Source organism: Lepisosteus platostomus, chromosome 1 (genome assembly GCF_059453375.1).
Source record: "Lepisosteus platostomus isolate fLepPlt1 chromosome 1, fLepPlt1.hap1, whole genome shotgun sequence".
Taxonomy (NCBI): domain Eukaryota; kingdom Metazoa; phylum Chordata; class Actinopteri; order Semionotiformes; family Lepisosteidae; genus Lepisosteus; species Lepisosteus platostomus.
In genome coordinates, this window is record NC_142611.1 from 24,805,964 (window position 1) to 25,094,321 (window position 288,358).

The 288,358-nt window shown below is 38.8% G+C and overlaps 1 protein-coding gene and 1 pseudogene across 1 annotated transcript; both read left to right on the forward strand.

Moving 5' to 3' along the window:
• The first annotated feature begins 4,227 nt into the window (after window positions 1–4,227).
• On the forward strand, window positions 4,228–198,431 carry LOC148677872 (BTB/POZ domain-containing protein KCTD8-like). The gene is made up of 2 exons (XM_088627566.1): window positions 4,228–5,206; window positions 197,077–198,431. Exons 1-2 carry the CDS (start codon window positions 4,423–4,425, stop codon window positions 197,538–197,540), a joined length of 1,248 nt encoding a protein of 415 aa, XP_088483692.1. The 5' UTR covers window positions 4,228–4,422; the 3' UTR covers window positions 197,541–198,431.
• Window positions 99,597–175,055, forward strand: LOC148677873 (uncharacterized; annotated as a pseudogene).
• Window positions 198,432–288,358: the final 89,927 nt, after the last annotated feature.

A 288,358-nucleotide genomic window follows, 5' to 3' on the forward strand; every position in this document is an offset into this window, starting at 1 on the left:
CACCTTGATCAACCAATCAGGGACTGGTAGGGCCGAGTAACCCACGTGGGACTCTGATGCCCATAAAACTTTCAGCCAATGAACAAGCAGAAGTTTCTCTAGGTAAAAACAGGCAACACAGAGAGCCTGGAGAAAGGAGAAATTCCAGTAGGAGAATTCCAGGGGTGCGAGACAATTCCAAGGCAGGACGGCCCAGGAGCAGAAAGGCTCCCAAGGGCAGGACGTTCTCACAGCGCGCCTCCTGAACACCCTGAGACTCAGCCCGGACAACCACGGAACGGCCAGTGTGTCCGAGTGCCAGAACTTTCCTCTGTTCTAAGAGTCTAGAGCGGAGGTTGCCAGAGAGTAACCAGAGGATCCACCCGAGGTTAGCATCAGCAGCAAGCCTCGTGAACAGGTCGGAACTGTGGACAGCTGAATCACTATTCAGAACTAGCGCTTCATCAGGAATGAACCGGTCCTCTTCCTGACCTGCTGGGACCCACAGTCATCTTTTCTCCTGTGCACAAACTTCGGTAGTTAAAGCTAAAACTAACTAGCCGGTCTTCAGAGAGCATCAGCAGTGCACCGTCGCAAGCCGCACAGCACAGCCTGGCACCTAGCCAGAGAGCGCGGATTGGACAGCAACAAGCCTGTAGTTGCTTCTTTGTGCCTTCAGGAGATCTGAATCCCCAGAGATTGGATGAGTATTCAACTTCACTGCATTACAGCTCGAGAATTCAATTGTTATCCCAACCAGATGATATCAATTTAATTCCTAAGAGTTATGTACTTGTTTTGAGTATCTAATGTAGAAGTTATAACCAAGTTCATTTACGAAACGGTCTAAATGAATGATATACTGAACGTATGTCCTCTTGATATATGTAACTCTTCTTGACTGATTGAATATATACCTTTTGTATTCTGATAACCCTCTCGATAAGATCTGTTAGGTTTATATGCATATTCTATGTATTAATAAATGTATCCTCGTGTATTAGTACCTGTGTGTGTGCGTTGTTTGAGTTATAACGCAAGGTTGGATTCTAAAGCCATTAAAAGAATCATTTTGTGATTTACGGCTACAATTAATAATTGTCCCCGTAAATGCCCAAACCCTACAGAACTGGTGCCTCGTGAGAGCACACTACAATAATAATAATAATAATTGCTTACACTTATAAATATACCATTAATCTTATAATTAAATCTTTGTCCACATTATGTAATTATGACCTTTAAGACAAGGTTTCAATAAACAAGCCACTGTCATTTAGAAATAATAGGAAATTCAAAACTAGACATTTTCACTTAACCTTCTTATTAGTCCAAGATTTCAATATAATTTGGTTTCAATCGATAGGACAAAATCCGTTAACCTTTGAAAAAAAATGATCTGCTGTACAGACATCTACAAAGCATATCTAAATGTTGATATGTAAACCGAAAAGATATCAGAGTACTTTGTGAGAAGGAATATGTAACATCACTAGGAACAAGTAATAGGTTTATTCCATGCTGAAAAAAGAAGAAAGAAAACACAACGTTTTAGCCGTGGAACCTTCTTCAGGTGTCAATTCAGGTGTCAGATGTCAATTCAATTGAATTTAATTTAATTGAAGACTCCACGGCTGAAACTGTTTTCTTTCTTCTTTTTTTTCAGCATGGAATAAACCTAATACTTGTTCCTTTGCAGCCTACGCATGCTGACACAGCTACCCACCTGTAACATCACTAGACTCTTTCTATAACATACTACAGCCTATATAATTATATCTATGGTGTTCTTAACAATTCTTTCCCCAATATATTAGCCATTAAAATAGCTGGATTGTATATTGTAAAGTGGCAATTTATGTATATCAACAAAGGGTGAGTTTCCAGAAAGCATCATACCCTTAAGATCATCTTAACTGTTGGAAAGAGCATTCAAAGTAATACCCTCTCTACCATCTTACGATGACCTTAGCACTACAATGCTTTCAGAAAACCAGGCCAAGAATTAATTTAATTATAGTTACTGCTGCCTGAGGTTTACTTACCCAATGACAACTTTTGAAGTAATTCAGCCCTTTCTCTAGTTATCTCTGGAATTTCCTAAATCTGCTTTTTTCCTCTCTCTCTATCTATAACTTACTGAATTTATCTTGATGATAGTGTGGCTGTATGTGATGCATTTGAGAAGCCTGTAAACATGCAATTGAAGACATTTTAGCTAATTAAGTTATATTAGGGCTGCGAACTAATTTTAATGCCTATATATAAGACAAAACTATGGCAAATACACAGATAAGTATAGCTGTATTGGTAAAACGTACTGTATGCTAAGCAACTCGATTCATATTTATGTTACTTACATGTGCTTGAGCTAGCCTCCTGCTTGTCCTGCTTTGGCTCATGATTGTTCCATCTTGCTCATCCAGAACAAGTGAAATGCTGGACTTCATCCATGGTGATGCAATGTTCAGTTGGTTCTTAATGTCTAGAGACTAGTTTGTTAATTCTTAAACACACACACAGACATTTACTTGCACTAAACACATTTTGTCTAGTTTCACCAAAATAATATAGTTGCATACACTAGAAAAGTTTGATTAGGTTCACTACATCTAACATCAGCTGATAATGACTGTTCATTATTAAATCATTATAATTATTTTGTGTTTTGTATATGTGTGTGTCAGCATCTATTTTGTTATATATTTTTAGAAAAAAAGTAATTTGAAAAATATTTATTTTGGTGTTCCTTGCAGTAGTGTTATGTTGATTAAATAATTTAAGGTTGAGGAAAATATGTAAAATATTTTTGCTTAAACTATTCTTTGTTGATAACAGACAGTAGGGTCATGTTTTATCATAAATGTGTTATTGAGGCAATAAACCTGATGTTTTGGTTTAAATTGGGTTGTTGTCATTAATGTCTGTTGCAAACATGTAACTAATCTTTTAAACCAACCACTCCCTAGGACACACTGCTCTCTTCACCAGGGCACAAACGCATGAAAAAATTATATGTAAAGTATGAAAGCCTGCATACATCCTGTCAATGTTACAAAGCAGGCAGAAACATGAAATAGACAGTTTTACTGACTGTACAAATCATGAACAAGGAACTTGTATATGATAAATAAAACAAGTGTAATTGGTCTTTAAAGACATTTGTTACTAATCAGCTAGACATTAATGAATGACTTGTCAACATGAATAATGGTACTGAATGGTAAAAAATACTTTTTATTATCCATTTGTTAAACCATGATTTGATTTAATGATCTGTTAAGCATTATATGATGTTTGTTAATGACTTTTTAATGAAAGTTAATATAAAGTGTTACCTAGAGTTTTTTTTTATCCATTAGATGGTGCTGTGTAATACATAATGCTGAACTGACACTTGGGGGAAAAAAAAAATGGTTCACTTTAAAGCATTAGTTTTCCTTTTTTTCTGTTTTTTTTTCTCCATGTCACTGAAGTCAGAATACTAATGTAGTTGTTACATGGATAAAATTAGCCAGAAAACCTTAGAAAAGGTTTTTCTACAATGAAAAATATTTCTGCTAAAAAAACTGTGGTAAAAACAAATCACAATTTCTTGTTGATATGTTAAATGCATGTCAGATCTTTAACTTTTTACCCAGACCTTTTAATAGTATGTGTACAGGACTAAGATGAATTTGAGTTATATTTTAGTTGTTACATTTATCTGGCCAGAGTGAAGTGCTTTTGTCTTAAAGTGCTGTAAATATATGACAACTCATACTATGAAATAATAAGATACCTTCCTCAATGTAAATGACTATTTATAGGTTACACAAAACGGGATCAACCAATCAATTAATATAAATATTCTTAGTCTAATTAAAATGGATGTCATAAAAGTAGAAAAAGGGATAATAGAAGAAATTGCTGAAGGTAAATGTATCTTTAAGTTAAAAACTGTAAGTTTGCTCACCATTCACACATTAATTTTATTTTTCACTTGAGCATAAACACTTGCATATGATTTTTATAGTCTTCATAACAGTAATTTAATATCCTTTTTACACTAACTGCAACCAGACTGTTAATGCTAAAATAAGCAAATGCTTAGTACTATCCCTAAAGAAAGATTATACTATCCCTTTAAAAACCTTACATGAAATATTTCAAAACAGCATCCCCAGCAGTCACTTCATGACGTCACCATGGCTTCCCCAGACCCTAATCTAATAATGCTGGGAGTTGCTCAGCAGTGTTTGTATATAACTCTCTGCACCTGCTCTCACTGGTAGTCTGTGCACAGTCTTGGGAACCTAATACTCCTTTTTTCCCCCTGAAACAGAGATGTAGACTAACAGAACAGAAACTTCATATCTTCAGAACAGACACTCTTGTCCTTACAGCACTCTCAAAAGATTTTCTATTTTTTCCTCTTCGTTTTATCCAGTGCTTCCTTGTGAAATGGCACTAAAGGAAAACATCCTACCGATTAGTGAGATGTCGAGTCCTTTCCCAGCAGTGGTGGAGCTCAACGTGGGAGGACAGGTGTATGTAACGAAACATTCGACTCTTGTCAGCATTCCTGATACAATTCTGCACAGCATGTTCACCAAAAAACAAGTAAAAGACTTACCCCGGGACAACAGGGGCCGTTTCTTCATAGACCGTGATGGTTTCCTCTTCAGATATGTTTTGGATTTTCTCAGGGACAAACAGCTTGTTTTGCCTGACCACTTCCCTGAAAAGGAAAGGTTGCTACGAGAGGCAGAGCATTTCCAGCTAAATGATCTGTTGAAGCTGCTGACACCCAAGGTTACCAAACAGAGTTCGATGAATGATGAGGGATGCCAGAGTGACATTGAAGAAAACTCCCAAAGCAGTGACCTGGCCAGGACTATGGCATTAGATAAGAAGTCAGGATTTATTACTATAGGTTACAGGGGCTCTTATACCATGGTTAGAGACAACCAGGTAGATGCCAAATTCCGCAGGGTGGCCAGAATCATGGTGTGTGGCCGAATAGCCCTGGCTAAAGAAGTCTTTGGAGAAACTTTGAATGAAAGCAGAGACCCTGAGAAGTATACATCCTGGTTTTATTTGAAATTTACCTACCTTGTGCAGGCTTTTGACAGGCTGTCTGAAGCTGGATTTCACATGGTTGCTTGTAATTCCACAGGAACCGCTGCCTTCATCAACCAGTATAGGGATGATAAAATCAGCAGTTATATGGAATACATCTTTTTCAGTAAGTTAAAAAAAGTCTTTTTCATTGCATTGTAATTTAAAGTAAATATGCTCTATTGTCCTATCCAAATGAGAATGATAATATTGAAGGTATTATATTGAATAAATAGCAATAAATATAGAAATATTCTATAGATGCTATAATACTTTTGCTATATAGAGTAGTTATACAGTACATGAGTTCTGTAGTAAGGAAAAATGTTGCACAAGTAATCTGTTAGGGGCATTCAAGTACTTTGGGTTAATCATGTTTGTTATTTTGATATGTTTGATATGTTTGTTCCTTCATGTGTAATTTAATTGTAGTCTTGCATAGACCTAAAGTTTACAAAATCAGTTTACAACTTTGTATAAAAATGCTGAAGTACTAAACATGAAAAATCTTGGAAAAAATATATAAATATATACAAAATAAAAAATACATAAAAAGTTATAAGATTTCACTGTACTGTATCAGTCAAGGACGACAAAATATTTTTCAGGCTTGGAAACGTTGTTCTCCTTTCCAAGTCTTTTCCAAGTCTTTATTATTGTTTTTGAAGAAGCATTTAGTAAAATATTATCATTCAAAGATATTCAAGTCAAAATCCTCAATTGATTTAAAATGAAAAGTAACCCAATGTGTTCAAAAATACCATTCAATAAATTCATCTCATATTATCATTCATTACCATCAATTTATTTACAATTGCAGTAAACCTGCCAGCAAAAAATTAAATGAATCACACATTTCGCTTTAATAATGCCTTAATGCAAATATTCTCAGTATAACCTGTTCAACACAAGCACACAAAAGCACACTTTCAAAATTAATTTGCTACACAGCTCACAACAATTCCCATGAATGTTAAAATTGCTAACTGTTTATGAAAACACAATTTATTAATGTATAAAATTACACGTGTGTTTTCATGGGTTAATGGATGTCTGCAAGTGTGCTGCGTCAAAGATGATGTTATGTTCATCAGATTCCTTTAAACTTTATGTCGTAAATTTTTGAATTACTTAACGAGTGAATGGGAAACCTGCAAGGCCCCTCACTTCAAATAAATATTTCAATGCATTTTGAACTTGCAGGCTCTCTCTTGGAACTACTGTTGTATCCATTAATTTCTAGTGAATTAATACTGTAGCTGAGCTGCTGAATTATTGAATTATTGCCTATTGCCCACATACATCAGGCAGTATTGCTTCAACAAGTATGATATTGCACTACTGTGGTTTAATTAATGAAAGTCAATCTTACCTTTGCCTATAGTGTTTTTTTAATTATCAACAACTGCAGACTCAGTGAAAAGTGTAATCGAAGTCAGTATACTAAACCCATTGTTATATTAAAATCCTTTCATCTGAAATTGGTGCTTTAAGCAACTTAAGTAAAAAGTTGTAAAATTTGTATATTTTTTTAATTGTACAAAGCGATAAGAAATGAACAATAATAAAAACATAAAATCACTTTATACTGTATGTTGCTATATATTTCCTGAATGGTAACTGAATACACTGCATCATACAGATCCAGCCATTCAAAATGTGCGGAGTATGCTGCGTTAAAACGAGGTAGGCGTGGCGCATCACAACGCGTCATAACGCATCATAACGCATGTTATGATAATAGTATCCAGGATCACCTTGTAAAACCGCCAGATGGAGCTAATAAAGCTTAACATCTCATGTACAGCATTTGAGCTGTTGCCAGAAAACGCCTGCTGAGGGACAATCTTTTTCCAATTAAAATTTAAGTTGTATAGTTTTATCTTTAGACTTTTAATCATTTTAAACTGTGTATTACAACATGTTAATTATTAAACATAAAAAATTGGTATATATTAAATAGAAGCAAGATTGCTCAGTTGGACAAAAGTACACAACCTACCACCTTTATCATAAATATTTTAATTATGCATAAATATGTTATGCATCAAAGTCTTTACGGAAGATATTACTAATAGTATTAATAATGAATGACCTTGGACAGGCTGTAAGCTTAAAGTATTACCACAGTCAATTTTCTTTGTAACTGTCTGCATCAGTTTATCTGTTGTGACACGAAAATAATTTATTTTTTCATTGACAAAAAGTAACACCACACTCTCTTGTTTAAACTGATTATTTTGTTGCTGCACAGACTGTTAAACCAGAGGGAAAGAGCGCTTCTTTCTTCAAAGCATTCCAAAATAACCACAGTATGTAACCGAATGACAGACTTTGATGCTTAAAATGTTTAGGAAGAGAGTGGAATGCTAGTGTGTATTATTTGTAAACTACTAAGATTAATGTTCCTAAATTAATATTGTTTATGACCTTCAGACGCGTTATGCTCCTCTTCTTTTTATGCTCAGCTACTAAAATTTCCCTTTTAGTTGCAAAATTCCATATGAATTTTCAATACTAAGCAGTTTAAAACATTCACAGTAAAGAGATTAAATAATTAAACCATTTCACTAACAACAAATGCACCACGAGTGCCCCTGTCTGTCATTTTGGCCAGCCAAATCATGTACTGTGGTACAACGCGGTGAACTGTGGGTAATTTTGCACGATACGGGGTTGTACCGTGCATTTTGAATGGCTACATCTGTATATCAGATACAGAACATACTTTGGAGTAAGTCAAATAAATTCTAACAGGAACAAGTAATAGGTTTATTCCATGTTGAAAAAAAATAAGAAAGAAAACACAACGTTTCTGCCGTGGAGCCTTCTTCAGGTGTGAGCATGCTGACGCAGCTACCCACCTAAATTAACAATACAATGCATTGTACAGCACTTTTCAATGACAAAGATCCCAAACTACTGTACATATGGAAGGAGACAGAATTAATAATTTACTGTATAGCAGCACCCACCTGTTTAGAAGTGTTACATTTTAGTTCCAAGAACTAGCTGTGTTTAGTTTCTAACAATTGACAGGATGCAAAATGACTTTATCAACAAAACATTTCATATCGACTTTATAGACTGCTTGGTTTGTTGTGATAATTACCACTTTGTTGTGATAATATGAATTTATAAAACAATCTCTTCCATTACACGTTTTGCAGCTCCACTTACTTTTGTATCATTTGAGAATTTGACAATTTTATTTAGTATACAATAATAAATTAATATTAATTACTCTGTGCCATTTCACAAAGTTGGGAGCCAAAACTGTATAGAAGTAATTCCAATTCAATTTGTCATTGATTAATCTTTGAATTCTTGCCGATGTGCCCTAATAAATGTAATAAAGGATGAATATGTCCATAGCTGCTAAGCTGCTAATTGTGATAAAAAAGAGAAATTAAAATTAGAAATCTGTTCAAATTGTTCTGAATTCTAGGATTTATAAAGTTAGGAGTCCAATTATATTTCAGTACGAGCATTTTATACTGTACAATCATATATACAATATACATACTCTAGTATATTAGCACATTCTATCAATACATTTGATATCCTTGATTTTTAATTAAAATTTTGCAAAGACGTATTGTATTGATACAATTACCCTTTATTTTTTTCTGATATATCAAGATGTGTTCTTGCAACGTCTTGTGGTGATATATGCAAAGTGATTAGTGATGTAAATAAATGTCCACTACTAAATGGTACAATGGAAATTTTTCATCAAATAATTATGCATATTATTATATACATATGCATTTTACAGTGCAATTTTGAGGTGGTTCATATTTTAGGACCATAACATAAGAAACAAACAGCAGAAGTTGCTTGCAGTGAATTCATCTGAGGATTATCTGACAATATATTAAAAAAGTGATGGGATAAGCTTGTTCCAGATGTCCACACACATCTGTAATAGTGCCTCCTGTTCTCACTTTTAAATGCACTTCCTTGTTATGTTCCCTGTTATCTTTTTGTTCATGTTTTGTTGTTTGGTCTAAAAAGTCCATTGGATCATTGGATTGACATTGTGAATAGCTATGAGATTTATGAATGTTTAATTCAGGTTCGGTTGTAGTCTTCTCATGTTCAAGACTAAAAAGTTTTACTTTTGTTGTTCCCTGTCAGTGCAGGACATTCCTTTGAGCCTGGCATATTACAGATGCAGCCATTCAAAGTGCGCAGCACAGACACGTACGGGAGGTAATTGGCTATGGCCTCGCGCATCGTGACGTGGGTTGACGCAAAATACTGCGGTATGTGATTGGATGACCGACAGGGGCACTCGTGCGTTGGTCGGTTGTAGAAAGATTTAAATGTCTTTACTGTGCCCGTTTTAGTATTGAATATTCATATGGAATTTTACCACTGAAGGGAAATCTTAAAAAAAGTAGCTGAGCATAAAAAGAATAGGAGCATACTGTAACGCGTGTGAAGGCCATAAACAATATTAATTTTGGAACATAAACATACAGTATATGGCTGGTCTCAGTACTTTAAAGAAAACATAAACACCAGTATTCTATTTCTCCCTAAACATTTTAAGCATCGAAGTCCTTAACTAAAGAGATACCGGAGTCAACAAGCATACTTTTAGAATTTGATTAAAAGGGAATATAATATGGAATCGCGTATCTAAAGAAATTAATAACGATATAATTATATTCATGTACCGCAACACAAGAATAGTACACGCTGTACATTGTCTTTTGATAATGTTTCTGTAGTGCTTTTTCAGCACTCTGCATGTGACCTTGCCGGTGGCGCTGTGGGTTAGGTTCCTGAGTCCCATGTCACACGGTCAGTGATCAAATCCCACTGGAGCCACGACTTCTTTCTTTAACAAACATTTCTTTGAAAAAATGAAACGTTTACCTTGGTCAGAGATTAAATAAAACCTCCCTCGCACCAAACAAATTTATATTTCTAAATATCACAACATGATTGAATTTAAGTCATTTTAATAACAATAAATAGTCACCTATGCGTTACAAAATAAACATTTATATTGATTTAAATCGCGTTTTGATTTAAATCGTAAATGCGTGTTTAAATATATGTGTTTTTTGATTCACAATCAGACAAATGCAACATAAATTGATATCTTTGTCTTCTAAGTATCTTAATAAACTTTCAGCATAGCTTTCTCCCCGTTTAGATTTATTTTTCTTGGGATCTTGGGATCAAACATAGAAAGATTAGATTGTAATCGTTTTTATTTTTTAAATACATTTTAGAAAAGTGTAATCTATACTAAAAAGCTGTACACCACCTACTATAAAGATACATATTGTAATACTTTCGGGATCGGATAGGACGGACACAAGAACTCAGACTTGCGGAGTTAAAGAAAGTTAAAGCCTTGATTTTATTTATCACCTTTAAAAGTGGCATCTCAAAGCAATACAGTAGATGTAAAAACAGTTAAAAGGACCACAGATTACAAAGTAAATACCCAGCACTGATTGTACCCATCTGTCATGCTAATAAAGCACCCTGAATTGAATTGAATTGAGAGAGGGGGGGGGGGGCGAGAGAGCACAGCCAGGACAGGCAAATAAGATACACTCCACAGACATTCACAACAGCGACATATCATAAAACGTTTGCACATATTGTTAAATTATTACTTGTTTTTCAGGAAGTTAAAAAAACACTTGAATTACTTATCCAGTCTCTCGAAATAAAATTATTTTTCAAGCAATGCAACTTATGTCGGGCAACGTGTTTTTTTTAATCCAACATTGACAGCCACATCTTAAATCTTGTCAGTCAGCTCTTTTTTCTCTATTTGAATTGTGGCTATTCAAACAACTTGGGATAACAAGTGGTCTCAAAGTCACCGAGCTCACAGAGATTCAACAACAGATGACAATTTCCTTAGTCCTTCCTAAGTCTTCCTGAAATTGTCAGATTATGAGTGAATAAAAGCATTTTATTAAAAACACGTTTGCGTTTGTTTGGGAGCTATATTATGTATTTTTCATATGTAAGATATAATGATGTGTTCCTGCTTACACATCGCACAACTTTAAAAGCTAGAAAAACAGGTTTTGATTCACATTATCTGGCGAGCCTTGTTTTGTCAAAGGACAGCACACTCTCTTGCTTGCCCTAAACAGACAATACACAGGGTGGAGGGCAAGCGAGAGAGGGGGGGGGGGTGATATGTGAATATGATAATGTGAATTCCATCAAGTCAGGCACCTGTGAATTTGCAGTATTCCCAGAAAGAGCCACATCCCATCCACTGTTCCTCCAGAAAGCTTATGCATAAGTGAAGGAATTAAATATGGAATTAATATGGAATTTAATATGGAATTAAACTGGTTTCACAGGTATTTTCAAAGTAGAAGGGGGCGAGATTTCCAGGGAAAGACACCTCTCCCCCCCTCCAAAACCCATTAAGTACAGTACTTACTAGTTAAGAAAGCTAGGTGTTAGCATAAATTATTAGTAATCAATAATATTAAATTTAGCACTGTAATAAATTGTGCTAATTATAAATTCCATTCTACTCTGAGAATGTAGGGGGAGGAAGAATGCCCATGGTCTTTTCACTTACTGCAATATTATGGACACTCAATTGACTTAAAAAAAAACCAACGGGTTCCTTTCACCGTAGTCGGGAGACATTAGAAGCTTGCCACGCCCGGACTGCTACACCAACGCATTAGCATGTTAAAGTGATTTCATTGAGGAGCATAGCTTTCTTAACTAGTAAGTACTGTACTTACTGGGTTTTGGAGGGGGGGAGGTGTCTTTCGCTGGAAATCTCGCCCCCTTCTACTTTGAAAATACCTGTGAAACCGGTTTAATTCATCACAGCCAGCACTCCTGCAGAGAGGGGGGTTGTACTTGCAGTGCATCGGTATAGATGGGAAAGCCAGAGCCGACCGCTACGCCGATCCCGTGTTATGCTCTTCATTAATGTCTAAGCCGGAACACATCATTATATCTCATTTTGTATTTCTTTATAAAAAAAATTGTTTGCCCAGCCTTACAGTATTGTTGTTATTGTTTTTATCCTGTAAAGCGCATTAAGGAGCCACCTTTAAAGGCGCCATATACAATAAAGTTCATTATTATTACTATTGTTAATTTGCTGGACAGGGAGGTGAACATTATTACGCAGAAGACAAAGATAGCGATTTACATTGCATTGTGCATTGTGCTGCTGTAATACAGTTTTAAATAATTAAAAGTCTAAACAGTATCAGCTTTATTTATGGGTTTTAAATAAAGGCGATTTAAACGCGATTTAAATCAATATAAATGTTTATATTGTAACGCATAGGTGACTATTCATTGGTATTAAAATGACTTAAATTCGATGTTGTGATATTTATAAATATAAATTTGTTTGGTGCGAGTGAAGTTTTATTTAATCTCTGACCCAGGAAAGTTTTATTTTTTCAAAGAAATGTTTGTTAAAAAAAAAGTCATGGCTCCAGCTGGATTCAAACACCCATCGTGTGATGTGGGAGTTAGGAACCTAACCCACAGCGCCGCCATCAAGGTCACATGAGGCATGTTGAAAAAGCCCTACAAAACATTATCAACAGACATCGTACAGCGTGTACAATTCTTGTGTTGCGGTACATGAATATAATTATATCATTATTAATTTCTTTAGATACGCGATTCCATATTATATTCCCTTTTAATCAAATTCTAAAAGTATGCTTGTTGACTCCGTTATAACGTTAGTTAAGGACTTCGATGCTTAAAATGTTTAGGGAGAAATAGAATACTGGTGTGTATGTTTTCTTTAAAGTACCGAGACGAGCCATATACTGTATGTTTATGTTCCAAAATTAATATTGTTTATGGCCTTCACACGCATTACAGTATGCTCCTATTCTTTTTATGCTCAGCTACTAAGATTTCCCTTCAGTGGCAGAATTCCATATAAATATTTAATACTTAAACGGGCACAGTAAAGACATTAAAAATATATATATATACATACTATATACAGTACAGTTTGCATACAGTAATTTGTTTATGTTCCTAAATCAATCTCTTTTATGAGCATGTGGAAGACATGGTGAATCAAAGATTCTCAAAAATAACTGTACTTTGCATGATTGGAAACAAATGCGTGATTGCGAAATGCTGTGGTGTTACTTTTACAAAGACGGTCAATGAAAAAAAGAATGTGGACCAGGGTAATACTTTGAGTTTACAGCTTGTCCAAGGTCATTCATTATTAATACTATTAGTAATATCTTCGTTAAAGACTTTGATAGAGACAGCTCAAACATGAGAGGTTGAGCTTTATTAGCTCCACCTTGCGGAAATTCCGGATACTATTATTTTACTTGCGGTACTATATGAGAATTGACAGTAACTTTGCGGTAGACTGCGTAAAGCGCACCGCAAAATAATGCGGTATCGGCTGCTTGTTTTGAATGGCTGCATCTGTAGCCAGTGTCTCTTCTCTTGACTAATGACAGAGTAGCAATAGATTTTTATGTGGCGGACAGAATTGTACATAATATTCTAAATGAGGTCTTAGTTTTGCATTGTACAATTTAATTATAGCATCCCTTTAATTAAATTCTAAATTTTTAACTATACAGTATGTCCTTACATTTTGTTTGATGTAAATGATATCAATATAAACACATACAGTAAGTCTTTTTTGTAAGAAGGTTTTTCAAGCTTAATGTTTCTTATCTTGATACTTTTTTTACTGCCTACATATTGTGATATGACGTCCGCTAATTACTTCCTGAAGAGGGAACAATCTTCTTCTCATAAAAAGATTGACACATAATGCAGGAAAGATCACAGTTGCACTTTTTAATAATTAAATCTCATGCAGATGCGATCTTTCCTACATAACATTAATCCTTCTGAAACAATGGTGATGAAAAGCACTCAGTAGACACTCTTGCAAATCTCAGACAAAGTCATGAACGTTTTTGAGTTTGTTTTCTCCATGGTTATGCAATTTGTGAAAAACGAACAAGTAAAAGTTTATTCTATGCTGAAAAAAGAAGAAAAGAAACACACTTCAGCTGTGGAGCCTTCACACCCGAAGAAGGCTCCACAGCCAAAACCTTGTGTTTCTGAAAATAATCTTTATTTATTCCTGTGCAGCCTACGCATGCTGACGCAGCTTCCTACTTGAACCATTTTTGAAGAATTTGTTCACTCTATTTAAATTAATGTGCTAAAACACCTGTGGGCAAACTACGGCCTGCAGGGCTGATCCGGCCTGCCAGCCAGTTTTAACCAGTCCTTGAGGTAAAAAATAAATTAGTCAATATTCACCATATTCCACATTGGTTGATTCCATTTTTTCTTACATTTAATTATTTAGGCCGTTAGATATCGCACGTACATTTTACCACAGTGATTACAAACTGTGCAATGCACCATCTAGGGGAGGCGCCATTGTCGGTCAGGGGTGTCTCAGATATCGCCAGTGAAAAATTATTATTATTATGAGTAAAACCCGCTGATCGTGCATACAGAATGTATGAGTTGCGCGCTACCTAGCTAGATTGTGTCACATGACACTAGGCAAAAGAGTCGGCAGTCTGTAAAGCAGCATATCAGTTGACCACGGCTTCGTGTTTCATGTTCCTGTGAGAGATTATTTTGTGAGTTTTTTGTTACACGATCGCAATTGAGAGGTTTTTAAATATGAGTAAAATCTGTGAAGGTCATGGAGCCTAGTTCTAAAGAGAAATGGAAACGCAAACACAGAAAGTATGACGACAGATAAGCAAACCTCGTGAGTATTTTTCACACATGTTTAATGAATGAACAGAAAGCTGTTTTCTAACCAAACTACAGTCCCCAGCAAAGTTTTTTCATCATTCAAAGTAGCATAAAGTGCAGCACAATGTAAAAAACCTCATACTATTGGAGTACCAAGGAATAAGCAACAGAGCTCTGTGAATTCTGCTTCCCTTTGCAATATCCTGCTGCAACCAGTCCAACCCCAGGATACAGTCCTCAAGGACTGGGGCAAGGTAGAAGGGGTGTTTCACCTTTGCAACCCCAAAGTGCATGGTGAGCGCCCTGGGGGTCCGGCTGACTCAGTGCCCGACAGGACACCAGGCCGCAGCAGGGTGATGGTTAAACCGGTGTCGACGAGGGCCTGGCAGGGTCTGCCCTAGATGAGGCAAGGAATAAATTAGCCCCGGCTGTGGCCAACCCTTCCCACGGCAGCAGGTGGGGTGAAGCGCTCCTTCTGGCTTTCCGGAGCGGGGGTAGCTTTGCTCAAGGGCGGCCTTCCCCCCTTAAGGCCGCCCCGCTCCCGTTTCCTGATGGCCTCCGGAGTCCCCGCGGCTCCAGCGCCCGGCACTCCCGGGCAATGTGCCCCCTCTCCCCACAGCGGTGGCAGATGACCAGCCGTCGTCGCTCCCCCAGCATCGCCGCACTGTCCGTCTCCTCCTCACCATCTGATTCCCCGTGCGCCCCTCCGTTTGTGCCCACCGGTCTCCTCGAATACGGCATCAGCCTGCTCAGCCAGAGCCAGGGCCTGCTCCAAGGGGACCGGCGCGGCCAGCATCACGTGGCGCTGCACCTCAGTCGGCGCCAGGGCCCAGAGGAACGCCTGGAGCGCTATCTCCCGGTGGGCCTCCTCCGGGAGAGTAGGGTAACCCTGGCGGGCTAAGTAGGCCACGTCTGCAGCGACTAGACCCAGTGGCTCTCCCACTAGGCAGCAACATTGGGCCAACCTTGCCGCAGCAGTCCCGGCAACAACAATTTTAGAAGTCCTGGGAGGAAGAATATCATCAATATTAATAATAATAATAAACTTTATTTTATAAAGCACCTTTAAAGGTGGCTTTAAAAAAAAAAACTTTTTTTAAATGCATTTGCATTTGCACACAGAGCAGTGTTTACTTGAACATGGAGATGCCATACTGAATAATTCCTGTACACAACCATTGCAGAGGAATTTGCATCGTTTGGCAGGGCTATGATTCATACAAGTGGTGGTGGATTTGGAGGCAAAATGTATTTACATTGGGTTGCTGTAAGTGGAGCACTAATTACCCCAAAACTCTACTTATTATTTTACAAGAGAATGCACCTGACAAGCTGGACAGTATGCTTCTCAAAGCGCTTAACAGGATAACAACAATAACAACAACAATTTTCAAGTTCTGGGAGGAAAAATATGATCAATATTAATAATAATAATAATAAACTTATATATAGCGCCTTTAAAGGTGGCTCCTCAAAGCTCTTTACAGGATAACAACCGATTAAACAATAATGACTGGAGGTTGAAAATACCTGTGAAACTGGTTTGTTCACAATGTACTGTAGACACAGAGACTCAGTAGCAATAGCAAAATAGCAATATTATGGCCACTTAATAAATGTTTTTTTGACAGCTGGTACAACACCCCACCGCGCCCACGTGCCAGCATTATATTCTCATGTACGGTTAGAATGTGTTCATTGTCTTCCAATGAAAGACAGGTTCCTTTCTCCGAAGTTGGGAGACATTAGAAGCTTGCCACGCCGGGACTGTTACACCAACGCATTAGCATGTTAAAGCAATTCCATTGAGGAGTATTTTAATCAAGATGGGGGGTAAAGGAGTCGTCTCTATGACACTCGCCCTTATAAAATTAACATGAAACAAAACAATAAAAAAAATAAAAATTAAAATTAAAAATAAGATACAATCTACAGACATTCACAACATAAACATATCTTTAAAAATTTACATTTATTGTTAAATTACTTTAAATGTATACTTTAAGTTACTGAAACAGCCAGTTAATAAAATCATTGCAATTTTGTTCTTGTTTGGAGGTGGGGATATTCTGACAACAATTGATTTAAAGACAATCTGTCAAAGTGCAATGAAATATAGTATTACGCTGGGTAAACGTTACAAGGTCAAATTCTTCCACGATGGGGGTACCTTTAAAGAGGAGACGACGAAAATAAAGTTTATTAATTTGCTGGACAGAGAGGTGAACATTATTATGCAGAAGACAAAGATAATGATTTACGTTGCATTGCCAGATTGTGAATCAATAAAAATATTTAAACACGGGTTTGCAATTTAAATGGAAATGGGGGTGATGGGAACTCTTAATCTAAATAAAAATAAAATAAATAAAACCGGTTTCGATAGTTAATAACCACTTTTTCTTCCTCCTGATCAGTTTAGAAATCTGTGTACGCTGTAAGGTTTTTACTTCCTAATTAAACTTTTAAAATACGCGTTTCGAATAGAAGCAGCATATGCTTTTGTCTTCCTGCTATGTAGAACAGATCAGCAAGTTTTTTTTTCTCCAATCAGAGTGGTGTCAAATGGTGTCAGCCAATCACCATTCTGAAGCCTACCATAATCTCTGGTATAGGGAGACCCCAGAATTCTGTCGCATTTTAATTTTAGGAAATTATGAAACACTCGGTTAAAAGCAAGGGAGATTGTCCGTTATAGTGGACATAAAAACAAGATTTTGCTGCGGCGTTATTGGAAACCCAATTTTAACACAAATCGCTGGCATTATATACTAGAAGACACAGACCGGCGCCAGACCGGGAGAATGCCTGGAGCATAAAAGAAAATGCAGAGGAACTAGGGATTGGACAGTTTCCAAGTGCTGGTACAATTGATGGAAATGTTCAAATAAATGTGCTAAAGAAATAAAAAAATCATTTATTCCTTTATCATATTGGCTAGCTAATATCCTCTCTTTGCTAGTTACCTGTGGCTGTGTTTCTGCATTGCGTAGCAACGAGTGACTATATTCTCAGGCGGAGAAACGTAAACAGCTTAATTTTCGTGTTAAATAATTTTTTTATATAAAAATTCATTCTATACAGCAATCGCATATTTGTGGACCGTTTCATAAAACTTTGATGCTTAAAATGTTTAGGGAGAAATGGAATACTGGTGTGTATTTTTTCTTTAAACTACCAAGACCAGCCATATACAGTACAGTTTACATACAGTAATATGTTTATGTTCCTAAATTAATATCGTTTATGACCTTCAGATGCATTATGCTCCTCTTCTTTTTATGCTCAGCTACTAAAATTTCCCTTTAATGGTAAAATTCAATATAAATATTCAATACTAAGCGGATTAAAATGTGCACAGTAAAGAGATTAAATGATTAAATCTTTTCACTACCGACCAATGCACCACGAGTGCCCCTGTCGGTCATTTTGTCCAGCCAATCACTTACCGCGGTAGACTGCGGTGGCTTGTGGGTAGTTGCGTGCGGTACGGGTTTGTACCGTGCATTTTGAATGGCTGCATCTGTAACTTGGAATTTAACAGGGAACCAGCTGGCTGGGCTGATGGAGACCTCAGTCCGGGCACCTGATTTACTCTGGGAGCTTGTGTCTGGCAAAATTTGTTCTGGATAATTGTGTATCTGAATAAATTATTATACATGATGGTTTTGTTTAAGCATTCCTTAATGGAAATCTTTAAGTTAAACAAGGGAGGGGGGAATGGTTATTTTTTTTACAATTGGTGAGAATGGCACCAATCGCATCTGCATTTATCACTTAGTTTTTAAAATTAAACAACGTAAATCATTATCTTTGTCTTCTAAGTCCCTTAATTAACTTTAAGCATAGCTTTCTCACCATTTAGATTTATGTTTCATACCATTGTTAAACAAAGCAGGAGCTTATTGTACTTCCTAGTAGCATCACAGGTGGAAAAATTAGATTTTAATAGTTTTTTTAAATAAAATTTAGCAAAGTGTCATGTATACAAAAAAGTTGTACCACTTGATAGTTATATTAAAAGAGATAAGAATTTGAGTTGTATACTGTTTAGACTTTTAATATTTTTAAACTGTATTACAGCATGTTAAACATTAAACATTACAAAGTCAGAATAATTTATAAAAGCAAGATTACTCAGTTGGACAAAAGTACACAACCTTCCACCTTCATAAATTATGCATAATTCACGAGGAATGACAGCAGCCAAAAGCTTGGGAGAAATTAGAATCGTTTATTGGGATGTGGAGATTTGGCGTATCCCGCTTGGCTGAGGGCCAACCTCCCGGCCGTTGGACGGGGAGGATAGGACCCCCATGCGACCAATTGGGTAGCTGCAAAGGTGGAGAGGGGGTGGAGGAGGGATGCAGAAAACGAACGAGGAAGAGGAGAGGGTGACGTTTGATATATATATATGGAGACTGGTTGCTTACGTCTGGATTAGTGAGAATTGCAGCAGCTGTGTCGAATGAGAACTTTCATTAAAAACTCCATTTCACGAGGAATGACAGCAGCCAAAAGCTTGGGAGAAATTAGAATCGTTTATTGGGATGTGGAGATTTGGCGTAACCCGCTTGGCTGAGGGCCAACCTCCCGGCCGTTGGACGGGGAGGATAGGACCCCCAAAAGAACCAAGCGGGACCTCCAGTCACCAGTGCAGAAAAACAAAAACAAAAGTTTGGACCAATTCAGCCGAGGAGAGAAAGTGCCTGCTTGAGGATACCGGGGTTAGTTTTATTGTATGCATGGTAAGCCTCGGAGGATCAACGGCCGAGTTGCTTGATGAGATACTCGGGTATGCCTTGGCGAGCGGCGGAGGATGCGGCCCCTGATCTAAAAGGAGTGCCCGGAGAATTGTTCAGGAGGGTATTACGATGCGGCCCTTCTCGTTTACGAGCAGAGGGGCAGTAGGCAAAGCTCCTGCAGAGGTGCGAAGATGTGCGTAATGAGATAGAGGCTCGTAAGGGCTTATGTAGGAACAGAGTTTGAAATAATAGATGAGAGTGGCGGATCTGAGTTGGTCGGTTTTGCTTTTCTTGAGATAGAAGGTCAGTGTCTCGGAAGATAAGATTGGGATGTCAGATAACCAGGGTAGAGAAGAAGGATCAAAGGATGTGGAAGCAGCGGTAATTTCGGAGCACCTAAGATGAAGAAGGCTAACAAGAATAAAGATTCAAGAGTGCGGTCGACCCAGGGTGAGTGGTAACCCGACCTGAGAACGTAGATGCAGGATTCAAGGATGTCTGAGGTAAGTGGTGCGCGTAGGTTCGGAAGTGGTTTTTCAAGCCGCTGAAGGCCTTTAAGAAGGAGAGTAATTTGAGGGTGGATAAGGGATGGACAGATTGTGCCGAAAAGGAGTTTATGGAAGAAGTGGATGTCGCACAGGTATACTTTGGTGGTGGATGCTCGTACCTTGAGTGAGTTTCTACAATAGCAAATGAAGGATGATACGGTGAAAATGTTGAAAGAAGGGAATTTTATGTTCGCGGAGAGGTGGAAGGATTGGAAGCCCTTCCAGGCAGTGCAATAAGAATTGAGAGTTCGAGGGGCAATCCCTAAGAGGATAGTTTGGTGGGCAGCTGGAGATAGTGATTGAAAGGATGATTCGGAGGAACGTGAGTTCCGAATAGGGAGGTACTGTGCATGGGTTCGGTCTTGCATCTGGTGCCAAGTTCCTGAATTTCTGACATTGAAAGCGAAAGAGAGAGTCAGCTATCTCATTAAGGTGGCCTGGAATGTAAGCAGCTACGAGGATGAATAATGTGTGAGAGAAATCCATTTAAGGCGGCAGAGGAAATTCATGATAGATTGGGGTGAAGACCTTCCTTTGTTGATTATATGAACTACTGCATAGATGGCCGAATGGACGAGGACGGATTTTTGTTTCCAATTGTGGCCCCAAAGAGAAGCAGCAACGACAATTGGAAATATTTCTAACAAGGCGGATGACTGGTTGGCAAGAGGGATTGGAGAGAATTCCAGAGGCCAAGGGGCCGCAAACCATTGACCTTTGTAATAGCCTCCGAAACCGACTGAGGGGGCTGCGTCTGTGAAAAGCTGGATATCCTCGGTGTCAGAAAGGAGGTCATTGTAGAAGAGAGATATGCCATTCCAGTTGGCCAGATATACATCTGGATCCTGTCGATTTTGTCACGAGGCAGGGAGGCGGAGAAATTGATGGAATTGAGGGTGATCCCGAGGAATTGGATTATATGAGAGGGGCCAGTTGTTTTGTCCGTGGCAAGGGGTACCCCTAGTTTCCTAAAATATGGAAATAAGTGTGGAGGAGGCTCTTGCAGGTGGGATGTGGGGAAAGTCTATGGTAAGGAAATCGTCGAGAAGGTGGACGAGAAAAGGAAGCTTATAGTTATTCAAGGGGATCCAGCAGAGAGCTTCGGCTAAGGTACCGAAAATTTTTGGGCTACCCCTACGTCCGAAAGTAAGGCGGACTGCGAAGAACTTGTTCCGCCAATGAACTCCGAAGAGGTGCAAGAGGTCTGGATCAGGAGGCATAACTTTAACGGCACTGGAGATGTCGGCCTTAGCGAGCCAGGCACCCGGACGGAACGCTATACCAATGGGATTGATGTGGTATGCAGGGAATGGGGGAGAGTCAAGTGGGCCGATCATGAAACCATTCTCGACTTCGGATGCTAGCAAGGAATCAATGGACTGGGGATTGGCGGTGGCAGATTGCAAATTTTTGTAAAAGACGGAGGAAGAACGAAGTATGCATGGGCCTGGTGAGAATCCGAAGGAAAGGCTGTCGAGTAAGATGTGGGTGGAAGAGGTGTCGGGGTGACGGAGCAAGTGGGAAGCAAGAGTGGGGATGTCGATTGGAGTAGACAGAAAAGCCAGTAGTCTTTTGGGAACGCTGAAGGTGGAGCGAGCATGGAAGGGCCAGCGGGGGCAGGCAGAGCGAGCATGAGCTTCGCAGCAGAACCTGCAAATATGAAGGAAGCGACGAAGGGGAGAGGTACGTGTCGAGGAATTGAAGATGTTGGAATTTGTTGGCCTCTGATCAACACGATGGGGTGACCGCAAACGTCTTTGGACCGGGAAGGTTTGAAGAAGACCTGGCGGGAGAATAGATGCTGTGGGGGAGAAGGGGCGGAGTCAGGTTTGAGCTTGCGGACAGTATCTGGGCAAATATTTGCTGAATGTGTCCAAGAGGAACAGAAGTCGCAGGAAAGAGCTTGGACGCCGGTGAAAGTGCGGCAGTAAAGCTCAATGTTGGGGGCTCCCCAGTAGGTGCGCTGGTTCCGTTGGAGTAGGCGGGCAGCGGCCTCGGCCGAGAACTGCTTATGGTAATCATAGAACAGGGAGCCCTCGAAAAGGACAGATAGATCGGGGATGCTGTGCATGTAATTGTTGAGATCCTGGTGACGTTCGGGAAAGGCGGAGCACGTGATGTCGTGGAAAATGCTGAAATCCAAGTGGAAGTCGGAAATTCAAAGGACTGAAGCCGAGTGAGGGTCAGAAGATTTGAGAGTAACGGAAATCGAGCCGCAGTCGACTGTTCTAGAATCGGAGTCGTATGTGAAGGAAGAGAGAAGGTGAGCTAGATTGACGTCCACACCTCATAGAATTTGCTGCCGGAGTGAAAAGGGAATGGGAGGAGGACTAGACTTTAGTGTGTTAGGAGGAGCTGGGAGAGGAACAGCTGTTTGGAAAGGAAAATCCTTAGTAAAGGGGAGATTGGAATCCAGGGCCGAAGGCATGGGATGACGGATGCCGTGTTGGACACCGGGGAAGGGAGAAGATGAGGAGGGAAGAAGAGCAGAAAGCAGATTGTGGTAAGAGGGGTTAGACGGATCTGGGGCCTGAAGATCGGTGGCTTGGGATATGGAAGCCGAAGACTGTTGAGGGGGAATTGAAGCAGGGGCGAAGGCTGTGTGAAGGACTGAAGAGGCTGCCGAGTCATCTTGGAAGCCAGGGGGTGGGGGAGTGAAGGGCCGCCTGCTGGCTGAGCTGGGGGTCGTTTACTAGCTGGCCTTTGGGCCGTGGAGACAGTAGCAGGGGCCGAAAGAAAAGAAACCTGGGCCGAAGGCACCAAGCTGGCGGAGCTTGAGCCATGTTGGACGTGTTGGAAGAGAGTGCAGAAATTAGATGAAGCAGAGAAGGGGGTGGGAGAGGGGCGTGAGCCTGGGGCCTTAGACTCGGCAGCAAGGAGTTTAGGGAAGGCGGCCGGGTGGAAGAGGCTAGGTGCAGTTGTTCAGCAGAGGTATGGATTGCTTGGGGAAGAGACACAGACATGGCTACATCAGGACAAGACAAGACAAGACAGAAGACGAGACAGGCAGAGGCGCAGGCGGCCTCAGGGTCCTTTTCAAAGTATCCTCTGAAGGCTTGCTACGGTCCGGTTGGAAATCACGAGAGATGATCCAGGAGAAGGGGGTGTCGATGTGCGTGAAACAAGGCGGCAGGGACATCCTCGAGAGAAGCGGGGGTTATTCGGAGACTTTGCCGTGGATGGACGGGAAGGCTGGGTTTGTAATGAGAGAGGGACTACGACGGCGGAATGCAGTCTTCGGCGAGGATCTTGGATCTTGTGAGGACTGGCTGGGAGATGAGCGGCGCTGATGTAGCACGGCGACTGAAGGAGGCGATGAGACGGAGGTGAGGGGAGCAGTGGGGGGAGGACTGGACGAGAGGGGAAGGATTGTCTCCTGCGCTGCAGAAAAGGTCTTCATCGGAGCGATGGATTTGTAGATCCATGAGAAGGGAGCACGGATTCGAGCTAGGCGAAAACCAACCATGCAGAAAACGAATGAGGAAGAGGAGAGGGTGATTTTTGATATATATATGGAGAACGGTTGCTTACGTCAGGATTAGTGAGAATTGCAGCAGCTGTGTCGAATGAGCAGGGCTGCCTTCATTCCTCCCGAACTTTCATTAAAAACTCCATTTATGCGTAAATATTTTATGCATCAAAGTCTTTAACTTGGTTACTTACATGGGTTCTGGTTGTAATGTGCTTGTTCTACAATTATTGAGCTTATCTTCTGTAGTTCATAAAAAGTTATAATGTTTTATCCTTTTCTAAGAATACGTAGTAAGAACACCACTTGCTGTTATTGTAAAAAGATAAATGTTGTAGTGATTTAACATCACTTGATAGTTATATTAATGTGGAACTGTGTAACTAAGCTACTTAAGTATCACCAGTGGACATTCTGGAAACATTTTGATATTTGTTTCTTTTCTTAAAAAAACCTTCTATTGTCTTTGTAGTGGTAATGAGCACTGTAATGTAGTGAGCTTCACCCAGGCGGTTCAAAGAGCGATCAGAGCATTATTTTGGGTCTGTTTCTCATAGAGCCGAATGCATAAAATAGTCCACTATTATAGCTTATTGTGAACATGATGTGTCTCTTTCAGGTGTAGAAACCAAGAAATTTTAGCCTGAAGTGTTCGTTTGTCCAGCCAAGCTTTATTGTATGCATACAAGGAACCACAATAAGGACCATAATAGTTATAGTACCTATCGTAGCTCAAAGTGGATATGGTCCTACAGCTCTTGTATCTAGCTTATACGTCCCCCCCCGTCTTTGATGTAACTCAAGGGAAATAGAAACCTTCCTTTGTCATCAGTAGTTTAGTATAAATATTCACCATTTGGGTAAACATATACCATTTGGGGGTAAGTACGGGGGGGAGCTTCTGTTTAGCATGTAAAAGCTGTTAGCAGGCTCCATCACAGGCTTACACCCAAATTGAGAAAATCTATATTTTGTCTTAATCCAAATGTCAGCAGCCAGTAATCAGCCAACAATTTAACTTGGAATTTTAAAAAGTTTAAAATGTACTATATAGTACACCACCTGGAATTGAACCTGGTCCTTCAGCGTCATTCAACAGGGAACCAGCTCGATGAATTATTGTTATGGATACTGCTGACATTGCAGGTTGTGTGAGCCGGTTGCCAGTGCAGTGACGTCACCTCCCTTCATTGTGAACAGCAGGGACCTTAGCGCCTGGGCTGAGGAGAGATGTCCCTTTAGCTCAGCTGGCTGGTTCCCTGTTCAATGATGCCGAAGACCAGGGTTTGAGCTCCACAAGAACCTTAAAATGTCACATTATTATACGTGATGGTTTTGTTTTATGTTTAAGGATTTCTTCATGAAAATCATTAAATTAAATGAGGGAGGGGAAGAAGGATTATTTTTTTACAATTGCCAGGAATCAGGGAATAGCTTATCAACACGATGGGCAAACGATTAAAAAAAAATTAAAAAGTAAGATACAATGACTTGTTCCTGCCTAACTCAAACATTGTGTGACTTTAAAAGCTGTAAAAAATGGTTTAGATAGTTAAAAACACTTTTTAATTAAAAGTTTAAAGTACTTTGAATTTCATAAATGTTGTACTGATTTAATACCTCTTGATAGTAATATTAATATGGAGTCGTGTGACTAGGCAGCTAAAATATCACAAGGGGACATTTTGAAAACATTTGACATTCGTTTTTTAAAAATATATATATATTATTGTCCTTATAGTGGAAATAGGCAACAGACTGTCACATAGTGTGGTGCACCCAGGCGGTTCAAAGCCCGATCAGAGAATTACTTTGTTTCTTTCATAGCCGAATATGTAAAAATAGTCCACTATTATAGCTTGTTGTTGGCTACGGTGTGAGTGTATCTGGATGAATTATTATAAGTGATGGTTTCGTGATTTGATTTCACACAATTCTTTAAGTAAAAGGATGGAAAAAAAGAGGGCTGTACTGTCACCGCGCTGCAATCAGCTTGTACCATCTGTATGCCTGCCGTTCGTTACAATATTAATAATGAATGACCATGGACGAGCTATAAACTGAAGAGTTAGAGAAGACAGATTGAGTCTTTTTGGCTTGGAATTTAACTTTTACAGTGATCCTTTTGGCTATATTTACTACATATCCGGATGAGTAAAAATAGATTGGATTAATAACTGGAGTAAGAAAAGATATTTCACACATACTTTGAAACCGTATGGCTTTGGAAAAGTAGGCAACGAGACCCAGCTGGAAGGGGGGGCCGTATTTTGATTTTGTGTGAACCATATTCGCTACAATACTATGAGTCCCTGAGGGATACCGTTAAAATTTTGGAATTATAAAAAATAAACTTTTGTTGAGTTTGCATGAGAGACAAAAAGTACCTTTTGAGAAGACAAACAGCTAATTTTGCTTGAAGAATTTAAAATCTGTCTGTCCTGTAGCTTTATTTATTGAGCAGAAAGTCACCTTGCTCTTTCAAGTGGCTCTGTTAAGCAGAGTTTGTGTTCACACATTACACTCTTTGAATGAGTTTTAATCAACTTTGTCAGTGAAAATAATGACAGCAGGCACTTTTCCTTCAATGCGGGACAATGCGGGAAACAAGTTTTTTATTTTACTTGGGAGTGTGAACATTGAGTGAGCACTGGGACATACAATGAGACTAACACAGCAAGATTACCGAAATGGATAGTTTTAGTAGATATGTTGACAAATATCTGAATTTTTGCAGGAGAAAATTGTATCTAGCTGTGAATCAGCTATGTGACCTTGACCCTGTGAAATTGTGGGAAAGAGGTTAAGTGGGCAGTTTAGTAACCATAGAGTGTTTTAATACATGGTACAGTATAACAGTATAAAGCAAGTATGTTTTTTGTAATGTTATGTTTATATATAATGAATGTGATGTTTTGTAATCGCTATTCTTTCAAGTACATTTTGTATTCAGTTTGCTTCTGTGTGTTAGCTTGTATTTCATCTGGTGGGCAAACGTTTGAGGTGAAAATTCTTCCACAAGGACTGTACCTTTTAAAGCAGAGAAGACCACACAAAACTTTTTCGGCTCTGTATGTCGCTCAAGCCATTTCTCTTTGGCAGATTCTTTAGTCATAGAGGTGGAAAGTCACCTTCCCCCTCCCCCTTACATCTGCCTTCCTCACCTGTTCCCATTTTTAACCATTCTGTGTCCGAATCACAGTGGGTGAGAGAGAGTAGGGAGAGACAGAAAAAAGGTAAACCCTGATTTAACATATGTATGAACACAGTCTTGCAAATCAATGTTTTTACAAGATGTGTAAAACAAGTGCAACAATTTATCACAGAGCGAATTTTAATACTAATTATTGATTACTAATAGTTTACGCACCTGACGACTGACTTTATTTAGATGTATATAAAATATTGAACTGTGGCATAACAGTCAGAAATACAATCGGCGCCGCCTCTTCTCTGACTGAGCTCAGTGGGAGGTGCGCTTTTTTTCTAAGCTACCTGCTAATTTGCTTCACACCACAGGAAGACAGGAGAGTGTGATTGTACTGTATCTGTATGAAATGTGTGTTGTGTTTACAAAATTAAAGTGTTTAAGATGTTTAATTAAAAAGTTATTAAAACGTACAGCTTACACAAAGATTCTAAGCTGAGCCTAGGAAGGAAGAAACTCCCCCCCCCCCTTTTTTCTTGGATTTCATGTTTTTAACTAAACCCATTTTTATGGGTTTTAAAACCAGGCAATGTCTATTTGAGGCACACACGTTATTGTTTCCTATTTTAGATTTTCTTAAAATTAAAAGAATCGGTTGCCCATCATGCCATACAATATTATATTACATTTATGTTTTTGAGAGACTTCAGAAGGCGTCAACCTACAGATTTAAATTTGTTAAACATTTTACAGCTTTTATTTAAACAATAGCTATAATCTGGTTGCATTTCTAGATACCTTAGTTTGAATAAAGCAGATCCCAGGTGCAACTGACTTCAATAATGCGAGAAGGCATTATGCTATATTTTTTATGCATCAGTTGAAGCCTTCAGAGTACAAATAAAACAGGGTTCACTTTTTTCTCTCCTTACTCTCGCTCACCTACTGCGATTCGGGCACAGAATAGTTAAAAATGGGAACAAGTCAGACAGGCAGGGGGAAGGGGTGAAACTGTTACCTGTCCTGGATAATGCGGTTAGAAAATAGGTGGATTTGTACTTGTGAAAAGCGTTCCAATTTTAATGTGATATGGAAGATATTATTCATAATAAATTACTTTGGACAGTTTGTAAACTGAAAATTTAAAGAGGAGATACGTTGTGTATTTTCTTTCCAGTTTGGAATTAACTTTTACCTACTAGTATATTCCATTGCATCTACAGTACGGAGCTGCTTTACATAAGGTACTTCTCACAATGGCTAGGACTGTCAACATCTCACTGTGTAATGTTTGGTATGAGAGAGTTTTCTTGATGTTGGCTATAGTCTGTCTCCTTACCAAAGCTATAGTGCAGTAAGGTATCTGTCCCAACAAATGGTACAGATAAACGTGTACTATACTGATGAGCTAATATCTGGGAAATGTTTCTTTCCTTGAATCGAACACAGTATAAAATACTGAAAATTAACACAATACGCCAGGAAATGTGATAGATGAATTAGCAAGTTAATGCAAATCTATTGAAAAGCCAAGTGTGATTGTTTTCTCCCAGCCTCAGCAGCAGACAGTGAGCACAAAGCAACCCGTGAATCCAAATCAACAGGTTCTGTTTTATTGTGGGGTCTTGTGTCAATTTTCAGTATTTGAGTCACAATATCCATTCCCTGAAAGACTATATGCGAAAAAACTGCAAAACCTAGCACAAAGCAAGAACTCATCAAAGCAATTTATAAGTTCTGGTAGGAAGAGCTGAAAGAACCGTTTTAATTACAGGCTGTTTCGTGTTCTTCCTAAGATTGTTGAGCATAAAACTTACTTTGTATAATTGGAAATGACTACGTGATCGGATCAACAAAATGCTTCAAAGAAAGAGGTGCTCTTTTCCTCTGGTATAACAGTCTGTGCAGCAACAAAACAATCCGCTTAAACAAGAGAGTGTGGTGTTACTTTTTGTCAATGAAAAAATAGTCTTTTCGTGTCGAATTAGATGTCCTTCCTTAGGTTGGGTAAGCATGATTAGCATGAAACAACATGGGGTCATTGTTATGATTTCTCTATTATTATTAAAACCCTCAACTCATTCACTTGTGGTTATTTTGGAAACATTTTGACATGTTTCTTTTATCTACATTGCTGTCGATATTGTAGCAACAGACAAAATGAAACACTTGGGGTTTGTAATGTAGGGCGCTCTGAACGAGTGAATGCAGGACAAATACATGTATTTCCCACAAGCTATACTGTAGTGGCAGTACAGCAGCAGTTTGAAATTATCCGTTGTTATCAATAAATCACTTAGCTTTGAACATGTTGTGATATTTACAAATATAAAAAATGTCAATATAGTGTCCATAATATTTGCTATTTTTGTTTTTCAAAGAAATGTTTATTTATTAAAAGAAAACTCATGACAATAGCTGGGTTCGAACCCCCGCCTTCCAGCATGCAAGGCACACACCTAAGCTATTACACCACACACATAACCAGGGGTGAATAAGTTAAACTGATGCAGACATTTACAAAGAAAGTTTACTACTGTGATAATTTGAGCTATATAATTATATTGTTATTAATTTCTTTAGATCCTTTAGATTTCTTTAGGTCATATTATATTCCCTATTAATCAAATTATAAAAAGTATGTGTTTTTTTACTGCGATAACGAGCATAACTATTCATAGAAAAGGTTAAAACATTATAACTTTTTATGAAGTATATAAACTTAATATAGTCAGCACATAACATTTTTTTCCAAAATAACCACAGTATGCAACCGCATTAAAGACTTTGATGATTAAAATGTTTATTAAGAAAGTAGAATACTGGGGTGTATTTTTTATTTAAACCATTTAAGTTTTTCAAAGAAATGTTCATTTGTTAAAAGAAAACTCATGGCGACAGCTGGGTCCGAACCCCCGACCTCCAGCACACACCTATGCCATGTCACCACCAGTGGAATATTGGTGTGTATTTTTTAACTACCAATACCAGCAATATACAGTTTTCATAATATGTTTATATTCCTAAATTAATATTGTTTATGATCTTAAGACACGTTATACTCCTCTTCTTTTTATGCTCAGCTACTAAAATTTCCCTTTAGTTGTAAAATTCCATATTAATATTCAATATTAAGTGGATTTAAACATGCACAGTAAAAAGATTAAATGAAGGCATCGTTTCACTAACAACCAATGCACCACAAGTGCCACCTGTCGATCATTTTGGTCAGCCAATCAAGTACTGCGATATAACGCGGTTATTTAAACTACATTTTCTGTCGTGATTGTTCCAATGGAATGTTCAGTAGTAGCATTGTTGCCTGAGATGTAGAAGATCCTGGGATAAATCCTGGCCAATCTGTAATCTGTACTTTTAAGAATTAAAGTCTTTCTATAATATGTAAATCAAATAAATATTATGTATATAGTATTTTACAGATTTAAGAATTATATATCACACCATGTATATGTAAATACTAAAAAAATATTAATAATACACGCATTAACATTAATGAGCGAACGTGTAAATACTGACAATGCCTGGAGTAAAACGCTGTTCGTCTGTTTTTCCTTCATCCTCTCCCCCTCTGAGAAGTGAAATAAAGGGTAGCTTTTGTTTGAACAGTAAAACTAAATTGGTTTCTAAAATAATACCAATATCATATGTAGAATTCTTGCCTTTTAAATGAAAGGGTCAGTGTTTGACCCCAGCCAAAATGAGAGTTGTACTTTTAACAAATTATCCTTCAGACATAATAAAGACTTTCTATAATAATAAAAAAATATGTGAATTATGTTCACATTTCAGTTAATTTTATATACAGATGCACCCATTCAAAATGAGCGGTAAAAACCCGCGGTGCAGTAACCAACCTGCAGGGCTCCGCAGGGCAAGTGATTGGCTGGCCAAAATGACCGACAGGGGCACTCGTGGTGCATTGGTTGGTAGTGAAAAGATTTAATCAATTAATGTCTTTACTGTGCACATTTCAATCCGCTTAGTTTTGAATATTTATATGGAATTTTACCACTAAAGGGAAATTTTAGTAGCTGAGCATAAAAAGAATAGGAGCATACTGTAACGCGTGTGAAGGCCATAAACGATATTAATTTTGGAACATAAACATACAGTATATAGCTGGTCTTGGTACTTTAAAGAAAAAAATACACACCAGTATTCCATTTCTCCCTAAACATTGTAAGCTTCGAAGTCTTTAACTAACGTGATACTGGAGTCAACAAGCATACTTTTAGAATTTGATTAAAAGGGAATATAATATGGAATCGCGTATCTCAAGAATTTAATAACGGTATGATTATATCCGTGTGCTGCGACAGGGCTGTGTAGGGCTGTTTCGCCTGCCTGTTCATGCGAGCTGTCTTGTAGCCTACTGGTCTAGGTGCGTGACTACCAACTGGCAGGTTGTGTGTTCGAATCCAGCTGGTGCTGGACTTTTCTTTTAACAAACATTTCTTCGAAAAAATAGGTAAGCGATATTATGGACAATCAATTGACTTTTATATTTCAAAATATCATTCATCTCTAAATAAACTTTATTTTATATAGCGTTTTAAGCGAATAGGTAATTAGATTGCTCATAAACCTAATCGCTTTTTCTACATAAACAGCGTGATTGCTCTCTGAAAATGCTTTTCCTTTATTTTTAAAGTAGGCTCAGATTTCAACTATAGATCGTATTATTATAAACTTTCTTGGAAAAATGTATTTTATGTAAACCATGTTTGCTATTAATTCATTTAGGGCTAAAATACGTTCATTGTCTTCCAATCGAGTCGAGTTGACATTGGAAGCCTGCCACACCCGGACTGTTAAACCAACGCATTAGCACATCAAAGCCCATTGAGCCAGTATTGGCTTTAGTATTCCCCCCTTCTCCCCTCAATTCAATTCAATTCAAGGTGTTTTATTTGCATGACAGATGGATACAAGCAGTGTTGGGTATGTATATTGTAACGCTTACGGCAGACAGGCACTGTGTAAGAGCCGACGCACCAGAACAGCGCACAGAGGGAGCGTCTGCATTTATAACTTAGTTTTTAAAATTAGTCAAGCAATATGAAGCATCTCCTTTTACTTAGTGCCTGAGCATAAAAAGAATAGGAGCATACTGCAACGCGTGTGAAGTCCATAAACGATATTAATTTTGGAACTTAAACATACAGTATATGGCTGGTCTCGGTCCTTTAAAGAAAACATACTGTACACACCAGTATTCCATTTCTCCCTAAACATTTTAAGCATCGAAGTCTTTAACTAACGCGATACCGGAGTCAACAAGCATACTTTTAGAATTTGATTAAAAGGGAATATAATATGGAATCGCGTATCTCAAGAAATTAATAACGATATAATTATATTCATGTTGCAAAAGAACTGCAACGGACATAAAAACTCCCTTGCTTTTAACAGAGCGTTCCATAATTTATAACTACGAAAATGCCAGGTGAAAGGATTTGTAAACATATTTTGTTAAAGCAAGTCAGTTTTTTCCGCAACACATAAAATACATTTTTCCAAGAAAGTTTAGCCTTTGTCACTAATTAAACCACTAAATAAAGACATAAATATAGAAATATTAAGATTTGTTTTATTTAATGTTGGTAGCAGGATGAACTGTCAGAGTGTATATTTTGTTGCAGAGTTGCTGCAAGATGTTAACAGTGAAAAAGGTATTTAGAAATGAGTTATTTCAAGATGAAAATTTTCAGAATAATTGCAAATCTAGCAGGATAGAGAAAGCACAGAAAACTGGCAGTTAGATTGATCAGATTAGTATGAAAAGTCATTTAGCATAGGGAATGAGAAGAGTGACAAACTAGTATACTTTAGATCTTTTTTTCTGAACCAGGGAAAATCTGATCATGTTTCCCTATAACAATAATAAAAAACTTTATTTGATATATCACCATTAAAGGTGGCATCTCAAAGCAATACAGTAGATGTAAAAACAGATAAAAGGACCACAGATTACAAAGTAAATGCATATAAGAAAGACAAGCAGTTAGAGGTGCTACCAAAATTAGAAAATGAAGCAGATACAGACACTAAGTCTTCTGAAAAGAAAGGTTCTGAGGTTAGATTTAAACTGGCCCTGGTGTGTGTGTGTTTGTGTCTGTCTGTCCTGTGATGGACTGGCGCTATGTCCAGGGTGTATTCTGCCTTGTGTCCGTCGCTTACTGGGATAGGCTCCAAATCCTCTGTACTGGATAAAGAGATTAGAAATGGATGGAAGTAAAGGCACTGAAGAAACCCAGAAACCCACTATGAAATGGCAGCATCTCACTGAGAATAAAACATTTTATAGTGCTGGCTTAAGGAAACAGCCTTTCCACCTCTCTTGCACATCAGTATCCATACCTAGTTATTTAAACAAATTGCCTCTAATTATAAACATCTTAATATGCTGGCTCTGTGGATCCGCATCAGCTATGTTTGCCCATTACTTCAATTCATGTGCATCCAACACACAGTTCAACGCTAGCAACTACACAAAATCTAAAAAATGAGCTCTACTTGCCACTTACAATACCAACAGTACCAGCTAACTTTAGTAGTGACATTTTCATGGATCTTTTTAACAATAAAATTTACAACATCAGACTTCAGACACAATTAAACAGGCCTCAAAAAAGTCTGGTACAAACATTTTCAGCATGGAATAAACCGTTACTTTAATGGTATAAACCTTAAATGGATTCATATTCTCAATAAGATTTGGTGCTCAGTAACATGACTTAGAAAATGACAGAAGACATACGTATCATGCTTATACTTCTATTTTTCATAATCGTAAACTCCTTAAGGCAGTTACATTTTCTCTGTTCTGACCTGGAGTTACAGAGAAATTTAAATTCTAATAAGAGATTTGTAATGAGGAAAGTCATACCAATCACTCATACAGTACCAGGATTTGCAATTACAGTACAAATACTTTCTTTCTGTATGTGTTTATTTTGCAGTTTGAGTCTATGGCATTCCTTTGGGGGTCTATACTCCAAGGCATGACTTTTTTATGTATAAACATCAGTATTTACTGCTATTAATTACTGTACGATTTATAGTTGAAATCTGCGCCTAGATATAAAGTTAGATATAAAGTTAAAATCTCGACAAAGCAATGTAGGAAATATAGAGAAAATAAATCCTTTCTGACATCTAAAATCAGTTTCGATCAAGGTCTCTAAAACGAACAAGAAAAAGAGGATTTTCGGAGGGCAATTACGCTGTGTTTATAGAGAATAAGTGATTTATGAGCAATCTAATTTCTTGTTCGTTTAAAACAGTGAAATGTCAGCTGCAAAAGATCGCACCAGAAACAGCACTCTCTCTGCCTGTCATAGACGTTCAGGAAAGGCTGAATGAAGTCATGTCAAGTACAATAATTCGGAGATCAATAATAACAGTTGTAGGACAGTATATAAGGAGGATAAGGATTTTGAAGTTGACTCGAAATCTGATAGGTAACCAGTGCAAGGACTTGAAAACAGGTGTAATGCATCCCTGATAGGATTCTTGCTGTCATATTCTGAACATATTGAAGATTGCTCAGTGTGGATTTAATTTCCCCAGTGAACAGGATGTGCATTTATTAATTCTAGAAAAAAAGCCTTTCTTGATTTCTCTAGTTCTTAGTTTCTCTAGTTCCCTTTAAAATAAACTATTATTCCACAATGCAGAGTATTACATGGCCAGTATTTACACATGATATTTGTGATTTAAAGAAATTAACACAAGCAGCTTTTGGAGATTTAAGTGTTGGCTGAGTTATTGCAGGATAAAAGACTAGAGATGTTGGCAAGAAGAAGATAATTTGCGGAAAGCTGAGGAATACACTTATAACAAGAACACTTCCTAATGGGGTTAGGCATACTTTTGATGAAGATGATGAAGTTAGCAGACTATATGTTTACATAGATACTGAAATAAGGATTGTATTTTAGATTATGTGTAGTTGTTGGCATTGAACTGTGTGTTGGATGCACATGAATTGAAGGAATGGGCAAACATAGCTGATGCGGATCCACAGAGCCAGCATATTAAGATGTTTATAATTAGAGGCAATTTGTTTAAATAACTAGGTATGGATACTGATGTGCAAGAGAGGTGAAAAGGCTGTTTCCTTAAGCCAGCACTATAAAATGTTTTATTCTCAGTGAGATGCTGCCATTTCATAGTGGGTTTCTAACACTGTGTATGGTTCCATCCACACAGTGCCTTTACTTCCATTTCTAATCTCTTTATCCAGTACAGAGGATTTGGAGCCTATCCCAGTAAGCAATGGACACAAGGCAGAATACACCCTGGACATAGCGCCAGTCCATCACAGGACAGACAGACACAAACACACACACACCAGGGCCAGTTTTCCCATAAACCAATTAACTTACCAGTATGTTTTGGAGTGCGAGAGGGAGTCATATCACACATATGGAGAAAAACCATGTAACCCAGAGAGAACATGTAAACCCCACACACACAGGATGGCAGGAATTGAACCTAGGACCCCACTGCTGCAAGATAGCAATGCTAACCACTTTGCCACCATTATAAATGGATGGATATCTTAGTTATCTTTCTAGTTCACGGGTTTGCATGCACAATTTAATTTTGAAAGCCACTGAGACATCAGGTACTACTGTTGTATTTATGAAAAAGAAACAAAACAAAAAACATACTAACAACTGTGCCATCCTACTCCTTAGTTAATACATTTTATTATTCATAAACAGTTAACATTGTTAGCAAAATATTTTGAATTATATTTAACCCTATTTTTTCTTTAGTTTTGTATTTAACTCATTATATGATAGTCAGACTTAATGTATATTTGAACAATGAAAATATATTTTTACAAGATTTTACATTAAGCACTTAAAATTAATATGGTTAATAATAGTAAACTGTAACATGCTGTAACAAGATCGGTTAAACTGCGAAGAAAATGCTTTCAGAGAAAATGTTTCAGGTGTGAAGAACATAGATCTCCAATGCAGTTTCAACCAAACCTGTTCCCACACACCCTGCCCCCACTACCATTAGAATATACACAAAACACTGAAATCTTTCGAGCTAATGATCAGGTGACCCGAGAGAGAGCGAGAGAAACACCAAGGGGTGCGGAACCAGGGAACAATTTACATGGAAAACGGGCGATCTCCCCAGACTGTCCGCCCGTTTCACTGTTACCTGGATACCTCTTTATTTAGAACTCACTAACACTGATTTTTAGTTTAGAAGGATTCAAGTAGGGTTTTAGATGAAAGGCAGCGACCTTAATCAAGCCCAAATCATAATTGAACCCATTCAGAGCCTACATTACATTTTAGCGTTTCAGTCTGAGCAGAAGACCCTCACACCTGAAGAAGGGGGAGGTGTCTTTCGCTGGAAATCTCGCCTGCTTCTACTTTACAACCGGAGTGCTGGCTGTGACGAATTAAACCGGTTTCACAGGTTTCAATCACAGACCATGTGACATGGGAGTCAGGAAACTAACACACAGCGCCACCGGATTTGATAACGCTATAAAAACGGTATAAAATAATGTGACTTGGCACAGAACAAGTTTACAGCACAGTACAATAATAGATGCTGACCATGACTTTAGAAGCATAAATTGCCTTACACTCAGCTTAAACACAAGCTGTCTTTAGCCCTCTAAGCTGGTTCATACAGAAATGTAGAGATCCAGGCTCAGAACACACAGCTTCATTAGCGAATACATATGCAGGACAACTAGAGAAGACGTTTTACAGAGGATGGATTTTTAGAAACATCCCATCAGTGACATCACTGAAGTCAACTCCTAGGTACTGTAACTGTCGTGTGGATAGTTTCACAAGAATCAGACAAAGGTTTAAGCATCGCTTGTTCTAGATAAAACTGCAAAAAAAAAAACAACAACCCATAATGTACTTCTTTGCAACTCTGTTTGCCCAAATCATATATTCACAACGTGAAATCTAGAAAATAATATTACGTAACCAAAATCCGCAATATGGAAACAGAACCTGTGTAATTGTTGATAGATGATGTACTCATAACATTTTTTCAAGATGAACTACATTTAAAAAATGACTTGTATGTACTTGATATCTCTAATCAATCCACGGGTCCCAGCACAAAATGAAACTAAAACGCATACCGTTTCGTGCTTCTTATTAGTTGCTCAAAAGTAATTTGACCGTATGAAATGCATAATATAAACCTAGAAACATATACGTGAGCAGTACTTAAGCACTGTAGTATCGGTGTTAAGACATACCTCTCAAATACTGTAAATCAAGTTAAAAATATCTCAAGACCGATTCTGGTCATAATGAAACCATGTTTCGTGTATGTTTTCTTTAAAGTACCGAGACCAGCCATATACTGTATGTTTATGTTCCAAAATTAATATCGTTTATGGCCTTCACACGGGTTGCAGTATGCTCCTATTCTTTTTATGCTCAGCTACTAAGATTTCCCTTCAGTGGTAAAATTAGATATGAATATTCAATACTTAAACGGGCACAGTTAAGACATTAAATATACATATACATACTGTATACAGTACAGTTTTCATACGGTAATATGTTTATGTTCCTAAATCAATCTCTTTTATGAGCATGTGAAAGGCATGGTGAATCACTGTACTTTGCATGATTGGAAACAAATGCGTGATTGCGAAATGCTGTGGTGTTACTTTTACAAAGACGGTCAATGAAAAAAAGAATGTTGACCAGGGCAATACTTTGAGTTTACACTTACAGCTTGTCCAAGGTCATTCATTATTAATACTATTAGTAATATCTTCGTTAAAGACTCTGATGGCGACAGCTCAAAATATGAGAGGTTGAGCTTTATTAGCTCCACCTTGCGGAAATTCTGGATACTATTATTTTGCTTGCTGTATTATAGGAGAATTTACGGTAACTCGCGGTATTTACCGGTAACTCGCGGTAGACTGCGTACAGCGTACCGCAAAATAATGCGGTATCGCCCGCACATTTTGAATGGCTGCATCTGTATATATCACAATGTTAAATATTTAAATAATGTTAATAATAAAGTAATAATGTGAATGAGCCTCCAGACCAACAATTTCCAGGATGCCTGGAAAGAGCAGGGAATGATACCCTTAAAAAGAAACTGTAATTGAGCTTTTTATGTGTATACAATCTTTAGTTTTAAATATTAATTCTACACATTTTAATATACCAATTATACAGATTGATATAAATCTGTGTATATTTTTAAATTGTAAAATAAAACATCTACATTTTAATATTTATGCATATGTTGTTGCTGTCCTTTTTTATTCTTAGAAGTTGATATAATTATGTTTTTTATAATTAGTTGGCTTCATTGAAGTTGTTAAAGCTCTTTCTCATGTTGTTCCTATTTCTGCTTTCAACAAAGTTTCATGCTTTGTTGGTGCATTGTCTCTTCACAGTGGGGGGCTGGGTATGGAATGCACTTTTATTTACTCTGGTGTCTGAAAAAACACAAGCTCATTTGGCTATGAAGCAGTTTGCAAACATCTTTATTTTCTTTGTGATGCCACTTTGAAGTGTAATAGACAATTAATGACCGCTATGTCAGCTATATAGATGAAATTTTATAAACAACATTTCTTTACAGTTTGAAATGTCTAATATATATTTTTTATATGAAAAAAATATTTAAAAAAAACTCCTCTAGTTATAAAATATGATTCATATGTATATAATCCTGATTTTTAAATAAATGTTATATATAGCAGTTTAATAAATTTTCACTTTGCATTAACTATGTCTTAAACTCATAAGGAATACTAGGTACTGGGGACATATCAGATATTAAACTGAAGAAGAGGGCAGGAGATAATAACTTCAGCCCCTACACTGCCGGACAGGCATTAACTATCCAGTCAATACCAAGAGTGCAGTGTCACAGAGAAGTTGAAACTTAAAATGTTGATTGAATTGCCTTTTATTTAAAATGGATTCAATGAGAAATTGATTAGAATATGTCCTTGGATTAAAAAAAATATTGACACATCTACATAGTATTATGAAATGCTACATTATCTGGGTGAGTAATCACACATTTATTAAACAGTGCCGTGGTCTCATTGAATCTTTATAACCCCAGTAATCAAAACACAACACCCACTATGCACACAGTGATCTCACATGCAGGTGTGGAATATAACAGGGTTAATAACTTTGAAGAGATTTCAGATTTGTTTTAAAAAATTGCATCTGTTGTAATTGTTAATACAGTGGCAAATATAATTGTGATTCTACTGTTTATCACATAATTTTGCAAGCCATACACGTGTTGCACCAGTGATGTGGTTGTTGGGGGTGTACATTGTTAGTCACAGGATCAGTCTTAGTATTTTCACATTGAATCATGCATGCATGACCTGTGTTGTTGTTAGTGGTTTTTAATATAAACAGAATACACATTCTTTATTTATTCTTGGTATAATATGTCTTTTGTATTGTTAAGTCACATTGTTAAAGTACATACTAATAAGAAAAAAATCATACGCAGGACTTTTTTCTCCCCAAAGATTTTTTATCTCCTAATTTGAAATTCATAACATTAAACTTCTTACAGTATATAAAACTTTTGATACCACTTTTGTATAGTGCAGGCATCACATGTTTGTAATTAGCATAAACCTTTGTTGTTGTGGCAAGAGGTTCTTTCCAAACGTACTTTGCATACAAACATGTGTAGTGTGCTCTCTGAAGGCACCAGTTCTGTAGGGTTTGGGCATTTACTGGGACAATTATTAATTGTAGCAGTAAATCACAAAATTGATTCTTTTGATGGCTTTAGAATCCAACCATGCGACATAACTCAAACAACGCGCACACACAGGTTCTAATACACGAGGATACATTTATTAATACATAGAATATGCATATAAACCTAACAGATCTTATCGAGAGGGTTATCAGAATACAAAAGGTATATATTCAATCAGTCAAGAAGAGTTACATATATCAAGAGGACATACGTTCAGTATATCATTCATTTAGACCGTTTCGTAAATGAACTTGGTTATAACTTCTACATTAGATACTCAAAACAAGTACTCTTAGGAATTAAATTGATATCAACTGGTTGGGATAACAATTGAATTCTCGAGCTGTAATGCATTGAAGTTGAATACTAATCCAATCTTTGGGGATTCAGATCTCCTGCGGGCACAAAGAAACAATTGCAGGCTGTTGCTGTCCAATCCGCGCTCTCTGGCTCGGTGCCAGGCTGTGCACCAGGCAGCTTGCGACGGTGCGCTGCTGATGCTCACTGGCGGGCTAGTTAGTGTTGGCTTTAACTAGCAAAGTTTGCGCACAGGAGAAAAGATGACTGTGGGTCCCAGCAAGTCAGGAAGAGGACCAGTTCGTTCCTGATGAAGAGCTAGTTCTGAAAAGTGATTCAGCTGTCCACAGCTGCTGGTGCTAACCTCGGGTGGATCCTCTGGTTACTCTCTGGCAACCCCCGCTCTAGACTCTTAGAACAAAGGAAAGTTCTGGCACTCGGACACACTGGCCGTTCCGTGGTTGTCCAGGCTGAGTCTCAGGATGGTCAGGAGGCGCGCTGCGAGAATGTCCTGCCCTTGGGAGCCTTCTGCTCCTGGGCCGTCCTGCCCTGGAATTCTCCTTTGAATTCCCTTTAGAAAAGTCCACAGAATTCCACTCTGAATCCCCCAGGCTCTCTGTGTTGCCTGTTTTTACCTGGAGGAACTTCAGCTCATTCATTGGCTAAAAGTTCCATGGGCATCAGAGTCCCACGTGGGTTACTCAGCCCTACCAGTCCCTGATTGGTTGATCAAGGTGAGATATGAGTCACTTACTCCTGACACTTAGGAATGCAGTCCAGATTTCCATCTGGCACTCCCTAGACAGATAGGCGGCAATGGATAACCATTGATCATGATAGCCAGGCTTAGCTAAGTGCATCCCCCTTTGGGAGCTGTCCTAGGAAACCTTATCAAAGAAAACCTTAAATCAGCCTGCATGAATAGTTTCTCTGTGGCTGCACCACAGAGATGAACAGAGAGATGAGGCTTAATTTGGGAAAGCTCAGAAACACTTAATTCTTTCTTATTAATAAGCCTCGCCGCTACACATGATTGCTTCTATTTTTAACAACTAGGGCTGCTGGTATCAAGCAAGATGTGGAGAAGGGGTACTCTGTCTCCTCCGAGTGCCAAAAGTTGAACAGGGAGGCCATATTCCCTTTTGTATCTCTATTTTCTGGAGAGATATTTATCGAGCGTACTGGCATAGACCTGACTGGACCATTGGAATATGGCTCCATTGGGTAGTGATTTGTGTGGTTAACTATGGAACCTGATATACATATGCAATTTCAGACTTCCTTATATCTTCCTTAAATTTATCCTCCAAACAAATACCTCAGGTATTTTGGCTTGAAACAGTACAGTCTCGGGATGTTGAGGGGCTGAAACAACCAGTGATATGCCTTAGCAGGAAACAGCTGCCCAGGAATTAGTGATATAGTAACATTGAGAAGGAGTGCCTCAATAATAATGGGACATAAGTCAGTCTAAGACTATATGGTAGGCTGACTGTTTACTATGGTAACGAATCATACTACTCTGACATAAGCACATCAAGTTAAGAATTGAAATCAAATTTTTCTGTGGTATACAGTTGTAGGGAAAACCGGTTCAGGGACGCCAAATATGTAATCATAGTGGCTCTCTGAAGGCACCAGTTCTGTAGGGTTTGGGCATTTACTGAGACAATTATTAATTGTAGCAGTAAATCACAAAGTTGATTCTTTTGATGGCTTTAGAATCCAACCATGCGACATAACTCAAACAACGCGCACACACAGGTTCTAATACACGAGGATACATTTATTAATACATAGAATATGCATATAAAACTAACAGATCTTATCGAGAGGGTTATCAGAATACAAAAGATATATATTCCGTCAGTTACAAAGTGTTACACATATCAAGAGGACATACGTTCAGTATATCATTCATTAAGACCGTTTCGTAAAGTGAACTTGGTTACAACTTCTACATTAGATACTCAAACAAGTACATAACTCTTAGGAATTAAATTGATATCAACTGGTTGGGATAACAATTGAATTCTCGAGCTGTAATGCATTGAAGTTGAATACTCATCCAATCTTTGAGGATTCAGATCTCCTGCGGGCACAAAGAAACAGTTGCAGGCTGTTGCTGTCCAATCCGCGCTCTCTGGCTCCGTGCCAGGCTGTGCTGTGCGGCTTGCGACGTTGCGCTGCTGATGCTCACTGTTGGCTTTAACTAGCAAAGTTTGTGCACAGGAGAAAAGATGACTGTGGGTCCCAGCAAGTCAGGAAGAGGACCGGTTCGTTCCTGATGAAGAGCTAGTTCTGAATAGTGATTCAGCTGTCCACAGTTCCGACCTGTTCACGAGGCCTGCTGCTGGTGCTAACCTCGGGTGGATCCTCTGGTTACTCTCTGGCAACCCCCGCTCTCGACTCTTAGAACAAAGGAAAGTTCTGGCACTCGGACACACTGGCCGTTCCGTGGTTGTCCGGGCTGAGTCTCAGGATGGTCAGGAGGCGCGCTGCGAGAATGTCCTGCCCTTGGGAGCCTTCTGCTCCTGGGCCGTCCTGCCCTGGAATTCTCCTTTGAATTCCCTTTAGAACAGTCCACAGAATCCTCTCCAGAATCTTACTGAATCTTCCCGAATCTCCCTTTCTGAATCTGAATCTCTCAGGCTCTCTGTGTTGCCTGTTTTTACCTGGAGGAACTTCAGCTCGTTGATTGGCTGAAAGTTCCATGGGCATCAGAGTCCCACGTGGGTTACTCGGCCCTACCAGTCCCTGATTGGTTGATCAAGGTGAGATATGAGTCACTTACTCCTGACACTTAGTAATGCAGTCCAGATGTCCAACTGGCACTCCCTAGACAGATAGGCGCCAATGGATGACCATTGATCATGATAGCCAGGCTTAGCTAAGTGCATCCCCCTTTGGGAGCTGTCCTAGGACCTTAAATCACCCTGGGAATAGTCTCTCTGTGGCTGCACCACAGAGATGAACAGAGAAATGGGGCCTCATTTGGGAAGCTCAGAAACACTTAATTCTGCCTTATTAATAAGCCTCGCCGCTACACAGTCACCTACAAAATTATGGGTACACTTAATAAAGATGAGCAAAAAAGGCTGTATAAGATAAGCATGCTAATTAGGTACGGTTTCCATCAGGTGCTCTGGTTTTCCCCCACAGCCCATAGACACACTGTACTGGTCTGTGGAACAGTATTCTTGTATTCTAATGGGTTCTAAAGGTTTTTGTTAACAAGTAATACTTTTTATAATAATGTTTCTACAACAAATGTCAAAATTATTGGCAATTCTAAAAATGATATTATAAATAGATTAAACAAAATTAAATCTGCATTAACATTGTATTTTTATATTAATCTCAGTCTTACAAAAAACTGTATTGTGGCCTCCCATGGCTTCCTGTTACACTGGGGTAAAAATTAGGTAATAAATGTGGGACAAGGCCTATTATTTCACTTAGAAATTAGTGTTATTAAAGATTTCTAATAATCTTTGGCTTGACCAAGACAGCTTCGGTTTCTCTTTAAATGCAGAGGAATGTGACTAAGAGGTCCCTCCGATAAGAGAATTCATAAAGCTGCATCAAAGCTGAACAGTGTAATAATATATAGTGCAGATGTAATTATATGAGACTGATAGAACCTATGAGGCAGACCATAACATGTTATAGGCGATGTATGTTAACTCTGAAGTTATTAACTCTGACCTTTTTAATCTGCCTTCGTATCACAGTAGATCCTTTCACAAACATTCTGTTTGTTGTTTGTTATGCATATTTTTATGTAAATATTGTTTATAAATATTGTATATTTAGAATCCATGAGTGACACTATAAATAATGTTTGATAGGTTCCTAAGTCATAAAATACTTATGTAATTTAGTGTTACAATTTGTGATTGTTACAGTAAATTAAAAGAGCATTTCACATACACATATATGTAAAATATCTTTGCCATCTATCACCGTACCAGATCTAGGACCAATTATGAATTCCCAGCATGGCTTCAATGCAGCGGTAGAAGCTCAAGAGGCGGTAGAAAGGATTAGAAGTCTTAATGATGAAGAACAGCACATAGTGGATTCAAATTAGCAGTTCCAATCATCAAAACGTCTCTTTCCAGCATAAAGATGAACTCCTTGGAAGCTCAACAATTAAGGAATGCTTGCTTGCTTATCATTGATGAAGGATCCATGTTCTCATCAAATGCTCTATGATGCTGGGAGGAGCATTCCGACAGACAACAAATGTAGTGCCGAGAGGATCGAGTACTGATATAATCGAAGCGTGAATTAAGAGCTCACCATTATGGAGGTACATAGAAGTAACACGGCTCACATCAAACATTCGATCTATAGGACAAGAAGTTTTCAATAATTGGATTCTTTTGATTGGATATGGCCAAATAAGCAACAGTGCTGGCATTGATGTACCTTTGATTGAAATCCCTGAGATGTTTTTGGAGGAATGCAACATTATTGATGCAATCTGTGGCAGCAAAGTTAGTGTCAACAGCTTAAAATCAACTTCAGAGCTCTCCAGCAAAACTATTTTAACTTCAAAGAACAAAGATGCTTTATTGCTAAATCATAAAGTCTTACAACTTATTCCTGGAGAATCTGAGCAATATCTAAGTGTGGATACCATTGTAACAGATGATGAGGAAACACTATTAAACTTCCCAACTGAGTTTTTGAATGAGCAAACACCTGCAGGTATGCCTCCTCAAGTTAAAGATCTCTTCAAACTGATAGTTCCCCATTTTTCCTCTAACTGTCAAGTGCCCTGTCTCACTTACTCTGTCCTTTTTTTAAATGCCTTATTTCTTTGCAGATTTCCCACTTTTCCTCACATCAGAAGAATGCTCCACATCCAAAACTGTCATGGATGTCAGAAAGGCATGCCGTGGAATGGCAGGAGAATGTAAAAATACCCTATGCGTAGCAGCGAAAAGGGGGTTAGCCCATCTCAGCTGTTCAGGAAATGCCGTATAGAAACCTATGCCCTCAGGCCATGGACATGAGGTGACCTGGTGCTAGGCGGGTCTCAGGACATCCGAACCTCAATGCTGAGCGAGAAGGAAAAAGTGACCCGGAAATATATAGCCCCAGACAGACACACCGGAAGGACAAGCAAAGCACAGGAAACTACGGACAGGACAGAGTAGGAGTGCCCTCTGGCTATAGAGGGCATGACACAAAACATTGTGTTTCTTTTCTTTACCTTTCAGCATGGAATTAACTTTTACCTGTTACTTTACCTATACAAGCTGACACATCTACCAATTCAAATCTATGGTTAAATTACTCCACTTTTCTTTCTTAGCATTGTCTCCCTGTTCACTCCTGATCATAACTTTAAAGTTCTAACACTGGTCCATAAATGTGTTAGAAGCTAAAAACTACTTAATTTGTAAGTTATGATGTGCTGGAGCTCAATAGGAATGGGAGAGAGTGAGTGTATAAAGACAACAGAACTAGTGAAGTGCTTAACTTTGACATGTACCCAATGCTTAACATCAATGTAGCTCACTTTGAATGCATTTTAAAGCCACCACAGTAGATAACATGTTATCAAGGTAACTTAAAAAAGCATTTTTAATTACCAAATACTAATGGTGTCACAGTTCTGCAGCATTTCTTCCTTTCAGTACTGTGGCCTTGGGTTCAATTCCTTGGAAGCTGTCTGCTTAGAATTTGTAGATTCTCCCTGTGTTTTTGTGTGGGTTTCCACTGGAAACTCCTGTGTCCTCCTATAGTCCAAAAACATACTGGTAGGTTAATGGGCTTCAAGGAAAACTGCCTTTTATGGGGTTGTGTTTGTCTCTGTGTGGGCTGAAATCTACTGGTGTCCTGCCTTGCACCTATTACTTGCTGAATAGGGTCTAGAGTCCCCCGTGACCCTATATTGGATAATGACCTGTCATTAGGTATGAATGGATTTCTGACTGGATTATCTCCAACTAGCATACACTATATGTGATACAGTTCTCAATGCAGTGAACATATAAACAGAACTGACTTCACCTCCTTTCAAGGTTTTAAGGATGTTATAGAATTTTACCAGAGAAGACCAGGTCTTTTGGTAATGTGGATTTCACTGCTGCACTGAGTGGTGCTGTGTGGCTCTGTACCGCCAAGCAAATTGTAATTGGATCCTATCAAGGGCAGAGCAATGCTACATGTTTTACATATATAAACATATTGACGAAAATATAAAGATGTAGCCATTTAGAATGCACGCCGGATACTGCAACACATTGCACGACACACATAACAAAACGGTCTGTTGTTGAACTGCAATACTTTGTAAAACCGCCAGGTGGAGCAGTAAAAGCTTAAGGTGGCAAGTATTTGGGCTGTCACCAAAAAATGTCTGGTTTCAAATCCCGGTCAATGCTGAGGGACAATCCTTCATTGATTTGAACTTCATATGTTTAGAACAAGCACATCAAATATTTTCTAAAATAACTACCGTAAATTACTGAGTTAAAGACTTGGATGCATAAAATGTTTATGAGACGGTGGAATACTGTTGTGTACTTTCTTTCACTACCATCTACTGTATGTACAGATGCAGCCATTCAAAATGCACGGGCGATACCGCATTATTTTGCGGTGCGCTTTACGCAGTCTACCGCGAGTTACCGTAAATTCTCCTATAATACCGCAAGTAAAATAATAGTATCCGGAATTTCCGCAAGGTGGAGCTAATAAAGCTCAACCTCTCATGTTTGAGCTGTCGCCATCAAAGTCTTTAACGAAGATATTACTAATAGTATCAATAATGAATGACCTTGGACAAGCTGTAAACTCAAAGTATTGCCCTGGTCCTTGCATTTCGCAATCACGCATTTGTTTCCAATCATGCAAAGTACAGTAATTTTTGTGAGCCTTTCACATGCTCATAAAAGAGATTGATTAAGGACCATAAACATATTACCGTATGCAAACTGTACTGTATACAGTATGTATATGTATATTTAATGTCTTAACTGTGCCCATTTAAGTATTGAATATTTAGATGGAATTTTACCACTGAAGGGAAATCTTAGTAGCTGAGCATAAAAAGAATAGGAGCATACTGAGCATACGCGTGTGAAGGCCATAAACGATATTAATTTTGGAACTTAAACATACAGTATATGGCTCGTCTCGGTACTGTAGCGGCAATGCTTGTTAATAAGACAGAATTAAGCGTTGGTATGCTCCTAAAAGAGGCCCCATCTCACCCTCCATCTCTGTGGTGCAGCCACAGAGAAAGAATTCATGCAAGCTGATTTAAGAGTGTTTTCTTGTGATAAGAAACAAGCTCCCAGACGGGGATGCAATTAGCTGAGCCTGGCTATCATGATCAATGGTCATCTATTGGCGCCTATCAGTCTAGGGAGTGCCGAATGGAGTTCTGGACTGCATTCCTAAGTGTCAAGAGTAAGTGACTTATATCTCACCTTGACCAACCAATCAGGGCCTGGCAGGGCGTGGTAATACCACGTGGGTCTCCAATGCCCGCCAAACTCTCAACCAATCAGCACACATCTGGGTCTTGATCAAAAAGGGAGCGCAAGCTCAGTTCTGGGCTCTCCTTGGCCATTTTCGCGCATCCTCAGAGACAATCACGTGACAACTGCTGTTGTCTGCAAAAGGACTTGGACTTTGTTCAAAGCGCGAGGCCGAGGATCCCGTACGTACTCAGAATTCTACCAACGTGAATGCTCCGCTTGATCAACGGCAGCCTACAGTTGGACCCTCGTCGACAACCTGACTAGCTTATTCAGAAGCAGCGCTGGACCGGGAACGAACCAGTTTCTTCCCAGGCAAAAGAGTGACTTGTGAGGACTCGCGGTCACACTCTGTGCATAGAGACTTTCTACTAGCCAGCCGGACTGCTGGTAGATCCCCTCGGAGCAACGACTGCCCTGCGCGCCGCAGTTAGATTCCTCCGCCCGTCCTACTCTGAGCTGCACCTCGACTGGTTGGCCGGTAGCCAGAGGACGCCGTCACAACGCCCATTGGACAACCGCTGCAACAGAGGCTGCAACAGAGCCTGTCAGCTGGTTTGGTGTTCGTGCCGGGAAACTCCAAATCCAAACACAGTGGATAAGTAAACCCCATGTTCTACATTGCGTCTCGAGAATTCAATTGTACCTCAACACAAGTTGTTATCAATTTAATTCATGAGTAATGTATTTACTTCCGAGTTTAGAGTAACAGTGGGTAATAACACTGATTAGCGATTTGGTAACCGAACGATATATTGACATATATTCTCTGTTGTGTATCTCTTTGTGTTTGCATCTCTTCGAGATTATATACCTTGTATATTGATAACCCTCACCGTAAGGTCTGCCGCTCGTATCCAGGCAGACTAGTATATGTTTGGTGCACAGTTATATTAATAAATGTATCCCGTGTTATTGAACCCGTGTGTGTGCGTTGTTAGTTGTTCTGACGATTGATTTTCTAAAAGCCCCAACGAACAACCTCGTGATTACTGCTACAATTAATAATGGTATTAGTAAACCCATCAAAACCTCTACAGTACTTTAAAGAAAACATACACACCAGTATTCCATTTCTCCCTAAACATTTTAAGCATCGAAGTCTTTAACTAACGTGATACCGGAGTCAACAAGCATACTTTTAGAATTTGATTAAAAGGGAATTTAATATGGAATCGTGTATCTAAAGAAATTAATAATGATATAATTATATTCATGTACCGCAAAACAAGAATAGTACACACTGTACATTGTCTGTTGATAATGTTTCTGTAGTGCTTTTTCAGCACTCTGCATGTGACCTTGCTGGTGGCGTTGTGGGTTAGGTTCCTGACTCTCATGTCACACAGTCTGTGATCGAATCCCGCTGGAGCCATGAACTTTTTTTTAACAAACATTTCTTTGAAAAAATGAAACGTTTCCCTGAGTCGGAGATTAAATAAAACTTCACTCGCTCCAAACAAATTTATATTTCTAAATATCACAACATGATCGAATTTAAGTCATTTTAATAACAATAAATAGTCACCTAGGCATTACAATATAAACATTTATATTGATTGAAATCGCGTTTTGATTTAAATCACAAATGCGGGTTTAAATATATGTGTTTTTTGATTCACAATCAGACAAATGCAACATAAATTGATATCTTTGTCTTCTAAGTATCTTAATAAACTTTCAGCATACCTTTCTCCCCGTTTAGATTTATTTTTCTTGGGATCTTGGGATCAAACATGGAAAGATTAGATTGTAATCGTTTTTATTTTTTAAATACATTTTAGAAAAGTGTAATCTATACTAAAAAGCTGTACACCACCTGCTATAAAGATACATATTGTAATACTTTCGGGTTGGGATAGGACAGACACAAGAACTCAGACTTGTGCTGTTAAAGCAAGTTAAAGCCTTGATTTTATATATCGCCTTTAAAAGTGGCATCTCAAAGCAAAGTAAATACCCAACACTGATTGTACCCATCTGTCATGCTAATAAAGCACCTTGAATTGAATTGAATTGAGAGAGAGAGGGGGGAGGGCGAGCGAGCGAGCGAGAGAGCACAGCCAGGACAGACAGGCAAATAAGATACACTCCACAGACATTCACAACAGCGACATATCATAAAACGTTTGCACATCTAGTTAAGTTATTACTTGGTTTTCAAAGTGCAATGAAATACAATATTGTTGTTGTTGCTGTTATTGTTGTTTTTATCCTGTAAAGCATTTTGAGAAGCCACCTTTAAAGGCAATATATAAAAGCGCTGATTCTTATGGAATGTGTTACGCCGGGGATTCAAAAAATTGTTTTTTTTAATCGCATATCTAAGGAAAATAGCAGTATAACTTTGTTAATGCACAGACAGTGGCATGTTACATTATTAATTTGGGTGTCTCCTCTTGCCAGAAAGCTCTAAATTGCAATTTGAGTGTGGTTTTTGACTTTTTTTAAATTGCAACCCATAAATAAAGCTGATACTGTTTAGACTTTGAATTATTTTAAACTGTATTACAGCAGCACAATGGACAATGCAACGTAAATTGAAAAAATGCACTTGGAATCTGTCCAAGCCCTGCTTTGTCAGGCATTTTCTTTTACTGCAACGGACATAAAAACTCCCTTGCTTTTAACAGAGCGATTCGTAATTTCTAACTACGAAAATTATTTAAACTGCGACACTTATCATTCAACCAGAGCTCGAAATATCACAAGGATCCCGAAGAGCACAGCAAAGACAGGTACAGGGAAACAGGTACAAATTCACACTTAACAACAACACATTAACACCTAACAACGGGAGCAGGGCCGAATTAGGCCAGTACCCACTATTGTTAAACATACAGAAAAGAATATTAAAGTATTGGCTTTAGTGTTAGCATTAAAGACTGGATAAGTAATTCAAGTGTTTTTTAACTTCCTGAAAAACAACTAATAATTTAACTATATGTGCAAATGTTTTATGATATGTCGCTGTTGTGAATGTCTGTGGACATGTGCTGGCTGGACAGGAAGCTCCACTGTACACAGAGAGGGGCGGGAGGGGGGGGCAAGCCGATACATACTCTTATAGTTTGATTAATAGGGAATATAATATAAAAATATAGTACTAAAAATAAGATACACTCTACAGACATTCACAATAGCGACTGTCAGAAGATAGGACACAGCGGCTCAGACACCCGCTGAATGGAAAGGGGCACTTTAATGTTCTGTATGGCTAATACTAAAGCCAATACTTTAATATTCTTTTCTGTATGTTTAACAATACTGGGTACTGGCCTAATTCGGCCCTGCTCCCGTTGTTAGATGTTAATGTGTTGTTGTTAAGTGTGAATTTGTACCTGTTTCCCTGAGGTCTGGCTTTTTTCTGGAAAACCATAACTCTGGTCTTGTCCAGATTGACTGTCAGCGCCTAGGTCTGACAGTGCTGCTCCAGCAGTGCCAGGTTCTGCCGCAGCCTCTGTTCTGTGGGCGACAGCAGGACCAGGTCGTCTGCAAAGAGCAGAAACTCGATTTCTGTAATTAATGCAGATCAGTAAATCAAGGGACAAAACAATTATTGCGCCCGGCTCCTCAATGGGCTTTGACATAACAATGCGTTGGTTTAACCGTCCGGGTGTGGCAATGTTTTTTATTATTGTTATAGAAAAACATGATCAGATTTTCCCCGGTTCAGAAAAAAAGATCGAAAGTATACTAGTTTGTCACTCTTCTCATCCCCTCTTTGCTAAATGGCTTTTGAATAGAGTCACATGAAGAGAGAGGTGAAACAGCCCTACACAGCCCTGTCGCAGTACACAAATATAATTATATCTTATTTATTTCTTTAGATGCGCGATTCTTTTAATACAGTCTTTGCTGTGCTCTTGGGGAACCTTGTGATATTTCGAGCTCTGGTTGAATGATAAGTGTCGCAGTTTAAATAATTTTCGTAGTTAGAAATTATGAAATGCTCTGTTAAAAGCAAGGAAGTTTTTATGTCCGTTGCAGTAAAAGAAAATGCCTGACAAAGCAGGGCTTGGACAGATTCCAAGTGCATTTTTTCAATTTACGTTGCATTGTCCATTGTGCTGCTGTAATACAGTTTAAAATAATTCAAAGTCACTCTTTATTTATGGGTTGCAATTTAAAAAAAGTCAAAAACCGCACTCAAATTGCAATTTAGAGCTTTCTGGCAAGAGGAGACACCCAAATTAATAATGTAACATGCCACTGTTTGTGCATGAACAAGGTTATACTGCTATTTCCTTAGATATGCGATTAAAAAAAATAAAAAAAATTTGAATCCCCAGTGGAACACATTCCATAAGAATCAGCGCTTTTATATATCGCCTTTAAAGGTGGCTTCTCAAAACGCTTTACAGGATAAAAACAACAATAACAGCAACAACAACAATATTGTATTTCATTGCACTTTGAAAACCAAGTAATAACTTAACTAGATGTGCAAACGTTTTATGATATGTCGCTGTTGTGAATGTCTGTGGAGTGTATCTTATTTGCCTGTCTGTCCTGGGTCTCTCGCTCGCCCTCCCCCCCTCTCTCCCTCAATTCAATTAAATTCAAGGTGCTTTATTAGCATGACAGATGGGTACAATCAGTGTTGGGTATTTACTTTGCTTTGAGATGCCACTTTTAAAAGTGATATATAAAATCAAGGCTTTAACTTGCTTTAACAGCACAAGTCTGAGTTCTTGTGTCTGTCCTATCCGAACCCGAAAGTATTACAATATGTATCTTTATAGCAGGCGGTCTACAGCTTTTTAGTATAGATTACACTTTTCTAAAATGTATTTAAAAAATAAAAACGATTACAATCTAATATTTCCATGTTTGATCCCAAGATCCCAAGAAAAATAATTCTAAACGGGGAGAAAGCTTGCTGAAAGTTTATTAAGATACTTAGAAGACAAAGATATCAATTTCTGTTGCATTTGTCTGATTGTGAATCAAAAAACACATATATTTAAACCCGCGTTTGCGATTTAAATCAAAACGCGATTTCAATCAATATAAATGTTTATATTGTAACGCCTAGGTGACTATTCATTGTTATTAAAATGACTTAAATTCGATCATGTTGTGATATTTAGAAATATAAATTAGTTTGGTGCGAGTGAGGTTTTATTTAATCTCTGACTCAGGGAAACGTTTCATTTTTTTTCAAGTTTCAAGTTTAAAGTTTACAGCTTGTCCAAGGTCATTCATTATTAATACTATTAGTAATATCTTCGTTAAAGACTTTGATGGCGACAGCTCAAACATGAGAGGTTGAGCTTTATTAGCTCCACCTTGCGGAAATTCCGGATATTATTATTTTGCTTGCGGCATTATAGGAGAATTTACGGTAACTCGCGGTAGACTGCGTAAAGCGCACCACAAAATAATGCGGTATAGCATTTTGAATGGCTGCATCTGTATATAAGTGTAAGCAATTATTATTATAACCCTTCTTCCTTCCTTCGTTTAACTTAAAAAATTCTGTGAAGAAATCCTTCATCATGAAACCATCACTTGTAATAATACAGCCAGATGCACAGTCTGTTTTCATTTTCTCCTACCAAAATTTACATTAAGATTTTCTCAATGCAAATGTAAACAGGAAGCTACAGTATAATAATAAAGTCTTTTATATATCCAACTGAGTAATTTTGCTTTTCTAAAAAATATTTATAAGTAATTTAATATTTAATATATTTATACAAAGTTTATTTTTTTAATGTATATAATTGAAAAAAGATTGTTTCAGGGGCTCAACACTGACCAGATTCGAAACCAGGTGTTTTCTGGCCATAGCCCTAATGCTTCCATACGCCACGTGGCGGTTGTAAAAAATAGTGAAGTGTAAAAGCAGATTGTTTTACAAAATGGTCGCGTTACAGCATGCTGAAGCATTCACACCACAAAGTGATGTAGTATCTGGCACACATTCTGAATGGCAGGATCTGTATGTTACATTTTAGGTAGAAAGGGAATTAGTAGTGAATGATTTTTGCACAGTTGGATGTTTTCTAAGGGACGGATTAACTTTTTTAAATACTGAAAAGTCAGTCAATCCAGAAAAAATATATAAAAGTGTTAAAATGTATTTAGAAAACACACAGTCTCCTAATGTGTTATATGTTCGGGTGGGTAGCTGCGTCAGGATGCGTAGGGTGCAAAGGAACAAGTAATAGGTTTATTCCATGCTGAAAAAAAGAAGAAAGAGAACACAACGTTTCGGCCATGGAGCCTTCTTCAGGTGTGCATATAATGTGTTATATGTTTTCTTAAAACATTGGCAATTAATGTCAAAGCATTAAACCTGCTCATTGATTAATATTTATAGTACAATACACTTCTGAAGGGTAGACAGTTCCAGTTCTTATTATTAGTCCTTCTGTGCATAATTTGTCATTTATAAATTACTGTCAAGTTCTTAAAACCATTAAAAGTATATTATTAGTATAAATGAATTTTGGTACAATGGGTTTCTGAAACTACATATATTTTAAACAAAAATACAGTTGAGAAACAATTATTACTGCAATAATTGATTTTTTTCAGTAACCAGGCTGAGTATTTCATGCTGAATATGAGAAATCCAAATCCTCTGGGACAAGATGCTGTGTTAAAAAAGAAATTGAAGACAGATGTAATAGCTACGTAATGCTGTTACAAGTTCTGAAGTTCCTGAGATGAGAAATAAGCAAAAATTCTGCTGAGATGTTTCTTTCAGAATGAGTTGAAGTGTTGTATTAGAATATAATTAGAAATACAACTTTAGGACTGTAATCTTTTCTAAATAATGGACATGCGTACAAGCAAAGCATTACTTACAGCACAACCTTTGTTTTTCGTTTATGATTGTTATGATATTGTTACAGCTGAACACCTGAATACAGAGAAACACAAGATAAAAAAACAGATATGGAGAGAAGTATAGAAGGAAAAGAGTGAGATCAGGAACAACACCACCTTTCTTGTCCTCTAAGCTTGTGTAAGATGAGAAGACATTGTTATGATCAGTCTTGGAAACCAAATTCTGGCTATGTAATCTGAACCTTGTTTGAGAGAAGTTGTTTAAAAACAAAAATACAGGTAAGAAATAATTGTTACTGCAATAATGGATTTCTGTATTATATAAAATTATATTATATATGTAATTATATAATTATATAAAAACCTTGTTTAGAAAACCATTATATAAAAACCTTGTTTCTCCCATAGCAGAAAAACAACAGAAAAGAAACTCATCCTGAAATTAAGTTCACACCATCCCCTTTCTCTCAATGACTGACTTATTTTCATGTTATCTTCTCTGTTCTTATGCAGGTTTTGACACCTTTCTTCACCCTTCTGCACTTTGCACTTCCTGAGTGGCCTCTCTGCCCCTCTTGCCTCCTCCCCTCTCCCAGCTTTTGTTCTTCTGTGCTGTTTAATCTTTGCTGTCTGTCCTGTCTTTCTCACACCTGAAGAAGGCTATCACAGCCAAAACGTTGTGTTTTCTCTCTTCTCTTTTCAGCATGGAATAAACCTATTACTTTTTCCTTTGCAGACTAGGCATGCTGACGCAGCTACTCACCTGATCTACTTGTTTGAGAGAACTTGCTGTCTTATCCATCAATGTTCCATCCATCTACTTTCTAACTCTTTCTTCCAATTCAGGGTCGTGGAGGAGCCTGAGCATTTCTGGCCAGCATCAGGCGCAAGGCAGGGTTCACGCTGGACAGGACACACACATGCACACACTCATACCAGAGCCAAGTTTCCCGGCAGTGTTTTAACTTACCAGAATGTGTTTGAACTGTGGGAGGAGTGCCGCCTGCTGCTCTATTTATCTTCTTGTGGAATCCTCTTTAGAATAAGAAGATTCCCACCCACATTTGGGTACCCATGTTTGTGAGAAGGGACGTTCAGTCTTGGGTTCTATTTTATTTAGGAAGTAGGGTTTATTTGTCTTCTTGGCCACTCAAGGTTTTACTGAGGATTTCAGTTTGCATGACCAGATGTCTCTGTTTCTGGTTTTGTAGAACATAGGCCTCTGAGAGAATTTTGTATGTGGTGTAAATAATACATGTATTTTTGGTTATTATTGTGTACATGTGCTGTTGATCGTTGTTAATAAATATGTCTGTTCATGTTTGTCTCTGATTTATTATTCTTTAGCCAGAGATGTGCCAGAGAATAAAGAACCTCTGTGCTTCAAATTATACCTACTTCTTGGGTTTATTTAAGTATATCTTTTAGTTATTTTCTCTGTCTTTTCCTGACCCCCTGTTTTGTAATACTTTGTTACTAAACAGTTTTCTTCTATACTGCATTATAACTATAACAGTGAGGGAAAGAAAATTGTATGAAGTATCTTATGTCCATATGTTCTTATTTCCTCTGCTAGTGAACCAATTCAATTTTCTAGAAAGCTAGAATTATAGCTAGAAATCAATATTATAGAAAAATGTCTAAAGAAAAAAATCCCAACAAATACAACAATATTATAATGTAAAACTGCTAACAAGTAGGAGATATTTACTGCATGTGTCTGTGCGTCTGCCCTGTGATGAACAGGAGTCCTGTCCAGGGTTTATTCTGCCTTTCACCCACTGCATGCCAGGCTTCAGTTCCCCCTGAATTGGATGAATAGGTTAGAACAGAGGTTCCCAACCTATTACAGCTTGCGGCCCACATGACCGACAATAAAAACTTCTGCAGCGCAAACAAGGACCAGGCCGACCTCACTGTTTGAAACGGGCTAGCACTATACCTCAACAGACTACAACATGACTTTACAAAGACCTTTTATTGATTACAGAAGGTGTCCGGTGAGCACCTCATAAAACATAAAATAAAAATAAGAAAAATATTGTATAAATATTTAAATATTGTAAAAACTGAGGCACCAGTACAGCTTTCTTAATTATGATATCTCTCATACTTTAACCTTGTCAAAAACAGAATTGAACGAGCAGAATCAAAAGGAACTGAATACAAGTGCAGGGTAGCCTTCTGTGCCAATGAACTTATGAAGATGTTGAGAAACAAAAATATGCACAATAACTATCAGCACAATTATAAAACAGAAGTATATGTTAATTCCCCATCCTTTACATTATATTCAACACATAGATTTTCCAATGGACGCAGTTATGCACAGTCACCTAATAGCCTGCAACTAGCCCAGCGGTAAACACGCGCACCTTCTTTCTGGCTCACTTAGTGAGAGGGCTGGTGCTCTTTGACACATACCAAATGCTGAATGTCAGGCTGCAGAGATGTATTTTGTTTGGCTTTAAAGCCTCGTTTGATAACACTTCGGAACACACAGCAAACAATGGCAGTGGCACGTTCTCAGTTCCCATTTTCTTTTTTTTAGGTTGGGTTTGGATTTTGGGTTATCGGTATACACTGCTTGTAGATGGGCCTTTCTCTGTGTCCTCATAAGAGAACCAAACGCAAACCACTTATCCATGACATGGTAATTAGGCAGTTATACTACATTCTGCATTAGCTTTCTTGTCATGTCACATATAATAGCGCTAAATGGCGGTCACGTCATGCCAGCATGCAAAGCCATAATATATACAAATGTTTATATTATGTTATTAATATTATATATAAAGTTATATATTTACTACTGTTTTACAATTACAGCTCAGCCCGGGTGCAACTAAATACAAAAGCCACCCAGCTTCTTCTCCCTCCGCCAGTGCACACAGGGCAAGAGAGCAGAATGCAAATGGGCTAACATATTGAACTTGATACTTAGTAACTAGCTATTTAAAAGTTTACAACTTGACTCGTTGTGCTTTTGTCGCAGCAAACTTAGCGATGATATCACTGAAATCCACCCGCTTCACGTTCTGTTCTCTATAGTCAGCAGAGCCAGAGCTGACAGTCTTTCCTGTGACACAGTGGACCTTAGATATGTTTCGATCAATTTCTATTTGCTAAACGAGCGTTCAGCACTGGCTTCAGGAACTGGAACTGTTAAAAACACTTGACATGCTATCACTGTGTCTGGAAACGCGGATTTCACATCTTTATTGACCAAATACAGCAGTACTTCGAAAGGAGTGTTGACTTCATTAGGGCGCAGATGAGACAGAAATTTTTATTCAGTTGCCAAATCTCTGCCATGTCTCCTAAAAACAAGGCAAGTTTGTTGCAGCTTCAGTTGAATTATCTCCGGTATTTTTAATGTCAAACAAAATGCCAAAAAGACGGCTGAATTTGCTCAAAAAAGAAAAATGTTGTCTCTTAAAAATTAGAATCTAGTGTCTGAATGCACTGCCACCATGCCTGTGCCAGAGGGTTGGTTCCCATTATTTGAATTACCTCCTTTTCCTTCCCCAAAGCTTCAGTGGCTTGTGAAAAGGTTTCAGGATTCCCAAATCAGATTTCTATAGTGCCAATATAAGGCCATCCTGCAAATTAAAAAAATGAGAAAACGCTAGAAAAAAGAGCAACTTAAACAACTCTGAATTTTTCAACACCAGTAGATTTCAACATGTTACAGACCCCACAATTTAACAGAGTCACCCCAAGGGTTCATGTGCCCAAAATCTCATAATATCCAAGAGAAGTAAAGTCTTGGATACTTTGCAGTGCTTTACAGGATAACAACCAAAAGGCAACCCCCCCTCCAACTACAACTACCAACTTGCATTCATTTACATACCAAACACAATCTTATTTACACCCATGTGAATGTGTACAGGAACAACCTTCACCACTAATGTAAAGAATTCTATAATCAGCACCCACTGTGTCACCACATTACTGATCTAATCCATTAGATGATTAGCACACACTATATAGCTGTTTATCAGAGACCATTGAGCTGCATCTAGTGGCAAATTGCCTGTGACTGCAGGCTCTTCTTAATATGGCCTGTCAAAAAAAGTATTTCACAGAGTTGTTAGTTTCCAGAATAGGGTCTGGCTCCCCCGTGACCCTGTATTGGATAACATGGTTTCGAAAATGGATGGATGGTTAATTATCCTTATGGTCATGATGGGACTCTAGAGCAAGATTTCAAATACATGAAGTCTGTTGTTTATAACATTAGTTGATTATTCTTATTTTGAACAAAAACATGATTTTGTTGAAAAATATTGAATGTTTATGTGTAACAAAACATTCAAAGTTAAAAGCCAGTAAACTTTTTGGACTGTAAAATATATCATGGGGTTTTTGTGTTTAGGTGTGCAGGTCCCTTGAGCTGTGCTATCAAATATGCTATCAAATTTTTATGTTTTCTCTCTGGTTACTTTATAATAATTTTTAAAGTTTCAAACAATGTCACTCACTTTCCTACTTTATCCAGTCATTTTTATTTTAATTGTCTTTGTAAATCCAGTTTTCAGAAACATTGGTTATCAGTCAATTCACATCGCTACAAAAATCTTTATAATTTTGCCATTTTTCATTACATATTTGAGGTTTATCATTCTGATGTTTTGAATAGATAATCCTCTTCTCTTGCTTCAAACTAAAACTGGACTAAAACAGTAGCCTCTGACAACATAAGGGTATATTTAATCAACTCTGACCTTCTGAATAACACATTGATTAGAGAACAGTGCAAACTGTGGATATAAGTGCAATGTACACTTCTGCAGTCAGACCATTCTGCACAGACGTTCAAAATGTCTCTCATTGATTCTACAGGATGAAATTACATTCAGGTGTCCTTTGTTTAGTGAACAATACATTTATAGTTCTCTCATTTAGAACCAACTTAGTGAATAGCCTGACATACTGAGATACTGTTAAAAAAATAGAAATGCATACATTGTATCTTGATATGTTTCCTTTTCAGAAAATTATCCTGTGTTTCACAGCACCTTAGATTTGCCAGAAATACCATCATAAGTCATCCCAGGAGACTATATTGTAACACCCAAAGCTATTTCTTTGTACAAAACAGCATATGTTTGTGTTTCATGTGCAGGGATTTGTCAAGTTGGTGTTGATTTTGATACAACACTAAAATTTTAAAGAGTTTTTTTCTGTGTGAAAAGCACATAATTTGATAGTGAGTCTATAAAGTAAAAATAACAATCGTTTGTGTTTTATAATGTTTACTTCTGCAGTTCTTGGTTTTAAATACTTGATTGTTTTTGAAACTATACAGTATAGCATACCATACTCTATTCAAACTTGAAACAGATTAATTACTTGTAAATGCTAATTAGGATTTTAAAAAAAGTTCAAATATGTTCCTAGTTTGACATTTAGAACTTCAGAAAGTGAATGTTTCTTGATGAAAGCCATTCATTACAGACTTAAAGAATTGAAAAACATTTTCAAGTCTCTTATCTCTACTAAATATTTTAGGTATAGAATTTTGTTGACAATTCATGAATATTGTTTGTAAGTAATCAAACTATTACTTAACTTAGGCTATTCACTACATTAAACATTTAATTTCAAGATATATTCTTCATGTAAGGTCTTATGGAGAGCTTTCCTCTGCAGAACGCTGGAAGGCATGGACTGAGGTACAATACATGTTGCTTTCCTTGATGAGATGATTCCAGCAAAGATTTTGAACAATTTTAAACAATTCAAATTGCTTCCTTGCTATGCTTATTTTTTTGAGACACCTGGTCTGATTGAATAATTAGCATGCAGACAGAGTGAAATTCCACATGAGGGAAAAGAGGTAAGGTATGGTGGCACAGTGGTTAGCACTGGGGCCCTCGCTTCAATTCCTGCAGTTCTATCCGTGTGTTTTTATGTTCTGCCCATAGGTGACTGGGTTTTCTGCTGGTGCTCCAGTTTCTTCCCATAGTCCAAAGACATACTGCTAGGATAATTGGCTTCTGGGACAACTAGTCATGGTGTGAATGTTTGTGTTTTTGTGACTGTGTGTGGACGAAGACAAAACTTTAAACTTATTGTCAGCAGAATATGGTGAAGTTTTAAATGACTTATTAAAGTTTTAGAGTCACAATTCTTTGCATACTGATCATTTTGGATTTGCTATTTGTAAATTATCTTTAACTACCTGAATCAAAACATAAACTTTTACGTTCACAGTCATATGTTTTATAACACTGCAATAACTTAAGTGTCCATAGAAGAGTTTAGAGTGATTGGAATGATTTGATACTTAAAAATAATATTAAAAGCTCACAGGCACCTTGTAAGCTACAGAGGTTATTATTACACAAGGCATGAATATACCATACCTAATATATTTTAAGAGCTTTGTTCCCATTTTAATTAAAAATTTGAGTCTTAATACATTTAAAATGTTAAAAAGGAAAGATCGGGAATTTGCTTAAAATGATTACCACACTCTGTTACAGCCTGCAACTGGGAAGTTACTTGATTATTGAATATTGTCTTAGTTTTGTGAAAGAAAATATGGTATGAAAGTATGTAATTTTAGAGAAATCTGTTTAATTTTGTGACATTGTTCAAACATTTTACCTGCTTAATCAGTCCACAAAAACATTTGTCTCCAGATAAAAGAGACAATTTAATTATTTTTTTTGCATATTAGTGGAAGAACATTCAGTAGATGTACTATGATTTTAGAAACCTGGACATAATGTATTATTTCTTTTAGAAAAAATCACATCCCAGAATGAAACCAGATAATATCTCTCTTTTTTATTCTCAGCCTATATTAGTCTTAATTTGGCTTGTTTCACACTGTTTCACACTTAATTTCTTGGACTTTTCTATACTAGAAATCAACATGACTGTTTCATGATAATCCATCACAATACATAAAATTATAAAATTTTATATCTATAAAATCTATGAAAGCTTTCTATGTGTTCTCTGATTTATGTCTTGTTCTTTATGCTGAAGAATGCCATTGAGTTGGCTTTGTCAATACTCTGAATGTTTTGAATACTTGGATTTTAGTTTTCATCTAAATGACAATATATAGAATCGTCAATAAGTGTAGGATAGAAATATTTACAGTATTTGGAAGCTAGTAAAAGTGCCTTAGAAAGCATTTCACAACATTCCAAATAAAGTGCTAATGTAATAAAATCAAAAGAAAGATAAAAATGCCATTCTATAACAAGGTGTACTGGTTGAATTACAATGCCGATAAATCAATTCGCCTTTAGATTGTATTTGCTGGTAAAGAATTAAAATACATTTTAATGAGGTTTAATTAAAGTTTTCTTGTCTTTACATTCTTAAAAACAGAAATCTTGCATTTCTGCCATAACAAAAACATTTTTCTTCATTAACTTAGAAAGCAAAAGAACAGCTTAGCACACATCAGCATTTTCTGTTTCATGTTTTTATATTTTTCAAATTCTCTTCAGTGTTTTCTACATTCTGTTCATTTTAGGTTATTGTGTTCCACATCTTAATAAAATGAAAGGAGCTATTACTCAAGATGCAACATTAGTGCAGATATAAGGTAGATCTCAGCAATTTCCCAATGATATTTTGCATACTTATTATCCATGTGGCAGAGACATTATTTGGTAAATGCTCTATGCATATCATTTTTGCTAACCTTTGATGCAGGACTACACAGTTTAGACAACTGGCCTTAACTGTTAGATTGATGTCTTTTATTTCATAAGTGGAGAACACAGTCACTCACGCGTCCTTGCAGTTAGTAAATACCATTTGATATAAACCAAACTAACTTATTTGAACTGTTTTTTATTGTTCAATTTTATAAATAAATAAGTTAATTTAAAAAACAATACAGTGTTTCTGACTGCAATGTTTGTTAGAATGCCTGTGCTGTTTGCATAGCATAAATATGGGCTCATAGAAATATTCAGGTACATAACTCATCACTATGCATGTACAGCATTCAAAGACAGATATTAAAGTTCTTATGCACATCACAGATATTAAGACAAATATACCTCATCTCACTTATGATGACTACCAAAGAGCGTTTTAGAACAATAGCAGAAATTAACTTATTTCCTTATAGGTATTTCCTTATAAGTTTTGGAGTTCATATTTTCATTAAACTGACCCACCAATGAGACCAAACAACAGTGTTGCTAAAAAATCCACAGGCATCCAATCTCTACCATGTTGTGATAGACCATTGCAACAGATGACTAGTGTCTGTTTATACTGTTAGCCACTGAGTTCATCCAGGCCATTTGTGAAGCTTCCTAAGTTCGTAAATATCTTTGCTGTGTTTAACATTGACAGACTTGACCCTAAAAAGCAACACTTAACCATAAGTGCCTTAACAAAGACAAGAGAGAATGTTGTTTTCTCTAGTAAAAAGGAATCAACTGAAACTGGATTCTCTAATAATCTTATTAACATTATTTATGTTTATCTTGTTTTTTATGAGTGTCTCTTTGCCACCCTTTAGCAGCTAAACAGCTGGCAAAATGTTCTGGTGAATTACTTATTTTAGGCTATAGGTCCCAATGCTGTGAATATAGTGCCAAATTGTTATGCTGCAGCTGCTGGTAAGCTACAGTAAGTAAGGTGTCTAATTAACGTAAAATCAACTAGATCAGGATCTTGATTGAAAAGCCTGATTGGCAGGCTGAAAGCAAGTTGGTCCCAGCCCAGGCATAATAGGGCTTCCCTCTTAATGAGCAGTCTCAGGACACCTAGATTAGCCCCTATGACTCTTCCACCCTCCAGATCTCTAGCTGCTTGATTTGCAGCAGGCATATTTATGGATTGGGCTGATAGTCTGAGGAGAGACTAATATCGGAACCCTTACTGATATTCAAATGGAGATATCCTTGTGGAAGTATTCCCCAAAATATTCTAAGAGAACTCAACCCAAGGGAGAAGGGGAGGCCAATCATCCTGAAATGTGGACACGAGGCAGCGCAGATATGTTTCAAGGTCCTTATTGACCCGTTCGTTTTGGCTGTTGGTCTCTGGGTGGTACCCTGAATAAAGGTCCACTCGTACTCACAATTTTTGACAGAAGGCCTTTCAATTGGTACACGAATTGGTACCTTCTGACGGACAGGATCAAACATGGGTATCCATGGAGCCAGAATACTTTTTTTGTGAATATTTCAGCCATTTGGGCAGCAGCTGATAGTCTGGGCAGAGGTATGAAGTGGGTGGCTTTGGTCAACCACAGTGAGCGTTACAGAATTCCCCTGGGAATGGGGAAGACCCATAATGAAGTCTGTAGATATGTGCTGTCATGATAGGTCAGGTATGGGCAGGGTGGTTGTCTGGAGTCCTTTGCCTGATTACATACTGGGCAGGCATAAGTGGTCATGTCGGTTCTCATACATGCCCACCATAAATACTTGCAGAGAAGTTCCAGTGTCAGATACATTCAGCATGTCCTGCTAGTCTAGAAGAATGGCCTCATTTAAGGACATTATCTCTCTCATTTGTAGTCTCATATTGTGCAGCATGGTACTTGTGACAGAGTAGGATGAATCTCTGGAGCTGAATGGAGCTCCTTCTTGTGGCTCTGTCATTCTGTTATGCTATAGATGCTGGAAAGCTGTGCTGCAGCATGATGATTGGTCAAAGCCCAAGCACAGATCTCAGTGTGCTGCTAAAGCTATTGTAAGAAAACCGGTGAATGGTAGGATCAAAAAATAGGAAGAGAGTTGATGCAGGCAGGAAAAAACATAGTCCATAAATAGCTGTCTGAGAAAAATAAGAGAAGCTCCCAGCCTAAAAATAAAAGGTAAGAGTCTGGCAAGCTGACATTGTAAAAATAACTAAAAGTAAAAAACACAGCACCACCAACATAAAGGAAATATTTCACACAGGATCAGGGAAAGGATAGTGTTAAAAAAGTGGTTGTGTGTTCAAGTTCTTTAATCACGAAACCATCACTTATAATAATTGATCTTACTGCGGATCATTTAAATCAAAGTAAAAATATCACCAAACCTTTCAGTGCAACTTCAGAAACAGAAGTAATCCTGCAACTTCCCATTCTCGAACAACATAAAAAAGTTCATATTCTCAAATTTTAAATTCCATGTGACTTTAGAGACTGAGATTTCATTTTTTACCAAAACAAATTAACACGACTTACTGTAAATAACTGATTTTCTAGAGATACAGTTTTATAACACTTAACACCCAAAGTTGGAACAACGAGTTTCAAATCTCAGTACAGCATCCTATTTTAGATTAGTGAAGTGATTTCTCTTTGATGTGCGTTGCTGTGTGCATTTCTCCAAATCTATTACTTAAACAATTTAAAGTTTCTAGTTCAGTTTGGCTTTTTCTACAAAATAAATTTCACGCAGGTGAATACCCTTGAATGCTTTGATCAATTTTGGCGAATGTGGGAACGGCATGTCAACTCCTTTACTGTTGGCTCCTGTACAGAATGAGCATTTGGGTGTGTGGATCACATTGCCAATGTGATTCTGTATTAGATAAACAATCAGAAAATCGATGGATGACACATGTTCTCTGAGTTCTGTCCTGCAGTGCAAGATTTAGTGTGACAGTGATCCCCCATCCAGATAGTCGACTGACTCACTCTTTCTTAGCTTCAGTTGTGAGTCAAAGGGTTAATACAGCTGGTGATCAAATTAATGGTTTAATTAGTTTTCTTTAATTTCCCTATGGCAGTTTTAGGATGTTTGCTACACTTGAGAAGAAATAGAACTTAAATATTTCACGCTCTCTGTTTTGAGTGCAATGTACTGTAAACCACAAAAATAAAAAAAATAAAAATGTTATTGACCTAATAGGGCCCTGCCCCTTAGTTGTCATTGCTAAGGTACTTGAGCTTTGACCTAGCTAATATAGAAAGCAATGGAAAAACTGAATGATGCATTGATCACAACCTTTTTCCAGTAATCTTTCATAAATCCATGTGTGGACTAGGTTAGTTGTTACTAGACTGAAGATGATTGCACAAATTTATCAACAGGTTTTTCTAATTTAATTTATATGTTTAGCATTCCTTCTTAGAGACCCTTACTAAAATGTGCTAATTTATCAGAGGTGAGGTCAAAAGCATGGGAACATTCTTGCACAGGACCCCAATTTACTGTCCTTAAATGTCACCAAGTTAAAGCAGTTTTGTAAAGAGGAATAGGCTAAAATTAGTCTAAACTGATGCAGGAAATGATGAAAAGCTGTAGAAAATGTTTGGTTTAAGTACTTAATTATACCTAGTATTATGTGCTCCATTTGTGCTGTATAAAGTAGTGTTTGGGTTGCTTTGGTTCCTGAGATAAAACACATTTTTTCGGCTCCACTACAGCAGTGCAGTTGAACCAAACTCTTGTTTTTTACTGTACTGTCTGTGTTTATTTGTCTTTAAATACAGTATGATACTGTATGGTTTTAAGGCCATTATATTATATGTATAATATAATTTCTTATAATTACTTAAATAAAATTGTTTCCTAATTTACTTTTTACTGAAATTAGCATTAAGGCAAATATAGATTCATATGTTAACCTGAAAAAAAATGACGTTCACAACTATAACAATGGATTATTTATATACAGTATATATCCTGCTGAGTAATTCTGCTTTTGAAACAGCGCTACATTTATTTTTTATATAACTGTAATATTTAACATACTGTAATGCAGTTGCAGCCATTCAAAACAAGCGGGGTACACTGCGGTACAACGCGGTGGGCGTGTCACATCTTAACGAGTCATGTTAATAGTATCCGGAATCACCTGTAAAACCGCCAGGTGGAGCTAATAAAGCTTAACCTCTCATGTACAGCATGTGAGCTGTCACCAGAAAACACCTGTTTTCAAATCCAAATCACTGCTGAGGGACAATCGTTATCCAATTAAGAATTTAAGTTGTATACTCTTTAGACTTTTAGTTTTAAACCGTGTATTACAGCATGTTAATCATTAAACATTAAAAAGTTGGTATATTTAATCAAAGCAAGATTGCTCAGTTGGACAAAAGTACACACCTACCACCTTTATCATAAATATTTTAATTATGCAGAAATATTTTATGCATCAATGTATTTACCGAAAATATTACTAATAGTATTAATAATGAATGACCTTGGACAAGTTGTAAGCTCAAAGTATTACCCTGGTCCACATTCTTTGTAACCGTCTTTGTAAACAAAAATACTATTTTTTCATTGACAGAAAGTAACACCACAGCATTTTGTTGATCCGATCGTGTATTCGATTCCAATCATACAAAGTAAGTTTTGAGAATCTCCGATTCACCATGCCTTTTACATGCTCATAAACAATATTAATTTTGGAACGTAAACATATTGTAAACTGTATATGGCTGGTACTGGTATTTTAAAGAAAAAATACACACCAGTATTCCCTAAAAATTTTAAACATCAAAGTCTTACATGTGGTTATTTTGGAAACGTTTTTACTTGCTCCTTCTGACCATTTTAAGATGATATACTTTGCGAAAAGTGATAGTCTTTTAACCTTTTCTGTGAATTTGCTCATTATCGGCGTAAACAAAAGCATACTTTTAGCATTTGATTAACAGGAAATATAATATGGAATCGCTTATCTAAACAAATTAGAAATAATATAATTATATTCATGTACTGTCTGGCGGAATAAACTGAAGAGTTAGTTAATTTGTCACGGAATTATTAAGAATTATCACCTCTTTTTACACTTGAGAACAAATGACAACATTCCACTCAGTGGGCGATGCATTGTTATCTCAATCACCTGCTAATTCGTTTTATACCACGGGAAGACAGGAGAATGTGTGTACTGTATCTGTATGGAATGTGTTGCATTTATAAAATTAAAGTGTTTAAAGTGTATAATTAAAAAGTAAAAAAAAACTTAAAGCTTACACAAAGATTCTAAGATGATCACGAGGAAGTGTATTGCATGTCTAATGGTCTAACCTCATTTTGATTAAAATTGCAACACGTGTTTAATTAAATGCCTTTTTTGATTCACAATCTGATAATGCAAACCGGGGTAAAGTTAGCTTGAAGTTCAAAAATGAGTTTGGCACACCTGTAGGATTTTCACGGAACCTCCTAGAGTTATGAGTACACTTGCTTTGTGTATAAAGTACATTGTAAATGTTTTCACAGCCTTCACTTTGTAATTTTTATACCATTTTTTTGACCACGCACAAATATTCTTATGTCCATATCTTTGCAAGGGAATCAGTGCGAATTTTAATACTAATTAAATGACCGCGGGCACTTTCCCTCCCCTTCTTCATTCTTAGAGTAGAATAGGCTAACCTTCTAATGAAAGACAGTCCCCCTTCCCCCCACGGACAGGAAAAGTGCCCGCAGGCACTTAAACTTAATATAAACTTAATATGGTCAGAAGGAGCACGTAAAAACATTTCCGAAATAAACACATGTAAGACTTTGATGCTTAAAATGTTTAGGGAGAAAGTCGAATACTGGTGTGTATTTTTCTTTAAAATACCAATACCAGCCATATATAGTTTGTACCATAGGGATTTCTATATTTATGTCTTTATTTAGTGGTTACATTAGTGACAAAGGCTAAACTTTTAGCTTCAGTAACGCGTACGCCGTATGGCATACATGTTTCTAATGACAATATAGTGTCAGTAATATTTATTGTCAGTAATAATATCAGCGAACATTGTTTCATGGAGGGCCTCTCAGAAAGTTGAGCATTCAGGTTGATTGACAGGCGAAAGGATTTGTAAATATATTTTGTTAAAGCAAGTTAGTTTTTTGCAACACATAAAATACATTTTTCCAAGAAAGATCTGATGACAAGGAAGAAAAATCACCTGTTTTTAGTGCATAAAAAGTGGTTATTAACTATCAAAAACTGCTTTTATAGCTTTTAAAATCATATAATGTATAAGTTAAGCTGATTGTACCCATCAGTTACGCTAATAAAGCACGTTGAATTGAATTGAATTGAATTGAATTGAATTGAGAGACAGAGTGAGCGTGAGAGCGAGAGAGAGAGGAACACACAGGAGTCTATTCGGGTAGCTACACACAGAAAGGGTGGCAATTGGGTACAAGTATAACAGGGGTACAAGTATAATCCGGGCGATCTCACCAAACTGTACAACCCTTTTGCAATGGGTCAGCGGCTCTCCTAGTCCCTGCCCTGGCCACTACTACTCCCGTCCTGCCCCTCAGTGCATTCCCTAGCTGGGTGCTCTTCAGCCGCAGCGCAAGTTGAATGTGCTACAATATAATAAAGAGTCCCATTTAACCCCATCTAAACTAACATGTTTTTAATAAAATGCTTTTATTTATTCACAATCTGACTCACAGAACTCACATTCCCGAATGCCTCCCACCCCCCACCCCCCCTTCTGATCAACAATCTTGGGAAGAACACAAAACAGCCTGTAAATAAAATTGTTGCAATTTTGTTCTGTCAGTTCTTCCTCCCAGAACTTGTAAATCGCATTGATCAGTTCTTACTTTGTGCTGGGTTTAGCTGTTTTCTGAATATAGTCTTTCAGGGAATGCCATACCATCTCTATTGGATTTAAATCTGGGGATTCAGCAGTTCACTCCCTCTGCTTTAAGCCTCGCCTTTGCTGCTGTGTGTTTTGGATCGTTGTCCTGAAAGAAACGGTGCCTTGATCCAAAGTACTACCTGATGTATGGGGCGGCATGCTGTTTGACCACAACTTCCTTGAAGAATTCACAATCCATTATTCCTTCGAAAATAAGAAGTGGTCCCGAACCTCTTCTAGATATATGCCCCAGACGTGAACCTTCAGTGGATGTTTTGGCTTTTGCTTGTTCACATATCTCCTCTTTATAAAACGACATGGTTGAAAACTGTTCCAGAGCCACTGTTGTTTCATCAGTAAAAAGTACATACTGTATGTGTGGCAGATCTGTGATGTGGTTGAGTGTGAATTGTGGTGAGCCTCTGATTGGGGAAAAAAAGACCTGCTGATCTGTTCTACATATTTGGGAAGCACTTTGTATGCTCCTTTTATTGTTGTGTAGCAGTGGTCCAAAATATTGCCTCCTCTTGTCGGTACAGTGACATGCTGAATGTATTTTTGCAGTACTTTCCTCAGATTGCAGTGGTTGAAGTCCCCAACTACAATTGAGACGGCTTCTGGGTGGGAGTTTTCGTACTTGTTGATAATGTCGTGGAGTTCGCTGTGTGCTGTTTCCACGCAGGCTTGAGGTTGAATGTAAATGGTTGTGATAATAGTGGCTGAAAACTCCCTCGGCAAATAAAAGGGTCGACATTTTATTGTCAGGTGTTCTAGATTCGGCGAGCAGGATTTAGAGATTACCTTCACGTCGGTGCACCACTTGCTGTTGACCAGGAAGTAAACGCCTCCTCCTTTGTGTTTGCCGGTTGCTTGGTGGTTTCTGTCCATGCAGTAAATAGTGAATCCCTTTGGCTGGATGGCGGTGTCGGGGACGCATGCATTCAGCCAGGTTTCAGTGAAGGCATAAACACAGCATTCCCTCAGGTCCCTTTCCGCGTTGATCCGACAATGTAGCTCATCTATCTTATTGTCCAGTGACTGAACATTAGCTAACAAAATAGATGGCAGCGGTGGTCTGTGCGGATGCCTTCGTAGTCGCGCTAGTACGCCGCCTCGTCTCCCCCTGCGTCTGCCCACCTGTTGTTGTTGTTCGCCTCATCTTTGTCCGATCCAGCAGGTGGGGTCCGGTACATGAAAAAAGTTGTTTGATGATACTAAGGAGTCTGTCCTCAGGTTTAAAAGCGTTTGTCATAAGTAATGACAGACATTGAGCGTCCAACACAAAACAAGAGTATTAACATATAAATAAACATTAAAACAGTCACACAACGAGAGAGCTTTCTGTAAACCGTCTCCATCTTTCCGGCACGGGAAGTAATCACAAAGCAAGTATGATGAGTTTGTAATCGCTATTCTTGCAAGTACAAGCATAAACTGGAATGCTACAGAAGCCTAAACAGACAACACACACTTTTAGTTTAGCAGGATTTGCGCGATAAGCACATTGTTTAATGGGGATGACATTACCCACGTCTATTATCATTGTACAAGACTACTTCAGCCTGCGTAGTGTGAAAGGAACAAGTAATAGGTTTATTCCATGCTGAAAAGAGAAGAGAGAAAATGCAATGTTTCGGCTGTGAAGCCTTCTTCAGGTGTGAGGGTCTTCAGATCAAAATGAAACGTTAAAATGTAATGTAGGCTCTGAACGGGTTAATCTATGATTTGGGCTTGCTTGACGTCACTGCCTTTCATCTGAAATCCTTCTTGAATCCTGCTAAACTAAAAATTTAAATTTAAAACACAAGAAGAGAAGAAGCTCTGGTGAAATTTCTCTGTGAACTGAAGATTTAAAGTGTAAAGTGTCTCCTCTTTTTAATGGGAAGAGACGTGGTGCTTCAGCTGCCTGTGTGCGTTAAACGAGAGTGTGGCATTACTTTTTGTCAATGAAAAAGTGTGTGTGTGTCTCTCTGTACTCAGCTGTACTGAAAAATAAAGCACCGTTTTTTATTCAACAAGTGCCTGAGTCACCGTGTCCATCTTATATAATAATGCCACAATATTATAAACGCCCCTTAGGCTGGGCAATCAAATTTTTTAATTAAAAAAAAAGAGATGTAATGATGTGTTCCTGCTTAACTTCGAAATTCTAAAAGTATGCTTTGTTAATGTGATAATGAGCGTATTTGTAGAAAAGGTTAAAACAATCACTTTTCACAAAGTATATAAATATACAGTAATATTGTCAGAAGGAGCACGTAAAAAACGTTTCCAAAATAACGACACGTAAGACTTTGATGCTTAAAATGTTTAGGGAGAAATGGAATACTGGTGTGTATTTTTTCTTCAGATGCGTTATGCTCCTCTTCTTTTTATGCTCAGCTACTAAAAATTCCCTTTAGTGGTAAAATTCCATATAAATATTCAATACTAAGCAGATTAAAATGTGCACAGTAAAGAAATAAAATTATTAAATCTTTTCACTACCGACCAATGCACCACGAGCGCCCCTGTTGGTCATTTTGGCCAGCCAATCACATATCGCAGTATGGCGCGGTGGCTCACGTGTAGTTGTGTGCGGTATGGGTTTGTACTGCGAACTTTGAATGCCTGCATTTGTACATTCTGAATGTCTGGGTGTGTGTATAGACTGCAATAACTTAAATAGGGTGCACCATCTAAATACTGATGTTTCAGTATTTGTTTTAACAAGTTTTTTTTTAATTAATGGCATAGTGTAAACATATAAATGTCAGCTTTTAACTCAATAGAATTACACTTATATGATGAAATGCTCTTATATGATTTATTAATATTACTTCTTTAAAGAGAATCACAGCATGGTAATTTATACTATCAGCAGACATGAAACTCTAATGTTGTGTGTAATCACAGCAACTGAAAAACAAATATTGTATAGCATAGAAATACATTTTACATTTGTGTCTCAAGACAATAGTGTTGTATTAGCTCTGTGTATCATCTTAGGTAAAGACTAATCATGAATAGTTTTATATGTTAGATGTATATATAGGTCTTTACCGAAGATATTACTTATAGTAATTATTAATTATTAATATACTAATAGTATTTATAATGAATGACCTTGGACAAGCTGTAAACTCAAAGTATTGCCCTGGTCCACAATCTTTTTTTCATTGACCGTCTTTGTAAAAGTAGCAACACAACATTTCGTTGATCCAATCACGCATTTGTTTTCAATCATGCAAAGTACAGTAATTTTTGAGAATCTCCGATTCACCATGCCTTTCACATGCTCATAAGAGATATTGATTTAGGAACATAAACATATTGCTGTATGCAAAACTGTACTGTATACAGTATGTATATGTATAAAAATCAAATCAAATCAAATCAAAGTTTGTTTATCAAATGCACAACAATACGGCATGCAGCAGTAGTTGCTGGCAATGAAATGTCTTTTTCTGCGAGCTCACAAAAATTACAAGAATCACTAAAATCACAAAATTGAGGTTACATTTTTGAAATTGAATAAAACTCAATGTAAGTAGAGCTGTTATGTGTCCATGGTTTATGCAATATATACATGTAGTGCAGTTATGCTGAATATAGTGAGAATTGTGTGTCCATGTAGCCATTACAGGTGATTTGCTAAGGAGCTACAGGTTGGCTATTTGGCAGTCTTATTGCCTGGAGGTAGAAGCTGTTCTGTAGTCTGTTGGACCTGGACCGAATGCTTTGGTACAGTTTACCAGACGGTAGGAGGGAAAACAGTTTGTGACTGGGATGACTGGGGTCCTTGAGAATGGACCTGGCCTTCTTCAGACATCTAGCTGAGTAGATCTCCTGGATGCTTGGTAGCTCACAGCTGGTGATAAGCTGCGCTGACTTCACCACCCTCTGCAATACTTTGCGATCCCGTGCGGAGCAGCTCCCATACCAGGCAGTGATGCAACCAGTCAGGATGCTCTCAAAAGTGCACCTGTAGAAGTTGGCCTGGATATGTGATGGCATGCCGAACTTCTTTAGCCTGGGGAGAAAGAACAGGCGCTGCCGTGCTGTCTTGACCACGGTGTTTGTGTGGTGTGTCCAGGTTAAATCCTCTGAGATGTTAACTCCCAGGAACTTAAAGCTGCTGACCCTCTCCACTGCAGTCCCATTGATGTGAATAGGTGTGTGGTCTCCACCCTGATGTTTCCTATAGTCAACAATCATCTCCTTAGTCTTACTGATGTTCAGAGAGAGGTTGTTCTCCTGGCACCATACTGCCAGGGTTTCAACCTCCTCCCTGTATGCAGACTCCTCACCATCTGTGATCAGGCCAATGACTGTTGTATCATCCGCAAACTTGATGATGGAGTTTGAGTTATGCCTGGTGACACAGTCATGGGTAAATAAGGAGTAGAGGACAGGACTAAGCACGCAGCCTTGGGGGGCTCCAGTGTTTAGAGTCAGGGTAGAAGATAATAATAATAATAATAGCTTACACTTATATAGCACTTTTCTGGACACTCCACTCAAAGCGCTTTTCAGGTAATGGGGTCTCCACTCCACCACCACCAATGTGCAGCATCCATCTGGATGATGTGACAGCAGCCATAGTGCGCCAGAACACTCACCACACATCAGTTATCAGTGGGGAGGAGAGCAGAGTAATGAAGCCAATTCATATAGGGGGATTATTAGGAGGCCATGATTGGTAAGGGCCAATGGGAAATTTGGCCAGGACGCTGGGGTTACACCCCTACTCTTTTCGAGAAACGCCCTGGGATTTTTAATGACCACAGAGAGTCAGGACCTTGGCTTTACATCTCATTTGAAGTCCCCATCACTATACTGGGGCATCAGGACCCACACAGACCACAGGGTGAGCGCCCCCTGCTGGCCCCACTAACACCTCTTCCAGCAGCAACCTTAGTTTGTCTACCTACCAACCTAGAGGTCTCCCATCCAGGTACTGACCAGGCTCACACCTGCTTAGCTTCAGTGGGTTGCCAGTTGTGAGTTGCAGGGTGATATGGCTGCAGTGTTTAGAGTCAGGGTAGAAGATATGTTGGTGCCCACCTTCACCACCTGCGGACGTTCCGTCAAGAAGTCCAGGATCGAATTACAGAGGGAGGTGTTCAGTCCCAGATCCTGGAGCTTGATGATGAGCTGTGAGGGCACTATGGTATTGAATGCTGAGCTGTAATCAACAAACAGCATTCTCACATACAGTATGTTCCTTTCTTATCCAGGTGTGAGAGGGCAGTATGGAGGGCAGTGGCAATAGCATCTTCTGTTGACCTGTTCTGGCGGTATGCAAATTGCAGTGGGTCTAGGGTGTTAGGCAGTGAGGAGGTGATGTATGCTTTGACCAACCGCTCGAAGCACTTCATGATAACTGATGTGAGTGCAACAGGGCGGTAGTCATTTAGGCAGCTGACTCTGGATTTTTTAGGAGCAGGGACAATGGTGGTTTTCTTAAAGCATGAAGGAACTATAGACTGAGCTAGGGAGAGATTGAATATGTCTGAGAAGACATCTGCCAGCTGGTCTGCACATGCCTTCAGAACGCGGCCAGGGATGGCATCAGGGCCAGGAGCCTTGCGTGGATTGTTCTTTTTAAAAACTTTACACACATCCGCTCTGGATATGATCAGTGGGTTTCCATCTTGGATTTCTGGAATCTTCCTGACTGGATCTGCTTTGCTGACCTCAAACCGAGCATAGAATGAATTTAGCTCATCAGGAAGAGAGGCAGACTGTTATAGCTGATATAGACTAATATAGCTGGGTTGCGTTTTGTAGTCTGTAATGGTGCGTATACCGCTCCACATGGTCCGTGTGTTGCAGCCGTGATAATATGATTCTAGTTTTACTCTGTAGTTGTATTTAGCTGTTTTGATGACTTTCCTGAGGTTGTATCTGGATTTTTGGTATTTACCCATATCGCCAGAATTGAAAGCAGCTGTCCTAGCTTTCAATTTGGCATGTATCTCACCATTTACCCACGGTTTCTGATTTGGATATGTGCGAGCAGTAATCCTGGGAACCACGTCTTAAATACATTTACTGATGTAGCCAGTAACATAATACGTATACAGATTGATATTATTTTTAGCAGCTTCACAGAAGATCTGCCAGTCAGTGGTAGCAAAACAGTGATTTAGTATAAAATCTGATTCATCCGACCAACGTTGAATGGTTCTTAACGCTGGCCTCTCCTGTTTAAGCTTCTGCTTGTAAATGGGAAGTAGCAGAACGGAGGCATGATCAGATTTGCCGAAAGGAGGTCGGGGGAGGGCTTTGTAACCATCCTGGAAGGGAGTTTAAACATTGTCCAATGTGTTTGTTCCGCGCGTCGGGCAGTCGATGTGTTGATGTAGATGAGGCATTGTTTTTTTCAAGTTCGCACCGTTGAAATCACCCGCTATGATGAATACCCCTCAGGATGTCTATTGTCTGTTAAGGTGAGAGTGTAGTTCATCCAGTGCCTTTGTGTAATTTGCCTGCAGCGGAATATACAGATGCAGCCATTCAAAGTGCGCGGTACAGACACGTACCGGAGGTAATTGGCTATGGCGTCGCACATTTTGACGCAAGATGACGCCCGGTACCGCGGTACGTGATTGGTTGACCAACAGGGGCACTCGTGGTCCGTTGGTCTGTCGTAGAAAGATTTACAGTAAACGTCTTTACTGTGCCCGTTGTAGTATTGAATATTCATATGGAATTTTACCACTGAAGGGAAATCTTAGTAGCTGAGCATAAAAAGAATAGGAGCATACTGTAACGCGTGTGAAGGCCATAAACGATATTAATTTTGGAACATAAACATACAGTACAGATGCAGCCATTAAAAATGGGTGAGGTATTTCACGGCATACCCCGGTGGGTGTGTCGCGGTATCACGCGGTATCACGTGGTTAATCGTGCGTCATTTAACGCTCTGCCGGAAACTATCCGGCGTCACCTTGTAAAACCGCCAGGGGGAGCTTAACCTCTCATGTACAGCATTTGAGCCTTTAATTTTGAACTGTGTATTACAGCATGTTAATCATCAGTCATTAAAATGTTGGTATATTTTATGAAAGCAAGATTGCTCAGTTGGACAAAAGTACACAACCTACATTTATCAGAAATATTTATGCATCAAAGCCTTTACTGAAGATATTACTAATAGTATTAATAATGGATGGCTTTGGACAAGCTGTATACTCAAAGTATAATTTCTTTAGCACATTTGTACAAGCACTTGGAATCTGTCCAAGCCATACTTTGTCAGGCATTTTGTTTTACTTCAACGGGCATAAAAACTTCCTTGCTTTTAACAGGGCGTTTCATAATTTCTAACTATGAAAATGATTTAAAATGCGACACTTATCATTCAACTAGAGCTCAAAATATCACAAGGATCCTCAAGAGCACAGCAAAGAGTGTTTTAAAAGACACTTGTATTTATCAACGCTTTCTTTTCCGTATACCAGAATTTATGGAACCACTTCAGAAGGGTGTCAGCTAGTCAGATTCCAGGAATCGGTACTTTAAAGGAAAAATACACACCGGTATTCCATTTCTCCCTAACGATTTTAAGCATCGAAGTATTTAACTAATATGTGAAATAGCGTGTGAAAAAGTTGTAGTTTTAAGCTTTTCTGCCAATATAATATGGAATCGCGTATCTCAAGAATTTAATAACGGTATGATTATATTCATGTACTGCGACAGGGCTGTGTAGGGCTGTTTCGCCTCCCTGTTCATGCGAGTTGTCTTGTAGCCTACTGGTCTACATGCCTGACTAATAACTGGCAGGTTGTGTGTTCGAATCCAGCTGGTGCTGGACTTTTCTTTTAATAAACATTTCTTCGAAAAAATAGAATAGCGATATTATGGACAATCAATTGACTTTTATATTTCAAAATATCACAACATGATCGATTTTAAGTCATTTTTGATAACAATGAATAGTCACCTTCTTCCCTTCTGACAGCGGTTCCTGCTTCTATTGTGTGTGTGTGTGCAATAGAGTAAATTTTTATAGAGAAATGGAGGCTGAACAGTATGCGTTACAATATAAACATTTATATTGATTTAAATCGTGTTCTGATTTAAATCGCAAACGCGTGTTTAATTATGTGTTTTTTAATCATAATCAGGCTAATGCATTTCTACATTTCTGTATGAACCAGCTTAGAGGTTCATACAGAAAGACAGCTTGTGTTTAAATTGAGTGTAAGGTAATTTATGCTTCTAAAGTCATGGTCAGCATTTATTATTGTACTGTGCTGTAAACTTTTTCTGTGCCTAGTCACATTATTTTATAGCGTTTTTATTGCATTATTAAATCCGGTGGCGCTGTGTGTTAGTTTCCTGACTCCCATGTCACATGGTCTGTGATCGAATCCTACTGGAACTATGACTTTTTTTTAACAAACATTTCTTTGAAAAAATGAAACGTTTCCCTTGGTCAGAGATTAAATAAAACCTCACTCGCACCAAACAAATTTATATTTCTAAATATCACAACATGATCAATTTTAAGTCATTTTAATAACAATGAATAGTCACCTATGCGTTACAAAATATACATTTATATTGATTTGAATTGCGTTTTGATTTAAATCGTAAATGCGTGTTTAAATATATGTGTTTAAAGGCGATATACTGTATAAAAGCGCTGATTCCTATGGAGTGTGTTCCGCCGGGGATTCAAAAAATTTATTTTAAATAAGCTGATAAAGCTTAGACTAACTGTGTTCTAGCCTGTATTACAACAGAACATTTGACAATGCAACGTAAATTGCAAAAATGCACTTGGAATCTCTCCAAGCCCTCCTACAAAAATTATTTAAACTGCGACACTGACCATTTATCTCTAAATAAACTTTATTTTATATAGCGTTTTAAGCGAATAGGTAATTAGATTGCTCATAAACCTAATAACTTTTTCTACATAAACACAGCATGATTGCTCTCTGAAAATGCTTTTTCTTTATATTTAGGCTCAGATTTCAACTGTAGATCGTATTATTATAAATGTTTGCTATTAATTCATTTAGGGCTAGAATACGTTCATTGTCTTCCAATCGAGTCGAGTTGACATTGGAAGCTTGCCACGCCCGGACTGTTACACCAACGCATTAGCATGTTAAAGCGATTTCATTGAGGAGCCTAGCTTTCTTAACTAGTAAGTACTGTACTTCCTACTTTGAAAATACCTGTGAAACCGGTTTAATTCGTCACAGCCAGCACTCCCGCAGAGAGGGGGGTTGTACTCGTTAATGTCTTAGCACAAAGCAGAAACTTGTATTTTCCGATGACATATAAGTGGAAAGATTACAGATTTTAAACGTCTTTTTTCTGAACCAGGGAAAATCTGATCATGTTTCTCTATAACAATAATAAAAAACTTTAATACTAAAAAATATTACTTAGTAATATTAATCATCATATTACTACCAAAAAAGTCGCCCCAACAACAAAGTCATGATTTCATCATAACACCCTGCCAAGTGGCGAGATATGATTCCTTTGTTGTTTTTGCATAAAGGTTTAAACGGTGTTGGTGTCGAGATTTTATTTTATGGTTTGGTTAATAATGCAGTTTGTAAATCCATATTTACCAAACAAACGATAGCTGGAAAGCCTGCTGTTAGCGAGGGCAAACCTGATGTTGAAAGAAGTTGTTACTCTACAAAACCTTTTTCGTTTAAAGCAACAGGTGGGGTCATCTGCCTTTGGGAAATATCATCCCGCAAAGGATATTTTATTCTTGAATTCAGGTTTGGGACCTTGTTAGGACAAATAGGGACTTTGTTAATTTGTTTGTCACACAAATCATTATCTTCAAGTATTAAGTGCACAGTACAGGGTTCATGTTCTGCTGTCATGGTGGTCTGAAAATGATTTCTTTTTGTATATTAGCTCTCTTCTCAGTACACCGTATAGTTCTGGCTGTATGGAAGGTTTTGTGTTATCCGGAGGTATGCCAGACAATAAACATCTCTGAAGACAATTCCTTGGTTTCATGTTTCAGAAGGTTGTTTTGAGTGTCTGAACATTGTCTCTTTGCACCTGTAGTTATTTGCAGCTGGGAAAGCTAATGATTATGATCTGGGAATGTAACCGAGATTTTTTTCTCCATAATAAGCAGATTACTTGCAATATCTACATTAACATTTGCATTGCACTTTGGAGTGTTTGGATTAAATTTGAGGTAATATGTGCAGTTTAATTCACTATTTGGTTATTATGCTTTCATTATGTTGTCTGGGTTTGGCTGAAATTAAATAGAATAGGTGGTTTGTATCTTTTAAAATATTTGCTCACTTTTGGCAGAAGAACAGAGACCTCTTTCCACATTTAGAATGAGCTCAGTATTGTGTAAGCAAAGCTGTTCTAAATTTGTAATATGAACTGTTACAATGTGGGTAGCCTGCTAGTATAGCAGTTGGTGGGTGCTGCTGCCTCACAGTTCTATGGAGCAAAGTTAAATCTTAGCTAATCAGATCATATTTCCATGTTCACTTTCCAATTTTTGGAATTGGAAATGGGGATTGGTTTGTAGAGGGAACTGGAACTAAAGGAAATGTTTAGGATTTAATAACAGCTGCTTTACCATTTCAATATATCATTTTGAAAATTTGTTTTAGGAAATATTTTTAAGAAACATGTAAGCTTGGGCAAAATTCGGATTCTTAGGCAAAGTAATTAGAATTTTAATTTACTATACTGCAGGACATTAAAAACATAATGTCCTCTAAAACATATAGACCTACTGTAAAGGATGTTCATATTTTGTCACTTTTCCCCCTCACTTTTCAGTAAAATGTTACACTCCCAGTTAGCTGAATTTAGGCTACACACTTCTATTACAACATCTTCATCGCCAGTCTTTACATAGGCTTACAATGAACATTTATTTCAAAGTAGGGACTACTGAAAACCGTATAGCGTGTTAAATGATACTAGGATATCTGGACATTGTCCAGTATCTTGAACAAGCTATGAGATGATGAAGTGCATCTTTAAGCTTATCTGGAAATTAAATAAATAGAAGACTAAGATCAGAAATTGAATTCTAGATCATTGAGTCCTGGGCACTGCAGTGTATCCAGATATGCTATTGTCCAATGGGAACTTTGATTTGTGTGTTGATATAAAGAAGAAATTTCCATATGCATGACAACTGATTAATGTATACCGACAACTCTGTTCAGATCTGTAAAGCTGTCATATACTGTATGGCATGATAGCTCACAGTTTACAGACAAGTCAGTTACAGGATGATTTACAAAATTATAACCAGAAGTTGACAGTCTCATTATGTTATCAAAGCCAAGTAATAGCATTATATCTGCATTGAAAATTTGGGCCCATCAATCACTTTCTCTGTCCCCCATCCTGCTTCACTTCCTTCCATATGGCTTTGTTAAAGCAATTTATTTCATCTGTATTTTGATGAGACATTTTTTTACTGCATTGTTTATGTATGATCTGTGCTTTTCAGCTGAGATAAAATAAGATGTATGCATCTAAATAACTGGACCTCAAATAGCAGACCTTATGAGCAATACTGTGTGTATTTATTTAAAATATTTATAGCTCCTCTGGAAAGTTGGTGGGGGAAAAAAAAACTGATGTGCTGAAACAGTACAATTAAACACGCTCTGCAGAAAAGGGGATGGTTGTTAGGTCAGCTTCAGTTTTACACGTACAGTACACATTTGATTTCATTAAAATTATGAGGTATCCTGTATCTGCAGGACTCAAGAGGCTCTCAGTCATGTCACTTTGCAGTTGATGTCTCCTAGAGGTTCCTAGATTCTTATTGTAAATAAAAGGAACAGCATACAGCTTTTAAAAAAAAACAGACTTTGCATTTCCTGTTATAAGCTATTCTTTTAGCATATGACAAGCATGCCCTTATTATGGCAATATCCTCCTAAACATTGGAGAAATAACTCTAGAAGTTCAATTAAAACAGAAATGCTTCAAATCACTTGGGATACAACAAAAAAGTGGTGTATTATAAAGTGTGGTAAAAATGTAGCTAGTTTGTTTTCATACCTTAGATTATAATAAAACCTCACCATTTAACACCAACAGGTGTTTTCTTGAAGTCTGCTAGCTTCAAAGTTTATGGTTTGGCTTTTGTGTATAATGATAGTGAACTGCATTGGAAATGTAGGAAAGTAAGCATTAATAAGCAGGAAAATTAAATCAAGAAACACCTAAAGTACTGGACTATATTGCAGATAAACTACCGATCTACCTTTTAAGCCTGTACAACCTGCAGAACTCCAGCTTTAATTGATTGGACTCAACAGCCTAAGTTTTAAGGTTATCCTTACAAGTGTGGAAAAGCATGGGCGTAATGTTGCAGCCTTCACTGTTGTTTTAGAAGTTTTTTTTCCAGCTGTACATGAACATTTCTGTCTTGAGTCTTTCTTAACAATATGGTGTAAACAGTGTCTGGTTTCTACTGTGATTATTATTTCATTACTGAAGTAGCCTTTTGATATTTGCACAGTAATTTTTGTTGTTATGGCTGTTTTCATATTCGTAGTTTTCTTCTTTTAAAACTTAAAATCTCTCGCATTAAATTGGCTACAAATGCAAGAATTCAACCAGATATTCTTACTTGTAAAATGTATACTGTTGCATTGCAGTTAGTTAATGTAGTTAGTCCATAGTCAGCAATCTAAACTTTATTGTTTAGCTTTAATGATTGATGTTGTACCAGTAACCCTTAGAAATACTATAGTACTTCACAAATGCTTTGTGTGTTTGGAAATCTTTTGAGTAAAAGCCTTATAAAAATAGGTTTAGTTTTTACAGGACATCACAAAGAAATAGGATGGTATAATTCTTATAATTGCTTAGTGATTGTATTTGGAAGATTATGGACTAAACAGACTTCAGGGATGCCAGTGGATCATTGTGCTTGTAGCGGCAATGCTTGTTAATAAGACAGAATTAAGCGTTGGTATGCTCCTAAAAGAGGCCCCATCTCACCCTCCATCTCTGTGGTGTAGCCACAGAGAAAGAATTCATGCAAGCTGATTTAAGATGTTTTCTTTTGATAAGAAACAAACTCCCAGACGGGGATGCAATTAGCTAAGCCTGGCTATCATGATCAATGGTCATCCATTGGCGCCTATCAGTCTAGGGATTGCCGAATGGACATCTGGACTGCATTTCTAAGTGTCAAGAGTAAGTGACTTATATCTCACCTTGACCAACCAATCAGGGACTGGCAGGGCGTGGTAATACCATGTGGGTCTCCAATGCCCGCCAAACTCTCAACCAATCAGCACACATGTGGGTCTTGATCAAAAAGGGAGCGCAAGCTCAGTTCTGAGCTCTCCTTGGCCATTTTCGCGCATCCTCAGAGACAATCACGTGACAACTGCTGTTGTCTGCAAAAGGACTTGGACTTTGTTCTAAGCGCGAGGCCGAGGATCCCGTACGTACTCAGAATTCTACCAACGTGAATGCTCCGCTTGATCAACGGCAGCCTACAGTTGGACCCTCGTCGACAACTTATTCAGAAGCAGCGCTGGACCGGGAATGAACCAGTTTCTTCCCAGGCAAAAGAGTGACTTGTGAGGACTCGCGGTCACACTCTGTGCATAGAGACTTTCTACTAGCCAGCCGGACTGCTGGTAGATCCCCTCGGAGCAACGACTGCCCTGCGCGCCGCAGTTAGATTCCTCCGCCTGTCCTACTCCGAGCTGCACCTCGACTGGTTGGCCGGTAGCCAGAGGACGCTGACACAACGCCCATTGGACAACCGCTGGAACAGAGGCTGCAACAGAGCCTGTCAGCTGGTTTGGTGTTCGTGCCGGAAAATTCCAAATCCAAACACAGTGGATAAGTAAACCCCATGTTCTACATTGCGTCTCGAGAATTCAATTGTACCTCAACACAAGTTGTTATCAATTTAATTCATGAGTAATGTATTTACTTCCGAGTTTAGAGTAACAGTGGGTAATAACACTGATTAGCGATTTGGTAACCGAACGATATATATTGACATATATTCTCTGTTGTGTATCTCTTTGTGTTTGCATCTCTTCGAGATTATATACCTTGTATATTGATAACCCTCACAGTAAGGTCTGCTGCTCGTATCCAGGCAGACTAGTATATGTTTGGTGCACAGTTTATATTAATAAATGTATCCCGTGTATTGAACCCGTGTGTGTGCGTTGTTAGTTGTTCTGACGATTGATTTTCTAAAAGCCCCAACGAACAACCTCTTGATTACTGCTACAATTAATAATTGTCTCAGTAAACCCATCAAACCACTACATTTAATGGCGTCCTTGGGTGGGCGAGTTTAGAATGAAATGAGAATCAATCGCACAGAATAACTGATATTGCTGTGAGTTCAAGTTCAGCACAGCACCGCGGCTTCTATACGCGAATACCGGGTGTGCTGATAACTGCGCAAAGAAATCCCCCTGTTTTCTAGCGATTAGTGTAACGCGTGCTGATTGGAAATCCATCTGCTCGGGTGTTTAAATTCCATACTGCATTTTGGTAAAAGAAAAAAAGTAATACTCTTAAAGTTTCTCTGACGTAATGACAATGGCTGCTAAAATGTCTGAAGTGGAGTCGCTTATAAGTACTATTTCTAGCGACGACAATCCTGGTTACTGGAGCGGTATCGAAAAGTTGAACTTTGATGATATTGAGAAGCTTCAAGTAGATTTAGTAGCTAAGGTAGCGAACCAGCTTAACACAGGAGGGTCCGTGAACGCAGTTCAGGTCCTATCGAGTTTCGCTTTAAATCTAGCTAAACAGCTGGAACTGTCTTTGTCCGAGCTGACAAAGTTTCAAAAGCTTCAGGGAAAGCTAGAAAGATGTAAGGCGGAGCGAGTTGAGTTGTTGGATATAATCAGAGAAAAGAGAGTGAAAAATGAGGAAAGTGAAGACAGACTCAGGGAAGTTTTAGGTAAATTAGATGACCTGTCTGCTAGATAAACTGCGGCTGAGGTAGCTAGGAGAGACCTGGAAGCGAGCTTGAAAGACAAAGAAAAAGAAATCCAGAGTTTAAATCAGCCAGGAAAGGCAAAAGGAGTTAGATGCTTTCGTACTGGAAGCAAAACAGGCTAGATCCCACTTGCATGCCAGCCCACCTAGCAGCCCGGAGCGCTCACCCAGCGCGCCGGGAGGAGGTTTTTCCTGGCCAGGGTCTGTGGTCGGATCGGCATGGGGGAGATCGCCGAGTCCTGCGCGAGACGCAAGGGCGATGCAATTCAGGCATAGACCCCCTGCTCCTGATCACGGCTGTCTCCCTGCCCGCGGAGAAACCGTAAAAATTAACCTCCACTCCCTGAGGCAGTTAGCCAAAGATGTAGAAAGGTTTGACCCGTCAGTGTCAGGGAATAATGTGGAAACCTACATCGATGAGCTGAGATATACTTTGCAGTTTATGCCCGGAGCGTCCGAACAGGAAAAGGCTATGTTAGTAAGGAAAACTACCAGCCGAGCGGTCCACGAGTGGATGTCTAGACAAGGACCGGAGGTCTGTAATAGCTTTGAGGAGCTGTGTCAGGCAATGATCGGAGAATTTTCGGCTTTTATCGATCCCATAGCTGCCGTGGCCGCTGCGCACCATATTAGGCACGAAAAAGCTGAAGCCCCTCGCGACTATTATGAGAGGCTTAGGCGCACTTATTTTGCAGGGCGGAATGAAGAGGGTTGCGAAGAGAACGTGAATTTCAAAGGTTTATTCATTGCTAATCTGCATCCCTCAGTCAGGAAAATGATTGTGATGCACACTGATGCAAAAGCAATGAAAATGGCTGACATTAGAAGGTTGGCTCAAAAAGCCTGGGGAGCTGAAGTCTCTGCTTCCTCAGAGCGAAAACCTGCTAAAACGGCCGTGTTCGCCACTAAAGCCAGCAGGGTTGACGACTCGCCTCAGCTCGAGGGAGCTGAGGTTCCTGAGCCCTATAAGCCCCGGCGCAAAATAGGCAGGCAGGACAGCACTAAGCGTCAGAGCCGCCGTGAGCGCTACGGGGAAGGCAAGGGCTCAGGCAGAGCCTATCATAAGGCTGGACGAAGGGAGTCGACTGCAGCCCGCCTGGCCCGGCTTGAACAAGCCCTGCTTGAGAGATCAGGACAGGGTAAACCTTCCGCACCGAATGCCGGAAGCGTGAATGAGCTTAGGGGGACCACGCCCCTTCTCACTGGAGGAGGCGGGGATCCATCCCAAACCCCTCCCTCAGTCTATCTGATGACTCTGAGTTGGGCGCTGACCCCGCCCCTGAAGTCAAAGAAAAGGCAGGCTTCCAACAATTCTTAGGGAATCTCAGCCAGAAAGGCAAAGCAAGGCGTATTTATATCAAGGTTTCTCTTGAAAGCGTCTTAAATAGAGAAGCACTGATTGACACTGGGGCTGAAATTAGTTTGATGTCAGCCGATCTACTCAGCGAGCTCAAACGAGTAGCGAAAGGAAAAGGCATCAGACTTAAGGTAGAACCGTGTAAGATAGATATTTCCAGCTATACCCAGGATCATGCCAGGATCACACACCAAGTGTGGGTGGCACTTAGGTTCGGGCCAATGAACGTGGTGCATCCTGTTTACATCTCTAGGTTTAAAACAGAGCCACTACTCATTGGCCAAGACCTGCTTGACAGGCTGGAGCCTCTGGTGGACTGCCAGCGTGATGAATTGTGGGCTCAGGTCAAAAACCCTAAGCCTGTCGTACAGCAAAAATGGGGGTTCAGTGGTTATGCTGTGATCACACAGTGCCCACTGAACACTATAGCTGAGTTGGAGGTTCCACCTGGTTCCTCTGGACGAGAAATAAATGTCTCTTCTTGCTTTCCAAAACTACAGGGAAGTCCTGCCCAGGCCAGCACTCCCACGGTCTCCCAACTACAGGAGCAGTGCTCCGAGCAGCTGCTTGACCCGCCAGGTAAAGCACACCCCTTTTTCATCCCTGAAGAAGAGTGGATCTCCCTGTCTGGTAATGAATGGGAGTCCTTTCTGTGCACCCTGGTACCTCAGGGGGACCAGGACTACCACCCCATGGTGGTGGGAGGGGTCCAGGTGGCAGAAGTGCAGGTTGATGATGTAATTCTCAGCCTCAGCTCTGAGAAGTCCATAATCAGTGAAGGTCTGTTCGAGGACCTGTCGCGAAGCCGTCAGGTGACCCTGGTGACGCAGTCACAGGTTCTGTGGTGGGCACCCCCACCTCATAGGTCCATTTGGAGCAAAGGAAGTTGTGTAGCTTCCATCTCCATCGGAAAAAGGAAGTTTGCTCACTACTTCCAGGTAGCACCTCAGCTGACCCATTCGGTCTGTATTTGTGCAGACCTCTTGGTTCGACTGGGCGCCCAGCTGGACACAGTAAACAGTGTGCTGTGGACACGGGTGAACCCAGATGCCCACTCTCTAAGCGGCGACCCCGAGAACATTCGGTCAGGTCAGACGATTCCTCAGGCCTGCCAGGTAGTAAATGAATCGGACCTGATCGTTCCTGCATCAACAGCAGGGTTTCCGGTACGCCTTGTCCTGAAGAAGGGACAGAGAATGGATGCTGAGATGGTTTTCTTCCAACCATCAGCTCAGTTTATCAGACTGAACCTAGCAGTCTGTGGTACCCCCAGACTGGAACGGAATGGCCGAGCCACCTGCCTGTTGGTGCAGAACATAGCAAAACAAGATGTCAAAATCCCTGCTCGCACTGACATGGGACTGGTAATTGACAATGGTTTCTATGATTTCAAACTGGCCATCCCAGTACTGGGGCAGCTCCCTGGTCCCTTGGCCAGGGAGGGGGGAAACGAGCAGGTGTACTACACCTACCCCCGGCGGATGATCGCAATTATGCCAATAGAGGGATTCTGCAACCAGGAGGTGTGCAGAGTGGATCTTAGCGATAAGGATGAGATGGTTGTGTACACAGTACACGCAGGTGTTCCGACGGACCACTCAGCCAAGAGTGCGACCCGGGATACCGCCATGCCGTCAAAAGCGGGGTTCCTAGAGCAGGTACAGGAACAGGTTGGTAAGGCAGATGCCCTGGAAACGGAAAGCCAGCGTCAGCAGCTGCGTCAGATCTTCCAGGATTTCCAGGAAGTGTTTGCACGGGACGCCTATGACTGCGGGGTGACGGATTTGCACACAGTGCGCATTCCCACAGCCCCTGGCGCCCGCCCAACCTATGTCAGGCAGTATCGCATTCCCCTCACGGCATACGAGTCCATAAAGCAGACGTTGGATGCTCTACTAGAGCGTCAGATCATAAGGGAGTGTAACTCCACTTATAACTCCCCACTGTGGCCGGTGCTGAAACCCAATGGTAAGTGGCGTCTGACCATTGACTACCGGCAGCTGAATAAACAGGTTCCTTTGTCACGATGGCCAATGATCTACCTAGATCAGGAGTTAGCCAAGGTGACAACAGCGAAATATTTCACCACACTGGATGTGGCCAATGGGTTCTGGAGCCTTAAGGTAAAACCGACAGACCAGTACAAACTGGCCTTTTCCTTTGGAAACAGGCAGTTCACCTGAAATCGATGCCCCTTTGGGTATTCCAACTCCCCAGCGGAGTTCAACATATTTCTGCACAAAGCCATGAGTGATGCAGCCGCCAGGGGCAACCTGGTCTATGTGGACGATATTCTGATGCGGAGTCAGACCTGGGAAGAACACATGGCCGAGATCAGGCATGTGTTGACCCAGCTCTCCCGTGCAGGGGCCAAACTGTCCCTGGCTAAGGGACAGTGGTGTAGGACCCAAGTGGAGTACGTGGGACTGTTGGTTGGAGCCCAAGGATAACAGCCACAGTCCAGCAGAGTCCAAGCTATCCAGAATATGAAGTCGCCCACTAACCTGTCTGAACTGCGCAGCTTTCTGGGAGTATGTAATTATTCCCGGCAGTTCATTGAGGATTACGCTGAAATAGCAAGGCCCCTCCACAAGCTGTTGCAGAAAGACGTGCCCTTTGAGTGGGGGCCTTCCCCAGAACAGGCTGTGATGGAGCTGAAGCGCAGACTGGTAGTGCGCCGTGCTTGGCCTACCCTGACAAAAATAAGGTCTTCTACCTTGAAGCAGGGTTCTCAGAGCACTGCCTTGGGGCTGCTCTGAGTCAGGAATATGACCAAGAGCGAAGGGTGGTGGCGTATGCCAGTCGAGCCCTGAGCCCAGTGGAGCAAAAGTTCTTGGACTGCGAGAAGGCCCTGTTGTCTACGGTCTGGTCGGTAGAACACTTCCGTAGTTATGTTGGGGGACAAAAGATCATCATCGAAACATGCCACCAACCTGTGACATTCCTGCATAGCCAGAGACTGAAAGCGGGCAGGGTGTCAAATAGCAGGATTGTGGCATGGATGATGGCCCTACAAGGCTATGAGATAGAGGTACGTTATGCACAGAGCAAGAAAATGTACCTGGGACAGGGCCTGGCTTTGGGCCAAGTGTGTCACGGCTGTGACACTGACATGGAAGCTCCAGAAATGATTCCCGCTGCTGAGCTACCGAACAATCATCGGTACTACGATGAGAACGTGGGCCAGGGCTTACCCATGGCCTATGTTGATGGTTGCTCTTTTCGCCACGAACAGCAGGTGCTAGCAGGGGTAGGAGTAGTCTGGCAAGACAATACTCCCTGTGGGCCGACCCGCTATAAGCTAGGACCAAAGACTAGTCAGTATGCGGAAGTAGCTGGGGTGCTGATCACCCTCCAGCAGGCCCTGACAAATGGCCTTAAACAATTTGTCATCTGTAGTGACTCAAACTACGCCCGACGTAGCTTCGTGTCCCATCTTCCGTATTGGAAGGGTAACGGCATGAAAAATGCCCGGGGCAAGGAAGTAAAGAACAAGGAGTTGTTCCTGGCCAGTGACAAGGTCACGACCGAGGCTGGAATGATGGTTTACTGGAGGAAGGTGAAGGGACACTCCCAGGTGAAGGGACCCGACAAAGACGGGAATGATGAGGCCGACCGGCTGGCCAAATCTGGCGCCTTAGAGGGTGAACCCTGGCAGTTCCAGCAGGAATGGCTACCCCCAGAAACCGTGGCTGAGGTCAAGGCGGTCACCCGAAGCAGGGCTAGACAGGATGTCGGACCTGACCCTCAATCTGTACTGCTTGGGTCACAGGGTTTTAACACCGATCTTGCGGAAATGCAGAAACAGGACCCAGCAATTGGGCAAATGTATCAGCATATCGCTGACCCAGTGCGTCAACCTCTTTCGGAGCAGGTGCTGAGCCAGTCTCCGGAGCTGAAGGAGCTGGCAGAGGTGAAAGACAACCTAAAGATTATAAAGGGGTTGTTGGTTTGTGTACCAGTTGCACAAGGTGTCCCAAAGTGGGTAGTTCCCCGCTGTCATCGGGGGGTCATGATCCAACACGCTCATGACGAACCCTGTGGGGGTCACCGGGGAATCAAGGCCACGTACGACACTATCCAGCAGGTGGCATTCTGGCCTCACATGGGCCAAGACATCGCCGCGTATGTAAAGGGGTGTCTGACGTGTAGCCAGTTCCAACCATCACGGCCCTTGCACCGAGCACCACTCCAGAAAAAGGGCATGACATTCCCCGGGTCCAATCTACAAATGGATTGGGTGGGGCCGCTGGTGAGGTCATCCAGAGGGAACAAATATTTTCTCACGGTTACGTGTGCATTCACAAAATGGGGACTCCCCCTGACCGTGGACTCGGATCCGGGAACCCAGTTCACAGCTACAGTAATGGCAACCCTGTGGAATATGCTTGGGGTCAAGGCCCAGTTGCATATCTCCTACCACCCTCAATCCTCGGGCCAGGCAGAAAGGGCAAACCGAACGGTGGTTAGTATGCTCAAAAAGTTTGTCTACACCAGCAGTAGGGACTGGGACATTAAGCTGCCCCTGGTTCTGATGGCCATCCGAGCCACGCCCCATTGCTCTACGGGGGTCCCACCTTTTGAGATGATGACAGGTCGGAAGATTCTCTTCCCCTACACTGTCTTTATGGGGTGGAGGACCTGAGCACGACGGGGGCTGCTACGGCCCATCAGTATGTGTCAGACCTGCGAGCACATCTGCAGGCAACCTTTGCTTTTGCCCAGAACAATCTGGGAAGGAGTGCAGAGGGTAGGAAGGCATACTATGACCGAAAGGCAGTTAACCAGGAACTCCAAGTAGGAGACAAGGTCCTGTACTTCCAATTTGCCAAACCCACAGGGGTGGCCCGGAAGTTCTTACCCAGTTGGACAGGACCCAATGAGATTGTCGATAAGGTATCACCGGTAGCTTATCGAATTCGGATTGAGAAAGGAAGGCAATCTCTGGTCTACAAGTGGGTGCATCGCAACTACCTCCGGTTGTATCGCCCACCTCAAATGGCGCCGGAGGACACAGAATAGGGTTAAAGTCCAAACCCGATCAAGAGGGGGGTGCCCCTTTATAGCTGCAGGTAGTTAGGTACTGTAGTGTAGGTCCTGCTAGAAAAATATATTCAAAATTATAGTGGAACTGTACCATGTGCCTCATCTGTGTTCCAGAATGGGAATCCTAAAACTGCCACGGCTGGTCCTGACAGTACTGTGGATCGCCTCGACACAGCCCCTTGAAGTTGTGGAACCCGGTCCTCCTACCGGCATAGTCCTGCAGGACACTCCAGGATTGTTACTAACAAATTGCAGAACATATACTCAGCGAGTGTATGTACGGCTGGACCCACATGATTTGTTTCGGAAGCACATCAACATGAACAGTAGGGTGTCCTATCATGGTAGGCAGTGGGCTGGGGATACTGTATGGCATGCCCAGCTAGACACTATACACATGCTCCGCCAGCTGAGGAAGGCAACAGTCACCCAGGAGGAGATGACAGGCCTCAGCCGCCCCAAAAGGTTCTTGGGGGGTCTGATTGCTGCGGCCTCCGCTGTGGGTTCGCTATTTTCAGCAGGTCTGTTTGCTGCTAACACTGTCACCCTGACCACCCTGAGAAGGCAGGTGTCTGGGTTACGTAAGGAAATGCCAGAAATTTATGACAAGCTGTATCAACAGCAGCAGTGGCTGGAAAGCCTAGGGAAAACCTTACAGGACACAATTTTAGCAGTAAACCTTCATGCAGCAGTGTTAAATAACACCCTCCACACCGTGGGCAGGATTGTCGACGTGTTACAATGGGACTATGCTTATGTGCAACAGGTCAGAATGCTGATGCAGGATCTGCTTAGGGATCTTAGTGCCACAGTAACTAGCCTAGCCATGGGACAGATTCCAACCTACTTGGTTCCACTGTCCTTAGTAGAAGAAGTACTGAAGACAACCACTTCCGAGATGGTGCAGCCATTGCAAGTACATCTTGCATACAGTCTAGGCAGTGCCATTCCCATACATGTCAACCCCGAAGCCAAGGAAATAGGTTTCCTGTTGAACCTTCCCATCGTGAGTAGCAAGGATATCTATAGACTCAAGTCTATATTGAACGTTGGCTTCTGGAGGGGGGACATGCATGTGAAGTTGACCACCCCACCGCTCGTAGCTTACCAGGAGGATGATCCAAATTTGTACCTTGTTCCAAACCTGGAACTGTGTATATCAACCAAGGATATCCACTGGGTATGCCCAAGTAAGCCATTCCTTAGGGACACAACTCAGAGGTTGTGTGGTATCAGAAAGGGGGCTGCCACTGAAAAGTGTAAAGCCACAGTGACGAGCAAAAGTGAGGTTAACGAACCCCAGGTTGAGCAGGTGGGAAAGAAATGGCTGGTCAGCACACCACAGTTAATGGTTACAATAACCTATGACAGACATGATACAGCTACCGAAGTGCAGCTACCCAACCAAACAGTTTTTCTACAAGTTCCTGAAGGAGCTATAGTGCATCTCAACGATTTAGCACTATATCACCTGGAGTCAGAACTGTATGAAACGGAACTCGAGATTGTGGACGCTTTCAGAGGACACAGCGTTGACTTGGATGAGAGAATCCAAGAGACAGTAAGTCTTGAGGGTGTACAGGTACATATGCAGCCATTCAAAATGCGCGGTAAAAACCCGCGGTACGGTAACCTACCCACAAGCCACCGCGGGGCACCGGAGGGTACCGCAGGGCAAGTGATTGGCTGGCCAAAATGACCGACAGGGGCACTCGTGGTGCATTGGTTGGTAGTGCAAAGATTTAATCATTTAATGTCTTTGCTGTGCACATTTTAATCCGCTTAGTTTTGAATATTTATATGGATTTTACCACTAAAGGGAAATTTTAGTAGCTGAGCATTAAAAGAAGAGGAGCATAACGCATCTGAAGGTCATAAACGATATTAATTTAGGAACATAAACATTACTGTATGTATGTAAACTGTACTGTGTATGGCTGGTCTTGGTAGTTTAAAGAAAAAATACACACCAGTCTTCCATTTCTCCCTAAACATTTTAAGCATGAAAGTTTTATGAAACGGTACCCAAATATACGATTGCTGTATAGAATGAATTTTAATTTAAAAAAATTATTTAACACGAACATTAAGCTGTTTACATCTTCCGCCTGAGAACAGTCACCCGTTGCTACCCAACGCAGAATGGTGATTGGCTGACACCATCTGACACCCCTCTGATTGGAGAAAAAAGACATGCTGGTTTGCTATACCAGGAAGAGGATTTCTTTGTATTCAAAACGTGTATTTTAAAAGTTTAAGAAGTAAAAACCTTACAGCGTACACAGATTTCTAAACTGATCAGGATCGTTATCTTTGTCTTATGCATAATAATATTCACCGCTCTGTCCAGCAAATTAATAATAAACTTTATTTTATATAGCTTTTTAAACGAATAAGTAATTAGATTGCTCATAAACCTAATCACTTGCTTTTTCTTTTTATTTAGGGTCAGATTTCAACTATAGATCGTATTATTAATAACCATAATAACAACCAACCAACAAAAACAACCATATAAACATAATACCAACCAAAAACATAGATAACAACCACAATACAAAATCAATCTATGAATTGGCTTCATTACTCTCTGCTCTCCTCCCCACTAATAGCTGATGTGTGGTGAGCGTTCTGGCGCACTATGGCTGCCGTCACATCATCCAGGTGGATGCTGCACATTGGTGGTGGTGGAGGGGAGACCCCATTACCTGTAAAGCGCTTTGAGTGGAGTGTCCAGAAAAGCGCTATATAAGTGTAAGCAATTATTATTAATTATTATTATTAAATAATCAAACCATTTTACACTCGCAAAGTCCTCCAATTATCAAGATCAAAATCCCGCCCCTTATGCAAAACCAAACCTTCCTCCCATCCCACTTTATCCTGTTTATCATAAACAAAATCCACCTCAATTTTCAACATAAAGCATTACACAAAATCAATACCTCAACACTCCATACTCAACAACGATAATTCACAAACAGCCAGAACATGTAACTACACATTCCCAAACATACCTAATTTCCATAGCCCCGCCCCTTATGCAAAACCAACATCCCTCCCCTGTTCTCTCTCTCCTCTGGCGGTTGTAATTGTTTTTATTTTCAAATAAATTTTAGCAAAGTCATGTATTTTAAAAATCTTAAGATTTTTATATTTATGTCTTTATTTAGTGGTTTCATTAGTGACAAAGGCTAAACTTTCTTGGAAAAGTGTCATTTATGTAAACCATGTTTGCTATTAATTCATTCAGGGCTAAAATATGTTCATTGTCTTCTAATGAAAGAAGGGTTCCTTTCGCCGTAGTCGGGAGCCCAGCCTTTAACTAGTAAGTACTGTATTTACTGGGTTTTTGAGGGGGGGGGGGTGTCTTTCGCTGGAAATCTCGCCTCCTACTTTGAAAATACCCGTGAAACCGGTTCAATTCGTCACAGCCAGCACTCCTGCAGAGAGTTGGGTTGTACTTGCAGTGTATACAGTACACGCGTTATGCTCTTCGTTAATGTCTGTGAAGTTTTATTTAATCTCTGAGCCATACTGATTCTTCTGGAAGCCAGTTTCCGCCAGGGAGTAAAAAAAAAACACACTATGGTATTCTCTCCAATGCAGTGCAGTTAAAAACATACCTCTGATGCTGCTCCTAAATGAATATCGTTTATGACCATCAGAAGCTTTATGCTCCTTTTCTTTTTTCCAGTGGATTGAACAGGGAGAGGCATTTCATGATGTACTTTTCACTGATGAAACAACAGTGGCTCTGGAACAGTTTTCAACCAAGTCGTTTTATAAAAAGGGGAGATATGTACACGTTACTGAAGCTAAAAGTTTAGCCTTTGTCACTAATGTAAACACTAAATAAAGACATATAGAAATCCCTACGTTACAGACTGTATATGGCTGGTATTGGTAGTTTAAAGAAAAAATACACACCAGTATTCCATTTTCTCCCTAAACATTTTAAGCATCAGAGTCTTACATGTGGTTATTTCGAAAACGTTTGTACGTGCTCCTTCTTACCATGTTACTGTTTACTGTTACTGACCATATTAAGTTTAAGTGCCTGTGGGCACTTTTCCTGTCCGTGGGGGGTGGACCGTCTTTCATTTGAAGGTTAGTCTGTTCTACTCTGAGAATGTAGAGGGGGTGGAAAGTGCCCGCGGTCATTTAATTAGTATTAAAATCTTAGTTATCTTTCTAGTTCACAGGTTTGCATGCATAATTTAATTTTGAAAGCCACTGAGACATCAGGTACTACTGTTGTATTTATGAAAAAGAAACAAAACAAAAAACATACTAACAACTGTGCCATCCTACTCCTTAGTTAATACATTTTATTATTCATAAACAGTTAACATTGTTAGCAAAATATTTTGAATTATATTTAACCCTATTTTTTCTTTAGTTTTGTATTTAACTTATTATATGATAGTCAGACTTAATGTATATTAATGTATATTTGAACAATGAAAATATATTTTTACAAGATTTTACATTAAGCACTTAAAATTAATATGGTTAATTATAGTAAACTGTAACATGCTGTAACAAGATCGGTTAAACTGCGAAGAAAATCCTTTCAGAGAAAATGTTTCAGGTGTGAAGAACAAACCTGTTCCCACACACCCTGCCCCCACTACCATTAGAATATACACAAACATTTTAGCATTTCATTCTGAGCAGAAGACCCTCACACCTGAAGAGTGCTGGCTGTGACGAATTAAACCGGTTTCACAGGTTTCAATCACAGACCATGTGACATGGGACATGAGTAAAGTAACACACAGCGCCACTGGATTTGATAATACTGTACCTAACCAAAATCCGCAATATGGAAACAGAACCTGTGTAATTGTTGATAGATGATGTACTCGTAACATTTTTTAAAGACGAACTACAACATTTAAAAAATGACTTGTATGTACTTGATATCTCTAATCAATCCACGGGTTCCAGCACAAAACGAAACTAAAACGCATACCGTTTCGCGCTTCTTATTAGTTGCTCAAAAGTAATTTGACCGTATGAAATGCATAATATAAACCTAGAAACATATACGTGAGCAGTACTTAAGCACTGTAGTATCGGTGTTAAGACATACCTCTCAAATACTGTAAATCAAGTTAAAAATATCTCAAGACCGATTCTGGTCGTAATGAAACCATGTTTCGTGTATGTTTTCTTTTTCATCTTGAAATAACTCATTTCTAAATACCTTTTTCACTGTTAACATCTTGTAGCAACTTTGCGACAAAATATACACTCTGACAGTTCATCCTGCTACCAACATTAAATAAAACAAATCTTAAGATTTCTATATTTATGTCTTTATTTAGTGGTTTCATTCGAAGCTTACAATGTTTAGGGAGAAATGGAATACTGGTGTGTATTTTTTTCTTTAAAGTACCGAGACCAGCCATATACTGTATGTTTATGTTAAGATTTCCCTTCAGTGGTAAAATTAGATATGAATATTCAATACTTAAACGGGCACAGTTAAGACATTAAATATACATATACATATTGTATACAGTACAGTTTGCATACGGTAATATGTTTATGTTACGCGATTAAAAAATAAATAAATAAAACTGAAAGGTCCAGCACCAGCTGGATTTGAACACACAACCTGCCAGTTGGTAGTCACGCACCTAGACCAGTAGGCTACAAGACAGCTTGCATAAGCAGGCAGGCGAAACAGCCCTACACAGCCCTGCCGCAGTACACGGATATAATCATACCGTTATTAAATTCTTGAGATACGCGATTCCATATTATATTCCCTTTTAATCAAATTCTAAAAGTATGCTTGTTGACTCCGGTATCACGTTAGTTAAAGACTTCGAAGCTTACAATGTTTAGGGAGAAATGGAATACTGGTGTGTATTTTTTCTTTTCATGATAGGTGTCGCATTTTAAATCATTTTCGTAGTTAGAAATTATGAAACGCCCTGTTAAAAGCAAGGAAGTTTTTATGCCCGTTGAAGTAAAACAAAATGCCTGACAAAGTATGGCTTGGACAGATTCAAAGTGCTTGTACAAATGTGCTAAAGAAATTATACTTTGAGTATACAGCTTGTCCAAAGCCATCCATTATTAATACTATTAGTAATATCTTCAGTAAAGGCTTTGATGCATAAATATTTCTGATAAATGTAGGTTGTGTACTTTTGTCCAACTGAGCAATCTTGCTTTCATAAAATATACCAACATTTGAATGACTGATGATTAACCTGCTGTAATACACAGTTCAAAATTAAAGGCTCGAAAGCTGTACATGAGAGGTTAAGCTCCCCCTGGCGGTTTTACAAGGCGACGCCGGATAGTTAGTCACGTGACACACGTGATACCGCGTGATACCCCGGTGGGCGTGTCGCGGTATGCCGCGAAATACCTCACCCATTTTGAATGGCTGCATCTGTAGTCGAATTTGTTCTTAACGACACAAACTTAAAAACTACACTGGTAGGTCCCAAGCACAGTCGTTGTGGATCCTCTGGGGCGCTAGGAACAATAAATGTGGTCATCTTGACACTGCTGCTGGGTAGCTGGATCATGGCTGGGGTAATGTGTTCGATGCTGTTCTCTTGTATCAAAGCCTTGCGGGGTAGTTTGAATGAGACAAAGGGAGCAATGGTTTATCACCGAAATCAGGTAACCACTCCCAAACGTCTGCCTGCTGCAGAGCTATCCAATACTGATAGTGAACTGCCGGAAGTTTAAGGTCTAGGGCTAATGATGATGCCCGATGCCTCATTTCTATGTACCTTATAACTGAGAGCAGGTATACGCAATGTTCTTTCCAACACTATTTCCTGTACAAATTCTCGAGAGGTAATGTGAATATTGGGTGGTAGAATCCACCGTGGTACAACAGACATCACTTAACTCTGTTTTTGTTTTGAAGGCAACAACGCCTCAGGACCTCGTGACCTTCAAAAAGGGGGGATATGTAGCGGCAATGCTTGTTAATAAGACAGAATTAAGAGTTGGTATGCTCCTAAAAGAGGCCCCATCTCACCCTCCATCTCTGTGGTGCAGCCACAGAGAAAGAATTCATGCAAGCTGATTTAAGATGTTTTCTTTTGATAAGAAACAAACTCCCAGACGGGGATGCAATTAGCTAAGCCTGGCTATCATGATCAATGGTCATCCATTGGTGCCTATCAGTCTAGTTAGTGCTGAATGGACATCTGGACTGCATTCCTAAGTGTCAAGAGTAAGTGACTCATATCTCACCTTGACCAACCAATCAGGGACTGGCAGGGCGTGGTAATACCACGTGGGTCTCCAATGCCCGCCAAACTCTCAACCAATCAGCACACATCTGGGTCTTGATCAAAAAGGGAGCGCAAGCTCAGTTCTGAGCTCTCCTTGGCCATTTTCGTGCATCCTCAGAGACAATCACGTGACAACTGCTGTTGTCTGCAAAAGGACTTGGACTTTGTTCTAAGCGCGAGGCCGAGGATCCCGTACGTACTCAGAATTCTACCAACGTGAATGCTCCGCTTGATCAACGGCAGCCTACAGTTGGACCCTCGTCGACAACCTGAATAGCTTATTCAGAAGCAGCGCTGGACCGGGAACGAACCAGTTTCTTCCCATGCAAAAGAGTGACTTGTGAAGACTCGCGGTCACACTCTGTGCATAGAGACTTTCTACTAGCCAGCCGGACTGCTGGTAGTTCCCCTCGGAGCAACGACTGCTCTGCGCACCGCAGTTAGATTCCTCCGCCCGTCCTACTCCGAGCTGCACCTTGACTGGTTGGCCGGTAGCCAGAGGAAGCCGACACAACGCCCATTGGACAACCGCTGGAACAGAGGCTGCAACAGAGCCTGTCAGCTGGTTTGGAAATTCCAAATCCAAACACAGTGGATAAGTAAACCCCATGTTCTACATTGCGTCTCGAGAATTCAATTGTACCTCAACACAAGTTGTTATCAATTTAATTCATGAGTAATGTATTTACTTCCGAGTTTAGAGTAACAGTGGGTAATAACACTGATTCGCGATTTGGTAATCGAACGATATATATTGACATATATTCTCTGTTGTGTATCTCTTTGTGTTTGCATGTCTTCGAGATTATATACCTTGTATATTGATGACCCTCACAGTAAGGTCTGCCGCTCGTATCCAGGCAGACTAGTATATGTTTGGTGCACAGTTTATATTAATAAATGTATCCCGTGTATTGAACCCGTGTGTGTGCGTTGTTAGTTGTTCTGACGATTGATTTTCTAAAAGCCCCAACGAACAACCTCGTGATTACTGCTACAATTAATAATTGTCTCAGTAAACCCATCAAACCACTGCATGCTATTTGGAATTATTCCAAAAATCAAGTGACCTCTTTGCTGTAGTATTTTTAGTATTATTTATTTAGTATTAATAAAGAATAGATTTATTAAAGTCGTGCGATGTGTAAGCGGGATATGTAAAATAATGTAAAATAAAGTTTTTTATTATTGTTATAGAGAAACATGATCAGATTTTCCCTGGTTCAGAAAAAAGACGATTAAAATCTGTAATCTTTCCACTTATATGTCATCGGAAAATACAAGTTTCTGCTTTGTGCTAAGACATTAACGAGTACAACCCCCCTCTCTGCGGAAGTGCTGGCTGTGACGATTTAAACTGGTTTCACAGGTATTTTCAAAGTAGGAAGTACAGTACTTACTAGTTAAGAAAGCTAGGCTCCTCAATGAAATCGCTTTAACATGCTAATGCGTTGGTGTAACAGTCCGGGCGTGGCAAGCTTCCAATGTCAACTCCACTCGATTGGAAGACAATAAACGTATTCTAGCCCTAAATGAATTAATAGCAAACATGGTTTTCATAAAAGACATTTTTCCAAGAAAGTTTATAATAATACGATCTATAGTTGAAATCTGAGCCTAAATATAAAGAAAAAGCATTTTCAGAGAGCAATCACGCTGTGTTTATGTAGAAAAAGCGATTAGGTTTTGAGCAATCTAATTACCTATTCGCTTAAAACGCTATATAAAATAAAGTTTATTTAAAGATGAATGATAAGTGTTGTAGTTTAAATAATTTTCGTAGTTAGAAATTATGAAACGCTCTGTTAAAAGCAAGAGAGTTTTTATGTCCGTTGCAGTAAAAGAAGATGCCTGACAAAGTCGGGCTTGGACAGATTCCAAGTGCATTTTTGCAATTTACGTTGCATTGTCCAATGTGCTGCTGTAATACAGTTTAAAATACAGTAAGTCTAAACTGTATCAACTTTATTTATGGGTTGCAATTTAGAAAAAGTCAAAAACCGCACTCAAAATGCAATTTAGAGCTTTCTGGCAAGAGGAGACACCCTCGTTTAAGTATTAAATATTTAAATGGAATTTTACCACTGAAGGGAAATATTAGTAGCTGAGCATAAAAAGAATAGGAGCATAATGCGTGTGAAGACCATAAACTATATTAATTTTGAAACATAAACATACAGTATTACAGTATGTAAACTGTATATGGCTGGTCTCGGTACTGTTTATTAATCTTCCTTGTTATGCACAGTGGGAATGGTAATGTAATGGGAATTAATTTAATCGCAGAGATCTCTCTGGTCGGGGTGCGGGAGATCCGGCTGGCAGGCAGTGACGGAGAAGAAAATAAAGGCAGCTTTTAACTCCGCAAGCTTGAGTTTTTGTGTCCGTCATCGTTACACTATCATTCTGTCCATCGAAAACCTCTTTATATGTGACCTTTCAGAACACCTATCGGTTTTCTTCCTTGCACAATTTATGAGCACTCTGTGATTAAATTAATTCTCATTACATTATCATTCTCACTGTGCATAACAAGGAAGATTAATAAACATAAGGTTGTTTAATGACAAAGTATTGTTTATCTTATGGCTAGTCAAGTCTAGCTGAAAAGAGAAAACATCGACTTTATTTAAACTCCAGCGAAAATATTAATGGTTTTTAATTACCATTCTTTTATGGTACATGGCTTTGCTAAAATGTATTTAAAAATAAAAATGATTACAAACGCCAGCGGAGAGAGAGAGAGAGAGAGACACACACAGTTTTTCATTGTCAAAAAGTAATTGTTTTCTACTTTGTCAGCACCCAGACAAACGCAAACGCGTTTTTAATAAAATGCTTTTATTCATTCTTTATCAGACTCACATTCCCGAATGTCCCCCGCCCCGGTCAACAATCCTAGGAAGAACACAAAACAGCCGGTTAATAAAATTGTTGCAAATTTGTTCGGACAGTTCTTCCTCCTAGAATTCGTAGATCGCATTGATCAGTTCTTGCTTTGTGCTGGGTTTAGCTTGGTGACATTGGAACACAGCGACTCAGACACCCGTTGAATGGAAAGGGACAAACACACAGGTTTTCATTATCAAAAAGTAATAGTTTTTTTACTTTTCTACCAATTTTTTTTACATTCCTCTTGTTTAACAGGAATATTTTGTTTCTGGACAGACTGTTAGACTAGAAGCATTTCGTTGATCCGATCGAATTCTTTTCCAGTCGCACGAAGTAAGTGTTGAGAATCTCCGATTGTTGAGAATCCACCATTTGTCTGCAGCGAATGTGAATTCTGTCTGGCATTGCCAGATTGTGAAAAAATAAAAGTATTTAAATCAAGATGGGGGTTAAGGGAGTCATCTCTATGACACGCTCCCTTATAAAACATGAAACATAACAAAAACTAAATATAAGATACAATCTACAGAAATTCACAACATTCACAACATACCTGACTGAGAAAGCTTTAGGGAACTTAACAGGTTTTAAGGCTTTTAAGGGACTCCGGAGGCCGTTGGGAAACGGGAGCGGGGCGTCCTAAGGGGGGGAAGGCCGCCCTTGAGCAACGCTACCCCGGCTCCGGAAAGCCAGAAGGAGCGCTTCACCCCACCTGCTGCCATGGGAAGGGTTGGCCACAGCCGGGGCTTATTTCTTCCCTGCCTCATTGAGGGCAGACTTCAGGCAGGGGCAAGCTTATCTCACCGTCGTGGGAGAAGCTCTGGCACACTCGCCCCGACACCCATGGCTCCGACAGGCCCAGGCGACGCCCGCCGCTGCCACCTCCACTTCCCGCTCCGGTCAACCCACACACCCCGGACACTTTCCGCCCCGCCCACTCGTTCCCCCTGCCCCACCAACTCTTGCCGGCCCAAGTCAAGGCAACCACCCACCTGCTGCAACCACTCCAACCCCAGGATACAGTCCTCGCGGACTGGGGCAAGGTAGAAGGGGTGTTTCACCCTCGCAGCCCCAAATTGCATGGTGAGTGCCCTGGGCATCCGGCTGCCTCAATGCCCGGCAGGACACCAGGCCGCAGCAGGGTGATGGTCGAACCGGTGTTGACGAGGGCCTGGCAGGGTCTGCCCTCGGTGAGGCAGGGAAGGAATAAGCCCAGGCTGTGGCCAACTCTTCCCACAGCAGGCGGGGTGAAGTGTTCCTTCTGGCTTTCCGGAGCGGAGGAAGCGTCGGTCAAGGGCGGTCTTCCCCCCTTTAGGCCACCCCGCTCCCATTCCCCGACAGCCTCCGGAGTCCCCGGGGTTGGGGGAACTGGCGGTTCTTTGAGTTCGACATCATCGGCCGTTCACTGTCCATCCTCCCGCTTCTGACACCAATGTAATGAATTTTGGTTCGTTGAGGACGAACACAGAGACTCAGACTTGTGGAGTTAAAAACTGCACTTTATTTCTTTTCCGTCACCACCCGCCAGCAGCACTCTCGCACCCAGACAAGAGAAAGACACAAGACAAGCCCGCCAAGAGTGCGGGCCCGAGAGAGAGAGAGACAGAGAGAGAGACACCAAGGGGTGCGGAACCAGGGAACTATTTACAAGGAAAACTGTTTTTCACTGTTACCTGGATACCTCTTGGGGGATATCCTCTATATCCTCTTGGGGGATATTCTAACAACAAGTAATTATAAGACGATCTGTCAAAGTGCAATGAAATACAATATGCTGGACAGTATGCTTCTCAAAGTGCTTTACGGGATAACAACAATAACAACAACAATTTTACAAGTCCTGGAAGGAAGAATATAATCAATATTAATAATAATAATAATCTTTATTTTATATAGCGCCTTTAAAGGTGGCTTTAAAAAAATTGAATGCATTTGCATTTGCACACAGAACAGTGTTTACTTGAACGTGGAGATGCCATACCGAATAATTCCTGCACACAACCATTGCAGCGGAATTTGCATCGTTTGGCAGGGCTATGATTCATACAAGTGGTGGTGGATTTGGAGACAAAATGTGTTTACATTGGGTTTCTGTAAGTGGAGCACTAATAACCCCAAAGCTCTAATTATTGTTTCACAAGAGAATGCACTTGACAAGCTGGACAGTATGCTTCTCAAAGAGCTCTACAGGATAAAGACAACAATAACAACAATGTAGAAGTTCTGCGAGGAAAAATATGATCAATATTAATAATGATAATAATAAACTTTATTTTATATAGCGCCTTTAAAGGTGGCTCCTCAAAGCGCTTTACAGGACAACAACCAATGAAACAACAATGGCTGGGGGTTGAAAATACCTGTGAAACCGGTTTGTTCACAAACAATGTACTGTAGACACAGAGACTCCGTAGCAATAGCAATTAGCAATATCAAAATAGCAATATTATGGACACATAATTTTTTGACAGCTGTTTTTTGTTGACAGCTTGAGAGAAGTTTATCAGTGAAAAGACCACGGGCATTCTTCCTCCCCCCTACATTCTCAGAGTAGAATAGAATTTATTATCAGCACAATTTATCACAGTGATAAATTTAATATTATTGATTACTTATAGTTTATGCTAACACCTAGCTTTCTTAAGACGAGAAGTACTACCGTAAGTAAGTACTGTATGTACTTACTGTACTGTACTTAAATACTACTAATGTAAGCAAAAAAACAGGGTTTTGGGGGGGGGGGGGTGTCTCGCTGGAAGACTCGCCCCCTTCTATTTGGAAAATGCCTGTGAAACCGGTTTAATTCATCACAGCCAGCACCTCCGCAGAGAATGATGAAAACCGTGCAGCGCCAGGCAAATGCACATTAATATGCTATTGGGCTCAGGTGGATTTGCGGCCTACAGTTCAACATGCGGTATCGCTGTGTACTGTATATACAGTACGAACGTGTTATTTTGAAATATAAAAAATGTCAATATACTGTAGTGTCCATAATATTTGCTATTTTAGTTTTTCAAAGAAGTGTTTCTGTTAAAAGAAAACTCAGAGTGATTGCTGGATTTGAACACCCGACCTCGCGCTTATAAATCAGTCATTTAACCTTCCACGCCACCAAGGCAAGTCATGTAACACACACTGAAACAGCAATACACATATCAATTTAGAAATATAGTTATACCATTATTCATTTATTTAGATATGCAAATCCATATTATATTCCCTATATATGCAATTCTAAAAGTATGCTTTTGTTTAATCCAATAACGAGCGTATTCGCAGAAAAGGTTAAAACGATCAATTTTTCACAAAGTATATAAACGTACAATAATATGGTCAGAAGGAGCAGGTAAAAACTTTTCAAAATAACCACATGTACTTTAAGACTTTGATGCTTCAAATGTTTAGGGAGAAATGTAATACTGGTGTGTATTTTTTCTTTAAAATACCAAGACCACCAATATACAGTACAGTTTACATACAGTAATATGTTTATGTTCCTAAATTAATATTGTTTATGACCTTCAGACGCATTGTGCTCCTCTTCTGTTTATGCTCAGCTATTCAAATTTCCCTTTAGTTGTAAAATTCCATATAAATATTCCATATTAAGTGGATTAAAACAGTAAAGAGATCAAATGATTAAATCGTTTCAATAACAACCAATGCACCACGATTGCTCCTGTCAGTCATTTTGGCCAGCCAATCACTTACTGCGTCACAATGCGGTGAACTATAGATAATTTTGCGCGGTATGCGGTTGTACCATGCATTTTGAATGGCTGCATCTGTACATACCCAGGGCTGAGAGGTAACTGGGGATCTATTTCATATTAGTACTAATGCACACGGACTGCAGACCCTCTCCGTGAGAACAGAGAATTGTCTAAAAAAACAAAACCAAGAGTAAAAAAAAGGGAATGATCCAATTGGGATGATGCAATTAGTGCAACAGTGATCTGTAGTAGGACCACTGCTCTGCTTAAATTACTGTATATCAATAATCTAGATTGTGGTGTAGTTAGTAAACTAGACAAGGTTATAGGCGATACCAATTTAGAAGGATTAGCACAAACTTTGCAAGTAGCAAATGGAATTCAAAAGGGCAAATACCTGGTAGTTGTCTTTGTCAGTCCAGTTATAGAAAAGGCTGTAATTAAACAGGTGATATGCCACTAGAGTCTGCAACATGACCTCTAATCTTTGTAAATAGTCTCACAGTGTCAGATACAGTACTTACAGTAGCTATTTTATTAGTGGTAAAGGGTGTTTACGCACACTCTCACATGTGGTTCATTGCACATTTGTTTGGTAATTAAAATACCTTACTGGTTTCATGTTTACAACACCCTCATATTAAATTTGCATTGATCTGTAATTGTTTCACAAAGTATTTCACATACAAGTGATCCCTGATAGCATCTAAATACAACCATTAAATGTGTTCACAATATTAATTTATTAACATTATTAACATTAATAACACAGGACCAACCACAATGATGCAATTAAGCAAAAGGCCGCACTCAAAACTACAGCCCCACCACTCATTTTAAAAAACTTAGACCAGCAACAAGCACAATGACCTATAAATCGAAAGATACTACACAACCTGCTTTAGTCTTAATTAGAGAGGATTGTGAGTGAATCTGAGTATTCAAGTATTTAAAATCCTCAAAGGCATTAACAGTGACAACTTCCCAGTCTCCTTCAAAATGAAGAGTGAAACATGAACCAGATAACAGAACTGGAAACCTCCTGGGAGTCCTTTTAAGACCAAGAAACTGAAGCATTTCTCTACGCAAAGGGTTATGGAAAAATTAACACGCTGCATTGATCATTGTATTATATAGTACATTGGATACAAAAACTTGCATGTCCAATTCCTTGTGAGTTTTTATATTCTGTTATGTAAGCAGAATGCAGTTTTTTCTATAAGAATAAAGTGGATTCAGAATGTGTCTTTTATGCAATGGCTTGCACTGCCAATTAATGGGTGCCCATGCAGAACTTGAGGAATGTTACTCATTAAAACAATACTGGCTAATGAATAAGTAATGATGCTGAACAAGCAGTAGCTTAAATCAGAAAAGATCAATGGATTTTGAATGCTTTTTAGCTTTTGCCATTGCCAAGTGTAACCCTTTTGAATTTAATCAGTTCACTATAATTTTTGACAGCCATATAATTACAGGATTTGCTCACCTTAGGAGAAGACTTTTGGAGTAATTTCTTAAATTGGTGAAAACTGAATTTGTGGCTAAATTATCAAATTTTACATAATCTATAAACCATTCTTATATTTTATTGATCGGGTTTGACTAAATTAACCTTAAATAAAGGCACAATTCATAGCAATATTCTCCCTCATCCTTAAGTATATTGATAAATATATTACACTACATTTTTATTAAACACATTAAATATTCTCATTAAGGTCAATGTTAATTGTTGTACATTAATAATGTATCCCTTGCATCTATAGAGGTGTTGGTTTTCTTCCCTTTTATTGATTTGGTCAACTATTTTCAATGCAGAATTAACTGGTATGCCTTATTCAAGAGGATTATTAACTTATCAGTTCTGAACTGAGTAATAAAAGTTCAACCTTAATCTGCATGGCTGAAAACATCTCAAGTTGAATGCCATCTACGACAGGAAATGTCTACTTTTGCTTAGATTAAGTGTCACAGGGTGACAAAATTGGAAGCAGCTTGGGGGATATGTTTATTTTAGTTATGAATATAATGGCCAAGGCATTTGTCAGGGTTTGTTTTTTGGGTATGTTTTTTCTCCTTTATTCAAGCCTTACTAGTGCAAACAGTACAGCAACTGATAATGAGCATTTATTGAATGACCAACTGTTTGCCTAGAAACCCAGCAATTACCATAAAGTCAAAGGTGACACATTACATTGTATGGAGTTGTGAACAGGCTGAAGTGGACCTCAAATAGAGGGTCCACTTTCTCAAATAGTAAGGTAACACAAAAGACAAAGGAAATAGAGAAAATGCACTGTGACTGTGACGCTGTTGGATTTTTGGGAGGACCTGGTCAACTGCATATAGCCAGTCCTCCCAAGTCTTTTTGTGTCTGCCTGCTCACCATGAAAATTGAGGAGTTTTGTTGCTTTCATTAGTGTGGCAGAAGATCATCCACCTGGATACTGAACAGAGCTCAGTCTGGAGAGTTTGGAATTTTTTTGTTGGACTTTTGCTTTGCTTACTGGAGACTATAATATTAATTTGTTTTTTTCTGCATGTGTCCCTTGTAAATACATTATTTCTTGTGTGTTTTTTTGAGTAGACAGCTATCTTATGTAGTATGCCAGTCTTGTGCTGTTCTGTGGGTAGCCTTGTGGTTCTGGGGGATCCAGTTAATTTATGCATGCCAAATTAAAATTGCTAGATGGCATAATTGATTACAGGACTTGTATAAGGTAGTCAGCATAAGCAACTACTTTAATTCCTGAATGGCCTGCTCATGTTCTCTTACTCTCTGAGTTCTTGTGTCTGTGATCCTCACTACCTTCGTAACTAATTAGATTAAGTGTACGAGAGCTGGTCCAGACTCCTGTGAAGCGTAATTCAGGACCCTATGCAAGACGGTATAATTCAGAAGTAAGTGGAGAAGGACAACAGGGATGAGACGTAGAGGATCAGGAAGGGTTGACAGACAGGGGGGTGTGACGACGGTGGTCTGTGCTCGGGGGGCATGGCGCAGGCAAACAAGTTCTGACAGGGGAAATACAGGGCACAGTCAGAAGTCCAAAACCAGGTGATCCATCCAAGACTAAACAAACAAGGTTAAAATCCGGAAAGGGATCTGAAACAGGGAAGGGAAATAAAACCAGGGTAACGAGGCCAGGAGCTCCAAGTCCCAAACTCAGATGGTCAGGATGCCGTGATGAAGCCAGTGCTGTTGGGTCTTTCCTGGACCCACTGGTAGGCGGGCTTACAGGTGACCATCTTCCAATGCTGAGCCAGGAATAGCCAGGCTTAAATAGTGTCAGACTAAACAGGTGGCAGGTGCGCATAATCAACTAAAATAGAAAAGGGTTAGAGCGCCCTTGGAGGGATTACGATTGTGACACTAAATTTCATAGTCACCGCTATAGATTTGAAATACTGCAGATAATAATAATAATGTCAGCAATGGTGACATGGACTCTTATCACTGTTTTTTCTATAATAACACCTCTAACTGCAGTATTAATTCTATTTGTCCCGCTGACATTAGTATTCACCTGAAGACCAAGGTATTGATTTTGGCTGTTTGTGCTATCTCCAAAATTACAACAGGTTCTTTGCAATATGCAACTCTAAATCTAAGCCCACTTCGTGAGCAATTACTAGATTCACTCCCCTTAATACTTAAATAATAATAAGAGTCTAATTCCTTTTTTACAAAAAATATCTTTCATCTCATTAAAACATGGCTAACTATATCACTATTAAATTTTGAATGTTATTACACACAATGCATATGGCAATATTGAAAAAATTAATAACCCACCAAAGGGTTTTAGTGTCTGCTAGTAATTCTGTTGTACTGTCCCCTAAACATTTTATCATATTTCTACCTGGCATTTTAAACCTACAAACTGTTATGACAAATCTATGAATGTATTTCAGTTCTTGGCTATTTCAATATATGGATTTTCTCAATTGCTGTGCTGCTGATTTCCCTTCTACTATTGATTGTTTTTGCTTAGATTACATGTCAACGTCCCAAAAGGTAAGTATGGCCATAAATTAGGCTTAATGAGTTATTGTGGTACTGGGCTCACCAGCCTACAAACCTTAGTATTTCTGACCACAAAGCTCCTATTACAGCCCCTTAACTTTCTATTAATACAAAATGGACTATGATCTTCCATAAACTGAATTTGGTGTATTCAACTGTCCTGTAGCTCTGTTGCTCCATCCATTGCTAAATTCTGTAGCTATTTATAATGATACCTAGCGTATGGATAGTCCAGGTCCCAAATAAATTCATCTTATTTCTCTAGCACATTCTTCTTCTAGTATGCAAATGAACCAAGGTCTATGAAGGCAGCAGAATGAATAAATATATATTGTAGCGCTCTCGGGTTCATGTGTGTATGCGCCCTTGCTGCTGCTGCCTCACCGCTGGGGATTCGAACCCGGGCCTCCGTCATCACTCAAAAGGGAACCAGCCATCTGAGCTTAAGGGAGATCTCCCTTCAGCCCGGCAGCTGAGGTCCCTGCTATCCACAGTGAAGGGTGGTGATGTCACCGTGCTGTAAGCCGGCTCGTACAACCTGTAATGTCGGCCATATGCATTATACTCTCCCCCACTTAATTCACCATCCTCGGCAAACGGCTATCCCATCCCACTCTGACACCAAGGTAGCTCTATCAGGTACATGTGGGTATGCTCCCTTGCCACTGCCACCTCAGGTCAGCCCCCCACTGCTGGGGACTGGAACCCTGGCCTCAAGTGTCACTCAACAGGGAACCAGCCAGCTGAGCTTAAGGGAGATCTCCCGTCAGCCTGGCGGCTGAGGTCCCTGGTATTCACAGGGAAGGGCAGTGACGTCACCACGCTGGCAAGCCAGCTCGCACAACCAGTAATGTCGGCCATATGCGTTACAATATTAATATACAATATTTGGGAGGGTTAAATGCTTTTGTATATTTAACCTCCTAGAAGATTTTACTTTACACAGAATATGCTGAAATAATAACATTTACCATCCAGTGTCATGCAGCAGGGAATCTTAAATGCAGACAAGGGCTTTCTCCCAAAGGTCCTAGTCCCTGCCATTTGGCTGTAATCTTTGGTCACTTGTCAGAGGCACAGATGGGTTTGTAAACCCTAAATCATCTGTATTTTCCAAACCAAGTCCATTAATGAAACCTGACAGCAATGCCATGATGTTTTGGGGATATGTAGTTTTCATCATATTAAATTACAAAATGTATACACATTTGGAGTTGAACACTCAAACTATGAATTGGGACATAAAATAAAAATTAATTGTAACATACAGTAGACAAACAATCTAACAATCCAGTGAGCATAACTACAGTTAATGCAAAGAAAATATATACCGCACTGTACATTTTAAGGACTCACAAAGAACATAAAATATAGGAAAACAAGAATGAAGAAGGAATATATATGTAAAAATGTAAATGGAAATATACATATAATCTTAAACAAAACACATCACTCTCTAAATGCTTATTCCAATTCAGGGTAGCAGGGGATCTTGGCAAGCAACAAGATCAAGGCAAGTCCTGAATGGGACACCACTCTTCATAGGGCAGACATGCACACACTTACAACAAGGGCAATTTTCCCAGTCAATTAACTTAGTAGTACGCTTTTGGGCTGTGGGAGGAAATCAGAGTATCCACATGGTGCTTGTGCAATCATGTGGAGAATACTCAAACTCCACACAGATACAGTAGCACCTTAAGTCTGGATTTGAACCCTGGACCCTAGTACAAAAAAAACACCAATTCTAACCACTGCACTATCATGCTGTCCCATGAAGAAATTATTACAATATCATGAGCAAGATGCCCTTAAGGTATTGATTTCATTTTCTGCAGTTTCTCAATGTGGTGAATTGCTTTGACTGTTGGCCTGATTATATCTCTATTTAATTTAATCAATGCAGTACAATAATGGACATCCATATAGTTTCAGAATCTGCCCAACTGTTTGACTGTACTGGATTTATGATAAAAATAAATTTCTTAAATTAGTGAAATTACAGTTCCTGTCTCAATTAACAAATTCTGTACAATCTATGATTTAAATAGTGTAATTTAAATAATTGTAATAGTGTAATTAGGTATTATTACAACATTGTAATAATAATTATAACTCTTGTAAATGTGAATATACTGTAAACAAGTTTGGGCTGACCTGCATAAGCTTCTGTCATTCTGGTTTTCCCAAAATTATGTAGCTCCATTGTGAAGGTTCACTTGTCATCTGTATTGTTTTCTGTCCTTTAACTAAACATATCCTTCAATGCTTTCTGTCTGTAATTTGAGAATTAATGTTATGCGAAATGTTGACTATTGTTTACTCTTAGAAAGGTACATATATGCACAATGAAAATACACAATGAGAGGAGACAGTAGATGGGGGTGCTGAATACGGTAGAAGCAGAGGGACAATTAAAAAAAAAAACAGTAAAGGCCCTTCTAAACAAGAACGTGCAAGAACTCCAGGATAGGAGTAATGTGATCACTTGCACCAGACATGGTCAGGTTTCCTACTGAACTGTGGACCTACTGGAGTTTGTTCAATGTGAATTTAGAAACCCCAGGGAGTAGAGCATTACAATAATCAATTCGGGAGAAGACAAATGTGTTGATCAGCTTTTCAGCAACAGTTAGCAATAACATAGGATGTAGTCTTGTGATATTTCTGAGGTGAAAGAATGTTTTGACAGTATGTTGCACATGTGGGTCAAATGTCAAGCCTAAATTAAATATCACCCCCAAGTTTTTCGATTTAGATCAATTACAGTACCATCTACAAATAGAGTTACTGCATTGGCTTTACAAAGTTGATGGGGGGCACCAATAAGCATGACGTCAGTTTTGTCACAGTTTAAATTAAGGACATTTTGAGTCACCTTTGTTTTTACTATTGGAGATGCAATCAGAGAGAACAGAGACAGCCACATCATTGTCGGGCTTGGTATGGATGTAGATTTGAGTATCGTCAGCATAGGTGTGATAGTTGAGGCCTTGTGACCATAAAAGCTGACCAAGTGGAAAGATGTAAATGCTGAAAAGTAGCGGGCCCAGTATTGAGCCCCAAAAAACATCAGACTTAATGAGTCCAGTTTCAAACTTAAGTCTGCTAAGAAAGACAAAGTGACAGCGATCAGTGAGACTTAAACCATTTAAGAGCAGTGTCAGAAACTTCAAAACAGTCTCAGGATGAAAAAATATGAAATCATGTTTAACAGTGTTGAAAGCAGCACTGAGATCAAGAAGAATAAGGATAGAAATGCAAACAGAATCAGAACCTATTAGAAGATATGTTAGTGACTTTGATCGGGTCAGTTTCTGTGCTGTGAAGTTGTCAGAAGCCAGATGGGAGGAGTTCAAAAAGGTTTTCTGCATTGAGTTGGTCATTTAACTGATTTGTCATAATGTTCTGGAATTTTTGCAAGAAAGGGTAAGTTGAAGATTGAGTAAAAATTGTTTAGATTTTCCAGAGCCATGTTAGGCTTTTTTGGCATGGGGTAATGGCAGACGTTTTGAGGACCGTTGGTGGAACTCCTTTGCTCAGGAGTTCATTAATTGTATTGAGGACAATGGGGCAGAGAGAAACAGGATAGGAATAAAATGGTGGGAATGGGATCTAATAGGCAGGTGGTGGATTTCAAATGTGAAACCAAAAATATTTTTCAAGCCTGATAACGTACTGTATGTTAAGGCCAGGAAGACACCACCTACATTCAGGTTTTCGGAAGACTGCCTTCAGTGATTGCAGATGGTCAGAGTACCAGGGCAGAGCGAGGGAAAGATATGCTTCGGATTTTTAGAGGAGCAGGAGGTGTTAAGGGTAGAAAAGAGAATGCTATTGTATTTTGTCTTGTGTTTGGCAAGTGGCCTTAACAACCACTTGACCAACATAATGATTAAGGAGAATCACCCTTTTAAAGATGTTAAAATTTTTTTGGAATGTGGTAAAATTGGTAGAATTTTATTCTGTGTACAAACTGAATACAGATGCAGCCATTCAAAATGCACGGTACAAACCCGTCTACGTGTGCACCACCGCGCCGTACCGCGGTACGTGATTGGCTGGCCAAAATGACCGACAGGGGCACTCATGGTGCATTGGTCGGTAGTGAAAAGATTTAATCATTTAATCTCTTTACTGTGCACATTTTAATCCACTTAGTATTGAATATTTATAGGGAATTTTACCACTAAAGGGAAATTTTAGTAGCTGAGCATAAAAAATAGGAGCATAACGCATCTGAAGATCATAAACGATTTTAATTTAGGAACATAAAAATATTACTGTATGTAAACTGTACTGTATATGGCTGGTCTTGGTATTTTAAAGAAAAAATACACACCAGTATTTCATTTCTCCCTAAACATTTGAAGCAGAAAAATGTCTTACAGTACATGTGGTTATTTTGAAACGTTTTTACCTGCTCCTTCTGACCATATTATTGTACGTTTATATACTTTGTGAAAAATTGATCTTTTTACCTTTTCTGCAAATACGCTCATTATTGGATTAAAAAAAGCATACTTTTAGAATTGGATTAATAGGGAATATAATATGGATTTGCGTATCTAAATAAATTAATAATGGTATAACTATATTTCTATGTTGATATGTGGATTGCTGTTTCAGTGTGTGTCGTGTGACTTGATTTGGTGGCATGACAGCTTAAATGACAGATTCATAAGTGTGGGGTTGGGTGTTCAAATCCACCAATCGCTGTGAGTTTTCTTTTAACAAATAAACATTTCTTTGAAAAACTAAAATAGGAAATATTATGGACACTACAGTTTACTAACATTTTTTATATTTCTAAATATCACAACATGTTCATACTGTATGTCGCACAGCGGTACCGCAGGTTGTAGGGCGTAAATCCATGTGAGCCCGAAAGCCCTACATTAATGTTGTTCATACCCCTGGCACTGCACGGTTTTCATCTCTCTCTGCGGAAGTGCTGGCTGTGCCAAATTAAACCAGTTTCACAGGTATTTTCAAAGTAGAATAGAACAAGTCTTTCAACGAAAGACACTCTACCTTTCACCCATGGACACGTTTTCTCAGAAAAACAGATTCACAGCGCGAAGCTGTTCACAAAGATGATCATGAGGAAGTTTATTGCATGTCTAATGGTCTAACAAAAGCTACAGTATGCTTAAGAGTTGTTAAACCGGTTTTTATTTTTCGGCACACCACGAACCACACAGACACCAGCTAGCCTGCTAGAGCACCTCAATTCACACTGAACCACATCACAGATCACAGATCAGTCCCAGTGTATGAGATATTGCTGTTTGATCTGTGAGCTGAGCTTTAATAGGGAACTTATCTCTATTAATATAACTATTGAGTGGTATTAAATGCAACTTTTTTGTATAAATGACACTTTTCTAAAAAAAAATTAAAAATAAATATGATTACACTATAATCTTTCCATGTTAGATGAGGAAGAAGTATACGCTCCTGCTTTGTTTAACGATGGTATGACAAATAAATCTAAATAGTGAGAAAGCTATGCTTAAAGTGAATTAAGGGACTTAGAATGCAAAGATAATGATTTACATTGCATTGTCCAAAATAGGGAAAATGGGGTTAGACCATTAGACATGCAACACACTTCCTCATGATCATCTTGGAATTGTTGAATAAGCTGCAAGTTTTTTTATACATAGGATTCAGAAATACAATCGAAAATAGTTTTGTGGTGTATGCATAGATTAAACTTTTCTAAAATGTACAACAAAATTAAAGACGATTAAAATCTGTTATCTGTAATCTTTCCACATGTAATGTCATTAGAAAGTACAATAAGTTCCTGCTTTGTCTAACAATGCTTTCAAAAAAGAAACCTGTGCTTAATGATCATTAAGTGACTTAAAGTCAAAGAAAATGATTTATGTTGTTTAATTTTAAACACTAAGTAACGAACGCAATAGGTGCTTTACAGCAATTGTGCATTACTGAGCTACGTTCTTCCTCCTTCCCAGTGCTACCTCTCCCTCTGACACAGCGCAGTGGGCAGCATGTTGTTTTCAGAGCCTCTGATTGGAGAAAAAAGACCTGCTCATCTGTTCTACATACCAGGAAGACAACAGAATATGATTTTTTCTATTTGAAACGTGTGTTGTTTTTATGGACTTCGTGTATTTTAAATGTCTAATTAAGAAGTAAAAACCTTACAGCATAGACAGAGATTCTAAGCTGATCACGAGAATGAAAAATCACCCATTTTTAGCGCATAAAAAGTGGTTATTAACCATCAAAACCGTTTTTTATAGCTTTTAAAGTCGTGCAATGTCTAAGTAGGAACACATCATTATAACTCGTTTTTTATTTATTTTTTAAGAATTAAAATAATTGTTTGCCCAGCCTACTTTTAAAGACCTCTACTTGTGAAACTTTTCACAGCCTTTACATAAAACTATATACACAATACTGCTGACAGCAGGAAAATTCCTATTCTTTACTCAGCAGCTTATTAAAAACAGCCCCCATGGTGATCAAACTGATTTTGTTTACACAGAAGACTAACACAGCTTCGTGCTGTGAATCTGTTTTTCTAAAAAAATGTGTCTGTGGGGGAAAGGTGGAGTGTCTTTCACTGGAAGACTCGTCCTATTCTACTTTGAAAATACCTATGAAACCAGTTTAATTTGGCACAGCCAGCACTTCCACAGAGAGAGATGAAAACTGCACAGCACCAGGCGAATTCACAACATTAATGTAGGGCTTTCGGTCTCACGTGGATTTAGGCCCTACAACCTGCGGTAACACTGTGTACATACAGTATGAACATGTTGTGATATTTAGAAATATAAAAAATGTCAATATACTGTAGTGTCCATAATATTTGCTGTTTTAGTTTTTCGAAGAAGTGTTTATTTGTTAAAAGAAAACTCATAGCGATTGCTGGATTTGAACAGCTGACCTCACGCTTATAAATCAGTCATTTAACCTTTCACGCCACCAATGCAAGTTGTATGACATATACTGAAACAGCAATACACATATCAATATAGAAATATATTTATCCCATTATTAATTTATTTATCCATGTTGTATTCCCTATTAATCCAATTCTAAAAGTATGCTTTTGTTTAATCCGATAACGAGAGTATTCGAAGAAAAGGTTAAAACGATCAGTTTTTCAAAAAAGTATATAAACGTACAGTAATATGGTCAGAAGGAGCAGGTAAAAACGTTTCAAAATAACCACATGTACTGTAAGACTGATGCTTCAAATGTTTAGGGAGAAATGGAATAATGGTGTGTATTTTTTCTTTAAAATACCAAGACCAGCCATATACAGTACAGTTTACATACAGTAATATGTTTATGTTGCTCAATTTATATCTTTTATGAGCATGTGAAAGGCATGGTGAATCGGAGATTCTCAAGACTTACTTTGTATGATTGGAAACAAGTGATCGGATCAATGAAATGCTGTGGTGTTACTTTTTGTCAATGAAAAATAAAGTATTTTAGTTTACAAAGACAGTTACAAAGAATGTGGACCAGGGTAATACTTTGAGTTCACAGCTTGTCCAAGGTCATTCATTATTAATACTATTAGTAATATCTTCGGTAAAGACTTTGATGCATAAAATATTTCTGCATAATTAAAAGATTTATGATAAAGGTGGTAGGTTGTGTACTTTTGTCCAACTGAGCAATCTTGCTTTCATAAAATATACCAACTTTTTAATATATAATGATTAACATGCTGTAATGCACAGTTTACATTTAAAAGTCTAAAGAGTATACAACTTAAATTCTTAATTGAATAAAGATCGTACCTCAGGATTCGAAACCGGATGTTTTCTGGTGAAAGGTAAAATGCTGTACAGGAGAGGTTAAGCTTTATTAGCTCCACCTGCTGGTTTCACAAGGTGATTCCAGATACTATTAACATAATCTAATTTGCATACAGTATGATGCGGTATACTGCGACACGCCCACCATGTTATACCGCAGCATACCCTGCTTGTTTTGAATGGCTGCATGTGTACATCATAATAATAAAGTTTAGTTATTAAATAAAAACCTCAGTATTCATTGGTGCTCCTTTTGTGCTAGTTTGTGCCATTGAAAGTAAATCAGTTGAAAGGCTTTAATTCTTGGGGTGCTATCTACAGGTAAGTGGGGTTTGCATGTTTTCCCCACGTATGGGTTTCCTCCTGGAGGTCCACTCCCACAGTAATAAGTCATACTGGGAGGTTAATTGTTTCTGGGAAAATTGGCCCCGGTGTGTGTGTTTGGATAAATTATTACAAGTGATGGTTGTATGCCACATTTATTAACACTTAATTATTTCCCTGATCCTGAGTAAAAAGTTTATTTGCAATCAGTGGTCGCTGTGCATGATATCGGAATTTATCAGCAAAGTGAATTGGTAGTTGCTGCCTGGTAAAGGGAAACATTAATATTTAGTGTAAATAATCACATCCAGGTGAAGCCAGTGTGCAATGCCTTTAGCTGCTGATCTGATCTGCTGAATATTTGTAAATATTACTTCAGGGAATTCTTTAAGTTAAACAAAAGAGGGAAGAAGATGGAGGAGGGAGATCAAATATCATAATATGACAAATCTTACTGTATATCTTTCCACATTTCAACTGTCACACAGCTCTGTGAACATCTGTTTAATTAATTTATGCTATATTACAGTTATGATGCCACTATTTGATCTTTAAATTGAATATATCCCTGGCTACAACATTTTATTTTAAAACTAGAGTAATTTAAGAAAAATATTTTATTGTGACAGCGAATAGTTCAGAAATTTAGAAGCTTAAGTTTTTGTAAACACCATGATTGCTACACAAGAGGGTGAAACGTGACATGTTACAGTTATTTTAATCAAAATAATTTCTCCTGTGTATTAATTAGGAGAAAAAAAAGTTTAGTTTTTTTTCCTGTTGTACCAGGATTCATGGCTGCGCAGCCTAAAACCCTTACCTAGTTCATGCCCTTGCATTATCTTGCAAATGTCTCTGACACTCTGCAACACTGCAAACTTTGCAATGACTGTATAGTTAATGCCTCCAAATTGGTTTCTCAGTCTGTCCAGGGAGAGGGGCATATGGCTGAAGTTTAATATCTGATATGTCCCTAGAACCTAGTAGCTGCTATGGACTTAATAAATAGTGAATGTAAAGTGAATAATTAACATAAAATAAAAATCAATATTTCATACATATTAATTAGATTTCATTATTAGGAAATTACATTATTTGTAGTTAAAAGTAAATTATTACAAGGGACATATAAACAAAACAAATTTGAGTAATAATTTGAATTAATTTGTTGCGCTCTGTAACTTGCCTTTAAGGTGCAACCAGGAGACGAAGTTGCCCTGTGGGTTTTATGGGAATGTGTATTGCAGCATATATGACTATTGGGATTAAAGCAAGAGAGGGAGGATTTCCAACATAGTATTAATACAGCAACATGTTATAAGAGAGGAATCTGACACCAACAAAATATAACAGTAAGATTCAATGTTCAAGGCTTCCCAGTGGAAATATTTGTTAGAGTAATTGAGCTGCTGTTTAGATGTAAAACTGATTGTGGTATTCATAGAACAAGGAGCACAAAAAATAAAAATCAGGGGATTGTACTGGATTACAAGGGAATGAAGTTGGAAAATGGGGACAGTCACATAAGGTATAGGAGACATTAACTACTGTTATCCTTCTCATACCTTTGAAAACAACTATTTTTTTCAAAGGTACTTAAATTTGTTTCAGATATTTCTCAGATATTCAGATAAAACACTATAAAATCAGCATTATTGACTTAGGTTTTATCTTCTACATACAAAATTGTAACTAGAGCACTGATAACCTGTTGCCTAAAACCTAGTTTTGCTTAACATGTTTTGTTAAAAAAACGTTTTTTGACATTTGCTAAATAAATGCAGATAGCAGATAGAGACAAAACAAATAAGCTATGTAGCATTTGGCAAAAACAAAAGAGCAGATTGTAGGTTGTTACAAATATCTCAATGAACTTTAAGCAACATGGATTCTTGGCGGTGTGAGTTATGTGAAAAAAGCACTGACGTTGACTAAGTACTGGAATGAAAATTGCACTGGGGTAGAGGGGAAGTGATAATCATTTTTCCTTTTCTGTTAATGCTCAAACCTTGGGTTATGTCCAAAAAAGCAAAAGGGGGGAATTTTAAATCATGGCTTGTTGTATCTATATCTCGAGGAGAACATAAAAATGAAATGTGAAAAGCACATAATGTGAGTAACATAGTATTGGAAAAAGGAAAGAAAGGATAAGAGAAATTAAAAAGAAAGATGGGGATTGTCAGAAATAACTAGAGACCAAACTGAGTGGTTACGAGAACAAAAGACAGAGGTACAATGGAAGTATGGAGCTGTAATGTGTGAACAGCTGATTACAGATATGGGTGGTGTGTGTGAATAGTGCTGACAAAAATATTACACTGTCAGACACAGTGAGACCCATAGCAAGAGCAAAAGCTCAAATTTGTAGATCAAAGTAAGTTAGAAGAAAATGATCAGTTTTCCAGGATGTGTTTCGTGAACCAGCGACTGAGTTGAGTTTTGGACACTGTTCTGCACATCTGTACATAAATGCGTCCAACCAATCTGACTACAGCTGATACCATATAATATTATACCCAACAAATCAGTCACTAAAATAAGTAAACTGCCTTACTAGCACATGCATTAACCTACCTTATATTATACTGTAACAGTGAGGTTACATTTTATCTGTCTACAACGAAGTAATTGTAATTTGTATTTGAGAATTCTGCTTGTTGTTTCTTTTAGATGGTGCATGATCAGATGTATGGATATAAACTATATCTACTGAAATAATGTACTAAACAAAGGATGAGTAAACGAAAATATATTAAATGGTCGAGAATATTCTGAGTTTACAAAAAACTGTTTTTTAAACATCATTTCTAAATCACTTAGCATCATATGCTAAAACTGCTAATGTTAATATTTACCCTTCTATCATATTATATTGCATGAATGAGCTATAACTTCATACTATCATTAACATAAGAAAGTTTACAAACCAGGATGCATTTCAGTTCATGTAGCTCATCAGATGGCTAGTGTCTAATTGTTGTGAGGATTTATCTCATCCAGACTTTTCTTGAAAGAAGCGCTCAGGTATCTTGTCTTTGTTCAAGGTTAAAAGACTCAGATCTTCTCTAGACTTACTCTTGGTACATGTAGCACAAAATATATCAGTAACAAGCGATAAATCAAGAAATAAGCACATTTTGCAGTTAGCTTATGTAGGGTAAACCGGTTCAGGAACGCCAAATATGTAATCATAGTGGCTCTCTGAAGGCACCAGATCTGTAGGGTTTGGGCATTTACTGAGACAATTATTAATTGTAGCAGTAAATCACAAAGTTGATTCTTTTGGTGGCTTTAGAATCCAACCATGCGACATAACTCAAACAACGCGCACACACAGGTACTAATACACGAGGATACATTTATTAATACATGGAATATGCATATAAACTTAACAGATCTTATCGAGAGGGTTATCAGAATACAAAAGGTATATTCGGTCAGTTACGAAGTGTTACATATATCAAGAGGACATACGTTCAGTATATCATTCATTAAGACTGTTTCATAAATGAACTTGGTTATAACTTCTACATTAGATACTCGAAACAAGTACATAACTCTTAGGATTTAAATTGATATCAACTGGTTGGGATAACAATTGAATTCTTGAGCTGTAATGCATTGAAGTTGAATACTCATCCAATCTTTGGGGATTCAGATCTCCTGCGGGCACAAAGAAACAGTTGCAGGCTGTTGCTGTCCAATCCGCGCTCTCTGGCTCGGTGCCAGGCTGTGCTGTGCGGCTTGCGACGGTGCGCTGCTGATGCTCACTGACCGGCTAGTTAGTGTTGGCTTTAACTAGCAAAGTTTGTGCACAGGAGAAAAGATGACTGTGGGTCCCAGCAAGTCAGGAAGAGGACCGGTTCGTTCCTAATGAAGAGCTAGTTCTGAATAGTGATTCAGCTGTCCACAGTTCCGACCTGTTCACGAGGCCTGCTGCTGGTTACTCTCTGGCAACCTCCACTCTAGACTCTTAGAACAAAGGAAAGTTCGGGCACTCGGACACACTGGCCGTTCCGTGGTTGTCCGGGCTGAGTCTCAGGATGGTCAGGAGGCGCGCTGCGAGGATGTCCTGCCCTTGGGAGCCTTCTGCTCCTGGGCCGTCCTGCCCTGGAATTCTCCTTTGAATTCCCTTTAGAACAGTCCACAGAATCCTCTCCAGAAACCCTTCTGAATCTGAATCTCTGTGTTGCCTGTTTTTACCTGGAGGAACTTCAGCTCATTGATTGGCTGAAAGTTCCATGGGCATCAGAGTCCCACGTGGGTTACTCGGCCCTACCAGTCCCTGATTGGTTGATCAAGGTGAGATATGAGTCACTTACTCCTGACACTTAGGAATGCAATCCAGATGTCCAACTCGCACTCCCTAGACAGATAGGCGCCAATGGATGACCATTGATCATGATAGCCAGGCTTAGCTAAGTGCATCCCCCTTTGGGAGCTGGTTTCTTATCACAAGAAAACATCTTAAATCAGCTTGCATGAATTCTTTCTCTGTGGCTGCACCACAGAGATGAACAGAGAAATTAGGCCTAATTTGGGAAAGCTCAGAAACACTTAATTCTGCCTTATTAATAAGCCTCACCGCTACACTTATGATCAAATGGAAAGCGAAGGTAAATCTCTTAGTAATAATGTAATATTGAGTTTCTAAAAGTTTAAATACAAGATAATAATTAATAATTCTATGTAAAACAGAAACACAGATTTAACTCCAGAAGTCTAACTGAAAAAAACAACTGACCACAACCCTACAATGACCTTGACAGCAAAACCTAAAGAATTGTAGCTTCTGTGGTTTAGGACCAGGAATGTATCAGTTTTTATAAACAACATGTAATCACACAACCAAAGCCAAAATTATACAGTTCAGTCACACAGTGCAATGTTATAATGTACAGTACAAAAAATACCACAAGAAATAGACATAGTAAAAAAAGTGCCTAACTCCTTAATAATTTCAGAACAGTTCATCGATTGCCCCATTTCACTGAAATGACCTGCTACACAAAGTAATTCCAAAATGCATTCCTTGAATGAATCCAACTGGTTGAGTCCAACATGGTTGGATAAAGCAGGATGTTCCTTATTCCATGATGAAAAAGGGATTTCTAATAGATCTGAAACATTTTCTACACTTCACAGTGAGCACAATGAAGTGGTTTACATAGATAAGTCCAAGGCCTTTGCCTCTCGCTGCCAGAAACATTAATAATCCTGTGTGTTCTTTCGAATTCAAAGGGCCTAGTTGTAGCCACCAATCATTATTTTATTCAAGGTTTTATAAAAAAAAGGAGGATAATCTCATTCAGCACCTGCTGGCAAGCTAACACGTTTCAGGTTGGTGACTCCTATACTATAATACAACCACACAGGATTTAAACAAATTTTTTACCATTCTCAGGCTTGCCGAGATTGTCTTGGTTCCGACACTGTGCCATCTCAAAAACATCAGGCTTTTTAATTTCTTTGTCAGTAGAAAACTAAACAGCTTCAATTCTCTCCCTCAGCTACTAAAGATGATACAATATAGCACAGGCAGCTTTAGCATCAGTGACTGTTTTTCAGAGAGTCTGTGAGGAAACCCACAATACAAAACCTTGCAAGTGTTGTATATCCATAACGTTATAATTTCCCTGGTGAGTTGTTACAGGAAATCAAAGTAGCTGAGGTTGCAGTCTGCAAGGTAAGAAAATGATTTCTGACAGTTTTTATCATTGGTTTTGGTAAAGGGAATATCTCAGTCAATTGATGATGAGTTGCAATTCTCTGGGGCCTCAATAAATGGGTGTAGCAGTGAAAAACTTTTAGATGTAATTTTAGATGAAGTAGAAAAGCTTCAGCTTGTGTTGTATACAGAAAAAGATATAAGGTGTCTATTTAATAACATTTTTTAAATTAGTGAATGCTGTGTTACTGAAAGCATGTTATACTCACTCCATTACTCAATGATAAAAAAATCTGCTAGTATATTTTTAAAGAACATACATAATATATAAATATGACCCCCTTAACCTGGTAGAATGGTGTGAAAGACCTACATCCATGAGCCTCGTGTTATAGGGTACCTGCACCCTATTTACTGTAGCAATAAACCTGAGGAATTCTGAAAATGGGAATAAGACCAGACATTACCACCTTAACTTGGTCTGTAACCTGCTTTGCCTTACCAGATTCCCTGTATACAGTATCTACCTTTAGATGAATGGAGTGCTGTGCTGTATATCTACCTTTTAACTTTAACCATTAGGAAAATATAAGTTGCTTTTCCCTTTTAACCTTTGGGAGGACCAATCTGCTTCTCTGCAGCCCTAATAGAAATATTAATATGTTCCCAGGTCTAACTGTACCTTTTAGACTTGTGTTCGTTTTATAGAGTACAATGATTCAACAGATCTAACTCTTGCTATCTTGTGTGAATACCTGTATTTTTCTTGTCTGCATTCAAACTTCTCTACTGTTGATTTTTGTAACCAGTTTTTATTAGTTTTAAGTTGTTAAGAACAAATTAGGAGCAAAACAGGACAACATGATAACATTCTCTCCCATCCTACCATACTATCAGTGGCAACAGCTTGAAATATGCACCCCAGAGACACTCTCCTGAGCAAGTATTAAACCACTTCAATGGGGATTTGACCGCATCAGCCTTGGGACTCTAGGCTTAGGACTTACAGTAGGACTCATTTCCCACCATGGGTCCAAAAGGTCTAAAAAAGATGCCAATAATACTCTCTGGACAAAGCATTCATGAGAGACAAGGGAATAGCTTCTTATGAACCATACATGAGAGGCCAAGTAATTGTTATATTAAAATATTACAACTAGTACAGTTTTAAGTATAATTTCGGCTTACATGTATGTAGTGGTGTTGGAGTACAGTCATTGTGGATACAGAAAGAAGTGAGGAGGGATCACAGTATGATGGGAGGGAGTAGGGGCGTCACCAGCTTGACGGCTCTGGGGAAGAAGCTATTTTGGAGTCTAGATGCGTGCGACTGGAGCGTCCAGAACCTTCTGCCAGATGGTAGGGGGACAAACAAGTTATGAATGGGGTGAGTGAGGTCAGACATAATTTTGGTGGCTTTTTTCAAACTTCTGGTGTTGTATTTCCTGGATGGATGGTAAGGCACTGCCGATTATGTGTTGGGCAGTTTTGACCACCCGCTGCAGTGCCTTACCGTCGGATGTGGTGCAGTTGCCGTACCAGACTGTAATGTAGCTGGTCAATATGCTCTCCACCATACATCTTTAGAAGTTGGTGAGGATCTGTGGATGCAGGTGTATTTTCTTCAGCCTTCTCAGTAATTACAGCCTCTGTTGTGCCTTCTTGATGAGGCTGGAGGTGTTGAGTGTCCGTGTGAGGTCCTTAGAGATGTGAACACCTAGGAATTTGAAGTTATTCACCATCTCCACCGCAGACCCTTCCATTTAGATGGGGGAATGGACTTTTCCTTGTCTCCTGAAGTTAACAATCAGCTCTTTGGTTTTGCTGATGTTGAGACTTAGGTTGTTGGTTCGGCACCAGTCTATAAGTTGTTTTATCTCCTCCCTGTAGGCAGTCTTGTCGTTGTCAGTGATCAGGCACATGTTTGTGGTATCGTCAGCATATTTGATGATGGTGTTTGTGCTGAACTTGGCAGTACAGTTGTGGGTGAACAGGGAGTAAAGCAGTAGGCTGAGCACAACCGGTGTTAAGGGTGAGCGTGTTGGAGGTGAGGTTGCCAATCCTGACAGTCTGGGGTCTGCTGGTGAGGAAGTCTAGGATCCAGCTACAGAGGGTAGTATCTAAACCTAGAGCCCTGAGTTTGGTAGCATGTTTTATGGGGATGATGGTGTTAAATGCTACAGTCAATGAACAGCATTCTTGTATAGGTGTTCCTTTTATCCAGGTGAGTTAGTGTGGTGTGTAAAGCTATAGAGATTGCATCCTCCATGGAGTGGCTTGTGTGATAGGCAAACTGGAGAGATCAAGTGTTTTTGGAATGCTGGCTTTAATGTGTGGAATAAGTAGTTTTTCAAAGCACTTCATTATGATGGTGGTGAGTGCAATAGGGCAGTAGTCATTCAGGCATGAGGGGGCTGATTTTTTAGGTACTGGCACAATGGTGGTTGTCTTGAAGCAGCTAGGTACAGTAGCCTGTGTCAAGGACAGGTTGAAGATACATACACAAGACTACTATTCATCGACTTCAGCTCAGCTTTTAACACTATCATCCCAGAGAAACTAGTCAAGAAACTCAGTGCACTGGGTCTCAACACCACCCTCTGCAACTGGATTCGGGACTTTCTGACAGGCAGACCTCAGGCTGTCAGGCTTGGAAACCACACCTCCGGCACACTAACTCTGAACACTGGGGTCCCCCAGGGGTGTGTGCTTAGTCCATTGCTCTACTCCCTCTATACCCACGACTGTAAGGCCAAACACAACACCAACTCAATCATCAAGTTTGCTGGTGACACCACAGTTGTAGGTCTGATCACAGACAATGATGAGAGGGCCTACAGGGAGGAGGTCAATCTCCTTAAAACATGGTGTGATGACAACAACCTCACCCTCAACGTCAGCAAAACCAAGGAGCTGATCATTGATTTCTGGAAACTGCAAACCGGACATACCCCTATCCACATCAACGGGACTGAAGTTGAAAGGGTCAGTAACTTTAAATTCCTTGGTGTCCATATCACCGAGGACCTCACATGGTCTCTCAACACCACCTGTCTGATCAAGAAAGCACAACAGCGCCTGTACTTCCTAAGACGGTTGAAGAAGGCTAAGATATGTCCCCAGATCCTCACTAACTTTTACAGATGCACTACAGAAAGCACACTGACAGGCTGCATCACAGTGTGGTATGGCAACTGCAGTGCTGCTGACCGCAAAGCCCTACAGCGAGTGGTGAAAACTGCCCAGTCCATCACTGGGGTTACCCTCCCATCTATCCAGGACATTTATGACAGACGGTGCTTGAGGAAAGCTCAAAGTATAATCAAAGACCCCACACACTCCAGCTACAGACTTTATGATCTGCTACCATCTGGAAAACGGTACTGGAGCATTCGGGCCCAGACTACCAGACTCAGAGACAGTTTTTACCCCTACACTATCAAACTGTTAAATTCCCAGCCTCTCTCACTCTCACTCTCACCTATGATCTGAACCTCACAGTGCCTTCTTCCTTTCTTTCTTTCTTACCAAAAACCCAAACACACACTGAAAATCTACCTCTAGCATACATGTCAAAAGCTCACTCCCCATAATTTCTATCCCTTTATTTTATTCTGTTGATGCATATTTTTGCGCATAACCTGTTACCTTTTTGTTGTTTTGCACATTGCCTGTTGTTGTTTTTTTGCACATTGCCTGTTGTTGTTTTTTTGCACACTGCCTGTTGTCTCTGTCTTTCTTTTGCTACACAATTGTATTGTTGTTGTTTTTTTTTCTCTTTGTACTACTTATGTCCGAGAGCTAGCTAAATAGCATTTCGTTATACCATATACCATGTATATGAGTGTAATGACAATAAACTTGAAACTTGAACTTGAACTTGAAGATGTCAGTACAGACATCAGCTATCTGCCAGGCACTTGTTCTGAGTACCAGGCCAGGGATACCATTAGGTCCAGCAGCTTTTTGTGTGTTCACTGTACTTAGTGATTTCCAGACATCTAGCTTGGATAGTGTGGGGGGGTGGGGTGGTATGGGAATCAGTGGTCCAGGTGGTTGGTTCAGGGTTATGAGCTTTGAAGTACTGCTTTGTAAGTGCCAGGTATGTCAGTATAAATATGGTCTAGTGTGTTTCCTCTGGTGGGGCAGTCAACGTTCTGGCGGTAGCTAGGCAGGACTGATTTTAGATTTCCCTGATTAAAATCGCCTGCAATAATAAAAACACCATCAGGGTGTGTTGATTCTTGTTTACTAATAGCTTTGGTTAGCGTTTTGACTGCTTCCTTAGCATTAGCATTAGGAGGTATGTACACAGCAATAATAATGACCGACGTGAATTCCCTTGGTAAATAGAAGGGTCGGCATTTTACTATAAAAAATTCAAAATCGGGTGAGCAGTGGATCGTGATTTCTGTAGCATCTCTGCACCATGTTTGGTTGACATAAATACACAGACCTCCTCCTTTATTTTTACCAGAGGTGGCTGTTTGTTGTCTAGGAACCGTATGTTAATGAGGAGCAGACTTTGTATAGTTGGTCTGTTCCACTGTTCTTTTAGTCTTATTTGCAGCCCGGCTATCTTACCGTGTTTCGGTTTGCACTCTCACCGCTTGCGCCGTCTCCTCTCCCAGCGTTCATGGTCAGGCAGCTTTGCGGCTTTCGGGTCTGCAGTGTTGAAGATGGACGAGCTGATGTAATCCAGGTCAAGCGAATTAAAAGTGAAATCCCTGCAGTTGTTTCTGATGTCCAGTAATGTTTTCCGGTCATAGGAGATGTAAGCTTCAGTGTTTTGAGTAAATAACGTGACTTATACAGATGCAGCCATTCACAACAAGTGGGGTAATAATGCGTCATTTCGCGTCTACAACGCTGTACCGTATGCAAATTAGATTATGTTAATAGTATTCAGTATCACCTTGTAAAACCGCCAGGTGAAGTTAATAAAGTTTAACCTCTCATATACAGCATTTGATCTGTAACCAGAAAACATTCCGTTTCAAATCCCGATCACTGCTGAGGTACAGTCTTTATCCAATTAAGAATTTAAGTTGTATACTCTTTAGACTTTTAAATTTAAACTGTGTATTACAGTATTTTAATCATTATACACCACAGCATTCCATTGATCCAATCACGCATTCGTTTCCAATCATACAGAGACAGCCTTGAGAATCTCCGATTCACCATTCCTTTCACATGCTCATAAAATATATTAATTTAGGAACATAAACATATTACTGTTTGTAAACTGTACTGTACAGTATATGGCTGGTCTTGGTAGTTTAAAGAAAAAATACAGACTAGTATTCCATTTCTCCCTAAACATTTTAAGCATCAAAGTCTTACATGTGGTTATTTCGAAACGTTTTTACATGCTCCTTCTGACCATATTTCTGTACATTTATATACTTTGTGAAAAGTGATCGTTTTAACCTTTTCTGGGAATACACTCATTATCAGATTAAACAAAAGCATACTTTAAGAATTTGATTAATAGAAAATATAATATGGATTCAGATTCGGGTATCTAAATAAATTAATAATGGTATAACTATATCCATGTAGTGTTGCACAAACAGTAGTATAAGACTTTCCATTGATATGTGTATGGCTGTTTCAGGGGTTGTCTTATGATTTGTCTTGGTGGTGTGATAGCTTAAGTGACTGATTTATAACCATGAGGTCGGGTGTTCAAACCCAGCTGTTGCCATAACTTTTATTTTAACAAATAAACATTTTTTTTGAAAAACTAAAATGGCAAATGTTATTGGCATTTATTATATTTCTAAATATTACAACATGTACACAGTGGTACCGCAGGGTGTAGGGCGCAAATCCACATGAGCACGAATGCCCTACATTAATGTTGTGCATTTGCCAGGCGCTGCGCAGTTTTCGCATTTCTCTCTCGCTCTCGGAGTGCTGGCTGTGCCCAATTTCACTCCACTGTCTGAGTCCCTGTGTCTACATTGTTTGTAAACAAACCGGTTTCGCAAGTTTTTTCAAAGTAGAATAGGGCAAGTCTTCCAATGACAGACACTCCACCTCCCCACCACGGAGACGTTTTCTTAGAAAAACAGATTCACAACGCGAAGCTGTATCAGTCTTCTGTGTATAACTAATCGGTTTGAACACCATGGGTGTTGGTTTTAAGACGCTGCTGAGTAAAGTATAGGAATTTTCCTGCTGTCAGCAGTATCGTGTATATAGTTGACCCTTACCTGAATGAAAACAGACCGTGGTCAAATTGAAGTTCAAAAACAATTTTGGCCTGTAGTATTTTTATTAAACCTCCTATAGTTGTGAGAACACTTCCTTTGTGTATAAAGTACATTGTGAATGTTTTCACAGCCTTCACTTTGTCGTTTTTATTCCATTTTTTTTTACCACGCACGAATATTCTTATGTCCATATCTTCGCAAGGGAATCAGTGCGAATTTTAATACTAATTAAATGACCACGGGCACTTTCCACCCCCTCTACTCTTCTCAGAGTAGAATAGGCTAACCTTCGGTGGATGTTTTGGGTTTTGCTTGTTCACATATCTCTCCTTTTTATAAAACGACATGGTTGAAAACTGTTCCAGAGCCACTGTTGTTTCATCAGTGAAAAGTACATAATGAAATGCGTCTCCCTGTTCAATCCACTGGAAAAAAGAAAAGGAGCATAAAGCGTCTGATGGTCATAAACAATATTCATTTAGGAACAGCATCAGAGATATGTTTTTAACTGCACTGCATCGGAGAGAATACCATAGTGTGTTTTTTTTTACTCCCTGGCGGAAACTGGCTTCCATAAGAATCAGTATGGCTCAGAGATTAAATATAACTTCACTCACACCAAACATATGTATATTTCTAAATATCACAACATGATCGAATTTAAGTCATTTTAATAACAATGAATAGTCACCTAGGCGTTAAAATATAAACATTTATATTGATTTAAATCGCGTTTTGATTTAAATCGCAAAACCGGGTTTAAATATATGTGTTTTTTGATTCACAATCAGACAAATGCAACATAAATTGATATCTTTGTCTTCTAAGTATCTTAATAAACTTTCAGCATAGCTTTCTCCCCGTTTAGATTTATTTTTCTTGGGATCTTGGGATCAAACGTGGAAAGATTAGATTGTAATCGTTTTTATTTTTTAAATACATTTTAGAAAAGTGTAATCTATACTAAAAAGCTGTACACCACCTGCTATAAAGATACATATTGTGATACTTTCGGGTTCGGATAGGACAGACACAAGAACTCAGACTTGCGTAGTTAAAGCAAGTTAAAGCCTTGATTTTATATATCACCTTTAAAAGTGGCATCTCAAAGCAAAGTAAATACCCAACACTGATTGTACCCATCTGTCATGCTAATAAAGCACCTTGAGTTGAATTGAGGGAGAGAGATTTAAACTGCGACATTTATTCAACCAGAGCTCTGAATATCACAAGGATCTCAAGAGCACAGCAGAAAATGTATTAAAAGTATACTAGTGACAAACTAGTATACTTTAGATCTTTTTTTTTAACCGGTGAAAATCTGATCATGTTTCTCTACAACAATAATAAAAAACATTATTTTACATATCACCTTTATGTGATATCACCTTAAGAACAGCACATACAAGGGTTAATTGCACAATGGACCGTGCAAAGAAATTTAAAATAGTCTTCTTTAGGTGTGAGGGCAGGAGTGGATCGCAGAAGGAATAATCGGCAAATTAGGAAAACAAAGAACAGGAGGTGAGACGTTTATCCAGAGAGCGAGTGATCAGAAAAAGGAACAGCTGTTACGCCCAGGTTTTACTCTCTCTCTCTCTGCTGAATGAATAAAAGCATTTTATTAAAAACACGTTTGCGTTTGTCTGGGTATTTACTTTGTAATCTGTGGTTTACATCTACTGTATTGCTTTGAGATGCCACTTTTAAAGGTGATATGTAAAATAAAGTTTTTTATTATTGTTATAGAGAAACATGATCAGATTTTCCCTGGTTCAGAAAAAAGACGATTAAAATCTGTAATCTTTCCACTTGTATGTCATCGGAAAATACAAGAAGTTTCTGTTTTGTGTAAGGATGGTATCAAAAAGTAATCTAAGTGGTGAGAAAGCTGTGCTCCTCAAAGCACTTTACAGGATAAAAACAATAACAACAATAGTGTTAGGCTGGGCAAACGATTTTTTAATAGAAATACAAAATGAGATATAATGATGTGTTCCGGCTAAGACATTAACGAGTACAACCCCCCTCTCTCTGCGTGAGTGCTGGCTGTGACGAATTATACAGGTTTCACAGGTATTTTCAAAGTAGAAGGGGGCGAGATTTTCAGCGAAAGACACCTCCCCCCTCCAAAACCAAGGAAGTACAGTACTTACTAGTTAAGAAAGCTAGGCTCCTCAATGAAATCGCTTTAACATGCTAATGCGTTGGTGTAACAGTCCGGGCGTGGCAAGCTTCTAATGTCAATTCGACTCGATTGGAAGACAATGAACATGTTCTAGCCCTAAATGAATTAAAAGCAAACATGGTTTACATAAAAGACATTTTTCCAAGAAAGTTTATAATAATACAATCTGTAGTTGAAATCTGAGCCTAAATAAAAAGAAAAAGCATTTTCAGAGAGCAATTACGCTGTGTTTAATTGCTTCTTTTAATTGTGGCAAGCTTCTAATGTCAACTCGACTCGATTGGAAGACAATGAACATATTCTAGCCCTAAATTAATTAATAGCAAACATGGTTTACATTAAAGACATTTTTCCAAGAAAGTTTACAATAATACGATCTGTAGTTGAAATCTGAGCCTAAATATAAAGAAAAAACATTTTCAGAGAGCAATTACGCTGTGTTTATATAGAAAAAGTGATTAGGTTTAGAGATTTACCAGAGATTATGGTAGGGCTTTAGAATGGTGATTGGCTAACACCATCTGACACCCCTCTGATTGGAGAAAAAAGACGTGCTGGTTTGCTATATGTACATACTGTACTAGGAAGATGATTTCGTTCTATTCGAAACGTGTATTTTAAAAGTTTAAGAAGTAAAAACCTTACAGCGTACACAGATTTCTAAACTGATCAGGATCATTATCTTTGTCTTATGCATAATAATGTTCACCGCTCTGTCCAGCAAATTAATAATAAACTTTATTTTATATAGCGTTTTAAACGAATAAGTAATTAGATTGCTCATAAACCTAATCGCTTTTTCTACATAAACACAGCGTAATTGCTCTCTGAAAATGCTTTTTCTTTTTATTTAGGCTCAGATTTCAACTACAGATCGTATTATTGTAAACTTTCTTGGAAAAACGTCTTTAATGTAAACTATGTTTGCTATTAATTAATTTAGGGCTAGAATATGTTCATTGTCTTCCAATCGAGTCGAGTTGACATTAGAAGCTTGCCACAATTAAAAGAAGCAATTAAACACAGCGTAATTGCTATCTGAAAATGCTTTTTCTTTTTATTTAGGCTCAGATTTCAACTATAGATCGTATTATTATAAACTTTCTTGGAAAAATGTATTTTATGTAAACCATGTTTGCTATTAATTCATTTAGGGCTAGAATATGTTCATTGTCTTCCAATCGAGTCGAATTGACATTAGAAGCTTGCCACGCCCGGACTGTTCCACCAACGCATTAGCATGTTAAAGCGATTTCATTGAGGAGCCTAGCTTTCTTAACTAGTAAGTACTGTACTTCCTTGGTTTTGGAGGGGGGAGGTGTCTTTCGCTGGAAATCTCGCCCCCTTCTACTTTGAAAATACCTGTGAAACCGGTATAATTCGTCATAGCCAGCACTCACGCAGAGAGGGGGGTTGTAATTGGTAATGTCTTAGCCAGAACACATCATTATATCTCATTTTGTATTTCCATTAAAAAATCGTTTGCCCAGCCTAACACTATTGTTGTTATTGTTTTTATCCTGTAAAGCGCTTTGAGGAGCAGAGCTTTCTCACCACTTAGATTACTTTTTGATACCATCCTTACACAAAGCAGACACTTCTTGTATTTTCCAATGACATACAAGTGGAAAGATTACAGATTTTAATCGTCTTTTTTCTGAACCAGGGAAAATCTGATCATGTTTCTCTATAACAATAATAAAAAACTTTATTTTACATATCACCTTTAAAAGTGGCATCTCAAAGCAATACAGTAAATGTAAACCACAGATTACAAAGTAAATACCCAGACAAATGCAAACGTGTTTTTAATAAAATGCTTTTATTCATTCAGCAGAGAGAGAAACCTGGGCGTAACAGCTGTTCCTTTTTCTGATCACTCGCTCTCTGGATAAACGTCTCACCTCCTGTTCTTTGTTTTCCTAATTTTCTGATTTTGCCTTCTGCGATCCACTCCTGCTCTCACACCTAAAGAAGACTATTTTAAATTTCTTTGCACGGTCCATTGTGCAATTAACCCTTGTATGTGCTGTCCTTAAGGTGATATCACATAAAGGTGATATGTAAAATAATGTTTTTTATTATTGTTGTAGAGAAACATGATCAGATTTTCACTGGTTAAAAAAAAGATCTAAAGTATACTAGTTTGTCACTAGTATACTTTTAATACATTTTCTGCTGTGCTCTTGAGATCCTTGTGATATTCAGAGCTCTGGTTGAATAAGTGTCGCAGTTTAAATCTCTCTCCCTCAATTCAACTCAAGGTGCTTTATTAGCATGACAGATGGGTACAATCAGTGTTGGGTATTTACTTTGCTTTGAGATGCCACTTTTAAAGGTGATATATAAAATCAAGGCTTTAACTTGCTTTAACTACGCAAGTCTGAGTTCTTGTGTCTGTCCTATCCGAACCCGAAAGTATCACAATATGTATCTTTATAGCAGGTGGTGTACAGCTTTTTAGTATAGATTACACTTTTCTAAAATGTATTTAAAAAATAAAAACGATTACAATCTAATCTTTCCATGTTTGATCCCAAGATCCCAAGAAAAATAAATCTAAACGGGGAGAAAGCTATGCTGAAAGTTTATTAAGATACTTAGAAGACAAAGATATCAATTTATGTTACATTTGTCTGATTGTGAATCAAAAAACACATATATTTAAACCCGGTTTTGCGATTTAAATCAAAATGCGATTTAAATCAATATAAATGTTTATATTGTAACGCCTAGGTGACTATTCATTGTTATTAAAATGACTTAAATTCGATCATGTTGTGATATTTAGAAATATACATTTGTTTAGTGCGAGTGAAGTTATATTTAATCTCTGAGCCATACTGATTCTTATGGAAGCCAGTTTCCGCCAGGGAGTAAAAAAAAAACACACTATGGTATTCTCTCCGATGCAGTGCAGTTAAAAACATATCTCTGATGCTGTTCCTAAATGAATATTGTTTATGACCATCAGACGCTTTATGCTCCTTTTCTTTTTTCCAGTGGATTGAACAGGGAGACGCATTTCATTATGTACTTTTCACTGATGAAACAACAGTGGCTCTGGAACAGTTTTCAACCATGTCGTTTTATAAAAAGGGGAGATATGTATGCGTTACTGAAGCTAAAAGTTTAGCCTTTTTAACTAATGTAACCACTAAATAAAGACATATAGAAATCCCTACGTTACAGACTGTATATGGCTGGTATTGGTAGTTCAAAGAAAAAATACACACCAGTATTCCACTTTCCCCCTAAACATTTTAAGCATCAGAGTCTTACATGTGGTTATTTTGGAAACGTTTGTACGTGCTCCTTCTGACCATGTTACTGTATACTGTTACTGACCATATTAAGTGCCCTGTGGGCACTTTTCCTGTCCGTGGGGGGTGGACCGTCTTTCATTAGAAGGATAGTCTGTTCTACTCTGAGAATGTAGAGGGGCTGGAAAGTAATTCCGTGTCGCATTAACTAACCTCTTCAGTTTATTCCGCCAGACAGTACATGAATATAATTATATCATTATTAGTTTGTTTAGATACACAATTCCATATTATATTCCCTGTTAATCAAATTCTAAAAGTATGCATTTGTTAGATAACAAGCGAATTCACAGAAAAGGTTAAAAGACTATCACTTTTCACAAAGTATATAATCCTAATATAGGAACAACTTATAGGTTTATTCCATGCTGAAAAAAAGAAGAAAGAGAACACCTGTTCTCTTTCTTCTTTTTTTCAGCATGGAATAAACCTATAACTTGTTCCTTTGCAGCCTACGCATGCTGACGCAGCTACCCACCTGAACTACTAATCCTAATATAAGTCTAAATCCTAATATAAGTCTAAACAGTATCAGCTTTATTTACGGGTTGCAATTTAAAAAAAGTCAAAAACCGCACTCAAAATGCAATTTAGAGCTTTCTGGCAAGAGGAGACACCCAAATTAATAATGTAACATGCCACTGTTTGTGCATGAACAAGGTTATACTTGTTCCCCGGTGGAACACAATCCATAAGAATCAGCACTTTTATATATCGCCTTTAAAGGTGGCTTTTCAAAACGCTTTACAGGATAAATACAACAATAACAGCAACAACAACAATATTGTATTTCATTGCACTTTGACAGAGTGCTCTTAGAGTTTGATTAATAGGGAATATAATATAAAAATATAGTACTAAAAATAAGATACACTTTACAGACATTCACAACAGCGACTGTCAGAAGATAGGACACAGCAGCTCATACATCCGCTGAATGGAAAGGGGCACTTTAATATTCTGTATGGCTAATACTAAAGCCAATACTTTAATATTCTTTTGGAAAACCATAACTCTGGTCTTGTCCAGATTGACTGTCAGCGCCCAGGTCTGACAGAGCTGCTCCAGTAGTGCCAGGTTCTGCCGCAGCCTCTGTTCTGTGGGCGACAGCAGGACCAGGATTGTCTGCAAAGAGCAGGAACTCGATTTCTGTAATTAATGCAGATCAGTAAATCAAGGGACAAAACAATTTTTGCGCCCGGCTCCTCAATGGGGTTTGACGTGCTAATAATGCATTGGTTTAACAGTCCGGGTGTGGCAAGCCTCTAATGTCTCCCAACTTCGGCAAAAGGAACCTGCCTTTCATTGGACGGGAAAGCAAGAGCCGACCACTACGCCGCCCCCGTGTTTCGAAATCTTGTGACTTTTGAAATTTACTGGGGGTGGACCACGTCTGTAAATTTCGATGGGTCCAGAGGCAAAAGAGCCTTGCCTTGCAATCTCCGGGAAACCATTAGTAGCATGGTGAATCAGAGATTCTCAACCCTTACTTCGTGCGACTGGAAAATAATTTGTGATCGGATCAACGAAATGCTTCGTAGAAGGAGGCGCTCCTTTCCTCTAGTCTAACAGTCTGTCCACAAACAAAACATTCCTGTTAGACAAGAGGAATGTAAAAAAACAATTACTTTTTGTCAGTGAAAACCGGTATGTGTGTCTCTCTCTGCCGGATGTCCCTCTCACTCTCTGCTGAATGAAAAAAAGCATTTTATTAAAAACGCGTTTGCGTTTATCTGGTATTTACTTTGGTCCTTTTAACTGTTTTTCCATCTACTGTATTGCTTTGAGATGCCACTTTTAAAGGTGATATGTAAAATAATGTTTTTTATTATTGTTATAGAGAAACATGATCAGATTTTCCAGGTTCAGAAAAAAAGATCTAAAGTATACTAGTTTGTCACTCCTCATCCCCTCTTTGCTAAATGGCTTTTGAATAGAGTCACATGAAGAGAGAGGTGAAACAGCCCTACACAGCGCTGTCGCAGTACACGAATATAATTATATCTTATTAATATCTTTAGATACACGATTCTTTTAATACAGTCTTTGCTGTGCTCTAGAGGATCCTTGTGATATTTCGAGCTCTGGTTGAATGATAAGTGTCGCAGTTTAAATAATTTTCGTAGTTAGTAATTATGAAATGCTCTGTTAAAAGCAAGGGAGTTTTTATGTCCGTTGCAGTAAGAAAATGCCTGACAAAGTAGGGCTTGGACAGATTCCAAGTGAATTTTTACGTTGCAATTTACGTTGCAACAGACAATGTACAGCGTGTACTATTCTTGTGTTGCGGTACACAAATATAATTATATCGTTATTAATTTCTTTAGATACGCGATTCCATATTATATTCCCTTTTAATCAAATTCTAAAAGTATGCTTGTTGACTCCGGTATCAGGTTAGTTAAAGACTTCGATGCTAAAAATGTTTAGGGAGAAATGGAATACTGGTGTGTATGTTTTCTTTAAAGTACCGAGACCAGCCATATACTGTAGGTTTAAGTTCCAAAATTAATATTGTTTATGGCCTTCACACGCGTTACAGTATGCTCCTATTCTTTTTATGCTCAACTACTAAGATTTCCTTTCAGTGGTAAAATTCCATATAAATATTCAATACTTAAACGGGCACAGTTAAGACATTAAATATACATATACATACTGTATACAGTACAGGTTGCATACGGTAATATGTTTATGTTCCTAAATCAATCTCTTTTATGAGCATGTGAAAGGCATGGTGAATCGATTCTCAAAAATTACTGTACTTTGCATGATTGGAAACAAATGCGTGATTGCGAAATGCTGTGGTGTTACTTTTACAAAGACGGTCAATGAAAAAAAGAATGTTGACCAGGGCAATACTTTGAGTTTACACTTACAGCTTGTCCAAGGTCATTCATTATTAATACTATTAGTAATATCTTCGTTAAAGACTTTGATGGCGACAGCTCAAACATGAGAGGTTGAGCTTTATTAGCTCCACCTTGCGGAAATTCCGGATACTATTATTTTGCTTGCGGTATTATAGGAGAATATACGGTAACTCGCGGTAGACCGCGTAAAGCGCACCGCAAAATAATGCGATATCGCCCGTGCATTTTGAATGGCTGCATCTGTATGTACAGCAAACCAGCAAGTCTTTTTTCTCCAATCAGAGGGGTTAGACGCTCGGTTAAAAGCAAAGGAGATTGTCTGTTATAGTGGACAAAAAAACAAGAGTTCGCTGGCATTATATCCTAGAAGACACAGACCGGCGCCAGACCGGGAGAATGCCCGCAGTGTAAAAGAAAATGCCTGATGAACTAGGGATTGGAGAGTTTCCAAGTGCTTGTACAATCGATGGAAATGTTCAAATAAATGTGGAAAAGAAATAAACAAAATAATCATATATTTCTTTATCATATTGGCTAGCTAATGTCCTCTCTTTGCTAGTTAGTGCCTGTGTTTCTGCGTTGGGTAGCAACGGGTGACTGCTCTCAGGCGGACGATGTAAACAGCTTAATTTTCATGTTAAATAATTTTTTAAAATTAAATTTCATTCTATACAGCAATCGCATATTTGGGTACCGTTTCATAAAACTTTCTTGCTTAAAATGTTTAGGGAGAATTGGAAGACTGGTGTGTATTTTTTCTTTAAACTACCAAGACTAGCCATACACAGTACAGTACATACAGTAATGTTTATGTTCCTAAATTAATATCATTTATGACCTTCAGATGCGTTATGCTCCTCTTCTTTTTATGCTCAGATACTAAAATTTCCCTTTAGTGGTAAAATTCCAAGCGGATTAAAATGTGCACAGTAAAGACATTAAATGATTAAATCTTTTCACTACCAACCAATACACCACGAGTGCCCCTGTCGGTCATTTTGGCCAGCCAATCACTTACCACGGGGCACGCTTGTGGATAGATTACCATACTGCGGATTTGTACCGCGCATTTTGAATGGCTGCATCTGTACTGTATGTTTATGTTCCAAAATTAATATTGTTTATGGCCTTCACATGCCTTACAGTATGCTCCTATTCTTTTTATGCTCAGCTACTAAGATTTCCCTTCAGTGGTAAAATTCCATATAAATATTCAATACTAAAATGGGCACAGTAAAGACATTTACTGTAAATCTTTCAACGACAGACCAATGGATCACAAGTGCCCCTGTCGGTCAACCAATCACGTACTGCGGTACTGCGCGTCATCGTGTGTCACAATGCGCGACGCCGTAGCCAATTACCTCCGGTACGTGTCTGTACCGCGGTTATTGATATTGATAATGACATCAATAACCGGATTGTTGTCAGCTGCCCATGAGGAGGAATCAAAATGTGCTCTGAGACAGATCCTGCGTTAAAAGGATGTCCAGCTTCCTGGGAACTGGTACAAAACTGAGGTCTTTTCTGAGGAGGGATCGCTCATCCTGTGAAAGGGAAAGGTCAGAAGGTATAGTGACAACAAGCTTAGGATTGGTGGAGGTGTTAGGGGTGTTGATGGTTTTCTTCTGTAGAAGATAACTGAGTTTTTTTATCCTCCTCTGTAGTGAGAAACTGGTAGAGTTTGGAGTTGAGAGATCTAATGAGGTTAGTTATAAAGGGAAGATGATGTGGAGCTGTCAGCCGTAGAAATTCCTTAGCCTCTATGATGTTGTTGTCGGAAAGGATAATCTGTTTTTTTTTAGGGAGAAATTAAATTAAATATTTCTTTGCAGGATAATAGAAAATGAAAATATCTGTCAAATAAGACCATCACTAAGAAATGCTAGTAGTTTTTAGTTTAGTTTGTCACACTACATAAGTACATAAATGAAGAAACTAAATTCCCCGCTGGCCTAGTCTTCAGTCATCCAATCAGAGTGATTCACTTCTCCAATAATGTGTAATGTATGTGGGTAGAAAGGTTCTCATTATTGTTGTAACAGAACGAATAAGGTTCTTGATCCCGAGATGAAGTAAAACAGATGAGTTTATTGCATGCAAGGAACAATAAAGCCGAAGTCTTGTTTCCCGCAAGAAACAACAAAACCGAAGTATTGTTCCCCGTACTGTTACAAACTTTTGGGTTATATAGTGTTTTCTTCTCCGTTTCTGACGTCACTCGGTCTGATGGTAAAGAGGGGGGTTCATGGTATTTGGCCAGTTTACGATGTTCTGGACAAATGGTCAGTTTAAGATTACACCCAGGGGGGTTCCTAGCTTGCATCTGCAATCCTTATCAGTTAACCCCCTTTCCTGCCATAAACCCCAGCTTGTGACTTAGAAGTCTAAACCCCCTACAGAAAGGATTAAATTCAAACCCCCATCTTCACATCTTTCTTCATTATGAAAATGTTAAAATGGTTCCTGTTTTAAATTAATGTAAACCCAGCATTATTACAGGTACAATCCATGTGTAATACTACTACTACTACTACTACTACTACTACTACTACTAATAATAATAATAATAATAATAATAATAATAATAATAATAGTAATAATAATAATAATTAATAAAAAGAGTAATATTTCCTTACACTTATATTGTGTTTTCTGGATACTCCACTCAAGTGCTTTACAGGTAATGGGGACTCCCCTCCACCACCAATATGCAATGGCAGAAAAATATTTTTGGGATTTTTTAACGGTCTTTTGTCTTTTTCCCAGTGTTTGGGAAATTCACTGTGCCATCTGATAGTTTTACAGAGTAGTGTAGTCTTGCATTTAACAATCTGGGGAAAAATTAAACTCCTACAGGCACCTAACACATTCAAGATAGCTGCATCTATACATGTATTTCTATAACTGGAAGAATTAGAGTTCCTGAACATGCACATTTGTGAATGTATTCATATACTGATCATTCCAAAACTGAAATTCAAAATGTTTGCTAATAAACAGACTAACAAATATCGTTGAAATATCAGCAACTTCAGTGATGACTCAGCACTGTAAAATGCATAATTTGATTTAAATTGATTAAACAAGACAGGAACAAATTATCTTCAGATGGAAAGATGTCAAATGAAAAAAAAGTCTTATTTGGTATAATGTAAGAATATTCAGAATTGTTAATATATATATTGTAGCTGAATTAATCATCATTGTTTCATGTTCATAATGTTTCTGTTATTCCTTGTTTTGGTGTAGAAAAGGTCAGAGCAGGCTAAGGAATAAATGAATCCATTTGAGAGACACAGTGTAAAGGATGAAAAGGCTGGCTGCCCACAGAGATTAATGAAGGACTGATGGTGAAAGTCGAGGCTGTGCAGGGTATGGTTGACAGAGAAAGCCAAGGCTCTACAGGTGACGCCTAATGGTGAACAGACTGGGTCTGCAGGCCTGCCACTGTCCCAATGCAGATTCAGAAACAGGATTGTGGAATTTGGATAACAAGGGATAGACAGACTGGAACAGGTACAGTACTACGTGATGCAGACAAAGCAATAAACTTTTTGTTGTCATGAAACAGGAGCTCTTTGTGTGGAGAGCACTACCCATACAAGACTAGCTAAATAACAGAGTGCCTGGGAAGCGGCAATCTGGGATTATATATCTAGTTTGATTGCTCATTAACTGGAGCTGTTATATATACACTCCATCCACACTTATCTAATCTGACATATCTTTTTAATCAACGTTTTGTTTCTCTCTGAATTTCCTAATAAGTATTCATATGTCAGACACTTATTCTTTGAGCAAACAAAATTGTTCCCTTATTGTATTTCGAAAAAGTTTTTGGATTTTTGTATTAAAAATTCTATATTTCTTGATGACCAAATCCCTCTGGATCATTTTGAATTTCAGTTTATTTGTGTTGTACACCCAAATAAATAAATGTATTAATCATATGCTTGACAGAAATAATGTCTGTCAGAATAAGTATAATTGAAAATTAGCACACATATAATGTTACAAATGTGAGGAGACCATTCAGTCAATATTAGTGCATATTAGTAGCTAAATACAATGATCTCATCAAGCCTTTTTAGAAACAAATGATATGGGTAGGTAACTTCCACAACCTTTAGTGTAAAAATGTGTTGCCTGTTGTCAGTTTTAATTGCTTCCATATAGATTGCACTTCTGTATCCTCGTTCATGTTTCGCAGTTGCTTCTTTGACAATATTGAATATTTGAATCAGGGTTCCTTGTATATTTCTCTGTTCAAAACAAAAGCAAGTAATTTATTTTGGCCTCGAAATAAGTCAAGTCACTTATTATTGTACTGATTTCAAAGCTGTAATACCTATCATAAAATGCTAAGTAAAATTTGATATAATATTGTAGGGGTTTTGTTGTTTCCTAAATTGTCTAGAAAATGTATATAACATTAAACACCTGAGTCATTTTCAAAATTAGCTTCTTCTGATTTTTCTACACACATGTAATACCTTGGAGTTGTCTACATTAAATGTCAATTGCCAGATTTTCCTTTTTATTTGTACAGTTTTGCTAAGAAACAGTAGTGGTATTAATACAGATTTAATACAGATCTCTCAATCCCTGCAGCTCCAGTACTTGTGGTTTATCAAGGACAAATGGAAAATGATTGCAGATGTTTTTGCAAATACAGCACGTCACACATTGCAGGCTTTAAGAACATTTTAATGAAACCACTTCTTTAATTTACATGTCTTAATTGACATCTGTCACCCAGCTTCCTGTAAAAACTAATTGTAATTTGTCAAGAAATTATATTCCTTAGTTAAAATGTGAGTTTGCTTAATGTGCATTAACTAAAATACCAAAGCATCTTTAAGCACTATGTTGACAATAAACAGCACAGCTTATGTTTCTATAAAGTTGACACATACAACAGAGTCTGGATCTCATCTTCAAGATAATTCTGATGGTAATAATAACTATACTATTTACTGTATATTTTGCAAATAATAACTGTCTAATTATGTACAGATGCAGCCATTCAAAACAAGCGGGGTACGCTGCGGATTAACGCGTCATTTCGCGTCATACCTCAAATTACCATACGGAAATTAAATTATGTTAATAGTATCCGGAATCACCTTGTAAAACCGCCAGGAGGAACTAATAAAGCTTAACCTCTCATGTACAGCATTTGAGCTTTTAAATTTAAACTGTGTATTACAGCATGTTAATCATCAGTCATTTAAAAGTTGGTATATTTTATGAAAGCAAGATTGCTCAGTTGGGCAAAAATACACAACCTACCTTTATCATAGATATTTTAATTATGCAGAAATATTTTATGCATCAAAGTCTTTACCGAAGATATTACTAATAGTATTAATAATGAATGACCTTGGACAAGCTGTAAACTCAAAGTATTAACCTGTTCCACATTCTTTGTAACCGTCCTTGTAAACGAAAAGACACCACAACATTTTCAAAGTAGAACAGGGCAAGTCTTCCAATGAAAGACACACACTCCACCTTCCCCCATGGACACATGTTTTCTTAGAAAAACACATTCACAGTGTGAAGCTGTGTCAGTCTTCTGTGTAAAAAAAATCGGTTTGAACACCATGGGAGCTGTTTTTAAGACGCTGCTGAGTCAAGCATAGGAATTTTCCTGCTGTCAGCAGTATCATGCATATAGTTGAACCTGAATGAAAACAGGACATAAAGAAAGGGTTTCAGAAATCAAACAAAGCTTTATTCCTGTGCTGTAACCAGTCTGGGTAATTGGAGGCTACGCTGTTATGCTTCCTGTGGTGATATACAGGTTTTTCGCATTAAGCCGTATTGAGCAGTATTTCTTGCGTTGTGAACATGTGTACACAGCTGTCCCCCCGGGTTTCAGTTAGTACGTAATTACACATTTAGAAAAACTGGAGGTTTAAAAAAAGAGAATTAGCTCACTGATAGTTTTGTGTGCAAGCTGTGAACATTTTCACAAGTCATGGTCTTTAAAATGCATTTGGTTTGAAGACTTTCTGTGTTTCCCTTCTGAAGATATGAACAAAAGAATATTCGAGTGTGGTAAAAAAATGATTTAAAAACGACATAGAAAACAGTCACAATGTACTTTGTACACACAGCAAGTGTTTTTGTAACTCTAGGAGGTTTTGTGAAAAGCTACAGGCGTGCCAATATTATTTTTTAACTTAAGCTAACTTTATCCCAGTGTGGGCACAGCATTGTTATCTCAATCAGCAATGAGATATTGCTGTTTGATCTTTGATCTGAGCTTTAATAGAGAGCTTATCTCTATTAATATAAGTATCGAGTGGTATTAAATAAATACAGCTTTTTAGTATAGATTACACTTTTCTAAAATGTATTTAAAAAATAAAAACAATTACAATCTAATCTTTCCACGTTTGATCCCAAGATCCCAAGAAAAATAAATCTAAACAGGGAGAAAGCTATGCTGAAAGTTTATTAAGATACTTAGAAGACAAAGATAATGATTTACGTTGCATTTGTTAGATTGTAAATCAATAAAGACATTTAATTAAACACTCGTTTGCGATTTAAATCAAAATGGGGGTAACGGGGACTCTCTCTCTCTTATTATCAACACTCGTTCAATTGTGGTTTATGTGGTTTCATGGAGGGCTTCTCAGATAGTTGGGCATTCAGGTAGATTGCCAGGTGAAAGGAATAGTAAATATATTTTGTTAAAGCAAGTCAGTTTTTTTGCGACACATAAAAGACATATTGTGGCATTATTATATAGGACGGACACAGTGACTCAGACACTCGTTGAATGAAAAAGGGCACTTTATTTTACGGTACAGCTGGTACAGCACCCCACGCGCCCGCGGGCCAGCAGAGAGAGAGACACACACACACTTTATCATTGACAAAAAGTCACACCACACTCTTGTTTAACAGGATTGTTTTGTTTCTGGGAAGACTGTTAAACTAGAGGAAAAGAGTGCCTCCTTCTTCGAAGCATTTCATTGATCCAATCACGTATTCTTTTCCAATCGCACATGTGAGTTATGTGAGTCAGATTATGAATTAATAAAAGCATGAAATAAAAGTGTGTGTGTGTGTGTCTGAAATTTCTATGTGAACTGAAGAGTTAAAGTGTAAAGTGTCTCCTCCTTTTAATGGGAAGAGACGTGATGCTTTAAACAAGAGAGTGTAGAGTTATTTTGTCAATGAAAAAGTGTGTGTGTGTCTTTCTGTACTCAGCTGTACTGAAAAATAAAGCACCGTGAGTCACTGTGTCCGTCATATATAATAACGCCACAATATTCTAAATGTCCCTTGGGCTGGGCAATCAAACTTTTTAATTTAAAAAAATAAAAAATTAGATGTAATGATGTGTTCCTGTTTAACTTAGAAATTGCATGACTTTAAAATCGATAAAAACAGGTTTTGATAGTTAATAACCACTTTTTGTGCACGAAATTTGGGTAATTTTTCTTACCCGCTGCAATCCGGGCACAGAAGGGTTAAAAAGAAAGTCAGGCAGGCAGGGGGGAGGGTGAAATTCTTACCTGTCCTGGATAAAGCGATTAGAAAATAGGTGGATTTATACCTGTGAAAAGCGTTCCAATTTTAATGCGATACGGAAGACACTATTCATAAAAAATGATCTTGTACGGTCTGTAAACTGAAAATGTATGAAGGAGACACGTTGCGTATTGTCTCTTTTTACACTTGGAAGAACATTCCAATGTTCATGCGACACTGAAGATATTATTAATAATCTTTTATATCTGAAGGGAGATCTAAAGGGATCCACACGGTACAGGTTCCTGCTATTGAAGCTATTCAGAGGGAAAGATGTCACCGCGCAGGCGAGCAGACACCTCCTCTAATGCCATGTGTATCTAAGTCAATAGAGTGTCCATAATATTGCTATTTTAGTTTTTCAAAGAAATGTTTGTTAAAAGAAAGCTCATGGCGATAGCTGGATTTGAACACCCAACCTCTTGCTTATAAGCAAGTCACTTAAACCATCACACCACTGACGCAGTCTACTGTTTGTTTTACAGTGCATTAATATAATTATATCGTTATTAATTTCTTTAAATACACGATTCCATATTATCTTCCCTATTAATCAAATATTGAAAGTATGCTTTTGTCTACTCCGATAACGAACGTATATTAAGTAAGACTTTGATGCTTAAAATGTTTAGGGAGAAATGGAATACTGGTGTGTATTTTTTCTTTAAACTACTAATAACAGCAATATACAGTTTACATAATATGTTTATATTCTTAAATAAATATAGTTTATGACCTTCAGATCCATTAAGCTCCTCTTCTTTTTATGCTCATCTACTAAAATTTCTCTTCAGTTGTAAAATTCCATATAAATATTCAATACTAAGCGGATTAAAATGTGCGCAGTAAAGAGATTAAATGATTACATCTTTCCACTACTGACCAATGCACCGTGAGTGCCCCTGTCGGTCATTTTGGCCAGCCAATCACGTTATGCGGTACGGCGCGGTGGTGCCTTTAAATAGCTGCATCTGTAGATAAAAAGTGTAGGGGTTTTGTGAATTTACTGGGACAATTTATTAATAGTAGGAGTAATCGCGTTATGGCTATTGGCTATTAGAAAATCAATCAATCAGCAATGCGCACACACAGATTCAATAAATGAGATTCATTTATTAATACATAAATTGTGCATATACAAAAGTCTGCCTGGATACAGATTGCAAATCTTACTGTGAGGGTTATCAAAATGCAGGGTGTATAATCACAAAGAGATACAAAACACAAAGAGATGCAAACAAAGAATACCATTCGGCTATACTATCGTTATACTACTGTAAACAGTACTCAAAAGTAAATAAATTAATCATATGAACTGAATTGATATCAACTTGTGTTGAGGTAACAACTGAATTCTCGAGATGTAATGTAGAACATTGGGTTACTTATCCAGATATGGATTCGTATATCCCGGCACGGACACCAAAGACCAGCTAGCAGCTGCGTCCAATCCCTGCAGTGTTCAATAGGCGTTGTACCGGCATCCTCTGGCTCCCAGCCAATCACTTGGGGTGCAGCTTTGAGTCAAATGAATTAGGAGGAGAGATTTCTGCTGTGGCGACGCCTCTGACAGTGTCTCTCTCACGGATCTAATAGTAGTCCGGCTGACTAGTAGAAAGTCCCTATGCATAGAAGCTGACTGCGGGTCTGAGCAAGTCACTCTTTAGGGGAAGAAACCCGATTCGCTTCCAGTGTAGCACTGCTGCTGAATAAAAACTTATTCAGGTTGTCGACAAGAGTCCAAACGTATACTCCGGTAATCAAGCGAAGCGCAAAAGTTGGCATTGGCTAGTGATTTAGGTAGAGCATTTCCCAGGCCGAAACTTTGCTGAAACAAGGTTCCAGTCCCTATACAGACAACACTGACCGTCACATGATTGTCTCTGAGGGTGTGAAAACTGGCCAGGGGAGCAAAGTTTCTGAGCTGTGCAGTGTCTTTTAGACCAGAACCAAGACAGGTGATGATTGGTTGAACGTTAAGCAGGCATTTCAGACCCACCTAGGGTTACCGCGCCCTGCAGTTTCCTGATTCGTTGGTCAAGGTGAGAGATGAGTAACAACGACCTCTTACATCTATAACCATAGTCCAGATGTTCCCAAGAATCTCACAGACAGATGGGTGCCAGGAATGGCCATTGAGCATGATAGCCAAGCATGGCTGGGTGCATCCTCATTTGGGAGCTATCCGAGAGAAAACACCTTAAATCAGAACTGTGTGAATAGCTTCTCTGTGGTGCACAGGATGAGAGATGGGGTCTCATTTAGGAAAAACCAGCAACACTTAATTCTGTCTTATTAATAAGCATTGCTGCTACAGAAGCATAAGTAGAATTCCTGAGTATACAGTAGTTTAGAAAGAGAACAGGTAAATGTTTATTCCATGCTGAAAAGAGAAATAAAGAAACTCAATGTTTTGGCTGTGGAGCCTTCTTAGGGTGAAGCCTTCTTCACCTGGTTGAGTGCACACACACAAGACACCTCCATAGCTGTCACTGCTTTTCTGTCACTTCCGACAAGCCTACACACAAAATCTTTGCAGATACCTGCATCTCTCTCCTGATCAACCAGTCTACAGCACACACATTTATTCAAAGTGGACTCGGAACGTAGTAGGGACAAGGCCTATTATTACACCTACTGTAGAGTTAAATGCTATTAAAGGATTTTGTCATGGTCCAAACTCCTCATGTAAGCTCTTTTAATTATTAATTGCATTATTTCCTGGTATGCTTTGTTTTAGTTTCCCTATTTAATTTTACAACTTCCTGCCTTCGGCGCTCAGCTTTGGTACATGGTAGCCGATGGCCTGCCTAACACCAGGCTTTGGAAGTAAGCCTGAGGGCAAAGGCCTGTTTACACTCCCCGACCCACTGAGCCGAGGCTTTGAAGAGAGCCTAATATTTCCTGGGTTCTCGTCCTGTCTCGTCATTGTTCCTATTCGTCTGCGTCTCCTGATGGATCTCTCGGTTAGGGACTTATTAACTACATCCTGACTTCCCCTTGAACTTCCCTGGATATGTTTGCTTTTGGAGTTTCCACGCACTCCTGCATGAACATCCCTACTTCACTGTGAGCACCAATAAACCCTGTGTGTCTTCCCTGAACCCTGTCTATGGTCCTTTTTCTGGAATCGCCATCTCACATAGGGTTTAAACACCATCCTCCACAGGAGACCAACCTGGCTTCTGTAACAGGATTCTAATACTCTTTGTGTGCCTTTGTGTGCCTTGACCAAATATCCTGGCACAGGAATGTGGCCCCTTTGATAAGAGACATCATAAAGTTGTATCAAACTGACCAGTGTAATGATATATAGTGAATATGGACTTTGTCAAGTCTGTACTTGGTTTTTCTCAAAACCATGGGTCCAATGTCACTATCCATTAATGAAAGGAAGATACACCTATTAGGATCTGCATGGTGGGTACCAGAACCAAACCTGATAGAATTTCAGCCAAACACCAACTTGTGATGTTGTTCCTTAAAAACAAGGTCCCAACTCCTTTTCAGCGGTTAATTCACTGGCTTCTCTCTCTCAACAGTACAGAATTCTATCCAATATATTCTTTCTGAGACAAAAGAAGTCTTGTGTTTATGTACCCACTGTTATTTTCAACTGATCAATGAAATTAGGCAGTTGGACTCCTGTTATGTTGACATCCTAAATATCCAAGTCAATATCTGAACAAAGCTACAGCTGGAAACTAAGTTCTCCCTACTGTCTACCTTTTGACCAGATCACAGCAGGTCAAAATGTACACAGACTGTTTTTGAAGACCAAAGTTCACCAGTGCTAACTTTGGCAGAGCTACATGAGGGTCAACACAAGGCAAAGCTCTCTCTCTGCTCAAGGATTTTCTCAGCACAGAACAGCTGTAAGTTGGAACACAGACCAACCCCATGCTCCGTCTTATCAGTGTAACTCATCAAGGACATCTGGCCAACTTATCTTTGAGTGTAAACTTCTTTATTCACTTTATAATTCTCAAGAGTGCAACTATTATTCCAAACACATTTGATGTTTATTTGATTGTAAATGTATATTTACCTTTGTCTTGTGAGAATATAAATGTGATTTAATTATATGAAACTAATAGAACCTATGAGGCAGACCATAACATGTTATAATCGATGTATGTTACTGTAACTTTGATTATCTTTGTAATCCCTGAGTGAACGATCAGCCTTTGTATCACAGCAGATTGTTTCACAAATACATTCTGATACATTTGTTATGCATGTTTTTGGTTTTATACCAAAAAAGTATATACTCGATATTTAGAATCCATTTCTGAGACTGTAAATGTTGTTTGATGGGTTCCTAAAAGTCATTAAGTACTATCGCAATTTACTGTCATAATTTCTGTTTGTTAATTGAAACCTGTATCACCTACAAAGTTCTTCACTAACATGGATTGTTGCTTTAAGAGAAGCTGTTTTCTTTTTGTCTTGCTCCCCTAGAGAGGCATTGCAGACACCCTGAGGAATGAGAGCCAATGCTGTCCCTTCAAGAGAAGTCAGAGAGGCCATATAAATAGGATCACCCACAGCTTTAGCTTATCATACAATTCCCTACAGCTTTAGCTTCCCAAACAGACACCTGCTGAAGGCCTGTCACATTCACTTATTTCACTTTTATGAAGCTGCTTCATCTAGTTTAATGAAATTCATTACAGCATTGCATTTACTTTTGCAATTCGTGCACTGAATTAATAATTGTTGTAAATAAGTGTAGTTTTAGAATTAAAACAAGTTTAATTTGATCATATACCAAAAAGAAATCACTATATATGACAAATCAAATGAAGTTTGCAACAACAAAATCTAAAGGGAATAGATACTGATGGAGATATTTAGAAATATGTGAAAAATAAAACTAAAAAAAACAAATAGGCGTAGTGAAAATCATTTTTTATACTATTGATTTAGCCTATATTTAAACAACAAAGTATTATGCTATGGTGACTGAAATGTAAGATATTGTAGGTAATGCTTAACTTCAGATTGTTATTTATGATTGGGATTGCATAACGATCCATGTGAAGCAATAAAAGAATAGCAAAACTAATGCTACACTCCAAAATACATTGTTGGACCATGAATAATAAAATAAATAAAAAAATATTTTGTTGTTATTATAAATTTTAAGAACCTTAGAAATCTGGCAAATTCAATTCTAAATAAACAATATTCACCACATACTTATAGAAAATAAATATAGCAGGTAGGAAATGACAGAATTATATAAAATGTGAGATATGTGAGTTCTTTTTATTTTTTTACTGTTGTATTAATGTAGTTGTAAATCAAATTCAAATATTACAAGACAATTACATTCTCAAAATAAATAACACAACAATACAATAATCATAATATGACAAATACATACAATTGGTGTGCCCCAGAGTCCTACTTCCAATGAGCATTGAAATGAATTCTTCCTTTGCACAGACCAAAGAGAGAAACAACATGTGTTTTAATGAAAATGGGTATTACTCAGAACCAAATCTCTCTTCTTTCAACACAAATGCCCAGTTTTCTAAAACGCATCACCTTTTTTTGCTCAAGTATTATGAGAATAGCAATAGGAAGTTTCCTAAAATAAATTACACAACAGGCTCTCTACAGTAAAGTTTAGATTACCTATCCAGAAGTATTTCTTCTGATGTTTTGGAGGAAGGGTGATGATAATGTTCCTTTTTCTTTCTCCCCTTTTTTGTTTTTCTCTCATCTGCTTCTATTGTTTTCTGTCCTGTTTTCCACATAATTTCTGTTTCTTCCTATGGAGGCTGTTTCAATACCTCCCAAAGAATGTCCAGTTACTCTTGAATAATTAAATATTTATTTTGGTGTTTCTAATGTTTTACAGTTGTAACAGCGAGGCTTATTAAAATACAGGAATTAAGGTTTCTGCTCCCTTGCCAGTCCCTCTCTCATTCATCTCAATGGTGCTTGATACCGAGAGAGGCCATTCCATTTGGCTCACAATTAAGGTTTTTCTAGCTGATAGAGTGTCCTGATAAGGAGCAACTCCCAATTCCTGATATTCTCCAGCAACCTTAATAAATGTTAATCCCTGGTGCCTAAAGGTCTGAGATTCCAAGGGAAAGTGTTATTCAAAATTGGTTTACGACCCTAAGGTCAGAGGGCATGGTTACTCATCATCAGCCAATCAGGAACTAGTAGGACAGGTTAACCCCACGTGGGTCTCGGATGCCCATGAAACTTTCAACCAATGAACGACCTGCATTTCCTCCAGGAAAAACAGGCAACACAGAGAGCCTGTAGCATAGTTCCGAAGGGCAGCACAGTTCCCCAAGGGAACACAGTTCCCAAGAGCAGGACATTCTCGCAGCGCACCTGCTGGACATTCAGCCTCATGGCTCCACCTGAGCATCCTCAGACTCAGCCCAGACCACCATGTAATGGCCAGTTGTTCTAAACTTTCCTTTGTTCTAAGAGTTAAGGACAGAAATTGCCAGCACGTAACCAAAGGATCCAACTGAGGTTAGCATCAGCAGCAAGCCTCGTGAACAGGTCGAAACTGTGGACAGCTGAATCACTATTCAGAACTAGAGCTTCATCAGGAACGAACTGACCTTCTTCCTGACCTGCTGGGACCCGCAGTCATTTTTCTGCTGTGCACAAACTCTGCTAGTTTCAGCCAACACTAACTAGCTGGTTTTCAGAGAGCATCAGCAGCGAATTGCCGCAGGAATCTCCACCACGTCGCAAGCTGCAAAGCACGGCCTGGCACCGAGCCAGAGAGCGCCGATTGGACAGCAACAAGCTTGCCCCTGCTTCTTTGTGCCTGCAGGAGATCTGAATCCCCACAGATTGGATGAGTATTCAACATTCTGCATTACCGCTTGAGAATTCAATTGTTACCTAAACCTGAGTTGATATCAATTTAATTCCTAAGAGTTATGTACTTGTTTTGAGTATCTAGTGTAGAAGTTGTAACCAACTTCATTTACGAAATGGTCTAAATAAATGATATACTGAGTGTATGTCCTCTTGGTATGTGTAACTCTTCGTGACTGAATGAATATATACATCTTGTATTCTGCTAACCGTCTCGACAAGATCTGTTATGTTTATATGTACATTTTATGTATTAATAAATTTATTGTTGTGTATTAGTACCCGTGTGTGTGCGTTGTTTGAGTTAACCCGCAAGGTTGGATTCTAATACCATCAAAAGAATCATTTTGTGACTTACTGCTACAATTAAGAATTGTCCCAGTAAATGCACAACCCCTACATTACTGATGCCTCGTGAGAGGATACTACAAAGTGAACCAGAGTAAATCATTAGAAACTCCCTTAAATTATTTGAATATAACCCTGTGATTACTTGCCTTTCACAGGTAGGCAAATATTTAAAAAAATAACCTGTCTAGCTTTCTGAATAGTTTGCTTCTTGTGTCTGAGAATGGTATTACTAGATTTAGTGCAAAATGGATTTCATAAGTTTTTTGATAACATGAATAATGACAGGTTGGTTCTTGTGTGTTGTGACCTTTTTTCTACCTCTTTAACAATTTAATTAATCAATATGACAAACAATCAAACACAATTTCATATTTAAAAAGCAATATAGAAATATTAAGAATGCTTTAAGAATATAATAGGGTTTATTACTGATAATAGATTTCAAAGTGAAAATGGTAGAAAAGGGGTACAAAGAAGTTCATATGTTGTACATACAAATGATAAAATGTCATGCTGGTTTATCAAACATTATACTAAAGTAAAAAAAATAGTTTAAAAAGTAAAATTGCAGATGTACATTCCATAACGTATGGATCATATGACCAAATGTACCTATAGTAAATGATTCATTTCATTTTTAAATCCACTGCAATCAGTCTTTGGAAGTAGAAAGAAATATATTGAAAACAGAATTTTTGTTATTGGCTGCCTACTTGAAAAAAATCAATCAAATAATAATAATAATACTTTCATATTATGTAACATGTAGGGTATCAGTTAATTAACATAACTATAAAATAGTGGTTTAAACCTAATGTGTATTGAAAGCATAGTAAAATACAGTAAATTGAAAACATGACTTAGTATGATTCAGTGGGACTACTGCACATTAATACAGGATCTGAATTTCATTGTAATGATCTATTGCAGAAAATGTTAATTCACTTGTGTATATTGAAACACTCAATGAGCTTCTCAAACTTGCTTTTCTGACAAATCTAAATGTCTATTTTTGGATCCTGTAGCCTCCTCCTTCTGTTTGAAGCTGAATGAAAGGAATAATATTTAATAGCACCTACCTTAATTGATGAATCATGGATAATACTACAAAATAAACAGTTTGCAATATTTGGAATCAAACCTTCCTAAACCTCTAACTTCCTCTAGTTAGTCAACAACTATGAGTTCCCATTCAATAAGAGACATAGCTATAAAGGAACTAGTAAAGGTTTACTGCATGTTGAAACAAGAAGAAAAAAAGAGTATGACACCTGAAAAAGGCTCCACAGCCAAAACATTGCGTTTCTTTTCTTCACTTTTCAGCATAGAGTAAACCTTTACTTGTTTCATTGCAGCCTACACACGTTGACGCAGCTACCTGCTTTAAATATATCTTTTCTATAGCTCAATGTAATGACCATCACTTCTTCCTTAAAAGAAGCCATCTATACTTGCTGATATCATACATGTTTACGTTTTACTGCTGTATCACTATAGTAACAAGTGCTTTCTTTGATGTGTCATTCATATTACATGTGTCAAGAACATTTTTTCAGAACTCCAGGATTTATTTTTAAAATCTTGTCCTAGCAGTCCCTAGCAGGGCTTTCATCTGAAGCTGCTATATTACCCTTGTATCAGTAGATAAATGATAGATCCTTAGATGAAATAGAAATTGTTGTACAACTGCAGCCATTCAAAATGGCCAGCAAAAGCCCATACTGTGCAAAATTATCTGCAGATTAGCACATTATACTGCAGTGTGATTGGCTGGCCAAAATTATATTTTGAATGCTATATTATAATTATGATAAAACTATTTGATCTTTAAATTGAATATATCGCTGGCTCTATGATTTTATTTTAGAACTAGAGTAATGTCACGCCCTCTACTCACCGCATTCTCACATGGAAACGCACCCGCACTAATTACACCCCAGCCCTGAGCACTTCTGCCAAACGACACCACCCCTGCAAAGCAGCCAACCACGACACTTCTTCAGTCAACGCACCTTCTTCTTCACACAGTACCTAAACCCCTCTGAAGCCTCTGCTCTTCGCCAGGTATTGGTTGTACTTTAGTTCACCTGCCTCGCATTCTGACTCCTTGTTACCTACTACAGAACTCCACCTCGACTTTGCCTATTGTTTTGCCCCATGGATTTGGAAACTCACTCGTTGTTCTCCTACTTCTGACCTCTGGATCTGCCTACTCAACTTCGACCTCAGCCTTGCCCTTCTCTGGTTTGGATGCCTTTTTCCTCACAGACCTCGGAACCCGACTCGGACTTCGCCTCTCGTTTTACTCCTTAGGTACCGCATAGGGACCATCCTCCCGTTACCTTAGTGGGTCATACCTGACAAGTAATTTAAGAAAAATATTTTAATGTGGCAGCTCCCCTTTAAAAATTAAGAAGTTTATTTTGTTGGAACAACCATAACTGTTACAGAAGTGAGTGAAACTTTACATAATTTGTTACAGCTATGATTTTTAATAAAAATAATAACTCCTGTCACACCCCTTTTTAAGCTCTTTTGGGTTCCTTTTCTTCTTCTTTACACACACTCTCCTCCGAGAATGGTGATCACACTGGCCCCCTCATCATGATAATAGGATACTTGACTCCACAATCCATTACGTCTGGGCCCTTTGCCTTCGGAATTTCAAGTTCATCAAGTTCATCCTGTTGTCCTCACTGCTAGGAACTTCCTGCTTCCAGATACAAACACAGAGCCTCCTGCTCCTACTCCTTTAGGCTCACTGTCCCAGCCCTGACGTCCTCTTCTGACACCAGGTTGAGCTACACAAACACACACTAACTACATCACCAAGTCTCTTCTGCACTACACACCATGCCGAGACCCAATACACTGACTCTTTCTCACGCATCTAGGTTGTGAACTCAAAGCTACCGGCACACCTCACATCGTTCTAGCCACCACTATGTTATATCGATGCAACTGCCAGTGCACCGCCCTGTACCCAGCCACCACTCTTTTATCTCCCAGAGGGCTGTAGCTAAATAAATCCCACTCGCTTCCCCGATACCATGTATTGTCAGGGGGAGGGTCCTTTTACCACACAAACCACTGTGGTCCACCCACACTAACTCATTTATCAATTCAAAACTCACTCATACAGCGGACACGACAGCCCTGCTCTCACACCCTAACAGGATGCTGTCCCTTTAAATCTTTCGGTGATCTCACAAAGCTCTGTCTCTTCTATCAGTCTCCTCGAGGCCTGACATTCTCACTCTTTTCCTCGCAGGCTATTCCTTTCACAATCCCATCCGTGATTGTCTTTCTTCTCCACCCCCTCATGGGGTTACTGCAGCGGCTAATCCAGTCTGTGTTCACTCATACACAGTGGCATGCTCTTCTAACATCCCCCTGACTAGTAGCGTCTCACACCCACTACTGTCATACTTCAGCCCAGCTCTCTCACAGCAGATCCTCTGCATTTGACCTCTCACCACTGCAGCCACAGCATGACTGAGGTCCTGTTGGATCTTTCCCTTCTTCCAGGAAATATTCAGTCTAGTTTTTAACCACTGAAGTGGAAATCTAATAAGTAAATTGATTCTTAAAATGTAGAGCGCTTTGCAAAAAATATATTGGTGCTTTTAGATAATATATTTCAAGGATGTAATTGCTGTGCTACAGTACGTGCAGAATTTTAGAAAACAGTACGTCAACAAAGTACACTGTTTAGGTTACTTTAGAAGACAATGTACCAAAACAATATATGCTGTCTGGGTCGTTAGAATTAGCCAAAAGTAACTGATTAGCTTTGAATAACAAATCTAGTTCTTCTTCTCTCGCTCTATGATGTAATCTGTTTTGTCTTAGGGAAAGGGGAAGTTTTGAAGGGACAAAGCACTGAGCTTTTTTACAGCGCAACGTCTTATAAAAACCCTGTACTGCTTGTAACAAATTGAGTCTCTGGTCAGCACTTTGCGAAGTGGCAGCAGGGCTCCCAATATTGCAACATTGAAATAAAGACCTTACTCAGGTAGAACTCTCTCTTGTGGCTTCCTTGATAGTTATATTTCCATGACAATTTGGGGGCTCGTCCGGGATCACAAACCTGAATGCGAACGGCTGCTGAAACTCCATCCGGACCCGGACAATTTTAGCAAAATTGGATGAACCTCGGAGGATAAACTGTTTATCCTTCCAGAGACACGTCTGGAGAATTGGCAGCTGTCTGACGTCAGTAAGTGATCCTTAAAAATTAATAGTTTGAGAAGCGAGCCACAGGGGTGTTCTCACGCGAGTTTGATGAGTCTGGGACTCATATAGAGAACTTATCTTAACATAGACGTGTGGTTTTTGCTCTGCGGAGTAGTTAATGTGATAAGGTTCTAAGTAAGGCACCGATCGGTAAAAATGGGAAATTAAAATTCAAAGACGAAAATGGGACCGAGCAGTCCAGCAAAAGTACATGTACGACAAATTCAGAGAAACAATTATAGCCTGGGTTAGAGAAAACAAATGTTTTATGTTCATGAACTGTAAAGCTAGGGTAATAGGTGTAAGGGAACTTAGATTAAATGATATAATAAATGTGAATACTGTTAATGACAGGAGTAAAAACCAGTTCTAATGGTTTACAACAAGACTTAAAATGAAACTATACAGATGCAGCCATTCAAAATGCGCGGGCGATACCGCATTATTTTGCGGTACGCTGTACGCAGTCTACCGCAAGCTACCGGTAAATACCGCGAGTTACCGTAAATTCTCCTATAATACGACAAGCAAAATAATATTATCCGGAATTTCCACAAGGTGGAGCTAATAAAGCTCAACCTCTCATGTTTGAGCTGTGGCCATCAAAGTCTTTAACGAAGATATTACTAATAGTATTAATAATGAATGACCTTGGACAAGCTGTAAGTGTAAACTCAAAGTATTGCCCTGGTCAACATTCTTTTTTTTCATTGACCGTCTTTGTAAAAGTAACACCACAGCATTTCGCAATCACGCATTTGTTTCCAATCATGCAAAGTACAGTAATTTTTGAGAATCGATTCACCATGCCTTTCACATGCTCATAAAAGAGATTGATTTAGGAACATAAACATATTACCGTATGCAAACTGTACTGTATACAGTATGTATATGTATACTTAATGTCTTAACTGTGCCCGTTTAAGTATTGAATATTTATATGGAATTTTACCACTGAAGGGAAATCTTAGTATCTGAGCATAAAAAGAATAGGAGCATATTGCAACGCATGTGAAGGCCATAAACGATATTAATTTTGGAACATAAACATACAGTATATGGCTGGTCTCGGTACTTTAAAGAAAACATACACGAAACATGGTTTCATTATGACCAGTATCGGTCTTGAGATATTTTTAACTTGATTTACAGTATTTGAGAGGTATGTCTTGACACTGATACTACGTAAATACTGCTCACGTATATGTTTCTAGGTTTATATTATGCATTTCATACAGTCAAATTACTTTTGAGCAACTGATAAGAAGCGCGAAACGGTATGCCCAGGGCGTTTTAGTTTTCGTTTTGTTTTAATGCAGTGCAGTGGATTGATTAGAGATATCAAGTACATACAAGTCATTTTTTAAATGTTGTAGTTCGTCTTGTAAAAATGTTACGAGTACATCATCTATCAACAATTACACAGGTTCTGTTTCCATATTGCGGATTTTGGTTACGTAATATTATTTTCTAGATTTCACGTTGTGAATATATGATTTGGGCAAACAGAGCCGCAAAGAAGTACATTATGGGTTGTTGTTTTGTTTTTTTTGCAGTTTTATCTAGAACAAGCGATGCTTAAACCTTTGTCTGATTCTTGTGAAACTATCCACACGACAGTTACAGTACCTAGGAGTTGACTTCAGTGATGTCACTGATGGGATGTTTCTAAAAATCCATCCTCTGTAAAACGTCTTCTCTAGTTGTCCTGCATATGTATTCGCTAATGAAGCTGTGTGTTCTGAGCCTGGATCTCTACATTTCTGTATGAACCAGCTTAGAGGGCTAAAGACAGCTTGTGTTTAAATTGAGTGTAAGGTAATTTATGTTTCTAAAGTCATGGTCAGCATTTATTATTGTACTGTGCTGTAAACTTGTTCTGTGCCTAGTCACATTATTTTATAGCGTTTTTATAGTGTTGTCAAATCTGGTGGCGCTGTGTGTTAGTTTCCTGACTCCCATGTCACATGGTCTGTGATTGAATCCCATGGAACTATGACTTTATTTTTTAACAAACATTTCTTTGAAAAAATGAAACGTTTCCCTTGGTCAGAGATTAAATAAAACCTCACTCGCACCAAACAAATTTATATTTCTAAATATCACAACATGATCGAATTTAAGTCTTTTTAATAACAATGAATAGTCACCTATGCGTTACAAAATAAACATTTATATTGATTTGAATCGCGTTTTGATTTAAATCGTAAACGCGTGTTTAAATATATGTGTTTAAAAGCGATATACTGTATAAAAGCGCTGATTCTTATGGAGTGTGTTCCGCCGGGGGTTCAAAAAAATTTCTTTTTTAATTGCGTATCTAAGGAAAATTGCAGTATAACTTTGTTCATGCACAAACAGTGGCATGTTACATTATAATTTGGGTGTCTCCTCTTGCCAGAAAGCTCTAAATTGCAACGTAAATTGCAAAAATGCACTTGGAATCTGTCCAAGCCCTCCTACGAAAATTATTTAAACTGCGACACTGATCATTCATCTCTAGTAAAATTTATTTTATATAGCGTTTTAAGCGAATAGGTAATTAGATTGCTCATAAACCTAATCACTTTTTCTACAAAAACACAGCATGATTGCTCTCTGAAAATGCTTTTCCTTTATATTTAGGCTCAGATTTCAACTATAGATCGTATTAATATAAACTTTCTTGGAAAAATGTATTTTATGTAAACCATGTTTGCTATTAATTCATTTAGGGCTAAAATACGTTCATTGTCTTCCAATCGAGTCGAGTTGACATTGGAAGCTTGCCACTCCCGGACTGTTAAACCAACGCATTAGCATGTTAAAGCGATTCTATTGAGGAGCTCAGCTACCACTTAACACTGTACTTCCTACTTTGAAAATACCTGTGAAACCGGTTTAATTCATCACAGCCAGCACTCCGGCAGAGAGGGGGTTGAGTTAAGTAGAAGCAGGCGAGATTTCCAGCGAAAGACACCCCCCCCCTCAAAAACCCAGTAAGCAGTAATGCTTTAAGTTGAAAATCGAGGTGGATTTTGAGGATGATAAAGAGGATAAACTGGGATGGGAGGAGGGTTTGGTTTTGCATAAGGGGTGGGATTATGATAATTGGAGGAATTTGCAAGATTATAATGGTTTGATATATTTGATTTTGTATTGTGGTCGTTATCTATGTTTTTGGTTGGTATTATGTTTATATGGTTGTTTTTGTTGGTTGGTTGTTATTATGGTTATTAATAATACGATCTATAGTTGAAATCTGAGCCTAAATAAAAAGAAAGCAAGTGATTAGGTTTATGAGCAATCTAATTACTTATTAGTTTAAAACGCGATATAAAATAAAGTTTATTATTAATTTGCTAGACAGAGCGGTGAACATTATTATGCATAAGACAAAGATAACGAAATCTGTGTACGCTGTAAGGTTTTTACTTCTTAAACTTTTAAAATACACGTTTCGAACAGAAAGAAATCCTCTTCCTGGTACAGTACTGTATGTATAGCAAACCAGCACGTCTTTTTTCCTCCAATCAGAGGGGTGTCAGATGGTGTCAGCCAATCACCATTCTGAAGCCCTACCATAATCTCTGGTATGGGGAGACCCCAGAATTCTGTCCCATAGTTTAGACAGATGATAGATACTTTTATTGATCCCGTGAGGGAAATAAAGTAAATAATTTTCATTTTAGGAAATTATTAAACGCTCGGTTAAAAGCAAAGGAGATTGTCTGTTATAGTGGACATAAAAACAAGAGTTCGCTGGCATTATATCCTAGAAGACACAGACCAGGAGAATGCCCGCAGCGTAAAAGAAAATGCCAGATGAACTGGGCGTTTGCCCAGCTTAGTTATAGTGGACATAAAAACAAGAGTTCGCTGGCATTATATAATTATACGAATTACACAAATATAATTATATCTTATTAATTTCTCGAGATACGCGATTCTTTTAATACAGTCTTTGCTGTGCTCTAGAGGATCCTTGTGATATTTCGAACTCTTGGTGAATGATAAGTGTCGCAGTTTAAATCATTTTCGTAGTTAGAAATTATGGAACGCTCTGTTAAAAGCAAGGGAGTTTTTATGTCCGTTGCAGTTCTTTTGAAACTGAACTTGTTTGAATTGACTGAGCTCCGTGCTGTACCACACAATGTCTGTTTTTTTTTTGTGCTGTCCTACTGTGCTTCCTACATTGAAAATACCCGTGAAACCGGTTTAATTCGTCACAGCCAGCCCTCCCGCAGAGAGGGGGGTTGTACTCGTTAATGTCTTAGCACAAAGCAGAAACTTCTTGGAAAGATTACAGATTTTAATCGTCTTTTTTCTGAACCAGGGAAAATCTGATCATGTTTCTCTATAACAATAATAAAAAACTTTATTTTACATATCACCTTTAAAAGTGGCATCTCAAAACAATACAGTAGATGTAAACCACAGATTACAAAGTAAATACCCAGACAAAAGCAAACGCGTTTTTAATAAGATGCTTTTATTCGTTCATAATCCGACGATCTCAGGAAGACTAATGGGGGTCTGGCTTTTTTTCTGGACAACCATAACTCTGGTCTTGTCCAGATTGACTGTCAGCGCCCAGGTCTGACAGTGCTGCTCCAGCCTCTGTTCTGTGGGCGACAAAGAGGAGGAAAGAGGAGGAACTCGATTTCTGTAATTAATGCAGATCAGTAAATCAAGGGACAAAACAGTTATTGCGCCCGGCTCCTCAATGGGCTTCGACGTGCTAATGCGTTGGTTTAACAGTCCGGGTGTGGCAATGTTTTTTATTATTGTTATAGAGAAATATGATCAGATTTTCCCCGGTTCAGACAAAAAGATCTGAAGTACTGTACCGTATACTAGTATGTCACTCTTCTCATCCCCTCTTTGCTAAATGGCTTTTGAATCGAGTCACGTGAAGACAGAGGTGAAACAGCCCTACACAGCCCTGTCGCAGTACACAAATATAATTATATCTTAATAATTTCTTGAGATACGCGATTCTTTTAATACAGTCTTTGCTGTGCTCTAGAGGATCCTTGTGATATTTCGAGCTCTGGTCGAATGATAAGTGTCGCAGTTTAAATAATTTTCGTAGTTAGAAATTATGGAACGCTCTGTTAAAAGCAAGGGAGTTTTTAAGTCCGTTGCAGTTTTTTTGCAACATGAATATAATTATATCGTTATTAATTTCTTTAGATACGCGATTCCATATTATATTCCCTTTTAATCAAATTCTAAAAGTATGCTTGTTGACTCCGGTATCACGTTAGTTAAAGACTTCGATGCTTAAAATGTTTAGGGAGAAATGGAATACTGGTGTGTATGTTTTCTTTAAAGTACTGAGACCAGCCATATTCTGTATGTTTATGTTCCAAAATTAATATCATTTATGGGCTTCACACGTGTTAAAGTATGCTCCTATTCTTTTTATGCTCAGATACTAAGATTTCCCTTCAGTGGTAAAATTCCATATAAATATTCAATACTTAAACGGGCACAGTTAAGACATTAAATATACATATACATACTGTATACAGTACAGTTTGCATACGGTAATATGTTTATGTTCCTAAATCAATCTCTTTTATGAGCATGTGAAAGGCATGGTGAATCACTGTACTTTGCATGATTGGAAACAAATGCGTGATTGCGAAATGCTGTGGTGTTACTTTTACAAAGACGGTCAATGAAAAAAATAATGTGGACCAGGGCAATACTTTGAGTTTACAGCTTGTCCAAGGTCATTCATTATTAATACTATTAGTAATATCTTCGTTAAAGACTTTGATGGCGACAGCTCAAACATGAGAGGTTGAGCGTTATTAGCTCCACCTTGCGGAAATTCCGGATACTATTATTTTGCTTGTCGTATTATAGGAGAATTTACGGTCTTTGTAATTTACCGTCTTTGTAAAAGTAACACCACAGCATTTCGCAATCACGCATTTGTTTCCAATCATGCAAAGTACAGTAATTTTTGAGAATCGATTCACCATGCCTTTCACATGCTCATAAAAGAGATTGATTTAGGAATATAAACATATTACCGTATGAAAACTGTACTGTATACAGTATGTATATGTATATTTAATGTCTTAACTGTGCCCGTTTAAGTATTGAATATTTATATTGAATTTTTACCAATATTCATATCTAATTTTACCACTGAAGGGAAATCTTAGTAGCTGAGCATAAAAAGAATAGGAGCATACTGCAACGCGTGTGAAGGCCATAAACGATAATAATTTTGGAACAGAAACATACAGTATATGGCTGGTCTCGGTACTTTAAAGAAAACATACACGAAACATGGTTTCATTATGACCAGAATCGGTCTTGAGATATTTTTAACTTGATTTACAGTATTTGAGAGGTATGTCTTCATATTGCGGATTTGGGTTACGTAATATTATTTTCTAGATTTCATGTTGTGAATATATGATTTGGGCAAACAGAGCCGCAAAGAAGTACATTATGGGTTGTTGGTTTTTTTTTGCAGTTTTATCTAGAACAAGCGATGCTTAAACCTTTGTCTGATTCTTGTGAAACTATCCACACGACAGTTACAGTATCTAGGAGTTGACTTCAGTGATGTCACTGATGGGATGTTTCTAAAAATCCATCCTCTGTAAAACGTCTTCTCTAGTTGTCCTGCATATGTATTCGCTAATGAAGCTGTGTGTTCTGAGCCTGGATCTCTACATTTCTGTATGAACCAGCTTAGAGGGCTAAAGACAGCTTGTGTTTAAATTGAGTGTAAGGCAATTTATGCTTCTAAAGTCATGGTCAGCATTTATTATTGTACTGTGCTGTAAACTTGTTCTGTGCCTAGTCACATTATTTTATAGCGTTTTTATAGCGTTATCAAATCCGGTGGCGCTGTGTGTTAGTTTCCTGACTCCCATGTCACATGGTCTGTGATTGAAACCTGTGAAACCAGTTTAATTCGTCACAGCCAGCACTCCAGCAGAGAGTGGGTTGTACTCGTAAAGTAGAAGCAGGCGAGATTTCCAGCAAAAGACACCTCCCCCTTCTTCAGGTGTGAGGGTCTTCTGCTCAGAATGAAATGCTAAAATGTAATGTAGGGTCTGAATGGGTTCAATTATGATTTGGGCTTGATTAAGGTCGCTGCCTTTCATCTAAAACCCTACTTGAATCCTTCTAAACTAAAAATCAGTGTTAGTGAGTTCTAAATAAAGAGGTATCCAGGTAACAGTTAAACGGGCGGACAGTCTGGGGAGATCGCCCGTTTTCCATGTAAATAGTTCCCTGGTTCCGCACCCCTTGGTGTTTCTCTCGCTCTCTCTCGGGTCACCTGATCATTAGCTCGAAAGATTTGAGTGCTTTGTGTATATTCTAATGGTAGTGGGGGCAGGGTGTGTGGGAACAGGTTTGGTTGAAATTGCATTGGAGATCTATGTTCTTCACACCTGAAACATTTTCTCTGAAAGCATTTTCTTCGCAGTTTAACCGATCTTGTTACAGCATGTTACAGTTTACTATTATTAACCATATTAATTTTAAGTGCTTAATGTAAAATCTTGTAAAAATATATTTTCATTGTTCAAATATACATTAAGTCTGACTATCATATAATGAGTTAAATACAAAACTAAAGAAAAAATAGGGTTAAATGTAATTCAAAATATTTTGCTAACAATGTTAACTGTTTATGAATAATAAAATGTATTAACTAAGGAGTAGGATGGCACAGTTGTTAGTATGTTTTTTGTTTTGTTTCTTTTTCATAAATACAACAGTAGTACCTGATGTCTCAGTGGCTTTCAAAATTAAATTATGCATGCAAACCTGTGAACTAAAAAGATAACTAAGATATCCATCCATTTATAATGGTAGTGAAGTGGTTAGCATTGCTATCTTGCAGCACTGGGGTCCTAGGTTCAATTCCTGCCATCCTGTGTGTGTGGGGTTTACATGTTCTCTCTGGGTTTCATGGTTTTTCTCCATATGTGTGATATGACTCCCTCTCGCACTCCAAAACATACTGGTAAGTTAATTGGTTTATGGGAAAACTGGCCCTGGTGTGTGTGTGTTTGTGTCTGTCTGTCCTGTGATGGACTGGCGCTATGTCCAGGGTGTATTCTGCCTTGTGTCCGTTGCTTACTGGGATAGGCTCCAAATCCTCAGTACTGGATAAAGAGATTAGAAATGGAAGTAAAGGCACTGTGTGGATGGAACTATACACAGTGTTAGAAACCCACTATGAAATGGCAGCATCTCACTGAGAATGAAATATTTTATAGTGCTGGCTTAAGGAAACAGCCTTTCCACCTCTCTTGCACATCAGTATCCGTACCTAGTTATTTAAACAAATTGTCTCTAATTATAAACATCTTAATATGCTGGCTCTGTGGATCCGCATCAGCTATGTTTGCCCATTCCTTCAATTCATGTGCATCCAACACACAGTTCAATGCCAGCAACTACACATAATCTAAAATACAATCCTTATTTCAGTATCTATGTAAACATATAGTCTGTTAACTTCATCATCTTCATCAAAAGTATGCCTAACCCCATTAGGAAGTGTTCTTGTTATAAGTGTATTCCTCAGCTTTCCCCAAATTATCTTCTTCTTGCCAACATCTCTAGTCTTTTATCCTGCAATAACTCAGCCAACACTTAAATCTCCAAAAGCTGCTTGTGTTAATTTCTTTAAATCACAAATATCATGTGTAAATACTGGCCATGTAATACTCTGCATTGTGGAATAATAGTTTATTTTAAAGGGAACTAGAGAAACTAAGAACTAGAGAAATCAAGAAAGGCTTTTTTTCTAGAATTAATAAATGCACATCCTGTTCACTGGGGAAATTAAATCCACACTGAGCAATCTCCAATATGTTCAGAATATGACAGCAAGAATCCTATCAGGGATGCATTACGCCTGTTTTCAAGTCCTTGCACTGGTTACCTATCAGATTTCGATATCCTCCTTATATACTGTCCTACATTATTGTATCACGTTATTATTGATCACCGAATTATTGTACTTGACATGACTTCATTCAGCCTTTCCTGAACGTCTATGACAGGCAGAGAGAGTGCTGTTTCTGGTGCGATCTTTTGCAGCTGACATTTCACTGTTTTAAACGAACAAGAAATTAGATTGCTCATAAATCACTTATTCTCTATAAACACAGCGTAATTGCCCTCCGAAAATCCTCTTTTTCTTGTTCGTTTTAGAGACCTTGATCGAAACTGATTTTAGATGTCAGAAAGGATTTATTTTCTCTGTATTTCCTACATTGCTTTGTCGAGATTTTAACTTTATATCTAACTTTATATCTAGGCTCAGATTTCAACTATAAATCGTACAGTAATTAATAGCAGTAAATACTGATGCTTTGCGCCCTCTTACCACAAAAATATATGTTTTGTAGTTGGGATTAACTTTATTTCGTATGCGTAGCTACTCCGATTCGGACACCGAACAGTTAAAGATGGCGGTAAATCAGACACCCAGAGGGGGGGGGGGGGGGCGTCTTCTCGCCTCCATAACTAAAATGCCAAATAGGAGTGGCTTAAGCGACATACACAGTCGTGTAACTGACAGTTTGAGGTAGCCTATCGTGTAAATTTCGCTTTGTTGCTGATAGGTTAAGCTTTCGAAACTCTGCCCCAAAGTCATGTGACTGATTTTTCGCCCTGTTTCGTTGGTTAAACGCAATGATCACAAGCACCACCATGGTAACTGGGATGTGTAGTTTTTAATTCCGTTTGAATTATAACTGTACGTACTGTCTTCATATTTGGCCAGGGCTTTAAAGAGAAGGCGCGCCAAAAAATGTCGGTGCCGTCGTCTCCGCTTTAAAGGTACCCCCGTGCTGGAAGAATTTGACCTCAGAACGTTTGCCCAGCGTAGTTATAGTGGACATAAAAACAAGAGTTCGCTGGCATTATATCCTAGAAGACACGGACCGGTAAATGCTTGATGAACTAGGGATTGGACAGTTTCCAAGTGCTTGTACAATCGATGGAAATGTTCAAATAAATGTGCAAAAGAAATAAACAAAATAATCATTTATTTCTTTATCATATTGGCTAGCTAATGTCCTCTCTTTGCTAGTTAGTGGGTGTGTTTCTGCGTTGGGTAGCAACGGGTGACTGTTCTCAGGCGGAAGATGTAAACAATAATTAAATGTGATAAAGTATAGTTTGGATGTTTATACATTCATGTTAATCGTATTCTTGATTTATTTCAATAAGTGTTCATGTTTCATTTGCTAACTTAGAGCATATTGTGCAATGAAGATTAAAATAGATGCATGACAAGTGACTTCCTTCTCTCAGTGGAAATTAAAAGGTAGCCTGATAAATTATAAGACAGTAAGAAAGGTTCCAATCAGGAGGAGACAATTCTTTCCATTTTTTTTGTTTGATTGCTGGTAGCAAACTGATCTGAGGATCTACTCCAGCTCTTTCTCTTTTTATCATACAGTAAATTTTATTTTCTTGCTTTCTGAAACACAATATAACAAAAAATAACCTCACAAACTCAAAGAAAAAATCCTTGCTCCCCCCCTCCCCTTGGCAGTACTTCCTCCCATGCTTTTAACTAAGGGCATCTAAAATACTGTCAAACAGCTACAATGGTATCTCTGTACAAGGCTTTGACTGTGTCAATCACAGCACCTACCGTTCCCTTACCAGCAACAACATGGATTCTAACACTCAGACATTAAAAAAAGTCAGGCCAAGAGAGAAAATACCGAGCTTTACAACATGCGGTACCAGTAACATTTTACCCACAGTAGACTCACCAACCAGATGTGTTTCAGTTTCTGTGATAAGCCTAGATTAATCATATCCTCTCCTCTAGTAGGAGCACCAAGTATAAACATGTAACCTCCCTATTAAAAATAATGGCAAAACAGAAGTTCACTCTTTCTAGAACATACCTTCCTATGGACACTCCTAAAATGTATAAAATAGTGTCCACAGCATCTCATAATAGAGGCAAATGGGGAACTACAAACTCATTTCATACAATGCCATCCATGAGGGGTTAAATACACCCTGAGAGAAATTAATTTCTGGATAATTCAACGGCTGTGATTTCTGGAATATGTATTATCCCAAATATTTTCAAAAGAAATTGAATCATTTCAATGAATCTGTGCCATTCAAGTACCTGCTCCAGACAGTAACCACTGCTAAGGATTTATATGAAGCTTGCATTAAAAGACTTTAAAAAAATGTCATGTTCCCATAAAAAAGTCATGCCTTGGAGTATAGACCCCCAAAGGAATGCCATAGACTCAAACTGCAAAATAAACACATAGAGAAAGAAATTATTTGTATTGTAATTGCAAATCCTGGTAATGTATGAGTGATTGGTATGACTTTCCTCATTACAAATCTCTTATTAGAATTTAAATTTCTCTGTAACTCCAGGTCAGAACAGAGAAAATGTAACTGCCTTAAGGAGTTTACGATTATGAAAAATAGAAGGATAAGCATGATACGTATGTCTTCTGTCATTTTCTAAGTCATGTTACTGAGCACCAAATCTTATTGAGAATATTAATCCATTTAAGGTTTATACCATTAAAGTAACGGTTTATTCCATGCTGAAAATGATGGTACCAGACTTTTTTGAGGCCTGTTTAATTGTGTCTGAAGTCTGATGTTGTAAATTTTATTGTTAAAAAGATCCATGAAAATGTCACTACTAAAGTTAGCTGGTACTGTTGGTATTGTAAGTGGCAAGTAGAGCTCATATTTTAGATTTTGTGTAGTTGCTAGCGTTGAACTGTGTGTTGGATGCACATGAATTGAAGGAATGGGCAAACATAGCTGATGCGGATCCACAGAGCCAGCATATTAAGATGTTTATAATTAGAGGCAATTTGTTTAAATAACTAGGTATGGATACTGATGTGCAAGAGAGGTGGAAAGGCTGTTTCCTTAAGCCAGCACTATAAAATATTTTATTCTCAGTGAGATGCTGCCATTTCATAGTGGGTTTCTAACACTGTGTATAGTTCCATCCACACAGTGCCTTTACTTCCATCCATTTCTAATCTCTTTATCCAGTACAGAGGATTTGGAGCCTATCCCAGTAAGCGACGGACACAAGGCAGAATACACCCTGGACATAGCGCCAGTCCATCACAGGACAGACAGACACAAACACACACACACCAGGGTCAGTTTAAATCTAACCTCAGAACCTTTCTTTTCAGAAGACTTAGTGTCTGTATCTGCTTCATTTTCTAATTTTGGTAGCACCTCTAACTGCTTGTCTTTGCATTTATGCATTTACTTTGTAATCTGTGGTCCTTTTATCTGTTTTTACATCTACTGTATTGCTTTGAGATGCCACCTTTAATGGTGATATATCAAATAAAGTTTTTTTATTATTGTTATAGGGAAACATGATCAGATTTTCCCTGGTTCAGAAAAAAAGATCTAAAGTATACTAGCTTGTCACTCTTCTCATTCCCTTTGCTAAATGACTTTTCATACTAATCTGATCAATCTAACTGCCAGTTTTCTGTGCTTTCTCTATCCTGCTAGATTTGCAATTATTCTGAAAATTTTCATCTTGAAATAACTCATTTCTAAATACCTTTTTCACTGTTAACATCTTGCAGCAACTCTGCGACAAAACATACACTCTGACAGTTCATCCTGCTACCAACATTAAATAAAACAAATCTTAAGATTTCTATATTTATGTCTTTATTTAGTGGTTTCATTAGTGACAAAGGCTAAACTTTCTTGGGAAAATGTCTTTTATGTGTTGCGGAAAAAACTGACTTGCTTTAACAAAATATGTTTACAAATCCTTTCACCTGGCATTTTCGTAGTTATAAATTATGGAACGCTCTGTTAAAAGCAAGGGAGTTTTTATGTCCGTTGCAGTTCTTTTGCAACATGAATATAATTATATCGTTATTAAATTCTTTAGATACGCGATTCCATATTATATTCCCTTATTATATAATCAAATTCTAAAAGTATGCTTGTTGACTCCGGTATCACGTTAGTTAAAGACTTCGAAGCTTAAAATGTTTAGGGAGAAATGGAATACTGGTGTGTATTTTTTTCTTTAAAGTACCAAGACCAGCTATATACTGTATGTTTATGTTCCAAAATTAATATCGTTTATGACCTTCAGATGCGTTATGCTCCTCTTCTTTTTATGCTCAGCTACTTAAATTTCCCTTTAGTGGTAAAATTCCATATAAATATTCAAAACTAAGCAGGTTGAAATGTGCACAGTAAAGACATTAAATGATTAAATCTTTTCACTACCAACCAATGCACCACGAGTGCCCCTGTCGGTCATTTTGGCCAGCCAATCACTTGCCCTGCGGTGCCCTACGGTGCCCTGCGGGTTGGTTACTGTACCGCGGGTTTTTACCGCTCATTTTGAATGGCTGCATCTGTATATACATGTGTTATACCAGTGATTAGTTGTTGCGATTCCTCAAAGGTTCAGTCTTAGTGTTTATACATTGAAAAAACATATGCATAAACTATGTTAATGTCAGTGGTTTTACAATAAATGCAATACGCATTTTTCCATTTGTGGAATAGTTTGTCTAGCATATTTTTAAGTCACACTGTTAAACTATATACAGTGCCTTGCGAAAGTATTCGGCCCCCTTGAACTTTTCAACCTTTTGCCACATTTCAGGCTTCAAACATAAAGATATAAATTTTTTATTTTATGTGAAGAATCACCAACAAGTGGGACACAATTGTGAAGTGGAACGAAATCTATTGGATTTTTGAAACTTTTTTAACTAATAAAAAAATGAAAAGTGGGGCGTGCAAAATTATTCGGCCCCCTTGCGTTAATACTTTGTAGAGCCACCTTTTGCTGCGATTACAGCTGCAAGTCGCTTGGGGTATGTCTCTATCAGTTTTGCACATCGAGAGACTGAAATTCTTGCCCATTCTTCCTTGCAAAACAGCTCGAGCTCAGTGAGGTTGGATGGAGAGCGTTTGTGAACAGCAGTTTTCAGCTCTTTCCACAGATTCTCGATTGGATTCAGGTCTGGACTTTGACTTGGCCATTCAAACACCTGGATACGTTTATTTGTGAACCATTCCTTTGTAGATTTTGCTGTATGTTTGGGATCATTGTCTTGTTGGAAGATAAATCTCCGTCCCAGTTTCAGGTCTTTTGCAGACTCCAACAGGTTTTCATCCAGAATGGTCCTGTATTTGGCTGCATCCATCTTCCCCTCAATTTTAACCATCTTCCCTGTCCCTGCTGAAGAAAAGCAGGCCCAAACCATGATGCTGCCACCACCATGTTTGACAGTGGGGATGGTGTGTTGAGGGTGATGAGCTGTGTTGCTTTTATGCCAAACATATCGTTTTGCATTGTGGCCAAAAAGTTCGATTTTGGTTTCATCTGACCAGAGCACCTTCTTCCACATGTTTGGGGTGTCTCCCAGGTGGCTTGTGGCAAACTTTAGACGAGACTTTTTATGGATATCTTTGAGAAATGGCTGTCTTCTTGCCACTCTTCCATAAAGGCCAGATTTGTGCAGTGTAAGACTGATTGTTGTCCTATGGACAGACTCTCCCACCTCAGCTGTAGTTCTCTGCAGTTCATCCAGAGTGATCATGGGCCTCTTGGCTGCATCTCTGATCAGTCTTCTCCTTGTCTGAGCTGAAAGTTTAGAGGGACGGCCAGGTCTTGGTAGATTTGCTAGATTTGTAGATTTATTAGCATTTGTTTCTAATTTGCAGGGTTAGATTCTTTAAAGGGTAGGGCACAGGTACTCTCATTTCTTGTAAATAATTGCATATAACAGTATTCATCATTGTGTATTTGGTGGTTCTTTTAAAATTTGTAAATAATTATATGATTTTCACTCTAACTTCTCTACTACCTGGGAACAAAGAAAACATGTACCTACGGGTGTTACCTCTCATTAGTCCCTAACAAAATGAGATGTGTATTTATTAATTTTTATTATTTGCCTGCAAGTATCAAGTACCAGGAACTGAGCTTATTTTTTAGAATTCTAACTTTATTTAATTTGCCTACACCCTCAGTTTATATATACTGTATTATGGTGGGTAGCTGCATCAGTATGTGTAGGCTGCAAAGGATCAAGTAAGAAAACACAACATTTCGGCTGTGGAGCCTTCTTCAGGTGGAGCAACCAGAAGAAGGCTCACACCTGAAGAAGGTTCAATGGCCGAAACGTTATGTTTTCGTTCTTCTCTTTTCAGCATGGAATAAACCTATTGCTTGTTCCTATACTGTATTATAGCTGGTAATTTCAGATATCACACATTGCCTCACAAAAACATGTCAACCCTTGGGCAACATCCCCAGAGACAACAGGATGGTCATTTGCACAGTCACAGATTTTGAATGCAGTTTCACATTACTTTGTACTAAATATATCATAACTTGTTACGAAACATGAATTGAGCAGGCTGTCTACAGCCTGTCTATTGTAAGTCTGACAAAAGTGTTGTGAAATGTATAAAATCATTATCCAGCCCTCCAGTATTTGAAGGGAATAAATGAGAAAAGTTACTAACACATCATAATTTTAACACTTGGGAATTTTGGAATTGAATCCAACAAACCTCTTCTCATCCCTGATCTGTAATATATCAGACTAAAAGAAACTATAAATCTTATGTCTGGTTATCCTATAAATTACATGTATTTAAAATATGTTTTGTCTGTGTAGGCCCTATGATGGACCAGCATCCCATCCAAGGTGTATCCTGCCTTATATCTAGTGCTTTCTGGGATAGGCTCAGGGCCACCATGACCCTGAATTGGATAATCTGTTACAAAGTGGATGGGTGGATAATTCAACTAATGTTAACAGGAACAAGAAGGATTCAGAAATTTACAGAAGCATTCTGTCTTCTTATGTAGATGAAAATGCTTAATGATGTGAGTTTTATTTCAATTTCCTTAACATACTATTTTTAATAGATTCTGTGGTATGCTATAAAGAACAATTTACAGTATTTATTTAACAATTTTGAGCATAAGTGTATTGTTTAAGATTTTAATAATTACACATTTAAAGCTTTAGATAAACTGCGTAGTTTGTTTTAACTTGATGAGGAGGCAATTTAATACACATTTGGCTTTAAGAGGGATAGCCAGGCCATAAGGACAAAGCTATTGTAAACCTCAACCACCTCCTCTAGAGGAATGACCCAAGGTGCTTAAGTGATTAAATTTGAACCACTGATGTACTTTTTAGCTACAGTATACAGTGGTGTGAAAAGGTGTTCGCCCCCTTCCTGATTTCTTATTTTTTGCATGTTTGTCACAGTGAAATGTTTCAGATCATCAAACAAATTGAAATATTAGACAAATCACTTTTTCACACAGGGCCATGTAGGTTCGGATTTTTTTTTCACTTAAAAATAAAAACCTTCATTTAAAAACTGCATTTTGTGTTTACTTGGGTTATCTTTGTCTAATATTTCAATTTGTTTGATGATCTGAAACATTTCAGTGTGACAAACATGCAAAAAAATAAGAAATCAGGAAGGGGGCAAACACTTTTTCACACCACTGTATATGCTTAATCTGAAAAGGTTTGTAATCTCAGATTGTTTTTAATCTCTGTCCACCTATTTTGTTTACAGAAATACATTTCACAACATTTTAAGTTGTTTCTAGAAAGGGTTTTCATCTATTTAATGGGTTCATTTTTTCTCTCATAGAAAAAACATTAAATAGTTAATGTCCCTTGATTTACAAGCTGTTGTTTTGAATCCCTGTCTTGTGGAGCTGCTTATCTCCAAAATGACACCCACTGGGAGTACCATATTGGCCACAGTGTACCCTTTGGATTGAGGGAGAGAGAATCAGATGGCCTCATCACAGTACAACAATTTATTTTAAAAAGTGCTTCATTATGCCGGTTAGAATTAATTGAAGATAAACCATCACCTCATACATTCAGAATTTAATGATTCAAGCTAGTCTTCTAAAGCAAAAAATATTACAGCTAAAATGATAAATTGCTATATATAATCTGTAACATGCTGAGAAGCAGATGCAGTCTTAAATTGTGTAGTAACTAAGACGTTCTTACTAATCCTTTAGGTCCTTTATGGCAGACATTAAAATTACAACTAAAACATCACCTAAGTTTATCTGATTAAAATTTCTGTCCACTTTTTCACATCCCATTTTTGGATAATGTATTGCAAATCCTAAGTAAAGCATGGCAGCTAGATGTAGGAGATGAAAAGAGGATGGAGGTGCCAGAGAGCTGCATTATGCTACATTCACACTATGAAATTAGCTGAACCTGTGAACAGCCATTCCTATAAAAATATTATCGGAAAAAGGGTATTGTTAAATGAGAAACTTGTGCATCTTCTTGAGCATGTGTCACTAAGATTTCAGGGTGAGATTACCTGCAATATTAGGAAGAAAGTAAATGATCCCAGTTTATGTTAAAATGACTATCTCTTTGTGATCTTAAGTAACAGCTTCTCTCATAGATGTATTTACTGCAGGTAAACAGAAGACAGTAATTTGGTGAACAAGTTCAACTGAGCAGGTACAGTACATTTCCCACTGTTACAGCTGGGTTATAAAAGACAGCCTACAGATGCAGCCATTAAAAGTGCGCGGCACAGACACGTACCGCAGGTAATTGGCTCCGTCCTCGCGCATCGTGACGCGCGATACCGCGGTACGTGATTGGTTAACAGACAGGGGCACTCGTTGGTCGGTCGTAGAAAGATTTAAATGTCTTTACTGTGCCCGTTTTAGTATTGAATATTTATATGGAATTTTTCCCTTCAATTTTACCACTGAAGGGAAATCTTAGTAGTTGAGCATAAAAAGAATAGCATAACACATGTGATACCATAGACAATATTAATTTTGGAACATAAACATACAGTATTACAGTATATGGCTGGTCTCGGTACTTTGAAGAAAAAATACACACCAGTATTCCATTTCTCCCTAAACATTTTAAGCATCGAAGTCTTTAAATAACATCTGAAATAGCGTGTATAAAAAGTGGTAGTTTTAAGCTTTTCTGCTAATATAATACGGAATCGCATATCTAAAGAAATTAATAATGATAGAATTATATTCATATACTGCATCACAGTACCCAGTAGCCTAGTGGTCTGGGTGCCGGATTAGTAACCCACAGGTTGGCTGTTCAAATCCAGCTGCTGCCGTGACTTTTCTTTTAACAAACATTTCTTTGAAAAAATAGAATAGCAATATTATGGTCAATTAATTGACAATAAATATAGAAAAGCACATATTACATTTGGGAAATAGTTTTAATATGTAAATAGTTCCCTGGTTCTGCACCCCTGGGTGTTTCTCTCTCTCTCTCGCTCGTTCGCTCGCTCTCCCTCCCCCCCTCAATTCAATTCAATTCAAGGTGCTTTGTTAGCAGGGCTCTTTGTGTGTCTCTCTCTTTTAGGGGCGCAGGAGAGCTCACTGGCAGGTGGTGACGGAAAGAAAGAAAATAAAGGCAGCTTTTAACTCCGCAAGTCACACAGCAATACTCCATTTCTCCCTTAACATTATAAGCACCAAAGTCTTTCATGTGGTTTTCATCACTTCATCAGGAGTGCTGGCTGTGACGAATTAAACCAGTTTCACAGGTATTTTAAGGTGGTTGAGTCTTCAGCGGGAGGGGGGAACAAGCTGCCCAGCCATGTGGAATGCCACAGAACCCCAAACAGACAATACACACTAGCCGATATTTGACCAAGATATCCAGACACAGCTTTATGAGCTCCACCAGTAAAACTCAAAGTATTACGCTGGTCCACACTATCTGCAACCGTCATTTTAAATGAAAAGACTTTATTTTTTCATTGACAAAAAGTAACACCCACCACAGCATTTCGTTGATCTAACTAACAAGGATGGGACATGAGCTAGCCAATATAATAAAGGAATAACTTACTTTTTTGTTTATTTCTTTAGCACACATAAATTATTTAAACTGCGAGAGCTCTCAACGAGAGCTCGAAATATCACAAGGATCCTCAAGAAATCAACAAAGACAACAGAAAAAGATATATGTATAAGATACTGTCCATGGGAATCCAAGCTTTTTTATCTATGCTAAGAAGTAGTCTTTAAAATTTCTTCATTACACAGTGAAGTCAAATTTCCGTGATGTGCCTATATTAGTATGCTGGGCAAACGTTCCGAGATCAAATTCTGGTGGAAGCTCTGCCCCCCACAGAGCACACACCACCTCAGGACACTCCATCCAGGCCTCTCTGCTAACCACTGCGCAGGAATTGGCTGATGTTGTCCCCGCCGTCTATCTCCCCTCAGGAAGCACCATTTATAGAGCGGAATTCACAGACGCCAGAGGGATGAACAATTCTCCCAGATATCCAACTGTTGCCCATCACTCAAGAGAAAGGGGGGGGGTTGTACTTGCAGTGCATCGATATAGATGGGAAAGCGAGAGCCAACTGCTACGCTGTCCTCGTGTTTCGAAATCTTGTGACTTTTGAAATTTACTGGGGGTGGACCACGTCTGTAAATTTCGATGGGTCCAGAGGCAAAAGTGCCTTGCCTTGCAATCTCCGAGAAACCATTAGTAGCATGGTGAATCGAAGATTCTCAACACTTACTTCGTGCAACTGGAAAATAATTCGTAATCGGATCAAAGAAATGCTTCGAAGAAGGAGGAGCTCTTTTCCTCTAGTCTAACAGTCTGTCCACAAACAAAACATTCCTGTTAGACAAGAGAAATGTAAAAAAAACAATTACTTTTTCTCAATGAAAACCGGTGTGTGTGTCTCTCTCTGCTGGATGTCTCTCTCTCTCTGCTGAATGAATAAAAGCATTTAATTAAAAACACGTTTGCGTTTGTCTGGGTATTTACTTTATAATCTGTGGTCCTTTTAACTGTTTTTACATCTACTGTATTGCTTTGAGATGCCACTTTTAAAGGTGATTTGTAAAATAAAGTTTTTTATTATTGTTATAGAGAAACATGATCAGATTTTCCTTGGTTCAGAAAAAAAGATCTAAAGTATACCAGTTTGTCACTCTTCTCCATCCCTCTTTGCTAAATGGCTTTTCATACTAATCTGATCAATCTAACTGCCTATTTTCTGTGCTTTCTCTATCCTGCTAGATTTGCAATTATTCTGAAAATTTTCTTCTTGAAATAACTCATTTCTAAATACCTTTTTTCACTGTTAACATCTTGCAGCTACTCTGCGATAAAATACACACTTAGCTCAACCTGAGTTCATCCTGCTACCAACATTGAAACAAAAAATCTTAAGATTTCTATATTTATGTCTTTATTTAGTGGTTTCATTTAGTGGTTTGACAAAGGCTAAACTTTCTTGGAAAAATGTCTTTTATGTAAGCCATGTTTGCTATTAATTCATTTAGGGGTCACTGACAGAATTGCTGTTTTTTATGCATGCCAAAAAGTTTCGGTGCCGTCGTCTCCACTTTAAAGGTAACCCCATGCTGGAAGAATTTTACCTCGGAACGTTTGCCCAGCGTACACAGGCACATCCCGGAATTTTAACTTCACTGTGTAATGAAGAAATATTAGACTACTTAGCGTAGATAAAACAGGTTGGACTCCCATGGACAGTATCTTATACACATATCTTTTTCTGTTGTCTTTGTTGATCTCTTGAGGATCCTTGAGATATTTTGAGCTCTTGTTGAATGATAAAAGTGTCGCAGTTTAAATAATTTTCGTTGTTAGAAATTATGAAACGCTCTGTTAAAAGCAAGGGAGTATTTCTATCTGTAATAGTAAAAGAAAATGCCCGACAAACTAGGGATTGAACAGTTTTTCAGTGCTTGTACAATCGATGGAAATGTTCAAATAAATGTGTTAAAGAAATAAAAAAGTTATTCCTTTATCATATTGGCTAACTAATGTCCCATCCTTGCTAGTTAGATCAACGAAATTCTGTGGTGGGTGTTACTTTTTGTCGGCTGGGCAGCTTGTCCCCCCCTCCCGCTGAAGACTCGACCACTTGAAAATACCTGTGAAACCCATTTAATTCGTCACAGCCAGCACTCCCGCAGAGAGTGATGAAAAACACATGAAAGTCTTTGGTGCTTAAAATGTTTAGGGAGAAATGTAGTATTGGTGTGTGACTTGCGGAGTTAAAAGCTGCCTTTATTTTATTTATTTCCGTCACCACCGGCCAGCAAGCTCTCCCGCGCCCCGACCAGAGAGAGGCACACGATGAAAAAGCACATTGTGCTGCTGTAATACAGTTTAAATTGTATTTCATTGCACTTTGACAGATCGTCTTTAAATCAACTGTTGATTTAAAGTTTGACAGTAAATGTTTATGTTGTAACGCATACAGCCTCCATTATTTAATAAAAATGTAAACAATCGTTTGCGCAGCCTAAGAGGGGGGGTCTGCTCTCACAATTCTCCATACACTCAAGTGAAAAATTAATAACGCCAATATAAATGTCGTATTTACAATTTGTTAATAATAAAAATGTTAAGTTCTCTAAAGCTTTGTGATAGTTGACCCAGTTTACCCATTGTTATTAAAAATGACTTGGGTTCGAACATGTTGTGATATTTAGAAATATAAAAGTCAATTAATTGTCCATTTCTATATGTATGTCTTTATTTAGTAGTTTCGTTAGTGACAAAGGCTAAATTTTCTTGGAAAAATGTCTTTGCTGTCTTGCTGATAGGTTAAGCTTTCGAAACTCAGCCCCAAAGTCATGTGACTGGACCCCTGGGTGTTCTGCACCCCTGGGTCTGTCTCTCTCTCTCTCTCTCTCTCTCTCTCTCTCTCTCTCTCTCTGGTCGTGGGTGCGGGAGAGCAGGAAGCAGAAGCAGGGACAGTTGTCAGAAGGAAAGAAGGTGACTATTCGTTTTTATGAAAAATGACTTAAATTCGATCATGTTGTGATATTTAGAAATATAAAAAGTAAATTAATTGTCCATAATATTGCTATTCTATTTTTTCAAAGAAATGTTTGTTAAAAGAAAAGTCAGGGTGCCAGCTGGATTTGAACACACAACCTGGGGGTTACTAGACAGGCATATAAACCAGTAGGCTGCTGGGGAAGTCGCATGAAGAGAGAGAGGTGAAACAGCCCTACACAGCCCTGTCGCAGTACACGACTATAATTATATCGTTATTAATTTCTTTAGATACGCGATTCCATATTATATTAGCAGAAAAGCTTAAAACTACCACTTTTTTACACGCTATTTCACATGTTAAAGACTTTTATGCTTAAAATGTTTAGGGAGAAATGGAATACTGGTATGTATTTTTTCTTTAAAGTACCGAGACCAGCCATATACTGTATGTTTATGTTCCAAAATTAATATAGTTTATGGCCTTCACACGCGTTACAGTATGCTCCTATTCTTTTTATGCTCAGCTACTAAGATTTCACTTCAGTGGTAATATTCCATATAAATATTCAATACTAAAACGGGCACAGTAAAGACATTTAAATCTTTCTATGACCGACCAATGCACCACGGGTGCCCCTGTCGGTCAACCAATCACGTACCCCGGTATTTTGTGTCATCGCGTGTCACGATGGGCGAGGCCGTAGACAATTACCTCCAGTACGTGTCTGTGCCGCGCACTTTGAATGGCTGCATCTGTATCAAGGGCAGTCGAATCTCAAAAGTAATTAAAGAGTGAGTCAGCAAAGTACAGAATTCTGGCCAGAATTACAGAATTTCTGAAACTGAAGCAATCTTGTATTCATGAACTCACTTTCATTTTGACCCAATCAATGAAATAAAGAGTTGTAACGACATCTTGAATAACCAAGCAAATTCAGCACCATCCTATAGTTAGGACAAAATTAGTTCTCCCACCAGTCTACCTTGTGGCCAGACCTCAAGAAGACAATTGGGTAAAAGATGCTTTAAATACTACAAATTCAGCAAGACGCTAACTTCTGGCAGAGCTGGACAACACAAGAAAAAACTCTCTATTTTCTCTCTGCACAGGAACACTGCCTCCACAAAGCAAGCTCCTGACAAGTCAGACAATATCTGTCCCTGTCTCTTCAGTGGGAAATTAAAAATTTGGCAAAAGCATCTTTGTGTATAAGACTTCCTTATTTATATAATAATTATTTAGAGTTGAACAATTATTCCATACACATTTGACGTTTAGTTCACACTACTAAATGCTTTCTTACTTGTATCTGAGAATATGAATGTGATGTAACTAAATGAGACTGATAAAGTGTACAAGTAGACCATAAAATATTATAATAGATGTATTATAACTCAGAAGTCATTAGCTCTTCTCCTTGTAATCTGTTGGTGAAAGATTAGATAGTTGTGTCATCTATTTCACACATATATTCTATTGCTTTTGTTATGTGTGTAGTGTGCTCTCTGAAGGCACCAGTTCTGTAGGGTTTGGGCATTTACTGGGACAATTTATTAATTGTAGCAGTAAATCACAAAATTGATTCTTTTGATGGCTTTAGAATCCAACCATGCGATATAACTCAAACAACGCACACACACAGGTACTAATACACGAGGATACATTTATTAATACATAGAATATGCATATAAACCTAACCGATCTTATCGGGAGGGTTATCAGAATACAAAAGATATATATTCATTCAGTTACGAAGAGTTACATACATCAAGAGGACATACGTTCAGTATATCATTCATTTAGACCGTTTCGTAAATGAACTTGGTTATAACTTCTACATTAGATACTCAAAACAAGTACATAACTCTTAGGAATTAAATTGATATCAACTGGTTGGGATAACAATTTAATTCTCAAGCTGTAATGCATTGAAGTTGAATACTCATCCAATCTCTGGGGATTCAGATCTCCTGCGGGCACAAAGAAACAGTTGCAGGCTGTTGCTGTCCAATCCGGGCTCTCTGGCTCGGTGCCAGGCTGTGCTGTGCGGCTTGCGACGGTGCGCTGCTGATGCTCACTGACCGGCTAGTTAGTGTTGGCTTTAACTAGCACAGTTTGTGCACAGGAGAAAAGATGACTGTGGGTTCCAGCAGGTCAGGAGAGGACCGGTTCGTTCCTGATGAAGCGCTAGTTCTGAATACTGATTCAGCTGTCCACAGTTCCGACCTGTTCACGAGGCTTGCTGCTGGTGCTAACCTCGGGTGGATCCTCTGGTTACTCGTGGCAACCTCCGCTCTAGACTCTTAGAACAAAGGAAAGTTCTGGCACTCGGACACACTGACCATTCCATGGTTGTCCGGGTTGAGTCTCAGGATGGTCAGGAGGCGCGTTGCTAGAATGTCCTGCCCTTGGGAGCCTTTCTGCTCCTGGGCCGTCCTGCCCTGGAATTGTCTTGCACCCCTGGAATTCTCCTTAGAATTCTCCTACTGGAATAGTCCTTAGAATGGTTCTCCTTCTCCAGGATCTCTGTTGCCTGTTTTTACCTGGAGGAACTTCAGCTCATTCATTGGCTGAAAGTTTCCTGGGCATCAGAGTCCCACGTGGGTTACTCGGCCCTACCAGTCCCTGATTGGTTGATCAAGGTGAGATATGAGTCACTTACTCCTGACACCTAGGAATGCAGTCCAGATGTCCATCTGGCACTCCCTAGACAGATAGGCGCCAATGGATGACCATTGATCATGATAGCCAGGCTTAGCTAAGTGCATCCCCATTTGGGAGCTGTCCCTTATCAAAAGAAAACATCTTTAAATCAGCCTGCATGAATAGTTTCTCTGTGGCTGCACCACAGAGATGAACAGAGAGATGGGGCCTCATTTGGGAAAGCACAGAAACACTTAAATCTGTCTTACTAACAAGCCTTGCCGCTACACGGCTATGGATCTGTTTAATCAACACAATAACTTCAGCCACTGAAATGGACCCAGATCCACCTCAGGCTTCTGGAACTGCTTCCTGAAAGGAGGGTGTATCCACCAGATTCTGGAATTTCTCAATGGCAACCTTGGGGCAACCTTGTTGTGAAAGGCGCTATTTTAAAATAAATTGAAATTGAAATTGAAACAATATCCCCAGTCAAGGGCAATGTTTCACTACCATTTCTGAGAACAGCCTTTGCAACATCAAGCATTTCCCTCCTGGAATGGCTTAGCAGAACATCTTCAAGGCCTTCCGACAGTCATTCTCTATGGTCCCTCCAAACTCATCTGACACCTGGTCCTTCACTTCAGCAACAACTACAGGTGCAGATCTCTTGGCCTACCAGTAACTCTCACACAAATCTGGAGACTTCTCTGTAACAATGCATGGAAGGCCTCCTTCTTCAGCTTATAGTCCACCATTGGGTCCTAGGGTTCTTGCCATAACAGACAACAACCACCTTTGGATACAGCTCCTTGCAGCTGCTTCAATAACTGTGGTCTTGAACAGGGATCATTTAGAGTCTATGTCCCCGACCTCTGCTTAGATGCATTTGTAAGTCATTCCTAGGACACCCTGGTATAAATACTGTACATGGTATACATAAAACAATGAGTGGATAAGACAACTTGGATTTGACATGATCTGTACTCTGTATTTTCTCTGTACATTTAGGTATTTTATGAGCTTCTTACTGTAATCTGCAACAACAATTTTTTCCCACTTCACATTTTTTACCAAAAGCTGCTAGTTAATATTATGTAATGCCAACCCAATTTGTGATCACCAACTGTTTGACACTCTGCATTAAGGCTTTGACTTCTGTACTCACAGGGACAAAGAGGACCTACAGACATCTCCTTTGACATGCCCACATCAAATGCCTTTTATCTTTTGATATGTTGTAAGCTTTATTATGTCTTATTACTCTGTTAGAGGAATACAGATCATACTCATATAGTAAACTTATCCAAACCTATCTGCACATTGGTCAAGCACTGATCAATGCATAGAACAAAGCATGGATATACAGATGCAGCCATTCAAAATGGGTGAGGTATTTCGCGGCATACCCCGGTGGGCGTGTCACAGTATCACGCGGTATCACGCATTTCACGTGTGTCACGTGACTAACTATCCGGCGTCGCCTTGTAAAACCGCCAGGGGGAGCTTAACCTCTCATGTACAGCATTTGAGCCTTTAATTTTGAACTGTGTATTACAGCATGTTAATCATCAGTCATTAAAATGTTGGTATATTTTATGAAAGCAAGATTGCTCAGTTGGACAAAAGTACACAACCTAACTTTATCAGAAATATTTATGCATCAAAGCCTTTACTGAAGATATTACTAATTGTATTAATAATGGATGACTTTGGACAAGCTGTATACTCAAAGTATAATTTCTTTAGCACATTTGAACAAGCACTTGGAATCTGTCCAAGCCATACTTTGTCAGGCATTTCGTTTTACTTCAACGGGCATAAAAACTTCCTTGCTTTTAACAGGGCGTTTCATAATTTCTAAATAAATGATTTAAAATGCGACACCTATCATGAAAAGAAAAAAATACACACCAGTATTCCATTTCTCCCTAAACATTGTAAGCTTCGAAGTCTTTAACTAACGTGATACCGGAGTCAACAAGCATACTTTTAGAATTTGATTTAAAGGGAATATAATATGGAATCGCGTATCTCAAGAATTTAATAACGGTATGATTATATCCGTGTACTGCGGGAGGGCTGTTTCGCCTGCCTGCTTATGCGAGCTGTCTTGTAGCCTACTGGTCTAGTTGCGTGACTACCAACTGGCAGGTTGTGTGTTCGAATCCAGCTGGTGCTGGACCTTTCAGTTTTATTTATTTATTTTTTAATCGCGTAACATAAACATATTACCGTATGCAAACTGTACTGTATACAATATGTATATGTATATTTAATGTCTTAACTGTGCCCGTTTAAGTATTGAATATTCATATCTAATTTTACCACTGAAGGGAAATCTTAACATAAACATACAGTATATGGCTGGTCTCGGTACTTTAAAGAAAAAAATACACACCAGTATTCCATTTCTCCCTAAACATTGTAAGCTTCGAATGAAACCACTAAATAAAGACATAAATATAGAAATCTTAAGATTTGTTTTATTTAATGTTGGTAGCAGGATGAACTGTCAGAGTGTATATTTTGTCGCAAAGTTGCTACAAGATGTTAACAGTGAAAAAGGTATTTAGAAATGAGTTATTTCAAGATGAAAAAGAAAACATACACGAAACATGGTTTCATTACGACCAGAATCGGTCTTGAGATATTTTTAACTTGATTTACAGTATTTGAGAGGTATGTCTTAACACCGATACTACAGTGCTTAAGTACTGCTCACGTATATGTTTCTAGGTTTATATTATGCATTTCATACGGTCAAATTACTTTTGAGCAACTAATAAGAAGTGCGAAACGGTATGCGTTTTAGTTTCGTTTTGTGCTGGAACCCGTGGATTGATTAGAGATATCAAGTACATACAAGTCATTTTTTAAATGTTGTAGTTCGTCTTGAAAAAATGCTACGAGTACATCATCTATCAACAATTACACAGGTTCTGTTTCCATATTGCGGATTTTGGTTAGGTACAGTATTATCAAATCCAGTGGCGCTGTGTGTTACTTTACTGATTCCCAATCTGTGATTGAAACCTGTAAAACCGGTTTAATTCGTCACAGCCAGCACTCTTCAGGTGTGAGGGTCTTCTGCTCAGAATGAAACGCTAAAATGTTTGTGTATATTCTAATGGTAGTGGGGGCAGGGTGTGTGGGAACAGGTTTGTTCTTCACACCTGAAACATTTTCTCTGAAAGGATTTTCTTAGCAGTTTAACCGATCTTGTTACAGCATGTTACAGTTTACTATTATTAACCATAATAATTTTAAGTGCTTAATGTAAAATCTTGTAAAAATATATTTTCATTGTTCAAATATACATTAAGTCTGACTATCATATAATAAGTTAAATACAAAACTAAAGAAAAAATAGGGTTAAATATAATTCAAAATATTTTGCTAACAATGTTAACTGTTTATGAATAATAAAATGTATTAACTAAGGAGTAGGATGGCACAGTTGTTAGCATGTTTTTTGTTTTGTTTCTTTTTCATAAATACAACAGTAGTACCTGATGTCTCAGCGCCTTTCAAAATTAAATTATGCATGCAAACCTGTGAACTAGAAAGATAACTAAGATATCCATCCATTTATAATGGTGGCAAAGTGGTTAGCATTGCTATCTTGGAGCACTGGGGTCCTAGATTCAATTCCTGCCATCCTGTGTGTGTGGGGTTTGCATGTTCTCTCTGGGTTACATGGTTTTTCTCCGTATGTGTGATATGACTCCCTCTCGCACTCCAAAACATACTGGTAAGTTAATTGGTTTATGGGAAAACTGGCCCTGGTGTGTGTGTGTTTGTGTCTGTCTGTCCTGTGATGGACTGGCGCTATGTCCAGGGTGTATTCTGCCTTGTGTCCGTTGCTTACTGGGATAGGCTCCAAATCCTCAGTACTGGATAAAGAGATTAGAAATAGATGGACTATACACAGTGTTAGAAACCCACTATGAAATGGCAGCATCTCACTGAGAATAAAATATTTTATAGTGCTGGCCTTTCCACCTCTCTTGCACATCAGTATCCATACCTAGTTATTTAAACAAATTACCTCTAATTATAAACATCTTAATATGCTGGCTCTGTGGATCCGCATCAGCTATGTTTGCCCATTCCTTCAATTCATGTGCATCCAACACAAAGTTCAATACTAGTAACTGCACAAAATCTAAAATACAATCCTCATTTCAGTATCTATGTAAACATATAGTCTGTTAACTTCATCATCTTCATCAAAAGTATGCCTAACCCCATTAGGAAGTGTTCTTGTTATCAGTGTATTCCTTAGCTTTCCCAAAATTATCTTCTTCTTACCAACATCTCTAGTCTTTTATCCTGCAATAACTCAGCCAACACTTAAATCCCCAAAAGCTGCTTGTGTTAATTTCTTTAAATCACAAATATCATGTGTAAATACTGGCCATTTAATACTCTGCATTGTGGGATAATAGTTTATTTTAAAGGGAACTAGAGAAACTAAGAACTAGAGAAATTAAGAAAGGCTTTTTTTTCCTAGAATTAATAAATGCACATCCTGTTCACTGGGGAAATTAAATCCACACTGAGCAATCTTCAATATGTTCACAATATGACAGCAAGAATCCTATCAGGGATGCATTACACCTGTTTTCAAGTCCTTGCACTGGTTACCTATCAGGTTTCGAGTCAACTTCAAATTCCTCATCCTCATTCTGTACCTACAGTATATGGCTTATTATCTGTCTACTCCCCCACCTTTGTCTGTCTGACTCTGGTCTTCTAGCTGTCCTCAAGAACATCTACATTCTGTGGGTGACAGGGTCTTCTCCAGCTGCACCCCAGAGCTCTCAATTTGTATTCCCAGTGATATCAGTCACGTACCCTGAGTGCATTTAAATCTAACCTCAGAACCTTTCTTTTCAGAAGACTTAGTGTCTGTATCTGCTTCATTTTCTAATTTTGGTCGCACCTCTAACTGCTTGTCTTTCTTATATGTATTTACTTTGTAATCTGTGGTCCTTTTATCTGTTTTTACATCTACCATATTGCTTTGAGATGCCACCTTTAATGGTAATATATAAAATAAAGTTTTTTATTATTGTTATAGGGAAACATGATCAGATTTTCCCTGGTTCAGAAAAAAAGATCTAAAGTGTACTAGTTTGTCACTCTTCTCATTCCCTTTGCTAAATGACTTTTCATACTAATCTGATCAATCTAACTGCCAGTTTTCTGTGCTTTCTCTATCCTGCTAGATTTGCAATTATTCTGAAAATTTTCATCTTGAAATAACTCATTTCTAAATACCCTTTTCACTGTTAACATCTTGCAGCAACCCTGCGACAAAATATACACTTAGCTCAACCTGACAGTTCATCCTGCTACCAACATTAAATAAAACAAATCTTAAGATTTCTATATTTATGTCTTTATTTAGTGGTTTCATTAGTGACAAAGGCTAAACTTTCTTGGAAAAATGTCTTTTATGTGTTGCGGAAAAAACTGACTTGCTTTAACAAAATATGTTTATAAGTCCTTTCACCTGGCAGTTTACCTAAATGCCCAACTATCTGAGAAGCCCTCCATGAAACCATATATGCTATTAATTCATTTAGGGCTCACTGACAGAATTGCTGTTTTTTATGCATGCTAATTTCTGATTCCTCACTCTGTTTCATGTTTATAGATAAGACTATTGATCGCGAAGGGAAATTGATGTACATGTTTACATGTTCTTTTGTAACATAGACCTTTTTGTGATTTTTTTGTATATCTAAGCAAGTGTTCCTGCATCCCTCTTCTGCACTATAGGCATGGCTTTTATTCTGTTTGCTCCATTTCTAAAACGTTTTGCTCATGTGCATTTTTGTATTTTTTTACACCTCTAGCACTTTAACGTCCTGAATTTTCATTTGCCTTAATTTGTAGAATGAATTTGAGTTTTAGCCTTAAAAATCTTAAGTTTTCACTATCTTTTGTTTCTTGTCCTACAACTGTTATTATTGATCACCATGACTTCATTCAGCCTTTCCTGAACGTCTATGACAGGCAGAGAGAGTGCTGTTTCTGGTGCGATCTTTTGCAGCTGACATTTCACTGTTTTAAACGAACAAGAAATTAGATTGCTCATAAATCACTTATTCTATATAAATACAGCGTAATTGCCCTCCGAAAATCCTCTTTTTCTTGTTCGTTTTAGAGACCTTGATCGAAACTGATTTTAGATGTCAGAAAGGATTTATTTTCTCTGTATTTCCTACATTGCTTTGTCGAGATTTTAACTTTATTTTTAGGCTCAGATTTCAACTATAAATCATACACTAATTAATAGCAGTAAATACTGATGTTTTGCTCCCTCTTACCACAAAAATATATATGTTTTGTAGCTGGGATGAACTTTATTTCGTACGCGTAGCTACTGCGATTTGGACACGAAGCAGTTAAAGATGGCGGCAAATCAGGCACCCAGAGGGGGGGGGGGGGGGGGCGTCTTCTCGCCTCCATAACTAAAATGCCAAATAGGAGTGGCTTAAGCGACATACACAGTCGTGTAACTGACAGTTTGAGGTAGCCTATCGTGTAAATTTCGCTTTGTTGCTGATAGGTTAAGCTTTCGAAACTCTGCCCCAAAGTCATGTGACTGATTTTTCGCCCTGTTTCGTTGGTTAAACGCAATGATCACAAGCACCACCATGGTAACTGGGATGTGTAGTTTTTAATTCAGTTTGAATTATAACTGTACGTACTGTCTTCATATTTGGCCAGGGCTTTAAAGAGAAGGCGCGCCAAAAAATTTCGGTGCCGTCGTCTCCGCTTTAAAGGTACCCCCGTGCTGGAAGAATTTGACCTCGGAACGTTTGCCCAGCGTACTTAAACTTAATATGGTCAGTAACGGTAAACAGTAACATGGTAAGAAGGAGCACGTACAAACGTTTTCGAAATAACCACATGTAAGACTCTGATCCTAAAAATGTTTAGGGAGAAAGTGGAATACTGGTGTGTATTTTTTCTTTAAACTACCAATACCAGCCATATACAGTCTGTAACGTAGGGATTTCTATATGTCTTTATTTAGTGTTTACATTAGCGACAAAGGCTAAACTTTTAGCTTCAGTAACGTGTACATATCTCCCCTTTTTATAAAACGACTTGGTTGAAAACTGTTCCAGAGCCACTGTTGTTTCATCAGTGAAAAGTACATCATGAAATGCCTCTCCCTGTTCAATCCACTGGAAAAAGAAAAGGAGCATAAAGCTTCTGATGGTCATAAACGATATTCATTTAGGAGCAGCATCAGAGGTATGTTTTTAACTGCACTGCATTGGAGAGAATACCATAGTGTGTTTTTTTTTTTTACTCCCTGGCGGAAACTGGCTTCCAGAAGAATCAGTATGGCTCAGAGATTAAATAAAACTTCACAGACATTAACGAAGAGCATAACGCGTGTACTGTATACACTGCAAGTACAACCCAACTCTCTGCAGGAGTGCTGGCTGTGACGAATTGAACCGGTTTCACGGGTATTTAGTATTTAGTAGGAGGCGAGATTTCTAGCGAAAGACACCCCCCCTCAAAAACCCAGTAAATACAGTACTTACTAGTTAAAGGCTAGGCTCCCGACTACGGCGAAAGGAACCCTTCTTTCATTAGAAGACAATGAACATATTTTAGCCCTGAATGAATTAATAGCAAACATAGTTTACATAAAAGACATTTTTCCAAGAAAGTTTAGCCTTTGTCACTAATGAAACCACTAAATAAAGACATATATAGAAAAATCTTAAGATTTTTAAAATACATGACTTTGCTAAAATTTATTTGAAAATAAAAACAATTACAACCGCCAGGGGAGAGAGAGAACAGGGGAGGGATGTTGGTTTTGCATAAGGGGCGGGGCTATGGAAAGTAGGTATGTTTGGGAATGTGTAGTTACATGTTCTGGCTGTTTGTGAATTATCGTTGTTGAGTATGGAGTGTTGAGGTATTGATTTTGTGTAATGCTTTATGTTGAAAATTGAGGTGGATTTTGTTTATGATAAACAGGATAAACTGGGATGGGAGGAAGGTTTGGTTTTGCATAAGGGGCGGGATTATGATAATTGGAGGACTTGCGAGTGTAAAATGGTTTGATTATTTGATTTTGTATTGTGGTTGTTATCTATGTTTTTGGTTGGTATTATGTTTATATGGTTGTTTTTGTTGGTTGGTTGTTATTATGGTTATTAATAATACGATCTATAGTTGAAATCTGAGCCTAAATAAAAAGAAAAAGCAAGTGATTAGGTTTATGAGCAATCTAATTACTTATTCGTTTAAAAAGCTATATAAAATAAAGTTTATTATTAATTTGCTGGACAGAGCGGTGAACATTATTATGCATAAGACAAAGATAACGATCCTGATCAGTTTAGAAATCTGTGTACGCTGTAAGGTTTTTATTTCTTAAACTTTTAAAATACACGTTTAGAATTGAAAGAAATCCTCTTCCTGGTATAGCAAACCAGCACGTCTTTTTTCTCCAATCAGAGGGGTGTCAGATGGTGTCAGCCAATCACCATTCTGCGTTGGGTAGCAACGGGTGACTGTTCTCAGGCGGAAGATGTAAACAGCTTAATGTTCGTGTTAAATATTTTTTTTTAATTAAAATTCATTCTATACAGCAATCGCATATTTGGGTACCGTTTCATAAAACTTTCATGCTTAAAATGTTTAGGGAGAAATGGAAGACTGGTGTGTATTTTTTCTTTAAACTACCAAGACCAGCCATACACAGTACAGTTTACATACATACAGTAATGTTTTAAATTAATATCGTTTATGACCTTCAGATGCGTTATGCTCCTCTTCTTTTTATGCTCAGCTACTAAAATTTCCCTTTAGTGGTAAAATCCATATAAATATTCAAAACTAAGCGGATTAAAATGTGCACAGTAAAGACATTAAATGATTAAATCTTTGCACTACCAACCAATGCACCACGAGTGCCCCTGTCGGTCATTTTGGCCAGCCAATCACTTGCCCTGCGGTATGCTCCGGTGCCCCGCGGTGGCTTGTGGGTAGGTTACCGTACCGCGGGTTTTTACCGCGCATTTTGAATGGCTGCATCTGTACAAGTAAATCTACTATCTTCTCTCATTGTGTATTTTTACAGTGTGTATATAGTGTGGGAAGAACTGATGATAAAACCTTGTCACACAATCTGCAGGCAGGGCTGAAGAAAGATATTAGGTATTATGAGCAAGCTGTTGAGAAAAAACTGAATGTACTAACTGTGTTTGCATAAAGCCAGCATACCATGTCTCATGAATGGATCTTGAGGGGTAAAATGTGGAAAATATTGGCATTACACCAGGCTACAGTAACAGTATAACAGTTTTATTTAGGACTGATATTGTTAATGACATAAAAAACCGGGTTGTTGTCAGCTGCCAGTGAAGAGGAGTCATTAGCAAAATATGCTCTGACCCGAATCCTGGAGTGGTACAAAACTGAGGCCTTTGCTGAGAAGTGATCGCTCGTCCTGTGAAAGGAAAATGTCTGAGGGTATAGTAACAACAAGATTAGGATTAGTGAAGGTACTGGGGGGACTTTTTTTTCTGTAAAAGATTATTGAGTTTTTTATTCTTCTCTGCAGTGAGGAACTGGTAAAGTTTGGAGTTTGGGATCTGATGAGGTTAGTTATACAGGGAAGGTGATGTGGAGCTGTTAGCTGTAAACATTCCTTAGCTTCTTTGATGTTGTTGTCAGAACGAGTAATCTGTTGTTTGAGGGAGAAAATGGTAGAAAGATTGACTTTCCTGAAAAATTGTTGTAGAAGTCTCTGAGTGTTTCTCTGGGTGATATCCGAGTCAAAGAAAAGGTGTTAAATTTCAGACTAAATCCTTTAGGAATATTATAACGACGACATCTGTAAAGAATGCCTGGTCTTGGATCAGATCACTGAGAAGAGACGGACTGCCAGTTTGGTGAGAGAAGGGGGCAAGTAGCCCAGGAAGAGATAGAATGACGAAAAAAAACTAGAAAAAGCTTTAGCGGAAGGCATAGTGGGTCGCAGCAGAAGTGCTGACACATGCTGACGCAGCTACTGACTTGAACTACAATTGTAAAAAATGATTTCTGCAAGAATGGCCTCATAACTGTCATTTTGTTTTATACAGTATGACATATACCACATACTACTACTGTTGATAGATGCCCAGGCTGATCTCTGGTATTATTGTATTCTGATCACTGAAACTGTCAATACACTGTAACTGATCGATTTAAAAGTTAACAAGGATCATCCTGGGCTCTCTATCAACAATATACAAACCTAAATGTCACATTCTTTTACTAACGTTTCATTACATGGAGTGTTCTTGATAGTTTTTGGTTTTCATATTAATGAAGATGAGAATAATTACAATATATCATTTATTTGCTATTAACTCCACATTACCACATTGCTTTACTACAGTGCTTAAAGATATTTAATGCTTATAGTTGTGCTGTATTTCACTTTACATTTAATTTCCTTATATAACATAATGTTTTAATTAATTTATTTTATTATTTCTTGATGTACATCTTTAAATGTATGGTGATAATCCAACCTTTGTCAGAAGCACCATTTTAAAACCTTTGTTTCAGAGACATATCCATTGCTGATGCTTAAGTTTTGTTTCTCAGAGCAGCTTGTAGCAGTTTCATCATTCAAGATTTTTTAAGTGCCATATACAACAAGTGTATTGGAATGGTTATTCGTTCAGCTGTATCCAGTAACAGTAGAGAAAAAATAGGCACAAATGACAAACAGACATGGACAATTAATTTAGACAATAGATGTTAGAATACAGCCAAGACAGGGCATAGTGCAAACAGTGCAGTACCTTAAAGTGCAGGTGCTATTATTTGAGCTGTTTATGATGAGGACTGCTTGGGGGAAAAAACTGTTTTTGAATCTATTGGTCAGTGTTTTGATACTGCGATACCTTCTACCTGAACCCAGGAGTGAAAACAGATCATGGCCAGGGTGAATTGGGTTCTGAAGTATAGCTCGAGCCTGGTTGTGGCAGCAGTTGAGATATATCCGGTCGATGGAGGGTAGCTCAGGCCCAATGATTTTATGCACGGACCTCACAATCCTCTGTATGGCTTTTCTGTCCTGTACTGTGACTCCACCATACCCAACCGTAATAACACTGGTCAGGACACTCTCAGTGGTATCATGGTAAAAATTGATGAGTGTTGTCTTGCTCATCCCCCACTTCATGTCAAGGTATCAGTGATCACGCTTGCAAACATTTGGAACTATCATATTTTGTTTCTCATGGAGTCTTAGATTTAAAAAACAAAGTAAACTAGAGAGGTGCCAATAGTGAGAATTATGACATTAAAAAAAAGTATTTTCTTTTTTGCATGAACATATCCATTATCTTTTCAAGAGTTTATTAACTAAATCAGGTGCTATTCTGTATAAAAATGAAATAATCAATCATTATATTTGATGATTTTCTGTCTGATTTTCAGTATTTTACTGTACAATACATATAATACAGTATCATTTACTGGACACTCCTAAATACTGTATTAGTACTGATACCAATTAAATATCGATTAATATCTATCAGATTTTTAAACATAAAGGTGTTGATTGATATATCACCATTTACATCTTATCATGAACAGGGGAACTGTAATATCAGGTAGTTATAATGGCAAGTATATCAAGTATAACCACTTGTGAGTGACTGCAGATTCTTTTGAAAAAAATGATTGATGTAACTGTTCTGCAGTTTGCTCTTATAATGTGCAGAGGCATCACATTGTTCAACAACAAAAATATGTTGAAAAGTTAAAATGTTATAATAAATACTGTAATATCAATGTATATGCTATAGTGTGATAGCAGTATAAGCAGGGGATACATCTTTAAGGTACAGTAAAAAACTAACCTATGAACACACAATTATTATTTACAAGCATTATAAATGTGTGAATGCAGGCATTCTACAGCCCAAACCTACCTTCACTTGTCATCTCAGATATGGACCAACTGTACTGCCAACTAACTGGAATGACTAACTGGAATTTCAGTTTCTAATTACTATAATTGACTTTTTATGTAATCCCATTTTTCCAGGTCTGTTTTAGTGATGGTCTTCTGATTGGTAGGAAATTGCAGAGAATACTTTAAACAGCCCCCCAGTCTGATCTGGAGCTCTCCAATCCACATAATTCTTTAAGCATAATAGAGCAACTCAGCAGCTTGTTCTACTATCCATCTGTGTACGACACAAAAAGAATTACATTTCAACTCAAAATAATGAACAATGCTTGGGACCTGGGATCCATTCTGGACCTGGAGTACTATCTGTGTGTGTTGTCCCCATGTTTGAGTGAATTTCCTCCGGATGTTCCAGTTTCTTCCCACAGTCAAAATACATACTAGTATTTTAATTGGCGTCTGAAACAAATTGCTCTTTAGTGAGTGTGCATGTCTTTTGTGTGACCTGCAGTAGACTAGCATCTTGTACAGGTTGAATACTGCCTCACACCTTTTGCTTGCTGGGATAGTCTCTGGCTCCCCCATGATCCTGTACTGGATAAAGTTAGAAGATTAATGGATCGATGAATCAGGAGGCACAGTGGTGCAGTGGTTAGCAGAGCTACCTAGCAGTGCTGAAGCCCTGGTATTAATTACAGATCTGCGGTGCTACAGTATCTGCATCGATTTTGAATATTCTCCATGTGTTTATGTGGGTTTCCTCTATGTGCTCTGGTTCCTCCCACAATTCAAAGACATGCTAGCAGGCTAATTAGCATCTGGGGAAATTGTCCCAGGTGTGAGTGTTATGTGTTTGCCCTGTGTTTGTGTTTGCCCTGAGATTAATGGGTGTCCTATCCAGGGTGTATCCTGCCTTGTGCTACGCTGAGCAAACGTTCGAGGTCAAATCCTATCATGACTTGGGTACCTTTAAAGTGGAGACGACGGTACCGAAAATTTTTGGCACGCCCTCTCTTTAAAGCCGTAGCCAAATATGAAGACATTACGTACAGTTATAATTCAAACAGAATTAAAAACTACGCATCCCAGTTAACATGGTGGTGCTTGTGATCCTTGCGTTTAACTAACGAAACAGGGTGAAAAATCAGTTATGTGACTTTGGGGCTGAGTTTCAAAAGCTTAACCTATCAGCAACAAAGCAAAATGTACACGTTAGGCTACCTAAAACTGTCAGTTACACCACTGTGTATGTCGCTTAAGCCACTCCTATTTGGCTTTTTAGTGCCCCCCCACCGGGCGCCTGACTTGTTGCCATCTTTAACCGTTCCATATCCGAATTGCAGTAGGGAGAGACACATCTGAAAAAAAGTTCATCCCAGCTACAATACAAATATATTTTTGTGGTAAGGGGGAGCAAAACATCAGCATTTACTGCTAGTAATTAGTGTATGGTTTATAGTTGAAATCTGAGCCTAAATATAAAGTTAAAAGCTCGACATACAAAGCAATGTAGGAAATGCACACTTTTTCTGCAAGAGAAATATACAGAGAAACTAAAACCTTTATGACATCTCAAATCAGTTTTGATCAAGGTCTCCAAAACGAACAAGAAAAAGAGCATTTTCAAGAGCAATTATGCTGTGTTTATGTAGAATAAGTTAATAGATTTATAAGCAATCTAATTTCTTATTCGTTTAAAACAGCAAAATTTCAGCTGCAAAAGATCGCACCAGTGCAGAGACAGCACTATCTCTGCTTGTCATAGACGTTCAGGAAAGGGTGAATGAAAGAAGTCATGTCAAGTGCAATAATTTGGTGATCAATAAAAACAGTTGTAGGACAAGAAACAAAAAAAAGAAAACCTAAGCTTTTTAAGGCTAAAACTAAAATTCAGTCTACAAATTGAATGAGCAAAAAGTTTGGGAAATGGAGCAGGTGTTACTTTGAAATAAGCAAAAAGAAAAAAGCCATGACTAGCCATAGTGCAGAAGAGGGACACAGGAACGCTTAGATATACAAAAAAAATCACAGAAAAGTTTGTGTTACAAAAGAACATGCAAACATGAAATAGATTTGGCAGAGAGTGAGGAGTCAGAAAAGTAGCAATTCTGTCAGAGAGGCTTATATGAATTAATATTAAACATGGTTTCACAGAGGGCTTCTCAGATAGTTGAGCATTCAGGTAGATTGCCAGGCGAAAGGATTTGTAAATATATTTTGTTTAAGCTAGTCAGTTTTTTACAACACATAAAATTATTTTTTTCCAAGAAAGTTTAGCCTTTGTCACTAATGAAACTACTAAATAAAGAAATAAATATAGAAATCTAAAGATTTCTTTATTCAATGTTGGTAGAGGATGAACTGTCAAGTTGAGCTAAGTGTCTATTTTGCTGCAAGATGTTAACACTGAAAACAGGTATTTAGAAATGAGTCATTTCAAGAAGAATATTTTCAGAATAATTATAAATCTAGCAGAATAGAGAAAGCACAGAAAATAGGCAGTTAGATTGATTGGATTAGTATGAAAAGCCAATTAGCAAAGAGGGTGTGAGAAGAGTAACAAACTACTTTAGATCGTTTTTTTCTGAACCAGGGAAAATCTGATCATGTATCTCTATAACAATAAGAAAAAAAACTTTATTTTATATAGCACCTTTAAAGTGGCATCTCAAAGCAATATAGTTGATGTAAAAACAGTTATAAGGACCACAGATTACAAAGTAAATACATATAAGAAAGACAAGCAGTTAGAAGTGCTACCAAAATTAGAAAATGAAGCAAATATAGACACTTTGTCTTCTGAAAAGAAAGGTTAGATTTAAATGCACTCAGGGTAGGTGACTGATATCACTAGGGATACAAATTCAGAGCTCTGGGGTGCAGCTAGAGACGGTTCTATTACCCATACAATGTAGATGTTCTCGAGGACAGCTAGAAGACCAGAGTCAGACTGATTGAGGATTTTGAAGTTGACTAGAAACTCGAAACCTGATAGGAAGCCAGTGCAAGGACTTGAAGACAGGCGTAATGCATCCCGATCAGGATTCTGGCTGTCAAATTCTGAACATATTGGAGATTGCTCACTGTGGATTTAATTACCCCAGTGAACAGGATGTGCATTTATTAATTATAGAAAAAAGCCTTTCTTGATTTCTCTAGTTCCTAGTTTCTCTAGTTCCCTTTAAAAGAAACTATTCCACAATGCAGAGTACTACATGGCCGGTATTTACATATGATATTTGTGATTTAAACAAATTAACACAAGCAGTTTTGGGGGATTATAGTGTTGGCTGAGTTATTGCAGGATGTAAGACTAGAGATGTAGGTAGGAAAAAAGATAATTTGGGGAAAGTTAAGGAATACATTGATAACAAGAACACTTCCTAATGGGGTTAGGCATACTTTTGACAGAATGACAGGAAATGTTATAGACTGCAGAGGAAGATGATGAAGTTAACAGACTGTATGTTTACATAGATAGTGAAATGATGATTGTATTTTAGATTTTGTGTAGTTGGCAGCATTGAACTGTGTGTTGGATGCACATGAATTGAAGGAATTGAACACAGAGCCAACATCTTAAGATGTTTATATTTAGAGGCAATTTGTTAAAATAACTAACTAGGTACTGATGTGCAATAGAGGTGGAAAGGCTGTTTCCTTAAGCCATCACTATAAAATAATTTATCCTCAGTGAGATGCTGCCATCTCATAGTGGGTTTCTAACAATGTGTATAGTTCCATCATCACTGTGTCTTTACTTCCATCCATTTTCTAATCTCTTAATCCAGTATAGAGGATTTGGAGCCTATCCCAGCAAGCAACGGATGCAAGGCAGAATACACACTGGACATAGCGTCTGTCCATTATAGGACAGACAAACAGACACAAACACACACACACCAACGCCAGATTTCCCATAAGCCCTACCAGTATGTTTTGGACTGCGAGAGGGAATCATATCACACATAAGGAGAAAAACCGCGGAACCCAGAAAGAACATACAAACTCCACACACCCAGGATGGCAGGAATTTAACCTAGGGCCCCAGTGCTGCAAGATAGCAATGCTAACCACTTTGCCACCATTAGGAATGGATGGATATCTTAGTCATCTTTCTAGTTCAGAGGTTTGCATGCATAATTTATTATCGAAAGCCACTGAGACATCTGGTACTACTGTTGTATTTATGAAAAAAAAAAACATACAAAAAGCATACTAACAACTGTGCCATCCTATTCCTTAGTTAATATATTTTATTTTATAAACAGTTAACATTGTTAGCAAAATATTTTGAATTATATTTTACCCTATTTTTTCTTTAATTTTGTATTTAACTTATTTTCTGATAGTCAGATTTAATGTATATTTATAATGTTATATATATATAACAAGGAAAATATATTTTTACAAGATGCGGGGAAAAGTGCAACAATGTATTACAGTGATAAATGTAATATTATTGATTACTAATAATTTATGCTAACACCTAACAATGAACTAAGTGTAACATAACATTCAGAACTGGTGCCGTTCGCATCCCACTCTGTAGAACAGCCATTATGTAAGACTGAGCTCCCCGCCTCTTCTGTCTCTTGGTGCCGCCTCCCCCTCTGACAGAGTGCAGTGGACAGTATGCTATTTTCAGAGCCTCTGATTGGGAAAAAAAGACCTGCCGATCTGTCCTACATAACAGGAAGAGAACAGAATGTGATTTTTTCTGTTCGAAATGAGTGTTGTCTTTATGAAATTAATGTATTTTAATAGTTTAAGTAGTAAAAAACGTACACTGTACACAAAGATTCTAAGCTGATCACAAGGAAGAAATATTTTGTTATAAACTATTGAAACCTGTTTTTATAGCTTTAAAAGTCATGCAATGCCTAAGTTAAGCAGGAACACATCATTATATCTTATTTTTTATTTCTTTTATAAAAATGAATAAAATTGTCTGCCCAGACTACTTGTGCCCATTGCTTACCAGGATAGGCTCTGGCTCCCCCATTACTCTGTATTAGATAAAGTGTAATTGTAGTGGCTTAAAATAAAACATGCATAACAATATCAAAGACCATGCATTACCTAGATTTAAGCTGTTGTTGGCACATGGACTGTCTAGAATATTTCTTTTAAAAAGCTATTTTTTCTCTGGGATGTACTTCTTGACAGCTTTCTCTTTGCAGATGTAATCACCCAGTCTTTCCTGACCACAGACATTTTTTTGTTATTTTATTTTGTTTGGTAGGACCAGCCCTGAAGACAGTATCTCCAAAGCAGGAATGCGAGGAAAGGAAGCATGAGATTCTGCCAGACAAGGAAAGTGAAAGTGGAACTTCCCTGAATGAGCTTTCCTCCTCCAGCTCTGAGACCCATTCGGAGATCACAACACCACATGATGGAAGGACCAGTGCCCCAGTTCAGTCTACCTTACGTCAGCCAAGGACACTTACTTTGGACAGACCATCAAAAAGGGTCTCTGTGCAGTGGATGCAGCTGCCAGAGAAGCGCAGGAACAGCGAGCTCTTCCAGTCATTAATTAGCAACCCTCGAGAGACCAATCTAAACAAAAATAAAGTAACAGAAAAGCTGAGTGTGAAAGAAGAAATGAAACAGTGCATTCAGGATTTTCAAAAAATTAAAATACCAGAAAGATTTACAGAACGCAAACGTCAGTGGCAATCTGAACTGCTCCAGAAGTATGGACTATAAGTCATTTTCCTGACCTGAGTTATGACACACTTAGATTGTTGTACTCATCTTATAGATCCAGTCAATGTTAAGTTCCCCCACATGTATTTATTTCTGAGATAGTTTCAAAACATAACAGGCTTTCTTCAAAAAGTATAACATTTGGCAAATCTAAAACAGTCACTTCTGATATTCAAAACCTTGTTAATGACTAAAGTTTTGGTATTAAAAACCATGTGCCTCTGTAAATACAATTTGAACCTTCATAAAAACAACAAAACTAAGGCAGAAAGCCACCAAATAATTTCAACATGTTTTTTCTTCAAACTGTTGTAATTAATCTTTATGTAATTGCATGAATGGCACAAATAATGAAACATTTCAGATTGATAAGTAAAGACATTTATCAACACATAGTTATTCTGTAAGAGTATATTTGTAGATTTTCTAAAAATGCATTGGTTGTTTAAGAAAACAAAAAGAAATATGTTTCCTTATTTACAATACTTTACATATCATATTTAATATTAAAATTAAATATTTTGACTGTACTGTTTGTTAATTGTCATTGATAACCTGTTGTTTCAAAGATTCTTTGTTTGTACTCTGCCATACATGTAAGACCAATTTCAAAACAATTTTGACAATATCCTCTATCAAAAGTGTTTTAACAATGTATTGCTTGTCAGACTAGAAAGTAGTAAGATAAAGTGCACTGTTGTCTGAATGTTTAGTATCGGCATATTATCATAACTAGCAAAATAAATAGCATAAGGCTGTTTTAATTAAATGCTCCAATTTTTGGTAATTAGACCTGTTTTCCGAACAGTCACACATTCAAAAGTCATATGCATGCATTCCCTTCAATTTCTGATAGAATGTCATGGCACCTTTTATCAACATGATTTTATGTCTAATAAAAGCTAAATTAAATATGAAAATTTAGCAGATTTTTTTCAGATAAAAAAAACCTTTATATTAGCATTTTGAAAATAAAGACAAAATATCTCTAAAAATGTTGAAGTCTAGCAATAAGACTTCCACTTGAATCTTGAAATGTGTACACTGTTCTTATAGAAGAGTTTCACTAATTGTGGAGTCAGAAATTCTGAAATCAATACATAACGATACAGTAAATATAGTGCTCCCTATTATAAGCTCAGGTTTTGTTTTGTGATTTTCTGTGAAATAATGCATCATTTACAGTTTGCATGGGGGTATACTGCAATTGTGGTAATGTTTTTTCTCATCATTAAGTCTCATACAAATACTTATCATGAGTCTATACAAAGATTACCTTCTGCAAATCAGAAATAATCAATGTCCTACTAGCATTGATAAAACAAGCCTGTGGTAAACTTGGTAGCTTGACATTAGAACTTCATTTTCAGATTATCTTATGGGTGGGCTGAAGAGTAATATGGAAGCCCATTTCCGCCAGAGAGTAAAAAAAAATGTGCTATAGTATCACACAATTGCGACTATATCTCAGAATTCCGACTTTATTTCTCGTAATTGAGCGTTTATATCTCGCAATTGCGACATAGATTTTCAGAATTACGACTTCATATCTCATAAATACGACTCACGTTTGCGACTTTTTATCTCATGTTTGCGACTTCAAAATAGCCCACATTTCATTGTCTGTCCTTTTGTTATTGTAATGAATTCGGGTCATATGGCTTGTTCCCTCACCGCTCCCACCCTATTTCATGCCTCACTGCAGGTCTTGCCTGCTGAGCTAAAGAAGACCTTCTTTAGCCCTGCCACACAACACCCTTGTTATGCACAGGGGAGGGCGGTACCGTCACCATACTGCAACCAGATCGTACAACCTGTATGTTGGCTGTTCCATTACACTATATTCATAAATCGTACAGGATCTATAGGCCTGAAGACTTGTCAAGTTCCCTGATAAAAATCAAATTACACTAATTTTTATGGAATCCCACAGAAATAGACACTTCACATCCAGAGGAATTCACAATTACAAAAGCTGAAACTTTTTACTTTTTACATATTTCCATTGTATGTCTTTCCTTTTGATTCTTTCTAATAGAATTTAAGTAAAAAAGGAATTGCACTTTAAAAATTAATAGATAGAGCAATATTAGACCATTGACTTTTGTGGATGACGTATTTTGCCAAAATAAACAGATTAATTATAAGAACATATCCTTTATCCAAAAATATAAAAATATAAAATATAAAAATCTTTAAATTTAAAATTTACCTTTAAATGTTATACAATAACATTTTGCAAATCTATCCAAAACAGTTTTGTATATATTGTAAGCAATTAACAAACAAATGTAAAAAAGATTCTTTCTCATTATTACAAAATACTAAATCTTGTTCATGTTTAAATCTAGAAAGTGTCAATTTAACAGGATAAATTTATGAACGATCTTAAATGAAATTTGTAAGACAGAATCTATCAGCAATTGTCCAGACTAATTTCCCATTTATATTCCTAAAAATACAGATGCAACCATTCAAAATGGGTGGGGTATTTCGAGGTATACCCCGGTGGGCGTGTCGCATCAAAACGCATTATCACGCAGTGTATCACGTCACTTGATGTCATACCGGAAAGTATCCGGAATCACCTTGTAAAACCGCCAGGAGGAGCCAATAAAGCTTAACCTCTCATGTACAGCATTTGAGCTTTTAAATTTAAACTGTGTATTACAGCATGTTAATCATCAGTCATTAAAAAGTTGGTATATTTTATGAAAGCAAGATTGCTCAGTTGGGCAAAAGTACACAACCTACAGTACCTTTATCATAAATATTTTAATTATGCAGAAATATTTAATGCATCAAAGCCTTTACCGAAGATATTACTCATATTATTAATAATGAATGACCTTGGACAAGCTGTAAACTCAAAGTATTATGCTGGTCCACATTATTTGTAACAGTCATTTTAAATGAAAAGACTTTATTTTTTCATCAACAAAAGTAACAACACAGCATTTCGTTGATCTAACTAGCAAGGACGGGACATTAGCTAGCCAATATGATAAAGGAATAAATTACTTTTTTTGTTTATTTCTTTAGCACATTTATTTGAACATTTCCATCGATTGTAAAAGCACTGAAAAACTGTCCAATCCCTAGTTTGTCAGGCATTTTCTTTTAGTATAACAGACATAAACACTCCCTTGCTTTTAACAGAGCGTTTCATAATTTCTAACAACGAAAATTATTTAAACTGCGACACTTATCACTCAACCAGAGCTCAAAATATCACAATGATCCTCAAGAGCACAACAAAGACTGTTTTAAAAGATACTTGTACCAGATACATGAGAATCCAAACTTTTTTATCTACCTCTTTAAAATTTATCACACAGTAACAAGTCAAATTTCAGGGGCATCCGTATACCAGAGATTATGGTACCGCTTCAGAAGGGTGTCAGCCAGTCAGATTCCAGGACCGGAATTATCTGTTTTATAATCGAGAATATGTAAGCACACATCTAAATAAATTAATCATGATATTAATTTAAGGATCTAAATTTCTAAATCTATGTATCTATATAGCTGGTAGTATAACTGTATTTCACTTTCTTTGTAAACATGTTTTGTTAACACCCAAAATGCAGGTGGATTCTGTTTTTTGGTCTGTTATGGTCTGTAGCTCAAATCCTGCTTAACTAAAAATTAGACACAAGAAGAGTATTATTGGAGAATGTTGTGAGGCTCTGGCGGAATTTCTCGGTAAACTGAGGAGTTATAGAGGAGACAGGTTGTGTATCGCTTCTTTTGACACTGGTGGCTTTTTAAAAAAAAATTAAATGCATTTGCATTTGCACACAGAGCACTGTTTACTTGAACATGGAGATGCCATACTGAATAATTCCTGCACACAACCATTGCAGCGGAATTTGCTTCATTTGACAGGGCTATGATTCATACAAGTGGTGGTGGATTTGGAGACAAAATGTATTTACATTGGGTTGCTGTAAGTGGAGCACTAATAAGCCCAAAGCTCTACTTATTATTTTACAAAAGAATACACCTGACAAGCTGGACAGTATGCTTCTCAAAGCTATTATTATATAACAACAATAACAACAACAATTTACAAGTTCTGGGAGGAACTCCCAGACCGGGAGAATGCCCGCAGCGTAAAAAAAAATGCCTGATGAACTAGGGATTGGACAGTTTCCAAGTGCTTGTACAATTGATGGAAATGTTCAAATAAATGTGCAAAAGAAATAAACAAAATAATCATTTATTTCTTTATCATATTGGCTAGCTAATGTCCTCTCTTTGCTAGTTAGTGGCTGTGTTTCTGCGTTGGGTAGCAACGGGTGACTGTAAACAGCTTAATTTTCGTGTTAAATAATTTTTTTAAATTAAAATTCATTCTATACAGCAATCGCATATTTGGGTACCGTTTCATAAAACTTTCATGCTTAAAATGTTTAGGGAGAAATGAAATACTGGTGTGTATTTTTTCTTTAAACTACCAAGACCAGCCATATACAGTACAGTTTACATACGGTAATATGTTTATGTTCCTAAATTAATATAGTTTAGGACCTTCAGATGCGTTATGCTCCTCTTCTTTTTATGCTCAGCTATTAAAATGTCCCTTTAGTGGTAAAATTCCATATAAATATTCAATACTAAGCGGATTAAAATGTGCGCAGTAAAGAGATTAAATTATTAAATCTTTTCACTACCGACCAATGCAGCACGAGTGCCCCTGTCGGTCATTTTGGCCAGCCAATCACTTACTGCGGTGCCCTGCGGTGGCTTGTGGGTAGTTGCCCATACCACGGGTTTTTACCGTGCATTTTGAATGGCTGCATCTGTAGCCATTCAAAAGGAGACACAAGAAGGTATAACGCCACGGTAGGCTTCTTTTGCCATGAGCAACCTGGCCTGGCTACATTCATTGCTGGTACCAGAAGTGACGTCAAAATTGTGAGATATAAAATCGAAAATACGAGAAAGGAAGTCGGAATTACGAGATTTTAAGTCACAATTATGAGATATGAAGTTGAAATTCTGAGATTTTAAGTCGCAATTGCAAGATATAAACTCGTAATTCTGAGATACAATGTCGCATGAGAGATACCATAGCACATTTTTTTTACTCCCTGGTGGAAACGGGCTTCCATAGAGGAAGGACTGTAATACACTCATTAAAATGAAAAGGTTTTGAAATAATAATTCCATATATATTGATAAAGACACATTTCAAAGTGCTGTATCTCCTGAATGACTGTAAAATGACTGAATTCATGCAGTACATTTATAACAAATTAACATATATGTAGTCAAAATAATTGTAAAGTATGCATTTATCAGTGTAAAAAAAACTAAAGAAAGAACTATTTTTATTCAATCTTACTTATCAAATTCCATGGTTCTGGTAAATGAACAGCCATCCTACTCTTATAACTAACCACATTGCTTTCTGGGATCACTGATGCAATTGTAGAGGGATATAAAAAAAATAAAAATAATAATGGCTTCTTTGTGTTCTTCTTTCAGAGAGGAAGTATACAACTGGATATGAATTTCATGGAGTGTCATTGGTGCAAGGATGTCATAATGTATATGTATTGTGCATATCCCCACCTTATAAAACAACATAATACAAAAGTTTTTTATCATTCATTTCCAATTGCTTATCAGAACCAAGCACTCGGGTAGTGAATGCTGAAATTCCACAGCAGTTACCAAACGTAAAAAGGGAAAGTATCATCTTAACGTTCGCCCAGCAACCAGATCTCTGTTAGATAAGGATAAGTCCTCTTTTCTGTGTCCCACATGCTTCTATAGTAAACCAGGACTAGAATATTCAACTCCAATGTATTTTGCAATTATGTGCAGGAAATGCCGTATAGAAACCTATGCCCTCAGGCCATGGACAGGAGTGACCTGGTGCTAGGCGGGTTTCAGGACATCCGAACCTCAATGCTGAGCGAGGAGCAGAGCAGAAGCAGGAAGTAAATAGGCTACACAACAAGACACACCATAAAGACATGAATAATCACAGGGAACTAGGAATAGGAGAGAAGTAGAGAGCCCTCTAGGTGTACTGGGCGTGACAATATACCTCGGATTCATACCCTACAATAGTTTTACTACCTATATTTTTACGTTCCCTCTGCAGGTGTGTATCTTCTTGTATCACAGTGTGGTGGGTATAGACAGAGATTAGCCTGATTCTACAGCTAGGTGATTCATGATATCTAATTGTTGATGAAGAAGAATTCTGTTGTGTTATTTCCCTATTTAAAGAGCTGTCTGATCTAAATCAGCCACACCAGATTTCAGTCTCACAACCTCCTGTGAATACCTGTGAATGCGCTTACTTTCTCTTAATGGTCTATAAGCTGCACACCCACAACGCAAACCAACACAGATGGCTCAAAGAGACAGCTGGTCTATTACAAGCAGCCAATCACAGTATATAAACACAACTGCAGTGTGGTGCGTCTTATTAACTTAAATGTAAAAAAGAAGAACTCTTCCATTTTCATGGCATGGCATTTCATCAATTTTTACAATTTCTAAAATGAAAGGATTTCCTGGAAGCATTGCAACATAATGAACCCTTCAAAACAATGTGCATTATTTGTATTTCCTTTTAATCCATCCATAATCAACTATTTATGTCCTGTTTGTTTCTTTGAATTTTGTACATAAAATGTTATGTGCCATGCTTAAATGTTCACCAAATAAATGTGAAACATGTTTTGAAAGCTAATTGGTATAAAATATAAAAATAAACTATGAAGTACATACAAAATATAAATTAAAAATGAGTGAAAAAATGACTTAAATGTCTTAAAAAAGGGAGACTAAAAAAGGGGACTTACTAACTTAAATTAAGATAGTAGGCTAAAATGTAAGCTAAATGCCAAATATATCTTCAGGCAATATTGACACATTATATGTAATCGGAATATATATTTTAATCTATTTTTCTTCACTGTGGAAGAAGTTTGAACTGTAATGAGAAACAATTAACACATTACATAAGGAACATATCTAAAGAATAAAGGGATGTTCTTTATACATTTTATGAGCATTTGTAAAACTCTACACAATTCTGTATTTAAGCAATTATTTCCCTTACTGTTAAATGAAAAACACAGATTTAGATGTGAATATAACATAACATCACTTTATTAGCCACAAACAATTTCTTGCATTAGGAATTTGTCTTTCGCATACCCCAGCTTGCTCTCCATGAGACACAGACACACAGACAGGGAGAGAAGCTTGGGGTCAGAGTGCAGAGTCAGCCATTGTACAGTGCCCCTGGAGCAGTTGGGGTAAAAGGCCTTGCATTTCCTCTGCCAGCCGCGGGATTTTGAACCGGCACCCTTCCAGCCACTGGTGCAGATCCTTAGCTACAGTGCCACCACTGTGCACTATCCAACACTCAAGACACAATTTAATATTTTTTTTATTTTGTTGCTGCATTCATTTTAGTGAGACATAGTTAATTCTAAAGATAGATGCCATGTAACAAGATGCCAGGTGCCATGTAACACCTTTATCATTTTTCAAATAATCTGATGCAGGACTGCATTTCTCTAGTTCTGCATCAGATTTTTTTCTGTAGTGGCTTGGTCAAAACTGGATTAAGTTAGCAACAGTATCTAAAGAGTGAAAGGACCTTGGGTAGGTCCAGATATCACAGTTGAGGTTTTGACATGTACAGTATATTTGCTTTTAAATGCTAAAGTTCTAAATCCAGTATGCATATTATCCTTCAACTTTCACTCCGCTTTTCTTATTTGTGTAAACTAACAATTGTAAGGACAACGGATAGGTAGACATCTCTTTACAGATGCAGCCATTCAAAGTGCGCGGTACAGACACGTACCGGAGGTAATTGGCTACGGCATCGTGCATCGTGACGCAAGATGACGCAAAATACCGCGGTACGTGATTGGTTGACCAACAGGGGCACTCGTGGTCCGTTGGTCGGTCGTAGAAAGATTTACAGTAAATGTCTTTACTGTGCCCGTTTTAGCATTGAATATTTATATGGAATTTTACCACTGAAGGGAAATCTTAGTGCCTGAGCATAAAAAGAATAGGAGCATACTGTAACACGTGTGAAGGCCATAAACAATATTAATTTTGGAACATAAACATACAGTATATGGCTGGTCTCGGTACTTTAAAGAAAAAATACACACCAGTATTCCATTTCTCCCTAAACATTTTAAGCTTCGAAGTCTTTAACTAATGTGATACCAGAATCAACAAGCATACTTTTAGAATTTGATTAAAAGGGAATATAATATGGAATCGCGTATCTAAAGAAATTAATAACGATATAATTATATTCATGTACCGCAACATAAGAATAGTACACGCTGTACATTGTCTGTTGATAATGTTTCTGTAGTGCTTTTTCAGCACTCTGCATGTCACCTTGCCAGTGGCGCCGTGGGTTAGGTTCCTGACTCCCCCGTCACACGCTCAGTGTTCGAATCCCGCTGGAGCCATGACTTTTTTTTTAACAAACATTTCTTTGAAAAAATAAAACATTTCCCTGGGACAGAGATTAAATAAAACCTCACTCGCACCAAACAAATTTATATTTCTAAATATCACAACATGATCGAATTTAAGTCATTTTAACAACCATGAATAGTCACCTATGCGTTACAATATAAACATTTATATTGATTTAAATCACGTTTTGATTTAAATTGCAAACGCGGGTTTAAATATATGGGTTTTTTGATTCACAATCAGACAAATGCATCTTAATAAACTTTCAGCATAGCTTTCTCCCCGTTTAGATTTATTTTTCTTGGGATCTTGAGATCAAACGTGGAAAGATTAGATTGTAATCATTTTTATTTTTTAAATACATTTTAGAAAAGTGTAATATACTAAAAAGAGAGAGAGAGAGCACAGCCAGGACAGACAGGCATCGCGTATCTAAGGAAATAGTAGTATAACCTTGTTCATGCACAAACAGTGGCATGTTACATTATTAATTTGGGTGTCTCCTCTCGCCAGAAAGCTCTTAATTGCATTTTGAGTGCGGTTTTTGACTTTTTTTAAATTGCAACCCATAAATAAAGCTGATACTGTTTAGACTTCTAATTATTTTAAACTGTATTACAGCAGCACAATGCACAATGCAACGTAAATTGCAAAAATGCACTTGGAATCTGTCCAAGCCCTACTTTGTCAGGCATTTTCTTTTACTGTAACGGACATAAAAACTCCCTTGCTTTAAAATTATTTAAACTGTGACACTTATCATTCAACCAGAGCTCGAAATATCACAAGGATCCTCAAGAGCACAGCAAAGACTGTATTAAAGGTATACTAGTGACAAACTTTTTTCTGAACCGGGGAAAATCTGATCATGTTTCTCTATAACAATAATAAAAAACATTATTTTACATATCACCTTTATGTGATATCACCTTAAGGACAGCACATACAAGGGTTAATTGCACAATGGACCGCGCAAAGAAATTTAAAATAGTCTTCTTTAGGTGTGATGCAGTTATAAATGCAGACGCTCTCTCTTACTCTTAATATCGAATATCTTTTAGATTTTTATAGAGAAAAAGAGGCTGTACAGTATGCGTTACAATATAAACATTGACTGTCAACCTTTAAATCAACAATTGATTTAAAGACGATCTGTGAAAGCGCAATGAAACCTCTTACTCGATTCTTATTGACTCCCAGTCCCACCAGGGATTAAAAAATAACATGGAATTGCGTATCTAAAGAAATAACAGTATACAGTAACTATGTTCATGCACAAACAATAGCATATTACATTATTAATTTGGGGGTCTCCTCTTGCCAGAAAGCGCTAAATTGCATTTTGCCTCAACACTCCGTACTCAACAACGATAATTCACAAACTGCCAGAACATGTAACTCCACATTCCCAAATAGACCTCATTTCCATAGCCCCGCCCCTTATGCAAAACCAACATCCCTCCCCTGTTCTCTCTCTCCGCTGGCGTTTGTAATAGTTTTTATTTTTAAATAAATTTTAGCAAAGTCATGTATTTTAAAAATCTTAAGATTTCTTTATTTATGTCTTTATTTGGTGGTTTCATTAGTGACAAAGGATAAACTTTCTTGGAAAAATGTATTTTATGTAAACCATGTTTGCTATTAATTCATTTAGGGCTAGAATATGTTCATTGTCTTCCAATGAAAGAAGAGTTCCTTTCGCCGTAGTCGGGTTGACATTAGAAGCTTGCCACGCCTGGACTGTTACACCAATGCATTAGCATGTTAAAGCGATTTCATTGGGGAGCCTAGCTTTCTTAACTAGTAAATACTGTACTTCCTTGGTTTTGGAGGGGGGGAGGTGTCTTTCGCTGGAAATCTCGCCCCCTTCTACTTTTAAATACCTGTGAAACCGGTTTAATTCGTCACAGCCAGCACTCCTGCTGGCGGCCCTCTTGTTATGCTCTTCGTTAATGTCTAAGCCGGAACATATCATTATATCTCATTTTGTATTTCTTTTAAAAAAATCGTTTGCCCAGCCTAACAGTATTGTTGTTATTGTTTTTATCCTGTAAAGTGCTTTGAGGAGCCACCTTTAAAGGCGCCATATACAATAAAGTTCATTATTAATACTATTGTTAATTTGCTGGACAGAGAGATGAACATTATTAAGCAGAAGACAAAGATAGCGATTTACGTTGCATTGTGCATTGTGCTGTTGTAATACAGTTTTAAATAATTAAAAGTCTAAACAGTATCAGCTTTATTTATGTGTTTTAAATAAAGGCGATTTAAACGCGATTTAAATCAATATAAATGTTTATATTGTAACGCCTAGCTGACTGTTCATTGTTATTAAAATTACTTAAATTCGATCATGTTGTGATATTTAGAAATATAAATTTGTTTGTTGCGAGTGAGGTTTTATTTAAAATCTGACCCAAGGAAACATTTTATTTTTTCAAAGAAATGTTTGTTAAAAAAAAAAGTCATGGCTTCAGTAGGATTTGAACACTGTGTGACATGGGAGTCAGGAACCTAACCCACAGCGCCAACGGCAAGGTCACATGCAGAGTGCTGAAAAACCACTACAGAAACATTATCAACAGACAATGTACAGCGTGTACTATTCTTAACGCGTTACAGTATGCTCCTATTCTTTTTATGCTCAGGTACTAAGATTTCCCTTCAGTGGTAAAATTCCATAAATACTAAATACACAGTAAAGACATTAAATATACATCTACATACTATATACAGTACAGTTTGCATACAGTAATATGTTTATGTTCCTAAATCAATCTCTTTTATGAGCATGTGAAAGGCATGGTGAATCGATTCTCAAAAAGTACTGTACTTTGCATGATTGGAAACAAATGCGTGATTGCGAAATGCTGTGGTGTTACTTTTACAAAGACAGTCAATGAAAAAAAGACCAGGGCAATACTTTGAGTTTACAGCTTGTCCAAGGTCATTCATTATTTATACTATTTGTAATATCTTCGTTAAAGACTTTGATGGCGACAGCTCAAACATTAGAGGTTGAGCTTTATTAGCTCCACCTTGCGGAAATTCCGGATACTATTATTTTACTTGCGGTATTATAGGAGAATTTACGGTAACTCGCGGTAGACTGCGTAAAGCGCACCGCAAAATAATGCGGTATCGCCCGCTTGTTTTGAATGGCTGCACCTGTAGGTCTACTAATGAAACTGTTCTGGTCACCCTATTAAAGTACCCAGAAAAGCCCGTTCTTTGATTTTACTAAATGGTTTAATTAATTCTCTGTGATGTTAAATGTTTTAAAAACAAAATAATGAATCATAAATTTTCAGAAAAACATAACACCTGTAATTTATGGTCTAATTGTGAAGATCATGTTACACCCCAGGCCAACAATTCACAATTCACAGTTGCCACTGGAGAATAGAATTAAGGTCATCCTGTGGCTCGAAGGATGTGGTTGGACAACCTTTTGGGGGGCTCTCCTTCTACCACTTAGGGACCCAATCATTCATTCATATTAAATGCTGAAGGGGCACTCCGTCATTGAGCTCATTCAGCTACCATTGGCAGTACCGACATCAGCACAATCACAACTGGACATACTGGAACTCTCTCTAAGGATCTCAGAAATGGTTTTCGTCTTGGAGATTAAGTGATTTTTCTAGTGTCATCAACCTTAGTTGGCAGCAAGTCTGCAACAGTGCCAGTCACTGCTCCAGTCAGATTTTATTTTATTTTTATTTTTTGTTTTTTATTTGCTTTGGCAACACTGATTGTACCCATCAGTCATGCTAATAAAGCACCTTGAATTGAATTGAGAGAGAGAGAGAGAGCGCCAGAGAGAGCAAGAGAGAGGACAAATCCTTTCGTCTGGCAATCTACCTGAACATAAAACAAGTGGTCTTGTAACTCTAGGAGGTCTCGTGAAAACGCTACAGGCGTGCCAAAATCATTTACGAACTTCAAGCTAACCAGTTAAAAATGAAGAAAAAAATGACTCTGAAAAAGTTACAAGAAGCTTGAAATTATTATTATTAAATTTATACTGTTAATTATGACCAGACACATTATTATTGTTTCAGTGTTATTTTTAATACCGCTTTGTTATTCTTGATTCTAATTACAAAATATACAATTTCATTTTAAGGCTTAAGGCATCTGTTAAATTGCCCCACTGAATAAAGTGTTTTGAAGTAAACCGGTTGAACAGCTGTTAAGCATACTGTAGTTTTTGTTAACACAACACAACTTTGTCAGTGAAAAAAATGACCGCGGGCACTTTTCCTCCCCCTCTACATTCTCAGAATAGAATAGGCGAACCTTCTAATGAAAGACAGTCCCCCTTCCCTCCATGGACAGACTGACAAATGTTTTCACAGCCTTCACTCCAATTACCCAGACTGTAAGTACGGGAATAAAGCTTTGTTTTTTGTTTTTGTATTGTATTCCCTATTAATCAAATTCTAGAAAGTGTGCTTTTGTTTACTGCGATAATGAACATATTCGCAGAAAAGGTTAAAACATTATTACTTTTTAAAAATAATATAAACTTAATATATCAGAATCAAATCAAAGTTTATTTATCAAATGCACAACAATACAGCATGCAGCAGTAGTTGCTGGCAATGAAATGTATTTTCCGCGAGCTGACAAAAATCCCAAGAATCACAGAAATCATTAAAATCACAAAAACACAAAAATCACAAAATTGAGGTTATGAAAATAAGGTTACATAATAATAGATGTAATAGAAATGGAATGTGTCCGTGTTGTATGCAATATATACAAGTAGTGCGGTTATGCTGAATACAGTGAAAACTGTGTGTCCATGTAGCCATTACAGGTGATTTGCTAAAGGAGCTCCAGGTTGGCTATTTAGCAGTTTATTGCCTGGAGGTAGAAGCTGTTCCGTAGTCAGAAAGAGCACTTAAAAACCAAAATAACCACAGTATGTAACCTAGTGAAAGACTTTGATGCTTAAAATGTTTAGGAAGAAAGTAAAATACTGGTGTGTATTTTTTCTTTAAACTACGAATACCAGCTATATACAGTTTACATATTATGTTTATGACGTTAAGACACATTATGTTCTCCTCTTCGTTTCACTAACCTGTTGGTCATTTTGGCCATCCAATCACATACTGCGGTATAACATGCTAAACTGCAGATAATTTTGCACAGTACAGGGTTTTACTGTGAATTTTGAATGGCTGTTTCTGTATCTTTGATGTATTGCTGTATTGGACACAAACTTTAGTTTTCTTGTAGTGGAAACAATGAGAAATAAGGAAAATATATGTTATTAAAAACTGTATATTTTATGTAATTATTTAAGGACCTGAATGAGATATTACTGAGAAAGGAAGATTTCCAAGTTGTAATAGATTGTATTCAATGGATAATTCAAAAAAACACCCAATCATTTAGGAAGTTTACTTCTACTTTGCTGAGATTTGCATCAGTTGGCTTTAACCTCAATTTTGGTGTGATATATAATAATATGTGTTATTTGAAAACTACGAGAGCATGGTCACAAATTACAGTGGGTGAATATTTTCAAATATATCAGCCATAAGTGAATTGTTTATTAGATGATTTATAGCATGGAGAAAAAAACGTAATTGGAGTAAAGCCCAGGTATCCTCTCAGCTTTATATTCAGGTATTTCACCAATGTACTGTAGATTGTGTACACTTTGCATTTTTGGTTTTTTTTGACCTGCTCAAGTAGGAAACCATAATAACATTAAAACCTCCACTTTGGAAAAGCTGTTTAGCTTTGGAAAAGTGTTAGTTGAGAGAAGATGGATTTAAAGATTCTTCATTTTGTTCATAATTGTTCACTACAAATACTGAGATACATTTCAAATTCAAGAAAAGCATGTTGGAACCTAGAGCATATGTTTATTGTTAATGTTTCTTCGTTTTAAATTATATTATAATTAATTAATTACATTTTATATAATATTTCTGTATTAAATTAAAACAATTTAATATTATGATTTGGCTTTTATCCTTTAATTGTTTTTTCAATCAAATTCAAAGAGTTTACTGGCATGACCAATGAATTACACTATTGCCAAAACAAAAATTAGAAAAATATTTTACATATTTATAGCAAAACCATAATATTGGACATATACACACATCACATAAAACATTGTTATTATGATACAAGCTTACTATCTCTTCCTCTAGCTGTAACAGGAACAGACAGTATGTCCTCAATACAGCTGGCAGCATTTGGTTTCCTTCACCCTCCCCCTTCCGTGTTCTGATTCTGAAAGGTTAGGACATTCTGGCATTAGATTTGTTGTTAAAGGGAAGAATGTCAAATCCATAAGTATTTCTCACAGTGTAACAGAAAGTGCATCTCTGTCTCTTCTTGTCCCTGCTGGCAGTGGAAGCACAGCCTTTCCTCTAAAGGCAGTCAGTTCTGCCTATGTTGTCTAGTTTCCAAGGTCAGGAAAAGATTATACTTCAGGTCACTGAGCCTGTGCTTCATCAAGATCTGTTTCTCCTTGCTAGTGTGTATTGCATTTTATGTTTCAGGTTTATGTTGCAGTTGTATGTCCTAGTGGGTAGGTAATGTTTGGCTTGTGCTGTGATTTAGTTGACTTTGATTAGTGGTATTTCAGTTGTGCTGTCTTGAGGCTGTTGGTGTCAGTGAGCCTTTTTGAACAGTGTTTGGCTCAGGCTACTTCCCCGTCTCACTGGACAGCCCTGTTCTTTTTCTTCTTTTGTTTTGAACTGCACACATGTTCTCCAAGTACTTTCATTCAAGTCATGCTAAATCTTGTATCCTTTTTAATCAGATTTGCTTGAAACCTATCCTATGCTTGTAGCCATAAAATACAGAGTAAATAGGTCCAATCAATTAAATACTTAGCTTTTTATATTCAGATTCTATCAGTTGCATTTCTTCTAGAAAACAGAAATCTACCTTAGGTATTCTTAATGAATTTATAATTTGGTGGTGGAGGATATTGAGTATCATGAGCTAAGAGGTTAACTATTTGAATATTTAAATGACTTGTCAAACAATGATAAGCAGAATGTAATCTGAAAGATAGAGGATTGTTATTTGTTATTACCATTTTATTATAATCAATAACTATAATAATTACAACTATATTCCCAACTTAAATAAGCATATAATATATTTCATTGTTATCATATAGAAATGAACAAAGTAAAAAAATGCACACCACCAATAAGATAATGAGTGAAAAGACTAGGGAAACGTATGGTACCCATTTTATGTCCACATTAGGGAGCACAAGTTATAATATACTATATATAATATGCATATAAGTACATAGTACAAAGTGCATATTGTACAATAGCACAATATAAATAGTGCTAAAGGTATTAAACTATGCGACACTTATCATTCAAAGAGAGCTCAAAATATCACATGGATCCTCAACAAAGACAACAAAGACAGCAGAAAAAGATACGTGTATCAGATACATGAGAATCCAAGCTTTTTTATCTACGCTTTCTTATCTACGCTAAGAAGTAGTCTTTAAAATTTCTTTATCACACAGTAAAAAGTTAAAATTCTGGGGTGTGCGTATACCACAGATTATGGCACGGCTTCAGAATGGTGATTGGCTGACACCATCTGACACCCCTCTGATTGGGGAAAAATCCGTTCTATTCTGTTCTGCTGATCTGTTCTACATACCAGGAAGACAACGGAATATGATTTTTTCTATTCGAAACATGGATTTTAAACGTTTAATTAAGAAGTAAAACCTTACACCATACACAGATTTCTAAGCTGATCAGGAGGAAGAAAAATCACCCATGTTTCGCGCATAAAAAGTGGTTGTTAACTATCGAAACCTGTTTTTATTTTGCCTGGCAATCTACCTGAATGCCCAACTACAGTATCTGAGAAAATAGATTTATTTTTCTTGGAATCTTGGGATCAAACATAGAAAGATTATATTGTAATCGTTTTTATTTTTTAAATACATTTTAGAAAAGTGTAATCTATACTAAAAAGCTGTATTTATTTAATACCACTCGATACTACTATTAATGAAGTTTAGTTGATACTGTTTAGACTTTTAATTATTTTAATCTGTATTACAGCATTGTACACATGCTTAAAAGAGAAGAGAGAAAACGCAACATTTCGGCTGTGAAGCCTTCTTCAGGTGTGGGGGTCTTCAGCTCAAAATTAAATGCTAAAATGTAATGTAGGCTCTGAACAGGTTAAACTATGATTTGGGCTTGCTTGATGTCACTGCCTTTCATCTGAAATCCTGCTTGAATCCTGTTAAACTAAAAATTAGACACAAGAAGAGAAGAGGCTCTGGTGAAATTTCTCTTTTTTTAATTTCTCTTTTTTTTCTTTGAAAAATATCTTACCAGCTGCAATCCGGGCACAGAAGGGTTATAACGAAAGTCAGACAGGCAGGGGGGAGGGTGAGTTGTGAAACTGTTACCTGGATAAAGAGGCTAGAAAATAGGTGGATTTACACCTGTGAAAAGTGTTCCAATTTTAATGCGATACGGAAGACATTATTCATAAAAAATGATCTTGTACGGTCTGTAAACTGAAAATGTATGAAGGAGACATGTTGCGTATTGCCTCTTTTTACACATGGAAGAACATTCCAATGTTAATGGGACACTGAAGATATTATTAATAACCTTTTAAATCTGAAGAGAGATCTAAAGGGATCCACATGGCACAGGTCCCTGCTAGGTATTCAGAGGGAAAGATGGTGACGTCACCGCGCAGGCAAGCATACACACTCTCTAATATCAGGCGTATGCGTTAAATATATTTAGATATTTGAATTAATATCATTATTGATTTCTTTAACCTCACAACATTGTCCAATAATACTCTTCTTGTGTCTAATTTTTATATAAGCAGGATTTGAGCTACAGACCAAAAAAAACAGGATTCACTTTTTTAACATATTGATGATGATGATATCAGTAGCAGTTTGAAACTATTCATTGTTATTAATAAATGCCTTAGATTCGAACATGTTGTGATATTTAGAAATATAAAAAAGTAAATAGAGTGTCCATAATATTGTAGCGCATTCGCCCTGGGCAGCAGCGAAGAACGCCCAGCTGGCGTATGCGGTGAGGGGAAGGACAGGAGTGGAAGTGGTCAGGTCGGGGTTTAGGAAGGCAGCTGACCAGTGTAGCTGTCCCACAGTAAAACAGGCGTACAGTCTGGGGAGATTGCCCGTTTTCAATGTAAATAGTTCCCTGGTTCCGCACCCCTGGGTGTTACTCTCTCTCTCTCTCTCTCTCTCTCTCTCTCTCGGTTTCACGCTCTGGCTTGCTCGTGCTCTTGGCAGGTTGTCTTGTGTCTCTCTCTCGCCTGGGCGCGGGAGTGCTGCTGCCAGGTGGTGACGGAGAAGAAATAAAGCGCAGTTTTTAGTCACTGTGTTCGTCCTCACCAATTCGTTACATTGGTGTCAGAAGTGAGAGGATGGACAGTGAACGGCCGATGATGTCGGACTCGGAGAAGCGCCGGTTCCCCCAGCAGCCGAGTGAGCAGCAGCTGCCGGTGTCGAACCGGTGTCAACGAGGGCCTGGCAGGGTCTGCACTTGATGAGGCAGGGAAGAAATAAGCCCCGGCTGTGGCCAACCCTTCCCACGGCAGCAGACGGGGTGAAGCGCTCCTTCTGGCTTTCTGGAGTGGAAGGGTGGCCTTCCCCCCTTTAGGCCGCCCGGCTCCCATTTCCCGACAGCTTCCGGAGTCCCCGGAGCTGCAGCGCCCGGCATCCCCGGGTGATGTGCCCCCTCTACCCACAGCGGTGGCAGATGACCCCCAGTCATCGCTCCCCCGGCGTCGCCGCACTGGCCGTCTCCTCCTCCTCCCTATCTGATTCCCTGTGCACCGCCTCCACTGCCCTGCAGGGAGCACCCCTCCATTGGTGCCCACCGGTCTCCTTGAACAGGGCATCAGCCTGCTCACCTAGAGCCAGGACCTGATCCAAGGAGACCGGCACGGCCAGCATCACGTGGCACTGCACATCAGTCGGTGCCAGGGCCCGGAGGAATGCCTGGAGCGCTGTCTCCCGGTGGGCCTTCTCAGGGAGAGTAGGGTAACCCTGGCAGGCTAAGTAGACTGGACCCAGTGGCTCTCCCGCTAGGCGGTGGCATTGGGCCAGGGACCAGCCTCTGAAGGGCCGCTGGTCCCTGGGTACATACAGCAACGCCTGGCAGGCCTTCCCCTCCAGGACTGCGACGAGGTGGCATTATTTCTAAATATTTAAATATCACAACATGTGTACACAGCGATCCCCTGGGATTCCAGCTAGTGCGTAATTAACCATCGATGAAAAACCGAAGGTTTTAAAAAAGAGAGTCACTGATAGCTCACTGATAGTTTTATGTGCAAGCTTTGAACATTTTCACAACTCGTGGTCTTTTAAAATGCATTTGGTTTGAAGGCTTTCTGTGTTTCCCTTCTGAAGATATGAACAAAAGAATATTTGAGCGTGGAAAAAAATGGCTTAAAAAAGAAATACAAAATTAGATATAATGATATAAACATTTACTGCAATACATTGGGTGGGTAGCCACGTCAGCCTGCAACGTTTCTGCTGTGAATCCTTCTTCAGGTGTGAGGGAACAGACAAAGCGGGAACTTATTGTACTTTCTAATGACATTAAACGTGGAAAGATTACAGATTACAGATTTTAATCGTCTTTAATTTTGTTATACATTCTAGAAAAGTTTAATCTATGCATACACCACAAAACTAGTTTTGATTTTATTTCTGAATGCTATGTATATAAAAACTTGCAGCTTGCTCAACGATTCTAAGATGATCATGAGAAAGTGTATGGCATGTCTAATGGTCTAACCCCATTTTCCCCATTTTGATTAAAATCCCAAACGTGTTTGATTAAATGCCTTTATTGGTTCACAATCAGACAACGCAATGTAAATCATTATCTTTGCATTCTAAGTCCCTTAATTCACTTTAAGCATAGCTTTCTCACTATTTAGATTTATTTTTATACCATCGTTAAACAAAGCAGGGGCGTATACTACTTCCTCATAGGATCAAATGTGGAAAGATTAGAGTAATCATTTTTATATTTTAAATAAATTTGAGAAAAGTGTCATTTATCCAAAAAAGTTGCATTTAATACCACTCGATAGTTATATTAATAGAGATAAGCTCTCTATTAAAGCTCAGATCAAAGATCATACAGCAATATCTCACATACTGGGACTGATCTGTGATCTGTGATGTGGTTCAGTTTGAATTGTTGCTCTAGTAGGCAAAGTTGTCTGTGCCGAAAAATAAAAACCAGTTTAACAACTCTTAATATTAATCTATTAATGTAGGGCTTTCGGGCTTATGTGAATTTGCGCCCTACAGTCAACCTGCGGTAACGCTGTGTACGTACAGTACAAACATGTTGTGATATTTAGAAATATAACAGATTTCAATATACTGTAGTGTCCATAATATTTGCTATTTTAGTTTTTCAAAGAAATGTTTATTTGTTAAAAGAAAACCCATAGTGATTGCTGGATTTGAACACCTGACCTCACGCTTATACTATAAATCAGTCACTTAAGCCGTCACACCACCAAGGCAAGTCACATGACACACACTGAAACAGCAACACACATACAGTAATATGGTCAAAAGGACCACATAAATATGTTTCGAAATAACCATATGTAAGACTTTGATGCTTAAAATGTTTAGGGAGAAATGGAATATTTGTGTGTTTTTTTATTTAAAATACCAATACCAGCAACATACAGTTTACATAATATGTTTATGTTCCTAAATTAATATCGTTTATGACCTTCAGATGCGTTATGCTCCTCTTCTTTTTATGCTTAGCCACTAAAATTTCCCTTAAGTGGTAAAATTCCATATAAATATTCAATACTAAGCGGATTAAAATGTGCACAGTAAAGAGATTAAATGATTAAATCTTTTCACTAACGACCAATACACCACAAGCCCGAAAGCGCAACATTATTAATAATATCTTCCGTGTCGCATTAACATTGGAATGTTTTTTTTACAAGTGTAAAAAGAGGCGATACACAACATGTCTCCTTTATAACTCTTCAGTTTACAGAGAAATTCCACCAGAGCCTCACAACATTGTCCAATAATACTCTTCTTGTGTCTAATTTTTAGTTAAGAAGGATTTGAGCTACAGACCATAACAAAAAACAGAATCCACCTGTGATTCGGGTGTTAACAAAACGTGTTTACAAAGAAAGTGAAATACAGTAATACTATCAGCTATATAGATACATAGATTTAGATATTTAGATTTAATATCATTATTAATTTCTTTACATACGTGATTCCATATTATATTCCCGAAATCTGATTGGCTGACACCCTTCTGAAGCCATGCCATATTCTCTTGTATACGCACACCCAGAATTTTGACTTTTTATTGTGTGATAAATACATTTTAAAGACTACTTCTTAGCGTAGATAAGAAAGCATACATAAAAAAGTTTGGATTCTAATGTATCTGATACACATATGTTTTTCTGCTGTCTTTGTTGCGCTCTTGAGGATCCTTGTGATATTTTGAGCTCTTGGTGAATGATAAGTGTCTCACACTTTAAATCATTTTCATTCTTAGAAATTATGAAACGTTCTGTTAAAAGCAAGGGAGTTTTTATGTCTGTTATAGTAAAAGAAAATCCCTGACGAACTAGGGATTGGACAGTTTTAACAAATAGGCATTACAGGATCTTTCTACTACCTGGTCAGTTTTGTGGTGGGTTTGGGTATGGGAACAGATTATGCTATTTTGTCACTTGTGTAGTAACATGGTGTTTTACATTTACTGACTAGAAATGTGAACACTTAATTTGGAGACTACTTTTATGGTTACTAAGAATCAATCGAAACATAAAACCAACATATTGTTGCAGTTAGAGGGTGTGTTATGTGCCATTCACATTTCATTTCACCAGGCTTAGAGAGCGAGTCAGTAAACTACAGAATTCTGCCCAAGATATTTTTTTTGCAAAAGAAGAAACCTTGTTTTTGTTAACCTACTGTTATTTTCACCTGATCAGGAAATAAGACTCTTTTACAGGTAATATCCTGAATAACCATATTCAGAACCAAGCTAGAGCTACAGTTCAATTCACCCGTCTACCTTGTGGCCAAACCCAAGCAGACAACTGTGCACAGACTGCTTTAAGTACTACATATAAAGACAGAATTCAATGTAACACTGCTTCCTTGCAGAGTTACCTGAGGCCCAACACTAGGCAAAACTCTTTCTCTCAGCCCCTGCACTGGGACACTCCCTGCACAGACCAAGCAACTGCCATGTTGAACCAAGGACTGACCCAGCCAAGCTCTGTCTTTTCAGTTGGACGTTTGAACTCATCAAGTTCGTTTGCCAACAGATACTTTTGATACTTTGATTATAAAATTTCTGTAGTCACATTATAATTCTTGAGAGTTGATCTATTATTCTAAATTATTATAATTATATCATAAATTATTCTAAATGCATTTGATGTTTTGCTCACAATAGTAAATGCATACTTACTTGCCTCTGTCAATATGAATGAGATGTAATTATAAAAGACTGATACAACTTACTTACAAGGCTCTCAGAGGTCTAGCACCTGTCTATCCAATGAAACTTACAATGCATACCATCCATGTCGCCTGCTAAGATCACAGAATGCAGGTCTTCTTCATATTCCACGTATTAGTGAAAAAACAGTTGGCAGGAAAGTCTTTAGTTATGGGGGCCCCTAGCTTCTGAAACAGTCTTCCACCCCATATTCGGGATGCCGAGTCAATCTCAGTATTCAAATCCAGACTGAAGACCTATTACTTCAGCCTAGCCTACTCACAACTTACATTATAGCCTGCTGCAACCATGGGTGCTGGTGCTGCTGTACATACTACTGTGTGTCTCTATGTTGGCCCATTAGGCAGATACATCTGTTCTGACCAAACTATCCTATTCTCCTCCCCACATATCTGGATGGTGCCTGGGCTCGTGGATATAACTATTGTTTAGGAGGATTTTGCTGGTCTACAGAGGTCTGCATAGAGTACTGACATACAGAAGACATGATGGATGGATGGATTAATACCCTCATTCATTTATTTCTTTGTATAATATTGTATATTATTAGCACACCCAAAGGGGTTTAGCAGCCAGTTGACCTTGGACTCCTAGAGGTTTTTTTTCTTACTAAGCAGTTTTTGGTTCCTCTCCACCATTGTCTTCTGGTCTTTTCTGTTCTGTATTTTCAACATGTGAATACGGGTCACTTGGTCACTTGCATTGTTAAGCCATTTGGGCAACCTTGTTGTGAAAGGCACTATATAAAAATAAATAGAATTGAATTGAATTAAACCTACTAGCCAGACCATAACATTATAGTGGATGTATTTTAACTCTGACATTTTCAACTCCTTGTAATACCCTAGTGAAACTATGAGTTTTTCTTATCGCAGAAAATTGTTTCACAAATACAGTCTATTAAGTTGTTGTTTGTTATGCATGATTTTGGTGTTATATCAATAATTTGTATTACTGTATATTTAGAATCCATATGTGAAACCGTAAATTACTATTTGAGATACTATTTGATTTCTAAAATTCGACAAGTATTGTCTCAAATTTCCATTCCAATTTCTAATTCTTACAGTAAATTAAAACCTTCACATCACTACACAGTTTAACAGGGCACCAGCAGAGGAGTAAAATACATTGTAATATTGTATCTTGTAGATACACTGTGGAATGTGTTAAACAAAACTCAAAAAAAGGAATGATTGATTTGTCTTTCAGACTCATTAATAGACATTAATGTGTATACAAGATAAAAAATATATCCTGCTTCTTTTTGTGAATCTAATTACAAATGAAATGGGTTTAATTATTTTATTTTAAATTAATACCAGAATGAGGATGGGGTTTGAGCACCAGTATATCACTGGGTTTCCTTCTTAAAATTCTGCTGTATTAAATCCCTGCACTTGTTTGAACTACTCTCCCTGCTGTCCTTAATTCTGAAAGATACTTGCAGATACCACATTAATTTCCTTACGGAAGCAGTTATGGCACAGGTGCACAGTATAGCTCTATATACTGCATTCTCCTAAATAGGAATGTTGTCTTAATTGCCCGAAAAGCAATTTAGTGTGAAAGAAAGTGGTTAAACTTTTCAAACTGTTGCATTTGGCATTGAATGCACTGGTTTTTTAAGAAGTATAGCTACAATTAATTGGCTATTCCTGACTCGTTACCTATTTAACTCTGATAGCATGCTCTTTGAGAGCACCATTCAACACAAAATTTCCAATAACAGCATACTTGTCAAAAAATGAAATTGTACCACAGTTGATACATTTTCTTTGGTTTGACGAGGCTACTTAGTTTTTTTCAAACTAATATTTTGATGCCCTGAGTTATAGTTTCTGCTTAAGTTAGTGGAAGGTTGCATTAACTCTTTGAAGAAAGTCTTAACCCTAACCTACCCAAACCCTGACCTAGGGTTAGGGTTATGAGACTTAGAAATCGTAGTGGATGTTTTATGGCATAGCTGTGTTTTAGAACAGTAGTGAAATTTAGGAAAAGTGATATTTTAATGTGACATTCACATTATTTACATATATGGTTCTATACACTGCATATTCCTAAATGGGAATGTTGTCTAAATTGCCGGTAAGGAAAAGCATGAAACAAATTGGTTAAACTTTTCAAACTATTGCATTTGGCATTTAATGCTCTGTTATTTTAACAGAGGTTTAGATGCAGCCATTTAAAACGAGCAGGGTACGCTGCGGTAAAATGGGGTGGGTGTGTCGCATCACAACGCGTCATAACGCGTCATATCGTGTCATACTGTATAATACCCCAGTTATGATAATACAGTAGTATCCAGAATCAGCGCCAAGCGGAGTTAATAAAGCTTAACCTCTCATGTACAGCATTTGAGCTGTGGCCAGAAAATGCATGGTTTCAAATCCCGCTGAAGGATAATCTTTTTCCAATTAAGAACTTAAGTTGTATACTCTTTAGACTTTTAATAATTTTAAAGTGTGTATTACAGCATGTTAATCATTAAACATTAAAAAGTCTATATATTTGATAAAAGCAAGTTTTCTCAGTTGGACAAAAGTACACAACCTTCCACCTTCATCATAACTAATTTAATTATAATTTCACATGCCCATAAACAATATTAATTTAGGAAGATAAACATATTATGTAAACTTTATATGGCTGGTATTGGTAGCTTAAAGAAAAAACTACACGCCAGTGTTCAACTTTCTTCCTAAACATTTTAAGCATCAAAGTCTTACATGTGGTTATTTTGGAAACATTTTTACGTGGTCCTTCTGACCATATTAAGCTTATATACTTTGTGAAAAGTTATAATGTTTTAACCCTTTCCGCGAATACGCTCGTTATCAAAATTAAACAAAAGCATACGTTTCGAATTTGATTAATAGAGAATATAATATGGAATTGTGTATCTTAAACAAATTTATGATTATATAATTATATTCATGTACTGTATCTCAAATAGTAGTATAATACACTTTCTATGGATATGTGTGCTTCAGTTTCACAAATGAGCTATACAGGAGATAGATCTGTGAATCCTTGGGTTTGTAATAAACCAAAGTGGAGAGTTTGGTAGTTGATGGAGAAGTTGATGTCTTGAAATGGAAGAGTAGTGGAAGATATGTTAACTGTATATTTGAGGGATGGTTGGAAGTTGGTGAAATGATGCAGAAAGCGCTCAAGCTCGTCGTTAGAGCATGACTCTCATGCAACCTTATTTAGTGTATCTCTTGCAGTAAATGCCCAGCCATCTACATTGGGGAAACAGGAAGGAGACTCGGAGACCACTTCAGAGAACACGTCAGGGCTGTGAAGATTAAAGATCTCTCCAAGCCCATCGTTTCTCATTTCACCTCTGATGGCCATGACTCTCCGTCTGTGTTCTCAAAGATGGTTTTCTGAACTCAAACATCAGAAAAACTACAGAAACCAAAATTATCCTGCAGCTAGGATCACACCTTCCCCCTTCTCTTAACGACAGACTACTTTTCTTCTAAATTCTCTCTATTCTTTGAAGGTTTAATTTCACACCTCTCTACACCTATTCTGACTTCACACCTCTTGATTGGCCTCTCTTTCTGTCCCCTGCTCCCGCCTCTCGCTCCTCCTCTTTCCCACCTTTTGTACTCCCGCTACATTACCTTTGCTTACTGCCTTGTCTTTCTCACACCTGAAGAAGGCTCCTTGGCCGAAATGTTGTGTTTTCTTTCTCCCTTTTTTTCAGCATGGAATGAACCTATTGCTTGTTCCTGTATTAAACCTAGTTCACTCAGTAGTTTAAACTAAGTGTAAAGTGTTATGAAGAGGGATGCATAGAGCTACTCTCACATTTTTATGAAAACCATAGTTTTTTAAATCTTTTAAATAATGGGTGCTCCTACAGTTTAGAGGTCTGCATAAAGGACTCAATGAATCTAAAAGCTTCACAGCTCAAGGGCAAAGTATCCATAGATTTTGCCAAAGCTATTTGAAACCAATGGCACACAGCAGCAAAGGCGAGGCTTAAATCAGAGGGAGTGAACTGGGTGAAAACTCCAGCTGAATCTCCAGATTTAAATCCAACAGAGATAGTATGGCATTCTCTGAAAGGCTATATTTGGAAAATGGCTAAACCTAGCAAAAAGCAGAAACTGATCAATGCGATTTACAAGTTCTGGGAAGACGAATTGACAGAACAAAGCTGCAACAATTTTGTTAACAGGCTGTTTCGTGTTCTTTCTAAGATTGTTGAGCGGAGGGGGGGGGGGGACATTTGGGAATGTGAGTTCTGTCTTGCATTGTCAGATTGTGAATAAATGAAAGCATGTTATTAAACACCTGTTTGCAATTTTAATCAAGGTGGGGGTAATGGGGACTCTCTATTATACTCTATTATATCGTAGTGCATTCACCTTGTGCTGCGGCTGAAGAGCGCCTGGCTAGGGTACGTGCCGAGGGGCAGGACGGTCTGTAATCTGAAAATGTATAGAGAAGACACGTTGTGTATCACCCCTTTTTACATTTGGAAGAACATTCCAATGTTAATGTGACACTGAAGATATTATCAATAACCTTTTAAATCTGAAGCTGTTAACTCTACTTCAGACCTGCACACCTCCACACCTGCATGTCAACATCATGGTTTATCATGTGTGAATGAGTCAAATTAAAAATAAAACATGTTTACAAAGAAAGTGGAATACAGTAATGAACGGGAGACTCAAACCCAAGCTTCCATGGTCATTGTCAGCTGTGTCAGCCAGCTGAGCTAAGGGGAGATCTATCCTCAGTGGCTGAGGTCCCTGCTAGCTATTCAGAGAGAAAGGCAGTGACGTCACTGCACTGGCAAGCCAGCTCTTTAGATACTTTAGATACAGATGCAGCCATTCAAAGTTCACAGTACAAACACGTACAGCATGCAACTACACACAAGCCACCACGCCGTACCGGGGTATGTGATTGGCTGGCCAAAATGACCGACAGGGGCACTCGTGGTGCATTGGTTGGTAGTGAAAAGATTTAATCATTTAATCTCTTGACGCATATTTTAATCCACTTAGTATTGAATATGTATATGGAATTTTACAACTAAAGGGAAATTTTAGTAGCTGAGCATAAAAAGAATAGGAGCATAACGCATCTGAAGGTCATAAACGATATTAATTTAGGAACATAAACATATGATGTAAACTGTATATTGCTGGTATTAGTAGTTTAAAGAAAAATACTGTAACACCCTCGCCCAGTGGTGTAGGGGAAGCGCACCTAGGCACCTAGGCACTCAGGGTACTGCGAAGCAGGCTGGGAGTTGTAGCCGGGGGGAGTCTGAGGGTCAGCACGATGACCAGCAGCTGACCCTGCTTATGTAAATAATGTTATATTAGTTGTTAAGTTTCCTGTGTAGCTTTGTAAGTGTGTAGTCTTCTCTTAACGAGTTACCAACCTAAACCTGTGTGCATGTTCCATCGGTCCCCTTATGTGTGTGTAAGCCCTGTGTTTGGTTTTGGTTTTGATGTGAGAATAAAACAAGTCGCTTGGTTTGCTATCTCATCTCCACTCGTTCTTTGTCTTGGGTGAGCTCAAAAATACAACAATACACACCAGTATTCAATTTCCTCCTAAACATTTTAAGCATCAAAGTTTTACATGGTGTTATTTCGGAAACATTTTTACGTGCTCCTTATGACCATATTACTGTACGTTTATATACTTGTAAAAATTAATCGTTTTAACTTTTTCTGTGAATACAGAAATACTTTTAGAATTGGATGAATAGGGAATATAATATGGAATCGCATATCTAAATAAATTAATAATGATTTAACTATATTCATGTACTGTAGCACAAACAGTAGTATAAGACTTTCTGTTGATATGTGTATGGTTGTTTCAGTGCTTGATATGTTTCTGTAGCATAATGGCTTAAGAGACTGATTTATAACCCTGAGGTTGGGTGTGCAAATCCAGCTATCATCATGAGTTTTCTTTTAACAAATAAACATTTTTTGGAAAACTAAAATAGCAAATATTATTGGCATTATATTAACATTTTTATATTTCTAAATATCACAACATGTTCATACTGTATGTAAACAGCAGTGCCGCAGGGTGTAGGGCGCAAACCTATGTGAGCCCAAAAGCCCTACATTAATGTTGCGCATTCGCCTGGCACTGCGGCCGAAGAGCGCCCAGCTGGGGTACACAGTGAGGGGCAGGACAGGAGTGGTAACGAGGATTAGGAAAGCCGCTGACCAGTGCAGCTGACCCACTGTGAAATGGGAATACAGTCTGGGGAGATCGCCCTGTTTTCACACCCCTGTGTCTGTGCTCTCTCTTTCTCTCTTAAAAAATAAATAAAAAACGAGATATAATGATATGTTCCTGCTTAGACATTGCACGACTTTAAAAGCTATAAAAACAGGTTTTGATAGTTAATAACCACCTTTTATGCGCGAAAAACAGGTGATTTTTCTTCCTTGTGATTATCTCAGAATCTCTGTGTATGCTGTAAGGTTTTTACTTCTTAATTAAATGTTTAAAATACATGAATTCCATAAAAACAACACACGTATCGAATAGAAAAAATCATATTCTGTTGTCTTCCTGGTATGAAGAACAGATCAGCATTTTTTTTTTCCCCAAACAGAGGCTCTGAAAACAGTGTGCCACCCACTGCGCTGTCAGAGGGGGAGGCGGAACCGAGAGAGGGAGGAAGTGTGGAGCTCAGTATTGCACAATGGCCGTAAAGCACCAATTGCATCTGCATTCATAACTTAGTGTTTAAAATTAAACAATGTAAATCATTTTCTTTGACTTCTAAGTCCCTTGATTATCATCAAGCACAGGTTCCTCACCACTTAGACTACTTTTTGATACCATTGTTTGACAAAGCAGGAACTTATTGTACTTTCTAATGACATTACACGTGGAAAGATTACAGATTTAATTTAATTTTGTTATACATTTTAGAAAAATTGAATCTATACATACACCACAAAACTATTCTCGATTGTATTTCTGAATGCTATGTTACACTTAGTTCATTGTTTTAAATACATCTAATTAAGAAAGTTAGGTGTTAGCATAAACTATTAGTAATCAATAATATTACATTTAGCACTGTAATAAATTGTTGCACTTTTCTCCGCATCTTGTAAAAATATATTTTCATTGTTCAAATATACATTTAATCTGACTATCAGAAAATAAGTTAAATACACAACTAAAGTAAAAATAGGGAAAAATATAATTCAAAGTATTTTGCTAACAATATTAACTGTTTATAAAAATAACATGTATTAACTAAGGAATTAACTAGTTATTTGGAGGGTGATATGCAGCCAGCAGCATATCACCCTGCAACTCACAACTGGCAACCCACTGAAGCTAAGCAGGTGTGAGCCTGGTCAGTACCTGGATGGGAGACATCCTGGGGAAAAACTAAGGTTGCTGCTGGAAGAGGTGTTAGTGGGACCAGCAGGGGGTGCTCACCCTGTGGTCCATGTGGGTCCTACTGCCCCAGTATAGTGACGGGGACACTATACTGTAAACAGGCACCGTCCTTCGGATGAGACGTAAAACCGAGGTCCTGACTCTCTGTGGTCATTAAAAATCCCAGGGCGTTTCTCGAAAAGAGTAGGGGTGTAACCCCGGTGTCCTGGTCAAATTTCCCATTGGCCCTTACCAATCATGGCCTCCTAATAATCCCCATCTATGAATTGGCTTCATTACTCTCTGCTCTCCTCCCCACTGATAGCTGATGTGTGGTGAGTGTTCTGGTGCACTATGGCTGCCGTCGCATCATCCAGGTGGATGCTGCACATTGGTGGTGGTGGAGGGGAGTCCCCATTACCTGTAAAGCGCTTTGAGTGGAGTGTCCAGAAAAAGCACTATATAAGTGTAAGCAATTATTATTATTATTATTAATAGGATGGTCCCTCGGGATATCCCTGCCTGTCGTAAGAGGCGACTAAAAGGGTATCCGACATAAAACCATCTTGCCAAAACCATGGTTGCAAAGAACACAAAGCACATACCGGATCGGTCGGGGCCCGGGTTAACAATGGCTGCCATTAGGGCTGTGTCCCAATAGGGTACTAATGGAAATTATGCTACTGTGGGGAAAACTGTAGAGTGGGGGCTACAGAAAAGAAACAAGGTGAAGGGGCCTAGAAGGAATGTTAAGTCAATGAGAGTGGGGAGTTGGAATGTTGGTACCATGACAGGGTGAGGGAGAGAATTGGTTGAAACTGTGTCAAGGAGAAAAGTGGAGATCTTGTGTGTGCAAGAAACCAAGTGGAAAGGAAACAGCTCAAGACACCTAGGAGAGGGATACAAGATTCTATATGCTGGAAAGAGTACAAAAATGAATGGAGTCGGTGTGATAGTGTGCAAAGACCTAGCTGACAAGAGTGAGGGTGCTTAGACACTCAGACAGGATTATCAATGTTCAGGTGGCTTTTGAGAGCGGGTTGTGGAATATCATCTCTGTATATGCACCACAGGTAGGAAGACCACAGGAGGAAAAGGATAGCTTCTTGGAAGATCTCGAAGAAGTGGTTAGCAGAATCCCATGAAATGAAATAGTGGTAATTGGAGGAGACTTCAATGCACATTTAGGAGAGAAATGCCCAGATTATCCAGATGAACATGGTCAGAGAGGGCTAGGAGAGGAAATGAAGAAGGAGGAAGGCTACTAGAAACACTCCAAGCTCTCGAATTGTTTGCAGTGAACACAGGGTTTGCGAAGAATTATGAGCAAAAGGTGACATATAGGAGTGGAGGCCATGATACCCAAATAGACTACATATTAGTGAGAAGAATTGATAGAGCGAATGTCCAAGATGCTAAAGTCCTGCCCTATGAGGCTGTTACCAGAAAACACAGGCTACTGGTGATGGACATCACAATATTGAAGGAGCGAAGAATAAAGCAGAAAAAACACCCAGCACGAACAAAAGTGTGGAAACTGAGAGAAAACAAAGTAGATTTCAACAGGCTGGTGAGAGAAATGAAAAACAACACAGAGGAAACAGAGGAGCCTTCAGTTGAAGAAGAGTGGACTGAGATAAGCCACATCCTAGAAGAGGCTGCTACCAGGGTTTGTGGAAAGACAAGAGGAGGAAGACCGAGGGAAAATGAAGAGTGGTGGTGGGATATGGAAGTTCAGGAAACACTGAAGGAAAAGAAAAAAGCATACAAGGCACTGAAAGATGGCACTGGAGAATTACAAGAATATAAGAGACTAAAGAAGGTAGCAAAAAGAAGTGTAGCAAGAGCAAAGGAAAGAGCCTGGAAAGAATGGTATGAGAAACTTGAAACAAAGGAAGGAGAGGACCAAATCTACAAGATTGCTAAACATAGAGCGAGACAGAAAAAATATATTATCCGGGTGGCAGTACTCAAGGATGGAGAAGGCAGAGTCTTGATTAAAGAAGAACAGATCAAGCAAAGATGGCTGGAGTACTTCAAAAATCTGTTAAATGTAGAAAATGAGAGGGAGAACCTAGTGGAGGCAGATGTAGTGTGTGGACCAATCCAAGAAATGTCAGTAAAGGAAGTGACAGAAGCTATCAAAGAGATGAAAGTGGGCAAAGTAACTGGACCATCAGGAATAGCAGCAGAACACTTTAAGAACCTCGATGAAGAGGGGATTCAGTGGCTGATGAGATTGCTAAACAATATTGCAAAGGAAGAGAGAATTCCAGAAGAATGGAAAAAAAGCAGTATGGTTACCATCTACAAGGAGAAAGGAGACCCAGTGGAGTGTAAAAACTATAGAGGAATAAAACTGGAACATGGATTGAAAATCCTGGAAAAAATTCTGGACAAGAGACTCAGGAAGATAGTCAGGATCCACAACTCACAATTTGGATTCTCAGCGGGGAAAAGCACAACAGATGCCATTTTTGTGATGAGACAGTAACAGGAGAAGACACTAGAGAAAGGGAAAAAGCTGTATGTGGCCTTTCTGGACTTGGAGAAGGCATATGACCTTGTGCCCAGAGAGGTGGTGTATTGGTGCTTAAGGGAGGAAAGGAGTACCAGAAAGCATGGTGAAGTTAGTTCAAGCAACCTAAAGAGATGCAACTACGAAGGTGGTCACACAATGGGGAGAGACAAAAGAGTTTGAAATCACAGTTGGAGAACACCAAGGATCAGCACTAAGTCCTTTCCTTTTTATAAACATTATTGACACACTTACAGAGGAGGTAAGAACAGAAGTGCCTTGGAAACTCATCTTTGCTGATGATGTGGCACTGATAGCAGATTCAGAAGTAGAACTACAGGAGAAAGTGTTCAATTGGCAGAGGAGTCTGGAAAAGGGTGGACTGAAAATGAATGCAGAAAAATCTGAAATAATGGTGTAGCGGCGAGGCTTATTAATAAGGCAGAATTAAGTGTTCTGAGCCTTCCCAAATGAGGCCCCATTTCTCTGTTCATCTCTGTGGTGCAGCCACAGATAAACTATTCATGCAGGCTGATTTAAGGTTTCTTTTGATAAGGTTTCCTAGGACAGCTCCCAAAGGGGGATGCACTTAGCTAAGCCTGGCTATCATGATCAATGGTCATCCATTGGCGCCTATCTGTCTAGGGAGTGCCAGATGGACATCTGGACTGCATTCCTAAGTGTCAGGAGTAAGTGACTCATATCTCACCTTGATCAACCAATCAGGGACTGGTAGGGCCGAGTAACCCACGTGGGACTCTGATGCCCATGGAACTTTCAGCAAATCAACGAGCTGAAGTTCCTCCAGGTAAAAACAGGCAACACATAGAGCCTGAGAGATTCAAAAAGATTCACTGAGATTCTGGAGAGACTTCTGAGACTTTTCTAAAGGGAATTCAAAGGAGAATTCCAGGGCAGGACGGCCCAGGAGCAGAAGGCTCCCAAGGGCAGGACATTCTCGCAGCGCGCCTCCTGACCATCCTGAGACTCAGCCCAGACAACCACGGAACGGCCAGTGTGTCCGAGTGCCAGAACTTTCCTTTGTTCTAAGAGTCTAGAGTGGAGGTTGCCAGAGAGTAACCAGAGGATCCACCTGAGGTTAGCATCAGCAGCAGGCCTTGTGAACAGGTCAGAACTGTGGACAGCTGAATCAGTATTCAGAACTAGCTCTTCATCAGGAACGAACCGGTCCTCTTCCTGACTTGCTGGGACCCACAGTCATCTTTTCTCCTGTGCACAAGCTTTGCTAGTTAAAGCCAACACTAACTAGCCGGTCAGCAGCATCAGCAGCGCACCGTCGCAAGCCGCACAGCACAGCCTGGCACCGAGCCAGAGAGCGCGGATTGGACAGCAACAGCCTGCAACTGTTTCTTTGTGCCCGCAGGAGATCTGAATCCCCAGAGATTGGATGAGTATTCAACTTCAATGCATTACAGCTCGAGAATTCAATTGTTATCCCAACCAGTTGATATCAATTTAATTCCTTAGAGTTATGTACTTGTTTTGAGTATCTAATGTAGAAGTTATAACCAAGTTCATTTATGAAACGGTCTTATTGAATGATATACTGAACGTATGTCCTCTTGATATATGTAACACTTCATAACTGACTGAATATATATCTTTCGTATTCTGATAACCCTCTCGATAAGATCTGTTAGTTTTACATGCATATTCTATGTATTAATAAATGTATCCTCGTGTATTAGTACCTGTGTGTGTGCGTTGTTTGAGTTATGTCGCATGGTTGAATTCTAAAGCCATCAAAATAATTAATTTTGTGATTTACTGCTACAATTAATAATTGTTCCAGTAAATGCCCAAACCTACAGAACTGGTGCCTTCAGAGAGCTACATTACATTTAATTTGGCTATGGCAACGTTACAATGGTAATGGAGAGAAGAGGAGATACCATGACCAATGTTGAGGAGACAAATGGAGGAAAACTGAAACAGGTTGATGGCTTTAAATACCTTGGATCAAAACTGGTAAAGGAAGGAGAAACACTGGAGGCAGTAAAACAAAGAGTGAAAGCTGGATGGAACAAGTGGAGAGAAATAACTGGAATAATCTGTGACAGGAAAATTCCTAGAAAGTTAAAGTGCAAAATGTACAAGACTGTGATTAGACCTGTACTACTATATGGAGCTGAATGCTTGGCAGTTGGAAAGAGGGAAGAGAACTTGATGAGCAGAACTGAAATGAGGATGTTGAGATGGATTTTGAGATTTCAATGAAGGATAAGATCAGAAATGAAGAAATCCGTAGACGATCTAGGGTGGTGGATGTAGTTGAGAAGATGCGAGAGGCGAGGTTACGGTGGTATGGACATATCATGAGGAGGGACGTTGAGGACGTAACAAAGAGGGTAATGGAATTTGAGGTGGAAGGTAACAGGGGAAGAGGCAGGCCTAGAAAGAGATGGATAGATTGTGTGAGAAAAGATATGGAGGTATGTGAAGTGAGTGAGGAAGATGTGCTCGACAGAGTTAAGTGGAGAAGAGCAACCAAAGCAGCTGACCCCAGGACATTCTGGGACTAAGGCTATGAAAAAAAAGAACTAAGGAATAGGATGGCACAATTGTTAATTTTCTATTTGTATGTTTTTTTTTCATAAATACAGCAGTAGTACCAGATGTCTCAGTGGCTTTCAAAATTAAATTATGCACGCAAACCTCTGAACTAGAAAGATAAGATACCCATCCATTTCTAATGGTGGCGAAGTGGTCAGCATGGCTAACTTACAGCACTGGGGCCCTAGGTTCAATTCCTGCCATCCTGTGTGTGTGTGTGTGTGTGTGGAGTTTGCATGTTCTTTCTGGGTTCTGTGGTTTTTCTCCTTATGTGTGATATGTTTGGCATGCTGGCGCCAGAAATGTTTGGATTAATTAAAACAGAAAAGCATTGTGAAAGTACTCCAAAATGTGTTTCAGTTGTACAGACAGAACATAACTTCTTGCTGTAAAAAAAAATGACCCTAGGCATAATTTATTTGCTATAAATATGTTCCTAAAAAGGAAAAAAAAGCCATTTGATTCAAATAGCTTTGGCAAAAAACTAATATTTCAATGCTCTAAGTTGTATTTTCCTCTCAAATGAGTGGAAGGTTGCATCAATTCATTGAAGAAAACCTGAACCTTACCTAACCAAACCTTTAGCTAGGGTTAGGATTAAGATTCTTAGAAACCACAGAGGATGTTTGATGGCTTGTTTTAGGCCAGAAATGAAATCTTGGAAAAGTGATATTTCAAAGTCATCTACACTTTGATCCCCTCGGAGCAACAACTGCCCTGCGCGCCGCAGTTAGATTCCTCCGCCCGTCCTACTCCGAGCTGCACCTTGACTGGTTGGCCGGTAGCCAGAGGACGCCGGGACAACGCCCATTGGACAACCGCTGGAACAGAGGCTGCAACAGAGCCTGTCAGCTGGTTTGGTGTTCATGCTGGGAGATTCCAAATCCATACACAGTGGATAAGTAAACCCCATGTTCTACATTGCGTCTCGAGAATTCAATTGTACCTCAACACAAGTTGTTATCAATTTAATTCATGAGTAATGTATTTACTTCCGAGTTTAGAGTAACAGTGGGTAATAACACTGATTAGCGATTTGGTAACCGAACAATATATATTGACATATATTCTCTGTTGTGTATCTCTTTGTGTTTGCATCTCTTCGAGATTATATACCTTGTATATTGATAACCCTCACAGTAAGGTCTGCCACTTGTATCCAGGCAGACTAGTATATGTTTGGTGCACAGTTTATATTAATAAATGTATCTCGTGTATTGAACCCGTGTGTGTGCGTTGTTACATTGACGATTGATTTTCTAAAAGCCCCAACGAACAACCTCGTGATTACTGCTACAATTAATAATTGTCTCAGTAAACCCATCAAACCACTACACAAGTATGGATCTATATGCGGAAAGGCCCTAATTGGGAATATTGTCTAAACTGCCCTAAAACCAAAAGTTTGAAATAAAGGGGTCAAGCTTTTCTTAATGTTGCATTTGGTATTATATGCACTGGCAACTTAACAGATACAGCTATAAGTCATTGGGTATTCCTGACTGTTTGCCTATTAAACCCTGAAACCAAGCTCATTGAGAACACCATTCTATTCAACATTTTCAATTACAATATACTTGTCCAAAAATAATATTGTACCATAGTTGACACGATTTCTTCAATTTGGCAAAGGTTGCTTAGTCTTTTCAAACTAATATTTTGATTCCCGGAGATATTAGTTCCTCTCAAACGAGTTAAAGGTTGCATCAATTAATTGAAGAAAATCTGAACCCTAACCCTAAGCTACCTGAACACTAAGCTAGGGTTGGGTTTAGGAGTCTTGGAAAGCATAGAGGATATGTGATGGCATTGTTTTGTTTTAGGCCAGAAATGAAATTTAGGAAAAGTGATATTTCACAGTTATCTACGCATTTTTTTTCCTTGCATGTATGGATCTATATGCGGAAAGGCCCTAATTGGGAGTATTATCTTAATTGCTCTAAAACCAAAAGTTTGAAAGAACAGGATCAAGCTTTTCAAACCGTTGCATTTGGCGTTACATGCACTGGCATTTTAACAGATACAGCTAAAATGTATAAGATATAACTGACTCTTAACCTATTTAACCCTGAAACCATGCTCATTGAGAACACCATTCAATGCAAAATTTTAAATTATAGTATGCTTGTCAAAAATTAAAGTTGCACCATAGTTTATATGTTATCTGTGCTTTGCTAAAGGTGAATAGTCTTTTCACACTCAGACTGTATTTTAATGATCTGAGTTGTATTTTCCTCTCAAATGAGTGGAAGGTTGCATCAATTCTTTGAAGAAAATCTGAATCCAACTGCTAACCTACTCGAACCCTTAGCTAGGGTTAGGGTTAGAATTCTCAGAAAGCATAGAGGATGTGTGATGGCATTGTTTTGTATTAGACCAGAAATGAAATTTAGGAAAAGTGATATTTCAAAGTCATTACACATTTTTTTCTCGCATGTATGGATCTATATGCAGAAAGGCCCTAACTGGGAATATTGTCTAAATTACCCAAAAAGCAAAAGTTTGAAAGAACGGGGTCAAGCTTTTCTTACTTTTGCATTTGGTATTAGATGCACTGGCATTTTAACAGAAACATCTATAAGTCATTGGTTTTTCCTGACTCTTCGCCTATTTAACAATGAAACTGTGCTCATTGAGAACACCATTATTCTCAACATTTTCAATTACAGTATGCTTTTCCAAAAATAATATAGTACCATAGTTGACACGTTTTCTTCCATTTGGCAAAGGTTGCTTAATCTTTTCAAACTAATATTTTGATGCCAGGAGTTATTAGCTCCTCTCAAATGAATAGAAGGTTGCATCAATTCATTGAAGAAAAACTGAACCCTAACCCTAAGCTACCTGTACACTAAGCTGGGGTTAGGGTTAGGAGTCTTGGAAAGCATAGAGGATGTGTGATGGCATAGTTGTGTTTTAGGCTAGAAATGAAATTTAGGAAAAGTGATATTAAGTTATCTACACATTTTTTTTCCTTCCATTATGGATGTACAGATGCAGCCATTCAAAGTCCGCGGTACAGACACATACCGGAGGTAATTGGCTATGGCGTCGCGCATCGTGACGCAAGATGACGCGGGGTACCGTGGTACGTGATTGGTTGACCGACAGAGGCACTCGTGGTCCGTTGGTCTGTCGTAGAAAGATTTACAGTAAACGTCTTTACTGTGTCCATTGTAGTATTTAATATTTATATGGAATTTTACCTCTGAAGGGAAATCTTAGTGCCTGAGCATAAAAAGAATAGGAGCATACTCCAACGCGTGTGAAGTCCATAAACTATATTAATTTTGGAACTTAAACATACAGATGCAGCCATTCAAAGTGCGCGGTACAGACACCGCAGTACAGATACCGCAGGTATGATGACACGCGATACCGCGGTGCGTGATTGGTTGACCGACAGGGGCACTCGTGGTCCGTTGGTCTGTCGTAGAAAGACTTACTGTACTGTAAACGTCTTTACTGTGCCCGTTGTAGATATTGAATTTTACCACTGAAGGGAAATCTTAGTAGCTGAGCATAAAAAGAATAGGAGCATACTGTAACGCGTGTGAAGGCCATAAACGATATTAATTTTGGAACGTAAACATACAGTATATGGCTGGTCTTGGTACTTTAAAGAAAAAAATACACACCAGTATTCCATTTCTCCCTAAACATTGTAAGCTTCGAAGTCTTTAACTAATGTGATACCGGAGTCAACAAGCATACTTTTAGAATTTGATTAAAAGGGAATATAATATGGAATCGCGTATCTAAAGAATTTAATAACGGTATGATTATATCCGTGTACTGCGGCAGAGCTATGTAGGGCTGTTTCGCCTACCTGATCATGCGAGCTCTCTTGTAGCCTACTGGTCTAGGTGCGTGACTACCAGCTGGCAGGCTGTGTGTTCGAATCCAGCTGGTGCTGGACTTTTCATTTTTATTTATTTATTTTTTAATCGCGTAACATAAACATATTACCGTATGCAAACTGTACTGTATACAGTATGTATATGTATATTTGATGTCTTAACTGTGCCCGTTTAATTGAATTTAAAAAAAAAATATTTAACACGAACATTAAGCTGTTTACATCTTCCGCCTGAGAACAGTCACCCGTTGCTACCCAACGCAGAATGGTGATTGGCTGACACCATCTGACACCCCTCTGATTGGAGAAAAAAGACGTGCTGGCGTGCTATACACACTACCAGGAAGAGGATTTCTTTCTATTCAAAACGTGTATTTTAAAAGTTTAAGAAGTAAAAACCTTACAGCGTACACAGATTTCTAAACTGATCAGGATCGTTATCTTTGTCTTATGCATAATAATGTTCACCGCTCTGTCCAGCAAATTAATAATAAACTTTATTTTATATAGCGTTTTAAACGAATAAGTAATTAGATTGCTCATAAACCTAATCACTTGCTTTTTCTTTTTATTTAGGCTCAGATTACAACTATAGATCGAATTATTAATAACCATAATAACAACCAACCAACAAAAACAACCATATAAACATAATGGTGGTGCTGGACCTTCCAGTTTTATTTATTTATTTTTTAATCGCGTAACATAAACATATTACCGTATGCAAACTGTACTGTATACAATATGTACATGTATATTTAATGTCTTAACTGTGCCCGTTTAAGTATTGAATATTCATATCTAATTTTACCACTGAAGGGAAATCTTAACATAAACATACAGTATATGGCTGGTCTCGGTACTTTAAAGAAAAAAATACACACCGGTATTCCATTTCTCCCTAAACATTGTAAGCTTCGAAGTCTTTAACTAACGTGATACCGGAGTCAACAAGCATACTTTTAGAATTTGATTAAAAGGGAATATAATATGGAATCGCGTATCTCAAGAAATTAATAACGATATAATTATATTCATGTTGCAAAAGAACTGCAACGGACATAAAAACTCCCTTGCATGGTTTCATTACGACCAGAATCGGTCTTGAGATATTTTTAACTTGATTTACAGTATTTGAGAGGTATGTCTTAACACCGATACTACAGTGCTTAAGTACTGCTCACGTATATGTTTCTAGGTTTATATTATGCATTTCATACGGTCAAATTACTTTTGAGCAATAAGAAGCGAGAAACGGTATGCGTTTTACTTTCGTTTTGTGCTGGGACCCGTGGATTGATTAGAGATATCAAGTACATACAAGTCATTTTTTAAATGTTGTAGTTCGTCTTGAAAAAATGTTACGAGTACATCATCTATCAACAATTACACAGGTTCTGTTTCCATATTGCGGATTTTGGTTACGTAATATTATTTTCTAGATTTCACGTTGTGAATATGATGGGATGTCTGATGGGATGTTTCTAAAAATCCACCCTCTGTAAAACGTCTTCTCTAGTTGTCCTGCATATGTATTCGCTAATGAAGCTGTGTGTTCTGAGCCTAGATCTCTACATTTCTGTATGAACCAGCTTAGAGGGCTAAAGACAGCTTGTGTTTAAATTGAGTGTAAGGCAATTTATGCTTCTAAAGTCATGGTCAGCATTTATTTTTGTACTGTGCTGTAAACTTGTTCTGTGCCAAGTCACATTATTTTATAGCGTTTTTATAGCGTTATCAAATACGGTGTTACTGTAGTTTACTGAGTCCCATGTCACATGGTCTGTGATTGAAACCTGTAAAACCGGTTTAATTCATCACAGCCAGCACTCTTCAGGTGTGAGGGTCTTCTGCTCAGAATGAAACGCTAAAATGTTTGTGTATATTCTAATGGTAGTGGGGGCGGGGTGTGTGGGAACAGGTTTGGTTGAAATTGCATTGGAGATCTATGTTCTTCACACCTGAAACATTTTCTCTGAAAGCATTTTCTTCGCAGTTTAACCGATCCTGTTACAGCATGTTACAGTTTACTATTATTAACCATATTAATTTTAAGTGCTTAATGTAAAATCTTGTAAAAATATATTTTCATTGTTCAAATATACATTAAGTCTGACTATCATATAATAAGTTAAATACAAAACTAAAGAAAAAATAGGGTTAAATATAATTCAAAATATTTTGCTAACAATGTTAACTGTTTATGAATAATAAAATGTATTAACTAAGGAGTAGGATGGCACAGTTGTTAGTATGTTTTTTGTTTTTTTTTAACCCAATCTCCGGGAAACCATTAGTACGATGGTGAATCGGAGATTCTCAACCCTTGCTGCGTACGACTGGAAAAGAATTCGTGATCGGATCAACGAAATGCTTCGTAGGAGGAGGCAGTCTTTTCCTCTTGTCTAACAGTCTGTCCACAAACAAAACATTCCTGTTAGACAAGAGGAATTGAAAAAAAAACAATGTTGTCAATGAAAACCGGTGTGTGTGTCTCTCCCTGCTGGATGTCCCTCTCACAAACTGCTGAATGAATAAAATAATTTTATTGAAAACGAGTTTGCGATTGTCTGGTCTTTAAATTCTGTAGATACGCGATTCCATATTATATTCCCTTTTAATCAAATTCTAAAAGTATGCTTGTTGACTCCGGTATCGCGTTAGTTAAAGACTTCGATGCTTAAAATGTTTAGGGAGAAATGGAATACTGGTGTGTATGTTTTCTTTAAAGTACCGAGACCAGCCATATACTGTATGTTTAAGTTCCAAAATTAATATCGTTTATGGGCTTCACACGCGTTGCAGTATGCTCAGGCACTAAGTAAAAGGAGATGCTTCGTATTGCTTGACTAATTTTAAAAACTAAGTTATAAATATAAAAATTGCAGGCGCTGCTCTGGTGCGTCGGCTCCTACACAGTGCCTGTCTGCCGTAAGCGTTACAATATACATACAGTACCCAACACTGCTTGTACCCATCTGTCATGTAAATAAAACACCTTGAATTGAATTGAATTGAGGGGAGAAGGGGGGGATACTAAAGCCAATACTGGCTCAATGGGCTTTGACGTGCTAATGCGTTAACGGTCCGGGTGTGGCAGGCTTCCAATGTCAACTCGACTCGATTAGAAGACAATGAACGTATTTTAGCCCTAAATGAATTAATAGCAAACATGGTTTACATAAAATACATTTTTCCAAGAAAGTTTATAATAATACGATCTATAGTTGAAATCTGAGCCTACTTTAAAAATAAAGGAAAAGCATTTTCAGAGAGCAATCACGCTGTGTTTATGTAGAAAAAGTGATTAGGTTTATGAGCAATCTAATTACCTATTCGCTTAAAATGCTATATAAAATAAAGTTTATTTAGAGATGAATGATCAGTGTCGCAGTTTAAATAATGTGAGTCAGGAAACTAACACAGCGCCACCGGATTTAATAACGCAATAAAAACGCTATAAAATAATGTGACACAGTACAGCACAGTACAACAATACTGACCATGACTTTAGAAGCATAAATTACCTTACACTCAATTTAAACACAAGCTGTCTTTCTGTATGAACCTCTAAGCTGGTTCATACAGAAAATGTAGAAATGCATTAGCCTGATCATGATTAAAAAACACATAATTAAACACGCGTTTGCGATTTAAATCAGAACACGATTTAAATCAATATAAATGTTTATATTGTAACGCATACTGTCCCGCCTCCATTTCTCTATAAAAATTTACTGTTGCACACACACACACAATAGAAGCAGGAACCACTGTCAGAAGGGAAGATATATTCAAAATATCGCAAATATCGATCATGTTGCGATATTTTGAAATATAAAAGTCAATTGATTGTCCATAATATCGCTTACCTATTTTTTCGAAGAAATGTTTGTTATAATAAAAGTCCAGCACCAGCTGCATTCGAACACACAACCTACCAGTTGGAAGTCACGCACCTAGACCAGTAGGCTACAAGACAGCTCGCATGTTCAGGTAGGCGAAACAGCCTTACACAGTCCTGCCGCAGTACACGGATATAATCATACCGTTATTAAATTCTTTAGATACGCGATTCCATATTATATTCCCTTTTAATCAAATTCTAAAAGTATGCTTGTTGACTCCGGTATCACGTTAGTTAAAGACTTCGAAGCTTACAATGTTTAGGGAGAAATGGAATACCGGTGTGTATTTTTCCTTGTGATATTTTAAGCTCTAGTTGAATGATAGGTGTCGCATTTTAAATCATTTTCGTAGCTAGAAATTATGAAACGCCCTGTTAAAAGCAAGGAAGTTTTTATGCCCCGTTGAAGTAAAACAAAATGCCTGACAAAGTATGGCTTGGACAGATTCCAAGTGCTTGTACAAATGTGCTAAAGAAATTATACTTTGAGTATACAGCTTGTCCAAAGTCATCCATTATTAATACTATTAGTAATATCTTCAGTAAAGGCTTTGATGCATAAATATTTCTGATAAAGGTAGGTTGTGTACTTCTGTCCAACTGAGCAATCTTGCTTTCATAATATATACCAACATTTTAATGACTGATGATTAACATGCTGTAATACACAGTTCAAAATTAAAGGCTCAAATGCTGTACATGAGAGGTTAAGCTCCCCCTGGCGGTTTTACAAGGCGACGCCGGATAGTTAGTCACGTGACACACGTGAAATGCGTGATACCGCGTGATACTGTGACACGCCCACCGGGGTATGCCGCGAAATACCTCACCCATTTTGAATGGCTGCATCTGTACAGTATATGGCTGGTCTCGGTACTTTAAAGAAAACATACACACCAGTATTCCATTTCTCCCTAAACATTTTAAGCATCGAAGTCTTTAACTAATGTGATACCGGAGTCAACAAGCATACTTTTAGAATTTGATTAAAAGGGAATATAATATGGAATCGCGTATCTCAAGAAATTAATAACGATATAATTCTATTCATGTTGCAAAAAAACTGCAACGGACAGAAAAACTCCCTTGCTTTTAACAGAGCGTTCCATAATTTCTAACTACGAAAATGATTTAAACTGCGACACTTATCATTCACCAAGAGCTCGAAATATCACAAGGATCCTCTAGAGCACAGCAAAGACTGTATTAAAAGAATCGCGTATCTCAAGAAATTAATAAGATATAATTATATTTGTGTACTGCGACAGGGCCGTGTAGGGCTGTTTCACCTCTGTCTTCATGTGACTCGATTCAAAAGCCATTTAGCAAAGAGGGGATGAGAAGAGTGACAAACTAGTGTACGGTACAGTACTTCAGATCTTTTTTTCTGAACCGGGGAAAATCTGATCATGTTTCTCTATAACAATAATAAAAAACATTGCCACACCCGGACTGTTAAACCAACACATTAGCACGTCGAAGCCCATTGAGGAGCCAGGCGCAATAACTGTTTTGTCCCTTGATTTACTGATCTGCATTAATTACAGAAATCGAGTTCCTCCTCTTTGCAGAGGAACTGGTCCTGCTGTCGCCCACAGAACAGAGGCTGGAGCAGCACTGTCAGACCTGGGCGCTGACAGTCAATCTGGACAAGACCAGAGTTATGGTTTTCCAGAAAAAAGCCAGACCCCCATTAGTCTTCCTGAGATCGTCGGATTATGAACGAATAAAAGCATCTTATTAAAAACGCGTTTGCTTTTGTCTGGGTATTTACTTTGTAATCTGTGGTTTACATCTACTGTATTGTTTTGAGATGCCACTTTTAAAGGTGATATGTAAAATAAAGTTTTTTATTATTGTTATAGAGAAACATGATCAGATTTTCCCTGGTTCAGAAAAAAGATGATTAAAATCTGGAATCTTTCCAAGAAGTTTCTGCTTTGTGCAAACGGAATTAAAAACTACACATCCCAGTTACCATGGTGGTGCTTGTGATCATTGCGTTTAACCAACGAAACAGGGCGAAAAATCAGTCACATGACTTTGGGGCAGAGTTTCGAAAGCTTAACCTATCAGTAACAAAGCGAAATTTACACGATAGGCTACCTAAAACTGTCAGTTACACGACTGTGTATGTCGACATTATGGAAAAAATGTTTCAGGCATTGATGTGAAGGACAACAGAGCTTTCACTGGCCGATTATCATTATTATCATTATAATCATTATTATTAATAATGATATTAATTTAAGGGTCTAAATATCTAAACATACAGTGCCTTGCGAAAGTATTCGGCCCCCTTGAACTTTTCAACCTTTTGCCACATTTCAGGCTTCAAACATAAAGATATAAATTTTTTATTTTATGTGAAGAATCACCAACAAGTGGGACACAATTGTGAAGTGGAACGAAATCTATTGGATTTTTGAAACTTTTTTAACTAATAAAAAAATGAAAAGTGGGGCGTGCAAAATTATTCGGCCCCTTTACTTTCAGTGCAGCAAACTCGCTCCAGAAGTTCAGCGAGGATCTCTGAATGATCCAATGTTGTCCTAAATGACTGATGGTGATAAATAGAATCCACCTGTGTGTAATCAAGTCTCTGTATAAATGCACCTGCTCTGTGATAGTCTCAAGGTTCTGTTGAAAGCTCAGAGAGCATCATGAAGACCAAGGAACACACCAGGCAGGTCCGTAATACTGTTGTGGAGAAGTTTAAAGCCGGATTTGGATACAAAAAGATTTCCCAAGCTTCAAACATCCCAAGGAGCACTGTGCAAGCGATCATCTTGAAATGGAAGGAGTATCAGACCACTGCAAATCTACCAAGACCTGGCCGTCCCTCTAAACTTTCAGCTCAGACAAGGAGAAGACTGATCAGAGATGCAGCCAAGAGGCCCATGATCACTCTGGATGAACTGCAGAGAACTACAGCTGAGGTGGGAGAGTCTGTCCATAGGACAACAATCAGTCTTACACTGCACAAATCTGGCCTTTATGGAAGAGTGGCAAGAAGAAAGCCATTTCTCAAAGATATCCATAAAAAGTCTCGTCTAAAGTTTGCCACAAGCCACCTGGGAGACACCCCAAACATGTGGAAGAAGGTGCTCTGGTCAGATGAAACCAAAATCGAACTTTTTGGCCACAATGCAAAACGATATGTTTGGCGTAAAAGCAACACAGCTCATCACCCTCAACACACCATCCCCACTGTCAAACATGGTGGTGGCAGCATCATGGTTTGGGCCTGCTTTTCTTCAGCAGGGACAGGGAAGATGGTTAAAATTGAGGGGAAGATGGATGCAGCCAAATACAGGACCATTCTGGATGAAAACCTGTTGGAGTCTGCAAAAGACCTGAAACTGGGACGGAGATTTATCTTCCAACAAGACAATGATCCCAAACATACAGCAAAATCTACAAAGGAATGGTTCACAAATAAACGTATCCAGGTGTTTGAATGGCCAAGTCAAAGTCCAGACCTGAATCCAATCGAGAATCTGTGGAAAGAGCTGAAAACTGCTGTTCACAAACGCTCTCCATCCAACCTCACTGAGCTCGAGCTGTTTTGCAAGGAAGAATGGGCAAGAATTTCAGTCTCTCGATGTGCAAAACTGATAGAGACATACCCCAAGCGACTTGCAGCTGTAATCGCAGCAAAAGGTGGCTCTACAAAGTATTAACGCAAGGGGGCCGAATAATTTTGCACGCCCCACTTTTCATTTTTTTATTAGTTAAAAAAGTTTCAAAAATCCAATAGATTTCGTTCCACTTCACAATTGTGTCCCACTTGTTGGTGATTCTTCACATAAAATAAAAAATTTATATCTTTATGTTTGAAGCCTGAAATGTGGCAAAAGGTTGAAAAGTTCAAGGGGGCCGAATACTTTCGCAAGGCACTGTATGTATCTGTATAGCAGGTAGTATCACTGTATTCCACTTTCTTTGTAAACACGGAAAAACAGATTCACAACGCAAAGCTGTATCGCTGTGTAAAAAAACCCTGTTTGTAATGAGCTGCTGAGCTAAGAATAGGAATGTTCCTGCTGGCAGAGGGGGTGGAAAGTGCCTGCGGTCATTTAATTAGTATTGCAATTCGCACTGATTCCCTTGCGAAGATATGGACTTAAGAATATTCGTGCCTGGTCAAAAAATGGCATTAAGCACTTAAAATGAATATGGTTAATAATAGTAAACTGTAACATGCTGTAACAAGATCGGCTAAACTGCGAAGAAAATGCTTTCAGAGAAAATGTTTCAGGTGTGAAGAACATAGATCTCCAATGCAATTTCAACCAAACCTGTTCCCACACACCCTGCCCCCACTACCATTAGAATATACACAAAGCACTCAAACCTTTCGAGCTAATGATCAGGTGACCTGAGAGAGAGCGAGAGAAACACCAAGGGGTGCGGAACCAGGGAACTATTTACATGGAAAATGGGCGATCTCCCCAGACTGTCTGCCCGTTTTTTTGGATTTTTAGAAACATCCCATCAGTGACATCACTGAAGTCAACTCCTAGGTACTGTAACTGTCGTGTGGATAGTTTCACAAGAATCAGACAAAGGTTTAAGCATCGCTTGTTCTAGATAAAACTGCAAAAAAAAACAACAACAACCCATAATGTACTTCTTTGCGGCTCTGTTTGCCCAAATCATATATTCACAACGTGAAATCTAGAAAATAATATTACGTAACCAAAATCCGCAATATGGAAACAGAACCTGTGTAATTGTTGATAGATGATGTACTCGTAACATTTTTACAAGACGAACTACAACATTTAAAAAATGACTTGTATGTACTTGATATCTCTAATCAATCCACGGCGACATTGTTAAAAGCAGAGTCCCAGCACAAAACGAAACTAAAACGCATTCCGTTTCGCGCTTCTTATTAGTTGCTCAAAAGTAATTTGACCGTATGAAATGCATAATATAAACCTAGAAACATATACGTGAGCAGTATTTACGGACTGTAGTATCGGTGTTAAGACATACCTCTCAAATACTGTAAATCAAGTTAAAATTATCTCAAGACCGATTCTGGTCATAATGAAACCATGTTTCGTGTATGTTTTCTTTAAAGTACAGAGACCAGCCATATACTGTATGTTTATGTTCCAAAATTAATATCGTTTATGGCCTTCACACGCGTTGCAGTATGCTCCTATTCTTTTTATGCTCAGCTACTAAGATTTCCCTTCAGTGGTAAAATTAGATATGAATATTCAATACTTAAACGGGCACAGTTAAGACATTAAATATACATATACATACTGTATACAGTACAGTTTTCATACGGTAATATGTTTATGTTCCTAAATCAATCTCTTTTATGAGCATGTGAAAGGCATTATGAATCGGAGATTCTCAAAAAATACTGTACTTTGCATGATTGGAAACAAATGCGTGATTGCGAAATGCTGTGGTGTTACTTTTACAAAGACGGTCAATGAAAAAAAGAATGTTGACCAGGGCAATACTTTGAGTTTATACTTACAGCTTGTCAAAGGTCATTCATTATTAAGACTATTAGTAATATCTTCGTTAAAGACTTTGATGGCCACAGCTCAAACATGAGAGGTTGAGCTTTATTAGCTCCACCTTGCGAAAATTCCAGATACTATTGTTTTGCTTGTCGTATTATAGGAGAATTTACGGTAACTCACGGTATTTACCGGTAGCTTGCGGTAGACTGCGTACAGCGTACCGCAAAATAATGCGGTATCGCCCGCGCATTTTGAATGGCTGCATCTGTATATACGGAAAGGCCCTAACTGGGACTATTGTCTAAATTGCCCTAAAACCAAAAGTTTGAAATAAAGGGTTTAAGCTTTTCCAACTGTTGCATTTGGCTTGACATGCACTTGCATTTTAACAGATACAGCTAAAATGTTTAAGATATAACTGAGTCTTAACCTATTTAACCCTGAAACCATGTAATTGACAACACCATTCAAAACAATATTTTCAATGACAGTATACTTGTCAAACATTTAAATTGTTCCATTCTTGAAACATTTTCTTTGGTTTGGAAGGGTTGTTTAGTCTTTTTAAACTAATATTTCAATGCTCTAAGTTGTATTTTCCTCTCAAATGAGTGGAAGGTTGCATTCATTCATTGAAAAAAAACTAAACCTTACCTAACCAAACCTTTAGCTAGGGTTAGGATTAGGATTCTTAGAAAGCATAGAGGATGTTTGATGGCATGGTTGTGTAGCGACGAGGCTTATTAATAAGAAAGAATTAAGTGTTCTGAGCCTTCCCAAATGAGGCCCCATTTCTCTGTTCATCTCTGTGGTGCAGCCACAGAGAAACTTTTCATGCGGGCTGATTTAAGGTTTCCTAGGACAGCTCCCAAAGGGGGATGCACTTAGCTAAGCCTGGCTATCATGATCAATGGTCATCCATTGGCGCCTATCTGTCTAGGGAGTGCCAGATGGACATCTGGACTGCATTCCTAAGTGTCAGGAGTAAGTGACTCATATCTCACCTTGATCAACCAATCAGGGACTGGTAGGGCCGAGTAACCCACGTGGGACTCTGATGCCCATGGAACTTTCAGCCAATCAACGAGCTGAAGTTCCTCCAGGTAAAAACAGGCAACACAGAGATTCAGGGAGATTCAGTAAGATTCAGAGGAGAATTCTGGAGAATTCTGTGGACTTTTCTAAAGGGAATTCAAAGGAGAATTCCAGGGCAGGACGGCCCAGGAGCAGAAGGCTCCCAAGGGCAGGACATTCTCGCAGCGCGCCTCCTGACCATCCTGAGACTCAGCCCGGACAACCACGGCACGGCCAGTGTGTCCGAGTGCCAGAACTGTCCTTTGTTCTAAGAGTCTAGAGCGGAGGTTGCCAGAGAGTAACCAGAGGATCCACCCGAGGTTAGCATCAGCAGCAGGCCTCATGAACAGGTCGGAACTGTGGACAGCTGAATCACTATTCAGAACTAGCTCTTCATCAGGAACGAACCGGTCCTCTTCCTGACTTGCTGGGACCCACAGTCATCTTTTCTCCTGTGCACAAGCTTTGCTAGTTAAAGCCAACACTAACTAGCCGGTCAGCAGCATCAGCAGCGCACCGTCGCAAGCCGCACAGCACAGCCTGGCACCGAGCCAGAGAGCGCGGATTGGACAGCAACAGCCTGCAACTGTTTCTTTGTGCCCTCAGGAGATCTGAATCCCCAGAGATTGGATGAGTATTCAACTTCACTGCATTACAGCTCGAGAATTCAATTGTTATCCCAACCAGTTGATATCAATTTAATTCCTAAGAGTTATGTACTTGTTTTGAGTATCTGATGTAGAAGTTATAACCAAGTGCATTTACGAAACGGTCTTAATGAATGATATACTGAACGTATGTCCTCTTGATATATGTAACTCTTTCTAACTGACTGAATATACCTTTTGTATTCTGATAACCCTCTCGATAAGATCTGTTAGGTTTACATGCATATTCTATGTATTAATAAATGTATCCTCGTGTATTAGTACCTGTGTGTGTGCGTTGTTTGAGTTATGTCGCATGGTTGGATTCTAAAGCCATCAAAAGAATCAACTTTGTGATTTACTGCTACAATTAATAATTGTCTCAGTAAATGCCCAAACCCTACAGAACTGGTGCCTTCAGAGAGCCACTACTATACATTTTGGCTATGGCAACGTTACATATTTGGCATCCCTGGGCCAGCTATGTTTACAGTTGTGTTTTAAGGGGGGTATCGGATTTCTACATTCCCCAATCGAAGCGTTGGCATCCCAGGATCTGAAGGAGGCTTTTTCACCAACTGTTGAAGAGTGTTGGGTAAATGGTTTTGATTTTTTATTTTGGTGTCCTGAAGTTTTATCTTAACTGGGTCTTTGGTTGGTTGTTTAGCTTTTTTGGCCATGGCGGCCTCCCGTGCCGGCGTGCGCCGCTTCTTTTGTGTTAGGTTAGAGTATAGAGAGGGAAGATCTTGGGAGCACTTGGGTGTTCTTTCTCGCTTAGATTGCAGTGGTGGGGAGGCATATCACAAACAACCTATTACTGCTTTGTGACACCATCTGTTGGGTTTCTATCCAAAGCAGTGAGAATCAGCTGCGGTGTCTGACAGGGATGTCCGTTATCGCCGATCCTCTTAGTGTGTTGTATTGAGCCACTAATACAGGCATTGAGGAGGGAAGTAGGAATAAAGGGAATGGTCATTCCAGGCAGTGGGGGCCTAGAGGTTAAGACAGTACTACATATGGATGATATGACAATTTTATGTTCTTACTACAAGAGTATAGTAACTTACTCTGCGAGTCACTGAAGATTATTGCGCAGCATCAGGTGCAAAACTAAACAAAGAAGTCGGAACTGTTGCTTTTTAACGGTTGGCGTGAGGAGGTGCCAGGAGATCTGGGAGTTCAACTTCGTACGTATAGTGTTAAAGTACTGGGAATCGTCTTTGACGGGCAGGGGTCCTGGGACAGGAATTGGGTGGGAATAGTTAAAACTGTGCGGAAAAAAATGGGGTTATGGTCCTTGCGATCTCTGACTTTGCAGGGCAGAGTACTGGTCATAAAGGCAGTGTTCCTACCCTTGATTTTGTATGTTGGCTTAGTGTTCTTCCCATCAAGATCAGTACTAGCAGTACTTAACAGGCTTCTGTTTCGTTTCTTTTGGGGTTCAAAATGGGAGAGGGTCCGGAGAGAGGTGCTTACAAGAAGGTTTGAGGCAGGGGGTGCAGGGACATATTTCATTTTTTGCTCACTCTGGGTTGCTGAACAGGCACCATGATATGGCCTGGCTGATCGCTCAAGGATCTTTAGCCACAAGAGAAGTAATGTTCTTGAGAGGAATGGGGAAAACTGCTTGTTGTCCTATGGATGGATGTGACCGTCCAGAAACAATCCCCCATGTGCTGTGGGACTGTGGAGCAGCACAGGAGATATGGAGGAGAACGGCCAGCTGGATGGCTGTTTCCTAGGAGACATTGGGCTGTTGGCCCAGGCAGTGCTGAACGGCTAGGGCCTGGGAGCTCTACCAAGAAAAAAGGAGAGTAGAGCCTGGAAGGTGATCTGCTGTGTTTCGAGCGGCGATATATTGGAGGCGCAACATCAAAATAAGGAAAGGAGTGATGCCTTCATCTCTGGCTGTACTGTACACCGCAGCACGGTATCTTCAGGACTATCTGCTACTTCATCAGAGAACCTCCAGTGCAGAGGAAGTGAGAGCCTTTTGGAAGATGAACTCTTGGCCGGGACAAGACTGGTTTAGCCAGTGCTGGTCCGCGGTGCCATAGGTTCACAAGCTCAGACCGAGGCTTATTGTTTAAGGTATACTCTGCCCTGTACAAGACTATGAAATGCCTTGGAAGAGGTGTATTCATCTTTATGGCTTGTAAAATGTAAACCTTGATCGGGTTTTGTTACCTATCATTTCTAAGATTTATTGTTGAGTCTATGTGTTGTATCGGTGTTTCGCAAAAGTGATGGGATTGAACATGTCTATTTTGTGAATGGAATGTCTACATTTTTTGTACTTCCTTGAAGATTTTGTATCAATATTTCTTAATTAAAAAAAAGAAATGGAATTTTGGAAAAGTTATATTTCAAAGTTATGTTCACATTTTTTTTCTTGCAAGTATGGATTGGGAATATTGTTTAAATTGCCCAAAAAGCTCAAGTTTGAAAGAAATGGGTTTAAGCTTTTCAATCTGTTGCGTTTGGTATTACGCACGCTGGCATTTTAACAGATACAGCTAAAATGTATTGGGTATAACTCACTCTTCACCTATTTAACCCTGAAACCATGCTCACTGAGAACACCATTCAACACAACATTTTCAATGACAGTACAGTATACGTGTCAAAAATTAAAATTGTTCCATTTAAATGTTTTCTTTGGTTTGGAAGGGTTGTTCAGTCTTTTTAAACTAATATTTCAATGCTCTAAGTTATATTTTCCTCTCAAATGAGTGGAAGGTTGTATTAATAAATTGAAGAAAACTTGAACCCTTACCTAACCAAACCTTTAGCTAGGGTTAGGATTAGGATTCTTAGAAAGGTTAAAGGTGGTTTGATGGCATGGTTGTGTTTTAAGCCTGAAATGAAATTTAGGAAAAGTGATATTTCAAAGTTATCTTCACATTTTTTTCTTGCATACTGTATACTGATGGATCTATACACCCAAACTGGAAATGTTGTCTAAATTTCCCTAAAAGCCAACGTTTGAAAGAAAGGGGTCAAGCTTTTCTTACTATTGCATTCGGTATTACATGCACTGGCATTTTAACAGAAACAGATATAAGTCATAGGGTATTCCTGACTCTTCACCTATTTAACCCTGAAACCATGCTCATTGAGAACACCATTCTACTCAACATTTTCAATGACAGTATACTTGTCCAAAAATAATATTGTACCATAGTTGACACGTTTTCTTCTATTTGGCAAGGTTGTTTAGTCTTTTCAACCTAATATTTTGATGCCCTAAGTTTTATTTACCTCTCAAATTAGTGGAAGGTTGAATTAAGTATTTGAAGAAAATTTGAACCCTAATCTACCCAATCCCTTAGCTAGGGTTAGGGTTAGGATTCTTAGAAAGCATAGATGTTTGATGGCATGGTTGTGTTTTAGGCCAGAAATGAACTTTAGGAAAAGTGATATTTCAAAGCTATTTTCACATTTTTTTCACATATGAATCTATACACTGGCCCTAATTGGGAATATTGTTTAAAATGCCCAAAAGTATGGATCTATATGTGGAAAGGCCCTAATTGGGAGTATTATCTAAATTGCTCTAAAACCAAAAGTTTGAAAGAACGGGGACAAGCTTTTCAATCTGTTGCATTTGGCATTACACGCACTGGCATTTTAACAGATAAAGTTAAAATGTAGGTTAAAGGAGGTTTGATGGCATGGTTGTGTTTTAGGACAGAAATTAAATTTAGGAAATAATTATATTTTAAAGTTATCTTCACATTTTTTTCTTGCATACTGTATACTGATCTTTACACTTCATGACCCAAACTGGGAATGTTGTCTAAATTGCCCTAAAAGCAAAAGTTTGAAATAAAGGGTTTAATCATTTCAATATGCTGCATTTTGCATTATACACTCTGGCATTTTAACAGAAACAGCTAAAATGTATTGGGTATTCCTGACTCTTAACCAATTTAACCTTGAAAACATGCTCATTGAGAACACAACATTTTCATTATAATAATCTTGTCCAAAAATAAAATTGTACCGTAGTTTGATACATTTCCCTTTGTTTGGCAAGGTTGCTTAGTTTTTATCAAACTAATATTTTGATGCCCTAGGTTATAGTTTCCTCTTGATCCATTTAACCCTGATACCATGTTCATGGAGAGCAGCATTCAACACCAAATTTCCAATAACAGAATACTTGTCAAAAATGAAATTGTACCACAGTTGATACATTTGTTTATTTTGCCAAGGCTGCTTAGTCTTTTCAAACTAATATTTTGATGCCATGAGTTATATTTTCTGCTTAAATACAATTGATATAATTGAATGGTATACCAGATATAATTGAATGGTATACCGATTTTTAGACATTTGAACTGGAGACTAAAGTAAAAGCAATATTAAAAAAGCATTTAATATATGTACCTTACACAGCCATCTTCCTGTTTTTATATTTGTCTAAGTATGCAGAGGGAAGAGTAGACTGCATTAACATTTTAATATGATTGCAGTATGTTTAAACATCTACAATAAGCAGCTTGAATGTCAAAAGTTACATCTGCTTCAAATTAGTTTAAACAACATGTGTCAATAGAGCATTTTTTGTGTAAAAAAAAAATGCGCAAAAGATGTAAAAAATAACCTGGACTGGAACTATTGGGATATAGCATTTTAAACTATTATCATAAATTAGGCATTCAACAAAAAAATATTATAACTTCAAAAAAACATGCTAACCATACATTTTGTGGAGCTCAGGAATTAAAGCAGTCCAACAAAAGTCCGTTGTAATTAAAAATATGTAGTTTAAACCTGGACATACACCTCCTCCCATATAAGTGGTCATTTATGAGTGAAGGAAAATCCGCAGAATGGTAAATGTAACAAAATATGATTACGCAAATATCCATGTATAACAAAACCTGGAAGTCAGTGGTTATTGAAAGAGATATTCATTGTGGGTGTGTGGAGGAGGCAAGCGTGGATTTAAGGAGGTCAAGGGGTCCACCTACAACATTATATGAGGGTTTCAAAAATACAGATGCAGCCATTCAAAAGGAGTGAGGTACACCACGGTACCATGCGGTGGGCGGGTCGCATCCTAACACGGTATGACGCAGTGTAACGTGTCATATGACGTCATATCGGAAAGTATCCGGAATCACCTTGTAAAACCGCCAGGAGGAGCCAATAAAGCTTACCCTCTCATGTACAGCATTTGAGCTTTTAAATTTAAACTGTGTAATACAGCATGTTAATCATCAGTCATTAAAAAGTTGGTATATTTTATGAAAGCTAAAGATTGCTCAGTTGGGCAAAAGTACACAACCTACCTTTATCGTAAATATTTGAATTATGCAGAAATATTTAATGCATCAAAGCCTTTACCGAAGATATTACTAATAGTATTAATAATGAATGACCTTGGACAAGCTGTAAACTCAAATTATTACGCTGGTCCACATTCTTTCTAACCATCATTTTAAACGAAAATACTTTATTTTTTCATCGACAAAAAGTAACACCACAGCATTTCATTGATCTAACTAACAATGACAGGACATTAGCTAGCCAATAGGATAAAGGAATAAATTACTTTTTTTGTTTATTTCTTTAGCACATTTATTTGAACATTTCCATCGATTGTACAAGCACTGAAAAACTGTCCAATCCCTACTTTGTCAGGCATTTTCGTTTACTATAACGGACATAAAAACTCCCTTGCTTTTAACAGAGCGTTTCATAATTTCTAACAACAAAACTTATTTAAACTTTGACACTTATCATTCAACACGAGCTCAAAATATCAAAAGGACCCTCAAGAGTACAGCAAAGACTGTATTAAAAGATACTTGTATCAGATACATGAGAATCCAAGATTTTTTATCTACGCTTTCTTATCTACGCTAAGAAGAAGTACTTAAAATTTCAGGGGTGTCCGTATACCAGAGATTATGGTAACGTTTCAGAAGGGTGTCAGCCAGTCAGATTCCAGGACCGAAATTATCTGTTTTATGATCGAGAATATAATATGTAATCAAGTATCTAAAGAAATTAATAATGATATTAATTTAAGGATCTAAATATCTAAATATATGTATCTATATAGCTGTAGTACTATTTCACTTTCTTTGTAAACACGTTTTGTTAACACCTGAATCGCAGGTGGATTCTGTTTTTTGGTCTGTTATGGTCTGTAGCTCAAATCCTTCTTAACTAAAAATTAGACACAAGAAGAGTATTATTGGACAATGTTGTGAGGCTCTGGCGGAATTTCTCTGTAAACTGAAGAGTTATAGAGGAGACAGGTTGTGTATCGCTTCTTTTGACACTTGTAAAAAAACATTCCAATGTTAATGCAACACGGAAGATAATGTGGTGTATTGTTCTTTGGTGAAAAGATTTAATCATTTAATCTCTTTACTGTGCACATTTTAATCCACTTAGTATTGAATATTTATATGGAATTTTATTACTAAAGGGAAATTTTAGTAGCTAAGCATAAAACACAGAGGAGCATAACAAATGTCATAAAGGTCATAAACGATATTAATTTAGGAACATAAACATATTATGTAAACTGTATGTTGCTGTTATTGGTATTTTAAAGAAAAAATACACAACAATACTCAATTTCTCCCTAAACATTTTAAGCACCAAAGTCTTACATGTGGTTGACCTTCCGACCATATTACTGTAATGTCTGTATTGCTGTTTCAGTGTGTGTCACATGACTTGCTTCGGTGGCGTCACGGCTTAAGCAACTCATTTACAGTATACTCTCTGCGGGAGTGCTGGCTGTGACGAATTAAACCAGTTTCACAGGTATTTTCAAATTAAAAGGGGGTGAGTCTTCCAGCGAAAGACACCCCCCCCCTCCAAAACCCCTTTTTTTTGCTTACATTAGTAGTACTTAAGTACAGTACAGTAGTACTTCTCGCGTTAAGAAAGCTAGGTGTTAGCATGAACTATTAGTTATCAATAATATTAAATTTAGCACTGTAATAAATTGTGCTAATAATAAATTCTATTCTACTCTGAGAATGTAGGGGGGAGGAAGAATGCCCGTGGTCTTTTCACTGCTAAACTTGTGTCAAGCTGTCAACAAAAACCAGCTGTCAAAAAAAAGTTTTCTTTAAAAAAAAAGTCAATTGTGTGTCCATAATATTTTTTTTTTGCTATTGTTACAGTAATTTCTATTGCTACTGAGTCTCTGTGTCTACACTACATTGTTTGTGAACAAACCAGTTTCACAGGTATTTTCAACCCCCAGCCACTGTTGTTTCATCAGTTGTTATCCTGTAAAGCACTTTGAGAAGCCACCTTTAAAGGCACTATATAAAATAAAGTTTATTATTATAATTGATCATATAACCTGTAAATTGTTGTTGTTATTGTTGTTGTTATCCTGTAAAGCGCTTTGAGAAGCATACTGTCCAGCTTGTCAGGTGCATTCTCTTGTAAAATATTAAGTAGAGCGGAAAGCCAGAAGGAGCGCTTTACCCCGCCTGCTGTGGGAAGAGTTGGCTTATTCCTTCCCTGCCTCACCGAGGTCAGACCCTACCAGGCCCTCGTCGACACCGGTTCGACCATCACCCTGCTGCGGCCTGGTGTCCTGCCAGGCACCAAGGCACCCAGACCCCCAGGGCGCTCACCGTGCACTTTTTGGCTGCAATGGTGAAACACCCCTTCTACCTTGCCCCAGTCCTTGAGGACTGTATCCTGCGGTTGGACTGGTTGCAGCAGGTGGGTGGTTGCCTTGACTTGGGCGTGAGGGACGGGGTGCTGCGCTGTGGGTGGCGGGTGCCCTCCAGCGGCTAGGTCAGGTGGCAGTTTGTGGTGGGACAGTTCTCCAAGCGGTGCACGGCCAGCCGGAGGCCGCCAAGCAGTGACCTCACCGCTGGAGGGTACCTGCCACCCCCGGCGCAGCACCCCGTCCCTCACCTCCAAGACCTCCCACAGTGCACAGAGTGCCTTACAGACTTCGGGTAGGGGCAAGCTTATCTCACCATCCTGGGAGTCAGCTCTGGCATGCTCGCCCCGACACCTACGGCTCTGACAGGCCCAGGCGACGCCCGCCGCTGCCACCTCCGCTTCCCGCTCCGGTCAACCCAAACACCCTGGACACCTCCCGCCCGGCCCACCATGAGACTGATTCGTTTCCCCTGCCCCACCAACTCTCGCCAGCCCGCAGCAGTCCCGGCGCCTCCCCTCTCCTGCCAAAATGCCTCCAGAGGGCAGACGCCAATGCCACGTAGTTGTACCGCTGGTACAACTTTTAGTGTATTTTTTATAATGATTGATTTTGAAGAGCTGTAAAGCATACAAAACACAAACAACACCCATCATAACCCTTTACCTATTCGACTTCACTATAGAGCATCTTTGTTATTCATGCTTTTTAAACTTATTTAAGGGTATTTTGTACAAAAAATGTTTAACAATGTTTACATTTTTTATTGTTTTATTATTTTTGCACTTTACTGTGTCCATTAACATGGTGGAAGTCTGGTATTTCTGATTTTACACATTCCCCTGTAGCAGATTTTGTCTGTTAAATACAAAGTCTGTTAAATCCGAAATCATTTAAAGCAAAGTTTGTAAAACAGGAGGGCTTATTGTACAGATGCAGCCATTCAAAGTGTGCGGTACAGACACGTACCGGAGGTAATTGGCTACGGCGTCGCGCATCGTGACGCAAGATGACGCGGGGTACCGCAGTACGTTAGTGGTTGACCGACAGGGGCACTCGTGGTCCGTTGGTCTGTCGTAGAAAGATTTACAGTAAACATCTTTACTGTGCCCGTTGTAGTCTTGAATATTCATATTGAATTTTACCACTGAAGGGAAATCTTAGTAGCTGAGCATAAAAAGAATAGGAGCATATTGCAACGCATGTGAAGGCCATAAACGATATTAATTTTGGAACATAAACATACAGTATATGGCTGGTCTCGGTACTTTAAAGAAAACATACACGAAACATGGTTTCATTATGACCAGTATCGGTCTTGAGATATTTTTAACCTGATTTACAGTATTTGATAGGTATGTCTTGACACTGATACTACGTAAATACTGCTCACGTATATGTTTCTAGGTTTATATTATGCATTTCATACAGTCAAATTACTTTTGAGCAACTGATAAGAAGCGCGAAACAGTATGCCCAGGGCGTTTTAGTTTTCGTTTTGTTTTAATGCAGTGCAGTGGATTGATTAGAGATATCAAGTACATACAAGTCATTTTTTAAATGTTGTAGTTCGTCTTGTAAAAATGTTACGAGTACATCATCTATCAACAATTACACAGGTTCTGTTTCCATATTGCGGATTTTGGTTACGTAATATTATTTTCTAGATTTCACGTTGTAAATATATGATTTGGGCAAACAGAGCCGCAAAGAAGTACATTATGGGTTGTTGTTGTTTTTTTTTGCAGTTTTATCTAGAACAAGCGATGCTTAAACCTTTGTCTGATTCTTGTGAAACTATCCACATGACAGTTACCTACGAGTTGACTTCAGTGATGTCACTGATGGGATGTTTCTAAAAATCCAAAAAAACGGGCAGACAGTCTGGGGAGATCGCCCATTTTCCATGTAAATAGTTCCCTGGTTCCGCACCCCTTGGTGTTTCTCTCGCTCTCTCTCAGGTCACCTGATCATTAGCTCGAAAGGTTTGAGTGCTTTGTGTATATTCTAATGGTAGTGGGGGCAGGGTGTGTGGGAACAGGTTTGGTTGAAATTGCATTGGAGATCTATGTTCTTCACACCTGAAACATTTTCTCTGAAAGCATTTTCTTCGCAGTTTAGCCGATCTTGTTACAGCATGTTACAGTTTACTATTATTAACCATATTCATTTTAAGTGCTTAATGCCATTTTTTGACCAGGCACGAATATTCTTAAGTCCATATCTTCGCAAGGGAATCAGTGCGAATTGCAATACTAATTAAATGACCGCAGGCACTTTCCACCCCCTCTGCCAGCAGGAACATTCCTATTCTTAGCTCAGCAGCTCATTACAAACAGGGTTTTTTTACACAGCGATACAGCTTTGCGTTGTGAATCTGTTTTTCCGTGTTTACAAAGAAAGTGGAATACAGTGATACTACCTGCTATACAGATACATACAGTGCCTTGCGAAAGTATTCGGCCCCCTTGAACTTTTCAACCTTTTGCCACATTTCAGGCTTCAAACATAAAGATATAAATTTTTTATTTTATGTGAAGAATCACCAACAAGTGGGACACAATTGTGAAGTGGAACGAAATCTATTGGATTTTTGAAACTTTTTTAACTAATAAAAAAATGAAAAGTGGGGCGTGCAAAATTATTCGGCCCCTTTACTTTCAGTGCAGCAAACTCGCTCCAGAAGTTCAGCGAGGATCTCTGAATGATCCAATGTTGTCCTAAATGACTGATGGTGATAAATAGAATCCACCTGTGTGTAATCAAGTCTCTGTATAAATGCACCTGCTCTGTGATAGTCTCAAGGTTCTGTTGAAAGCGCAGAGAGCATCATGAAGACCAAGGAACACACCAGGCAGGTCCGTAATACTGTTGTGGAGAAGTTTAAAGCCGGATTTGGATACAAAAAGATTTCCCAAGCTTCAAACATCCCAAGGAGCACTGTGCAAGCGATCATCTTGAAATGGAAGGAGTATCAGACCACTGCAAATCTACCAAGACCTGGCCGTCCCTCTAAACTTTCAGCTCAGACAAGGAGAAGACTGATCAGAGATGCAGCCAAGAGGCCCATGATCACTCTGGATGAACTGCAGAGAACTACAGCTGAGGTGGGAGAGTCTGTCCATAGGACAACAATCAGTCTTACACTGCACAAATCTGGCCTTTATGGAAGAGTGGCAAGAAGAAAGCCATTTCTCAAAGATATCCATAAAAAGTCTCGTCTAAAGTTTGCCACAAGCCACCTGGGAGACACCCAAAACATGTGGAAGAAGGTGCTCTGGTCAGATGAAACCAAAATCGAACTTTTTGGCCACAATGCAAAACGATATGTTTGGCGTAAAAGCAACACAGCTCATCACCCTCAACACACCATCCCCACTGTCAAACATGGTGGTGGCAGCATCATGGTTTGGGCCTGCTTTTCTTCAGCAGGGACAGGGAAGATGGTTAAAATTGAGGGGAAGATGGATGCAGCCAAATACAGGACCATTCTGGATGAAAACCTGTTGGAGTCTGCAAAAGACCTGAAACTGGGACGGAGATTTATCTTCCAACAAGACAATGATCCCAAACATACAGCAAAATCTACAAAGGAATGGTTCACAAATAAACGTATCCAAGTGTTTGAATGGGCAAGTCAAAGTCCAGACCTGAATCCAATCGAGAATCTGTGGAAAGAGCTGAAAACTGCTGTTCACAAACGCTCTCCATCCAACCTCACTGAGCTCGAGCTGTTTTGCAAGGAAGAATGGGCAAGAATTTCAGTCTCTCGATGTGCAAAACTGATAGAGACATACCCCAAGCGACTTGCAGCTGTAATCGCAGCAAAAGGTGGCTCTACAAAGTATTAACGCAAATATCAATGTTTAGATATTTAGACCCTTAAATTAATATCATTATTAATAATAATGATTATAATGATAATAATGATAATCGGCCAGTGAAAGCTCTGTTGTCCTTCACATCAATGCCTGAAACATTTTTTCCATAATGTCGACATACACAGTCGTGTAACTGACAGTTTGAGGTAGCCTATCGTGTAAATTTCGCTTTGTTGCCGATAGGTTAAGCTTTCGAAACTCTGCCCCAAAGTCATGTGACTGATTTTTCGCCCTGTTTCGTTGGTTAAACGCAATGATCACAAGCACCACCATGGTAACTGGGATGTGTAGTTTTTAATTCCGTTTGCACAAAGCAGAAACTTCTTGGAAAGATTCCAGATTTTAATCATCTTTTTTCTGAACCGGGGAAAATCTGATCATGTTTCTCTATAACAATAATAAAAAACTTTATTTTACATATCACCTTTAAAAGTGGCATCTCAAAACAATACAGTAGATGTAAACCACAGATTACAAAGTAAATACCCAGACAAAAGCAAACGCGTTTTTAATAAGATGCTTTTATTCGTTCATAATCCGACGATCTCAGGAAGACTAATGGGGGTCTGGCTTTTTTCTGGAAAACCATAACTCTGGTCTTGTCCAGATTGACTGTCAGCGCCCAGGTCTGACAGTGCTGCTCCAGCCTCTGTTCTGTGGGCGACAGCAGGACCAGTTCCTCTGCAAAGAGGAGGAACTCGATTTCTGTAATTAATGCAGATCAGTAAATCAAGGGACAAAACAGTTATTGCGCCTGGCTCCTCAATGGGCTTCGACGTGCTAATGTGTTGGTTTAACAGTCCGGGTGTGGCAATGTTTTTTATTATTGTTATAGAGAAACATGATCAGATTTCCCCCGGTTCAGAAAAAAAGATCTGAAGTACTGTACCGTACACTAGTTTGTCACTCTTCTCATCCCCTCTTTGCTAAATGGCTTTTGAATCGAGTCACATGAAGACAGAGGTGAAACAGCCCTACACGGCCCTGTCGCAGTACACAAATATAATTATATCTTATTAATTTCTTGAGATACGCGATTCTTTTAATACAGTCTTTGCTGTGCTCTAGAGGATCCTTGTGATATTTCGAGCTCTTGGTGAATGATAAGTGTCGCAGTTTAAATCATTTTCGTAGTTAGAAATTATGGAACGCTCTGTTAAAAGCAAGGGAGTTTTTCTGTCCGTTGCAGTTTTTTTGCAACATGAATAGAATTATATCGTTATTAATTTCTTGAGATACGCGATTCCATATTATATTCCCTTTTAATCAAATTCTAAAAGTATGCTTGTTGACTCCGGTATCACATTAGTTAAAGACTTCGATGCTTAAAATGTTTAGGGAGAAATGGAATACTGGTGTGTATGTTTTCTTTAAAGTACCGAGACCAGCCATATACTGTATGTTTAAGTTCCAAAATTAATATAGTTTATGGACTTCACACGCGTTGGAGTATGCTCCTATTCTTTTTATGCTCAGGCACTAAGATTTCCCTTCAGAGGTAAAATTCCATATAAATATTAAATACTACAATGGACACAGTAAAGACGTTTACTGTAAATCTTTCTACGACAGACCAACGGACCACGAGTGCCTCTGTCGGTCAACCAATCACGTACCACGGTACCCCGCGTCATCTTGCGTCACGATGCGCGACGCCATAGCCAATTACCTCCGGTATGTGTCTGTACCGCGGACTTTGAATGGCTGCATCTGTACATCCATAATGGAAGGAAAAAAAATGTGTAGATAACTTAATATCACTTTTCCTAAATTTCATTTCTAGCCTAAAACACAACTATGCCATCACACATCCTCTATGCTTTCCAAGACTCCTAACCCTAACCCCAGCTTAGTGTACAGGTAGCTTAGGGTTAGGGTTCAGTTTTTCTTCAATGAATTGATGCAACCTTCTATTCATTTGAGAGGAGCTAATAACTCCTGGCATCAAAGTATTAGTTTGAAAAGATTAAGCAACCTTTGCCAAATGGAAGAAAACGTGTCAACTATGGTACTATATTATTTTTGGAAAAGCATACTGTAATTGAAAATGTTGAGAATAATGGTGTTCTCAATGAGCACAGTTTCATTGTTAAATAGGCGAAGAGTCAGGAAAAACCAATGACTTATAGATGTTTCTGTTAAAATGCCAGTGCATCTAATACCAAATGCAAAAGTAAGAAAAGCTTGACCCCGTTCTTTCAAACTTTTGCTTTTTGGGTAATTTAGACAATATTCCCAGTTAGGGCCTTTCTGCATATAGATCCATACATGCGAGAAAAAAATGTGTAATGACTTTGAAATATCACTTTTCCTAAATTTCATTTCTGGTCTAATACAAAACAATGCCATCACACATCCTCTATGCTTTCTGAGAATTCTAACCCTAACCCTAGCTAAGGGTTCGAGTAGGTTAGCAGTTGGATTCAGATTTTCTTCAAAGAATTGATGCAACCTTCCACTCATTTGAGAGGAAAATACAACTCAGATCATTAAAATACAGTCTGAGTGTGAAAAGACTATTCACCTTTAGCAAAGCACAGATAACATATAAACTATGGTGCAACTTTAATTTTTGACAAGCATACTATAATTTAAAATTTTGCATTGAATGGTGTTCTCAATGAGCATGGTTTCAGGGTTAAATAGGTTAAGAGTCAGTTATATCTTATACATTTTAGCTGTATCTGTTAAAATGCCAGTGCATGTAACGCCAAATGCAACGGTTTGAAAAGCTTGATCCTGTTCTTTCAAACTTTTGGTTTTAGAGCAATTAAGATAATACTCCCAATTAGGGCCTTTCCGCATATAGATCCATACATGCAAGGAAAAAAAATGCGTAGATAACTGTGAAATATCACTTTTCCTAAATTTCATTTCTGGCCTAAAACAAAACAATGCCATCACATATCCTCTATGCTTTCCAAGACTCCTAAACCCAACCCTAGCTTAGTGTTCAGGTAGCTTAGGGTTAGGGTTCAGATTTTCTTCAATTAATTGATGCAACCTTTAACTCGTTTGAGAGGAACTAATATCTCCGGGAATCAAAATATTAGTTTGAAAAGACTAAGCAACCTTTGCCAAATTGAAGAAATCGTGTCAACTATGGTACAATATTATTTTTGGACAAGTATATTGTAATTGAAAATGTTGAATAGAATGGTGTTCTCAATGAGCTTGGTTTCAGGGTTTAATAGGCAAACAGTCAGGAATACCCAATGACTTATAGCTGTATCTGTTAAGTTGCCAGTGCATATAATACCAAATGCAACATTAAGAAAAGCTTGACCCCTTTATTTCAAACTTTTGGTTTTAGGGCAGTTTAGACAATATTCCCAATTAGGGCCTTTCCGCATATAGATCCATACTTGTGTAGTGGTTTGATGGGTTTACTGAGACAATTATTAATTGTAGCAGTAATCACGAGGTTGTTCGTTGGGGCTTTTAGAAAATCAATCGTCAATGTAACAACGCACACACACGGGTTCAATACACGAGATACATTTATTAATATAAACTGTGCACCAAACATATACTAGTCTGCCTGGATACAAGCGGCAGACCTTACTGTGAGGGTTATCAATATACAAGGTATATAATCTCGAAGAGATGCAAACACAAAGAGATACACAACAGAGAATATATGTCAATATATATTGTTCGGTTACCAAATCACTAATCAGTGTTATTACCCACTGTTACTCTAAACTCGGAAGTAAATACATTACTCATGAATTAAATTAATTAATATAGCATAAATACACCAAGGGATTGGGTGAGCTCCCATCACAAAAAAAACTGCGAACCTGCACTACAGCGACCACAGTACAGTATGGAGACCAAGACCTTTTACGGGAAGAGACGGGGTGCTTCTGCCGCCCCAGCTTCCAAAGAGCGAAGGGTAAGCAAATACAGCAGACTTCATCTGAAATACGTGATTACAGTGCATATTACAAGGTATTATTGCCGTTTTGAATTTTAAATTCAATTATAATTATTTCTTCTTAGCCTGTTCTTCAAGAAAACACCGCACGGGCGAAACGATCTTCGAAATCTACCACCAGGACAGTAAAAAAGAAAGCGGTAAGACGGAAAAAAATAAAAGTTTATTTTGACGTCTGTTCCGCGACTGATGAATACTACTGTGTGACTTTATTTCTTACATGAATTATGTTATTTTGCCACAGGCCATGGGTCTCTGCTCTCGGCCACTGGCCAGGGTGCCAACCTGTAGAAGCAGCACCTGTGTGGAGACTTTTCGGCAGCAGCGGGAGCAGTACGACGCATTACTGGGGAGGATTGGGAGGCTAGAGACACTCCTGAAAATACAGAGGAAGGAAACAGTATGTTCCAGCAGTAAAACAGTTGAGCAGCTGTCTCCCGAAAAGTGCCTCTCCCCGCCGCGCAGGTTGCAATGCCTGGCGGAAGCTCTGCCCCCCGCAGAGCACACATCGCCTCAGGACACTCCATCCCGGCCTCTCCGCTCACCACCACACAGGAATTTGTTGATGCTGTCCCCGCCGTCTATCACCCCCAGGAAGCACCGTTTACAGAGCGGAATTCACAGACGCCAGTGGGACGAATAATTCTCCCAGATATCCAACTGTTACCCATCACTCAGGAGATGGAGAGGGGGTTGTACTTGCAGTGCATCGGCATAGACGGGAAAGCAATAGCCGACCGCTACGCTGCCCTCGTGTTTCGAAATCTTTTGACTTTTGAAATTTACTGGGGGTGGACCACGTCTGTAAATTTCGATGGGTCCAGAGGCAAAAGTGCCTTGCCTTGCAATCTCCGGGAAACCATTAGAAGCATGGTGAATCGTAGATTCTCAACCCTTACTTCGTGCGACTGGAAAAGAATTCGTGATCGGATCAACGAAATGCTTCGTAGAAGGAGGCGCTCTTTTCCTCTAGTCTAACAGTCTGTCCACAAACAAAACATTCCTGTTAGACAAGAGAAATTGAAAAAAAACAATTACTTTTGTCAATGGAAACCGGTGTGTGTGTCTCTCTCTGCTGGATGTCCCTCTCACTCTCTGCTGAATGAATAAAAGCATTTTATTAAAAACGTGTTTGCGTTTGTCTGGTATTTACTTTGGTCCCTTTTAACTGTTTTTCCATCTACTGTATTGCTCTGAGATGCCACTTTTAAAGGTGATATGTAAAATAAAGTTTTTTATTATTGTTATAGAAAAAACATGATCAGATTTTCCCTGGTTCAGAAAAAAAGATCTAAAGTGCTACACCTAACTTTCTTAATCCGATGTATTTAAAGCAGTGAACTACTGTAGGTGTAACATAACATTCAGAAATACAATCGAGAATAGTTTTGTGGTGTTTGTTTAGATGAAACGTTCCTAAAACGTATAACGTAACAAAATTAAAGACGATTAAAATCTGTAATCTTTCCACTTGTGCTGTATGTCATCGGAAAGTTTCTGCTTTGTGAAAGGATGGTATCAAAAAGTAAACTAAGGGACTTAAAAGTAAAAGGAGATGCTTCATATTGCTTGACTAATTTTAAAGTTATAAATGCAGACGCTCCCTCGGTGCCGCGCCGGGTGTAAATATCAAAATATGCATTCATCCCAGGCAGAGGCCGAAGAGCGCCTAGCTGGGGTGCGCAGGGAAGAGCAGGACAGGAGTGAAAGGCGGGGTTTAGGAAGGCGTACAGTCTGGGCAGGTATAGATTACACTTTTCTAAAATGTATTTGAAAAATAAAAACGATTACAATCTAATCCTTCCACGTTTGATCCCAAAATCCCAAGAAAAATAAATCTAAACGGGTAGAAAGCTATGCTGAAAGTTTATTAAGATACTTAGAAGACAAAGATACTGTATCAATTTATGTTGCATTAGCCTGATTATGATTAAAAAAACACATATAATTAAACACGCGTTTGCGATTTAAATCAAAACACGATTTAAATCAGTATAAATGTTTATATTGTAATGCTTACTGTCCAGCCTCCATTTCTCTATAAAAATTTACTCTATTACACACACACACAATAGAAGCAGGAAGCAGAAGCAGGGACTGTTGTCAGAAGGGAAGAAGGTGACTATTCATTGTTATCAAAAATGACTTAGAATCGATCATGTTGTGATATTTTGAAATATAAAAGTCAATTGATTGTCCATAATATTGCTATTCTATTATTTCGAAGAAATGTTTGTTAAAAGAAAAGTCCAGCACCAGCTGGATTTGAACACACAACCCATGAGTTGGTAATCAGGCACATAGACCAGTGGGCTACAAGGGAAGTCGCATGAAGAGTGAGGCGAAACAGCTCTACACAGCCCTGTCGCAGTACACGAATATAATCATATTGTTATTAAATTCTTTAGATACGCGATTCCATATTATATTAGCAGAAAAGCTTAAAACTACCACTTTTTCACACGCCATTTAATGTTAGTTAAATACTTCGATGCTTAAAATCGTTAGGGAGAAATGGAATACCGGTGTGTATTTTTCCGTTAAAGTACCGATTCCTGGAATCTGACTGGCTGACACCCTTCTGAAGTGGTTCCATAAAATCTGGTATACGGAAAAGAAAGCGTTGATAAAAAAGCCTGGATTCTCATGTATCTCATACAAGTATCTTTTAATACAGTCTTTGCTGTGCTCTTGAGGATCCTTGTGATATTTTGAGCTCTAGTTGAATGATAAGTGTCGCATTTTAAATCATTTTCGTAGTTAGAAATTATGAAACGCCCTGTTAAAAGCAAGGGAGTTTTTATGCCCGTTGAAGTAAAACAAAATGCCTGACAAAGTATGGCTTGGACAGATTCCAAGTGCTTGTACAAATGTGCTAAAGAAATTATATTTTGAGTATACAGCTTGTCCAAAGTCATTCATTATTAATACTATTAGTAATATCTTCGGTAAAGGCTTTGATGCATAAATATTTCTGATAAAGGTAGGTTGTGTACTTTTGTCCAACTGAGCAATCTTGCTTTCATAAAATATACCAACATTAATGACTGATGATTAACATACTGTAATACACAGTTCAAAATTAAAAGCTCAAATGCTGTACATGAGAGGTTAAGCTCCCCCTGGCAGTTTTACAAGGTGACGCCGGATACTTTCCGGCATGACGTCAAATGATGCGATTAACCGCGTGTTACTGCGTGATACCGCGACACGCCCACCGGGGTATGCCGCGAAAAACCCCACCCATTTTGAATAGCTGCATCTGTAGAGACACACAATGGCATGTACAGCAGCACCAGCAGCCATGGTTGCAGCAGGCTATAATGTAAGGTGTGAGTAGGCTAGGCTGAAGTAATAGGTCTTCATTTGAATACTGAGATTGACTCGGCATCCTGAATACGGGGTGGGAGACTGTTCCATAAGCTAGGGGCCCTGTGACTTAATACTGTACCGTTATCTGTTATTTTATTAATTTGTGGAATATGAAGAAGACCTGCATTCTGTGATCTAAGCAGGTGACTTGGATGGTAAACATTAATAAGTTCCATTAGATAGACAGGTGCCTGACCTCTGAGAGCCTTGTAAGTAAGTAGAAGGATTTTGAAGTCCGCCCTGTACCTGACAGAAGCCAATGAAGAGAGCTAAGTATGGGGGTTATATGGTTATATGGTTATATGGCATTGCAGTTTCTAACCTGCTGTATAGAAGAGCATGTATTTATTTCTCTGTGTCTTGAATGGAGAGAAACTGATGTAGTTTTGCAATATTTCTTAACTGTAGGAAGCATGTTTTAGATACTGTTTTAACATGAGAGTTAAATGAGAGCCTTGTGTCTAATATGAAGCCTAGGTTACGTGCTGAGTCTTTGAGGCAAATTTTTAAATCCTCTGAGTTTATCATTTACGACTCTTGTTAATGCAGTTTCAGTGCTGTGGCCTGGGCGGAAACCACTGAAATTTCTCAAGTATATTATTTGAATCCAGATATGATTGCAGCTGGGCCACAACTATTCTCTCAAGAATTTTAGATAGAAATGGGACATTTGAAACAGGCCTGTAGTTGTTAAGAATCTGTGGATCCGAATTTGACTTCTTAAGGAGCGGCCTATCAACCGCTACCTTAAATTGATCAGGTACAACGCCTGATGTAAAGGGATATGTTCATTAAACTAATTATAGGTCCTGCCAGTACTTCGAGGGAATCTTTGACTAGCTGAGTGGGGATGGGATCTAGTGGACAAGTGGTTGACTTTGTCTTAATAATTAATTTCTTGAATTTGCAGCTTATTTGATCATGTTTGAAGTCTGATGGTGTTAATTTTATCGTTAAAGAAGTTAATGAAATCGTTACTACTAAAGTTAGATGGTGTTATAGAATCTGTCTTATTTGTTAGATTAGCTATTGTCTTAAATAGGTAGTGAGGGTTATTTTTATTGCTTTCTATAAGTTCAGAGTAGTAAACTGAACACGATCTATATAGGGCTTTCTTATATTGTTGCAGGATATCAGTCCATGCCAACTTGAATACTTGCAAACCAGTAGACCTCCATTTGTGCTCTAGTTTGCGGCACTTTTGTTTAAGGGATCGTGTGTGATCATTGTACCATGGAGAGTGTCTAGTGGTTTTGACTACCTTAGTTTTTAACGGGGAAATTTCATCAAGGGCCTGTCTGACCACTGTATTATAATTATGTGTGATTTCGTGAACATTATTACTGAAGATGAAGCTAGCATTGTTCATCATGTTCATGAAATTTAATGAAGTACCCCCATTGATGTGTCGAGTTGTAATAGTCTTCTCTTTGGCAGCTATCAAAGGCAGTCGAATCTCAAAAGTAATTAAAGAGTGGTCAGAAAAAGAGTTAATTTTCCTTAAAACAGAATCAGTGGACCAAGTGCAATGTAAATAAAATATGTATATCGAGAAACAACTCTGTTACTTCTTTGCTTTGCTTAAAGGATAGAAACAAATGTCTAAGAGCTTATTTTGATTTCTACAATGTACAGCAAAGGCATCAAGGCTTTTATTGAAGATAACATTTTTCATGCCAAAGAATAAAAAACAGATGTAACAAATTTATGATAAACAAATACTAAAGAACACTCAGAGGTACACAAGGGAGTTATGCTTCGCTTAAAATGTAACAACAATATTATTAAAAACAAGCAGAAAGTGAACGTACACATGTACAAAACAAGATATTATATTTAATTAGAATTGCATGTAGGTAAGCAAACCTATAGCTGCACTTAGTTGAGTGGATTTGTCCTCCTCCTGTAAAGATAAATGCAGGACCTCTAACAGGAGAATCAGCGATGGGGAAGGGATGACAGGAAAAGCAGAAGAGAAAGGAGGAGGCAGAGATTTATAGTATGCACTATAAAAGATGAATGAGAATAAGGGCAACATAGGAAGCGAGTGATAGAATAGTTGGTGAATGGGCAGGTTAGAAGAGCTTTATACAGTATATACTTTATACTGCACAACAGGACAGCAGTCGATATTCACAAAACATGGAGCTGCCAAAGTGAGCAGTGAGATCTGGGATGACGGACGTGGAAAAGGTTCATGTCACCAAAGAAAGTGGCTGTAATAGAGTGCCAGGTGAGTGTGAGGAAACAGCTATTGGGATATACAGTATCTTGTAGTGAATTGCATTATTATAGACCACTTGACAGTTCTGTAGTAATAGTAGACTATGCGGGCATGGCAGAGGGGAAACAAAAACTGGTCTGAGAAAATAAACCTCTGGGGATTCAAGCTCAATGTATGTGCCCACCCAGGAAGTGAAATTAGTTACATTTAAATAGGCATGCTGCTTTTCACCTCAGGCTGGAGTTTAGTAGTACAGAATAGGGTGTACTAACTAGGATACGGTTGATGACATACAGTAGAAGTGGTATAGGAACCATTTTCCTTTGCCTGCTAGTGATCTTTATGTTCCATGTTGTCCGCAATTGCTGTTTTAGTGATGATAATTTCGTCATTATATCTGTGCTGGTTGCCATAACATTTAGTGTCATTTATCAAAAATCATGTTAGTCTGTGGGGCAACATGGTTCCTTGTTTTAATTGTTCAATTAAAGACACATTGCATTTTTCCTTTATAGAATGCAGTAAAACTGACATACAGTAAGTGCAAGGAGATGAATTAGAGATGTGTAGGGCTGAACCAAACTTAATGGACTGAATATAAAGACCCTGACCTGTCTGGTCAATTTGCTAAGACTGCATGAAAGATGATTCCATCTGAAGTCCAAACCTTGAGGGTAAGGAGTAGGTATCTGGGTGGTGAGAGAAGTAAACAAAGAGCCTAGGCCCTGTGTAGATTGATACACTGATATGTGGTTGCACCTGCAAGGTGGAGCAAGCATCAGGGTTAATGTCTACTGGGGAGGGAGCTCAGCCAGGAATTGCTGATGACAAACTGCAGCCAATGCAGCTATCCAAAATGATTGAGGAGTAATGAGGCGTACCAAAATAACTCATGTTAAGAATACGATGGTCAGGTAAAACACATTACAGTACAGTATAACTCATTTTACAGCATGACCTGTCTCACTGAATTTGCCATGATACCAAATCCATCTTTTTTTTTTTACATTCCATCTGTCGCACAACTCTGTGAAGTCTGTAACTGTAACTGTAACAAATCATTCTAAATTCACTTGCATGTGTAACAATAAAAAAATAAGAAATAATTTTTGAAGTATTTACCGTGACATTAAAAAATAGTTTTCTCAAATAGATTTAAAATAAAATTGTGGGGTTGTAAATAGATTAAATTGAAACATCAAAGGGTGCTTATAATTGGAAAATAGTTTTTATTATATAATAATACACAAAGTGAGATCAAACTAAAAAAAAGAGGCTATATCTCGTCAAAACAAAATGTGGTATGTTTCATTGTTTGTGCTGTTTGTTGGGAGGGGCAACATCATGCCCAGGAGGGTCAACTTTACAGACCTGCCTTTGGGTTTAATTCCTGGAGTGCTATTTGTGTGGAGTTGGTGTGTTCTTTCTGCCGTGGATTATTCTAACAGAAACCCAGTCAAAAAATGACAGGTCATAATCGTAATATGTAATATGTTTCTAAAACAAGATCTGGATTAGCAATCTCAAAACATAGGCACACCAAATCAAGTCGTTGTAATAATGCATACTATGCATAAAATGTAATAATCTGTTATTGCAGTCGCAATCCCAGTGACATTTGCAGGAGCAGAAAAATGCTGTTCAAAGTTCAAGTTGATTAAAACATATCTGAGGTCAACCACGGCAAAAGATCATCTCAGTGGACTTGTCATCATGAGTACCAGTCATGCAGTGGTTTGACTACTATGGTATGAAGATGTAGTCGGTGGTTTTGCCTCCCAAAACTGGATTCTAGTTTTTTTTTAATTAACTTTTTCCATGACTCAGTTATGGACTCCTGTTATTGAATGCACTTGTTTTTTCTTACTTAACTTAATATTTCTACAATTCCTTTTTACAAAGGTTTCAGTGTAGTAATTTGTAAATTATGATTTGCTCTAACAAAGATACTAGTTATTGTTTATTTATGTTCCTACTGTATTTATTACTTTCAATGTTAAAAATACCTATTTGTAAAATGTGTACTTCTTGTTTGTAAGTTATTTATTATCTGTTCTTCAAAGCTAGTTGATAAAAGTTTTCTAGTTGTATAATTTATTGAATTGTTCTAAATAGTAATATATGTTTGGGGTCGGAGCTGATAGGAGAAGTGCATGTGCAAATTGTAATTAAAAAATGAGACCAAACTGTGTCCTGAGATGCAAGACGACCTTGATTCCTCATGGGACTGTCAAAAATTATAGTATTCAACCACAAAGTAAACAACTCTTCAATATACCTTATCTCCTAAAGTTTTTAGTTGCTAATTTTCCTGCCAGAGAGATTTAAGCAATAGTTTCTCTGGTAAGGCTTTATTTTACTGTTGCTGCATAATGGTTTAATAACTTCTACAAAAGACATCGTAATCACATGCATAATGCTTTAACATGCAATGTTTTAACATTGCATTGTACCAAGTGCTATAAACAATACTAAAATAAATATTATAACCTCTTATGCACAGGTTATGTCATTTGTGCATATCCCCAAAAAACATTATACATGTGATTATATTATCATGTGGTACAGTTATGAAAGAATTATGAAGTCATTAAGCAGCAGCATTCAAACAAAGCATAACCATTTCTCCTTCCAAAAATGTGGTCGTTCCCATAGTGATTGAAAACCAAGAAAACACTCCCTGTTTCCTTAAAGGTGCAGAACTATAAATGTTTTGTATATGAACTGTAATAACACAGTCCTGGTCAGGCACTGTGGTGGTAGACAATTGAGAACCATATTATTTTATTTAGTGCTCTGTGAGTATTCACCACATCTTGAATGAGGATCACAAATCTGTTCATTATTTACTTTCTGATCTGGTATGCATGAAATTGATTTATATGCTTGAAAACACTTCAAAGCTAAGATAGAAAGGTAGAAAAAACAATCTTCAGTGTGACGACATGGTATAATGTCTTATAACTTATATTGCTACCTTTGGGCATATATATATACTGTATAGACATTTTACATTCAATAATTTAGAAGTCAAAGATTGTCAAAAGATTGTGATGTGGCAAAAGATAATTTATATGAATACTGATAATTCATCCGTTAGGAAATATATTTATTTAAATGTTGCATTAGGTATACATTCATTAGGCCCTTTCTAAATTGCATTCAAAGCCAGGAATAAGAATGCATATTTATTACTGTCTACAGATTGATGAAATTAACTTAGAGGCACCAAAATATGTTCTCATTTATTTATTATTTAGCTCGCAGAATAACACTTAGGATGCACATTCTGATTGACATTTGAAGTATCTGTTACAAAAATTATAAGAATTAAAAGAAGAGTCAGGGCACTTTGCATGTGATGAATAACTCAGGTTGCTTATAAGGTGCAGTGTCTGCAAATCTCACTGATAAATATCAATGGGAACTAAATATTTGATCAATTGTTTCAGCAGCCTTTACAATAATGTATAACACTGATTATTTGCTTCCCCTTTTCTTCCAGGCTTCTTTTCATTTTGAAAGTGAATGTACAGTGCAAGCAGAGCCATATGGATTATTAACTAGGAAAGTCTCCCAAATACTGAAAGCCAGTAAACTCTTTTCAGATTGTTTTTCTGTCTTCAATGTGGAAGATTACTCTGATTGTAATGTGTTTTCATTGTTGCAAATGATTTTGTATATACTGTATACCAAGAGGCTCACATTAATTTGATTTTATATTTAAGATTAAAAAACAAAAAGTAAAAGCATAGCAGTGACATATTCACTCATTTACAGTATATTTAAATATTCACAGCAATACTGTATTGATATTGTATTTTAAAGTTAAACAAAATCACAGTGCATATGTTTTAATTCAGAAAGGATGTACAATACAGTACAGCATGTGACAAAGTATTGGCTTAATGAGACACTCAAGCTGGAAAGTGTTGTTTTAAACACTTATGCTCATGTACCACACACATACTGTATACTGTACGGTACTTATATTGTATAGCTGATAGAAATATGCTTTTACCTTTGAAGATGAAACTTCTATTAGTGATGAGCCAGCATCCTAAATGAATTGATCCCATTGTTTAACCTGAACAAAAGGAATTTTATACAGTTTCATAAGTAAAAAATGAAATACCCAAGATATTTTAGAAAAAAAGTGGGAAAAGAAGGATAATTAATGGAAAAGAAAGTATGATAAAGATTTGTATATCTGACCTCCGTAGTCAAATTTTTCCAGAAGATTGATATTACATATAAAACAAAGAGCATAGAGCGTCTCTTTGAAATTGAGCAGCCAGGTGAGGGACGTATGGTCCGTCCACACCAGGTCCCGAACAGATAGGGCTTGAAGTGGCGGACCGCTGCGACTACAGCCAGCAACTCCCTCTGGGTGACGCAATAATTTCTCTCTGCCTTATTGAGCTCCCGTCTAAAGACTCCACAACCCTCTCTCCGTCTGGCCCCTCCTTAGCTAGCACGGCGCCCACCCCCTTAGCACTGGTGTCCGTATCCAGCACATAGTGCAACAGCGGATCCGGGAAGGCCAGGACGGGGGCCTCCACCAGTGCCTCACAGTCCGCATCCCACACAAATCGCCGCCTCTTCTCCGTGAGACGGTGCAGCGAGGCTGGCGAAGTCCTGGACAAACCTCCGGTAATAAGACGCCAATCCCAGGAAACTGTGGAGCTCCGTCACAGCGCGGGGCATCGGACAGTTGCGCACCGCGGCAACCTTCCCCGGGTCCGTGGCCACCCCTCGCGGCCCGACCACATGCCCTAGGAAAGTGACCTCCTGCCGCAGGAGCCCACACTTTCCTGGGTTAAGCCTCAACCCGGCCCGCCAGATGCAAGCCAACCGGAGGTTTGCCAGGGCCTGCTCGAAATCCCAGGCATGCACGAGCAAATCGTCCAAGAACACCACGCACTTGCTCTGGGGAACCGACGTCAGCACTCGCTCCATCAACCACTCAAACGTCGCCGGCGCATTACACAGTCCAAAAGGCATGACCATGAATTGCCAGAGCCCTTGGCTGATGGAGAAGGCCGTCTTCGGGCGAGCCTCGGGGGCGAGCAGAACCTGCCAGTAACCACAGCGGAGATCAAGTGAGTTGAACCAGGTCAACCCGGAAATGTAGTCCCAACGCATCATCCATACGGGGCAGCGGATAGGAGTCTATCCTATCCTATCGCATTTCCCCCAGTGGCAGCCCCGTCAACCACCCGGCTGGGCGGCCCGGGAGTCAGCTCCGAAACGCTAGCCCTGACACCCGCGGCTCAGACAAGCCCCGGTAATGCCCGCCAGCTCAAGTCAACGCAACCACCCACCTGTTGCAACCAGTCCAACCCCAGGATACAGTCCTCGTGGACTGGGGCGAGGTAGAAGGGGTGTTTCACCCTCACAGCCCCAAACTGCACGGTGAGCGCCCGCTTGCCAAGGACTTCGGCGCACTGCCCTGTCACCGCCCTCAGCCACAGGCTGGTGGCTTCCCATCCTGGGGGTCCGGCCGCCTCGGTGCCCGGCAGGACACCAGGCCGCAGCAGGGTGATGGTCGAACCGGTGTCGACGAGGGCCTGGCAGGGTCTGCCCTCGATGAGGCAGGGAAGGAATAAGCCCCGGCTGTGGCCAACTCTTCCCACAGCAGCACATGGGGTGAAGCACTCCCTCTGGCTTTCCGGAGCGGGGGTAGCGTTGGTCAAGAAACTCCCGTTTCCCGACGGCCTCTGGAGCCCTCCGGGAGAGTAGGGTAACCCTGGCTAGATAAGTAGGCCACGTCTGTGGGGACCAGACCCAGTGGCTCTCCCGCTAGGCGGCGGTGTTGGGCCAACCTTGCCTGCAGCAGTCCCGGCGCCTCCACTCTCCTGCCGAAACGCCTCCGGAGCGCCAATGCCAACACCGCGTAGTTGTACCGCTGGTCCCCGGGTACATCCAGCAACGCCTGGAAGGCCTTCCCCTTCAGGACCACGGCAAGGTGGCCATCTCCACCTGAGACCAGCCGTTTGCCCAGGCTGCCATCTGGAACTGGGCCTTAAACATCTACCATGGGACCTCCCCATTATAACGGCTCGGCCTCACCGGCGCAGGCTGGTGCAGGGGTGGTGGGCTGGACCCTGCTGGTCTGGCGTCTCCTTCCTGCCACACGACCTGAGGTGATCCGGGAAAGGGCCCCCCTTCCGCTGAGTAGGTCGCCATTGGGTAGCCCTGATAAGGGCTGTGGCCACTGGCGGTGCTGAGGGGATGTCCCGGCCCCTGGCGGCTGCTGCTTGCCCCCAAAAGGCGCTTTAAAGGGTCACTCAGCTGCTGGGGAAACCGGCGCTTCTCCAAGTCTGACATCATCGGCTGTTCACTGTCCATCCTCCCACTTCTGACACCAATGTAACGATTTCGGCTTCGGTAAGGATGAACAGAGAGACTCAGACTTGTGGAGTTTGAAAACTGTGCTTTATTTCTTCTCCTTCACCACCTGCCAGCCACCTCTCCCGTGCCCAGACAACCAGAGAGACACACCACCAGCCCGCCAAGAGCGCCAGCAAGCCCCAGAGAGAGAGAGAGAGAGAGAGAGAGAGAGAGAGAGAGAGTGAGTGATGTTATTAACACACACAGAGCTCCTCCTGACTGATAGAACAGGAGAGAGAGAGGCAGCACAGAAGATGAGCTCCTAATTTCTTTGAGATTTTATTGTTTTCTGGAACTGAACAAATAGTCAAGGAATAAGGCAACATCTAACAAAAACTAAAGAAAACCACAGAAGTTAAGAAATAATTTGCCATTGGAAAAAAAAATCAACAAAGCAAACATCTAAAAAAAGATCAACTATAAGACACAGCTACACCTGAGGATAAAGGACCTGAGGAAAAACTCCAAAAAGAAAAATCCCCAAGAGATGAAGAGGAACAAACAGAAAAGGAATAATTAAAACAAGAAAACAAGAAGACAAGAAAGAAAGAAATAAAAAATAAAAATCGCTGACTACTGCCAGGCAGGAGAAAAACACATAAAAACCAACCTGCTCTTTTTTACTGAGCATCCGAATGCCTGGCACACAGCTGTGTGCAAGAATTATACAAACACCACCAGAAGGGGCATCAGCAAAGGCAGGCAAATCTCCATAGGGGGCGACAGCGAGGTAGAAGACACTGTCCTGATTGTCAACACTTACCACAATGGTACAGTTATGATACAGGGCAGTGAGGCCGCTCTGGAGCTTTTCGAGGAAAAGTTCACGGACCTTAAAACACAGGCCAACCTGGAGAAACCTCCCCCAGAAACAGGAGAGAGACCCAGCAGCCTGATGCCCACCACACCGGAGAGTTCAGCTCCACCTGACTCTGAGCCCACAAACACAGCCTCAGCCACAGAACAGCCCAGCAAGAGTGTAGCCCTCGGCAACACTGAATCACACCGCCCGGACACACACAGCCCACACCAACCCCCTTCTGACCACAGCACGGTGCGCCTCCTGAGAGAGAAACTCTCTGCTCTGGAGCTGGACTACACTGAGTTCAAGGAGCTGATGCTGGGGAGACTCACAGAGGGGTAGACAGCACAACAGCTAAGTAACGAGGTTAACAAACACAGGAACGAATGTAAAACCTCCAACAAATAGCTCAGGGCACAGATGGAAGAGCTGCTGCAGGACAACAATAAGCTGCAGTTGGAAGTAGCAGAGCTGAGAGAGGAGCTGCAGCTCGCGGAGAGGACAAGCAAGACTCTCAAAGACCAGCTGAGGAAACTCACTACTTCCCACTGCACCCCGGACTGCAACAGAACAGCCCTGAGACCCAGAACACACAACACACAACACCCACCCCCAACCCGCAAAGGCACACCCACGTCCACACAACCTGACACTCCTACAACCCCCACCACCAACTCCCACTTACCCAGTACCCCCACCGTAGCAAACACCACACCCACTGCACCCCCCGGCACCCCAAATCCCCTCACAACTCCACTGCCCAAAAGCACATCCACCTTGCCCAACACTCAGGGTGACCCACACACACACCCGGCCCCACCCAACACCTCCACCTCACACACTGCATCCCCCCACGCAGCCCCCCACCCAGCAGCACAGCCCCCCTCCAGCAGACTGGACACCAGAGGCAGACGCATGGAAGTAGCCCTTCTCATCGACTCCATCGGGAGGTACATCGATGAGCACAGGCTCTTCCCGGGATTACAAACAGCAAAGCTCTGGTGTCTGACGACAGAGAAGGCCCTGCAGCTGCTGTCCAGGTCGGTACTGGGAGCCCCTCAGCACATCATCATCCACACCGGCACCAACGACCTGAGGACCCAGAGGGAGCAGGTGGCCCAGTCCATCAGGAGAGTGGCAGAGAGGGCCATACAGGAGTTCCCTCGCGCCTGAATTGTCATCTCCACCCTGCTGCCCAGACAGGACGAGCAGCACCACACCATCCAGAGAATCAACGCTGAGATCTCACAGGCTACAAGGAGATCATGGTGCCCTCTGTCAAAAAAACCCAAATCACCCGGGGCAGAGACTCTGGGGGGATCATTGTGTGGTACAGAGCGGAGCTCAGTCACTCCATACAATTAGTAAAGAAAAAAGAGTCACGAGTTTGGCTTAAAATCAAAAGAAATACCATCTGTACAGAAAATGAGGTCTTCCTGTGTGCTGTCTACATCCCCCCCTCAGAATCCCCCTACTACAGTGAGGGAATTCTCCCCAGCCTCCACACGGAGATCAGTCACTTCCAGGGCCAGGGAAACGTGCTGCTCTGTGGTGACCTCAATGCACGAACAGGCACACTGGCAGACTACACCAGCACACAGGGAAACACTCACATATTCGGACAATCCCCTCTGTACCACACACCGGTCACCTCACACAGGTGCAGCCATGACACCACGGTCAACAGCACCGGGCGCGAGCTGCTCCAGCTCTGTCAAGGGCTGGGCCTGTACATCGTCAACGGCAGGACTAGAGGGGACTCTCTAGGCAGGTTCACCTACAGCTCAGCACTGGGCAGCAGTGTGGTGGACTACGCCATCACCAACCTGGACCCCTCCTGTATCAGTGCCTTCACTGTCAGGCCACAAACTCCCCTCTCCGACCACAGCCAGATCACACTCTACATGAAGAGAGCACACCAGCACAGAGACACACTGACACAGCCCAGCCAGCTGTATGACCTCAACCAGGCATACAGATGGGACACAGACAGCCTAGACAGATACCAAACTGCACTGGGCCATGACGAAATTCAGACACTGTTGGACACATTCCTAAACACTCCTTATCAAACCAACAAACTAGGCATAAACTTGGCCACACAAAAACTAAATCACTTATTCCACAAACTAGCATCAAAATCTAAGCTAAAAACAACTAAATCAAAAAACTACCAAAAAACAAAAGCAAAAGAAAAGTGGTTTGATACGGAGTGCAAAAACATCAGAAATGCACTACGAAAAGTCTCAAATGAAAAACACAGACAACCACACAACACAGATCTACGCCTCAGGTACTGTGACATGGTAAAACTTTACAAACACACGCTGAAAAAGAAAAGAAACACACACATAAACAAACAACTTGCAGAAATTGAGGAGTCACTAAATCAGAACTGTTTCTGGGAGAAGTGGAACAACTTAAACAAATGAAAGCCAGAAGAATTGGCCATCTAAAATGGAACAATCTGGCAAACATACTTTGAAAATCTCTATGAAAAGCTCCCAAATACAAATCAATCAGACCAAAACACCATTTATGAAAAACTCAAAATTTTGGAATTGGCTATCAAAGACAACCAAAACCCCTTAGACTCCCCAATCACTGAGCAGGAGCTACTGGACAAACTCCAGGCCCTCAGACCACGCAAAGCTGGTGGCCATGATGGAGTCATAAATGAGATGCTTAGACACAGCAGCCCAAAGTTGCAACAAGCCCTGCTCAAACTCCTCAATCTCATCATGACAGCTGGATGTTTCCCCGAGGCCTGGAATCAAGGACTGATCACGCCCATCTATAAGAGTGGAGATAAACTCGATCCCAACAACTACCGGGGCATCTGTGTGAACAGTAACCTGGGGAAGGTATTCTGCAGTATCCTGAACACACGAATACTGGCCTTCCTTACCGAACACAATGTCCTGAGCAAGAGTCAGATTGGCTTCCTGCCAGATCACCGCACATCTGATCACATTTACACCCTACACACACTGATAGACAAACACGTCCACCAAAAACACAAAGGAAAAATTTTTGCCTGCTTTGTCGATTTAAAAAAAGCATTTGACTCGATTTGGCATGAGAGATTGTTTTACAAACTACTCCAAAGTGGCATAGGGGGCAAAGTGTACGACATAATTAAATCAATGTATTCAGAGAGCAAATGTGCAGTGAAAATTGGAAACAAAAGGACTAAATTCTTCACCCAAGGTGAGACAGGGCTGCAGCCTGAGCCCAACACTGTTCAATATCTATATCAACGAATTAGTAGGAATGTTGGAGCAGTCTGCAGCTCCTGGTCTCACACTACACGACACAGAAATCAAGTTCCTGCTCTACGCAGATGACCTGGTCCTGCTGTCGCCCACAGAACAGGGGCTGCAGCAGAACCTGGCACTGCTGGAGCAGTACTGTCAGACCTGGGCACTGACAGTCAATCTGGACAAGACCAGAGTTATGGTTTTCCAGAAGAAAGCCAGACCTCAGGGAAACAAGTACAAATTCACACTGAACAACAACACATTGGAGCACACATCCATCTACACATATCTCGGTCTCACCACCAGCTCTTCCGGGAGTTTTGACCTGGCAGTGAAGGCACTGAGGGAGAAGGCACTCAGGGCTTTCTATGCAATAAGAAGGAGGCTCTTCAACATCAACCCACCACCAAGAATCTGGCTCCAAATATTTGAAAGTGTAATCCAACCCATTGCCCTATACGGCAGTGTAGTGTGGGGTCCCCTCACAGACCAGGATTACACCCAATGGGACAAACACCCCACAGAAACTCTGCACATGGAGATCTGTAGAAACATCCTCCATGTGCAGAGAAAAACTCCTAACAACGGGTGCAGGGCCGAATTAGGCCAGTACCCACTATTGATAAACATACAGAAAAGAATATTAAAGTATTGGCTACACCTAAAAAACAGCGACCAAAATTCCTACCACCAAAAAGCCCTGCTGAGCCAAGAGCTGAGCCCAAAACAGAGCCCCCTGAGCCAGCTGGTCCGAGGCTCACCGACCTGAGCCACACCGACACTAACCAGCCTCAGGACAGCACTGCTAGAGCATCACAACCCAGACTCAACCACATAACAGCACAGATCAAACAGCAATATCTCACACACTGGGACACACACACACAAACACAACATAAACTACCCTAAACAGACAATACACACTAGCTGAATATTTGACCAAAATAAAAAATAACAAACAAAAATAGACCCTGACGAAGTACAGGCTCAGTGACCACAGCCTGGCCATAGAAACTGGGCGACACAGGCAGACCTGGCTCCCCAGAGAGGACAGGCTGTGCTCCCACTAACAAGGGGGAGAAATAGAGACAGAGGTGCACTTCCTACTGCACTGTGACAGATACTCTGGGATTAGAGAAACATTCTTCCCGAAATTCAGAAATCTAATCCCAGAGTTCCCACACCTGCCAGAGTCACAACGGGTCCCAATCCTGCTGGGAGAGGGAGGAGGGAACTCAGTTGATCTGGCAGCCCAGTATGTGATCTCCTGTCACAGCCTGAGGAACAGTGAGTCTGTCTCCCAATAATGCTCCAGCCGCCTACAGTATATGTCAATATTTTATAATATGTCTTTGTTGTAAAAGTCTGTAACATGTCTGTAGGTTTTATTTTACTTCTATTTTTTGTTTTGTTCCATGTTAATTTTATTATTTTTATTTGCTTTGGCAACACTGATTGTACCCATCCGTCATGCTAATAAAGCACCTTGAATTGAATTGAGAGAGAGAGAGAGAGAGAGAGAGAGAGAGAGAGAGAGAGAGAGAGAGAGAGAGAGAGAGAGAGAGTGTAACACCCAGGGGTGTGGAACCAGGGAATTATTTACATGGAAAACGGGCGATCTCCCCACACTGTACGCCTGTTTCACTGTGGGACAGCTGCACTGGTCAGCGGCCTTCCTAAACCCTGCCCTGACCACTTCCACCCCTGTCCTGCTCCTCACCGCGTACCCCAGTGGGGCGCTCTTCGGCCGCTGCCCGGGGCAAATGCACTACACTTTAGTCAGATGGAGCACGTAAAAACTATTCCAAAAGAACCACAGTATGTAACTGAATGAAAGACTTTGATGCTTAAAATGTTTAGGAAGAAAGTGAAATAACACACATATTGTGAGTTACAGTGCCTTGCGAAAGTATTCGGCCCCCTTGAACTTTTCAACCTTTTGCCACATTTCAGGCTTCAAACATAAAGATATAAATTTTTTATTTTATGTGAAGGATCACCAACAAGTGGGACACAATTGTGAAGTGGAACGAAATCTATTGGATTTTTGAAACTTTTTTAACTAATAAAAAAATGAAAAGTGGGGCGTGCAAAATTATTCGGCCCCCTTGCGTTAATACTTTGTAGAGCCACCTTTTGCTGCGATTACAGCTGCAAGTCGCTTGGGGTATGTCTCTATCAGTTTTGCACATCGAGAGACTGAAATTCTTGCCCATTCTTCCTTGCAAAACAGCTCGAGCTCAGTGAGGTTGGATGGAGAGCGTTTGTGAACAGCAGTTTTCAGCTCTTTCCACAGATTCTCGATTGGATTCAGGTCTGGACTTTGACTTGGCCATTCAAACACTTGGATACGTTTATTTGTGAACCATTCCTTTGTAGATTTTGCTGTATGTTTGGGATCATTGTCTTGTTGGAAGATAAATCTCCGTCCCAGTTTCAGGTCTTTTGCAGACTCCAACAGGTTTTCATCCAGAATGGTCCTGTATTTGGCTGCATCCATCTTCCCCTCAATTTTAACCATCTTCCCTGTCCCTGCTGAAGAAAAGCAGGCCCAAACCATGATGCTGCCACCACCATGTTTGACAGTGGGGATGGTGTGTTGAGGGTGATGAGTTGTGTTGCTTTTACGCCAAACATATCGTTTTGCATTGTGGCCAAAAAGTTCGATTTTGGTTTCATCTGACCAGAGCACCTTCTTCCACATGTTTGGGGTGTCTCCCAGGTGGCTTGTGGCAAACTTTAGACGAGACTTTTTATGGATATCTTTGAGAAATGGCTTTCTTCTTGCCACTCTTCCATAAAGGCCAGATTTGTGCAGTGTAAGACTGATTGTTGTCCTATGGACAGACTCTCCCACCTCAGCTGTAGTTCTCTGCAGTTCATCCAGAGTGATCATGGGCCTCTTGGCTGCATCTCTGATCAGTCTTCTCCTTGTCTGAGCTGAAAGTTTAGAGGGACGGCCAGGTCTTGGTAGATTTGCAGTGGTCTGATACTCCTTCCATTTCAAGATGATCGCTTGCACAGTGCTCCTTGGGATGTTTGAAGCTTGGGAAATCTTTTTGTATCCAAATCCGGCTTTAAACTTCTCCACAACAGTATTACGGACCTGCCTGGTGTGTTCCTTGGTCTTCATGATGCTCTCTGCGCTTTCAACAGAACCTTGAGACTATCACAGAGCAGGTGCATTTATACAGAGACTTGATTACACACAGGTGGATTCTATTTATCACCATCAGTCATTTAGGACATTGGATCATTCAGAGATCCTCGCTGAACTTCTGGAGCGAGTTTGCTGCACTGAAAGTAAAGGGGCCGAATAATTTTGCACGCCCCACTTTTCATTTTTTTATTAGTTAAAAAAGTTTCAAAAATCCAATAGATTTCGTTCCACTTCACAATTGTGTCCCACTTGTTGGTGATTCTTCACATAAAATAAAAAATTTATATCTTTATGTTTGAAGCCTGAAATGTGGCAAAAGGTTGAAAAGTTCAAGGGGGCCGAATACTTTCGCAAGGCACTGTATATATAAGTAATATATATATATATATAAGTAATAATTTTGAATGTTTTGTGATATTTAGAAATGGGTTCAACAGCTGGGTTCAAACCTCCAACCTCAGGCATGCAAAGCACACGCTTAAGCCATTACACCACACAGGTAATTACATAGCAATCAGTTAAACTGATGCAGACATTTCCAAAGAAAGTGTACTACAGTGATAATTTGAGTTACAGTATATAAATATTATTATATCATTATCAATGTCTTTAGTTACACGATTCCATATTATATTCCCTATTAATCAAATTCTAAAAAGTATGTTTTTTTACTGAAATAACAAGCGCAAATATGCATCTGAAATGTTAAAACATTATAACTTTTTACGAAGTATATAAACCTAATATATTCCAAAATAACCACAGAATGTAACCAAATAAAATATTTTGATGCTTAAAATGTTTAGGAAGAAAGTGGAATACTGGCGTTTATTTTTTTAAAACTACCAATACCAGCCATATACAGTTTACATAATATGTTTATGGTCCCAAATGAATATCGTTTATGACCTTCAGACGTGTTATGCTCCTCTTCTTTTTATGCTCAGCTACTAACATTTCCCTTTAGTTTTAAAATTCCATTTATTCAATACTAAGCGGATTAAAACATGCACAGTAAAGAGAATAAATGATTAAATCGTTTGACTAACAACCAATGCACCAAGAGTGCCCGTCGGTCATTTTGGCCAGGCAAATCACTTATCGCGGTACAACGTGGTGAACTGTGGGTTAATTCGCACGGTAAGGGGTTGTACCGTTTATTTTGAATGGCTGCATCTGTAGTTACCAGGGTGTTGAGGAGCCTGACAGCCTATGGAAAAAAAGCTGCTATGGAGTCTGGTGGAGCTGGGCTGTATACTGTGATACCTTTTTCACATGGTAGGATAATGATGGTAGGAAGGCAAAGAGGTTGCAAGAGGGATGGGAGGGATCGTCCACAATACTGGAGGCTTTGTGTGTGCAGCGTTTGTGGTATATGTCCTGAAGGAATGGAAGGGAGGCTCCAATTATGTTTTCTGCTGTATTGACAATTCATTGCAGGGACTTGCGGTCTGAGACCTCACAATTCCCAAACCAAACAATGATACAGTTTGTCAAGATGCTCTCAATGGTACCTCTATAGAATGTGGATAGTATGGGGTGGGGAAGGTTTGCCCTTCTCAGTCGCCATTGTGGAGACGTTGTAGTGCTTTTTTAGCTAGGGAGGTGGTGTAGATGGTCCAAGTGAGGTAATCTGTGATATGCACCAAGAAACTTAGTACTTTTAGCTGTCTCCACAGGTGAGCCATTGGTGTGCAGTGTGGAGTTATCAGTGCGGGCCCTCCTGAAGTCAATTATCATCTCTTTTGTCAATGAGGCCCACCACTGTAGTGTCATCAGCAAACTTGATGATGTAATTTGCACTGTGCTTAGCAGTGCAGTCATGAGTCACCAGCGTGAACAGGAGTGGGCTGAGTACACAGCCCTGGGAGGGTTCCGGTGTTCAGTATCATGGTACTAGAGACGTTGTTTCCAATCCGGACTGCCTGAGGTCTCTCAGTCAGAAAGTTCAGGATCCAGTTACAGAGGGAGGTGTTAAGGTTCAGCAAGCTCGGACTTTCTATCAGTTTTTGGGGGATGATTGTGTTGAATGCTGAACTGAAGTCAATGAACAGTGTTCTTACATAAGTCTCCTTATCCTGATGGGATAGGACAAGGTAAAGGATAAAGGATACAGCATCATTGGTAGACCGGTTGGGATGATACGCAAACTGGAGGGGGTCCAGGGAGGTGGGGAGTTTGGACTTAACATGGCCCATGACTAGCCTTTCAAAGCACTTCATGACAATTGATGTGAGTGCCACGGGCCGATAGTCATTCAGACAGGACACAATAGACTTGTTCAGCACTGGTATAATCATGTCAGTCTTGAAACATACAGGGCTGACCGCCTGGCACAGGGAGATATTAAAAATGTCTGTAAAAACATAAACTAACTGTACTGCACATTCCTTGAGCACGTGACCAGGTATATTGTCAGGTCCAGCAGCTTTTCGTGGGTTAACTTCTGCTAGTGTCTTCCTCATATCAGCTGCGGACAGACAAGCACCTGATCATCAGGAGGAGGTATGGTCTTTCTCGCAGGCACTGTACTTAGTGCTTCAAATCCCGCATAAAAGTCACATCCGGAAGGGAGGCATCTATGTCACTGGCACATGGAGTAGTCCTGTAGTCAGTAATGACCCTGTATGCCCTGCCACATGCACTGCATGTCTCTGGTGTCTAAGAAGTGACCGTGAATCTTCCATGCATAGTTGTGCTTTTCCTCCTTGATGGCCCTCGCAGTCCTTAGGGCTACTTTGTCACCTGAACTAAATGCTGCATTGCGAGTTCTTAGCAGTGCGCAGACCTCTGCAGTCAGTCATGGCTTCTGGTTGGCCCATGTGATAATAGATTTAGAGAATGTGACATTATCTATGCACTTGCTGATGTAGCTAGACACAGTTGGTGCATACTCCTCTAGATTGATATCATTCTCATAGGTAGCTGCCTCTCTGAACATATTACTGTCTGTGTGCTCAAAGCAGTCCAAAGCGGCTCCTTCTGGCCATACCCTGATCTGTTTCAAAACCAGTTTGGCATGTTTGAGTAGTGGTCTGTATGCTGGGATTAGCATCACAGAAATGTGGTCAAAGTAGCCCAGGTGGGGGCTGGGGGCAACCTTGTATGCATCGCGGATATTTGTATAAGCTAAGTCCAGTATGTTTGCCCCTCTGGTTGCAAAGTTGGTACAATTTAGGGAGGACTGCCTTAAGATTTGGTTGAAATCGCCGGCCGCAATAACACAGCCATCAGGGTGAGCAGTTTATAAATCGCAGATGGCCAGATAAAGGACACAGATTTCCTCTTTTGAGTTGGCATTGGGGGGGATGCACACGGCTAAAATCATAACAGTAGCAAATTCCCTTCTAAAAAACTCAATTGCGAAAAAAACTCAATTGTGATTTCTGTTTAAAGGCATCTTTAAATTTGTCTGCTGTTTCTGAGGAACCTTGAACTTTTGGTCTGGAGATTCATTCATGTTATAACTTAATATTCAGAAATTTGAATATCCATCCATCTATTCATCCATTTTCACCCCGCTTTTCCTTGTTAGGGTCGCGGTTGCAGCAAGCCGCGTAGACCAGCCCAGACTTCCCTATCCCCAGCAACAGATTCCAGCTCCTCCTGGGGGATTCCCAGGCACTCCCAAGCCAGTTGATAGATATAATCCCTCTGGTATGTCCTGGGTCTGCCGCAGAGTCTCCGCCCAGTGGGACATGCCCGGAACAGCTCAAGTGGAAGCCGACTGGGGGGCATCCTAATGAAATGCTCAAACCACCTCAACAGGCTCTTCTCGATCTGCAGGAGAAGCAGCTCTACTCTGACACTCTCCCAGATTGCTGAGGTCCTCACCCTGTCATGGAGAATCAGCTCAGCAGCCCTACGGAGAAACCTGATTTCTGCCGCTTGTATCCGCAATCTTGTTCTTTTGGTCATTACCCACAGCTCATGACGATAGCTGAGGACTGGGACATAGATCTACTGGTAAACCAAGAGCTTTGTCTTCAAACTCAGGTTCCGCTTCACCACCACAGATCAGTACAGTGCCTGCAAAACAGCTGACACTGCCCCAATCCACTTGTCAATCTCACGTTCCCCTCTCCCATCACTCGTGAACAAGATGCTGAGATACCTAAACTCCTGCACTAAGGGCAGCTGTTCCCCCCTCACCTGGAGAGAGCAATCCACTCTTTCCTGGGAGAGAACCATGACCTCAGTCTTGGAGGTGCTGATTTTAATCCCAGCCGCTTCACACTCAACAGCGAATTGCTCAGCTATCACAGTCACAGTTAGATGATGCCAAAAGGACAACATCATTTGCAAATAGCAGAGATGCCACCCTTAGCCTCCCAACCGGACACCCTCACATCCTCGGCTGCGTCTTGATATCCTGTCCATGAACAGCAGAAACAGGAATGGTGACAAGCCGCAGCCCTGACGGAGTCCAAAGCCCACAGTCAACGATTTCGACTTAACTCCAAGAATTCAGACACACTTCTCACTGCGTTCATATAGGAACCAAATAGAACGTAAAAGCAGTCCCAATACCCCATATTCCTGCAGCACCTCCCACATCACATGCGGAGGTACACGGTCATATGCCTTCTCCAAATCCACAGTGTAGACTGGATTAGCATACTCCCGTGCACCCTCAAGCAGCTGCACCAGGGAGAAGAGTTGGTCCACTGTTCCAAAGCCAGGACAGAATCCACTCTACTGTACACAGAGAGGGGCGGGAGGGGGGAACAAGCTGCACAGCCGTGTGGTTGAAGCTGATACCCTGGATTCTCTCCAGACTCAGTTGTATGGGCTCCACCATCCAGGACAGGAGGCTCTACTGTACACAGAGAGGGGCGGGAGGGTGGGACAAGCCAATACATACTCTTAGAGTTTGATTAATAGTGAATATAATATAAAAATATAGTACTTAAATAAGATACTCTACAGACATTCACAACAGCGACTGTCAGAAGATAGGACACAGCGGCTCAGACACCCGCTGAATGGAAAGGGGCACTTTAATGTTCTGTACAGCTAATATTAAAGCCAGTACTTTAATATTCTTTTCTGTATGTTTAACAATAGTGGGTACTGGCCTAATTCGGCCCTGCACCCATTGTTAGGTGTTAATTTGTTGTTAAGTGTGAATTTGTACCTGTTTCCCTGAGGAGTGGCTTTTTTTCTGGAAAACCATAACTCTGGTCTTGTCCAGATTGACTGTCAGCGCCCAGGTCTGACAGTGCTGCTTCAGCAGTGCCAGGTTCTGCCGCAGCCTCTGTTCTGTGGGCAACAGCAGGACCAGGTCATCTGCATAGAGCAGGAACTTGATTTCTGTAATTAATGCAGATCAGAAAATCAAGGAACAAAAAAATTATTGCGCCAGGCTCCTCAATGGGCTTTGACGTGCTAGTCCGTTGGTTTAACAGTCCGGGTGTGGCAAGCCTCTAATGTCTCCCAACTTCGGCAAAAGGAACCTGCCTTTCATTGGAAGACAATGAACACATTCTAGCCAAGGGATTGGGTGAGCTCCCATCACAAAAAAAAACTGCGAGCCTGCACTACAGCTACCACAGTACAGTATGGAGACCAAGACCTTTTACGGGAAGAGACGGGGTGCTTCTGCCGCCCCAGCTTCCAAAGACAAAGGGTAAGCAAATAAAGCAGGCTTCATCTGAAATATGCGATTATAGCGCATATTACAAGGTATTTTTGCCGTTTTGAATTTTACATTCAATTATAAATATTTCTTCGTAGCCTGTTCTTCAGGAAAACACCGCACGGGTGAAACGATCTTTGAAATCTACCACCAGGACAGTAAAAAAGAAAGCGGTAAGACGGTTAAAAAGAAAAGTTTATTTTGACGTCCGTTCCGCAACTGATGAATACTACTGTGTGACTTTATTTCTTACATGAATTATGTTATTTTGCCACAGGCTGTGGGTCTCTGCTCTCAGCCACTGGCCAGGGTGCCAACCTGTAGAAGCAGCACCTGTAAGGAGACTTTTCGGCAGCAGCGGGAGCAGTACGACGCATTACTGGGGAGGATTGGGAGGTTAGAGACACTCCTGAAGATGCAGAAGAAGGAGACAATATGTTCCGGCAGTCAACCAGTTGAGCAGCTGTCTCCCGATAAGTGCCTCTCCCCACTGCACAGGTTGCAATGCCTGGCGGAAGCTCTGCCCCCCGCAGAGCACACACCGCCTCAGGACACTCCATCCCGGCCTCTCTGCTCACCACCGTGCAGGAATTGGCTGATGCTGTCCCCGCTGTCTTTCTCCCCTCAGGAAGCACCGTTTACAGAGCGGAATTCATAGACGCCAGTGGGACGAATAATTCTCCCAGATATCCAACTGTTACCCATCATTCAAGAGAAAGAGGGGGGGTTGTACTTGCAGTGCATCGGTATAGATGGAAAAGCCAGAGCCGACCGCTACGCCGCCCTCGTGTTTTGAAATCTTGTGACTTTTGAAATTTACTGGGGGTGGACCACATCTGTAAATTTCGATGGGTCCAGATGCAGAAGTGCCTTGTCTTGCAATCTCCGGGAAACCATTAGTAGCATGGTGAATCAGAGATTCTCAACACTTACTTCGTGC

Excerpts from the sequence above, each read along its gene's own strand:
- LOC148677872 (XM_088627566.1), top strand. The coding sequence starts at position 4,423 with ATGGCACTAAAGGAAAACATCCTACCGATTAGTGAGATGTCGAGTCCT. Across the intron at positions 5,207-197,076 it reads TATGGAATACATCTTTTTCA|GACCAGCCCTGAAGACAGTA; the intron begins GTAAGTTAAAAA and ends TTTGTTTGGTAG.